The sequence below is a fragment of the Aquarana catesbeiana genome, linkage group LG08 (assembly GCF_042186555.1).
Source record: "Aquarana catesbeiana isolate 2022-GZ linkage group LG08, ASM4218655v1, whole genome shotgun sequence".
Lineage (NCBI taxonomy): Eukaryota > Metazoa > Chordata > Amphibia > Anura > Ranidae > Aquarana > Aquarana catesbeiana.
In genome coordinates, this window is record NC_133331.1 from 270601976 (window position 1) to 270890333 (window position 288358).

At 45.3% G+C, this 288358-nt stretch overlaps 10 protein-coding genes, 1 long non-coding RNA gene and 1 pseudogene across 18 annotated transcripts; 6 read left to right on the forward strand and 6 right to left on the reverse strand.

Annotated features, from left to right (window-relative positions):
* Positions 1-5312: 5312 nt before the first annotated feature.
* LOC141106741 (uncharacterized) lies at positions 5313-178060 on the reverse strand. Its single transcript, XM_073597669.1, has 18 exons — positions 177916-178060; positions 177420-177540; positions 176139-176300; positions 175962-176052; positions 171273-171358; positions 171087-171189; positions 167788-168420; positions 151803-151881; positions 149007-149707; positions 147568-147632; positions 25886-25966; positions 24484-24556; positions 24284-24381; positions 22871-22979; positions 21227-21324; positions 17391-17490; positions 14068-14129; positions 5313-12084 (listed from the first exon to the last, which is right to left on the reverse strand). The coding sequence occupies exons 1-18, from the start codon at positions 178041-178043 to the stop codon at positions 10795-10797; spliced, it is 4080 nt and encodes a 1359-aa protein (XP_073453770.1). The 5' UTR covers positions 178044-178060; the 3' UTR covers positions 5313-10794.
* LOC141106456 (uncharacterized) lies at positions 36881-50983 on the reverse strand. 3 transcript variants are annotated; one of them, XM_073597245.1, is made up of 8 exons: positions 50910-50983; positions 50353-50465; positions 46696-46793; positions 45293-45395; positions 43446-43543; positions 40804-40918; positions 40317-40450; positions 36881-38712 (listed from the first exon to the last, which is right to left on the reverse strand). In XM_073597245.1, exons 2-8 carry the CDS (start codon positions 50435-50437, stop codon positions 37540-37542), a joined length of 1806 nt encoding a protein of 601 aa, XP_073453346.1. In that variant the 5' UTR covers positions 50438-50465; positions 50910-50983; the 3' UTR covers positions 36881-37539. The 3 variants fall into 3 exon arrangements, with proteins under 3 accessions (XP_073453346.1, XP_073453347.1, XP_073453348.1); XM_073597246.1 differs by having other exon boundaries at positions 50353-50477; positions 50910-50970; XM_073597247.1 differs by lacking the exon at positions 50910-50983 and adding an exon at positions 50566-50889 and having other exon boundaries at positions 50353-50477.
* Positions 51535-60290, forward strand: LOC141106467 (uncharacterized). Its single transcript, XM_073597263.1, has 6 exons — positions 51535-51631; positions 52622-52831; positions 53124-53225; positions 54694-54788; positions 55047-55119; positions 55919-60290. Exons 2-6 carry the CDS (start codon positions 52711-52713, stop codon positions 56788-56790), a joined length of 1263 nt encoding a protein of 420 aa, XP_073453364.1. The 5' UTR covers positions 51535-51631; positions 52622-52710; the 3' UTR covers positions 56791-60290.
* Positions 67263-74452, forward strand: LOC141106472 (gastrula zinc finger protein XlCGF66.1-like). Of its 2 annotated transcripts, none has more exons than XM_073597271.1 (7): positions 67263-67769; positions 68727-68848; positions 69219-69342; positions 69429-69552; positions 70201-70298; positions 70458-70560; positions 70643-74452. In XM_073597271.1, exons 3-7 carry the CDS (start codon positions 69235-69237, stop codon positions 70987-70989), a joined length of 780 nt encoding a protein of 259 aa, XP_073453372.1. In that variant the 5' UTR covers positions 67263-67769; positions 68727-68848; positions 69219-69234; the 3' UTR covers positions 70990-74452. The 2 variants fall into 2 exon arrangements, with proteins under 2 accessions (XP_073453372.1, XP_073453373.1); XM_073597272.1 differs by having other exon boundaries at positions 68755-68848.
* Positions 80738-90170, forward strand: LOC141106471 (oocyte zinc finger protein XlCOF8.4-like). Its single transcript, XM_073597270.1, has 7 exons — positions 80738-80883; positions 81008-81941; positions 82171-82299; positions 82386-82509; positions 82634-82731; positions 83845-83926; positions 87523-90170. The coding sequence occupies exons 2-7, from the start codon at positions 81864-81866 to the stop codon at positions 88092-88094; spliced, it is 1083 nt and encodes a 360-aa protein (XP_073453371.1). The 5' UTR covers positions 80738-80883; positions 81008-81863; the 3' UTR covers positions 88095-90170.
* LOC141106465 (gastrula zinc finger protein XlCGF66.1-like) lies at positions 90403-100000 on the reverse strand. 2 transcript variants are annotated; one of them, XM_073597261.1, is made up of 7 exons: positions 99842-100000; positions 96828-96946; positions 96322-96510; positions 96110-96233; positions 95376-95494; positions 95171-95261; positions 90403-94500 (listed from the first exon to the last, which is right to left on the reverse strand). In XM_073597261.1, the coding sequence occupies exons 1-7, from the start codon at positions 99882-99884 to the stop codon at positions 93854-93856; spliced, it is 1332 nt and encodes a 443-aa protein (XP_073453362.1). In that variant the 5' UTR covers positions 99885-100000; the 3' UTR covers positions 90403-93853. The 2 variants fall into 2 exon arrangements, with proteins under 2 accessions (XP_073453362.1, XP_073453363.1); XM_073597262.1 differs by lacking the exon at positions 99842-100000 and adding an exon at positions 99665-99815.
* On the forward strand, positions 99868-117883 carry LOC141106455 (uncharacterized). Its single transcript, XM_073597244.1, has 8 exons — positions 99868-100148; positions 105095-105210; positions 105608-105739; positions 105826-105949; positions 106466-106563; positions 108548-108653; positions 110550-110677; positions 114464-117883. Exons 2-8 carry the CDS (start codon positions 105103-105105, stop codon positions 115979-115981), a joined length of 2214 nt encoding a protein of 737 aa, XP_073453345.1. The 5' UTR covers positions 99868-100148; positions 105095-105102; the 3' UTR covers positions 115982-117883.
* LOC141106963 (U2 spliceosomal RNA) lies at positions 104864-104953 on the reverse strand (annotated as a pseudogene).
* LOC141106468 (uncharacterized) lies at positions 126372-141719 on the forward strand. Of its 2 annotated transcripts, XM_073597264.1 has the most exons (4): positions 126372-126516; positions 131998-132176; positions 134644-134742; positions 137621-141719. In XM_073597264.1, exons 2-4 carry the CDS (start codon positions 132083-132085, stop codon positions 138622-138624), a joined length of 1197 nt encoding a protein of 398 aa, XP_073453365.1. In that variant the 5' UTR covers positions 126372-126516; positions 131998-132082; the 3' UTR covers positions 138625-141719. The 2 variants fall into 2 exon arrangements, with proteins under 2 accessions (XP_073453365.1, XP_073453366.1); XM_073597265.1 differs by lacking the exon at positions 134644-134742.
* On the forward strand, positions 148521-155719 carry LOC141106469 (uncharacterized). 2 transcript variants are annotated; one of them, XM_073597267.1, is made up of 6 exons: positions 148521-148622; positions 151020-151133; positions 151258-151355; positions 151447-151549; positions 151843-151941; positions 154570-155719. In XM_073597267.1, the coding sequence occupies exons 2-6, from the start codon at positions 151100-151102 to the stop codon at positions 155367-155369; spliced, it is 1134 nt and encodes a 377-aa protein (XP_073453368.1). In that variant the 5' UTR covers positions 148521-148622; positions 151020-151099; the 3' UTR covers positions 155370-155719. The 2 variants fall into 2 exon arrangements, with proteins under 2 accessions (XP_073453368.1, XP_073453369.1); XM_073597268.1 differs by lacking the exon at positions 148521-148622 and adding an exon at positions 148657-148799.
* Positions 178061-186597: 8537 nt separating the features above from the next.
* LOC141106441 (uncharacterized) lies at positions 186598-200874 on the reverse strand. Of its 2 annotated transcripts, XR_012235716.1 has the most exons (8): positions 200702-200874; positions 199446-199558; positions 198039-198136; positions 197842-197944; positions 197454-197549; positions 194692-194793; positions 188234-193091; positions 186598-188108 (listed from the first exon to the last, which is right to left on the reverse strand). XR_012235716.1 is itself a non-coding variant. In XM_073597224.1 (7 exons), the coding sequence occupies exons 2-7, from the start codon at positions 199519-199521 to the stop codon at positions 191665-191667; spliced, it is 1902 nt and encodes a 633-aa protein (XP_073453325.1). In that variant the 5' UTR covers positions 199522-199558; positions 200702-200874; the 3' UTR covers positions 186598-191664. The 2 variants fall into 2 exon arrangements, 1 of the variants encoding a protein (XP_073453325.1); XM_073597224.1 differs by having other exon boundaries at positions 186598-193091.
* A 22041-nt stretch (positions 200875-222915) lies between these two features.
* On the reverse strand, positions 222916-236793 carry LOC141106445 (uncharacterized). Its single transcript, XR_012235717.1, has 3 exons — positions 236091-236793; positions 227588-227672; positions 222916-224741 (listed from the first exon to the last, which is right to left on the reverse strand). It is a non-coding gene; the product is annotated as an uncharacterized lncRNA (long non-coding RNA).
* Positions 236794-288358: the final 51565 nt, after the last annotated feature.

The window sequence follows — 288358 nt, forward strand, 5'->3', positions numbered from 1 at the left end:
GATGGTCAGAGACTGCAGACATGATACAGGAGACGGTCAGAGACTGCAGACATGATACAGGAGATGGTCAGAGACTGCAGACATGATACAAGAGATGGTCAGAGAGTGCAGACATAATACAGGAGATAAACAACCAAAAAAGAGAAAAAAGTAAAACCAGATCCTACTGAACCATAACCCACGATGACGGGTGACCTAAGTATACTCTAATGAGTCTTACCTAAATGTGGCGCTGTTGCTGTAGCCAGAGAAACTATGCATACAAAAGAAAAAGTCCCGGTATCTCTACCGGGATCAAATAGCGGCTACTTCGGCAACAAAAAGTCTACACCTGGCTATGTTTCTATAAAATTACAAAATTTATTACATCCATATTGGGATCGTACTACAAAAAATTGATCAAAATGCACCTATAATTGATGAAGCAGCTTCACACTACAAGCTTCTCTCGAATGAGGTAACCCAAGGAAGCAAAGTATGATGAACACATTCAGGAAAAGAAAAGAAAAACACACATAAACAAAACATAACATACAAAAACATAATCAACAACCACGACCCCTAAAGCTGTAACTTTTTTGGAACAGGAGGGGGAGGTTGTTCAGGAAAACCGCCCCCTCCCCCAGAAAACCTCACAAAACCAAAAAGCAAATACCAAGAGCAAAGAGCAAGCTCTAAGAACACAGACAGGGTCACGCACACGCAGTCAGAGGAGGTAATGCCTGTTCAGGAGTTACTGGAAACAGACGTGAAAGTCATTAACCTCTCTGCTTTTCCCCTTGCCCCAAATCATATTAGTCTGCTCCAAAAGGGAATGTCGTGCGGCACACACAGAGCTCTGGCTAAATAGCTGAGCTGAAATGGTTAACAGCCAGCCATGTGTGACCTGTCACTGGACACAGAATGCCAGCCAGCTGCAGGTCTCCCAGAGATCTTATCAGTGTGCAGGTTAGGAAGCTAAAAAAAACAAAGAGTATGGAGCCAGACAAGAGGGAGGGGAGGCTGATCAGTAACCTGCACACTGCCCAAAAGGCATAGATTTCTGGATGACACCGGCCGGCCAGCATTACATATGACATTGCTACCGACGATCTTGTTTCCAATCAGCCATAGCTCTTTGTGCTGAAGGATTAAGCCGTGTACACATGAGTGGAATGTCCGACAGAAAAAGTCAGACGGAAGCTTTTCATCGTCTATTCCAAACGTGTGTGTGCCTCATCGGACTTTTTTTTTCGAAAATTCTGACAGACCTAGAAATAGAACATGTTCTAAATATTTCCAACGGAACCAATTCCTATCAGGAAAGCCGCTCGTCTGTATGCTGTTCCAACGGACCAAAAACGACGCATGCTCTGAAGGAAGTACGAGACGGAAGCTATTGGCTACTGACTATTGAGCTTCCTTTTTCTAGTCCTGTCATACGTGCTGTTCGTCACCGCGTTCTGGACGGTTGGACTTTGGCTTGACCGTGTGTAAGCAAGACCGGCCCTGGGAAGGGTCATGGGAGTACTAGAGAGAAGAACACCGGGAAGGAAGGGTCATGGGAGTACTGGAGAGAGGAACACTGGGAAGGAGGGGTCATGGGAGTACTAGTGAGAGGAACACAGGAAAGGAATTGTCATGGGAGTACTGGTGAGAGGAACATGGGAAAGGCAGGGTCATGGGAGTACTAGTGAGAAGAACACAGGGAAGGAAGGGTCATGGGAGTACTAGTGAGAAGAACACAGGGAAGGAAGGGTCATGGGAGTACTGGTGAGAGGAACACAGGGAAGGAAGGGTCATGGGAGTACTGGTGAGAGGAACACAGGGAAGGAAGGGTCATGGGAGTACTGGTGAGAGGAACATGGGAAAGGAATTGTCATGGAAGTACTGGTGAGAGGAACATGGGGAAGGAAAGGGTCATGGGAGTACTGGTGAAGGGAAGGAAGGGTCATAGGAGTACTGGTGAGAGGAACATGGGGAAGGAAGGGTCATGGGAGTACTGGTGAGAAGAACACAGGGAAGGAAGGGTCATGGGAATACTGGTGAGAAGAACACAGGGAAGGAAGGGTCATGGGAGCACTGGTGAAAGGAACATGGGAAAAGAAGGGTCATGGAAGTATTGGTGAGAGGAACATGGGAAAGGAAGGGTCATAGGAGTACTGGTGAGAAGAACACAGGGAATGAAGGATCATGGAAGTACTGGTGAGAGGAAGATGGGAAAAGAAGTGTCATGGGAGTACTGGTGGGAGGAACATGGGAAAGGAAGGGTCATGGGAGTACTGGTGAGAGGAACATAGGAAAGGATGGGTCATGTGAGTACTGGTGAGAGGAATATGGCGAAGGAAGGGTCATGGGAGTACTGGTAAGAGGGACACGGGGAAGGAAGGGTCTTGGAAGTACTGGTGAGAGGAACGTGGAGAAGGAAGTGTCATAGGAGTACTGGTGAGAAGTACACGGGTAAGGAAGGGTCATAGGAGTACTGGTGAAGGAAAGGAAGGGTCATAGGTGTACTAGCGAAGGGAAGGAAGGGTCATGGGAATACTGGTGAGAGGAACATGGGGAAGAAAGCATCATGGAAGTATTAATGAGAGTAATATGGGGAAGGAAGTGTCATAGGAGTACTGGTGAGAGGTACATGGGGAAGGAAGGGTCATGGGAGTACTGCTGAGAGGAAATAGGGGGAGGGAAAGGTCATAGGAGTACTGGTGAGGAAGTAGGGGGATGGAAAGGCCATAGGAGTACTGATGAGAGGAAGTAAAGGAGGGATAAAAGGAGTACTGGTGAGAGGAAGAAGGGGGACGGAAAGGTCAAAGCAGTACTAATGAGAGGAAGTAGGGGGAAGGATAAAAAGAGTAATAGCAAGAGGAAGGAGAAGTCATAGGGTGTACTAGTGAGAAGAAGGTATCAAAGGAAGGGTCGAAGGAGTACTGGTAAGAGGGAAGTGGGGAAGGAATAGTCAAATAAGTACTAGTAAGAGCCGGTTCACACGGGGGCGACTTGTCAGGCGACCTAGCCGCCTGACAATCTCCTCCCGTTCTGTACAATGGAACCGTTCTAATCGGAGCGACGCAAGTCGCTCCGACTTAGAAGAAAGGTTCCTGTACTACTTTGGGGGCGACTTGCATAGACTTCTATACAGAAGTCGCCTTGCAAGTCGCCGTGGCAGTCGTGTGCAGGTCGCCTCGATGAGGCGACCTGCAAGTCGTGCCGCTTCTAGTGTGAACCGGCTCTTAGGGGAAGGTGGGGGAGGAAGGAAAAGTCAAAGGAGTATGGATGAAAGGAAGGTGGGGATGGGTCATGGAAGTACTAGTAAGAGAAAAGAAGGGTCATAACAGTCCTGGTGAAAGGAACATGGGGAAAGAAGGTTCATAGGAGTACTGGTAAGAGGAAGGGTGGGAATGGTCATGGAAGTAAGAGAAAGGGTTTTAGTGGTACTGGTAAGAAAAGGGGTCATGGGGGTATTGATAAGAGGATGGTGGGGAAAGGTTATGGGAACAATAGTAAGAGCAAGGGTCATAGGAGTATTGATGAAAGGTTAAAGGAGTACTGGTGAGAGGAACGGTCATGGGAGTACTAGTAGGAGGAATGAAGGGTCATTAAACTACTCATGAGAGGAAGATGGGGTCATCGGAGCACTGGTGAGAGTCTGCCATTTTAAGTTGGTACTGATGTAATGGAGAGGGAAGGGCATGTAGGTGAGTTGGCAGGCAATGTTGGAGGGTTGGGTTGGGTTCCTGTGTACTCTGAGATTTTCCTTGCTCAGGAAACAGAGTAAATACCTTTTGATGTATGCAACACTGTCACCCTCCCAATTAAGGAGATATTCTTTAATTTCCTGTTCTGTGATTACAGGGCAAGAAATGGGAACCTTTGTCACCAGAACAAGAAGATACAGACAGCAGTATGACATTGTTAGATGTTCTAACTCATAAAGTAGTGTTAAACCTTCATCAATAGGTTAATGCTTTCTTTTCAATACTTTTCTGGCTGCACTTTTTTTTTTTTTTAACCTTTTCGAAACTTGCCCACTGCTGTCTGACAACGCCCACATTCTCTATTGAAAATGTTCTGAGCACAGACCACTCATCAGGAGCAAGTTGGCTGCTCTGCCCACCAGCATTTAGGTTGACAGCAGGTTGAAAGCTTTTATTCAATAACCAATTTTTGCCATCTTTTTCCAGTGTTGCTGTCAATCTAAGAGTTGATGGGCACAGCAACCATCTAGTTACTGAAGAGTTATTCTGTACCCAGGGTGTGCTCTTATGCGGATGTGGTCCCAGTTGGGAGCAAGCATATGTGTGTAGGTCGCTCAGGCTGTATGGGAATGAAGTCCTGTGCCCACGGCTGTGAGTGCTGGCCGGGCAGGGAGCTCGTCTATGCTCCAGGCAATGGTAGAGAATGATGAGGTGTCCCGGGAGCTGCACATCAAGTCCAAGCCTGCTGTGTGATAATAAATGGCAGTCTCAGCCTGGACGTCCATCATGCCACACCCCCAACACTTTCCCCTACTCCCACCGGAGCTTACTCATGGGGCCAGTCAGGAGCACACACGTAGAGGTGGCTACGTTGGGGCTCCAGGGAGACCCTCAAGGCAGCGTAACCACCCTATAGACATAAGTGTAGTTTGTAATAGATCTGAGATCTTCTGAATAGATAGCTGTTGAGAAGGAAAGCAGTCTGCCTTTCTGAAAGAATGTAAATGATGGTACCATGGGAAAACACGCTTCAAACCATTTAGGTATGAACTGGACCTTCACTGTGAGAAAACTTCCTCAGCAGGGACCTAGACCCCAATAAGCCCCCAATGACACTTGGAGTGAGCTTAGTCAGGTGATTTAGAGGCTTTTCTTTGCCTGTGTGTACACGTTACCTGTAGTACACAGTAGAATCACACATTTTGGCTTTTTAATTGGAGCATCTGAAAAATGTATGTATACACTTCTTTCAAGCGTTCTTTGAGGTGAGCCCATTAAGATCTATGGAACCAAAACAGTGCGATCCTGTCCCGAAGAAGCTCATTGAATTTTTCCAAGCTTCACGTGGAAGGTGACACAACATTCAGGCCCTTTGAGAATAATAGTATTCTTCATTGTGAACGCTGTCACACTTCAAGAATCATGCAACAAAACACTCAACTGTGAATGGCGACTAAAAACCCAAGTTATATTCTTTCCCTCTTTATCCAAAATTTAAAAAAATGTGTTTTAACAACAGAACTAGCCAATCAAAGGCATGGGAGCAATAGCGCACTGTGATCTACTTAGGCTATCCTAACCAACATGCCCATGTACTTTATATTTCGGCCCATGATGTGTCAGGAAAAAGGCAAAAACGGTTTATTAAAATGAGTCTGTATTTATTTACTGGTCATCGCAACTTCAAAAATTTAAATAAAAAGCCATAATACTGTAGTATACAAAGATCATGTAGCCTGCGTCTCTATACAAGGCCGCCTGTGTGTTGGGTTTTTATCAAAGTTTTTTCAGACAGAAATAATTTAGTGGATACAAAGAAAAGCAGAAAAATTGTTCAGGCTCCTGTCTGTCAAAAAGTTTTATATATATATATATATATATATATATATATATATATATATATATATATATATATATAAATATAGAGCAAAAATACGGTGATAGAATTTATAACACTGTCTTGAGAAATGCTAAAATCAATCGTTGAAGGTGTCTGTTTAATGCACACCCCAAGTTTTACATGGAGGGACAGCTGCTGAACTACGGAGGGCATGAAAACGCTGCAGGAAATTATTAATTTATCAGTCTTCTAAAATATCATAATAAAAAAATGTCAGCTGAATTTGGTAAGCCTTGGCATGCAGTTTTTGGAGGACCTCCGTTATTATTAGTTCCTTTTCCAATGCTTGTCAACTACTCTCCCATCACATTCCATAAGGCTCCATTCATGCCAATGCATTTTTTCATGTTTTTTGCAGAAACACAGGACATTATTTTTAACATGGACTCCTATGGAAAACGTTCACATAAATGCATTTTTGTGCCTCTGCGTTTTTGGAAAGGGTCAGGAAACATGTAGTGCGTTTTTTACCATGTTTTTAAATTTGCCCAACAACAGTTTTGTATCTTTAACTCAAACTTTTCAATAAAAAGAATTCTAAAAAATTAATAAAAACCGTGAATCGTGGTAAAATCATCTATAACACGTCAATTCTTTTTTCCTGAAGAACCGAAAAGGGACATGAAAATTAGTTAAAACGGTTGTAACCCTAAAAGGAAAAAAAAAAAAAGCTGCTGTTCCTTAAAGGCATGATCTATATCATGGTGCTTCTGCAGTGTAATTTGTTCCTTTCTTTGATCTAAAATATGTGGTTGATCCTGCCTATTCCTGTGTCCCCCTGTGTGTACTGACCACACAGTAATCATGGCTGCTGATCCATGATACCGTGGTCAGTTTACAAGCCTCCATCATCTTGCTGTGTGGTCAGTCTTTCCCTCTCCCCCTCCCTCCCTGCCTGTCAGTTCCAAAGCCTGTGTGTGCAAGCCGATCTCCTCCCCACCCCTGCCCTGCTGCTGCTGTTCCCTGTAGCATGAAAGTAACATTTAAAAATAAACTTGCCTCCCCTCTATTTTATCAATATACAAAATACAGTGTGTTCGTTTTCTGTTTTTTTATTCTACTCCTAAATATCTTCTTGCACAGCACTGATGTGCAGTCACGTGACCTTCCTTTGCTGTCTGGCTGCCATCAGAGGGGTATCTTAGCCCCTCCCTCCGCATTCTTTAGATTGGGGGAAGGAGAGACTTGTGACAGCACAGAGGAGCTATGAGAAAAGGTATTTAGGATTAGAATAATAAAAAAAAAAACACACACAGTGCTTTGCATCTTGGATAAAACAGAAGGGATGGCAGTGGTTGAGGACTATGATTTACAGCCACTTTAAAGCAGAACTTTACCCATAACAACTTGATAAAAAAGAATGTTCTTTAGCAAGGAACATACATTCCACATTAAAGCGGAGTTCTGCTTAAAAAAAAAAATTAAAGTCAGCAGCTACAAATACTGCAGCTGCTGACTTTTAATAATCGGACACTTACCTGTCCCAGGGTCCAGCGATGCGGGGTGAACGAAGCCCCGCTTGTCTCCCTCTCCTCTCTGTGGTGCTGGCATTGTCACGGTGGGTGCCCGGTTGTGGCACCCACTGTGCATGCGTGAGCCGCGCCGCGCACCGTGACTGGCCGGGCAATCATCTGGGTCCTGTGACGTGTCCCAGATGATTGCCAGGAAGAAGGGGGGGAGAGGTGATCTCCCTTCCGGTGCCACGGTGCGCCGGGAGAAAGTGGGAGCTGGGACCCTCTAAAAAGAGGGTATCCGCCCCCCCCCCCCCCCCCTAACAAATGACATGCCAAATGTGGCATGTCAGGGGGTCACCTCCCTTAAAGCGGAAGTTCAATTTCGGGTGGAACTTCACTTTAAGAACTATGCTACCAACATGACTGTGTGCTGTAAATTGCCTCCAGCATTGTTCCTGTTTCTTCTTGCTGGAGGCTGACATTTTGCTGAAGCCCAGAGCCCCAGCTGTAGACCATAAAGCAGAACTAAACCCATCAATTTACCAGTTTCAAAAAACAGTTTGATTTGATTGTGCTGTCAACCAAATTGTCAAACCATCAAATAGCTGGTGTTATAATTGATCACATGTGCAACACCATGGCAGTTGCAGATCAAACAGAAGCAGCTTCCTTGGCTGTAGTGTAAAGGATTGGATGGTTTGATTCTGCTTTAGTGCTAGTTCACACCAGATGCAGTTCCGTGCACTATTTTTCTGCACAAGTGCTAGTTCACACCAGGTGCAGTTCCGTGTGCTTTTTTCTGCACTAAAAATGCATGCACGGTGTTTCCCATGTATTCCAATGGCTCTAGTTCACACCAGTGCAGTCAGTTCCAGTCAGTTTCCGGTGCAGAAAAAATGCAGCATGCTCTACTTTTTTTTTCTGAGAACTGTACTGGGACATAGCAAATTGTATCAAAATCGCAACTGCGTTGGAACTGCGTGTGGCGTGAACTGTAAGCAAAAACTGATCTGGAACGTATCCGGAGTGGATTTTTGTGGTGTGAACTGGCCGCAAAAATGCATGCATCGTGTTTTTCATGTATTCCAAAGGCTCCAGTTGAAAAATGCATGCACAGTGTTTTCAATGCATGCCAATGCAGTCAGTTCCAGGTCAGTTTCCGGTGCAGAAACAGACCAGAAACTGACTGCATTGGCATGCATGGAAAACACTGTGCATGCATTTTTAGTGCAGAAAAAAAGCGCACGGAACTGCATCTGGTGTGAACTGGCCCTTAAAGCGGAAGTAAACCCATTGATTTAAAAGTTAAAAAAAAAAAAAAAAAGAGTTACATTCCCGACATGCTGGAAATGCTAACTGTCACATTGGTTGTGCTCTCAACCAAACTTTCAAACCATCCAATGGCTGGAGTCATAACTGATCACATGTGCAGCATCATGGCAGTTGAAGATTAAACAGAGGCCAAGATGGAAGCTTCCTTGGCTGAAAACAATACGAGGGCTTACTTCCACTTTAAGGCTGTCAGCAGAACGGCCTCTACAATCTCAACAGTGCCTAAAAATGCAGAGCAACTGAGCATGTGCAGAGCGGGGTGAGACAGTGTTTTTTTCTGGTTTATAAACAGTATAAACACTTATTTTAATGATGTATCATGACAGATGCTCAATGGCTGACATGACGTTCTGTAATCAGATTTGGTGATAGTTGTTGACTACATGCATTGACCAACTTTTCCGAGAACGTGGGGCCTTATGTAGATTTCTATCAACACTGCGCATGCTGTACCAGACACCGTCCTCCTTCTGGCTCTGGTTGCACATGTGACGGTAGCCCAAAGCACCATGGCACTATCTGGAAAAAGGTAAGGAAATCACCTTTAAAGGAATTCTCCTGGAAACTTCTGAATACTTTCTGCCCTCACAAAGGCTATGCTTTTCATAATTTTACAGTACTTGGCTCATAAACGTTTATTGGATAGTCACGGGATAAGCCATTGTTTTGATCGATGATGCAATAGATCCTCAAGGAACAGAACACACATCTATAGCAGACACCCCCCTCCCCCCTTCATCCAAAAATCAGTCCTGATAGAATCCAATGAATCCTAATTGAAATGAATTAAATAAGTATTTGCGGCATATCTCCCAGCCCACCTCATCATGGATAGTTTTTAATAAGTTTTGTTTTTTACATTCCGTTGCTCTACTACAGTAGGTAATAGGCTGAATGGTTGAGCACCGGCACTACCAGAGAACTGAGTGCATTTATGGTAGAACCTCCTCTGGCAACCTGTCCACCAGATCACAGCGAATGTCAAAAAAAAAAAGAGCTCTGTCTTTACAATTCCCTCTGTTCTCACATAATAGGTAAATGAGCTGAATGTTCTAAATCACAGATCAATCCCTTCCAAATAATGGAAGAAATGTTAGTCTTTACTGAAGAATATCTATAATGGAGCAGATGCAAAAAAATGGCAAAAACAAAAGACAAAGCCGCACTTCCATAAAGTCCCACCATGAAGATAAATCAAAGTGGTGGGCATCCGATATAGCTCCCTCTGAGAGGCATGGCTTAGAGCAGGGACTATGTTAGAAGCCTACTGCTTTGATAAACCACTAGACCTCCGGAAGGTTTTACCCCCCTTCACGGCCATTTTTTGCTGTTCAGCACTGTGCTACTTTAACTGGAAACTGCCCGGTCATTCAATGCTGTACCCAAATAAAATTAATATAACTTTTCACACAAATAGAGCATTTCTTTTGGTGGTATTTGATCACCACTGGGTTATTTATTTTATAAATGAAAAAAAAGACATAAAATTTTGAATAAAAAAAAAGATTTTCTGTTATGAAACATATCCAATATAATCAAATTTCTTAATTTAGGCCAAGATGTATTCTGCTACATGTCTTTGGTAAAAAAAAAATATTAAAAATGATTAATTGGTTTGTGTGAAAACTATAGAAACTACAAACTATGGTATATATACTGGAATTTATGTAGCTATAGACGCTATACTGTAACTTTGGTGATCAGAGACATATAGTGTGACTGTTTAAGGGTGGCGGGCAATCTGGTGCTAACAGACACTGGCAGGAAGGGTCACTGACACTGACGTCGCTATTGACACTAATACAGTGATCAGTGATAATACTGTACTAATGACACTGGCTGGGAGGGGATTAACATCTAGGGGCAATTAAGAGGTTACCTGTGTGCTGCTTTTACTTACTAATCTGGCTGTTTTTTCTCCCTGCTTTTCAGGAAGAAGAAACAGCCAGACCGCTCTTCGCTGTACACAGAGTTCTGTGTGTTTGTAAACACAAAACTCTCTGTGTGATTGGACACAGCCGATCAGCTGATTTCAGCCAACATACTGGCTGAAATCTGCTGCCAAACGCCTGCCGTGTCCACTCGCAGCATGGGTCGGCAGGGGCAAGTGCGTGCGTGCCCCAAACCTGGAAGAAGGCCATCATGTACATGTATGGGACTGTGCCTGTACCCGTCGCCCGCTCACAGTATATTTACTGTGAGCGGTTGGCTGGTAGTTAAACTTCATGGTGGGATTCTATGGAAGTGCGCCGTTGTCTTTCGTTTTTGCCATATGTGCCGAGCAGGATTGGCTTCTAAAGCCAGCACTTGAGGGGGGCCAGAGGAATAGGCTCAGGACTTGGAGCGGGTCAGTCTTTCCTTTGTATCTACAGATGCAAAAAATATCATGTCCTATGCAATTTGAGGCTTGTAGGGACGATCTGCATGGACGTCAAACTGGTTTTGCACACAGTTGCTTTTTCTGATGTCTGTTGAGGGAAGACTTCCTGGTGAAGGATCTTCCACAATCTGGACATGAATATGGATTCTCACTACTGTGCGTGGCCTGGTGGCAGACCATGTCGGCCTTCCACCGGAAACACTTGCCGCACTCTGCACAGGAAAAGGGCTTTTCCCCAGTGTGAACCCTCTGGTGCCTTTCCAGCTGTGACTTGTGTGCAAAGCATTTCCTGCAGTCTGAACAGGAGAATGGCCTCTTGCCTGAATGCATGGCTTGGTGTTCGACAAAGGAGGTCTTCCACCGAAAGGTTTCTCCGCACTCTTCACAGGAGAAAGGCCTCTCGCCAGTGTGGATGTTTTGGTGCCGGTCTAAGTGCGATTTATGAGCAAAGCTTTTCCCACATTCGCCGCAGGAAAACGGCTTCTCACCGGTATGTATTTTCCAGTGTTTGACCAAGCTGGACTTGTGTATGAAGCATCTGCCACAGATCATGCAGGAGTTTTGGCTCTTATCAGCGTGCTTCTTCTGATGGAAGTTGAGCAATTGCCTCTCCGTGAATCTCTGGCCACATTCAGAGCATGAATATGGCTTCTCTCCCGTGTGGCGCCTCTGATGTTCAACCAGCCGGGCTCTGCGCATAAAACACTTTCCACATTCCGAGCAGGAGAAGGGCCTCTCCCCCGTGTGGACTCTAAGATGGAGGATAAGACGGGACTTGTGCAGAAAGCCCTTTCCACAGAGGGAACATGAGAGCGGCTTGTCACCAGAGTGGATGGACTGATGAACCAGGAGGGTTGAGCGCAAAGCAAAGCTCCTCCCGCACTCAGCACAGGTAAACGGCTTTTCGCCCGTGTGGGTTCTCCGATGCCCAATGAGGATGGATTTCTTCTCAAAGCATTTCCCACAGTCATCGCAGGAGAAAGGTTTCTTCTTCATGGAGACCTGCTGGTGTTTCACCAGTGTTGACTTCTGCCGGTAAGACTTCCCGCAGTCCGAGCATGAATAGGGCTTCTCCCCCGAGTGTAAAGCCTGGTGTTTGCCAAGAGAGGCCTTCTGGGTAAAAAGCTTCCCACATTCCAGACACGAGTATGGCTTCTCCCCCGTGTGGGTGATCTGGTGCCGGAGTAGATGATCTTTTTGCCTGAAACATTTTCCACAGTCAGGACACGAGTAGGGCTTCTCTCCTGTGTGTATCCGCCTGTGATAGTTTAACTGGGACCTCTGTGAAAACCTCTTTCCGCAGTCGCTGCAAGACAACGGCTTACCGATTCTTGATTTTCTCTAAAAGGAAACACAGATTTATATTTTACAACTTTTTTTCCATAACTTTAAAAAAAAAAAAAAATCGCCCTAAAAGAGGGGGTGAGGGGGGGTTGGGTGGTAACTGAGTTGGTGTGTGTGCTGCTCGTCACCTCGGAGGGAGGTTGGAGGTGTTGCCACAACCTGCCACCTCTGGGCCGCCCTGGCCCTCCTCCTTCTTCCCCTTCTGCTCCCTCTTCCTCTCCGTAGGCAAGATGACCACAGAGAGGGAAGGGAGTAGTAATGCTGGGAGACAAGAAGCAGGCACCCTCTGGTGGTGGGTGGGTGACAGTGCAGGTTATGCAGGCTCACTGCCTGCTGCCCACCCACCTCTGCACAGCCCAACATACCACGGACCAGCAACGCTCCATGGCCTGGGGGTTAGAAACCCCTGCTTTAAATCACATGTAAAAGAGAATAAATAGCTTTTATCTGATTTTTTTCTTTTTTACAATCAGGAGTAAAAATTAAATGTTTCCAGTTATGTTTAAAATATTGCATATGAATATTTCATAATAAACACTTGCAGGCAGTATGTGGTGAGCGCAAAGCAACAGTTCATTGACTGTGTGAAACAACTATAGGGCTGGGGAGATCAGATTACATAGCATGCTAAATGACTTGCATACTCAACTCTGTTCTCCAACTCACTCAACTTCATGATTTTGTTTGTTTTGGACAAAGTAGAATAGGAGATAATCTCTGTCTAATTTTTACTGTGGTCTGTGCTCCACTAGAGAACTTTTCCGTCACTTACTATAGGGAAAGGAAGTAATGGGAAATCTCTCCAGCGGTGACACAGTCCTAAACAAAACACACAGTTTATTACTACTGTCAGTATTTTTTTAACAACCCGACTCCCTTTTTCTTGTACTACTGTCACTGGGAAACAAAACACACAGGTTATTACTACTGGGAGTATTTTTCTGACAACCTGACTCCCTTTTTCTTGTACTACTGACAGTGGGAAAGGGTCAGTGACAGCAATATAAATACAGAATTATCTACTATTCCTGAGTCCATCTATAAGTATTAGGAAAAAAAAAAAAGAAAGTAAGACAAGACCCATCGGGTATAGCTAGTTATAAAGAGGCTGCCAAAAAGCGTGCATGAAAATGCATCAAATTATAAATGATTAATATAGTAAAAATAATTCAAATACTAATATATAAAACATCAATGTTTTCAAATAAAAAAGTATTTAAAATAACATTTGGTAAAAACCATTACACCTTCCTGTGACGGACCGTCCAATGCCCAGTTTGGGTGCTTCCCAGGGTATACAGCGTCCTCCAGTCTGGAACCAGGTATTATAGCTGAGCACCCAAGAGCTAGACGACACTAGCTTAGGTGCAAACTGGAACTCTATTGTAAACTCACACAGAATATAAACCACACAAGATCAGATAAAAGCCTGATTACATTAACATCTAAGCAACAGCTTAGCAACAGTATGCTAATCCACATCTAGCAACTAATATCTGATAGTGATCTGATCTAATTAACATAAACTTATTAACAACTAGTCACCTAGACAAGCCTAGGTGACTCAGGGCATTGTCCACCCAGACAGTCTGGCACCAATATTCAAGAAGACCCAGGGCTGTCCAAATCTCATTAACCAGCCTTCTTTTCACACCCATCTTCCCACTGTGTTTCAAGTTGGCAGAGACCATCATGGCTTCCTTGACTGTTAAATGTAATAATGCCATCTCGCATCATATAACAGGACATCTTCCTGAATGCTCGTAGATCCCTCAAATGCCACGGCCCATAGTCAGTAGGCAAGAGGCTACCCTGCAGCCCCCTCCAAAAGTCCCTGTCCCGATTGGGTCTGTCACACTTGTCTTTTAATCAATGAGCCTCTGCTATACCCATCTGAATTTTAACAGCATTTCATGATCTGTCCAGAGAAGTCTGTCACGTAAGAAACATGGAACCCACCATGAACTATGCTAAACTTACCTTTTCTCCATTCGGAGCAGCGAGTTGACGTTTCCGCATTTTTAATCTTCTGTATCGTCCATCTGAAAAGAACAGGAATGGTCAACCCTTTTCTTCAGAAGCAGCATACACCTTCCCCAACACCCCAGTCCTGTCTCTATGTGCCAATTATGATGGCTGACAACTGTGCCCTGGACTGCCCTGGTACTGATGTCTTCTACCGACAGGGGTGAGAAGATAGGAAGAAACCCTCGGCAGAAGAGTCATCAAGTATGATCTAACCCTTTTCTTTACAAATGTGGACTTCCTAAAACGAACCTAAACCCTCCTATTGTTTTCAGCCAAGGAAGCTGCCATATTGGCTTCTGTGTTATCTGCAGTTGCCATGGTGCTGTTTTTTGAAACTGCTAAATTGTTGGAGGACCCCATTCGCATTTATGCGACTTGTCATGCAACTTTGGATATCAGATTTGGATATCAGACTAGCAGGACAAGTTGTACCCCATGTTTTTCGATGATAACCATTCACATGTGTGATGTAACCACTTGACATGGAGATTTACCCCCCTCCCCCTTCATGACAAGAATTTTTTTTGCTATATGGCACTACATTACGTTATATACACTATATGTTAGGTTTCATATGAAATTTTAGTCTTTAGTGAAAAATTTCTATAATGGAGCAGATGCAAAAAAAATGGCAAAAAATAAAAGACAAAGCCACACTTTTTGCGCTTTAAACGAAAAAAGACTGACAATTTTGAAGAAAATAAAAAAAAAACAATTTTTATTTACTTTCTGCTATAAAACCTATCCAATAAAAAAAAAATGTAACAAATTAAATTTCTTTATAAATTTAGGCCAATATGTAATCTGCTACATATTTTTGGTAAAAAGAAATCCCAATAAGCATATATTGATTGGTTTGCAAAAGTTTTAGCGTCTACAAACTATGAGATATATACTGGAATTTTTAATTAATTCTGTATATACTAGTAATTATGACGATCAGCGACTTATAGTGGGACTGCGATATTGTGGTGAACATTCTGACACTGACTGACACTTTGTGGGAACCAGTGACACCAACACAGTGATCACAGTGATCAGTGCTAAAAATATGCACTGTCACTGTACTAATGACACTGGCTGGGAAGGGGTTAAACATCAGGGGCAATCAAAGGGTTATCTGTGGGCCTGATAAGTGTTTTGTGTACACTGTATGGTGCTTTCACTAAGGGATGTGATGGATTTTATTCTCTGCTTTGCAGGGAAACAAAATCCAGCACATCCCCGCTGACAGGACGGAACTGTGCCTTGTCCTGTGTCTCTCCTCGCCGATCAGCGGGTGCCATCGGACATCCATCGGCTGGCACCCACTGATCGGCTTTTGCCACAATATATATATATATATATATATATATATATATATATATATATATATATATATATATATACAAACACACACACACACACATACACACACATACATATATATATATAGTCATAGCGACTTCAAAGTAGTTCATGCACTACTTTGGTCTGACTTTCATGTGCAACTTGGAGGGCCATATACTTCAATGTTAACCCTCAAAAGTTGCATGAAAGTCGTACCTGAATTTTTTACATGCAACAGTGGGTCAGACTTTGCAGAGGGACAATAAGTCACATCCAAGTCGCACCCATACAAAGTTGCACCAAAGTTGCACTCCAAAGTCATGCAAATTTGGAGTCGTACAAGTGTGAATGGTGTTAAGATCATGTACACCATTTGTGGACACCAGCTATGATACCTATATGAGCTTGTTGGACATCCCATTTCAAAACCATGGGCATTATTATGGAGCAATGCCCTGGACCCGTAGTGATACCTTCTACTGCCAGAAGTGAGAAGATGGGAAAAGACCCTCAACATAGAGACCCGAGCATACAGAGTTCTCCCTCAACGTACAACGTAAGCAGAAAAGCACTACGGTATTGTCTAACAGAGGCCCATTTTTAGAGATGTGGACTTCTTAATAGGCTCGTGTACACTATTTGTGGACACTTGACCATCACACTTATGTCAGCTTGTTGGACATCCCATTCCAAAACTATTGGCATTAAGTCACATTCTTCTCTGTTTGCTGCTATAACAGCCTCCATCCATCTGGGAAGGTTTTCCACAAGATTTCAGAGTGTGTCTGTGGGAATTTGTGTCCATTCAGTTAAAAGAGCATTTGTGAGGTAAGGTACTGGTGTTGGATGAGAAGATCTGGCTCACAATCAGCATTCCAAATCATCCCAAATGAGTTCTGTAGAGTGGAGGTCAGGGCTCACCACTCGAGTTCCTTCACACCAAACTGGTCAAACCATGTGTTTATAGGGCTGGCTTTGTGCACAGGGGCACAGTCTTGCTGGAAAGGGGTGTTCCCCAAATTCTTACTACAAAGTTGGAAGAGCACAATTGCCTAAAATGTCTTTGCATGCATTAACAGTACTCTTCACAGGAAGCACTTGAACTCATTCATTTGGAGGAGGGTCTGCATCCTGCTGGCCATACGGTGTAGGTGTGATAGTCAGGTGACCACAATTTTTGTTTGTAAACAGAGGTCTCCAACCTTCAGGCGGTGGACTGGTGTCCAGAGGTGGGCGGCAGGCGAGCGAGCAAACACAGCCTGCACTGCCACCCTCCAACCACCAGAGGGCGCTCATTCCCCTTCACCCACCACCACTTTTCCCTTCCCTCTCTTTGGTCACATTGGTGACAAGTGGGAAGAAGAGGAAGAGTAATGAAGAGAAGGGGGAGAACAACGAGAAGGGGAGGGAGGAGAGCCAGGACAGGGACAGGATGGTCACAGAGCACTGGTGAGACCCATACACTGCTACAGTCTATAGGATAGAAAGGGTTGTCTTCTATGAGGTGGTCCCTGTTGCCGGAGAGGTTGGGGACCACTGTTCTAGAACACTGCTGTCAATTTGTGTATTTTTGGCCCAAAAGGATATCTAAAACCAAAAACAATAATGTAAAATATTGCAGCTACACCAGTCCTTAGATTGGTGGCGACATTTGTTTTTTCAGACTAAGTACACTTTCTGCAACTACAGAAAATACACAATCTTTCTATAACTACAATGTTCTTATAACATCCCGTCTAGTGAAATGATCAAATAACATCCCTTCCGTGCAATGTAGATGAAGAGAGGAGGTATACAAATCAGGGTGACAACACTGCTCCTCAATAGATACAGTGAGTGGGTGTTGTCACACTATAACAGGCTGTGTGTTACTGGCAGGATCGCCAATAAAGGAATAAAAAAATAATCTGAGACTCTTTTCTGATTTTCATGTTTATAAAACTCACCTGTGCTGATCTCTCTAGGAATTTCCTCCTCCTTATTTGACTCGTTACCAGATAGATCATCTTCTTCCTTCACCTCTACTTTAATAATGAGATTTTCATTCTGAACAACACATATCCATTATTCAATACATTGTATGCTATATAAAATAAAACAGAATAGAAATACACATAATGCCATGCAAAATAAATATTGAAAATGAATGGACTTGTACAGGAAAAAATGCTCACCTACAAACCGGAATTGCCCCCTGCAGTGATTCCTTTTCACCACTAGATGCCCTCAGTCTTTTGGGCTGAATGACAGCCAGTATCATTTAACCCACTTTCTGTGAACCCAGGGTGTCATGGATCTGCCCCCTGGGGCATGTCATCAACCTGAAGTCAGAGTACTAATGTACTGGATGGAGCTCACCTCTTGAGAATCCAAGGTTCACCACCCACCATCACCATTAAAGGAGAAAAGGAAGGACCTGCAGGGGCTCCAGAATTGTATTTTTTCCTTTTCAATCTTATCTTATTAAAGTTTTTCCAAATACATGAAACAGAAATTAAACTTATAGTAATCAGAACAGTACATTACATAAAAAAAAAAGAAAAAAAAAAAGGAGGGTGGGTATGAGGGTAGAAAGGGGCAGCAAGAGCAAAGAAGTAAAGATCTAGGGTCCGGATTCACCAACATTTCCTCTTTCTTTTCTTCAAGCTTTGTTTTAATATTACTTTGAGATCCTGTAACTTTCTTGCATTTTTATGGTGACAACACTCCATGAGCAGCCTTCTAATCAGGAGCGGTGTTGTCACCATAGGATGCCAGCTGCTTGTGGACCCTAAGCGGATGCCAGCACATACAGCTTGCTGTCCAAAGGGAGCACAAGCAATTATGGGACTCAGAGGAAGATGTGCACCAGTGCGTACCAAAGCAGGACTGCCTAAAGGGAACAAGGTGGGACAAGCGCGGCATGTTGCATATAATTACATAGTTAGTGTAGTTGAAAAATGACACAAGTCCATCTAGTTCAACCAATAAAAGCGAAAAAAGAAAAATTATACAATATTATACCCAAAGTTCATCCGGAGGAAGGCAAAAAAAAAAACCCAGCAAAGCACGACCCAATTTTCTCCAGCAAAAATCAATTCCTTCCTGATCCCCCGAGAGGCAATCAGATATTCCCTGGATCAAAATTACCTATAAATTTTACAGTGGATAAAATAATTATTTGATCCCCTGCAGATTTTGTACGTTTTCCCACTTACACAAAAATAAAGGGTCCAGAAAAAAAAACACATGATACAAATGTTATAGATTGAGTTGCAGTTCAGTGAGTAAAATAAGTATTTGATCCCCAAGCAAAACAAGACTTAGTACTTGGTGAAGATGTTTCTTGTAGTTGGTGACCAGGTTTGCACACATCTCAGGAGGGATTTTGTTCCACTCTTAACAGATCTTCTCTAAATCCCTAAGGTTTCTTGGTTGTCGCTTGGCAACTCAAAGTTTCAGCTCCTTCCATAAATTTTCGATAGGATTAAAGTCTGGAGACTGACTAGACCAATCCATGACCTTAATGTGCTTCTTCTTGAGACACTCCTTTGTTGCCTTGGCAGTATGTTTTGGGGCAGCGTCATGCTGGAAGACCCATCCACAACCCATCTTCAGTGTTCTGGCTGAGGGAAGAAGGTTCTCATCCAATATTTTACAATACATGGCCCTGTCCATTGGCTCCTCAATGCCAAAAAGTTGGACTGTACCTTTAGCAGGGAAACAGCCCCAAAGCATAATGTTTCTACCTCTGTGTTTGACTGTAGGGATGGTGCTCTTAGGGTTATAGTCAGCATTTTTCTTCCTCTCCAAACATGGCGAGTTGAGTTAATGCCAGAAAGCTCAATTTTGATCTTATCTGACCACAGCACTTTCTCCCAATCTTTCTCTGAATCATTTAGATGTTCAATGGCAAACTTCAGACAAGGCTGTACATGTGCCTTCTTGAGGAGGGGGACCTTGCGAGTGCTGCAGAATTGCAATCCATGGCGGCGTATTGTGTTACCAATGGTTTGGTTGGTGACTGTGGTCCCAACAGTCTTGAGATCATTCACAAGCTCCTCCCATGTAGTTCTGGGCTGATCCCTCACTTTTCTCATGATCATCCTCACCCCATGAGGTGAAATCTTGCATGGAGCTCCAGATCGAGGGTGATTGATGGTCATTTTGCATTTCTTCTATTTGCGAATAATCGCTCCAACAGCTGTCTCCTTCTCACCAAGCTTTTTGCTGATGGTCTTGTAGCCCATTCCAGCCTTGTGCAGGTCTACAATCTTCTCCCTGACGCCCTTTGACAGCTCTTTGGTCTTGCCCATGATGGTGGGTTTGAATGGAAGAAAGAGATTCTGTGGACAGGTGTCTTTTATACACATAACGAGCTGTCGTTAGGAGCACCTTCTTCCATTGACAGGACTAATCTGTGTACCACATGAGCACATACTGTAGACAGTCTGGGAGCCAGAATTATTGTTGGTTGGTACAGGATCAAATACTTATTTTACTCACTGAGGTGCAACTCAATTTATAACTATTGCATCATGTGTTTTTTTCTGGATTATTGGTTGATATTCTCTCGCTATCATTTAACCACTTGCGACAAAATCACCTACCTGTACGTCATTTTGCTCAAGTGGTTGTATCGGAGTCATGCCTGAAGCTGCAGTCATCACCCCAGTCCCATTTTTTAGAGCCAACAGTCGGCTTTCTTGTAATAACAACCAATGCGGCTAAGCAGCCACTCGGCTGTTATTACAAGCAGCATTCCTTGTGACAGTAATAAAAGGGATCAGAGAATTTTTTTCTAAAGGGACAGTGTAAAAATAAATAAAATAAAGCAAAATAAATAAGAAAAAAAAATAAAAGATGTTTAAAGCACCCCATCCCTCCATGTTTCAGCGCCCGCAAATATAAAGTGTTCAACCCACATATCGCTGCGATCGTTAGAGAGAGAGCACTTAGTCTCGCGTAAGACCTCCTCTGTAACTCTAAACAGGTAACCGTTAAAAATGTTTAAAGCGTCGCCTGTGACATGTTAGGTATCTATTTACTCGGCGTAACATCATCTTTCACATTATACCAAAAAAAAAAAAAAAAAATGGGCTAACTTTACTGTTTTTTTTTTTTAACTCATTGAAGTGTATTTTTTCCCAAAAAATTGCATTTGAAAGACCGCTGCCCAAATACAGTGTGACAAAAAATATTGCAAAGACCGCCATTTTATTCTCTAGGGTCTCTGCTAAAAAATTAGATAGATAGAGAGATAGAGAGAGAGAGAGAGAGAGAGAGAGAGAGAGAGAGAGAGAGAGAGAGAGAGAGAGAGAGAGAGAGAGAGAGAGAGAGAGATAGAGAGAGAGAGAGAGATAGAGAGAGAGATAGAGAGAGAGAGAGAGAGAGAGATAGAGAGATAGAGATAGAGATAGAGATAGAGATAGAGAGAGCTCTATATTATTTATATCTATATATATATATATATATAGATATAAAAATGTTTGGGGGTTTTCTTGCAAAAAATACTGATTTTAACTTGTAAGCAACAAGCGTCAGAAATAGGCCTGGTCCTAACGTGGTTAAAATGCACCTATGATAAAAATTATAGACCCTTCATTTCTTTGTAAGTGGGCAAACTTACAAAATCTGCAGAGGATCAAATAAGTATTTTCCCCACTGTATGCATGTGGACATCTTAAGCCAAAAAGTTACAAGAAAAGAAAACAAAAAACATTCCACAGCCTACTAGGCATATGGCATCATAGATGGAAGAACGTTTATGGCAAGGTTTAATTCTACTTTAATTTCAACTCACCAGGGCATTGTTTGAAATGTTATGATCATCCTGTGTGGAATCCTGAGGATAAAGAGGACTGGAGCATCTCCCTGGGATATTTCTGTTACTGGATCTATCTGTAGGAAACACACATAAAAAGTCACATGGATACTGTATATCATTTTCATATACAGTGAAACCTCGGATTGCGAGTTAACGATTAACGTTTGCGAGATTATGCAGTTAACGAGCGTTTTGCAATACGAGCAATTTTTTTTTAAAAATACTGACTCGGTTTGCGAGTGTTGTCTCGCAAAACGAGCAGTATTCAAGCCTCTGCGGTGTGCAGTACCGCATTTGGCCAGAGGTGCGGGGGCGCCGGTGACACTTGGAGCCGCTCAGAAATACTCTGTTCCTGAGTGTTCCCGAGCCTTTCTGAGGGTTTCCGAGTAGTCTTCGAGTATTTCCTAGTCTCTCCGGTGCCCCCCCCCCCACCTCTGTCCACATGCGGTATTGCATGCAATAGAAGTCAATGTGTAACAAATTATCTTCGTTTCCATTGACTTCTCTGGGGAAACTTGCTTTGATTTGCGAGTGCTTTGGATTACAAGCATTCTCCTGGAACGGATTATGCTTGCAATTCAAGGTTCCACTGTATGTCCATGTCATGTACCTTGAAGCCGACTTCCAGCCTTCCCTTCAGTTTTGCACAGGTGACGATCTCCCTCTCCTGTACTGAAATGGCTTACTCTGATTTTACTGCACACTGTAAACTTCTCACAATGGGTAGGATAGATCCACTTTAACTCCTTCCCACCTGGCCTATAGCAAAATGACAGGCGAGCGGGAGCTTCCCCATCCTAAATGGACGTCATACAAAATCCTGCGTGCTCCAGCGGCCGCGCTGTGGCTCAGATTGTTATACCAGGTCAGCCCTGGTACCATGTTATCGCTGTGATTGGTCACAGGGATCACATGATACCAGGGCTGGCCCGTACAACACATACACATCAGTTGTACTCAATGAATGGCTTTCATTCATAGCCATTGATTGTGTATTATTGTGATAATCTCTGTGATTGGTTACAGTGATCACATGGTAAAGACAGGGACAGTGCATATGTACCATGTGATAGCTGTGGCCAATCACAGCTATCACAATAGAACACACTGGCAACAAATATATGCCATTCATAAAAATGATTGCATATAACGGTGATTGTCAAAAAATATAAATGTTAAAAATAAAAAATGAAGTGGTGATTAATTACCACCAAAAGAAAGCTCTGTCTCAAAAAAATGAAAAATATTTCATTTGGTACAGTGTTGCATAGCTGAGTAATTGTCATTCAAAGTTTGACAGTGCTGAAATCTGAAAATTGGCCTGGGCAGGAAGGGGGCGAAAGTGTCTGGAATAAAAGTGGTAAAATTCCTGGCTCATGTACAGGCAACATCCAACATTTTCCGCTTACCTGCCCTCTGTGTGTTGACCCACACTAGGTGACAATTGCCAATAAAAAAGAGGAGGAGCTTTGAGGGTAGAATATCCATCTTAGTAAGCAGAACTGCACTGTGAGAAGAACTGGATGACTATGGGAAGGTCCATTGAATGGTCCTCTGAATGTTCTACAGGCTGATGAAGGAACAGAAGAGGAACCTGGAGCTCAGACAGTACACACTTACCTGTGCTCATCTCCAGGGGAATTCCCTCCCCTTGATAGTGCTCCTCATCCTTCAGATATATCTCATCTTCATCTGTATGTTCCTCTTTAATGGCAATCACATGGTTCTCCTAGATAAAGAATTAAGAACTAATAGGATCGGCACAGCTTCTCTGCAATGTAAACCAGCGTATCCCAGCCTTTTTTTAATCGTGGCACCCTTTAAATGTATGCAAAATCCTAAGGGACCCCAGTCTAAAAAATTTAAATGTTACTTATCAATGGGTGACCTGAGCCTGGGATGATGCACACAACTGCCTTGATGAAACTAACTTGGCATCAAAAGCCCCCTCACCACATCAAAGGTCTCTTCAGCACAGCAAACCCCTTGATCATATCAAAGGTCCCCCATCATGTCAGAGGTTCCCCATCACATCAGAGGTCCTTCCACCACGTCAGAGGTCCCCTCATCACATCAAAAGCTCCCCTTCACATCAGAGGTTCCCCATCACATTAGAGGTTACTCCATCACATCAGAACCCCCCCCAGCCCATCAGAAGCCCCCCTTCACATCAGAGGTCCTCCCTTCACATCAGAGGCCCCCATCAAATCAGAGGTCCTTCCACCACGTCAGAGATTCCCATATCACATTAGAGGTCCCCCATAGCATCATAGGTCCCCCCTTCACATAAAAAAAACCCCTTCACATCAAACTCCTCAATCATGTCAGTGCCCCCCCCCCCCAATCACATCAGAAACCCCCCTTTATGTCAGTGCCCCCCATCACATCAGAGGTACCCCCCTCATGTCAGGGGTAAGGATGAGCTCTAGCGTGTTCGCATGCTGCGCTAATCGCAAGCAGTGAGACATTTCCCGATGTGCGGCTGCAGAGATCGGGAAATGTCTCACTGCCAGTGATTAGCGCTGCGCCGTGCCGACTTCCTGGTGGGCTCGGCACATGCGCCATGCGAACACGCCGGAGCTCATCCTTAGTCAGGGGCCCTCTATACATAAGTACACTCATCACATCAGAGCCTCCCCATCATCATAGAGCCCCCCAGTCAAACAGCCCCCCCCCCATCACAGAGCTTTCGAAATCACATAGCCCCCCTTCACATCAGAGCCCTACCTTTTGACTGTAGCAGCTTGGCAGAGGTCAGAAGGTTTTTACTCTTGTTACACGCCTGTGCCTTTAAAGTTCCACCCTTAGGGAAAAACTGTGTTCTCGAGGTCAGAAGGTGAAGGAGGTCTGCAGGAGATGGGCTTTCCTCCTGACACTAGAGCATCATTGGTTGTTATGCCACTGGTGGCCGGCCTGCCAGCACCATGGTAATTCATGACTCCATACCAGTGAAAATGGGTCCCGCGCTCACAGCACCCCAGTTGAGAAACACTAATGTATGTCATCTGGAACATTTGATATCTATCAACCTACCACATGGTCTTCAAGGATCATTTGATGTTTCTGTGTAGGGTCCCGGGAATACAGAGGACGGGGACATCTCTCTGGTGGATTTCTGTTACTGGATCCATCTGTAGGAAACACACACACTGACTGAATACATTGTTTCTATGTCTTTATATCAGAGGATGTGTGTATCTAGGTGGATCCTCAATAACCTTCTTTCCTCTTACCTGGTGGTGTGGGGGGCAGCTGGTTCTCCATCATGATCTCCTTGGCGAATGTTTGGATTACCAAGATCAAGTCCTAATAAAAAAAAAAACAGAAATTACAAAAAGAAGAAGACGGCCCAGAACAGTTCTCATGTTGGATAAGTACCGGGGGCACTAGTCCTTACAGGGCAACCTATTTCCACCCGAAGACTCATTTCAGCTGGTGTGGGGCAAATCAGGCTGAAGACTGTTTTCAAATATGCCTAGATTGTCGAATTTTACGACCTAAGCTGATAAAAGTGTATTGCTACACCGGCCTGTCAATCCACTTCAAAGCCGAAACCCCTCTCCCAAAACACACTATGCAAGGAACTAAACCCTCCATTCCTTCGCAGCCAAAGAAGCCATTGTTTGATCTGCAGTTGCCATGGTGCCCACCGATGTGATCACTTATGACTTTGGCTATTGGATGGCTTGACAATACGGTTGGGAGGACAAGCAACTATGATGTTATCCTTCATGGCATGCCTTAAATGGAACGGTTTGGGGGAACAGTTGAATTGATGGGTTGGAGTAGAGAATGAAGTACAAATACTTACCTTATTCTTCACTCCAGAAGGTATCCCCCTTGCTGTCCTGACCGGAAGCCTCTTCCCTTCGGAGCTCCAGGTGGCGATCGCACCCTGATGCCATCATGTAGAATGCAGGCCCAACCCTAATTAAGATTTCTTGGTTTCCTATCGTATAAGCATTGGGCAACCTGTAATACGCATCTGGTATGAATGGGCCCTGAAGTAAGTCTTTGAGCTTCTTCCTCTACCCCTACCCTTAGTGAAGATTTAACCCTTGAGGGTGGGGGAGGGGGGCTCATAGGGTGGTTTTTAAAAACAAATCCGGTAGATGAGCTTTTCATTGAACTACAAATGTGAAGAAGATCACCTCAGTTCCAATCCTTGGACCTTAGAACTCTGCAAAAATACTGTTTGCAAACAAAGCTGCACGCCGGTGGCAGCCATATTTGTCAATTGCGCATTTGATGAAAACCATATGTTATGGGTGTGGCCTATCCTCCAGTTTCAGCAGCTGCAGATTTTGAAGGTCCACATAATGAGACACAGCGTGGATTAGCTAAATAAACATTGGCAGTTAGCGTTATGGGAAATTAGGGTATTGCTCCACACTGAAATACTACCACGTATCATTTTTACCTGGTGGCCCACACACCGTAAGCAGGCCAGACCCCAATGTGCAGAAATCCAGGCAGCCCCCCAGCTTGATACCACTCTCTGCCCTGCATCCTGGATCTTTGATCTGATACAAAAGCTCATATGATCCACCACACAACCAACAATTCAGTCCACAAAGGGTGCTGGCACCCCCTCTTCTCTCTTCCTCCATACAAAGAATATGTTAATACTGTTACCTGCTCCTCACTGTGCACACACTTTCCAGCCTCACAATCACAACAAAATTCTGACATTCTGACAACTGCTGGAACCACTTCCTGTCCTCAATTTTGGGCTACAACAAAATGGCCGCCCTATTTCTTTTATTTCATTCTTTAAATACGTTCAACAATGATGAAACAAACGTTTATCGTTTCTTAGAAGCTGGGAAAGGTGGCACAGAAAAAAATTATTCGTCCATATTGATTAATATTTATATGTATTGATGCAAGAACCAGATACTCAGAGTTCGGTCTACAACAAAATGGCCGCCGCCACAAACGCGGACAATGCTATTAAAAACGTTTTGTATAGATTCACGAATTTATTAGTTATTTTACATATGCTTAAAATGATCGATGAAAACTATTATAGAAAAACAGAATTTTTTAAAAAAGGCTACAAAAAAGTTAACAATCTGCAAGAAAATGGCCGCTGCTCTCCTGTCTATGGGGCCTCGGGTTTCTGTCATCGCATGATCGCGTCACCATGGCAATAGTGGAACGCATAGAAAGGAAGTGCTGAAGCCAGAGGGCGGAAGTGAAAGGTGTGTTCCTGGTGCTGGGAGAGAACAAGAGCTATGAATGGGAGACAGGGCTGAGGGGGTCCAAATTATGCTGGTAATAATAATATGATAATATTTATCCTATTATCATATTATTATTATAATGTTATACTAATAACACTGATAGGTGTGATTGCAATGAGTTTAAAGGTAACTAAAGTGTAATGTTCCAATTGACTATTGTTTTTAAAGCGGCATTCCGCCCACATATTTTTTTTTTGCCATCCGTTCTGCTTGTATGAATACTATAATGTCTAATGTCAATCATGTTTATAATATAATCATGGTTCGAGTACATCTTCTTTATAAATTACTTACTTTAGTTTTCGTCTTCCTAAATGCTTCCATCTTGATTGTGGGCATGTGAATCCCACTATTACCTTGCTCTGGGATAAGATGCTGCTGGCTACCCAGCATGCACCTCCCGATCTCACGCATGCGCATTCTACATTCTACAAATCTTACATAGTCCGAAGTCCTCATTGGAGAATTAGACATAAAAGTGCAGTGATCTTGTTGTAAATCTTCACAAAGATCCCCTCTATAGCCGCTCTACACATGTCACCGCAGCTGCCTGCTGTGTATACAAACAAACTGGTAATGGCAACAAAGACTTTTTTTCCCTTTTGAAAAGTGGCGCTTAGATCCGCCTTTCATCGCGTCATTTCCTGTTTGAAAATAACGCAATGCAATCCTGCGGCAATGCCCAATTACTCCTGGGAACGATGACACACATCTTCCAGGAACAGAGGCGCCGCAGGAAATGATGTACATCGCCGCGGCCCAGAAGAGGCAGATTACAAGGGACGCCCTAGCAACAAGCCACATACAGTAAGCCAAAAAAATCACTCTTATCTCTATTAATAAAACACAAACCTGACCGGAGAAGTGAGGAGGATTCTGGGAGGTCACATGACATCACTCTTATCTCTATTAATAAAACACAGACCTGACCAGAGAGGTGAGGAGGATTCTGGGAGGTCACATGACATCACTCTTATCTCTATTAATAAAACACAGACCTGACCGGAGAAGTGAGGAGGATTCTGGGAGGTCACATGACATCACTCTTATCTCTATTAATAAAACACAGACCTGACCGGAGAGGTGAGGAGGATTCTGGGAGGTCACATGACATCACTCATATCTCTATTAATAAAACACAGACCTGACCGGAGAAGTGAGGAGGATTCTGGGAGGTCACATGACATCACTCTTATCTCTATTAATAAAACACAGACCTGACCGGAGAGGTGAGGAGGATTCTGGGAGGTCACATGACATCAATCTTATCTCTATTAATAAAACACATCCCTGACCGGAGAGGTGAGGAGGATTCTGGGAGGTCACATAACATTACTCTTATCTCTATTAATAAAACACAAACCTGACCGGAGAGGTGAGGAGGATTCTGGGAGGTCACATGACATCACTCTTATCTCTATTTATAAAACACAGACCTGACCGGAGAAGTGAGGAGGATTCTGGGAGGTCACATGACATCACTCTTATCTCTATTAATAAAACACAGACCTGACCGGAGAGGTGAGGAGGATTCTGGGAGGTCACATGACATCACTCTTATCTCTATTAATAAAACACAGACCTGACCGGAGAGGTGAGGAGGATTCTGGGAGGTCACATGACATCACCCTTATCTCTATTAATAAAACACAGACCTGACCGGAGAGGTGAGGAGGATTCTGGGAGGTCACATGACATCACTCTTATCTCTATTAATAAAACACATCCCTGACCGGAGAGGTGAGGAGGATTCTGGGAGGTCACATGACATCACTCATATCTCTATTAATAAAACACAGACCTGACCGGAGAGGTGAGGAGGATTCTCAGAGGTCACATGACATCACTCTTATCTCTAGTAATAAAACACAGACCTGACTGGAGAGGTGAGGAGGATTCTGGGAGGTCACATGACATCACTCATATCTCTATTAATAAAACACAGACCTGACCGGAGAGGTGAGGAGGATTCTCAGAGGTCACATGACATCACTCTTATATCTATTAATAAAACACAGACCTGACCAGAGAGGTGAGGAGGATTCTGGGAGGTCACATGACATCACCCTTATCTCTATTAATAAAACACAGACCTGACCGGAGAGGTGAGGAGGATTCTGGGAGGTCACATGACATCACTCTTATCTCTATTAATAAAACACATCCCTGACCGGAGAGGTGAGGAGGATTCTGGGAGGTCACATGACATCACTCATATCTCTATTAATAAAACACAGACCTGACCGGAGAGGTGAGGAGGATTCTCAGAGGTCACATGACATCACTCTTATCTCTAGTAATAAAACACAGACCTGACTGGAGAGGTGAGGAGGATTCTGGGAGGTCACATGACATCAATCTTACCTCTATTAATAAAACCGGTGAGTTGAGGAGGATTCTGGGAGGTCACACACAGGATTTGCCAGCACAGAGCATATTATGTGAAGATAGCCCATGATTGAAGAGATTACAAATTGTTATAGGTGTATGAAAATGTTTTTTACTAGGATTATGGACCTGTGAAGAAGAGGCCACCATTTGACTTCATAGTACTTGTGTTGATATTCTAATGAATCTTTATGTATAAATCAGGAATATTTTTTTAGTATGTTTTATTACTCAAAGTGTCTTTTTTAGGAACACAAATAGATCAATATTAAAGTCGAAGTAAAGAAGGAAGCAGAAGATGTGATGGGTGATGATCCATGTAAGGAGAAGGAAGTTCCTCCAGGGGAACATCAGGAGATCCCTCAGGATGATCAGGTAAATGCAGCTGAGCGTCTTTCCTGATAAGAAGTAGTATTGGTCCATATCCCTTGCAGACACCGTGCCTTTATATTCTGCATTGTGTTTTTTTTTTATTAGAGTAATGGCTTGGTAGTTGTCAAAGTTGAAGCGAAAGAATATCCATGTGATGGGTGATGATCAGTGTAAAGAGGAGGAGATCCCTCCAGAGATCAGCAAAGGTGAGTAATCAACTCTAAATCCACAGAAGAGTCCCAGTGATATGGACACCCAAAGAAGGACCATACCTCCTGTAAACAGAATAGGAGAGAAGACTCTGGACTGGAGTTCCACATGACTAGGTAAGTAAAAGAGGGATTTATTTTTTTTTGTAATGCCAGCAGTTAGTTAGAGGAGGGTGTGGGCTTAGGGGGAGCCGAGAGATCAACTTCTAGCTTCATTTTTTTATTTCCTCCAGATGGGCGATACAAAGCAAAGCCAAGAGCCGTTATCCCTCCAGATGATACGATGGAAGGGCATGACAATGCAGCAGGTTCTTTAGTCGTAAACATCATTGCAACAGGACTTCACCCCACACTTTTCCAGTCCACCTCTTCCTGCTGCTCACAAGGGGCGTCCTCCCAACGTCCTCCAACCTCCCTCCCACCATACAACACCTGGAGTTTTTAAGAAATGCCAGTGTCTGGACTACGACAAATGGTTTTCCACAAGAACCAAAGTCCTCCCGCATCGGACAACCCATACCGGCGAGAAGCCACATTCGTGCACTGAGTGTGGGAAGAACTTCGCCTAGAAGTCCCACCTCGTGAGCCACCAGGTGGTTCCCACTGGTGAGAAGCCTTATTCCTGCCCCACCTGCGGAAAATGTTTCAGCCGCCAAGCTCACCTCGTCAACCACCAAAGGATTCATTTACTGACACCAATGATGGGCACTGTTCCCCCCACTGACACCAGTGATGGGGAATTATTCCCCCACTGACACCAAGTATGGGGCACCATTCCTCCCACTGACACCAGCAATGGGGCACTATTCCTTCCACTGACACCAGCGATGGGGCACTATTCCCCCACTGACACCAGTGATGGGGCACTATTCCCCCACTGACACCAGTAGTAGGGCACCATTCCTCCCACTGACACCAGCAATGGGGCACAATTCCTCCCACTGACACCAATGATGGGGCACATTCCTCCCACTGACACCAGCGATGGGTCACCATTCCTCCCACTGACACCAGCGATGGGGCACCATTCCTTCCACTGACACCAGCAATGGGGCACCATTCCTCTCTCTGACACCAATGATGGGGCACCATTCCTCCCACTGACACCAGTGATGGGGCACCGTTCCTCCCACTGGCACCAGCGATGGGGCACCATTCCTCCCACTGGCACCAGCGATGGGGCACCATTCCTCCCACTGACACCAGCGATGGGGCACCATTCCTCCCACTGACACCAGCGATGGGGCACCATTCCTCCCACTCACACCAGTGATGGGGCGCCATTCCTCCCACTGACACCAATGATGGGGCACTATCCCTCCCACTGATACCAGTGATGGGGCACCATTCCTCCCACTGACACCAGCGATGGGGCACCATTCCTCCCACTGACACCAGCGATGGGGCACCATTCCTCCCACTGACACCAGCGATGGGGCACCATTCCTCCCACTGACACCAGCGATGGGGCACCATTCCTCCCACTGACACCAGCGATGGGGCACCATTCCTCCCACTGACACCAGCGATGGGGCACCATTCCTCCCACTGACACCAAGGATGGGGCACTATCCCTCCCACTGATACCAGTGATGGGGCACCATTCCTCCCACTGACACCAGCGATGGGGCACCATTCCTCCCACTGACACCAGCGATGGGGCACCATTCCTCCCACTGACACCAGCGATGGGGCACCATTCCTCCCACTGACACCAGCGATGGGGCACCATTCCTCCCACTGACACCAAGGATGGGGCACTATCCCTCCCACTGATACCAGTGATGGGGCACCATTCCTCCCACTGACACCAAGGATGGGACACTATCCCTCCCACTGATACCAGTGATGGGGCACCATTCCTCCCACTGACACCAGCGATGGGGCACCATTCCTCCCACTGACACCAGTGATGGGGCACCATTCCTCCCACTGACACCAGCGATGGGGCATTATTCTTTCCACTGACACCAGTGATAGGGGACTATTCCTCCCGCTGACACCAGCGATGGGGCACCATTCCTCCCACTGACACCAATGATGGGGCACTATCCCTCCCACTAATACCAGTGATGGGGCACCATTCCTCCCACTGACACCAATGATGGGGCACTATCCCTGTCTCTGACACCAGCGATGGGGCACTATTCATCCCACTGACAACAACTATGGGGCACTATTCCTCCCACTGACACCAACTATGGGGCACTATTCCTCCCACTGACAGCAGCGATGGGGCACTATTCCTCCCACTGATACCAATGATGGGGCACTATTCCTTCCACTGACACCAACTATGTAATTTTTTTACTCTCACTGTCCACAGTCCGGCCCCCCTAAATCTCGGATGAACAGTAAACTGGCCCTTTGTTTTGAAAGTTTGAAGTCCCCTGCTGTAGAGCACAAGAAGACCAATCACATGAGACTTCTGCCTGGTCTGCTGGAAGTGGGTGGGTCACGGACAGAGCCAGACTGGAGAAAACAGAGCTAGATGATGCTGGATGTTCTCCAGCCAGGAAATGAGACAGGCTCTATTGGACTTTCTGCAGCTTCTAATGCACACTCTGAGAAGCTCACAGTGTGCAGTGAAATCAGAGTAAGCCATTTCAGTCCAGGAGAGGAGACTGTACACCTGTGCAAGACTGAAGGGAAGGCTTGAGGTCAGCTTCAAACTTGGATGGAAGTGATTCTGATTGGTGCTGCTGGCAGATGTGCATGTCACCTTGATATGTGTTTATGGAAATCCTTGACGGCAGATAGCTGTAGAAAAATATCATGTGCTTTGTAACACTTTGTTCATGTATTCCGGAATACTATTTTTGGACGCAAACGGGCACATTCACAGTATCCAAAATGTCTGCTGTAGACGCTCCGACACATATACATGTTGTATATACTGTACACTATATTGTCATAAGTATTGGGACGCCTGCCTTTACACACAGATGAACTTTAATGACATCCCAGTCTTAGTCCGTAGGGTTCAATATTGAGTTGGCCCACCCTTTGCAGCTATAACAGCTTCAACTCTTCTGGGAAGGCTGTCCAGAAGGTTTAGGAGTGTGTCTATGGGAATGTTTGACCATTCTTCCAGAAGTGCATTTGTGAGGTCAAGCACTGATGTTGAATGAGAAGGCCTGGCTCGTAGTCTCTGCTGTAACTCATCCCAAAGGTGTTCTATCAAGTTAAGGTCAGAACTGTGCAAGCCAGTCAGGTTCCTCAACCCTAAACTTGCTCATCCATGTCTTTATGGACCTTGCTTTGTGCACTGGTGCGCAGTCATGTTGGAACAGGAAGGGGCCATCCCCAAACTGTTCCCACAAAGTTGGGAGCATGAAATTGTCCAAAATGTCTTGGTATGCTGATGCCTTTAAGAGTTCCCTTCACTGGAACTAAGGGGCCAAGCCCAAATCATGAAAAACAGCCCCACACCATAATCCCCCCTCCACCAAATGATTTGGACCAGTGCACAAAGTAAGGTCCATAAAGACATGGATGAGCGAGTTTTGAGTGAGTCCTGACCTCAACCCCATAGAAAACCTTTGGAATGAATTAGAGTAGAGACTGTGAGCCAGACCTTCTTGTCCAACATCAGTGCCTGACCTCACAAATGCACTTCTGGAAGAATGGTCAAACATTCCCATAGACGCACTTCTAAACCTTGTGGACAGCCTTCCCAGAAGAGTTGAAGCTGTTATAGCTGTAAAGGATGGGTCAACTCAATATTGAACCCTACGGACTAAGACTGGGATGTCATTACAGTTCATGTGCCCCAATACTTTTGACAACATAGTGTACATATGCCATATATACAGTAAATTTGATGTAAAATAACAGTTTTATACAGCAATGTAAGATTTTGTATGTATTTATCACCATCTGTAAATTAGGCAAAATGTAAAAATGAACACAAGAGTCCTCAGGTCTTGTCTGGAAGGTAAAGGATCGCTCACTGCCATAGAGGGACCCTGTCGGCAACTTCAAGTGGTTGTAAACGTTTGACATGAAATATGAACATAGCATACCCCTCTATATTGTGTACTTGTCTCAATCCAGAGCACTAAGTGTCATTTCTGTTTGCTGCCTCTTTCCTCTGCTATCAGTATGAGTCACTTCTGACAATTTTTCCTGACACCAAGAGAAAAATGGTGACAGAGGAGGGACCTCCAGCTGATTGACAGCCTCCGTTCTGTTCCTGTGTGAAAGGGGTGTGTCCCTTCCCTCCAATCAGCTCTCCTCACTGAGTGTAACTTCACCTCCCTTTCCCCTGCTTTCTGACAGCTCAGATAAGCTTTATAAATTTTGCACTTTGAATAGATGTAGAGAAAAAAAATGCAGATAAACAGGTACAACTTATGTAGGAGGTTTTGTCTTGTGTATCAAATGAGGCCAGTCACTTCACTGGGAATGTGTAAAAGTTTACAACCACTGAAAAAATTCAGGTATGGCCTCATTCAAACAGAAAACATCAATGTGTACGCCCATGCAGAGCCAGTTTTACCCGCATAGGGATGAACAGGTGTTCCGTAAAAAATAGATATTTTTCAATTTAAAAAAATTAAAGCTACCCCCACAAATATAAAATCCACTCCCAAAAATTTGAGAGCAAAATTTCGAGCACCAGACCTCCTCTGTGACGCTAAACTGATGACCTATGGGGAGCTTTTGAAACGTTGCCTATGGAAAATATAGGGTACTGAAATCTGTCGCAGTTTCACAGGAGCACGCAAATTTAAGGTTTTGACATGTTGGGTATCTATTTACTCGGTGCAACCTCAGCTTTCATATTTTACAAGAAAACTGGGTAATTTATTTTGTCTTTGTGCCTTAACTAGTTAAGGACCAAGCCTATTTTCAGACTTGGTGTTTACAAGTTAAAATCTGTTTTTTTTTTTGCTAGAAAATTTCTTTTTGGAAAGAAATACACTTTTTTGAAGTAAAAAATAAGACAAAAGTAAAGTTAACCCATTTTTTTTTATATTGTGAAAGATAATGTTACGCGGAGTAAATTGATACCCAACATGTCACGCTTCAAAATTGCGCCCGCTCGTGAAATGGCGACAAACTTTTACCCTTAAAAATCGACATAGGCGACATTTAAAAATTTCTACAGGTTACCAGTTTTGAGTTACAGAGGAGGTCTAGAATTAGATAGATCTAAAGTGCTAGAATTATTGCTCTCGCTCTAACGATCGCGGTGATACCTCACATGTGTGGTTTGAACGCCATTTTCATATGCGGGCGCAATTTACGTATGTGTAGCGTGCGAGTTCGGCGGGCCAGGGCACTTTAATTTTTTTTTTTTTTTTTTTTACACTGTCCTTTAACCACTTCAATACCACCAGGCACTTAGACACCTTCCCGCCCAGGCCAATTTTCAGCTTTCAGCGCTGTCACACTTTGAATGACAATTGCGCGGTCATACAACACTGTACACAAACAAATTTTTTATCATTTTGTTCCCACAAATAGAGCTTTCTTTTGGTGGTATTTGATCACCTCTTCGGTTTTTATTTTTTGTGCAACAAATAAAAAAAGACCGAAAATTTTGAAAAAAAAACAGGTTTTTCTTTGTTTCTGTTAAAAGTTTTTGTAAATAAGTACTTTTTCTTCTTCAATGATGGGCATTGATATGGCTATACTGACGGGCACTGATACGGCGGCACTGATGGGCACCGATGAGATGGCACCAATGAGGTGGCACTGATGAGGTGGCACTGATGGGCACTGATGATGGGCACTGATAGGCGGCACTGATAGGTGGCACTGATAGGTGGCACTGGTATGCTGCACCGATGGGCACTCATAGGTGGCACCGATGGGCATTCATAGGCGGCACTGATGGGCACTCATAGGTGGCATTGATTGGTACATATGGGTGGCACTGATGGGTACTTATATGTGGCACTGATAGGTGGGCACTGATGGGCACTGACAGGTGGCACCAATGGGCAATGACAGGTGGCACTGATTACACTGATTGGTGGCACTGATAAAACTTATTGGTGGCATTGCTGGGCAGAACTGAAACATAATGGTGCCAATCAGTGCCCATTTGCGGCATGTTGTCCTGCTGGACCTCATACGCCCAGTCAGGATAACGGAACCACCGCCCGGCCGTCATCTGCTATAGGCCGGGCGGGAAGTGGTTAAAAAAAAAATGTTTGGGTCACTATTATTCCTATTACAAGCATTGTAAACATCCCTTATAATAGAAAAAAAGCATGACAGGTCCTCTTAAATATGAGATCTGGGGTCAAAAAGACCTCAGATCTCATATTTGGACTTAAATGCAAATTAAAAAAAAAAAAAATGAAATGTCATTTTGTTTTCTTTTATTACAAAAAAAAAAAAATTCCCTTTAAGAGCATTGGGTGGAAGTTACGTTTGACATCGCTTCCACCCTCCAATGCTATGGAGCTGAGCGGGGGCCATCTTTTACTCACTCGGCATCCAGGCAGTGAGGGGAAAGGACCCGATCATCTCCACTACTACCGACAGCTCCGGTAAGTGGCAAAGCGCAGCGGGGGGCAGTGTGTCCCCTCTCCCGCACCCGATAAAAGTGATCTTGCATCGAATCCGCCTCTGAGACCACCTTTATCTGAAAGAGGACCGCCGGCCATTTTTAAGAAAAACGGGGGTTATGGCAGCTAGCTGCTGCCACAAGAATGGTATTTAATGTCAAAGTAGCGATGTATAACGACGGCAGGCGATCCTTAAGTGGTTATTATTAGTTAGTTATTCTTTCAAATTTTTGGATTTCCGAATTTCTGAATTGCAATCATAACGAATGATCCCCAAAAAAAACAAAAAAACGAATGAAACGAAAACAAATGAATTTTTCGGCAGTGCACACGTCTACTGAGTAATTTATTTTGTCTTTGTGCCTCAGAATTAATTTTAGTGTATTTTTTACAGAGTATACTGCTTGTTCGAAATGTCCTTGACACAGTTCTAATTTAGAGTACACATTGCTTTGTCCTTTTTGAGGATGAATTACTCCACAGCCTGCAGCTACAGAAGTCAGTGAGTGCTTGCTTTATTATATATATACTGCTTGTTCAAATGATGCAACTGCTGTATTTGACTGTCCATAGCCTGGGCACAATTCTACTTTAACGTGAACCTTTCTTTGCATATCTTTTAGCCCCAGTTCACACAGGGGCGGCACGACTTGCAGGTCGCCTCACCGAGGCGACCTGCACACGACTTCCACGGCAACTTGCAAAACGACTTCTGTATAGAAGTCTATGCAAGTCGCCTCAAGTCGCCCCCAAAGTAGTACAGGAACCTTTTTCTAAGTTGGAGCGACTTGCGACGCTCCTATTAGAACAGTTCCATTGTACAGAACGGGAGGCGACTTGTCAGGCGGCTAGGTCGCCTGACAAGTCGCCCCTGTGTGAACCGGCACTAATTCCTCACTCACCAGCAGCATATGCTCCCCTTATTTTCACTTTCCCTGCCTACTCCTTTAGCTGTCAAGGGGAAGCACTCTGAGTCACTCAAGTGGTGGCTTGCATGGGCTGTGGGACTCTTCCCATAGGACAGCACTCATGCTTGGCCTGGCACTGTAGATTGTATGGACAATCTCCCAAATGGAGACACAGACTGCTATAAAAGTTGACAGAGGTTCAAACCCTTCTCCGCTCTATCCAAAAGTTAAACAAAAATCGTCTGGAGCAGTGCTTTTATTTGTTTTATTCCATTTATTCATATTGTGCTGGCTTTTGTTCTGCAGAAAGCACTGAACCAACCTCATTAGTTCCCGCCCCCAAGGAACTAACCCCCCAATGTCCCCTCACCATAATACAGACAAACCCTTCAAAGACATGGGGGAAACATATGCAGACAGCCTCCATGGTGGATGTAGAGAAATAGTTTTTTGTATTAGGTCATGGATGCTTCCAAAATTTTTACTTGAGGGATACCAGAATTTTCTCACTCAGACTGCCAGTTCACTTTTTTTTTCCTTTCCACATTTAAAAATTCAGAAAGGGGTTTAAGGCCACAAGGAAGTACTAACAAAAGTTGGTGCTTTACGAAAGAAAAATCCCCTACTCCCTCCTTCAAACTTTTACAAGTCGGCTCCACTGTGTTCTGCCAACAAACAGTCTGCATGAAAAATGTCTCCCTTTTTAGGAGCACCATGAACTTTCTGGTGTTTAAGTAGAGATGTCCTCCAGGTAAAACATTTCCCGCACTCGGGACATGAATACAGGCTGTCCCCGTTGTGGCTTTTCTGATGGTACTCCAGGGAGGATTGCGATAAAAATCCTTTGCCGCACTCGGTGCAAGCAAACAGCTGTCGATCGGCGTGAATCCTCAGGTGGTTGACAAGCTGAGACTTCTGGGTGAAGCGCTTCCCGCAGTCGGAGCAGGAGAATGGCTTCTCACCTGAGTGGATCCTCCGATGCCGGAAGAGGTTGGCCTTGTGTGAAAAGCACTTGCTGCAGTCGGGGCAAGTGAGCAGGTGCTGGTCAGAGTGCACCTTCCGGTGCTCGGCCAGAGACGACCTATCTGCAAAGCTCTTCTGGCATTCAGGGCAGGCGTATGGCTTCTCCCCCAGGTGCCTCCTCTGGTGGTCAACCAGACGTGACTTCTGGACAAAGGATTTCCCACACTCGGAGCAGGAGAAGGGCTTCTCCCCAGTGTGGATGGTCCAGTGCTGGTCAAGGTGGGATTTCTGGGTGAAGCTCCTCCCGCATTCGAGGCATGGGTAGGGCTTCTCATCTGTGTGAATCCTCTCGTGTTTAATGAGCAGGGCTTTCTGCGTGAAAGACTTCCCGCATTCCAAACAAGAGAAAGGTTTCTCACCTGTGTGAGTCCTCTGGTGAGTGATGAGGGTGGACTTGGCTGCGAAGCACTTGCCACACTCTGAGCAGGAGTACGGCTTCTCTCGCATTAACATGTGCTGGTGTTTCATCAGCGACAGTTTCTGGCGGAAGCATTTGCCGCAGTCCGAGCAGGTGTATGGCTTCTCCCCGCGGTGCATCCTCTGATGCTGGAGCAGCGTGGACTTCTGGGTGAATCTCTTGCCGCATTCAAGGCACGGATATGGCTTCTCCCCGGTGTGGACCACCTGATGCTTGACCAGCGAAGACTTCAGAGTGAAGCACCTTCCGCATTCTGCGCACACAAAGGGCTTCTCCCCTGAATGCATCCGCTGATGCTGGACAAGGCTTGACTTTTGGGTGAACCATTTTCCGCATTCGGGGCATGAAACGGGCTTCCTGACTCGCCGCTTTCCCTGACGAGAAACAAACAATTTCTTGGTAAGACTTTTCCCACTTGCAATAGAAACTCAAAGAAACTTTTTGTCCTAGATCAGACAGGTATACCACTATATCTAAATCAATGTATACCTCCAGCCATCTTAGTGCAAGGAAGGCCAAGAGCACCCATCAGCCTTTTACTGCTCTCTGTGGCTCCTTTTGGGCAGATTTTCCCTCACTACCTGTCCCAGTGACAACGCTGTCACCTGAACAGGAAGTAAGGGGAAACCCCCCCAACAGACACAACTCTGGCTGTAGCAAAGGAGAAGGCTAGAGCCCCCGACTTTCTCTACAAAGGTAACAAGCCAAGCTTTTGAAGCACACATTTTGAGTAATGGGTTGAAGTAACCATCCTGATGAAGATAGAAAGTTAAAGCCCCTAAACCGTGTTGATTGTAACCCTCAGACTTCCAATGGAATAAACAGTCATCAATAAAAACTTGATGAGGGTTCTAAGCATTCCCCACAATAAACAAAAATTGGGGTGAAAAAACACTTTGGGGTATACTTATAAAAAACTTGCAGTACAATTTATCCAGGTCAAATGTTATTCATTCATATAAAATAGAGGGAATCAGGAAGATGCCACATTATGGCCACTAGATGGAGTTGACGATCATAGTAAATATTTATTTCCTACGATTATCAGCTCCATCTAGTGGCCATATTGCGGTATTTTCTTCTATCACTCAATTTTTATGAATGAATATTTGATCTAGAAAGAAAATAGCTTAGTAACATTCATTCTTGTTCACCCAGAACAAATGTGCACACAGTTTCACAAGACGAACAGCTCTGCAAGTTTTTTATAAACACACCCCTTAAAGTGGACCTGACCTGTAAGTACAGATTTGCTATGTGACATGAAACACTGGCTCGTTTACACCCGCGCCACTCATTGAGTAATGATCAGACAAGAATTCAGAAATTGATACTGTCACTCCCTAAATTACTGTTTTTTGGGGTTTTCTTGGACAGTGGAACAGGAATTCCTTACTGCAACCCCAAGCCTGGCGTTTGGTTCATGGTTGCAGCGCGGCCCCATTCACTTGAATACTGCTCATCCAACAGAACAGGGATCATTTTTGCTGCGCCATGAAGCAAAGCATGCAGACGTGGCATGTGTACAACCCCACCCAGGCGCCTTTGCAGCTAAAGGGGGGTGTTGGAGGGTGGTAAAAAAAGTGGTTCAGCCATCTGTTTTTTATGGCCCCTCAACTGCCAGTATAAACTGAGACTTAGAACTGGTAATTGTGTCCTGAAAAATTGATTGAGGGTGCCTAGGTACTCCTGAACCTACCACTTTATAGCTGTATATCTACAATGTCTAAGGAACTGCTGCTTCTAGAGATTTGGTGATGCCACTACTGTGCTTCTCACTGTTTTCCTTGCTGGAGGTTCTGATGTGAGGAAGCAATGCCTTGCCTCTACCAGAGCATCGCAGGGCATAGTAATGGGGAAAAAATTAGCTGCAGGGAGACTACAGGTATTACTGGTCCTTTGCCCTGTATCTGTCTCCATAGTTCAGTTCCCCCTTGAGAAATTTGTATAACAAGCAGGAGATCTATTGACTACTTACCTGCTGTACATTTTTTGTAATAGGGTCACCTTCTGGAAAATCAGCCCCAATGTCATTGTCCTCTACCTCGCTGTCTGGAGAAGATACAGGAAATTCCTCAGTGTTACTCCTGCTGTCTTTCCCATCTGGAGGAGCTGAGAAACAAAGGAGACATTAGCATATTCCATATATTCAAACTTACAGTTTGTCCACTAACAAATCAAATATGGTCTGATGGCTCCTATCTCCCTCACTGGGCTCATACTGTCTCCCTATTACTGTCTATTGGGTTAGTGATAGACGTACATTCACAGCTTCCCCCTTTCCATATCTCTGCTCTGTATAGTTCCATATAGATTTTAATTTAGAGAGAGAAGGTCAGAAAGCAAGCTGCCTCTGAAAAGCCCATAATGCTCTTTGAGTCCAGGTTCAGGGCTGCACCTTGTATTAAATGTTATGAACAAGAAGAATCTGGGACTCTTCTCTGGATTTAGTGTTTATTACTCACCTGTGCTGATCTCTGGAGGGAATTCCTCCTCCTTACACAGATTATTACCCATCATACATGGCTCTTCTTCATCTTCTTCTTTAAATTCAACTTTAACAGTAATCAGATTTTCATCCTGGACATCACAAAATAATATGATCAGCAAAGTATATCATGGAAATAATCACTTTATTAGATTCAGGAATGCTGTGCAATTCTCTTAAAGTTAAATTGCACCATTCTAGGAAATTTAAAGAGGACTTCCACCCTCTCCACCCACTTTCTATCATTCCACTCCTCTCCCCCTCCCCTTTATAATCTGAACTTTTTTTGGGGGGGGAACACATCCATGCACTTCCTATATTCTCGACTAGCTAAGAATGACATGTGCTCTGCCAGTCATGAATCCCAGGAGGCCTGGAAAATTCTTCCACAAACTTCTATGTTTTAACAGTAAAAAAAAAGTTTATGAGAATACAAAATATGTACTAATTCTAGAAGGATCTGTGTGTAGATGTCACTGTGGGGGGATGAAGGTTCTGTATGGGGCTAGATGTCACTGTGGAGGGATGAAGGTTCTGTATGGGGCTAGATGTCACTGTGGAGGGATGAAGGTTCTGTATGGGGCTAGATGTCACTGTGGGGGGGATGAAGGTTCTGGATGGGATATATGTCACTGTTGGAAGGTGAAGGTTCTAGATGGGGCTAGGTGTCACTGTGGGAGGGGGGGGGGGGGGTGAAGGTTCTGGATGGGAATAGATGTCACTGTTGGAGGGTGAAGGTTCTAGATGGGGCTATGTGTCACTGTGGGGGGTGAAGGTTCTGGATGGGGCTATGTGTCACTGTGGGGGGTGAAGGTTCTGGATGGGAATAGATGTCACTGTGAGGGGATGAAGGTTCTGGATGGGGATAGATGTCACTGTTGGGGGATGAAGGTTCTGGATGGGGATAGATGTCACTGTTGGGGGTTCTGGATAGGGATATATGTCACTGTGGGGGGGATGAAGTTTCTAGATGGGGATAGATGTCGCTGTGGGGGGTGAAGGTTCTAGATGGGGATAGATGTCACTGTGGGGGGAAGAAGGTTCTAGATGTTAATGGGGGAGGTGAAGGTTCTAGATGGGAATAGATGTTAATGTGGGCGGGGGGGTGGAGGTTCTAAGTGGGAATAGATGTCACTGTTGGAAGGTGAAGGTTCAAGATGGGGCTAGTTGTCACTGTGAGGGGTACAAAGTTCAGGATGGGGATAGATGTCACTATGGGGGATGAAGGTTCTGGATGGGGATAGATGTCACTGCGGGGGGGGGGGGGTGAAGGTTCTGGATAGGAACAGATGTCACTGTGGGGGCTAGGTGAGGCTCTGGATGGGGCTAGGTGCAGGGTTGCCAACTTTCAGTAAATTCACAGACAGTTTGTAAAATCCATATTTGTTGAATCTGTCCATGAATGTCAGTTATGAACATGCAGCCTACATGTCCGTAATGGACATTCATGGACAGATGCAAAAAGTCGTATTTTACAAACTGTTTGTAAATTTACTGAAAGTTGGCAACCCTGGCTAGGTGTCATTTTGGGGATGAAGGTTCTGAGTGGGGTTAGGTGTCATTGTGGTGGGATGAAGGTTTTAGATGGAGCTAGATGTCACTGTGGGGGAACAGAGTTCTGGATAGGGCTAGCTGTCACTGTGGGGGGATAAAGGCTCTGGATGGGGCTAGGTGTCATCTTAGGGGGATGAAGGTTCTGGATGGGGTTAGTTGTCACTGTTGGGGGTGAAGGTTCTGGATGGGGCTAGATGTCACTGTGGAGGAATCAAGGTTTTTGATGGGACTGGGGGGGGGGGGGGTGAAGATGTTAGGTGACATGTGTGCAGTAGACTCAAGGGCTCTGTAGGGATGAGGTTTCTGGATGTATCTGGGAGAACATGTTGGGAATGGGTCCTACACTAGGGGATTTTCAGGGGCAATGTGAGAGACTAGAGGGCACTGCGGGTACTGTGGGACTACTGAGGGCTCAATGCAGGGCTGAGGGTTCTACAGCAAGTCAAAGGGTACTGTGGGAGGTTGGCAGGCATTTTGGGGACAAAGGGATCTTGCGGGGCCTGGGGGGCACTATGAGAGGTTGAGAGCACTGTGGCCTCTATGGGAGGATGGGTGGAACTTTGGAAGCTGTGAGGCACTATGGGAGGTTAGGGGATCTACAGCTAGCTGGAAACCTGTGAGCTGGGAAGCCGCGGCTCGGTGGTTGAGAACCCTTGTCCTACTGCACATGCACCACACCATCTGACTCTTCATTTTTTTGCAGCTGTCCGCCTGGTGATAACCCGCAGGGCATGCTCATCAGCAAGAGCCTAGAAAAGACAGCTGGCCTCCTGATGACCTTTTGGAAGATGGCGGTGCTGGAGTGGTGCAACATAAGGGTGGATCGTGAGGAGAGTTCCTCTTTAAAGCATACATCAAGTCACTCAGCTCCTGTTACCTGTGGTAGGCTGGCAACACACATATCATTTTTGTGGACTGAGGGGTGTCAGCCCTGCCCACTGTCTTTTGCTACCACTAAATCACTTCCACTTGCAGATCTCCACAACATAAAGGCTAATCCATGATAAGTGAGAGGTTCATTGTTGAGGTTTACATACACTTTAAATAACCTTCAGTTCCTCCTACCTGATCCTCCTGAGGCATCGCCTGATCTTCTTGTGTGGAGTCCCGGGAATACAGAGGACAGGGAGATCTTTCTGGGGGATTTCTGTTACTGTACCCTTCTGTAGGAAATACATATAAGTGTAAAAATGTTTCTGAAATTTCTTATACTTGTATCCTAACTTAATGTCATTATGAACACTTCAAGTGGACCTATCCTTAGATGTATATCCCCATATTACATACAAGTATGCCAAGGGTTGTGAAACTGTATTTATTACCTCTCACTGAGCTCAGAGTACTCCCCCTGACATCTGCTTTTTTTTCCTCCAGAAGAACGATGCCTTCTTTGTTCAGGCATCATTCAGGGTTACCACCTACGTCCGGAACTGAGGTGCTGGCTCAGACATGACACAATTATGTAACTACTGGGTCCTGTATGCAGTTCTTGGCTGTGTTCACAAATGTCTGACACAGATCAGCCCCTGTTGCCGTTTCTTGACTTGCCACACAGTTACGATGTACAGTCTCACGCTCAATGATCACTGAGGGAAAGAAGACTGAAGAAATGCCTACTCCTGCCAGAAACAGAATGATGACACGATCTTGGTGCTTTTGTTGCTGTCCATGCCCACATTGGAGAGGTTTCTAATCGCTCACCTTTCCTGGGATACCCAGTCACTGGGACAGGAAATTACAGAAATATCCACAGTGGGGACACTAAGAAAAGTTAAAAACCTGACAGATATTCTAATCTTTCACCAATATCAATAAAATGTTCGGAGTTGGGCTTTACACAGACTTGGGGAACATAGCCTACCTGTTGGGTAACCCTTTTAGGCCCCATTATCATCTGAGCGTTTTAGAATGCGAAGCTTGAAGCTTCAAAATGCTCAGGGAGAAAAAAATCATTGCATCTCTATGGTGGTGGGTCAAACTGTCACTCCAAAATGCCTGCAGCTCAAAAGAGTTGTAAAATTAAAAGAGAAGTTTGGGATTTTTTTTTAAAGAATTATACTTACTTAGGTGGATGCAGCATCGGTTCGGATGCTGTATCTGTCCCCCCCCAGCTAAGACTGAGAACTGAGCGATCAAAGACCGTTGATCGCTCGGTTGTCAGAGCTTCTCGAACAGAGAGCTGGTGACTGTCAATCACCGCTCTCTGTTCTGCCCCCCCATGCTCACTGGAGCACTGGGCTGTGGAGGGGGCGGAGGGCGGCTGGCCCAGGCTCTCAGCAGATCACTGGGAGGCTGAGCCAGGTGCTGGTCCAGGCTCCTGGGTGGATCCCGACCATATGGTCACAATCTTTCCCCAGCCTGGACCGGCTCTCTGGCATCAGCCGACAACGGGCTTCAGCCTTCGTTCTGCACTCCTGTGATCCACATTTTGAAATACAGCCAAACAAGCTTTGGCTGTACTTCTCCTTTAATTTTGTAGCTCCATTTCCCCAGATTGGTGCGTTTAGGCACGTTTTTTGCTCAAATGTACAGTACTTTAGGCTTGAGACAATTTAATGCCATGCCAATCAGGAAAGCTGTCCCCTTATTGGGTACGTTGCTGGCGCTCAGGGTAAGTAGAGACCCAGCGTTGGATTCCAGGAGAGGTAAGCGTGATACTTTTTACATATCTACCAGGCTAATCCTAATGGCTTTACTGATAGAAATATATTCAAAGCATGTCACTACCCATCTCTCTGCTCTATATGGCTACATACAGATTTTCAATTAGAGAGAGAAGGTCAGAAAGCAAACTGTCTCTGAAAAGCCCATAATGCTCTTTGAGTCCAGGTTCAGGGCTGCACCTTGTATTAAATGTTTATGAACAAGGAGAATCTGGGACTCTTCTCTGGATTTTTGTGTTTATTACTAACCTGTGCTGATCTCTGGAGGGATTTCATCCTCTTTACATGGATCATCACCCATCACATAAAGATCTTCTTCAGCCTCGACTTTAACAACAATCTGACTGCCACCCTGGATGAGACAAAAAAGGGTTGTGACCAGAACAGGCTGCCTGGTGTGTGACTTTAAAATATACTATACTACTCCATGAAATAAAAAAAAAAATCCTTGCAACCATGGCGCAAGTACCTAATTTAACTAGCACACTAATGCAGATGTCTGCACAGAGCTTGAGGCCAAATCGCAGGCAGTCTGTTGCATAAAATATGCCAATCCTCGAAATGTCTTAAGGTTTACTGCTCTAGGAGTTTTGTTTTTTCATAAAAGAGTTCTTGTGTATAGGGCTGCTAGAGTAGCACTGGTTCTTATTATTAATCCAAGATTGGCCATGTGATTAATGTAAAAGCAGGAACTCACACTTAGCACTCATTTTGAATACTTTCCGCAAATATACTAAAATTACCCATTTCAGTAAGTACAGAAAAGAGGTAGGTAAGAATCTGAATTAAGATTATCTGAAAGTCCTGTAATGTATATAGCTGATCTGTGGGGGGAATTATTTCCCATTAGGGTAGGGGGGCTTCTGATGTCATAATGAAGGCACAAATAGTCTACCTTCATTATGACTTTGCCTGGATACCTCCTACCCTAAGCTAAGCTTATCCTCAGTGTTTTGTGGATGTTTGAGAGTTAAACTCCCTATCAGTTTCGTCTTTCTTCCAGAGACCCTTGGTGAAATCCCAGCTCTGCACACCTGCTGTGCCCATTATGAAAAGTTCCTACCATCGCTGGATTTCTGAGTTTGCACACCTGCTGTACCCAGTATGAGGGGCTCCCACCATCTCTGCATGGAGTTCTCAAGCCTGTACACCTGCTGTGTCCATTATGAGGGGTTCCCACCATCCCTAGGGTTGCCACCTGATCCCTTTAAAACCTTTAAAACTGAACACATATTAATTACACAGGTTCTGTGGCTGGTTAAGGTGGTAATTAAACTTACTTGGTGCCTTATTTGCAATAAATCAACCTAGAGACCTGTGTAATTCATATGTGTTTGGGTTTAAAGGGATGAGGTGGCAACCCTAACAATCCCTGAGCTGAGTTCCCAAGTCTGCACACTTTCTGTGCCCATTATGAGGTGCTCCAACCATCCTCGTGCTGAGCTACGGGGTCTTCAAACCATCTGTGCTCATTATGCGGGGTTCTCACCGTACCTGCTCTGAGTTCCCAGGTCTGCACTCCTGCTGTGCCCATTAGGAGGGGTTCCCACATTGAAACAGGACAAGTGGGCAGAATCATCTAAAACTTATATCCAATATATGAGTCAATGAGACAAGATTCATGCATGCATGTGGAATCTAATTAATCCCACCTGATCCTCCTGAGGAATCTCCTGATGTTCCTGTGTGGAGTCCCGGGAATACAGAGGACGGGGACATCTCTCTGGGGGATTTCTGTTACTGGATCCATCTGTTGGAAACACACACACTGACTGAATACATTGTTTCTATGTCTTTACATTAGAGCAGGGGTAGGCAACCTTTTGAGCACAGTGTGCCGAAAAATGTTTTCAAAGAAATTGAGTGTGCCGATTTTATAACAAAAAAATGTCAACTTCACACTCTCAATCACAAAAAGGATTTTTTATAAAGTAAATCCTTTAAACTACTTGAGTAGTAGTTAGAAATTAACATCCTGCACCTTCACAACTCTGATCAGTCCCAATTCACGTGCTCATCTGTCCCACCACTGTAATCCTCCTACTTATCTGCCCCATCAATGTACCCCTTTTCGCATCTTTCCCACCACTGTACCTCCCTGTACATCTGCTCCAGCACCGTATCCCCATGCTCTTCTGTCTCACTACTGAATCACCTTCTCATCTGTGCTAACATTGAACCCATCTACACATCTTCCCCACCACTGTAACCCCCTGCTGATCTGTCCCACCAATACACCACCTTTCACATCTGCCCCACTGCTCTACCCCCCTGCTTTTCTTTCTCACCACTAAACCCCCTTCTCATCTGGCCAAACACTGAACCCCCCCTACTCTTCTGCTCTACTGCTGAACCCCCTTCTTATCTCTTCCACCACTCTACCTCCCTGCACATCTGTCCCACCACTGTACCTCCTGCTTGTCTGTCCCACCTCTGAACCCCTCCTGCTCATTTTCCCCAACGCTGTACCCTCTTCTCATCTATGATATGCGTAATATGCAGAGTGGTGAAAGGAAGCAGAGATGAGACACATCTACCAGTCCTGGCACACTCATCCTGCTGATCCACCTCTCACATCCAGCCCACGTGCTTGTATGTGATGTATATGATGTATGTGATATATGTGATATATGTGATGTATGTGATGTATGTGATGTATATGATGTATGTGATATATGTGATGTATGTGATGTATGTGATGTCTATGATGTATGTGATGTATGTGATGTCACATACAATTATCTGAAATGGATGCACAATGATGAGCTCAGGTCAGGAGTATTTTCTGAAAGCAGTGGGCCTGTGTGCAGGATCATAAGTTGGGCCCCCGCAGCTGAGGAAAAGATTTTCATTGCACTTAATACTAGCTGTGGCATAAAGGGACACAGAGTGCAGGGGATCAGTATTAACCGCTTGCCGACTCACGCATGTACATATACGTCGGCAGAATGGCACGGCTGCGCAAATGGGCGTACCTGTACGTCCCTTTGAATTTGCTGCGAGCTCCATGAGTAGGATCGCGGGTCCCATGGACTCGATGTCCGCGGGGATAGCCGCGATCGTCTCACGGAGAGGAAGAACGGGGAGATGCTAATGTAAACAAGCTCCCCGTTCTGCCTAGTGACACTGTCACTGATCATAGCTCCCTGTGATCGGGAGCGGTGATCAGTCACGTGTCACTCGTAGCCATGCCTCCTAACAGTTAGAATCACTCCCTAGGACACACTTAACCCCTTCCTAGCCAGCTAGTCGTTAACCCCTTCACTGCCAGTGTCATTTTTACAGTAATCAGTGCAATGTTATCAATGTTATAGCACTGATCGCTGTAAAAATGACAATGGTCCCAAAAATGTGTCAAAATTGTCCGATGTGTCCGCCATAATGTCGTAGTCATGATAAAAATCGCAGATCACTGACATTACTAGTAAAAAAAAAAAATTATTAATAAAAATGCCATAAAACTAACCCCTATTTTGTGGACGTTATAACTTTTTCGCAAACCAATCAATAAATGCTTATTGAGATTTTTTTTACCAAAAATATGCAGAAGAATACGTATCGGCCTAAACTGAGGAAAAAAAATGTTTTTTTTATATATTTTTTGGGGATATTTATTATAGCAAAAAGTTAAAAATAATGCGTTTTTTTTCAAAATTGACGTTCTATTTTTGTTTATAGTGCAAAAAATAAAAACCGCAGAGGTGATCAAATACCACCAGAAGAAAGCTCTATTTGTGGCAAAAAAAGGACGTCAATTTTGTTTGGGAGCCACGTCGCACGACTGCGTAATTGTCAGTTAAAGCGACGCAGTGCCGAATCACAAAAAGTGCTCTGGTCTTTGGCCAGCCAAATGGTCCGGGGCTTAACCACTTGACCACTGGGCACTTAAGCCCCCTTCCTAACCAGACCAATTTTCAGCTTTCGGTGCTCTCACATTTTGAATGACAATTACTTAGTCATGCAACACTGTACCCATTTGAAATTTTTTTCACACAAATAGAGCTTTCTTTTGGTGGTATTTAATAACCGCTGGGTTTTTTATTTTTAGCGCTATAAATCAAAAAAGACTGAAAATTCGGTAAAAAAAATTAAAAATTCTTTGTTTCTGTTAAAATTTATTGCAGAGTATTGGCGAGTATTGGCAGAGTATTGCAGAATATTGCCATAGTATTGCAGAGTATTGCCATAGTATTGCCATAGTATTGCAGAGTATTGCCATAGTATTGCAGAGTATTGCATAGTATTGCAGAGTATTGCCATAGTATTGCCATAGTATTGCAGAGTATTGTAGAGTATTGCATAGTAGGTGTTTTTAACTAGCCTTGCAGGAAATGTCATTCTTGTATGTGTGCGCTGTAAAATATTTTGTATTGCATAGTATTGCCATAGTATGGGCACTGAGCAGCGCTGTGGGCTGGATCTGTAGTGCCCACAGTGCTACAAACTATTTCTCCCTCTCTCCTCTCACACTGTACCGATCGGTACAGAGAGGGGAGGGAGGAACAGGCGTCATGACGCTGCTTTGTTTACAAGTGATGCGCTGTCATTTGACGGAGCGATCACGTGGTAAATGGCCGCTATCAGCGGCAATTTATCATGATCCGTGATGCACCTGGTCCGGTCACGGATGTTCCCGGGTGCGCGCCCCAGGGAGTGCGCGGGAGTGCGATTCTGTGAAGACGTCCATGGACACCCGCCCAGAATAAGCCGACCGCGCTGTAGCTGTCTTTCGGCTATGGCCCAGTCAGCATGTGGTTAAGTGACGCAAAGGTTCAGGAATATTGTCACCTGATTGTGGTTTTCTCAATCAGCGAAATCCCTTCTTTCTGAGATTGGTAGTGGCAACTAAGCGAGTCGTTTTCCTCCAGTTGGTGAGCGGGGCTAGCAGGACTGTGATTGGCTTTAGCAGTGGCCAATGACAGTCCTCCTCCTCCTTTAAACAGGGACCGCCCCCCCCAAGCAGAACTGCACCCAATCTCTTCCCCATCACAAAGGCTGACGATCGCAACTACAGCAAAGTTAGAGAACCAAACAATGTTTCCCATCTTTTACGATGTGTGGGGGCACAGTGCCTCCCCCTCAGTGCAGGTGTGTGGAATTCTGAAATTGGAATGCATTAGTGTCTCACTGACACTTCCCTGCACCGTTCTGCTGATGGAGAGGGAGTCGAGTGCCCGCAAAAGAGGAATCGAGTGCCGCTGGTGGCACCAGTGCCGGAGGTTGCCTACCCCTGCATTAGAGGATTTGTGTATCTAGGAGGATCCTCAATACTCTTCTCTCCTTTACAAGAAAATAAAGTCTTCTCTTACCCGGTGATGTGAGGGGCGGCCAGTTCTCCATCTTGACGTCTCTGTAGAGATCTTTGTTTCCTTCTATATACTCCCACTCCTCCATGGAGAAAACCCCCAAAGCTCATTCATACCTGGCAAGAGACCTATTAAATGTAAAATGACCAATAATGGTGGAGAGGGACTCCTATAATAGTTATTAGCCGGTCCCAGGAGGCATCAGTTACTACATACTTAGCCAAAACTGAGTTTAAAAGGCTGCAGTCACATCTTAGGAACCTCCATATTGGTTCTCGGAGGGGAACGTCCTTAGGGGGCGAGAACAGAATGACAACCACTGTGCTGAAGGATACCTTTCCAGATGTTGGTGTAGGTAGGATCTACATGACCACCCAGGTTAGGCATGCCAGATTTTACGCCACAATTAAATCGATGTGATATGGAAATTAGGCTAGGATGGAAATTAAACACTTTGGCTAATTATGTAGCTATGTGTTCATGCATGATATGAAGGGTTTTAATTTAATCTGAAAGGTGACTGATTGCATATTCATAATAGGACATTATCATCTGCTCACCATGCAACCACTTTCCAGGCTGAGGACTCCTCCTTGAGCTACAACAAAATGTCTGCCTCCTGCAATGAGGACACTAAAAGAATATAAATAAAAAATTGTGATGTGTGTGTGTGTATATGTGTATATATATATATATATATATATATATATATATATATATATATATATATAGATAGATAGATATATACACACACAGATATATATATATATATATGTAATACTTTTTCTAACTAGCCTCTTGTGTCTAATATTAAGTGTACATTATTGCCTTCTCACTGTTCAGATCCCAGACCCCCACCAAGAGAAATCCAACGTTGCCAATCTCATTCCTGTCCTCTCCTCTGAGCTACAACAACATGGCCGCAAGAAGGCCCTGCCTATTGACCTGAGATCACAACAGTGCTCCCTCTAGAGGACGAATTCTGTACATTACATCTGCAGCTTTGATGCAGCCATTTTCTTGTAGCACAGAGTGCCTGTTTGCTCAAGTACAGTTCCTTAAATACAACGAATTTCGTTTTTTCATAAGCCAGATGTTCTTTGCTTTAATTGAGGTATGCTATTGTGGTTACAAATTGAAAGTTTTGGATGTGTGTGTTTGCTGTGGAAAAGCTGGTGGCCATTTTGTTGTAGCCCAGGAAAAAAGACAGGGAAGAGTACCAGTGAGAGCAGAATGTTGGTGGAGGATTCAGGCTGGGGAATGGCTGCACAGAGACGAAGAGGTAATATTGCATTCTTATTCTTATACAGGGGAGACAAAGAAATAACATTACTACAGTACATATCTGTCACATTGTAGATCTAAGCCCAAATCAGTCATTAATGGGGTGTCAGTAAATTGTAAGGGGGGAACCCATACTAACCAATAGTGCAGTTCCTTCTTCTCTTTATTAGCTCTTAAATGATGGCATCTTCCATGCGATCGGCTGGTGTGGCCTAAAAATACTCCAGGCGGCATCTTCTGCCAATGAAGGGTATATATAATGCAGTATATACAGGCTATGAATGAGGCTGAATTTATGAAATTTTGAACATGATGCAACATCTTTGAATGCTGAGACCAGGGGAGGCGAAGACGAGGTGGTGCTCCGGCAGCAAAGAGAGGTGCAGGATCTGTAGGAGGAGTTCTGTCACACTCTCTGTTGCCGAATGCTGAGACAGGGGTGTGGGCGCGTAGAGACAAGCATCTCTGATGATGTGCAGAGGAGCGCAGGATCTGGTGGAGGAGTTCTGTCTTCCTCTCTGCTGCCGACTGCTGAGACATGGTAGGGGTAGATACGAGGTGGGTGCCACAGCTGCAGGAAAGGTGTGATGGCCACATGGAATGGCCTGGCGGGCCGGATTTGATCTGTGGGCCTTGTGTTTGACACATGCTGTAGGGCAGGGGTCTTCAAACTATGGCCCTCCAGTTGTTCAGAAACTACAGTTCCCATCATGCCTAGTCATGTTTGTGAATGTCAGATTTTTACAATTCCTAATGGGACGTGTAGTTCCGCAACAGCTGGAGGGCCGTAGTTTGAGGATCCCTGCTGTAGGGTCTCTGAGACAGAAAACAAAGGAAATCCCCCCAAAGGGATATGGGCAGCAAAAAATAAATAAACTGATGGATTTTAAACCTTCTTACTCTGTCCAAAACTATCCTGTTGGGGTTTTTGAACTCTTAACCAAAATTGCAAGTTATATTTCTTCCTTTCTAAACTCATCTATTGCAGGTAAATATATGTAGCAGCCAACCAGCTGGGTTTCTAGTTATGGACAAAGAAAGCTTTTAGAAGGGCACAGGGATCTATACAAGGACACCATGATGGAGGACCTCGAAGAGGACGACCTAAATATCATTAAAGTTGAAGATATCAATGATGACGAAGAGATGGACAAAACGCCATGTAGCGAGCAGGAATTTCCTCCAGGGATCAGTACAGGTGAGCAATAAACAGTAAATCCAGAGAAGAGTCCCAGATTCTCCTTGTTCAGTCACTACAACAATCTCTTCTTCTCCCCCCTCCTCTGTCAGTAGACAGTAATGAGGAGACAGTATGTGTCCAGTGGGGGAGTCAGGAGACATCAGCCTCTATTAGACTCCGGCTCTCCTCCTCACATCATGTCATTGTGTGTTACCAGCCAAGAGATGTGACCAGTCTCCCCCCACACACACTCTCTGGGGTCTCTCATACATCTCAGTACAGGGGGCTTCACTCTTATCTTTATTTACAGACCCCGGAGACACCAGAGAGACTCAGAGAGATGTCACATTGGAGAAGGACAGAAGACCTTTGATGATTAAAGAGGAGGAAATCCCTTCAGAGATCAGCACAGGTGAGTAATAAATACTTAATCCAGAAAAGAGTCCCAGATTCTCCTTGTTCGGAGATTCTTTATTTGGACTCTAAATATTTGTCCTGCAACTGGTTGAAAAAGCTAATCTCAACATCCATTTAGACGTGTCATTCTTGGCCATTCAGACCCAAAGGAATGCCAGTGGTGCTTTCTTTGCCATAACTTTATAATTAGATAGCGTTGGAAGTGCAGGCAACCTTATCGGGGAATCGGGCTCGACTTGATCGACTTCAAATCTTAGAACACAGCAGGAGGAAGATGAAAAACTGTTCTCCAAACTGCGGCCCCTTGCTTTCCTTTATCCGGCCCTTGGACCACTATTCCATCCACTGACACCAACAATGGGGCATTATTTCTTCCAATGACACCATCAAAAGGGCACTATTCCTCCCACTGACAACAGCGATGGGGCACTGTTCCTTCTATTGATACCAACAATGGGGCACAATTCCTCCCACTAAGACCAACAATGGGCCACTATTCCTCCCACTGACACCAATGATGGGCCACTATTCCTCCCACTGACACCAACCATGGGCCACTATTCCTCCCACTGACACCAATGATGGGCCACTATTCCTCCCACTGACACCAATGATGGGCCACTATTCCTCCCACTGACACCAACCATGGGCCACTATTCCTCCCACCGACACCAACCATGGGCCACTATTCCTCCCACTGACACTAGTGATGGGCCACTCCCCCCCCTGACACCAACGACAATGAGCCACTATTCCTCTCTCTGACACCAGTGATGGGCCACTAATCCTCCCACTGACACCAGTGATGAGCCATTATTCCTCCCACTGACACCAGGGATGGGCCACTATTCCTCCCACTGACACCAGTGATGGGCCACTATTCCTCCCACTGACACCGGTGATGGGCCACTATTCCTCCCACTGACACCAGCGATGGGCCACTATTCCTCTCACTAACCCCAGCAATGGGCCACTCCCCCCTCCCCCACTGACACCAGCGATGGGCCACAATTCCTCCCACTAACACCAGCGATGGGCCACTATTCCTTTCACTGACACCAGCGATGAGCCACTCCCCCCCCACTGGCACCAATGATGGGCCACTTCCCCCCCACTGGCACCAATGATGGGCCACTTCCCCCCACTGACACCAACGATGGGCCACTATTCCTCCCACTGAAAACACTGATGGGCCACTATTCCACCCACTGACACCAACAATGGGCTATTCCTTCCACTGACACCAACGATGGGAAATTAGGTTGTGGGCAAGTTGGGTGGCTGTGTCCATGGGCTTTGGGCTTTTGTCTATAACATCAGTTTGAGATGATTCTGAGATTATTCAGAATTCATTGACAGGAGCAGTAGACCTCCAGGAAAGCAAAATATAGGCTGGTTAAACTTCAGCTTTGAAAATACAGACATCTAGGAAATCAAATCTATATTTTTTGTGTTTCCTACAGATGGATCCATGAACAAAAACACACCAGAGTGTCCTTGTCCTCCATCATCCGAGGTGTCCACACAGACAAGCTGTAGAAGCTTCCAGGTTTATCAGGTAGCAGGACTCTTAGGATCATACTAAATATAAATTTGATTGTACAATGAAACTCACACAAATTGTTTGGTGTAATGTATTATTTATTATTTTATCCAAGTGATTGCTTTGTAAAAATAATATTATCCAAATAAAGTTGGCTTTTTCCCATTAAAAAAAAATATAAATTTGAATTGATATGATCTGTGCATTGATTTGGGGGATATGACAAAGCCGTTATCTGTTTAGTTGATATAATACGTGTATTCTTTATTTCAGGCTGCAGATTTGCTTAATATTAAAATCTTTGTTAAAGAGGAAGAGGATGAATCCCCTCCAGAGATCAGCACTGGTGAGTACTAAGCACTAAATCCAGAAAGGAGTCCTAGATTCTCCATGTCCTCAGACAGTATACAGTATCAGCGAGACAGTATGTGCCCAGTGTCAGAATTCTGTCAACTGATTGTATAAATTAAACATTTTGACAAAAAGTTTATGGCAATAATTTGGCGCAATATGGCCCAAAGTGGATATCATACTATAACACTTACTGTATATTGGTTTTTTGGACATCCCATTCCAAACCCATGACCATCAACATGGAGTTGGCTCTCCGTTTGCATCTTTAGCAGCCTCCACTCATCTGAGAAAGCTTTCCCCAAGATTTAGGAGTGTGTCTGTGGGAATTTGTGCCCATTCTGCCTATGGAGAATTTGCGGGGTCAGGTACAGATGTTGGATGGGATGACCTGGCTCGCAACTTGCGTTCCAGTTCATCCCAAAGGTGTTCAGCAAGGTTGAGGTCAAGGCTCTCTGCAGGCCATTTGAGTTTCTCTATACCAAAGGTGTGAAGCCATGTCTTTTTGAAGCTGCCTTTGTGCACAGGGGCACGGTCATGCTGGAACTGTTGCCACAAGGTTATAAGTGTACAATTGTCTAAAATATCTTTGTATGCTGGAGCATTAGCAGTACCTTCACTGGAAACTCATGAGCTCAATAATCTGAAGTGCTGACTAAATATTTAGTTCATATAGGTTGGTGTGATCGTCAGGTGTCCACAAATGTTTGGCCATAAAGTGTATTTCCAAAGTATTTCCCCTAAGGTCTTTGTTTAATAATACCTGTTCTTTTCTCCTTTCTTATTTCCTCCAGATGGCCAACATGAAACCCATACCTTGACCTCAATGGACACTGAAGGAGAAGACGCTTCCAAATCCATAACATCTCGTAACGCCCGTAAAGGCGATGAATCGGCTTCATGTTCTAAGTGCGGGAAGTGTTACAGCCGGAGGTCAAGCCTCCTCAGACACATCCAGACTGTCCACCTGGGAGAGAAACCATATTCATGTTCCGAATGTGGCAAGTGCTTTGACCAGAACTCCAATCTCATTAAGCACCAGAGAGTTCACACGGGGGAGAAGCCATTCTCCTGTTCGATCTGCGGAAAGCGATTTGGAGAAAAGTCAAATGTCGTTCTCCATGAAAGGACCCACACAGGAGAGAAGCCATATTCCTGCTTTGAGTGTGGCAAATGTTTTGCCCAGAAGGCTTCCTTAGACTCCCACCAAAGGACTCACACAGGCGAGAAACCGTTTTCCTGTCTCGAATGCGGCAAACATTTCACCAACAAGAGAACGCTCATTAGCCACCGTAGGATTCACTCGGGTGAGAAGCCCTATGAATGTTCCATATGTGGGAAGTGCTTCACCGACAAGTCAGACATGGTGAAGCATAAGCGGATCCATACAGGTGACTATCCCTATATGTGCTCCGAATGCGGCAAAGGCTTCATCGCCAGGTCCGTCTTTATCATTCATGAAAAGATGCACTCTGGAGAGAAGCCCTATTCCTGCTCGGAGTGTGGGAAAGGTTTCACCAAGAAACAACATCTCATGGACCACATGAGACTTCATACGGGGGAGAAACCATTTTCCTGTCCGGACTGCGGCAAGTTCTTCAGGCAGAAATCGGGGCTGGCCAAACATCGGAGGAAAATGCACAGGATAGAAGTGCCCATTATCTGAGCTGTCAGTCAAAACAAGAGTCCTGTCTTCATGAAAGCAATGGCTTGCAGGTCCCCCCTTAGTTTTTGTACAGAAATCAAGTTCGGTGTCCTGCCCAAATACAAACTGCTTGCTTTACCCCATAGATTCCCCAAGTGGGTCTAATCTTTCTTTTTTAAATTAATGATTATAGTAACATGGCAGGAATCCAATGGAGCAAATGTTGGCATTTTTACCGGGCCTCCATATAGGACATTCACAGCTCTCCTTTCTAAGGGGGGTTTGGAGAAAGTCTCTAACCAAGTTCAACATAGTGGAATATCTTGAAATTCTTGATGGTTCATGTTGACCCAATTCCACTTACACACCTGCGGCTTCCTTAGATTGGTTGAGTTGATGACGGCAGTTGGACCTCGTATAAAAGGAGGAGCTGGCATCTGATGTCACCATCTTTCATGATCCAATGTAAGGAACCTATCTATTCTGTAAGGTACGAACATGACCCCCGTAATACAGATGCTAAGGAAATCCTTGTACCTACAGACCTGAAAACATTTTAAACTTTTCCGATCTCCTCTTTAAACATTCTGATGGACTCGTATTGAAGCACAATTTTTTGAGGTTTAAAGGCTAAGTTTTTTTTTCTAAATTCCAGCTCCCCCGTGTACCAATAGGTCACAACAGCTAGCCTAGCGTTTGGTTTGCGATTGTAGTTTAGCCTTATGGACCTAAATGCGTGGGTTTGATAGGCAGTGCCACCTGTCAACTTGGCATACTGTACTGTGTTAAATTTGCCACAGCCACAAGTATCATGGCTGTGGCATGTGAGCAGCCCCCTCCGGCTGTATATAAGGCTTTAGGTGGGAGGTGGTAAAACTACGTCTGAATCCCCCATTTTTACTGCCCTCTGGCCATCTTTGTGAAAAAGGCCTTAAATGGGTTTCAATGTTAAAGTGAAGCCTCAATGCCATGGCATGTGTACAGCCCTGAGTGGCTACATGCCCTTCAGTGGTATGCAGGCGTGGGTCAGCCACCTGCTATAATCTGTCACCCGTGGAGATTTTTTTTACATTTCTGCTATGAGCCTGTTTTTTGGCAATACCGGGGATAGCAAAACAAAGTAATACAAATGGGGGTAGATTTATAAAGAAAATTGCAGATCTATTTGCCCTGCTAAACTGCACGTACATTTGTTCTGCGTGAATTCCAGAAAATCAAATGTCACTAGGCTATTTACTTTCCAGATCAAATGTTATTCATTCATAAGTGTTTCAGGAAACTACCCCTAGATGGAGCAGACATTATAGAACAGTGATGGTGAACCTTGGCACCCCAGATGTTTTGGATCTACATTTCCCATGATGCTTATGCACTCTGCAGTGTAGTTGAGCACCATTGGAAATGTAGTTCCAAAACATCTGGGGTGCCAAGTTTCGCTATCACTGTTATAGACCATAAGTATTTCTTATGATCATCAGCTCCATCTAGTGTCCATAATGTGGTATTTTCCTGATTTACACTATTAAACAAGAACATTCAACCTGAATAGAAAATTGGCTAATAACATTTGATTTTCTGGAATTCGGACAGAGCACATGTACATGCAGTTTTCGCACACACAGTTCTGCACATTTTAAAAAATACACCCCCTATCCATGACAAGCAAGGCTTTCTTCTGCTCAGATAGTTTAGCAAAAATGGTTTTATTTCTGCACAATCCATAGATTGGACAGTAACAAAACTAAAAATAAAAACACTTTTCTTCTTTGATCAGTATTACTTTAAAAAATATATATGTACAATGCCTTGGAAAAGTATTCATACCCCTTGAGATTTTTGTCATGATACAACCAGAAACGTAAATGTATTTAATTGGGATTTTATGTGATAGACCAACACAAAGTGGCACATAATTGTGAAGTGGGAGGAAAATTATAAATGATTTTCAATATTTTTTTCCAAATAAATATGTGAAAAGTGTGGTGCACCTTTGTATTCAGCCCCCTGAGTCAATACTTTGTAGAACCTCCTTTCACTGCAATTACAGCCACAAGTCTTTTTGGGGATGTCTCCACCAGCTTTGCACATCTAGAGAGGGACATTTGTGCTCATTCTTCTTTGCAAAATATCTCAAGCTCTGTCAGATTGGATGGAGAGCGTCTGTGAACAGCAATTTTCAAGTCTTGCCACAGATTCTCAGTTGATTTAGGTCTGGACTTTAACTAGGCCATTCTAACACATGAATATGCTTTGATGTAAACCATTCCATTGTAGCTCTGGCTGTATGTTTAGGGTTGTTCTCCTGCTGGAAGATTAACTTCCGCCCCAGTCTCAAGTCTTGCAGACTCCAACAGGTTTTCTTCTAAAATTGCCCTGTATTTAGCTCCATCCATCTTTCCATCAACTCCGATCAGCTTCCCTGTCCCTGCTGAAGAAAAGCATCCCCACAACATGATGCTGCCACCACCATGTTTCACAGTGGGGATGGTGTGTTCAGGGTGATGTGCAGTGTTAGATTTCTGCCACACATAGCGTTTTGCTTTTAGGCCAAAAAGTTCCATTTTGGTCTCATCTGACCAGAGCACCTTCTTCCACATGTTTGCTGTGTCCCCCACATGGCTTCTCACAAACTGCAAGTGGGACTTCTTTTGGCTTTCTTTCAACAATGGCTTTCTTCTTGCCACTCTTCCATAAAGGCCAGATTTGTGGAGTACATGACTAATAGTTGTCCTGTGGACAGATTCTCCCACCTGAGCTGTGAATCTCTGCAGCTCCTCCAGTTACCATGGGTCTCTTGGCTGCTTCTCTGATTAATGTTCTCCTTGCCCGGCCTGTCAGTTTAGGTGGACGGCCATGTCCTGGTAGGTTTGCAGTTGTGCCATACTCTCCATTTTCAGATGATGCATTGAACAGTGTTCCGTGAGATGTTCAAAGCTTGCGATATTTTTTTTATAACCTAACCCTGCTTTAAACTTCTCCACAACTTTATCCCTGATCTGTCTGGTGTGTTCCTTGGCCTTCATAATGCTGTTTGTTCACAAATGTTCTCTAACAAACCTCGGAGGGCTTCACAGAACAGCTGTATACTGAGATTAAATTACACACAGTTGGACTCTATTTACTAATTAGGTGACTTCTGAAGCAATTGGTTCCACTAGATTTTACTTAGGGATATCAGAGTAAAGGGGGCTGAATACAAATGCACACCACACACTTTTCAGATATTTATTTGTAAAAAAAATTAAAAACCATTTATTATTGGCCTTCCACTTCACAATTATGTGGCACTTTGTATTGGTCCATCACATAAAATACATTTACGTTTTTGGTTGTAACATGACAAAATGTGGAAAATTTCAAGGGGTGTGAATACTTTTTCAAGGCACTGTATATTGATATTGTAAATAAAAAGTAGTCATTGTATGCTGTAATTTATCCTGTTTGAAATTAAACTAAAACTATAAATCTGGTACAAAGTATTTCAAAGTTATTTACAAATGAAATAAAGGCTCTTTTTTAAATTTTGTATGTTTTTTTTTTTTTTATATGCAACAATAAAAAAAAAACAGTTAAAGCGGAACTTTACTCACCTTCAGTCCAGCGATGCACCATCTTGGAACTCCCTACTGGCTGCTCACATCTTCGGGTGGCCGGCTTCCAGGTCTCAATCGCCAGCTGCTGTCATTGGCTGTGCCAAGATGACATCAGTCCCGTGCCTGTGCTGGGGTTACATTAGTTTCAGCATTGCCGAATTTGTGCAGTGAGCTGCTTGTGTGTGTTTCTATCCTGCCTATTCTCCTTTTCCTCTTCTGTACGTTGATAACATGAGGGTGGTCCATAAGCCAGGCCCTCTGGTCAAAAGCCTCGTCCTGCCTCAACTCCAGCAGCCTGTAGACATGGGCTTTCATATCTCCAGTGAAAAACTTGTTCTTTCTAAACCCGACCAGCCTGTAGACACAGGCACTCTTATCTTTGAGAAGGCCTTGTTTTTCCTAAACACCTCTAGCCTGCAACTTCAAGTTCTCATATCTCCGAAGAAGGCCTTGTGCTTTCTAAACACCACCAGCCTGTAGACACAGGCACTTTTACCTTTGAGGAAGCCCTTGTTCGTCCTGAACATGACAAGCCTGTAGACACAGGCTCTCATAACTTCGAGGAAAGCTTTGTTTTTCTTAAACCACCACCAGCCTGTAGACATGAGCTCTTCTATCTTCCAGCAAGGCCTGCCTGGACATCACCAGGCTGTAGCCACCATGGTGTGATGTGGAGGATAAAAAAGTGCTGAATTTGTCTAATGTCCCGCAAGACAAATGAAGCTGCACACTGACTGACATCACAATGTTTGCCAATTTATTCCACAGTCAACAGGCATAAAAAAAATGCTCTTCACGGTTCTCTACGACTAAGCCTATTGAGTGAAATGTGTTAGAGGAGGTCATCTCTGTACAGGGACTACCATTGTGGTTGTCGTGACTGATCACACATCACCGATGTGCAGCTGTCCTTCATTTCTTCAGTGTGTGGGAAGCACAGAAGGCCCCATTTCAGCCTTGGCATCTGGAATTCAGAAGACAGCGGGAGAGCTGGCTTTGAGAGTCGAAGATGGTGTGTTATTTCTTCAAACACAGGATCCTTCATACTGGCACAGGCAATACACGACTAGGTACTAGATGTCCCTGAAGCCTGATTAGTAGGGTTCCTTGCAATTCAATGAAGGACTAGTCTGGGTTGAGTGAACTACTACCTGCCTATGTGTGGGTCCTGTCTACATGCCTTTTAAAGTATAACTAAAGGCAAAAAGATTTTTTTTTTTTGTTTTGGATAGAGTGGAGAGAGATTAGAACCCCTTCAGTATTTATTGCTGTCTGTGCCTCCATTAAGGAGATTCACCCTCTCTATTTGCCCTGTTTACCATTGTCATTAAAAGTGAAAGTAAAGAAAATCCAAAATTTTGGGTTGTCACCAAAAAAGTAATAGAGGGGATATCTTCCAATGGGGACACTAATTCTGGTGACCTGGGGGTCCCCAAGGGATTCCCTTTAATTTACATGGATTTCCTTGCACTTCCTGTTTGGCTGTGGGACAGGAAGTGAGGGGAAATCTCCCCAATGGGACACAAATGGTGAAACAAAAAAAAATCTGATAGGGGCTATAACCTTCCTTACTCTATCCAAAATGAAAAAAAAAAGTTTTGCCTATAGTTTATAAGTCTATAAGATTGATTAGGCAAGATACACTATATTACCAAAAGTATTTGGACGCCTGCCTTTACACGCACATAAACTTTAAAGGCATTCCAGTCTTAGTCCGTAGGGTTCAATATTGAGTTGGCCCACCCTTTGCAGCTATAACAGCTTCAACTCTTCTGGGAAGGCTGTCCACAAGGTTTAGGAGTGTGTCTATGGGAATGTTTGACCATTCTTCCAGAAGCACATTTGTGAGGTCAGCCACTGATGTGGACGAGAAGGCCTGGCTCGCAGTCTCCACTCTAATTCATCCCAAAGGTGTTCTATCGGGTTGAGGTCAGGACTCTGTGCAGGCCAGTCAAGTTCCTCCACTCCAAACTCACGCATCCATGTCTTTATGGACCTTGCTTTATGCACTGGTGCACAGTCATGTTGGAACAGGAAGGAGCCATCCCCAAACTGATCCCACAAAGTTGGGAGCATGAAATTGTCCAAAATGTCTTGGTATGTTGACGCCTTAAGAGTTCCCCTCACTGGAACTAAGGGGCCAAGTCCAACCCCTGAAAAACAACCCCGCACCATAATCCCCCCTCCACCAAATTATTTGGACCAGTGCACAAAGCAAGGCTCGGACCCTGACTACAGTCAGGGTCCCAGCCTCCTGTGCTTGATTATACCAAGACATACTGTATTTCTGCTCTATTGACACTTGAGCCTGGGACTCTCTTTTTCTACCTATATTCTTATACTACTTTTCCCTTCAACTATCTCTCTCTTAACCCCCCCCCCCCCCCATCAAGGCATTCACACCGCCTCTTAATCTAGCATCATACAACTGCAGGGGCTTTAACACCCCGGAGAAGCGCAACCGCTATTACACTACCTGGAGTACTTGATTCCTGTATTGATGATAATGCCCGCTTTATATTTCTCAAACTGAAACTAAATAATTTTCTCTTCACAGTGGATAAAATCTATACTCCCAACACGGACTAGGCTCGTTTCCTTTCTACCACTCTCACCAGACTCTCACCACTCTCTTTTGGGGGTTCCTGTGTCATCGCTGAAGGTGATTTTAACGTCACTCTGTACCCACATCTTCACTCTCCCACATCAAATCGCTTTTACATTCCCACCACTTAGTAGACATCTGGCGCGTACACCATCCCACAGAAAAAGAATACAGCTATTTCTCCATAGCCCACAACTCCTACAGTAGATTAGATTCATCTCACAATCCCTCCTCGATACTCCCCTACAAACCTCCCTGGGACATGCCTTATGGTCTGACCACTCCCCTGTTTACCTGTCTTTTGCCCGCCCCCGACAATCTCGTAGAGGGGTATCTTGGCGTCTCAATGACAATCTACTCCGGGACTCAGTGTGTATTGCTGAAGTTACCAAGGCGATTCAACACTCTAGGTCTGATCACTTCTCTAACACCACCACCCCATTTATTCAATGGGAGGCCCTGAAATGTGTGGTCCGAGGTGTACTCATACAAAATGGCTCTTGGTTAAAAAAGATTAGATGGGGCGAAATCTGACGCCTCTTGACCACCATTTCGGATCTGGGTTCCCTCCACAAACAAACTTTAGAACCATCTACTTTTGTCACCTTGAACGCTCGCCGTGACCTCCTCCAAATGCTAGACTCCCACTCTTTGATAGCTAGGGACCGAGCCCGCAATTACCATTACTCCTTAGCCAACACCTGGCAGAGGTCATTCACCTTAGACCCCCCTGCCATTTTTTCCCCTTCATCACCAAAACAAACCAGACTAAGGTCTTTAATACAAAAGGCATATCCACCTCATTCAGGGACTTTTAATCCCAGTTATGCAATCTCACATAAACAGCTCCACACAGCCCTACATCTTCCTCCCAGGACCCAATGCAGGCCTACATAGCAGCACTACCCACAATTGATCCCCAGGAATCTTCAGACCTGGACAGACCCTCGGCGGAACCAGAATTTCTGGGTGCGATCAAGGGACTAAAATTAGGCAAATGTCCTGGCCACGATTTTACAAAACATTTGCACCTCTGCTAACGCCATTCCTGGCTAGGGCCTTCAATATCATCGACAACAATCCCCTCCAGAGATCTCCTATCGGCCAACGTATCCATCCTTCTAAAGCCCGGTAAAGATCCCTCTCAACGCAGTAGCTACCGCCCCATATCCTTATTAAATATAGACCTAAAACTGTTCGCGAAGGTCCTTGCCAACCGCCTTTCCCCACTACTGAGACAACACGACTAAAAGCATACACCTCATTTCCTATATCCAATTTCACTACCAACAGGCATGTCTCCTGTCTTTTGATGATGCCGAAAAGGCATATGACCGGGTCACCTGGCACTTTCTGCGACTTTCCCTAGAACAAATATGTCATGGATCTCCTTTCATCTCCAAAATCATGTCTCTTTACTCACACCCCTCTGCATCGGTCTTGGTGAATAGTACTTCATCAGAGGCGTTCGACATATCCAATGGCACTCATCAAGGATGCCCCCTCTCCCCGCTTCTATTTGTTATTGTAATTGAACACCTGGTGTGTGCCATCCGTCAAAATACCTCTATACAAGGAATCAAAACTCCCTCCGAACACCATAAACTATCTCTTTATGCGGACGATTTATTAATCTACGCTCGACAACTCCACACAACCCTACCCTTACTCTTTTCTGAATTCAAACACTTCGGCTTGATAAGTAATTTTAAGCTCAACATCTCCAAAACAGAGGCCCTCAACATATCCCTATCCACATCAACCATGTCCTCGCTTCGCTCCAACTATTCCTTTCAATGGCAGACCAAAGGCATCTCCTACCTGGGCGCAACGATCCCTGTCAACCTCTCTAATCTCTTTACACTAAACTATATCCCTCTCCTTTCCCGTCTCCGAAAGGACTTGGCTTCTTGGGAGGGGGGGGGGGTGTACGACCCTGCCCTAGTTTGGTCGCAACAATACCCTCAAATGGACACCCTACCCAAATTATTATACCTCTTCCAAACCATACCGGTCACCATCCCCAAATCCTTCTTTTCTGCCCTACGTTCCCTCTCTATTTTTATATGGAATAAGGGACTATCCAGAATTAAGTACAAATTACTCACACGTCCGAAGTTACAGGGTGGCACAGGCTTACCGGATTATGAGCTTTACTATAAAGCCAATCTCATGGCCCATACCCTAGAGTGGTTCCCACGACCTTTTCAAAAAGCCTCAGTCATGGTCGAGCAGGAACTGTCCCCTGTCGATCTATGGGCTCTCCTCTGGGGCTACAAGGGCAGCCTCCCCCGTTTATCATGCTCCTCACCTCTAACCATAGCTGTCCTCATACTCTGGTATAGGAGAGGGCTGTGCAAGATTCTTTCCTCGGATCCATCCCCCTTATCATCTCTATTCGACAATCCGGCCTTCCCACAAGGCATAGGGGCCTAAACACTTAGTTCATTTCACCGTTCCTCATGGCCTCAGGCACACACCTTCATCCACTCGGAACCGGGTCCCCGATCGTCCCTGAGGGGACACAGGACTGGCTCACTTCCTTACACCTAACAAGCTTTACAAAACATCTATTCCTCTCAATCTCAGATCCCCCGCCCACTCTCTGAATTCGAACATCTAAGTTCCTTTCAAGAGCTACCCAGGCACCTACTCTCCCATATTTACAGCTTAATTTAGGCCCTCACCCAAAATTACCTACCCACTTACACCAGGATGTGGTCGAAAGACCTGGGAAAAACCCTCTCCAGAGCGGAATGGCAGATTGCGTTCCATTTCGCACACAAGTCCTCCATTTCCTGTTACTCACAAGAGAAGAACTTCAAGATTCTATCCAGATGGTAAAGGGACCCTGCTACACTACAAAAAATATTCCAATCTACCTCATCCTCCTGCTGGCGATGCAATACAGCCACGGGCACTTATCTTCATGTCTGGTGGGAGTGTGATCGCATACGACCCTTCTGGAAACAGGTATTTCAGGTATAACATAGAAGGAGAGAAATTGGGACACATATACAAAATTTAGAAAAATAGAAATTTTTTATTGAATTAAAAATACATATGTGAAAAAAGGAGTAAAACCACAGTACATCAGTAACAAATAACAACAGAAGTAAATTGTCTCTCTACATGTTTTGCCGTTCACGGCTTCTATAGGAGATTCTGTTACAATAAACTCTGTGTGTATAGACTGATCACTATAATAGAGAAATATACAGATCAATATAATAGATATTTCAGGTATATGATAAAATATATGAAGAATCTTTGCAACTGACCCCTGAGATAGCCCTTCTCTCCATGCTACCAGGATCAATAGCCTCCCAAAAACGATGTTTCTTACGCTTCTTCCTATCAGCGTCCCGACAACTCATACCCCTTTTTTGGAATACAACCACTACCCCCACCCCCCCACCCCGCTATCTCTTTGAGTCTCCACGATGAATGACATCATGAGAATGGAGGAGATGTTGGCGCTCGACAATGACACCTACAACAAATATAACGTTTTGTGGTCTGTCTGGTTGCGCTTCTCCTCCTCAGATGCCCTAGCTGACATGCTCCCTGTCTCCCCGAGTCCAGCTCCACCTTTACTGTGATCTCTACCCAACATAAAGGGATGACCCTCAACTGTCAAGTCAATGTCTTTCTGTCCCAGTCTCTCCCAGCAGATCCCCTCCTCCCCCCTCTCCCAATTCTTTCTTCTTTGTCTTCCTTCCCCCTTTCTTTCTTCTTTATGCTCCCTAATTGTTTGACATAAACTGAATGTATGATTATGCACGAAATCTCAGGCGCAAGTGCTACTGAAGGCGATAGCCATTTGGTACACTCGTTGCCGCTCTTCTTAAACTGATATGTCAATTGTGTTTCTGATATATTGTTTATTCTACCAATAAAAATATTTTCAACCCTAAAATTAAAAAGTCAGATGGATTTTTAAATAGTGTATTTCACTATAAAAGCTCAGTTTACTCTTAAAAATAACTGTGAAATGCATGACACTGGTAGGTGTAACAAGATGTTCGCTTGCCGCCTTCTCACTGTATCCTAACTGTGGACGAGTGCGGGGTGTAGCAAGATGGTGGCGTTGGAACGTCACTTCCGTTACAAAATCTGATGGGTCACCAAATCTGACGAAACGTGTAGCACTAAAGCCACCACTAGAGGGCAAACGTGTGCTGTATAAGAGGAGGAAGTTCTGGAAGGACGGTGGCCATTTTGTTGTAGTCCAATATATTATTTACATTCAAACTAGTAGCACAGATTTTCCAGTTCTACCAGCAAGCATTTGATTATGACAAATGTATTATTAAGGTTGTAAAATATATAAAATATGAATTGATAATAATTATTGCATACCAGTTTTCAGCAGTGTAAGTCATTTGGGAGAACAGAGGGGGCTCTCGATGTCTCTAGATCACAGTAACACCTCTTTGCTTACCACTTTAAACAGAAAGTTAATACAAAGAGAGTTACTTATGTTGAGGTATAGAATGGGGTTCGTTTACTAAAATTGAAGAGTGCAAAATCTGGTGCAGCTGTGCATGGTAGCTATTGATCTTCTAACTTCAGCTTGTTCAATTAAGCTTTGGAAAAAAAAAAAAAAAAAACTGGAAGCTGATTGGCTTCTGTGAACAGCTGCACCAGATTTTGCACTTTTAGTAAATCAACCCCAGTGTCCTCGGCACAGGGAGCGGCCATTTTTTTGTAGCCCAGAAAAGGAGTTAATGCTTTCAAGCAGTGGCAGAATTCTGTAGGCGTGGTGTGATGCTGTAGAGTGTGTATGCAGTGAGGAGGAGGTAATAATGACTTTTATTATGAGAAAAGGGGGTTCCAGCATGCTCTATGGATGGGGGGCCTTGTTACCCTATCTGTAAGTTATGACAGGGTTGTGGGGAAGATTTGCTGCTAAAACCAGAGCCAGTCATGGTGTAGCAGTACAAAACTGAAGTTAAATTGTCATACGATGCCTCTTATACGTTTTAGGGTGAACCTCTGACTTATTCTTGCCCCTCTATATTGTCCAAGTGTCCCCTGTGAAAGGGGTAGATGTTGGCTGGAAATGTGTTGCGGGAGATGGTTAGTTTGTTGCCCAACATCTCACAGAACAAGGTATTTACTTCCCGACTGGGTCAAATTCAGATTGGCATACGCACTCCTAAGTTGTAGATGTGAGTCGGAGTTCCCCTTTAGGGAACCCATAATTGCCCCTAGTACCCCACGACAGTCGTTGCTGGGCCGGGTTTGGTATTTTTGAGGGAGGAGGCTGAAAGAGAAGTTGCGCACAGGGGGAGAGTTGCTAAACCTGGTGCACTCAGAATCTGGTGCAGCTGTGCATAGTAACCAATCAGCTTCCAACTTCAGCTTGTTCAACTGAGCATTGACAATAAAACCTGGAAGCTGATTGGTTACTATTCAGAGCTGCACTGAATTCTGTGTGCACCAGTTTTAGTAAATTCCCCCCATAGTGTCAGGTGCCACTAAGCCAGTGAGCCACAATGCTGGTCTGTGGACATGCACCCGAAGATCCTGTTCATGTGGTGCGGCAGATGAATCACAAATCATTGAGTCCTTTTTAGAGGCCACCAGATGTTCCAAGAGAGCTGGAGAGTGTGCTTCTCCAATGGCCACAATACAAAAAACTGGTTGGGTGCCCACTTTAAATGTATAGGCTGATTGGCTCCTGGGATTTGCATTTCCCTTATTTATGTTTTCTCTTCTTAGTACTGTACTAAGTAACATCTTTATTATTGAAGGGTTGCTATCGTGGTCATTCCATTCCAGGCCCCCATCTTCAAGGATGAAGAAGAAGCTGAGTCACATTAGTGAGGAAATATTAAATCTCACCCTGGAGATCATCTACCTGCTGACCGGAGAGGTGAGGAGGATTCTGGGAGGTCACATGACATCACTCTTATCTCTATTAATAAAACACAGACCTGATCAGAGAGGTGAGAAGGATTCTGGGAGGTCACATGACATCACTCTTATATTAATCACACATCAAATCTGAGCGGTGACAGGTGTTATAGGAAAGGAAGCCATGTTTCTGCTAGATCAGGGGTCTCAAACTGGTGGCCTCCAGTTGTCGCAGAACTACATTTCACATGAGGCATTGCAAGGCTGACGGTTACAAGCATAACTCCCATAGACAGAGGCATGATGGGGCTTGTAGTTCCACAACAGCTGGAGGGCCGCCAGTTTGAGTCCCCTCTGCTAGATACTTATTATTTTATCTCATTTTGTAGGCCTTTTGGACCCATAATGAAAACAAATTATGATCCCCCACCTCCCTCCCTGACAGCTGAAAGGAACAACAACAAAGAGATTCTAGAAGTCACCCAGAAGATCATGGAGCTGCTGACGAGAGAGGTGAGCGGTGCTGGGAATTCTGGGATATTCTCCAGTAACAGACAAGGAATGTGTCTGGATGGTGACTGTATCATTGTGTGTGTCAGGTTCCTATAAGGTGTCAGGATGTCACTGTCTATTTCTCCATGGAGGAGTGGGAGTATATAGAGGGACACAAGGATCTCTACAAGGACGTCATGATGGAGAACCGGCCACCCCTCACATCACCGGGTAAGAGGAGACTTTCATTTCTTGTAAAGGAGAGAAGAGTATTGAGGATCCACCTAGATACACACATCCGCTGATATAAAGATAAAGAAACGCCTCGTGCACACAATTGGATTTTCGGCAGGGAATTGTTTGATGACAGACTGTCTAAAATCCGACCGTTAGTATGCTCCTTCAGACAATTGTTGTCCAACTTTCGACCAAGAAATGTTGGATGGCAGGCTAGTAAATTTTCAGCGGACAACTGTCTGTTGTCAGATTTTTGTATCGTCTGTACACAAATCCGTCACACAAAAGTCCAAACACGCATGCTCAGAATCAGTGCTCACTAAACACGTCATTAGCAGAAGGTGCCCAAAGGGTGGCGCTCAAGAGCTGAAATTCCACGTAGTACGTCACTACGTTCGTGTTTGTTGGCCGACAATTGTATGCCGTTAGTATGCAAGACAAGTTCCTGGCACACGCCCTTCAGACAAAAGTCTGACACTCTGTTGGCCAACAATCGGATTAAATTCAGCTTGTTCAATTAAGCTTTGACAATAAAACCTGGAAGCTGATTGGTTTATGTGCAGAGCTGCACCAAGATTTTGGACTCTCCAATTTTAGTAAATCAACCCCAATGTATTCAGTCAGTGTGTGTGTTTCCTACAGATGGATCCAGTAACAGAAATACCCCAGAGAGTTGTCCCCGTCCTCTGTATTCCCGGGACTCCACACAGAAAGATCAGGAGATCCCTCAAGATTATCAGGTAGGAATGTCTCACTGTTTGGACATTTTGTTATCTAGGTACAAGAATGCAAAGTGCAGAACCGGTATCAGTCAAAGGTCATTTTTGATTGGTTGCTCCTGGGCTGTACCTCCCCAGGGTTTGATACAGATTGCTTATGGTGCTTCTTCTTTTACATAGGAGGAAAGTGTCATTAAAGTCAAAGTTAAAATGGAAGAAGAAGAGCTGTATGTGAGGGGTGATGAACCATGTATGGAGGAAATTCCTTATGCGATCAGCACAGGTGAGTAATATATATAAAGTTACATGATATAGATTGAGAAATAGAGTAATCAATCTGCTCCTCCAACTCTTATCTCCTCCAGATGGATGCTACGTGAAGAACAACATGGAGAACTATCCTGTAACATCTTCAGATGGTGAAACAGAAGACAACATGACACCAGACTGTCCAGGGGAAAACCCCTTTACCCTGAACCTCCATCCGTTACTTCAGAGTACAGATCTATCATCTGGTCACTCAACACCTGGAGTAAGTCTACATGGCCCCAAGTACTCTGCATCCCAACATAGTGAAATATTCTCCTGTTACGAGTGCGGTGAATGCTTCACTGAGACTTCAGAACTTATCTCTCATCAGAAGTCCCACACAGCAGAGAAGCCATTTTATGCCCCCATTGTGGCAAATGCTTCAACAAGGAGACAAACCTAACAGCCCATCTCAAACTTCACACAGGGGAAAGGCCTTTTTCGTGCCCTGAATGTGGCCTTTGGTTCACAAGTGAACCCCAGCTGGAGAGACACAGAAGAGTCCACGCCGGGGAGAAGCCCTTTTCCTGCTCTGAATGCGGGAAAAACTTTATCCAAAAATTCCGTCTCGTGCAGCACATCCGAACCCACACTGGGGAGAAGCCCTTTTCCTGCCCCCAGTGCGGGAAAAGCTTTGCCTCGAAATCCAGTCTTTTTGTGCATCAAAAAGTTCACTCCAGCGAAAAGCCACATTCATGCCTTCAATGTGGGACCTGTTTTAAGCAAAAGAACAATCTTAAGAAACATTTGAGGATGCACACAGAGGAAAGGCAATACTCCTGTGCTGAGTGCGGGAAGAGTTTTATGAGGAAGGACGAACTAGAGACTCACCAGAGGTCCCACACAGGAGAAAAACCATTCTCGTGCTTCCAGTGTGGAAAGTGTTTTCAGATGAAGTCCTCTCTTGTTAAGCATGTCAAGAACCACACGGGGGAAAGGCCATATTCATGCTCAGACTGTGAGAAAAGATTTCCAACAAAATTCCAGCTGGACAGTCATAGAAGGGTCCACATTGAGAAGAAGCCTTATTATTGTTCTGTGTGTCGGAGATGCTTTACCCAGAAATCTAGTCTTGTTATACATGAAAGGGTCCACATAGGAGAAGAGCCACTGTCATGGACAGAGCACGGGGAGTGCTACATGAGGAAGGGGGATGTGATCACCCATTAGCTTTGCTTTTATCTCGTTGTAGAGACGTGCAGATTTTCTTTGTTTTTGGCAGTCACAGAGCAATAACTGGAAATCACGGACCACAGTAATCAAAATACAACCACATTTAACATGGAAATTTCATCTGAAAAATGTAACAGCTTGCTGGACCTTCAATAAAATTGACTTTTGAGTGTGTGTTAGAGCTCATTTATACTTGCTTCGACTTTAACACACATTAAAGCACCCACCACTTCAACATGCTTTTTTTATGTGTTTTTGATGCTTCGGTGATGCTTTTTTTAAGCTTTAGTGAAGCTTGGCAAATGCCCTGTGTGGGTGTTGATGTTTGATTTGTTTAAAAGGGGGCCAGTAGAACCCCAGCTCAGTAGTATCCCCACTCAGAAGATCCCCAGCTCATTAGTACCCCTGTTCAGTAGACCCCCAGCTCATTGGTATCCTCGTTCACCAGATCCCCAGCTTATTAGTACCCTCATTCAGCCGATCCCCTGCTCAGTAGTAGCCCTAGTTCTGCTGACACCCCATTCACTAGTAACCACCAGCTCTGCTGATCCTCTGCTTTGCTGATCCTCCTCTCTCTTTGGTCCCCACTCACCCCCTTCTATATTGCTTCCAAGCTGCGCACCACATGTGACATTGCTAGTTTCTCCTTCTCAGTCCCCCAGCTTTGCTGATCCTCTGCTGCTCAGTCCTCTCTCACCAGTCCCCGCTCACCTTCTGCTATAGCGTTCCTATGTTGCACACCACATGTGCCCTCTGCTAGTTGCTCCACTCCAGTGCGGACCCCGCTCAGCTTCCTGCTGCTCTACGCTGTAGACCAGATGTGACGTCTGCATCAGACACTCCCAGAATATATACACATGAACCAGAAGTGACTGCTGATGAAGTCTTTTCAGTTCGCTTGTTGGTTTGCCAGTGTATCCTGGGATATCTCGTATCTGCAATACCTCCAAAACAAAGCAAAGGTAAAGCTGAATAAAAGCTTCTCAAACGCTGCAGGTGCTGTAAGGAAGTGTTGTCATAGACTTCTTTGGAGACTTTGAAAAAGCTTTGAAGCACCAAGAAAGCGACATAATCTTTGAAGCAAAGCAAACACAACATGTGAACAGGACTATAAGCTTACTATTTTATTTAGTGACAGGGGCTTTGATTGGCATTCAGAGTGCTTTAAAGTGGTTGTAAACCCTTTACAACCACTTTTTGCTACAGCTAAGCCTGTAATAAGGCTTGCCTGTAGCTACCCCGGATATCTCCTAAACCTGCACGGTTTACGAGATATCCTTTTTATCTGCATGTGCCGACGTCATCGGCACATGCGCACTGAAGCAATGGCACGTGTGTGCCGTTGCTTCAGTTAGTGTTCCGCTACCTCATTATGCCTTTGTCTTGCAGTTTTTTTTTTTTTTGTGGGTTTACAACCACTTTAAAAAAGGGTGTCCAAAGCCACATTTTGAAGCAAGTGTAAACAAGCCCTTAGACATTTCCTTTGGAGAGTCTCTTTCAGAACAAATCCATAATCCATATGCATTTTTGTTTATTAAAGCCAAGTAAAATCAACTTTTGAAATTGTGCAGAATATTACCTTATGACAGTCGCTTCAGGGAGAAAATGGTTAGAAACTCTATTTTTGTATTTCTCTTTGACATCTCCTTTAGATTTTAGTTCACTTCCTGTGCATGGGACACTGTCTCTAGAACAGGAAGTGAGAAGAAATCTCTCCAACTAATCTGTAACCAAAATTAAAAATGAATTTAAACAATTTTGACTGGAGATATGTGACACAAAATTTAAACACACTCCATATCAAATCTAAATTATTCAAATGTGGCAGCTTACTAAAACTGGCTATTGAAATTGTGGTAGATGTTACCTTTAGAAATTGTGCTCCAGGACAAATTCATAATGCGAAAAGAGTTTATTTTTTTTATTTTCCTTTGTTTCTGAAATGTTACAAACAAACCCAAGGAACAAAAGATTAAACATACACTTCAACACGACAACTGAATCTACAAAAAGTAACTGCTTATGTAGGGCCATCTGTACCGATCAGCAGTGGATCCGTGAATTGCTGTCCTGCTGAATCGGAGCAGAATGGAACAGATGGCTGTTTAGGTTTTTTTTCCAGCCTTCAATATCAACCACTTGAGCTCTGAAAGATTTGACCCCCTTCATGCAAAAAAGGGAGAGGGAATTGGGAATTTATATGAGGCAATAAATGGATAGGTTCATATTCCTCCATCCCTAATACACATATTAAGGGAAAGGGGTTGGTTGGGACTTTATATGAAGCACACAACTGGAAATTGGTATGCAAAAACATGTTTAATGATTCTTATGAAGTATATATTAAATCCATGGTAAAAAAACATTGAATTAGTAACAATATGTAGCACCTTGGTAATCCATGTATGTACACATATTCCAACATAATTCATAATGTATAATAATAAAGAGTATTAATATATAACCCATTACTCTGGTTCATATTAAACATAGATTATTTTTAAAATTAAGAGTAAAAATAATTAAAAATCATAATACCGAAGAATCTCAAACACATAATTGCAATGCTGTAGCATATGACAGGAGCTCTACGTGTTTCGTGGATAACTTCCACTCATCGGGAGCAAATGCCAAGTAGTTATAGCTATAATAAAATTAATAAATGCAAAAATGATCTAGTGGTTGGCACAGGAGGGGAAAGAAGGAAGAGGGGGGACAAAAATGAATCCCAACACTTACCTAAGGGTAAACTATATATTCAAGTGATGGTGTTGAGGCTGCACTGATGAGTAGGCACTGACAAGGCTTTACTGATGGGCACTGATAGGCTGCCTGTGGAGGCTGCACTGATAAGCACTAATGAGGCTGCACTAATTGGCACTGATGAGGAGGCATTGATGAGGTTGCACTGATAAGGCTTCACTGATGGGCGATATAAACTAAAAAAGACCAAAAAAAAAAAAAACACTATTTGTGACTTCCTGCTATAAAAAAGTTCCAATAAAAAAACTACATTTCTTCAAGTGGGAGTAAACTCCTATCACTGACTTTTACTTACGTGAACCCGGAAGGAAGACAGGTGAACATGGGAGCGTCTGCAGCGGTGGCAGCTTGGCGCGGGAAGGGCCTTGTTTTAAGGTAAGTTTAACATAATGTGCTAATATCTAACGTCGTTTTGCCCACAGCAGCTGCCCATCCGTAGTACATTGCAGGCAGGTGGACGCTAAGTCTTTAAGCTTAAAATGCCCACCTTAGGTCTATCAGCAGGTAAATGTAAACAGACATTCATCCGTTTACAGCCTTTTACTTTCGATCCTTCATGTTGGGTCCTTTCACATGAGCAGTTTGATCAGATACACCTGTCAGTTTTTCGGGTAAATCTAAACGGATGCTCATTGTCAACCTATGGGTGGGCAGATGGTCATGTATCTGTTTACATTCGATTACCTCTGAATCCTTCTAGTCCCCCAAAAAAATGGAAAAGGTTTGAGTCTTTTTAAAAATTTTTTGGACCTACACAGAGTGGATTGGAGGTAAAAGGATGTGAACGGTTGCATGACTGTTTACATCTGCCTGCCCATTGACCTAACATTGGTCCATTAAGCTCCAAGTTTAAGAAAAGGGAACGCCCAGGTGTTACACATCCAGCAAAACCCAGCGGGTGTAGTAAAAGCAGCCTCAGCCCAGACTCCATCCAGGCCATGCCGTTTAACATGTTTCACCCCACCCATGGGGCTTGGTCAAGTAGGTCCATTAAACTCCAATTTGCAGGCTGCGGGAAAAACCCCAACAGATGTCCCAAAGGTGACATCCATTCCCTTATGCGCTGGTTCAGCAGTGGATCTTTTTAACAGATCCCTGTTGATGAAAGTGGATGCTACCCATGTAAAAGGAACCTTTCTGTTTTTTTTTTTTTTTTTGGACCCAGGCGGACTTGGAGGTATTTTTGGATGTAAACAGACACTGCCTGCCCATAGACTGACATTGAGCTTCTGTTCAGATCCGAGGATCTTAAATCTGATTTTTTTTTGTGATTCGAACTTTCAGAGATTCTTCTCCAGGATAAATCCATCATTTGAATACATTTTTGTTTTTTCCCTTTTTATGTTTTTGCAGTCTTACAAATTGTAGTAGATTGAATCAGCACACAAATTGGGGAGCCACTAAAGTTTACATTTTCCAACAGCCAGTAATTACCAATGATCTTAATTAAAGGACATCAACAAAGTCAAAAAGCGAGTAAATTGTTGTGGTTTTGTTTGATGGTAAACTTTATTATCTGCAGCATTCAGGTCCTACATTTGTTTGTATTAATTGCATAGGAAGAATGCTCTTTTGTACGAGTGTTGCAAATAATCACAAAAATGAACCAGTTACTATTTTTGCAACGTATAAAATGCACCAGTAAACCACCGTAGATGACAAAAGGTCTATGTCTGATTTATTTATTTTACTAGGTATGATATTTTTTTATTTTTTAATTTTTTTTACCTTAAGGCCAGATGTCTGAAATGCATTTCAGTATTTACTTCCTATTGACCATGTAGCCAATAAAAATTACTTTATTTGGATAACACCAATTTGCCTGCTGGACTTTATCTCAAATGTTCTTAGCTCTGGACTCTGAACTCTCCTTTCGACCCCACATCCTATCACTTTCCAAGGCTTGCCACCTCAACCTCCGCATCATCTCTAAAATATGTCCCTTCCTAACCAATTAAACCACAAAGCTCCTGATTCACTCCCTGATCATCTCTCACCTCGACTACTGCAACTCCCTCCTCATTGGCTTACCTTTAAATAGGTTATCGCCCCTTCAATTAATCATGAATGCTGCTGCCAGCCTCATTCACCTTACAAACTGCTCAGCACCTGCTACCCCTCTCTCCCTCCATTGGCTTCCACTCACCCAACAAATTAAATTCAAAATACTAACTAACTTACAAAGCCATCCACAACTCGGAACCCAGCTACATCACTAACCTAGTCTCAAAATACCAACCAAATTGTCCTCTCCGTTCCTCCCAAGACCTCCTGCTCTCTAGCTCTCTTGTCACCTCCTCCCATACTCACCTTCAGGACTTCTTCCGAGCCTCTCCCATCCTTTGGAACTCTCTATTCAAATTTGTATGACTATCTCCAACTCTATTCACTTTTAGGCGATCCCTGAAAACTTTTCTCTTCAGAGAAGCCTATCCTGCCACCACCTAACAACTGTTCTTTTATTTTCTTCATCAGCTCATTCCCGACAGTTATTACCTTTTGTATCACTTGACCCTCCCTCTGACATTGTAAGCTCTAACGAGCAGGGCCCTCTGATTCCTCCTGCATTTAATCGTATTGTAACTGTACTGTCTGCCCTAATGTTGTAAAGCGTTGCGCAAATTGTTGGCGCTATATAAATCCTGTAGAATAATAAAAAATAAAAAGCTCTGCTTTGTTGTTTTGATGGATTCCCAATTTTGGTATACATACCACCACTAAAATAGTAGCTGCATACATCACTGGCAGTTGCTAGTGTGTATCTTTGTGGGTCTGAAACCAGCTTTAGGTTGGGTGCCTAGTGTTGAGTAAGGCCATATTTATGGGGGGGTCCAAGACAAGGAGGATGTGAGGCGCTGTACTCATATCTTTTAACTGTCAGTGAAGGATCATTGATTAGGCTTTAAAGAGCCCATAATTATTAGGGTTACCCTCCTACTTTGTACCAGGTCTTTCAGATCTAGTATGAGTTTTATGGGGGACCCCCATGAAAAAAAGGAAAAAAATGGGTGAGCCCCCCATCAAAAATCCACATCAGACCATTATCTGAGGGGAAGATGAGTTTGTGCCCCCCTTCCCACTTCAATATATCAAACCACATGCCTTCAACATGGAGGGACCCCTCTGGCAAAGCACCTTGTGTTGATGAGGATGAGGGCCTCTTCCCAACAACTCTGGCCCGGTCGTTGTGAGGTTCTGCAGGAGGGAGGGGGAGGGGGTGGGTGTATCGGAATCTGGAAGCCCCCTTTAACACACAGATGCTGCCCCCCCAATACATATGAGTAAAGGGTACATAGTTCCCTGATTCATTTAAAAAAAACTTTAAGTGTAGTAAAAGACAGCAATGTAGATGCACGATCTGTAGACGATCTGGACCGACGTCAATTCCGGTCCTCGGGCAGATAAACAGGATTTTTTTTTTTAAAGCTAAAATGTCTTTTTTTTTTTTTTTTTTTTTTGCTTTTAAGGGTAAATAAGAGACCTGGATTATCTAAATGATCTCAAATAAGAGGACCTGTCATTCTTATTTCTATTACAAGGGATGTTTACATGGAATAAAAGTGATTAAAAAATTATTAAAATAAAAAGACAGTGTAAAAATAAAAAGTAAAATAAATAAGAAGAAACATTTTTTTTAAAGTGCCCCATCCCTCTGTGCTCGGCGCAAAAGCGAACGCATACTTAAGTAGTGCCCGCATATGTAAACGGTGTTCAAATCACATATATGAGGTATCGCGATTGTTAGAGCGATAGCAATAATTCTAGCACAGGACCTCCTCTGTAACTCTAAACTGGTAACCTGTAAAAATGTTTAAGCATCACCTATGGAGATTTTTAACCACTTCCAGACCGGCTCAGGCCAATATACGTCGGCACTTTGAAGAGGGATATCGTTGTTATGGCAGCAGCTAGCTACCATAACCCTGGTATCCTCTTCTTCAGTGAGTGGTTTGGTGAGAGGTCTGGTTTCAGATAAAAGTGGTCTCTGCGGTGTATTCGCCGCAAGATCACTTTTATCAGTGGTGGGAGAGACCCCCCCCCCCCTCCCGCCACTCTCCGGTGCCCTCCTCCGCTTACCGGAGCCATCGGTAGCGACGGAGGCGATTGGGACCTCTCCCTAGCTTGGTATGGAGACGAGTGAGGGGAAGATGGCCCCCATCCGTCTCCATAAAAAGGCAGAACGGAAGCGACGTCAAAACATCACTTCTGCCCATAGCTCTTAAAGAGATGTTTATTTTTAATTTTTTTTTAAATTGCATAATTTTTTTTTTATTATTGCATTTTAGTGTAAATATGAGATCTGAGGTCTTTTTGACTCCAGATCTCATATTTAAGAGGTCCTGTCATACTTTTTTTTTATTACAAGGGATGTTTACATTTCTTGTAATTAGGGCTGGGAGATTTTCTAAAAAAAAAAAAATCTGCGATTTTCTTAAAAAAAAACTTGATTCATGATTTCGAATCGAGTTTTTTTTGGACACTGAGCCAGTCCTGAGGAGCTGCGGGCAGGAGTTTTTAGGCGAGGCCGCGGCTTCAGCCTAGTCCGCGGTATCCGGCCTCGCGGACTAGCCTCAACCAAAAACTCCTGCCCACAGCTCCTCAGGACCGGCGCTGTGTTCATCGCCGGTCCTGGGCAGCTGCAGGCAGGAGTTTTAAGGCGAGGCCGTGACTTCGGTCTAGTCCGCGGCCGAAGCCGCAAACTAGGCCAAAGCCGCGGCCTCGCCTAAAAACTCCTGCCCGCAGCTCCTCAGGACCGGCGTGGTGAAAAAAAAAAAATCTAAAAAAATCGATTTGCTTAAATTTTGAATCGATTTGACTATGGCCAGGGTCCATAGTGTTTTAAGGGCATGCAAGCACAATGTGTCCCTTCTCATTGTACCTGCTTGAATCAGGAAAATACCACGTTATGGCCACCAGATGGAGCTGATAAATACTTATTTGCTATGATTTTTAGCCCCATCTAGTGGCCATAATGTGCTATTTTATTGAATCACTCTATTCTTTATGAAAGAATAAAACTTAACCTAGAGGTAAAATAGAGACATTCTCAGTTGGCAAGTCCATATAATCTATATATCAAATTTCATTTTACTTATTCATCCATGATCAGTCCCTACCGAAAGGAGAAAAGCTCAGAGGATAAGGATAGGAATCTCATGACTAAGAAGATATTACACCTCACCCTGGAGATGATCTACCTGCTAACTGGAGAGGTGAGGAGGATTCTGGGAGGTCACATGACATCACTCTTATCTCTATTAATAAAACACAGACCTGACCAGAGAGGTGAGGAGGATTCTGGGAGGTCACATGACATCACTCTTATCTCTATTAATAAAACACAGTCCTGACCGGAGAGGTGAGGAGGATTCTGGGAGGTCACATGACATCACTCTTATCTCTATTAATAAAACACAGACCTGACCGGACAGGTGAGGAGGATTCTGGGAGGTCACATGACATCACTCTTATCTCTATTAATAAAACACAGACCTGACCGGAGAGGTGAGGAGGATTCTGGGAGGTCACATGACATCACTCTTATCTCTATTAATAAAACACAGTCCTGACCGGAGAGGTGAGGAGGATTCTGGGAGGTCACTTGACATCACTCTTATCTCTATTAATAAAACACAGACCTGACCGGAGAGGTGAGGAGGATTCTGGGAGGTCACATGACATCACTCTTATCTCTATTAATAAAACACAGTCCTGACCGGAGAGGTGAGAGGGATTCTGGGAGGTCACATGACATCATTGTTAGGCTGGATTCACACTTAAATTGGATGCGCCTGACAGCAGGGGTCTGGTGTGTCCCTGGTTTCCGTTTCAGGGATGAATTAGGCACAAAGTTTTGCCTGAATTCGGACCTGAAACGGAGCCAAAGACGTACAGGACTCATGTGTAATTCGCTCTGAAGCCGCCCCGGAGATGTGTGAACTGGCTCCATTGAGAGCCAGGCACACTCTCCTATCATGCGAATTGGATGCAGGGAAATCCGCATCCAATTCGCATTAATGTGTACCCAGCCTAACACAGATAGGTGGAAAGTATTATGGGACAAGTAGCCATGTTTATTATACAGTATGACATATTTATTTCATTGCACGGGATTATGGACCCATAAAGAAAGAGTCCAATGATTCTCTATCTCCCTCCCTGATACGGGAGAGAAACTGCAACAAGAAGATTCTGGAAGTTACTCATTGAGCTGCTGACGGGAGAGGTGAGCGGTGCTGGGAATTCTGGGATATTATCCAGTAACAGACAAGGGATGTGTCTGGTGACTGTATCATTGTGTGACACAAGGATCTCTACAAGGACGTCATGATGGAGAACGGGCCGCCCCTCACATCACCGGGTAAGAGGAGACTTTCATTTCTTGTAAAGCAGAGAAGAGTATTGAGGATCCCCCTAGATACACACATCCTCTGATATAAGGACATAGAAACAATGTATTCAGTCAGTGTGTGTGTTTCCTACAGATGGATCCAGTAACAGAAATCCCCCAGAGAGATGTCCCCGTCCTCTGTATTCCCGGGACTCCACACTGGAAGATCAGGAGATCCTCCAGGAGGTTCAGGTTCAGATGTCCGCTTGGCGACTTCAGACTGTAGGCTTAGTGTGGCCGAGTGCGGGGTGTACCAAGATGGCCGTGATGGAACGTCACTTCTGTTACGAAATCTGACAGGTCGCCTAATCTGACGGAACACCCCTAGTATCTCGTCTCTATGGGAACCCAGAAACTGCTGAGTGGCCGTGGAATGCACAGTGCGGAAGAGCTGTAGCCAAAGGGCGGACGTGAGAGGGAAGCTTCCGGTGCTGGGGGTGGGGGGGGATAGTGATGATGGAGGGTAGACAGGCAGCTGGTTACAGCTAACAATGTATGACAGTGACCATATTCTCTTCATTTCTATTACTGGGCCTTGGGCTGTATATTATCACTGTTAATAATTATAAGTAATCTGTTTAATTCATTTTGTTAATAATAGATAAGTTTGTGGTTAAAATATTTTTTATCATTTTGTATTATTAGTAAAATTGTCCCCTTATTTGTTCCCACAGGGGGTGGGGCTCTGCTCAGATTGGAGCGGAGCTTTCAGTCCTCTGTTTTTCCATTTAGAAGAGTTCAGCCCTCATTACACACCTATTATTACTATGTGATGATTTATGATGTCAGTCCATACAGCTGCTGGGGGTCTGCCATCATCTCATGGCAGCAGAGAGATCACGTGATACTGGCGGGTGTTTCACTAAATATATACATTTAGTATTATTGCAGATAAACATTATTAGTTGGTCCCTCCCACGAGGAGTCTGTTCCCAGAGTCTTCACTGAGGATGGGGAAAAAGAGGAGGAACATGACCAAAAGGATACTGCAGCTCGCACTGGAGATCATCTACCTGCTGACTGGAGAGGTGAGGAGGATTCTGGGAGATCACGACATCACTCTTATCTCTATTAATAAAACACAGAGCTGACTGGAGAGGAGAGAAGGATTCTGGGAGGTCACGTGACATCACCCTAATATCTAGTAATAAAACACAGAGCTGACTGGAGAGGAGGATTCTGGGAGGTCACATGAGACGTTTGTTAACTCACTTGTAGTGAACAATGTGGTAATAATTATTGCAATATCTTGTGTAGAATTATGGACCAATAAAGAAGCTGGATAACATCAAAGTGCCACCACCTTCCTCCCCAAAACCTGAGAGAAACAAAGATGGTAAGATCCTAGAAGTCACCCAGAAGATCATTGAGCTGCTGACGGGAGAGGTGAGCGGTGCTGAGAATTCTGGGACATTATTCAGTAACAGACAAGGGATGTGTCTGGATGGTGACTGTATCATTGTGTGTGTCAGGTTCCTATAAGGTGTCAGGATGTCACTGTCTATTTCTCCATGGAGGAGTGGGAGTATATAGAAGGACACAAGGATCTCTACAAGGACGTCATGATGGAGAACCGGCCGCCCCTCACATCACCGGGTAAGAGGAGACTTTTATTTCTTGTAAAGGAGAGAAGAGTATTGAGGATCCCCCTAGATACACACATCCTCTGATATAAAGACATAGAAACAATATATTCAGTCAGTGTGTGTGTTTCCTACAGATGGTTCCAGTAACAGAAATCCCCCAGAGAGATGTCCCCGTCCTCTGTATTCCCGGGACTCCACACAGGAAGATCAGGAGATCCCTCAGGAGGATCAGGTACCACAAATTACATTTCATCCACCCAAATCTACAGAGGAGGTGCCTTAAAATGGTTTGGTGATGGTTCCTGAATAAGACTCTAAATATCACATCCAGATGGGAAGTAAAGTCAGTCAGTGATTTGCCCTTTCTGTCAAGGAATTATTTCCCTGGTGATGAAGTTACACTCAATTATCTTTCATATAACTTTTATTTAATCCATGAAGTTCCTCCATATACTTCTCAGCGGGTTTGCTTGTTGAGGACATATGACTCTGTCCTCTGCACCTTCCTAAGAGATGGCAAGGATCGTATAGTGGGCGGGGGTGGGAATATCTAACCGGCTATTTCACGTCTCCGCAGATGGTGTTTCCAGATGCTAATGAAGGAGCTTCTTAGTCAGTAAGGTGACGTGTTGCTCCACTTCTCTCTTTAGATGAATCTGATGTTCTGGGGGGGTAGACTATGCCCTCGGCATAGATTACCAGTCTTGATCAGAACAGCAAAAGTGCAGCGCTACTACCTCCCCTGGTATCCTCCACAGCTGAAATTACCGATGCTAAGGCACAGATTGCTAGGAGCCAACAACACATCTAGTACAGGAGAAGAGCCGGCACCACCGTACATCATGGTATTGCTTAAAGTTTTACTTTAAAGCTGTGTAAACAGCACAAAAAGTCAACGCGTTTCAGCTTAAAACAGCCTTAATCATGACTCATTTTTAGCACCAGACCTCCTCCGTAATGCTAAACTGATGACCTATAGGGGGCTTTTAAAGCGTTGCCTATGGAGAATATAGGGTACTGAAGTTTGACATGTCTGGTATCTACTTACTCGGCACAACTTCATCTTTTATATTTTACCAAAAATTAGGTAATTTATTGTGTTTGTGTGTCCTAGTATTTTTTACAAAAAAAATGTATTTTTTGGACCTTGCATATCATGTAACATAAAAAAATGGAATTACCACTATTTTATTTTCTAGGATGTCTGCTTTCAGAAACTATATCATGTTTTGGGGGTTTATACAATCTTCAGGCCTAAAATGATTTTTTTAAACATGTGTGCAAAAAAACTTGCAAAAACGGCTTGGGAAGCGAAAGGGTTAAAATAGTTTTTTGTTTTATCCAGGGCATGGACCTGGTTGTCATTAAAGTTGAACCTGTCGATGATGAGGAAGAGGGGAAGGAAATCCCTCCAGAGATCAGCACGGGTGAGTAATAAACACTAAATCCAGAGAAGGGTCCCAGATTCTCCTTGTTCATTCACTACAACAATTTTGCCAATATGATCTGTTTCAGAGTGTATGCAACCCCAGAGAGGTGGAGACTTTCTTTAAAAACATAGGAGTTACCAAAGATTACTAGGGGGGTGTTTGTGTGTTTATGGGGACTTGGGGTTTCCTTACACTGGTGATCAGGTGGAAGCTCCAGTAACATCCTTTCTTATTGTGGTGGTCCATGAGCCCCCATTAAAATGCTTCCATGTGAATGCTCCCCATTATACCGCCTTCCATTGCAGTATCTCCATTATATGGTTTCCTATAGGCCATAGATGATGTGATTTTCTTTCCTGCAACCATGGGTTGCAGGGGAAAAAAACACTTGATTCCCCTATCAACACAGTCAGTGTTGATGGGGGAATCCCTCCCATGGAGCTATTGTGTTCTCCCGGCAGGGGAGCGTGCGGGGAGCTGTCACTGGCAGGAGAACACAGTGAATATTGCTAGTGGCTATAGCCACTGGCAATAATTGCATGTAAAAATCTGACATGCTGGTTGTACCCAAGTCGATCAATGAATCAACTTGGATTAAATCAGCCAGTAAGTACCTCCAGTGCATTGATCCTCTTACCCCAGTGCCACCAATATGACCTTTGTCAGAGGCTTTCTTCTTCCTTCACCCTGTATGCAGAGCGACGCAGGGAAGTGGTTACAATCAGCCTGCTCATAGATGGTTTGAATTTCAGCCGGTCCCTGCTAAACTGGCGAGATTTCACCCTCACTAAACCCCTCTCCACTATTTATAAGACCATGGGGTTGATTTACTAAAGGCAAATCCACTGTGCACTACAAGTGCACTGAAAGTGCACTTGGAAGTGCACTAGTAAGTGCAGTCGTTGTAGATCTGAGGGGAAGCTCTGAAATGAGGTGAAGCTCTGCTGATTTTATCATCCAATCATGTGCAAGCTAAAATACTGTTTTTTATCCCCCTTGCATGTCCCCCTCGGATCTACAGCGACTGCACTTACAAGTGCATTTTCAGTGCACTTTCAAGTGCACTTGTAGTGCAAAGTGGATTTGCCTTTAGTAAATAACCCCCAATGTCTCTTTCTGTCAACTCGGGGCTGGAAACTCTTAAATATTAATGGGCACTGGATGTCCCTAGCTTAGAAGATGAAGGTTGGGAAGAAATATAGGAGTGCGCCTTTTTACAGCTGGTTTCCGTATGATACAGGTTGATTCAGTACAAACTCCTACATAGGACCTATCTCACGCCTGCACTATTACACAGAATATATCCCTCCATTCCTGCGTTGCAGATTTTATCCACATCTTTTGGCAATGCCCTTACATTCAAACTTTTTGGGAAGTAATGGTCTCGGTTATACACACTGTGACCACTATTCATGTGCCCTGGAACAGTGGAGGTTTGTTTGCTGGGTTTGGTGGACACTCTGGCTCATCTTCAGGCCTCCAGGACGTTGATAAAATTATTATTGTTCTATACAAGAAAAATTATTCTTCTCCAGTGGAAATCCTCATCTGCTCCAACCCTTACCTTGTGAAAAAAGTTAATTAATGTTAATTTACCTCTGTACAAGGCCACCTATTTGGCGAGAGTATGCCCTAAAAAATTCCACAAGGTTTGGGACATTTGGGTAGAGGACCTGTCTACTAATGCTGACCCTGAATCGCTTAATTAGTGGATTACCTTACAAACGACTAGGTGAACATGTATACGTAGGTGTACTCACGTCCAATCCACATGACTAATGCCGCATACACACAGTCGGAATTTCCAACAACAAATGTTCGATGTGAGCTTGTTGTCAGAAAATCTGACCGTGTGTAGGCTCCATCGGACATTTGCTGTCGGAATTTCCGACAACAAATGTTTGAGAGCTGGTTGTCAAATTTTCCAACAACAAAACTTGTTGTCGGAAATTCCGAGCGTGTGTACACAATTCCGACGCACAAAATTCCACGCATGCTCGGAATCAAGCAGAAAAGCCGCACTGGCTATTGAACTTAATTTTTCTTGGCTCGTCGTACGTCTTGTACGTCACCGCGTTCTTGACGTTCGGAATTTCAACAACATTTGTGTGACCGTGTGTATGCAAGACAAGTTTGAGCCAACATCCGTCAGAAAAAAATCCACGGTTTTGTTGTCGGAATGTCTGATCGTCTGTACGCGGCATAAGAGTTGTGACTTATGCCACGTACACACGGTCGGACTTTTCGTCTACAAAAGTCCGACGGACGCCGACGGACTAAAGCTGGCTGACAATCCGATCGTGTGTGGGCTTCCCCGGACTTTCAGCGGACTTTTCCAGCTTCAAATCTGACGGACTTTAGATTTGAAACATGCTTCAAATCTTTACGTCGTAACTACGCCGGACCCAGAAATCCGCTCGTCTATGTGCTAGTCCGACGGACAAAAACCCACGCTAGGGCAGCTATTGGCTACTGGCTATCAACTTCCTTATTTTAGTCCGGTGTACGTCATCACGTACGAATCCGTCGGACTTTTGTGTGATCGTATGTAGGCAAGTCCGTTTGTAAGAAAGTCTGCTGCGAGTCCGCCAAAAGTCTGACAAAAGTCCGTTGAAAGTCTGCCGGACTTTTGTAGCCGAAAAGTCAGACCGTGTGTACGCGGCATTACTTCTTTGTTAAAGGTTGCTCAATACTACCCCTGAGTAGCTGATACCTACAATATACTAACAATCTAAGAAGTTACTAGAACATGTAGTTTTGTTCTAGTGCCAATAGCGGCACTACTGTTAGGCTGGGTTCACACCATTGAAAATTGGATGCGGGTGGCCCGCATCCAATTCAGAATATCAGGAGATTTTGACCGGCTCTCTATGGAGCCGGTTCACATATCTCCAATGCAGGCTCTGGTGCGAATTTACACAGGAGCCCCGTGCGTCTTTTGGTCCGTTTCAGGTCCGAATTCAGCCAAAAATTCAGGCTGAAATTGGACCTGAAATGGTGAACCAGGACGCACCGGACCCCTGCTGGGAGCCGCATCAGTATTAGGTGTGAATGCAGCCTTAAGGTTTTATTTTTTATACTGTTTGTTTTTTGTGATGTATGTGGACCGAGCTTCGGTATGCCCAAAAGGTTCTGGTTTGTATCTAAACTTGAAACCCAATAAAAAGAATTTTCAAAAAAATAAACTGGCGAGATTTCAACCATCTATGGCTGGCTTTAATAAGTACCTCCAGTGCATTCATCCTCTTACCCCAGCGCCACCATAATGTCCTTTGTCAGAGTCTTTCCTCTTCCTTCACCCTGTATGCATAGCGCCGCAGGGAAGCGGCAATAAGACATAACTACCTGTTCTGACATGTGGCTCCCCACCCATTCGCCTCTCGTGTCTATCCCAGGCATTGTACAGTATGCAGTGACAGAATAGGTAGCTACGCCTCACTGCTGCTTCCCAATGCCACTCTACATATGTGGGGGGGCATGTCTGATGGAGGGTCGGCACGGCAGGGACGTTATCTACTTGTCACATGACAAGGATTGATGGATGGATTGTGATGGACCTGTTGCTAACATCTGATCTATTTACAACCACACAGGCGATGGAGCCGGAGTCTTCACAAGCCGGCATGTCCACACCAGGAAGACGCCCAATAAGACGTTTGGTGGAGATCCAAATCTGGCAGACTCCAGAATGAAGACTGGCAAGCAGATCATTAAGAACCCATTTCAGTGCTCAGTGTGCAGCAAGTCATTTGTCTGGAGTTGCAATCTAGTGGCGCACATGAAGATCCACACCTCGGAAAAGCCCTTTGAGTGCACCGAATGTGGCAAGTGCTTCCTGAGGAAGCGCCAGCTGGTTGTCCACCAGCGGACTCACACTGGCGAGAGGCCGTTCCAGTGCCCAGAGTGTGGCAAGCGCTTCGCAGAGAAGGGCAAGCTGGTGAGGCATGGCAGGGTCCACACCGGGCAAAAGCCGTACCTGTGTGAGCAGTGCGGGAAGTGCTTCTCAGACAGCTCCACCCTGATTAAACACAAGCTAGTCCACATGGGGACACAGTACGTCTGCACTGACTGCGGCCGCAGCTACAACTACAAAACGTCGCTCATTAAGCATGCCAGGGTGCACACAGGGAAGGCCTTGAATGGGCGGAGCGGAGGCACAAGTTAAAGGTCAGGACCTTTTTCTTTTCAGATTTAGCTGCCAATGCAGACTTTTGTTTCTGGGGCAGGACTTGTCCACCTGCTTCTGTACCCTCTCCACTGGAAGTCTGCATAGGATTCAAGGTGAACTATCCTGCGGTCTTGTGGCATCCCTCCTCAATGTCCTTAGGTCTACAGCACCAGGAGTCTATGGGGCTGTTGGGGGATCCTGTTTCCTATGTCAACACTGTTATCGTCTGATCATGGAATTGAGGTAATGGCAGGACCTTCTGTTTAGCACACATTTTGAAGAATTTCAGCACTATAACTATGACAGTGTCTACAGAACAGAAGCAGGTAAGGGTCTGACATAAAGTGACTATATAGAACACCTGCAGGTAATAAACTTTACACCTGAAATCCTGTTTTCATTACATACCTTATTTTACACCCAGTCATGTCATTGTTGGATCTCTGTGCTTTTGTATACAACGCAGGCAGAGATCATGGTGGGCAGGGTGCTGTACATTACTTCCTGAAAACATCACAGCACCCTGCTGGACTACTCCTCCGAAGAGCTCTCAGTCCTGGTGGGCTGGCTCTTGGGAGGAGTCATGCAAATATCAAAATGCTTTGATTGGATGTTACACGACCCCTCGGCTGCTGGTACTTCACTTGCCGTTGGGAGCCATATAAAAATCCTATCATAGGTCTGGTGTAACTCGGAGCTTACAGAGAGGTAAGACCCGCCCTCATGTGACAACACCAATGCCTGGCCACCCATACAGCACAATATGCAATATAGGGGGAAGGGGAGAGAGGTACATGCTCCCGCATACCTATAAGGATGGAGTATTTCTCAGGGGTCCAATGGGCAAACAAGGGAATCACTTAAAATGCATCTTACACATCTGTATAGATACATTCCTGACATGTCCTATTATACAGCAACAGTATCATTTTTCAAAAAAGCTCCACCCTTTATCAATAAAAAGTCATCCCATAGCTCCAGCCTGGCTTTGCCTAGGTTGAGATCGCATCATCTGTTTGCTGCAAGCAGGAGGAAACCTTTTCTCAGTCTCCTCTTCCCTAGTGATCAGACTGTACATAATGGGTGCTCACCCTGTGACCCTCCAGCTGTGACGGAACTACCAGTCCCATGATGCATTGCAAGGCCCTGTTACAAGCATGACTCCCAAAGGCTAAGGCATGATGGGACTTGTATTTCTGCAACAGCTGGAGGGCCACTGGTTGAGCACCCATGCTGTACATTGTAACATTGTAGCAAGTCGCAAGGTGAGAGGCTGCAGTAGGAGCTGAACTATGTCAGACATTTGCCAAAACTGCACAGGAAGCAGGATTTGTATGACTGTGTCATTTCTGAGTTGGCATCTCAGTCCAAGAAATAGATGGTGACCCTGGATGATGCCTGAACAATGGTGGTGCTGGCCTTCTGGAGATAAAAAGAAGATGAAGGCATTGTCAAAAGGAGTACAATGATCTCTTGGAGAGGTAAAAGCCTGAAAGGAAACACACAAATCCTTATCTCCACTCAAAACTGGCCTCTCCTGCACATGGACTGTGGTGGCCAGCACCTGGGTTCTCCATCTCCACTCTTCATTGAAAGCAGTGGGAAAAAAATAATAAATTCAGTAGCACTTCAATTAGCTCTTCTTGCGGTATTTTTAATAATCAGTAAATTGCCTGCATACAGTGCTGTCTCTAACCCAAAACCGGCCCTTCTTGATGCGTTTCACCACTCTTGGCTTGCGCACAAGGATAAGGAAAGTCCTTGTGGGCAGGTCAGGGGTGGTGAAATGCGTCGGGTAGGCTGGTACTGTTTCGGAGAGATATCACTAAATGCCTAAAGGGTTTACGTTGACACATTACTCACCATGCTGCATATATTAAAGGGGATAAAATGTATATGATAAATCAGAAATGCTCTCCCTCCACAAACTACACTCACCACCCCTCCTCCACGCCACTCCCTTATCAATCAATAAATTATAGATGTTGACTGCCTGTGTTTCCTTTGCTGACAAAGCACACCCTGTTGGTAAACTATCATCTCTGCACTGAAAGTTGCAGAGCCTTTCGTCCAGCTAAGGGGAAGTTTCTTTGGGGCCCCTCCATGGAACTGAATTGTTTACAATGGCTAGACTCCATCCTGAACTTCCAAAAGCAGGCTACTAGAGACAATTCTCATTCACGGTTTTCATCCCAAAATATTAATTATGTTCTTCCAGACATCACAACCGAAAAAAACGACACAGACAGCTGAATCTATTTTTTGTAAATTCTTTATTACAAATGTGTTCATTATTATAATTTTGTGGTATGAAATTTTCATGGATAGTTGGTGGGTTTTAAAGAGACACTATAATAGTGATAGCCCCCCAACCTGCCCCTCGTAGGAGGGCTGGAGCCAAGAAAGGCAGGGGAGGATGCTATGCTGCTTGCCCCGCCCCCGCAGGACCTGTGCAGCAGTTCTGGCTTGGAACAGAGGCTGTAGTGTGATGCCATCTCTGGTTTTATACGCAGAAGGGACACCACTATCTCCCTGTTGACCCTCTGCAAATGGCAGAAGACCCTTGTTGCAGGCAAAGGGTGGTCCCAGAGTGGAGTCCAGCCTCAAAACCATAACATAGCATGGTGTTTAAAGGAACCAGTCTCTACTAGGCTGGTGTAAAAATCTGAACAATTAAATGAAGGCTGTCAGCACCTCCATATTTGTCCCATGGCAGCTCCATTTAAATCCAGACAATGCTGCAGCTGAGAGCCAGCACACCCGGAGGTCTGACAGTTCCCCCATGCTGAGAACACACAGGGGAAGATTTGCTGGAGACTGCAAGAGACTGGAGAGTGCAAAATCAGATGCACCTCACCAAATAGCTTCTAGGTTTTTTGTCAAAGCCTAATTAAACAGGCTGAAGTAAGAAGTGGATTGGCTACCATGCACAGATTCCCCAGATTCTGAGTGCTCCAGTTTTCGTAAATCTCCCCCATACTTTCTTGCAACTCCATAGTAACCCTCACAATATCAAACACAATGCCCTGAAGCTGTTAACTTTCCTCCTACCTACAGGGCTCTGTGATGTGATACTGTTGTGCACACTCCGGAGGTGACATGTATTACCAGCAGACAGCTGATGTAACAGAGCCTAGACCTTCACTGTCACCCAGCTCCTAAATACGCACAACAGTTTCAAATAGCAGAGCCCTGTAATTGAAGGGAATGTAAACATCTACAGGACTCTGCTATTATGCACACTCAGGAACTGGAAGAAAACCTGAGGTCAGGCAACTGATGGAGCAGTAAGCTATTAGACTTTAGGAGCACCCTCTCCACTCTTAGAGTTCGTCTGCTTCAACATTAACGCACATCAAAGTTCCTACTGCTTTTTTTAATGTTTTGGTGATGCTTTTTTGAAGCTTTAGGCCCCTTTTACACTTGTGCAACCTGAAAGTCACGTGATTTGAAGCAATGCCTGTGTAATCTTGAGGTCCATAAACCTCAAGTCGCATCAAAGTCGGTCCAAAGTATTACAGGGACTACTTTGAAGTTGCACATATATGAATGGTACTCGTTGGAAATCATGGGGTACGACTTGTCATGCAACTTTGCAGTCCCAAGTCACACAAGTGTGAAAGGGGCCTTAATGAAGCTTGGCAAATGCCCCATGTGTGTGTTTATTTTCCATTTGTTTTAAAGGGGCCGAGTAGAACCCCAGTTTAGTAGTACCCCCACTCAGCAGATCTCCAACTCATTAGAACCCCTGTTCAGCAGATCCTCAGCTTATTAGTACCCTTGTTCAGCAGATCCCTGCTCAATAGTAACCCCCAAGGTCTCTTGATGCTTCACTCAGTAGTAGCCCTGCTCTGCCGATCCCCCACTCAGTAATAATCCCCAGCTCTGCCGATCACCCACGCAGTAGTAACCCCCAGCTCTGCTGATTCCCCCCCCTCACAGTAGTAACCCCCAGGTCTGCTGATCCCCTGGTCTGCTGATCCTCCTCTGTCTCTCTGGTCCCCACTCACCTACCGCTATATTGCTCCCATGCTGCTCACCATGTGTGACATCTGCTAGTTTCTCCTGCTCTAGTCCCCCAGCTCTGCTAATCCTCTGCTGTTCAGTCCTCTCTCTTCGGTCCCTGCTCATCTTCTGCTATAGCGTTCCCATGTTCACACCACATGTGCAGTCTGCTAGTTGCTCTGCTCCATTCCAGACCTCGCTCACCTTCCTGCTGCTCCACACTGCACACCAGATGTGACGTCTGCACCAGACACTCCCAGAACATATACACATGAACCAGAAGTGACTGCTGATGATGTATTTCTGGTTCACTTGTTAGTTTCCCAGTGCATCCTGGGATATCTCATACCTGCAATACCTCCAAAACAAGGTGAAGCTAACGCTGAATAAAAGCCCCTCACAAACTTTAGGTGCTGTTAGTGAGCGTTGTCACTTCTCTAGAGAACTTTGAAGCACTAAGAAAGCAACATAGGGTATCATTTTTGAAGCAAACCAAATACAATGTGTGAACAGGACTGTAAGTAAACATTTTATTTAGTGAGAGGGAATTTGACTGGCATTCAGCGTGCTGTAAAACAAAAAAAAAAAAAAAAACCATGTCCAATGCCACATTTTGAAGAAAGTGTAAACAAGCCCTTAAAGCGGAATCAAACCCTCCTATCATTTTCAGCTAAGGAAGCTGCCATCTTGGCCTCTGTTTGATCTTCAACTGCCATGATGCTACACATGTGATTATGACTCTAGCCATTTGATGGTTTTAGTTTGGGTGAGAGCACAACCAGAGCGACAGTTACATTCCCAACACGTGTCGGGAATGTAACGGTTTTGAAACTGCTAAAAACATGGGTTTAGTTCTGCTTTAACGCACAGCTTCAGACGATTTAAAAAACAGGATATCAATTTAAAAGGAGGCAATGCTGAATTCACCGGATACAGCCAATTATTGCTTCTGCTGTCTTCTCCACCAGACCCTGCCAATCAACTACTGCTAATCAAAGATGCTAGAGTGGTTCGAGGCAGGCAATGATATCATACTCATAACCAGGCTAAAAGAAAACTGGGCTTATGGTTGGTGGGTAGCAGTCCTGGTTAGGGCTGGTAACTAGGTTTCAATTAAACCCATCAGGGTGGTCATCACCAAACTGCTCCATTCTAGTCACTACCAAGCCAAGAATAGAACCAAGAGCCAAGAGTAGACCATGGAAAGCTTCTATAACAGCTGGAGACTTGCAGAGCAGGCATAGTTATGGCTGTTACTAGGTTTCGATTATGACCATCCTGTTGGGTTTAATCAAACTGCTCAAGTCTAGTCACAACCAAGCCAAGAATAGACCATGGAAAGCTTACATGGCATCTTGAGACTTGCAGAGCAGGCATGGCTATATGCCTGGCTCTTGATAGCTTGTGAACTCTGTAAAAAAAATATTGGGGGCTGTAGTTTTTGTAAAATTATAATTGGCTGTTCTGTATACAAAAATGTCCTCCTTTCAAAGCCAACCCCGCCCAAGACATATCAGTTTTAGATGGGCACTAGTGGATTAATATTGCTCTTCAGCTCTTGAACGTTCCCGAGGCTCCCACCCCGCTTTCAGTCACCATTCTCATATCCAGACTCCCATTTGTTTTTTTCCGGAATAAGGAGAATAAATCAGGGATGACGTCAACAGCTTGGAGGTGTTGTTCTTGGCAGAGTTCAACCTGGTATCAGCCACGTGGAAATGACGGGCTTCTTTTGGAAGGGGCCATCTATGTCAAAGCAAAGGCTTCTGGCCTATGTGGCGCCTCTCATGCGAGACAAGGGATGACTTCTTGGAGAAACGCTTACTGCAGATGGGGCAGGAAAAGGGCTTGTCCCCTGTGTGAAGCCTCTCGTGCAGGGTAAAGCTGGACTTGTATTTAAAGCATTTGCCGCAGGCGGAGCAAGTATATGGCTTAACGTCCGAGTGGATCCGCTCGTGGATCAAGAGGTTGGGTTTCTGGTTAAAGCATTTTCCACACACAGAGCAGGAAAATGGCTTCTCCTTGGTGTGAATCCGCTCGTGGACCACCAGATAGGCTTTTTGCGTAAAGCTCTTCCCACAGTGTGAGCAGGTGTAGTCGTAATTGCCCCTGTGGTTTCGTTCATGCCGGCCGAGGCCTGATTTTTGCGCAAAGCACTTCCCGCACTCCGAACACGAGTACCGCTTCTTCCCATTGTGAGTTCTTTGCTGTGAAATTAAACTTGCGCCTCCTATGAGAGCTGAGTTATAAGCGTCAGAATTGGAAGACAAATCAGGCCCGTGGAGATTTGGGTGGAGGTGGGGCAGGGCTATTCGGTTTTCTTCAGCAGTGACGTCCTCATCTACGTCACCCTCTGGAGAGAAAATGGGGTATTTATTCCTGATCTTCTCTTCTTCTTCTGCAGAGAACAAAAGACATAGAAATTATATAAGATTAGGTACACTATATTGTCTGAAATGTCTTTGTATGGCCATTGTGTGCTTCAAGCCTTGCAGCAAGAGTTTGGGGAAGGTCCTTTTCTGTTCTAACATGGATGTACCCCTGTGTATAAAGACGTGGTTTGACCAGTATGGTGTGGAGGACCTCAAGGCCTTGCACAAAAGCCAGATCTCAATCCTACTGAACACTTTCAGGATGAATTGGTATGCCGAACATCAGTATCTGACCTCACACGTGTTCTTTTAGCTAAACAACCACAGTTTCCATAAGGCATGCACCAAAATCTTTTGGAAAGCCTTTCCAAAAGAATGGAGGCTTCTAAAGCTATAGAGGGTGGAGCCTTGGTCATCTCTGTAATAATACCCATGGTTCCAGAATGAGACATAACAGTGTTATGGTCAGGTATTTACAAACTAGATAGATAGATAGATAGATAGATAGATAGATAGATAGATAGATAGATAGATAGATAGATAGATAGATAGATAGATAGATAGATAGATAGATAGATAGATAGATGGATAGATAGGATAGATAGGATAGATAGGATAGATAGGATAGATAGGATAGATAGGATAGATAGATAGCCTGAATTTTGCACTTTTGGATTTAGTGTTTTTCTTATTCACCTGTGCTGATCTCTGGAGGGATATCCTCCTCTTTATCCAGCTCATTATCCCTCTCATCTTCTTCAACTTTAATAATAAACAGGTTCTCATCCTAGATATGGCACAAAGCAATATGGGTGATGCCTTTTTAGGTATTATTTAAAATTATGCAGGAGAATATCAGTATACAAGTCACATTTGGTATTATTATGTTGATTTGGCCTACCTTATAAACCTGTGTGATGCTGTGATCCTTCTGAGGGATCTCCTGATGTTCCTGTGTGGAGTCCCGGGAATACAGAGGACGGTGACATCTCTCTGGGGGATTTCTGTTACTGGATCCATCTGTAGGAAACACACACACACACTGATTGAATATGTTGTTTCTATGGCTTTATATCAGAGGATGTGTGTATCTAGGGCAGGGTCTCCAAACGTAGCCAGTTTACTGTCCTTCAGACCTTGGGGGGGGGGGGGGGGGGGGGGGTGGGGGGGGGTGGCGAACTATGGCCATGGAGTAAAAAAGGTCTCCAAGGTTAGTGGGAAAAACAATGCCCCATCATTGGTGTCAGTTGGAGTAATTGTGCCCCATAGTTGGGTGTCAGTGGGGAATTGCCATCTTTGGGCCCCATTGTTGATATCAATTGTTCCCCATCATTAGTATCATTGGGAGGAATTGTGTCCCATTATTGGAGTCACTGGGCCCCATTGTTGGTGTCATTGGGAGAAATTGTGCCCTATCATTGGTGTCATTGGGAGGAATTTTGCCCCTTTATTGGGGTTAGTGGGGGGGAATTATGCCCCATTGTTGGTATCAGTGGATGAAATAGTGTTGTAAGGGTCAGTTAAAAGCAAGCAAAGGGCCGCATCTGGCCCCCAGACTGTAGTTTTGAGACCACTGATCTAGGGGGATCCTCAATACTCTTCTCTCCTTTACGAGAAATTAAAGTCTCCTCTTACCCGGTGATGTGAGGGGCGGCCCGTTCTCCATCATGATGTCCCTGTAGAGATCCTTGTGTCCTTCTATATACTCCCACTCCTCCATGGAGAAATAGACAGTGACATCCTGACACCTTATAGGAACCTGACACACACAATGATACAGTCACCATCCAGACACATCCCTTGTCTGTTACTGGTTAATGTCCCAGAATTCTCCCGGCACCGCTCACCTCTCCTGTCAGCAGTTCAATGATCTTCTGGGTGACTTCTAGAATCTTCTTGTCACTGTTCCTCTCAGGTGTCGGGGAGGGCAGTGCAGGCACTGTGATGGGGCTGTGGATCCGGCTCCATCCTTCTACAACACGGGGACGGTTGCTGGGTGTCACAAGCTCACCAAATGTTTTTACTAATATATAGTCCTTTGAAAAAGATAACTTCACATTATTCCATGAATAATTAACATTCCATGTTAATACAATACACCTCTCTCAAGTTTGTGTGTCATGTGACCTCCCAGAATCCTCCTCACCTCTCTGGTCAGGTCTGTGTTTTATTAATAGAGATAAGAGTGATGTCATGTGACCTCCCAGAATCCTCCTCACCTCTCCGGTCAGGTCTGTGTTTTATTAATAGAGATAAGAGTGTTGTCATGTGACCTCCCAGAATCCTCCTCACCTCTCCGGTCAGGTCTGTGTTTTATTAATAGAGATAAGAGTGATGTCATGTGACCCCTCACCTCTCCACTCAGCAGGTAGATAATCTCCAGGGTGAGGTTTAATATCTTCTCAGTCATGTGACTCCTGTCCTTGCCCAAAGAGCTTTGCTCCTCTTGGAAGGGACTGTTCATGATGAAACCTGTGCAGAGATGGAGTAAAATGAACTTTGATGCAAAGATTATATGGACTTGGTAACTGAGAGCATTTTCTACAACGTCAACAGATTAAACTAGGACTGCAATCTACAGGCGTGCCTTGTGACCACAAAACATACTTGTAATCATGACCAACTGTTTTTATCTGAATCTAAATGTTTGAAACTGACTGTAAAATGGTTCCCTTAGCTGGTTATTGAAGCTGGGTGACAGAGGAACCTTTGTTGCTCTTGTAATGAGATAGGACTATTACAGGTTACAACCTAAGCAGGCTCTACCTGGAAGAGGCATCAGCACTTATGGAGGGGCCTGGAAACAAACATGTTCTAATGTCTGTATATACCTTAAAGCCCAACTCTGGGAAATAAGCAAAATCTGAGGGGTTGGACCAGCATTGCAAGGGTTAAACGCTTGTTAGATCTAGAGTAGGGGTCTTCAAACTATGGCCTGGGGGCCACATTTGGCCCTCAACTAGGGTCAATTGTAAACCCTTGGAGATTGAGGATTCCAGCACTCCAACTCAGAACCGGACCCTGTAAGGGGGGGACTCTGATGGGGATCCTGATATAACAGGGACTCTGATGGGGATTTTTTTGGCCCATGCATATTTGTAAAACATACAATGTGGCCCTTATACTGAAACATTTGGAGACCCCCAATCTAGAGGGCGATGAGAGGCTGTGTTACTTTATCCCCGCACCAGCTGGCTCTGGCGCCTCCTTCGCTCACTCCAGTGGTGCTCCCTCGGGGATATCACACACAATGTAGGGCTACAAATTCTGTACTGTACATGCAACTGTGGCCGAGAGCACCCTAAAGAGAAGGCTCTAGTTGCAGCTCTGGAGGGACCCTTCTAGAGTGATGAATAAGTAAGTATTACACCTTATCCTTGCACCTCCAGACTGAATGAGCTGGGGGAGCCACTGCACGTGTAGATGTTCTCTAATTTGCGGAGTTGAGCTTAATGATGGACCTGTGTTCTGCCCGGGGTTAAAGGCTAAGTCTACCTTTCTGCTGAATGGAGCACAAGTGTGGTGACAACACCCCTTTTGTAGTCCACTGTTTACGGTCTCCGGTTCCAAAGGTACAGATCTGGAGATGGAAGGATTAGTCTGAAGAAACCCAAACTTTGCCCGATACACAGTACCGAGCAGCTACAATGATAAGGACACCCCCCACTCTGTGCATGCGTGCTCTGAGCATGGAACCCAAGCAAGCACATTACTGGGCCACACTGCGCATGCCTGCCTTACAGTAAGCACCACACCGAAGCAACAGGTGGGTCACAATGCTCATGTGTGTGCTTGGGTACTAAGGACCTGGGCCACAATAGGCATGCATGCCCAAAGCACAGCATCCGAGCACACCCAGTGCTAAGGACCTGGGCCACAATGGGCATGCGTGCCCCGAGCACAGCACCCGAGCACACCCAGTGCTAAGGACCTGGGCCACAATGGGCATGCGTGCCCCGAGCACAGCACCCGAGCACACCCAGTGCTAAGGACCTGGGCCACAATGGGCATGCGTGCCCTGAGCACAGCACCCGAGCACACCCAGTGCTAAGGACCTGGGTCACAATGGGCATGCGTGCCCTGAGCACAGCACCCGAGCACACCCAGTGCTGAGGACCTGGGTCACAATGGGCATGCGTGCCCTGAGCACAGCACCCGAGCACACCCAGTGCTAAGGACCTGGGCCACAATGGGCATGCGTGCCCTGAGCACAGCACCCCGAGCACACCCAGTGCTAAGGACCTGGGTCACAATGGGCATGCGTGCCCTGAGCACAGCACCCGAGCACACCCAGTGCTAAGGACCTGGGCCACAATGGGCATGCGTGCCCTGAGCACAGCACCCGAGCACACCCAGTGCTGAGGACCTGGGCCACAATGGGCATGCGTGCCCTGAGCACAGCACCCGAGCACACCCAGTGCTAAGGACCTGGGTCACAATGGGCATGCGTGCCCCGAGCACAGCACCCGAGCACACCCAGTGCTAAGGACCTGGGCCACAATGGGCATGCGTGCCCCGAGCACAGCACCCGAGCACACCCAGTGCTAAGGACCTTGGCCACAATTGGCATGCATTCCTCGAGCACCCCCAGTGCTAAAGACCTGGGCCACAATGGGCATGCATGCTCCAAGCACAGCATACAAGCACACCCAGTGCTAAGGACCTGGGCCACAATTGGCATGTGTGCCCCAAGCACACCCAGTAGTAAGGACCTGGTCCACAATGGGCATGCGTGCCCTGAGCACAGCACCCGAACACACTCAGTGCTAAGGACCTGGGCCACAATGGGCATTCGTGCCCTAAACACAATGTTTCAGACTTAGGCGGAGAGTTATCTTTGCAGGAGAGTTATACCTCCTGTGTACAGCATTTTCACAAAGGACAGGAAGTCAGGTTGGATGCCAGGAGCCACAAAACACCCAACAAGGGCTCCTGACCCTACAATAGAACAGTTTTGTCTGGAGTCACAGTTTACGTTGAAGTATCTGGATGCAAAGCATGGTCAGCCTCACCCAATCCCAGCCTAGACATAAAAAAAAAGTCCTTATAGCAATAGTACCAAGATCCAGGACTACTGAAACAGGTCCACTTAGAAGATGGGCTCTAAACCTGCAGTATAAGTGGAGCACAACTGTCCAGAACACACAGCACCCCCTGACCAATCATAACATTGCAGAGCTCACATATTACCTCCAACCTGTACAGCTCCAACACCCCAGCGCCAAGAGCAACCTCTGCTTTATGTGCCACGACAAAATGGCGGCCCCCTACGCAGAGGACAACTCCACAAAACAGTTATTTTCGCTACTTATCAATTTTTTTCTACATCAGAACGGTGGGTTGTTCCGTCAGATTATAACTCCTTACCTAAACAAAAGCTCTCTCTTTCCGGTTTTCCAGTCTGTTGCATTAACGGAAGTCCAACGCTGAGCGGCGGCCATTTTCTTGTAGCGCGAATTTACCAACTACTGTATCCCCTTTTATAGAACGAACCGGAGATAACAAAAAACAAACATTGGGACAACAGGAGTCGCCCAGCGCTGTGGTGTAACAGAAAAACTTAAGAAACGTTGGAAATAATGTATATTTATGGTGCTGTCCTTTGAATAGGAGGCCGCCATTTTGTGGTAGCCCAGAACGCAAGAAGGCGAAGAGCCCTTCTGGGGTGTTGGAGGTAATGTGTGACCTGTGCATTGTTATGATTGGTTGGGGGTTGCTGTGTGTCCTGCTGTCCCTGAGGGGCCATTTTTGAAGTGGCCCTGTCATAAATTATAAATCTTAATACTATTATTATAATGAATTTGACTGTGTGTGCTGGAATGAAGGGAGGGAGTCGTCCGTCTAGTCAGAGCTTACGCAGCGCTGAGGACTTTCTCCCCGCCCCCCCCAAGTGACCACAGCGGTTCCTTGTGATTGGTCGTACAAGGTAGGAAGTAGGGTGACCACATGTCCCGGACTGCCCGGGACAGTCCCGCATTTTGCAGGTCTGTCCCAGGTCCCGGGCATCGTCATTCTGGGACAATACAGTGTCTCGGAATACAGTGGGGATCCGAGCTGTCACTGGAGATGGGGCTGACGGGCCGCCCGCTGTGTGTCAGCTAGCGGTGGAACTATTACTTCCCTACACAATACATGTAACTGACACCGAGCAGCCGCACAGCCCCGCCAAGGACATGCCCTCCGCTTACACCGCCTCTTCGACCGTAGCAGAGCCGCCGTCCCGCTGTATGACACCTCACAGCCCGACGTTCTCATCCCCGGCCCACCAGGCTTCGGTGCCGTCCACCCCGGTGTGTGTGTCGGTGCAGCACAGCCGAGCCCTCTTTTCCCACGGGGCTTCCTGAAACGGGCCGGGAGTCCAGAGGCGTGGCCCCCGATTCGCTACTGGAAATAGAAAGGCGTGGCTAGACGGCCGGACGTCACTCCAGATGGCAACAGAATTTAGGCAGGAACAGAGAATTCTGATGTGAACCCCCCCCAAAAGTGAAGGACTACAGGTCCCAGCATGAACCCCTCAGAGCTGAACATGTGACACCCCCCGCCGCTCCAACTAATGAAGAACTATGGTCCCAGCATGAACCCCTCAGAGCTGAACATGTGACACCCCCCGCCGCTCCAACTAATGAAGAACTATGGTCCCAGCATGAACCCCTCAGAGCTGAAGATGTGACACCCCCAACTAATGAAGAACTATGGACCCAGCATGAACCTCTCAGAGCTGAAGATGTGACACCCCCGCCGCCCCAACTAATGAAGAACTATGGTCCCAGCATGAACCTCTCAGAGCTAAAGATGTGACAACCCCCCCCCCCCCCCCCCGCCGCCCCAACTAGTGAAGAACTATGGTCCCAGCATGAATCTGTGAAATCTATTGGGGTCACACCCTTAAATCTCAGGGGTTAATGCTGGGAATTGTCGTCCTTCAATTTTGGGGGGAGTCCCATCCTTAGATCTCAGGGGTTTATGATGGGACTTGTAATCCATCACTTTTGGGGGGGGTCACATCCTTAGATATCAGGGGTTCACGCTGGAACTTGTAGTGCTTCACTTTTGGGGTATGTAACTCCCCCAAATGTGAAGGACTACAAGTCCCAGCATGAACCCCTCAGATCTGAAGACACCCCAGCCTGCTGCGCCAACTAGTGAAGAACTACAGGTCCCAGCATGAACCTGTGAAATCTGTGGGGTCACACCCTTAAATCTCAGGGGTTCATGCTGGGACTTGTAGCCCTTAAATTTTGGGGCATGTGACCCCCCCAAAGTGAAGGACTACAGGTCCCAGCATGTACCCCTCAGAGCTGAAGATGTTCCCCCCCCCCCAAAAAGAGGCATAAAAGGTATCAAAAATCATTGGGGGGGCGGGGGGGTACCTGAATGGCAGTTTGGAAATGTGGTCACCCTAGAAGAGAGGAAGGGAGTCACATGATCCTTCATATCTGTAATCACTATTTCTACTAATCACAGTCTATAATCTATTAGATACAATTGGGAATATGATTTGCATCATACGCCTGCCCAGCCCACCCACCAGATAGAAAACATCACCTTTTTTAGTGTTTAGCATTTTTTTATTTAAGAATTTAATCCACTTGACCTCTGGAAGGTTTTACCCCCCTTCGTGCCCAGGCCATTTTTTGCTATTCAGCACTGCGCTACTTTACCTGGTAATTGCGCGGTCATGCAACGCTGTGCCCAGATGACATTTATATAATTTTTTTTCACACAAATACAGCTTTCTTTTGGTGGTATTTGATCACCACTGGGTTTATTTTTTATTATTATACTGAAAAAAGACAAAAAACTTACGAAAAAAACAGTCTTTTTTACTTTCTGTTATAAAACATATCCAATAAAATCAAATTTAGGCCAAAATGTATTCTGCTACATGTCTTTGGTAAAAAAAAAAAAAATAAAATCCCAAAAATGTTTGCGGACACAAGTATACAGTAGTTCTGATCAGCGCCTTATAGTGGGACTGTGATAGTGTGGCGGGCAATCAGGGACTGGCGCTGACACTGTCTGGGAGGGACGCTGACTGACACTATCTGATGCCGCTACTGACATTAAAGCAGAGCTCCACCCAAAAGGAGAAGCTCCGCTTGTTCCCAGAAGACGGCGGGACCATTCAGAAAGTGCAGCGCGACTCGTGCATGCTCAGTAGGAAACAGGCTGTGAAGCCGGAAAGCTTCACTTCCTTTTTCCCTTAGTGAAGATGCTGGCATGTGCACCCACAGTTCATAGGCTAGGGGTGCTAACATCGCAGGATACCTGTCCAGGTGTCCTTATAATAAAAGTTTTTAAAAAAACGTTTAATTTTTATTTTACAGGCTGGAACTCCGCTTTAAGTCTAGGTTCACACCTGTGCGGGTGTGGTGCTGCTGTGGGACCTGCACAAATCCCTGTAGCTGCAACCACCCGCACAGTAAAACACGGGACCCGCGGGTGCCATTAGTCTGAATGGCACGCCGCCCGCATTGGAAATCGCACTCGCACTGGGAACCACGCTGCACTCGCGGTTCCCATGCAGGCTGCAATTTTTTTAAAGTTGGTCCGGGACTTCTTTTCTACATTTCATGGGGGAACAGCAGCCCATTCAAATTAATGGGCTGTTGTGCCCGCGCAAGCTGTGGTCCGCACAGCCACGCGTATGTGAACCTAGGCTAATACAGTGATAAGTGATAATACTGTACACTGTCACTGTACTAATGACACTGGCTGGGTGACAGGCTTGATCAGGAGGGCAATCAAAGGGTTAACTGCGTGCCTAAGTAGGTGTCTGATTTTGCTCATAGACTGGCTGGCTTTTCTTCCTGATTTCAGCTCTGAATGTTAAAGAAGAGTTCCACCCGAGGTCCAGTCTAAAAAAAAAAAAAAAAAAAATTAAAAGTCAGCAGCTACAAATACTGCAGCTGCTGACTTTTAATTGGACACTTACCTGTCCCAGGGTCCAGTGATGCGGAGGATCGAAGCCCCGCTCGTCTCCCCCTCCGTTCAGCGGCGCCGGCATTGCAACTGTGGGCGCTGGGCTGTGGCTTCACAGCCTGGCACCCACTGCCCATGCGCGAGCGGCGCCGCGCGCCGTGATTGGCCGCTCAGTCACCTGGGACCTGTAATGGGTCCCAGATGATTGACAGGAGGGAGGGACCAGAGCTGAGCCCTTCCTGTGCCGAGGGGGAAGTGATGTCACCAGCCCAGGCACTGGAAGAGGCAGACTACGAGGGACCCCCTAGCAACAGGCATTTAGAGGTAATGCTTTTTGTTTTTTTTTATTTTTTTTTTTAAGATTTTTCATGTAGTTTTTTTTTTTTGGGTGGAACCCCACTTTAATTGAAAGCAGGGAGAAAAAAAACATCCATTTTTGGCTTGTGTGTTTACTAACACAGATCTGTGCTGTGATTGGACACAGCAATCAGCAGGTTCACAGCCAAAATCATTGTCTTCAAGCCTGCTGATGAAATCGTGCTGTGTCCAAGCCCAGCACAAGAGGCAGGGGGTGTGCGCGATTGTCTGTAAACCCAGAACAACAAAGCCGATGGGCAGCAGTCATTTTTTTTTTTCTGAAAGCCCGTGATGTGTGAACATATTCAGACTCCACCCGGTACAAAAAAAAAGTGAAACACAAAACGTGCACAGGGTGCACACATGGTCCTCCTCCGAAGAGAAAGGACCCTAGCACTGATCCCCCGGGGCGCAAGGCTCCTGACCAGGACTTCACTGGTCCACCTGGCCAAAACCAGGCGGACCCCGTTCTCTCGAAACAGACCAAACCAAGTACTGGGTGGGGCTCCCCCAAAGGGAGACCCCATGAGAGACGGCGAAATAAGCCAAAAGGCCATGTCCACCCCCTCCCAAGACTTTAAGGGCAGGCCCGAGGACCTACACCTTACTAATCAAACGTGAAAAAACGTGTACAGCGCAACAAAATAAGCAAACCAACACGACAAACAAACATAAAAGTGGGGGGAAGGATAGTGGAGAAAGTGCATAAAGTGCCATACAATGGCCGCTCTTTCCGGCCAGGAATAAAAAATTCCTCTGGTTCTAAGCCAAAAGGCTCAGCCCTAGAGGTGTGAAAAAAAAGTGTGTGTAGTGCAGTGACCTTGGTGCCAATAAAACTCAAAGTGTACCCAACACAGTGAAAGTTACAGCACCCCTGGACTGCCACTCCAAGGGCACATACACCATGGGCTTCCTTCGGAGCCCGGCCTTCGGCCAGACTAGTGCAGCCCCATCCCTACCAGGAGTAACCCTTCCGGCTTTCTCGGGAAGAACCTACTCCCGGCCCCCAATTACGTTTAGGCGCTCTGGTTTCGCTTCCTACAGATACTAACCTTCCAGGCTACCATTACACCAGTGGATTTGCATAGCCACCGCCCCCCCAACCTCACACTATGGTCGGGACAGTAGCACAGCGCCTCCACTAGTAACTGGTAAGAACAGATACTACACTTGATCTTAGCTCAAAGGCTGAGAAGCGATGGCCAGCAGTAGAAGTTAAACTGCTGGTTGGCAAGTCATTATATTGTATTTTCGTTTATATATATTTACTGCCTTTAGGGCCCGTTCACACCAGAATTGTTACTGAGTTCATATAATCTTTATATTATATTCTTTGCATAGGTTCCATCATGATAGGTTCCTTCCCAAAGGAGCAAAGCTCATTGGACCAAGACAGGAGTCCCATGACGAAGATATTAAACCTCACACTGGAGATCATCTACCTGCTGACCGGAGAGGTGAGGAGGATTATGGGAGGGTCACATGACATCACTCTTATCTCTATTAGGCTATGTTTCCACTATTGCGTCCCAAAGTCGTGCGATTTTGCCGTGATTTTTTACCGCGACTTGAAGCAATGCCTGTGTATTCTTGAGGTCTATGGACCTCAAGTCACATCAAAGTGGGACCAAAGTAGTGCAGGGACTACTTTGAAGTCACTGTGTCTTGAAGTCGCACAGATATGAACGGTACTCATTGGAAATCATGGGGTACGACTTGTCATGCAACTTTTCAGTCCCAAATCGCATGAAAAGTCGCACTAGTGGAAACCTAGCCTTAATAAAACACAGACCTGACCGGAGAGGTGAGGAGGATTCTGGGAGAGTCATATAACACAATTGTTTTCTTATACAGAGGTTTCATCCTGTGAAATCTGGTGACAATGTTACCATCACAGTGCTTCGGACTTCCTCCCTGACATCTGAGAAAAATGACAAGAAGATTCTAGAAGTCACCCAGAAGATCATTGAGCTGCTGACGGGAGAGGTGAGCGGTGCTGAGAATTCTGGGACATTATCCAGTAACAGACAAGGGATGTGTCTGGATGGTGACTGTATCATTGTGTGTGTCAGGTTCCTATAAGGTGTCAGGATGTCACTGTCTATTTCTCCATGGAGGAGTGGGAGTATATAGAAGGACACAAGGATCTCTACAAGGACGTCATGATGGAGAACCGGCCGCCCCTCACATCACCGGGTAAGAGGAGACTTTTATTTCTTGTAAAGGAGAGAAGAGTATTGAGGATCCACCTAGATACACACATCCTCTGATATAAAGACATATGCCGCGTACACACGATCGGACTTTCCGGCATACTTGGTCCGGCATACCGGATTTCGTCGGACAATTCGATCGTGTGTGGGCTCCAGCGGACTTTGTTTTTTCAAAAGTTTGACGGACTTAGATTTGAAACATGTTTCAAATCTGTCCGTCGGACTCTAGTCCGGTCGAAAAGTCAGCTCGTCTGTATGCTAGTCCGACGGACAAAAACCTACGCTAGGGCAGCTATTGGCTACTGGCTATGAACTTCCTTGTTTTAGTCCGGTCGTACATCATCACGTACGAATCCGTCGAACTTTGGTTGATCGTGTGTAGGCAAGTCCATCATAAAGTCCGTCGAAAAGTCCGCCGGACAAAGTCTGCCGTAAAGTCCGGTCGTGTGTACGCGGTAATAGAAACAATGTATTCAGTCAGTGTGTGTGTTTCTTACAGATGGATCCAGTAACAGAAATCCCCCAGAGAGATGTCCCCGTCCTCTGTATTCCCAGGACTCCATGGATGAACCCCATGAGATCCTCCAGGATGATCAGGTACTTAAAATTCATACTTCATACATTAGGTCCTCTGTATGCCACCAGAATAAAAAAAACAATCCAAATGAATTTGAAGTGCAGACTTTCAGTTTTAATTCAAGGGGTTGAACATAAATATCAAGTACAAATTTTAGGAACTGCAACCATTTTTATACACAGTCCCCCCATTTTCAGGGGCTCAAATGTAATTGGACAAATGAATAGTATCATAAATAAAATGTTCATGTTTAATATTTTGTTGAGAATCCTTTACTGGCAATGACTGCCTGAAGTCTGGAACCCATGGACATTACCAAAGACTGGGTTTCCTCCTTTCTGATGCTTTGCATTTTCTAACTGCAGCTGTCTTCAGTTGTTCTTTGTTTGTGGGTCTTTCTGCCTTTAATTTTGCCTTTAGCAAGTGAAATGCATGCTCAGTTAGATTGAGATCAGCCAATTGACTTGGCCATTGTAGAATATTCCACTTCTTTTCCTTCAAAAGCTCCTGGGTTGCGTTTGCAGTGTGTTTTGGATCATTATCCATCTGTACTGTGAAGTGCCGTCCAATCAACTTTTTTGACAGGTAACAGCTCTCACTTCTGCTCGGATCGCCATGAATCCACATGGCCCTCCTAAAAGGGAGCAAGGAGCTTAAAGTCCTAAAGTGGGCAGGGCTGGGACAATCTGACCTGCTATTTCACATAGCTCAGCAGATAGTGTTCCAAGGACATCTGGCTGTTGGTCACTAACAAGCTTCTTAGACAGTTAAAGTCTTTGTTACCCTAAAAGAAAATGAAAAAGATTCTGTTCCTTTAAATCATGTTATACGGCACAGTGCTTGTGCTGTGTAATTTGGCCCCCTGTAACACCTGAAATACCTGGCTGATCCTGCCAGTTTCTGTGCTCCCCTCTGTAAACTGACCATGGTTTATCATGGCTGCTGAGCCCTGACACCGTGGTCAGTTTATGTGCCTCTGTCATCCGCAGCTCTCCTGTCCTCTTCTGTCCTCTCTCCTCCCTCCACTCCCTGCCTGTCTGCTATGTGTCAAGTGCCCCTCCACTCCTGATGCTGAAATAATATTTCATTTCTTATATAATCTTTCCTAATGATAGGTGCTCTTTTCTCTGTGTTCTTTTTAAAACAATGCCGGCTATACCTGATTTCAGAGCAGCGCTCACGTGACCAGCCGGCTCTCTCTCTCCTCTCCTCCTCTCGTCCCAACTGACGTTAGCAGGGGAATCTCGGCCCTGCCCACTGCAGCTGTCAGACTGGGGGGGAGCCAGCCGGTCACGTGAGCGCCAAGCGGCACTCTGAAATATAGCCGGCCAGGAGCACCTTTAATTAGGAGACACAGAGAATTATATGACTTTTTCAGGGTGGGTTAATGACTTTAAAGTGCAGGGCCACCTTAAAATAAAAAAGTGCATAAAAAATCTTAAAAAAATTAAAAAAAAAAAAACAGTTGAAAAAAAAAAATTAACTTACCTAAAACCCTTGTTGCTAGGCAGTCTTTCTAATCTGCCTCTTCCTATTCTGCAGCGTTTCTCCTCTTCGGTGAGCGGCCCCATTGCTTTCTGGGAACTGTGTGTGTCCCAGAAAACCACAGAGCCATTCACAAAGCGCCGCGTGACTCGCGCATGCGCAGTAGGAAACGGGCAGTGAAGCCACAAGGCTCCACTGCCTGTTTCCCTTTGTTAAGATGGAGGTGCCGGCGTCCGATCCAATGGACAGATCGGCCTTGGGGGGCTGACATCGCGGGCTCGCTGGACAGGTAAGTGTCCTTATTAAAAGTCAGCAGCTACAGTGTTTATAGCTGCTGACTTTAAAAAAAATATATATATATTACGACCGGAACCCCCCTTTAAGTGATGGACTGTACCACCTCTTCCCTGAATAAAGAAAATGATGTTCTGAGTTGATAGCCTATATCCTCTGTAGAAATTTCTAGTTTTGACTTGGGTGTGCTTTTCAGAGTGTCTTTTAAAACTCCTTGCATTTTAGGGTGACAACCTGATTGTCGTTAAAACAGAAGATGCGGGTGACAATGAGGAGTGTATGAAAAGCAAACAATTTAAGGAGGAGGAAATCCCTCCAGAGATCAGCACAGGTGAGTAATAAACAGTAAATCCAGAGAAGAGTCCCAGATTCTCCTTGTTCAGTCACTACAACAATCTCTTCTTCTCCCCCCTCCTCTGTCAGTAGACAGTATTGGATAGACACTATGTGTCCAGTGGGGGAGTCAGGAGTCTCTTTTCTCTAAGCTAAAATAGCCCTAAAGCTTGTAGGATGCTTATGGAAGTATGGATTGGCCTGCAAAGGAGAATAAGGCTTCTTGGGGCCTTTTTAAAGACATTTTACCAGCAATCGTAAACATTCCTACCCATACAGCATTGTACCCATACAGCTCTAGTGTTCCATAAAATAGTGGTGTCCAAAACATTTCACGATGTGTCTTCTGTTATTTCACAACGGTTTACATCAGTTTAGAATGAGGTATGTACAATCAATTAAAAAAAAAAATGAATAACCATGTTTTTGAAGTTTTGGACAGAAAGGAGTCTGTACAAACCAAGTCAGGGGGTGCAAGACTCAAATTTTTGGGAGTTACCAGGACACAATCTGCATGCAATTTGCACGTTTCCTCTGGGTAATCTGGTTTCCTCCCACACTTCAAAGACATGTTGGTTAGATATTGTCTCCTGTCCAAACTGGCTATGATGTGTGTGTGTAAGCATTTAAGATGGGGACCGTAGATTTTAAGTTTCTTGAGAACAGGGACTTGCGAATGTACAGTATGTAAAGTGCTGCCTAAATGATCGGCGCTTTCAAGGTATGGGGTGCTATTATCTTACTCTGTGTACATATTGAAGTAGTTGGGTTGGGAGAGGGCCAGTATTGCATTATTGTGTTCCTGATCAAGTATGAAGCTCTGGTTATGCCAACTCTACTCAGGGGTCCTCATCTCTTGGTTCTAACATACCCAATATCCCATTGTCTGGTTAAAAGGATTGGAACACATTCCAGTAGTGGTATAGCCTGGGACATCTTCATATCATGTGTATTACATCGCCATGTTCTGTCTCATATCTAGGACCTAGCAGAGTAGTCTCCATGGAAATTGTGTAATTGGTAGAGTGTCCACAATGCCCTTTGCAGCAAAAAGATCTGCCTTAAAGTGGAACTTTACCCATAACAACTTGATAGAAATAATATTCTTTAGCAAGGAACAATACATTACACATTAATCATTCTGCTATCAAAATGATGTCTCCAGCACTGATCCTGTTTCTTCTAGCTGGAGGCTGCCATTTTGTTAAAGCCCAGAGCCCCTGAACAGCAGTAAATCATAATAGGGAACTAAACCCATCGATTTAACAGTTTAAAAAAAAACAGTTACATTCCTTGAATTCTGGGATTGCTACAGGTAAATGTCTCATTTGCTTGTGCCCTCGACCAAACTGTCAAACCATCAAATGGTTGGTGTCATAACAGATCACATGTGCAGCACCATTAAGGCTGTCAGCAGATCGGCCTCTACAAAATCGTCAGAGCCTAAAAAACGGAGAGAAACTGAGCATGTGCAGAGCAGGGTGAGAGAGTATATTACTGGATTTTTAACAGTATAGATACTTATTTTTAATGTTTTACATAGCTATACTTGCAAAATGGGCTAGCCTGAAGTGATCTAGCAGGACTTAATTTTCTGCCTAACGTTCCATTTTAAAGCGGAACTAAATCCATCGATTTAAAAGTTTAGCAGCAAAAAGATCTGTCTTAAAGTGGAACTATGCTTTTCAGCCAGGGAAGCTGCCATCTTGGCCTCTGTTTGATCTGCCCTGCCATGATGCTGCACATGTGATCAGTTCTGACTCCAGCCATTTGATGGTTTGATAGTTACATTTCCGGCTTGCCTTGAATGTAAATGTTTTTTGAAACCGTTAAATCAATGGGTTTAGTTCCACTCTAAGGTGCTGTTAATCTTTCCTTTTCTTATTTGCTTTAGATAGACAGCCCGGTGGGATTACTACAGAGGGCTCTCCAGTTATCCCTCTAGATGGCAAAAGTGAAGCTGATGACATCACATCTGATGACCTGCCAGCAGAAAGCCCTATCGATCTGAACCTCCATCCGGTAAGCTGCAATGTAATGATGTCCAGGTACAGAAGGTCCAGCTAAGATTGTTAAGATCTGTGGGTTCCAGCGAACACCACACTACTTTTACCCAAAAATGGTGTAGCGCAACTCTCATAAAAAAAAAGAGAATACCTCTTATCAATAATATACAAAAACTTTTGTAATGTGTGAACAAATTACATACAAAAAAAATAATGTTACAAAAAATTATTTTGTGATAAATTTTCTCTATATACCTTGCTGGAGCTCAAACCGTCAGTTCAAGCTGAGCGGCTCTATTAGGGGACTCCTTTCCCCCTTGTTGCATTAGATCATCTAGTCAACACTTATATAGTCACTCATTTTTCAACCAGTTATTATGAATGACCTTGTCTCTGTTGCCCTCCTCTGATGACCATTGATCCTCTGTGGGACTTGGAGCTCATATTGGGCTGAGACTCAGACAGTGTGCACCACTAACCATCCTCGCTGGTCTGGACGTTTGGTCACGTTCATGTTTCTGATTGCTTCCATTTTTCTACCCCTGATGAAGACTCTATATAGGTTGAAATGCGTTGGGTTGATTTGGTGGATATGCAATTTATTTTAATCTTCACTTATGTATTCCTGCTCCCTGTGAGGTCAGCAGGAAATATTTCACAGAATAGGACGTGAATTGTATAGATCAGCCAGTTTTAATCTATTCTTCAATAAAGATTTTCTGTTTTTTATATACATGCTTTAATTGTGTGATTTCTATTGCTGCAACAAAGCCCCATGGGAGATATCTTTCCAATAATATTCTCTATATACCATACATAATACTTCCAAAATATACCAAAAAAGTCCGATAGATATCCAAACGTGCAAAGTAATGTCATGAACAGGGTTGCTCGTCCTACTGAGGAAGTCCCAGCTATTGGACGTAATGTACGTATAGGATGAGGAACCCTGTTCATGACGTCATACCGCGGCCATCTCTGCACCAAGTTGTCTCATTAAAGATTACCAAAGATGAGCGATATATGGTTAGCACCGCTAATAGTGCTGTTTCCTGTAAGTGCAATATTTACCCTTTTAATAAATTCAGAGTTTTAAATGGAGAGCACTAGGGTTGTGTGCTTTCTCTTCACATATATGTATTGCTGTGAGTGGAGATCCATTCAGCCATCCATCCACTCATGTGATTGGGAAGCAGTGAGAACTTGGAAGGAGTAGCTGTTTTTGCTTTATCCCCAGAGAGGCAAAACTGCGTGATATGAACTAGTGGTAAAGCAGAGGTCATGTCAGTGACGTGAGAGGCCATTCTATATGGGTGGTGGATTCCCTTTACTTTATGCATGCCAGTGGTGATCTCAGTGGATTTAAGCTGGATATTACGTACCGTTTTTTCATTACTTTGCACGTTTGGATATCTATTGGACTTTTTTGTGCATATTTTTGGAAGTATTGCATATGGTTTATAGAGAATATTTATCACAAAATATTTTTTTGTAACATTATTTTCTTGTTCAAAGTTTGGAAGGTTTTGTATATTATTGATAAGAGGTGGTATTTTTTTTTTTTAATGAGAGTTGCACTACACCATTTTTGGGTAAAAGTTTGGTCTAGTAAGTTTTGAATCGCTTATAGGTGTTGGCCAGCAATTCATCTAGCACTGAGTGTTTTTTTATTTACTGTATTTAGATTGTGCTGATTGATCACTGTTACACTTTTATATATATATATATATATACATATATATATATTTTTTTTTTATGGACCTTGCTTTGTGCACTGGTGCGCAGTCATGTTAGAACAGGAAGGGGCCATCCCCAAACTGTTCCCAAAAAATTGGGAGCATGAAATTGCCCAAAAAGTCTTGGTATGCTGACACCTTAAGAGTTCCCCTCACTGGAACTAAGCGACCAAGCCCAACCCCTGAAAAACAAACCCACACCATAATCCCCCCTCCACCAAATGATTTGGACCAGTGCATAAAGCAATGTCCATTAAGACATGGGTGAGCGAGTTTGGGGTGGAGGAAGTAGACTGGCCTGCACAGAGTCCTGCCCACAATCCAATAGAACACCTTTGGGATGAATTAGAGCGGAGACTGCGAGCCAGGCCTTCTCATCCAACATCAGTGCCTGACCTCACAAATGTGTTTCTGGAAGAATGGTCAAACATTCCCATAGAGACACTCCAAAACCTTGTGGACAGGTTAAACCTCAGCAGTGGAGCTATATGTTCCATAAACTGAAACTTCAGTGTTCATTCTGTTTTAGCAAAGAAGTTTATCTATCCCAGCAAAGCAATATGCACAAATTTAAGTTAATTAATGTAGTGCTGCCCATATCATAACACAAATAACTATTGCAATAATTCAATAATATGAAACTTAGAGAACAAATAATATATTCAAGTGCCACATAAAAATACATCCTCAAATTTAATAACAGTGTAATTTCAGATAGGTGATTGATCATAAAAGAAACATATAAAAGTCCCAATATTACAGTCCACAACAATATTGGTCTATATTATCCGTGTGACTTCTTAATAGTGCTCCAATTTCACCCCCCAAAAAATAGCGCTCCACCACCATCCAGAGTGACTGCTCAGCTCAAGTAGAGACCTTTAAATCATATATGTCATATGTGCTTAAAATCCTCCATGCATCCTCTCCTTCATGGGTAGAAGGGCAATTGTCCCCGGAAAAGTGTGCGTATATCCCTTGAAGATGTTGAGAAATATCTACTTGGCCAGCCCAGTAAAATCTCAAAATGTCCGAAGATAGTGTAGTATTTTTTATTAAAATACAGGAAATCGCACTCACAAATGCAGAGTCAGAAAGATTTAAACATCACTTCAAAGAACTGTGTTCTGCCGCTACTTCCGGTTTCTATCACCACCAAAATTACATCACCCGGCTCCGCCCAACGCGTTACCTCACTGGACACGTTACTTTCTCAGGGTAAGGGCTCATTTACACTTGCATCGGCTTCAACACACATTAACGGCTAGTTTACACTTGCTTCAAAGCAAGGCTTCGGACACACTTTGTTAAAGCTCTCTGAAAGCTAGTCAACGCCCCTATCACTAAATGAAATGGTTAGCTTACAGTCCCATTTATACCTGCTTTTGCTTTGCTTCAAAAATTATACCCCATGCAGCTTTAGTGGTGCTTCAAAGCGTCTTCAAGGCCTCCATAGAAATCTATGGCAAAGCTCGCTCGAAGCCCCGCCGAAGCCTCATTGAAGCCCCATCAAAGCCCCATCGAAGCCTAATCGAAGCCCAATCGAAGCCTCATTGAAGCCCCATCAAAGCCCCAAGAAAAAGCAAGGTCTAAACAGGACTGTAAGCTAACCATTTTATTTAGTGACAGGGGCTTTAACTGGCGTTCAGAGAGCTTTAACAAAGCCTTTCCAAAGCCATATTTTGAAGCAAGTGTAAACTAGACTTAAGGAATATGAATAAATAAATTTTCTTTTTCTTTGATCCTTAAATAAAATGTAGGTGGTTGGAAAGGTTGGCCGGAGCATACGTTCTCTTACCCAGCAGCCATCCGTGCACAGAGCAGCAACACATCGTTGTTGTCCCTGGGGGTAGTGTGGACATTGTGGTTGCTACAATGGGACACCAAAGAGACCCGCAAGTGATTGTAGAGACTGTGAAAACGTAGACTGAAGTAATCTTTATAGGGTATCTTTAGCTGAACAGATGGTGCTAATAATCTAATGACACAGCATAGAAGAATGACAGTAAGTGTGGCTATAGACTGGGTTTAATAACACCTTAAACATTTTTTTTCTTCCTTCTCAGGGAACTCCCAGAACCACAAAGTCTCTCACCTGTTCCATATGTGGGAGATGCTTCACACAAAGATTTCATCTACTCAGACATCTTCGATTACACAAGACCGGGAGACCATACTCCTGCTCTGATTGCAGCAAATGCTTCATTCAGAAGGGCCACCTTGTGGTACACCAAAGACTTCACACGGGGGAGAAGCCATATTCCTGTCGGGAATGTGGGAAGAGCTTCACCCAGAAAGCTTCTCTTTTGTACCATCAGGGTACACACTCAGGGGAAAAACCTTATTCCTGTACCGAGTGCAGGAAGAGCTTCACTCAGAAAGCTGCTCTGATCTACCATCAGGGTACACACTTCCAGGAGAAACCTCATTCCTGTACCAAGTGTGGTGAAAGCTTCCACAAAAAGGTGTTGCTCTTCAAACATCAACAAACATGCATGCAGGGAAAACCCTATTCTTGTTCCGAATGTGGGAAATGCTTTGTGAACAAATCATACCTTATCGGTCATCAGAGAATCCACACTGGTGAAAAACCATTTTCCTGCCTTGAGTGTGGAAAAAGTTTTGCTTTGAGATCAACTCTCTCCAACCATCAGAAGGTCCACCTAAGGCAAAAGCCATTCTCTTGTTCAGAGTGCGAAAAGTTTTTCGTCAGCAAGACCTCCCTTATCTTCCACCAGGCCACCCACACTGGGCTGAAGCCTTTTTTGTGCCTGGAATGTGGAAAACGGTTTGCACAGAAGTCACATCTGACTGTACACCAGAGGTGGCACACGGGGGAAAAGCCTTATTTCTGTACGGAATGTGGGAAATCCTTTGTGGGAAAGTCATACCTTGAAGACCATTTGACCATCCACACGGGTCAAAAGCCGTATTCGTGTTCTGAATGCGGGAAGCAGTTTGCCTACAGGGCAAACTTGATTGTTCATCGGAGGAGGCACACCGGGGAAAAACCACATTCATGTCCAGAATGCGGCAAACGCTTTGTGCAGAAGTCTTCTATGATTGACCACCAGAGGATCCACACCAACAACCTCTTCTTCTGCTCGGAGTGTGGCAAGGGATACACACGCAAAGCCACGCTGGTTATCCACCAGAGGACCCACATAGAGCAGAAGCCATACTCGTGTTTAGAGTGCAGGAAGAGTTTTGTGAAGAAGGAATCCCTCTCCTCGCATCAGAGAATCCACACCAATAGCCTCTTCTCCTGTCCTGACTGTGGGAAGGGCTTTCTACACAAATACAGCATGCTGCAGCACCAGAAAGCACACAGGGTCCAAGAGAAGCCCTTCTCATGCACAAAATGTGGTAAACACTTCACGCAAAAGTCGGGTCTGGTCAGGCATCAAAGAGTTCACACAGGCGAGAAAAAGTTTTCTTGCGCAGATTGTGGAAGAAGCTTCACTTGGAAACACTGTCTTGTCAGTCACCAGAAATGTCATCAAGGCCAAATATCAGGGGCGGACAGATCACTCTCACATTCCAGGGCCGGCATTTCCGATTTAGGAGGCGCCATGATCCTTTAATTGCACCAAAAGAAATAACAAACCTTGAAACTGTTTTTCTTTTAACCAAATTTATAGAAAAATTATGTGATAGAGATAAAGAAAACAATTAAGTTTTCAAGTAATTTGAATTTCTTTTTATTTAAAGCAGAACTTTACTCATAACAACTTGATACAAATAATGTTCTTTAGCAAAGAACATACATTCCACAATAATAATTATGCTACCAAATTTATTGTGTAGTGTAAATTGCCTCCAGCATTGCACCTGTTTCTTCTTGCTGGAGAATGCCATTTTGCCGAAGCCCAGAGCCCCTGAGCAGCAGTAAATCTTTAGGCTATCAGCAGATTGACCTTTAGTGGCTCTTATTTTCGGCACAGTGTCTACTAATAGAGAGCAACTGAGCATGTGCACAGCAGGATGAGACAGTGCATTAGTGGATTTTAAACAGTAGAGGCACCTATTTGTAATCTTTTACATACAGTAGCTATACCAGCAAAATGGGCCAGCCTGAAGTGTTCTAGCAGGACTTAATTTTCTGACTAAAGTTCCACTTTAAACATGGCCAGCGTTTGCAGTAAAAAGTTCATTTGTTTTTTAGACATTAACCACTTGACCACCGGAAGGTTTTACCCCCTTCATGACCAGGGCATTTTTAGTTATTCAGCACTGCGCTACTTTAACTGGTAATTGTGCTGTACCCAAATTATTATTATTATTATTATTATACAGGATTTATATAGCGCCGACAGTTTACGCAGCGCTTTACAACATTAGGGCAGACAGTACAAGTACAATACAATTCAATACAGGAGGAATCAGAGGGCCCTGCTCATTAGAGCTTACAATCTAGGAGGGAGGGTCAAGTGATACAAAAGGGTAATAGCTGTGGGGGATGAGCTAATGGAGAAAATAGTGCAGTTGTTAGATGGAGGCAGGATAGGCTTCTCTGAAGAGGAAAGTTTTCAGGGATCACCTAAAAGTGGATAAAGTTGGAGACAGTCTGACAGATTGGGGTAGGGAATTCCAGAGGATGGGCGAGGCTCGGGAGAAGTCCCGGAGGCGGATATGGGAGGAGGTGATGAGGGAGCTAGAGAGCAGGAGGTCTTGGGAGGAACGGAGATGGCGATTAGGTTGGTATTTTGAGACTAGGTTAGTGATGTAGCTGGGGGCACAGTTGTGGATGGCTTTGTAACTTATTGTTAGTATTTTGAATTTAATTCGTTGGGCGAGTGGTAGCCAATGGAGGGGTTGGCAGAGAGGGGTAGCAGACACTGAGCGGTTTGTAAGGTGGATGAGTCTGGCAGCAGCATTCATGATGGACTGAAGGGGGGGATAGTCTGTTTAAAGGTAAGCCAATGAGGAGTGAGTTGCAGTAGTCAAGGCGAGAGATAACCAGGGAGTGAATCAGGAGCTTTGTGGTTTCATTGGTCAAATTAAATTTATATCATTGTTAAAAACACAAATAAAGCTTTCTTTTGATGGTATTTGGTCACCACTGGGTTTTTTTATTTTTTTATTATATAAACGAAAAAAAGACCACAAATTTTGAAAAAAAATGTTATAAAACATATCCAATGAATAAATAAATCTAATTTCTTCATAAATTGAGGCCAAAATATATTCTGCTACATGTCTGGTAAAAAAGAAAAAAAGAAAAAATCCCAATACGTAAAAGTTAATTGGTTTGTGTGAAAGGTATAGCGTCTGCAAACTATGGTGTATACAGTATATATACACTGTGTGTGTGTGTATATCACACACACACACTATATTACCAAAAGTATTGGGACACCTGCCCTTACATGAACTTTATTAGCATCCCAGTCTTAGTCCATAGTGTTCAATATTGAGTTGGCCCACCCTTTGGAGCTATAACAGCTTCAACTCTTTTGGGAAGGCTGTCCACAAGGTTTAGGAGTGTGTCTATGGGAATGTTTGACCATTCTTCCAGAATCCCATTTGTGAGGTCAGGCACTGATGTTGGACGAGAAGGCCTGGCTGGCAGTCTCTGCTCTAATTCATCCCAAAGCTGGTTCTGTCAGGTTGAGATCAGGACAGTCAAGTTCCTCCACCCCAAACTCGCTCATCCGTGTCTTTATGGACCTTGCTTTGTGCACTGGTCCAAATCATTTGGTGGAGGGGGGATTATGGTGTGGGGTTGTTTTTCAGGGGTTGGGCTTGGCCCCTTAGTTACAGTGAAGAGAAATCTAAAGGTGTCAGCATACCAAGACATTTTGGACAATTTCATGCTCCCAACTTTGTGGGAACAGTTTGGGGATGGCCCCTTCCTGTTCCAACATGACTGCACACCACTGCACAAAGCAAGGTCCATAAAGACATGGATGAGTGAGTTTGGGGTGAAGGAACTTGACTGGCCTGCACAGAGTCCTGACCTTAATCCGATAGAACACCTTTGGGAAGAATTAGAGTGGAGACTGCGAGCCAGGCCTTCTCGACCACATCAGTGCCTGATCTCACAAATGCACTTCTGGAAGAATGGTCAGACATTCCCATAGACACACTCCTAAACCTTGTGGACAGCCTTCCCAGAAGGGTTGAAGCTCTTATAGCTGCAAAGGGTGGGCCAACTCAATACTGAACCTACTTAAGCTGTCCAGTCCAGATGATCTCCACCTTCTCCTTGGTCACAGCTCTAGTGACGCTCTCCTGTGTTCCTGTTAAAGACTTGCTTGGCTGGCTTCCTTCTGGCTCCAGATCCTGCTTGCTGTTTTACTATGCTGTTCTCTGGCTCCCTGACGTTATGGCTTGTCTGGCTGTCCGTTCAAGTTCCTGAACTCTGGCTATGTTTTGACTATGTTTACTCTGTTTACCTTTTTAATTATTATTAAACAAGTGTGATTTAAATTGTACCTCTGTCTCAGTCTGATTCATTATTTCTGACACAGTCACATCTGTGTCCCTCTTATGTCTCTGTCCGGCTTCAGTGCTGTTTTGCTGCACCTCCTGACTCCCGCCCGGCTGTTACACAGACATGTTGTAGCCAAAAGCACAACCATAAAAGACTCTGATGCTAACAGAGGGCGGGACCCGGGAGGTGCAGTAGGTCCTAGCAATCAACAACTAGTGAGGTTGGACAGGCTCCGTCGGGCTGCGGGACCTGCGCTGCATACTATCAGGGGTGATTATGAAGCGCAGTTCCTGCTACCTGACATAGGTTGAGCAGGAACCGACCATGCAGTGAGTCTGACGACTCAACCAGCCAGGAAAAACATCCCAGTGGGCCGGATATGGCCCGCCAGCCGTACTTTGGAGACCCCTGGTGTAAACAATGATTCCCGCAGCTTAGCAGATTGGCATTCATCATCACTATAACTAGAGCAGGTGGCTGAAGTAGGATTCACTGAACAGGGCCGGTCTGGGAATAAAAACCAGCCCTGGAAATAATTTCATACCAGCCTCATAGCATTATTATACCAGCCCAACAGCATAACATCATTAGTTTCTTCTTCATAAAAGGGAAAACCATACATTTTAAAGCACATTTGAAGAGTGTATTATACTCACCAGTGCCCATCAATGCAGCCTCACCAGCGCCCATCAGCTCAGCCTCATCAGTGCAGCCTCACCAGTGCTTATCAATACAGCCTCATCAGTGCCCATTAGCTCAGCCTCACTAATGTCCATCAATACATCCTCACCAGTGCCCATCAATGCAGCCTAATCGGTGCCCATCAATGCAGTGTCAACAGTGCCCATCAGTGCAGAGTGATCAGAGCCCATCAATGCAGCCTCACCAGTGCCCATCAATGCAGCCTGCTTAGTGCCTTTTGATGCAGCCTCACCAACGCCAATCAATGCAGCCTCACGAGTGCCCGTCAATGCATCCTCATCTGTGCCCATCAGCTCAGCCTCACCAGTGCCCATCAAATGCAGCCTCACCAGTGCCCATCAATGCAACCTGATCAGTGCCCATCAGCTCAGCCTCAACAGTGCCCACCAATGAAGCCTCACCAGTGCCCATCAATGCAGCCTCATCAGTGCCCATCAATGCAGCCTGATCAGTGCCCATCAGCTCAGCCTTACCTGTGCCCATCAGCTCAGCCTTACCTGTGCCTATCAATGCAGCCTGATCAGTGCCCATCAGCTCAGCCTTACCTGTGCCCATCAATGCAGTCTGATCAGTGCCCATCAGCTCGGCCTCAACAGTGCCCATCAGCTCAGCCTCACCAATGCCCATCAATGCAGCCTCACCAGTGCCCATCAGTGCAGCCTCATCAGTGCCCATCAATGCAGCCTCATCAGTGCCCATCAGCTCAGCCTTACCTGTGCCCATCAATGCAGCCTGATCAGTGCCCATCAGCTCAGCCTTACCTGTGCCCATCAATGCAGTCTGATCAGTGCCCATCAGCTCAGCCTTACCTGTGCCCATCAATGCAGTCTGATCAGTGCCCATCAGCTCGGCCTCAACAGTGCCCATCAGCTCAGCCTCACCAATGCCCATCAATGCAGCCTCACCAGTGCCCATCAGTGCAGCCTCATCAGTGCCCATCAATGCAGCCTCATCAGTGCCCATCAGCTCAGCCTTACCTGTGCCCATCAATGCAGCCTGATCAGTGCCCATCAGCTCAGCCTTACCTGTGCCCATCAATGCAGTCTGATCAGTGCCCATCAGCTCAGCCTCACCAATGCCCATCAGCTCAGCCTCACCAGTGCCCATCAATGCAGCCTCACCAGTGCCCATCAATGCAGCCTCACCTGTGCCCATCAATGCAGCCTGATCAGTGCCCATCAATGCAGTCTGATCAGTGCCCATCAGCGCAGCCTTGCCAATGCATGGGGAGAGCTGCCAGTTTACACAGAGCAGTAATCTCCCGCTTACCCGGCGCGGCCGCTGTCACACTAAGTCCCGCCTCCTGGACCGGCTCCTATGATAGGCATCACACGAAATAAATTATGATGAAACTAATTATCCAAATTTGAAAATGAATTTGATTTTGAAAATGAATTCAGAATGGAAACATATTGCAATAAATATGGTAAGGTATAAAAGGAAAATAAAATGATAATTCCTACTTAGGCTGCTTTATAGAATAGAAAAAAATAAAATACAATAGAAAAGAATAGAATAAAATAGAAAGAATATAGCCGTCTTTCAAAATTCAAATAGAATAGAATAAAATAGACTATAGTTGTCTTCCTAAATTCAATTTTTGACTAGAATAAAATAGAATGGAATAAAGTAGAAAGAATATAGCCATCTTCCGAAATTCGAAATTAGAAAAGAATAGAAAAAAAAAAAAAAAGTATAGAATAAAATAGAAAATAAAAGAATAGAATGGAATAGAAAATAAAGGAATATAATAGGAAAGAAATAGAATAAATTAAAATAAAAAAGGAAAGACTATAGCCGTCTTCCATAATTCGAATTTCAAATAGAATAGAACCAGCTATTCTTCAAAATGAATTTGGATTGATTCGATATTTACGATTCGAATTCCAATCCACTGTAAAAATTTTAATCCAACTGAAAACGAATATACAAAATGAAACTAAACTAAATGAATTTTATTATGAATGCAAGTAAATGTTATTATTAACAAATTAATGAATCAAACGGAAATTGAATGAAACAAATGTTTTCATTCTGGTACATGTCTACCTCATACATTCTCTTGCTGATAAAGACGTTCTTTTCATCACAGCCCATGTGCATCTCCGAATCTCCAGACCCTTCGTGCCGATTCACACAGGGGCAACACGACTTCAGCACGACTTTGCAAGACAACTTCAACGCGACTTCAGCGCGACTTTAAGCAACTTACAACGCGACTTCAAGTCGCCTCCAGGACAGGCGACTTTGGCTGTGGCCAATCACAGAATAATCAGCTCTCTGGGAGGGAGGGGTTTGCCTGGGTAAACTAATTTCTTTTCCTGTAAAGTCACTTCAATATAGATGGAGATCCGACTTGGAGAGGACTTCCATTGAATTCTATGGGTACAGGTCACCTAGAAGTCGCCTTGAAGTAGTATAGGAACCTTTTCTGAAGTCGGAGCGACTTCAGTAGTGTACATTAAGACGGCTCTCATTGACTATAATGCAATTCCCAATGTTAAGCGACTTGGGGAGACTTGAGGGCTGGCAAGTCGGATCCCAAGTCGTTGTAGTGTGAACCGACCCTTCTGCTGCTGTCCAGCACTGGTCTGAACTCACCTGACGACTATGCAATGAGGAATAATGGGATGTGAACCCCTGTACCTCTTTCCTGTACAGGAACCAGAGAAATGGCTTCTGCAGATTGTAAATCTTTTATACAGTACACCTCTGCAAACAACAGCACTTCTCATGGACGTGTGGGAATTTGGGTTTCTACAAAATATGTTTGCAGAGGTCTGCAAATGATGTCCAAAATCCACTTATCTGTAAGGGACTCCATCCAGACCCCTACAAAGTGAAGCAGTCTTGCCCCCACTGGAGAAGTCTGGACAGACAAGTCTTCAGAAACTTTTCTCCTCCACTGGAGAAGTCTGGACAGACAAGTCTTCAGAAACTTTTCTCCTGGCTGGGCTTGGACTTGGAGACTTTGGAAAAAGAGGAATGGACGTTCAGGGTTGTCTGTAATATTCTCGTCCAGGTCTGTAAGATCTTTCTTGAATTAATCTTTTGTTTGGGCGAAGGGACTTCCGCTAACATCTTGTTTCCTTTCGTAACAAGCCAGATCTACCTCCCAAAAATCTGTGAATGGCCTCCTCCAAAGTCTACCCAAAAAGCATTTTTCCAGTGAAAGTATTGGAACATAGCCCCTTCTTTTTAAGCATTATCGGCTGACCAGTGATTTAATCATTAAGCTCTGCGGGCTGTCACTGAATGAACCATCAGACAAGCTGTGTTTCTGATCTGGATAGCTGCTGCTTCCTTTATAAAATCTGCTTCTATGTGCAAAAGTGGATGTGACCTCCCCTCCATTTTTTCGTTCAACCAGTGGGTTGAACAAAAAAAAAAACTGACTAGATTCCCCCGTCCACACTCTATATGTTGATGGGGGAATCCTGCCTACTGAGCTATTGTATTCCAGCAGGGAGACTCCCTCGCCATCAGAATACGCTGATCAGTGTTGCAAGCTATAGCCTGCAGCTCTAATCAAGCAAGGACAATCCAATAGGGCAGTTGTACAGATCAGTGGATCGACTTCTGTACAACCACAGTGCCCATACATGGATGGAAATTTGGCCAGTTCAGCATGCATGGCTGGCTTTAAAGTTTTTAACACAGAGGTCATTGCCACTGCTGGCCTAGAGGTGGCTCCTCCAAATGTGAAGAGGTGTGTATCAATTTTGCAATCTTTTAGATCTTTGAAGGACACCAAATCTTCTAAGGGCAATGAGATATGGCATGACAGCCTCTATATAGATGCAACTACTTTGGCGAGAGTATCCCAAAGGGCTGAATCTTTCAGGTGGATTGGGTAAAATTAAGTTACCCTATTGTGCATTGTGATGGAACTGTCTCAGCACCCCGACTGAGTGTTTCCATCAGTATAGCGCTTCCTCTAGTCTGGACTGAGCTACCAGATATTCTAGCCGCATAGAATACAAGACTAGCTAACAAATAGCTTGTATGAGATCTGAAACACTTTATTGAAATGTAGACACATACTTTATACCCCACAGGAGAACAGTCCCCTCTTGATCATATTACTCTAATGCCGCATACACACAGTCGGAGTTTCCGACAACAAATGTTCGACGGGAGCTTGTTGTTGGAAATTCCAACCGTGTGTAGGCTCCATCGAACATTTTCCGTCGGAACTTCCAACAAACAAAACTTGAGATCTGGATCTCCAATTTTCCGACAACAAAATCCGTTGCCGTAAATTCCGATCGTGTGTACAAAATTCTGACGCACAAAATTCCACGCATGCTCGGAATCAAGCAGAAGAGCCACACTGGCTATTGAACTTCAATTTCTCGGCTCGTCGTACATCACCGCGTTCTTGACATTCGGAATTTCCGACAAGATTTGTGTGACCGTGTGTATGCAACACAAGTTTGAGCCAACATCCGTCGGAAAAAAAAAATGGATTTTGTTGTCGGAATGTGCGATCCTGTGTACGCGGCATATCAGTACAAACTAACCAGAAACATAATTAACATGAGCTAATTAACTAGTCACTTAAACCAGCCTAGATGACTCAATGCCCACTCAGACAATGTTGATTAATCAGACAATAGGTGACCCAATTAACCATTAACAATGGGACAGACATGCTTAGCAGAAAACACATAACACCTTAATAAACAGACAATAGCAGGAAACCCCCAGCAACAGACTGTCTGGCTCCTACATTGGAGGACATGGAAAAGAGGCCAATGTGACCAGCTCTTTCAATGAACATGAATAGTTCAGAATCAAACAAACCAGGAATAGTCTTCATATATTTCTTGAGAGATATTGTTGATAAATATTACTGTCCCATTTGAAGTAATCAAAACCACATTCTCAGTGTCCATTAAGTAGCTGTCCCTCATTTTCTCGGTCATCCTGTGCCCCTAATAGACACAGGGTAACTTACACATAAGAGGGGCCTGTGGAGCCAAAACACAGGTTTCCCAACCTCTCCGAGGGAAGCTATGTTCCACGGACCCCCCGCCCAAAGTGACTCCCGTCACATGCAGGTTTTGTTTAGTTGTCAGGCCTTGAACATTTTTCTTCAATCATCTCTGGGATCTCAAAAATGAGGGAAGCTCTTTTTAACATCTGGGTAGTAGCTCCTCCGCGAAGAGGCTTCTTCCTCCCATTCAATATCCTGTTTAACTTCATTCATTAGTGCTGGTGATGCATGCTGATGTGAATTTTAGTAAAGACGGGGAGAGGTCCACTTTAATAGAGTGATGTCATGTGACCTCCCAGAATCCCTCTCACCTCTCCAGTCAGGTCTGTTTTTTCTTAATATAGATAAGAGTGATGTCATGTGACCTCCCAGAATTCTTCTCCCCTCTCAAGTCACATCTGTGTTTTATTAATAGAGATAAGAGTGATGTCATGTGACCTCCCAGAATCCCCCTCACCTCTCCGGTCAGGTCTATGTTTTATTAATAGAGATAAGAGTGATGTCATGTGACCTCCCAGAATCCCCCTCACCTCTCCAGTCAGGTCTGTGTTTTATTAATAGAGATAAGAGTGATGTCATGTGACCTCCCAGAATCCCCCTCACCTCTCCGGTCAGCTCTGTGTTTTATTAATTGAGATAAGAGTGATGTCATGTGACCTCCCAGAATCCTCCTCACCTCTCCGGTCAGGTCTGTGTTTTATTAATAGAGATAAGAGTGATGTCATGTGACCTCCCAGAATCCTCCTCACCTCTCCGGTCAGGTCTGTGTTTTATTAATAGAGATAAGAGTGATGTCATGTGACCTCCCAGAATTCTTCTCCCCTCTCTGGTCACATCTGTGTTTTATTAATAGAGATAAGAGTGATGTCATGTGACCTCCCAGAATCCTCCTCACCTCTCCAGTCAGCAGGTAGATGATCTCCAGGGTGAGGTTTAGAAAATTTTGAGCCTGATTCATCCCTGAAACGGAAAACAGGTACGCACCAGACCCCTGCTGTCAGCCGCATTCAATTTAAGTGTGAATCCAGCCTAACAGTGATGTCATGTGACCTCCCAGAATCCCTCGCACCTCTCCAGTCAGGTCTGTGTATTATTAATAGAGATAAGAATGATGTCATGTGACCTCCCAGAATCCTCCTCACCTCTCCGGTCAGGTCTGTGTTTTATTAATTGAGATAAGTGATGTCATGTGACCTCCCAGAATCCTCCTCTCCGGTCAGGTCTGTGTTTTATTAATAGAGATAAGAGTGATGTCATGTGACCTCCCAGAATCCTCCTCTCCGGTCAGGTCTGTGTTTTAATAATAGAGATAAGAGTGATGTCATGTGACCTCCCAGAATCCTCCTCCCATCTCAGCAGGGTGAGCTGTAATATCCTCTCAGTTCCCAAAGTGTTGTAGGTATTTCTTTATTCTGTTTTCTAGCCTGGAGGAGGTGCAGGCTGTACTCTCCCTCCTCTCTGCACACATAAGCACTCTCTGATTAGACTGTTACACCTTGGGGCAGTTTGATGTCATTTTGCCGGTTGAAAAATACTGCTCTAGATGAACCACACATCTCCAACCCCCCCCCCCCCCCCCCCCTTCACAGGTGAGCAGATCAGATGCTGCAGCCAGGCTAAAAGTCATTCAACTTTGCTAGGTTCTAATTTTGAGCTACGAAAAAATGGCCGCCACTACTTCTTCTTGAAGGCTCCTCAAGCTAAGGGAACATGGCCGCTGCTGTTCAGCAGACAGTGCTTTAGGGAATGTTCGCCCTCTAGCGTCAGCTGCAGAAGTGAGCTGATTGCAGACACTTCCGCCCGGTACCCGTGGCTCATGAGCGTGTGGTTGATATAGCAACGCGCGCTCTAGCGATGGGACGTTTGGCTCGTAGAGGGGCGGCCATGTCGTTGTAGCCCAGAGAGGAGGAGGAGCTGCAGCAGTGGAAGAATCCTCCCGGTGGGGGTGTGAGGCTGCAGAGGGGTTGCACAGTGAGGAGGAGGTAATAATGTCTTCTTATTATTATTCTATTCAAAGAGGATGGAAATGAGGAAAGGGGGTCCAGCTCCTTTTGTGGACTGTATTGGTGGGGGGGGGGGGGGTCATGTGACCTTTGGAGGCTTGTCACATGTCAAAGCACTGGCTACATGGCTACTCTCAGGCCCTGACAGCTGGACACCAGGGTGGGCACCAGTTTCCTGTTTGGCATTTCTGATGCCCGGTAGCCACCCCTTTTCTATGGAGAGAAGAGCAAAGCGTGTGCACACACCGCCTCCTACCATAGTGCAGCCCCCCCCCCCATTGTGGTTGCATGGTTTGGCCCATATTGGTCAGCTTGAAGACCAATTGTCTGTGAAGGGGTTGTGGCATCGCAGCACCAAGTGCTGTCTTTTGACCATGGCTACCTTAACGAGAAGACCAGCAAAGTCACAGCATGCAACAACTTTAACACGCCAATGTCTATGCCTTCAAGAAAAGTCGGACTTCCTGGCGGCCGCCATGTCTCGTTGACCAACAGCGGCTTAATGATGGGGAGACTGGGGGCAGGTTAACATTAAGCCTGTCTTCCAAGCTAGTGGATTGAAGTTCCCGGGCCCCCAGGACAACTCTTCCAGTCAGTGTAGAACAGTGGTTCTCAACCCTGTCCTCAATACCCCCAACAGGCCATGTTTTGGGAATTTCTATTAGATAAAATAGCTGTCCAAAATACCATATCATTGACTCTGATTTAAAGCACCTGTGCAAGATAAAGGAAAACCTGCAAACATGGCCTGTTGGGGGTACTTGAGGACAGGGTTGAGAACCACTGTTGTAGAAAATAAAAGAGCAGCTCAGACTGCCTCCTCTCTGCAGTACCTCTCCTCCACCTCAAGATGTCCTCAGTCCTCTGAATTAAACATTTATCTTAGAAAACTGAGAACATACTGTGAGTACAGGAAGTCATGGACCCGGGAACTCAGCATGGGGATGGTGGGAACCCCTCATAATGGGCACAGCAGGTGTACAAACCTGGGAACTCAGCATAGGTATGGTTGGAACCCCTCGTAATGGGCACAGCGGGTGTACAGAGCTAAGAACTCAGCACAGGGATGGTGGGAACTAGGGTTGCCACCTCATCCCTTTAAACCCGAACACCTTTGAATTACACAGGTTCTGAGGCTAATTTAATGCAGATAAGGCACCAAGTGAGTTTAGTTACCACCTTAATTAGCCACAGAACCTGTGTAATTAATATTAGTTTGTGTTTAAAGGGATGAGGTGGCAACCCTAGTGGGAACCCTTCATAAAGGTCCCTACAGGTGTACAGACCTGGGAACCCAGCATAGGGATCATGGGAACCCCTTATAATGGACACAGCAGGTGTACAGGTCCATGAACCCAGCATCGGGATGGTGGGAACCCCTCATAACGGGCACAGCAGGTGTACAGACCCAGGAACTCAGCACAGGGATAATGGGAGCCCCTCATAATGGGCACAACAGGTAGAAAGACCCAGTAGCTCAGCACAGGAATGGTGTGAACTCTTCATATTAGCCACAGCAGGTGTTTATACCCAAGAACTCAGCACAGGGATGGTAGTAACTCCTCATAATGGCACAGCAAGTGTACAGACCTGGGAACTCACTGCATGGATTGTGGGACTACTCCAGAAAGCATCAGTTCCCTAGCCCTCTCCCTCCTTGTACATCATACGCCTTTCCTTTTGTGGTAGTGTCTAATTTCATTCTATGCTGGCCCAGCTCCTCCACCCTTCCTCACCTCTTTACATACCCTTTTATGTAGCCTCTGGGGAGGAAAGAAGAAAAATGCTATAGAATGTCACTTGAGTGTACTGGGGCTTCTAAAGTTTGGAAGGTTGTTGCCGAAATGAATGGTCTGGTGACAGGGTCTCTTTAAAGCCAGAAAATGGATAGAATAGAATTTGCAGGAGGAGTTTGGAGGGGCAGCCATAGGTACTTCTCTGATTACATATTCCGCGCCATCATCTCAAAGATCTTACTGTGGTCCTCATTTCCATGTTATTATTTCCTTTGAAGACTAAAATAGGATCTGTTGTAGGGAAAAGACTGCTGTGGGTCCAGTTGTGTGATTCCAGCAAACACCGGCAGACGTTGTGTCACTCGATGCTCTCGCTTATTACGATTTGTTTTGTTTTTTTACCAAAAATATGTAGAAGAGTACATATTTGGCCTAAACTGATGAAGACATTTATTTTTTTTTGGGAAGGTTTTTTATTATAGCAAAAAGGTAAAAAATATTGGGGTTTTTTTTGTCGCTATTTTTTTTTTGTTTATAGCGCAAAAAATAAAAACCGCAGAGGTGATCAAATACCACCGAAAGAAAGCTCTATTTGTGGGAAAAAAAGACATACATTTTGTTTGGGTACAACTTCGTACGACCGCGCAATTGTCAGTTAAAGCGACGCAGTGCTGTATCGCAAAAAACGGCCTGGTCATTAAGGGGGCAAATTCTACCGGTCCTTAAAGTGGGGTTCCACCCAAAAAACAAAAATACCTGTAAAAATTCTAAAAAAAAACCCAAAAAAACATTTGGATTTTTTTTTTTTTTTACTTACCTCTAATAGCCTGTTGCTAGGTGGTCCCTCGTAGTCTGCCTGTTCCTTTGCCTGGGCTGGTGACATCACTTCCCCCCAGGCACAGGAAGGGCTCCGCTCTGCTCCCTACCTCCTGTCAATCATCTGGGACCCAATACAGGTCCCAGGTGATTGAGCGGCCAATCACGGCGCGCGCGCCGCTCGCGCATGCGCAGTGGGTGCCAGGCTGTGAAGCCACAGCCCGGCGCCCACAGTTGAAATGCCGGCGCCGACTAGTGGAGGGGGGGGACGAGCGGGGCTTCGATCCCCCGCATCGCTGGACCCAGGGACAGGTAAGTGTCCAATTAAAAGTCAGCAGCTGCAGTATTTGTAGCTGCTGACTTTTAATTTTTTTGACGGCCCCCCTGGGTGGAACTCCTCTTTAAGTGGTTAAACAATGGGCTGCGCAATATAAGAAATGTTTCAAATAAAGTCCCAAGTGAAAAATGAACAGATACAATTGAGATGCCCATTTTACAAACCAAACCCGTCAGGTGACAATGGCGTTCGCTGGCACTTTTGGTATACACAATGACATAGACATGCTGCTCCGCTCTATGTGTTTCGTCACCAAATGGTGGTGGTCCACAACCTATAGGTGTGACAGGCAATCTGGTGCTTACTGACACTGGCTGGGAGGGGAACAAACTGACACTGATGTCACCAGTAACACAAATACAGTGATCAGTGATAATACTGTACTAATGACGCTGGCTGGGTGACAGGGGTGGTCAGGAGGACAATCAAGGGGTTAACTGTTTGCCTACCAAGAGTATGCAAGTGTGTGTTGCTTTTTTTTTTTTTTTTCAAAGGGTAAATTTATTGATGTCTCACAAAGTACAATAAAACGCATTAACTATTCTTCAGAAAGTATATGGTCACATAATCAGAGATAAGCATTTGTTCAGTCACATATGTAGCTTTTCAACATACAACAATTTAAATATTCTCTACTTCTAGGAAAAAACAAATGTAGGTACATTAGGTTTAAAAGTGAAATTATCCTTACTTAAGCATAACATTCAAAACTTTGGTAAAGAGTATCTACTATTCCAATGTTCATGTTAGTGTTCACTGCGCTTGTACGGGAATACTCCATAAAACCTTAAATACTATATATTTATGCTCCAAAAACCGTAACATGGTATCTATGGATATTTATGTCTCGATGTCACCAGAAACCAAAGTGATCCATCCAGACCATAGCTTCTCAAACTTTTTTAGGCATCCCCTAGAACAGAGGTGGGCAACCATTTGAGCATAGTGCGCCAAAAAATGTTTGCAAAGAAATTGAGCGTGCCGATTTTATAACAAAAAAAATATAAGTATAAAGTAAATGTTGTAAACAACTTGAGTATTAGTAAGAAATTAACATCCTGCACTCCCATGCCTCAGGTCAGCCCCAATTCCTGCAACACCACACTTCAGATCAGCTCCAATTCATGCACCTTCACACCTCAGATCACTGCCCCCCCCCTGCAAATCTCTCCCACCACTGTAACCCCCCTGCTCATCTGCCCCACCACTGTACCCTCCTGCTCTTCTGTCCCACCACTGTACCCTCCTACTCTTCTGTCCCACCACCGTACCACCCTGCTCTTCTGTCCCACCACCGTACCACCCTGCTCTTCTGTCCCACCACTGTAACACCCTGCTCATTTGACCCACCAATGTTCCCCCTTTCTCATCTACCCCACCACTGTAACCCCCTGCACATCTGCTCCACTGCCATACCCCCCCTGCACATCTGTCCCACCACTGTACCCTCCTGCTCTTCTGTCCCAACACTGTACCTCCCTGCACATCTGCTCCACCACCGTACCCCCATGTTCTTCTGTCTCACCGCTCAACCATCTTCTCATCAGTCCTAAAACTGAACTTATCTGCTCATCTGCTCCACCACTGTACCTCCTGTACATTTGTCTCACATCTGTTCCCCCTGCTCTTCTGCCCCACCACTGTAACCCCCGCTCATATGTTCCACTGATGTACCTCCTTTCCCCTCTGCCCCACCTTTGTACCTACCTGCTCCTCTGCCCAACCACTGTAACCCCCTGCTAATCTGTCCCACCAATGCAACAACTTTTACATCTGTCCCACTGCTGTACCCCCTGCTCTTCTGTCCCAACACTGAACCCCCTTCCCATCTGCCCCAACACTGAACCCCCTTCTCATCTGGCCCAACACTGAACCCCCCCTTCTCATCTGGCCCAACACTGAACCCCCCCCCCTGCTCATCTATCCCACCACTGAACCCCCTTCTCATCTGGCCCAACACTGAACCCCCCCTGCTCATCTATCCCACCACTGTAACCCCCTTCCCATCTGCCCCAACACTGAACCCCCTTCTCATCTGACCCAACACTGACCCCCCCTGCTCATCTATCCCACCACTGTAACCCCCTTCTCATCTGGCCCAACACTGACCCCCCCCCCCCCCCCCCCGCTCATCCGCCCCATCAATGTACCTCTCTGCACATCTGCTCCACCTCCGTATCCCCATGCTCTTCTGTCTCACTACTGAATCACCTTCTCATCTGTCCTAACATTGAAACCATCTGCTCATCTGCCCCACCCCACTGTAACCCACATTCAGGGGAGAAATCCAGCTAGATCTGTGGGTTGTGTTTACAAACCCACAGATCTCTATGCTGTCATTAGTCACATCCGGTCAGCAGGTATACAGCCAAAATGATTGTCTGTTACCTGCTGACAATCACAGCACAGATCAGCAGAGAGCGCACGCATACGTGCCTCTAAATCAGAAAGTACACATCGGTGTGTGGGTACATGGCGGTTCCTGAGGCTGCCACCCGCTAGAGGTAAATGTACTGCTGGTGGTCGGTAAGAGGTTAAAGGGTGAAATGTATTATTATTTTTTGATTGCAGCTTGATCTCTAGCAAAGTGGCACTTCCAATGTCCTGAGGGGCTAGGAAGGCTTAAAGGTGGCACAAAGGTCTTTCCGAAGACGCCATGATGGAGAGAGACGGCCTGATTGTCATCAAAGTGGAAGATGATGAAGATGTGGTGAGCGATGATCCGTGTAATGAGGAGGATATAAGCACAGGTAAGGAATAAACACTAAAACTGGGCATACACATCTAGATTTTCCAATGAACGTTTACAGGAAAATTCTCAGTACATTCGATGACTTGACAAATGCCCTTTGGAAAGTACTTTAAGCATTCAAATTTTTGGGACTTTCCTGAACAAAAACCTGTTGGGGCTCGTTCAAGTGCGGCCAGAGGAGCAGTAAGACCAGGCGGTTTAGCTGCAGTTTTTCCATCCCTGGACAGTCCAAATGAACAAAGATAAGCAGTCGCCCAGAGCTGAACACATGCCACGACCACAATGCTGTGCTTCGCAACCATGGCAAAAATTAAACAGCATGTCGCATTTGGTGAGCTTTACCACCACTGAATGCAACTAATGCAAGTCTATCGGACACTGAGATTGCAGTAATATGGGACTGGACTGGGCTAAATTGCTTCTTCATCACCTGTCAAACGCTTTTTAGCTACTTCCAGTCCGGGCCAATACTGACATTTCTCTCCTACATGTAAAAAACATATTTTTTTTTTTGCTAAAAAGCTATTTAGAACCCCCAAATATTATATTTATATATATATATATATATATATATATATATATATATATATATATATATATATATATATATTAGGGCCTCTGCATATATATATATATATATATATATATATATATATATATATATATAAGCAGAGGCCCTAGAGAATAAAAAAGGTGGGTGTTGCATATTTTTATGTAACACTTAATTTGTCTTTTAAATGCACATTTTTTTTTTAAAAATACACTTTAAAGCGGTAGTAAACCACACCATTTTTTATTTTTAAACCCTGCAATGTAAAGGCATAATGTGCTAGTATAGCATAGCATACTAGCACATTATGAATTATTACCTTAGAATTAAGCCCTCCAGCGGCACGCTGTCACATCTGAGAGGGCTTCCACCTTCACCCGGTCTTCCTTCCGGGTTTGTGTGCTCCGGCCGTCTGATTGGCCGTGCTGTGATAACGTTACTCTGGCGCGCATGTCACGTGGCAGTCACGGATTGCTGCATGGGGGGTTCTGAAGGGACCATACGGGTATGCCGTCCATTCAGAGCGCACGCGTCGGTGACGTCACTGGCTGCATGCAGTGTGAATATCTCCTAAACTGTGCAGGTTTAGGAGATATTCACGGTACCTACAGGTAAGCCTTATTATAGGTAGAACATCCCTCGTGATAGCATTGGAGCTGCACTATTATTCGTTAAAATATTGTAATCTCGATTCAACCCCTCTCACGATCTTAATCCGGCATTTCCACGATTTAGTGCAAAGCCGTTCTCTGCTCACAACTGTCATATAAAAATAAATAAATAAAAAAAAAAGCAGCCTGCAAAGTTTATCACAACGTTGTTCAGCGCTGAGATAAAAAGAAACATTGTATCATTTGGTTATTTTAGATCAAAGGGATTAACTTTGGTCTGTAAATGAGGGCGGTTTAACCAATTGAAGACCAGGCCTTTTTCTGACACTTGTTGCTTAAAAGTTAAAATCAGTATTTTTTGCTAGAAAATTACTCAGAATATATTTTATTAATATATATATTATTTTATTTTTTTTAGCAGAGACGCTAGAGAATAGAAGGGCGGTCAATATTCTTTGTCACACTATTTGCACGGCAGTCTTTCAAAAACAATTTTTTGGGAAAAAATACACTTCGATGAATTAAAAAAAAAAACGAAACAGTAAAGTTAGCCCAATTTTTGATGATGGGGGGGGGGGGGTGATCTTTATTCTAAACCAAAAAATTATGATTCTCATTTTATCCAGAATCGTGCAGCTCTAGATAGCATAGGCCTTGACAAGTCCCCTTTATGAAGAGATAGGGGGTTTATTAGACTCCAGATCTCTCCTTTGGCCTCCAATGCAGTTAATCGTACACAGATCAGTCTGATTGGCTGCTTCACTGGTTGGTAACGGGCAGGTAAATGAAGAAGTGAACCTGGAAGTGACTAAATCTTTGTCGCTTCCGGTTACTGACATCCCACAGTGGGAGAAACGACGTCCGGGAACCGGATGCTTCCTTCAAAAGTGACGGGGGGGGGGGGGGGGGGCTGCCTGTAAAAGTGATCCAGCAGCATTTTAGCCGCTAGGATTACTTTTATAGTGAAGGGGATTGCTGGCTGAAACACAAAAATGATCACCCTCCCTATCCTGCAACGTACCGGTACGTCTCTGGACAGGAAGCTGTTAAAAGCAGTCCACCAGGGATTGCTTTTCAGAAGGGTGGCAGGAGCCGGCACACACATGAACAGCCCCTTAGAGATTCATTCGTTCGAAAAAGTTTCCATCCTTCTCTTTCAGGTTTCTCATCACTGCGGTCAAAAAGGAATGCCGATTTGACCCCACTAGCAATTAGAAAATTGAAGGAACGTGCTTGAAATGAGAAATTTTCAAACAGGATTCTGCTAGTGTATGGCTAGTGAATGAGTGAATCTTTATTCACAGACCCAGAAGACTCCAGCGAAACTGCAGGAGACTTTCAGGATGAGGAAGATGAAAATGTGAAAGTTAAAGAGGAGGAAGTTCCTATGGAGATCAGCACAGGTGAGCTATTGGTGCATACCATAGTGCAGGGGTCTCAAACTGGCGGCCCTCCAGCTTTTGCAAAACTACAACTCCCATGAGGCATTGCAAGGCGGACAGTTACAAGCATTACACCCTCATCAGATGCATGATGGGACTTGTAGTTCCGCAACAGCTGGAGGGCCACCAGTTTGAGACCCCTGCCATAGTGCTTGGGCTTTCAACCACTCGACCTCCGGAAGGTTTTACCCCCCCCCTTCATGACCAGGGTATTTGTTGCTATTCAGCACTGCGCTTTATTTTTTTCTTTTTATCAAAAGAGAAATTCAAGCATACAGATTCCAGAAAATGCTCCTGGTACAAAGTTGTGATGCACAGGAACAGGTAATCGATTGCAGCTAGACCAATCTCCTGTACTTAAGAGGAGTGCACTGTCCAAAGACAATCCGGTACTCTTCTGCAGATCCAATTTTTGCACCGGTTTTGCTGCTGAGGCCGAGGGGGGGGACCCAAAGGAAATACTGCAAAAACCAGAAACATAGGGTGCACCAACCTCTAGCGCATTACCTTTGTGATAGCTTTATTGTGTAAAAAAGACAAATGTATACTCATAAACATCAGCAATAAGGCACATCAAAGTCCACAATGTACTTGAAGCGGCCTGGTCACCTAGGCAAGTCCCAAACGTGAGGAGACCGTTCAAACGGCTGACATGCTTTGAGAGGGGATCCCTTCTTCCTCAGAGCCAACCTTGGATAGTGCAAGAATGGTCTTTTATCACATCACATGATGCCCCAACTAAGCTCCCCCCATCAGTGGGTGGGCATAGAAACATATATGGCATGGGATATTACACTTGTTAGAGCTATGTGTATACACATGCAAAACCAAAGAAATTCCCGGCTCAACTTACCGACTAGCCTGCAACCAGTGGACTTGTCCTGTCTAATGCCCTGTACACACCATCGGACATTCCGACAACAAAACCGCGGAATTTTGTTCGAAGGCTCAAACTTGTCTTGCATAAACACAGTCACACAAATGGCCAAGAATTACGAACGTAGTGACGTACAAGACGTATGGCGAGCCGTTAAAAAGGACGTTCAATAGTCGTGATAACTCCATTACGAACGCTAGTTTTACAAGACCGAGCGCTTCCGGTTCGTTCTTGATTCGTTATTGATTCCGAGCATGCGTGAACTTTTGTGCGACTGACTTGTGTACACACGATCGGAAAGTCCGACAACAAAGTTTTGTTGGCGGAAAATTTGAGAACCTGCTAGCCAACATTTGTTCGATGGAGCATACACACGGTCGGACTTTCAGCCAACAAACTCACATCCAATATTTCCCGTCGGAAAATCCGATCGTGCGTGTACGCCACATTACAGTATGCGTTAAAAACGGGTTTCGTTTGCACACAAGTCTAAATTGTGAGAGTCTCCACAGTGGAGGCACATGCATTATAATGGATAGGCAGAGGTTAGGTAAGCCTGGAGGGAGCCCACCCCTCCTTAAAGGCACAGCACCATGGCAGCAAAGGTGTGCAGTGCATCCCCTCACCAATATTTCAATGGTAAAAACAAATGGCCACTGCCTTCACCTATAACTGGCCTTTTCAGCAAGGAGCATGGAAGGGCAACACATGCAAAGCAAAACCAAAGATATTCCCAGTTTAACTTGCCAGCCTGCAACCAACCAAATTATCCTAACAGTATGTGTTAAAAACAGGGGTTTAGTTTGCAAATAGGTGCATATTTTGGTTTTATTTTGCATGCATTGCCCTTCCATGTACTTCTTGCTGCAAAGGCCAGTTATAGGTGAGGGCAACGGCCATTTTTTTTGAACTGTTGGAATACTGGTGAGGGGACACACTGGACATCCTTGTTGCCATAGTGCTATATACTGGGTGTCCAGTGCACCCCTGTGCCTTTAAGGAGGGGTGGGCTCCCTCCAGATCCACCTGCCCTCTGCCTATCCATTATAATGCATATGCTTCCACTGTGGAGGATCTCAGAATTTAGAGTTAGGACTACAGAAAATACTGGGGAGACTTGACTTGGCTGCGTAGCTTACACATGTATTTGCAAATATGTGAAAACTAAGCCCCTGTTTTTAACGCAAACTGTTAGACAAGATCATTTGGTTGGTTGCAGGCTGGTCGGTGAGTTGAGCTGGGAATTTCTTTGGTTTTGTTTTGCATGAGTTGCCCTTCCATGTGCTCCTTGCTGCAAAGGCCAGTTATAGGTGAGGATAGTGGCCAATTTTTTGTATGTGTATACACATACATGTCAAACACATATACCCACTTGGTGGCATAAAATCCATCATCAATAATAAAAAAAATCTATTATCAATGATAAAACACTTATGTTATATTCCATACATACCAGATCTCATCTGCATTAGTGGAGCACTGTAAGATTGGAATGTTACAAAAGACCGTCCAATGAGGGCCACAACTCGACAAAGAGAGGGTGTGAAATTTGCGGCCATGTGCTGTACCGCAAATCCAAGGTGGACAGACCTTCTGTGGAACGCACGCTGGCCGAAAAAAAGGAAGTGCTCCGCCACCGTGATCACCATTATCTGCCATGTCCACCGGACACAGCAGTCATGGAACTGTGCCGCTGCGTAGCCCAGGGGGCATGCCAATGCACATGGGCTCGGTGGCAAGTACATCAGTGAGCCTGTAGCTGCTGCCCGCTAGCAGTAAATCTACTATTAGCAGGAGGCAAGTGGTTAAACATCTGGTTTATTGTCCTTGGATGCCTCTCCAGGTATTGCTTGCCACCGGCAACTGAGGACTATTTGTAGAATAGCAATACACATAATTGGCTGGGAAAAAAATATACATTTTGGTGTCTCAACTCATCCTAATTGTTATGTTCTTCTTCAGATGGACGATACAGAAGGTTCAATGCGGAAGAACACCCAGTGACTCCTCCAGAGGGCGAAGCAAAAGATGGTAGCTCCACAGTCAACACTGCAGGAGGAAATTCAGTGACCCCAAATCTCCATCCGGTGCTTCCTGCTACGTATCTCTCACCCGGGCCTTCTACGCAAATCGCTTTCTATTTTCCCACCCCTGCCCCCGTCACCCACCGCAAATATCGCAAACGTCCCAAAAAGTTTCCATGTACCGAATGTGGAAAAAGCTTTGACCAGAGGACGAAACTTGTTGCACATGAGCGTTCCCACACAGGGGAGAGGCCCTTTTCCTGCTCTGAGTGTGGCAAAGACTTTGCGCAGAAAGCCCATCTAGTTTCACACCAGAAGATCCATTCAGGGGAAAAGCCCTATTCGTGCTCAGAGTGCGGGAAGAGTTTCATAGAAAAGGCTCTCTTAAGCCGGCACCAGAAGTTTCATGCTGGGGTGAGGCCGTTTCTGTGCGCCATATGTGGCAGGCGGTTTTTCCAGAAAGGTGATGCGCTTAAACATGTGCGAATTCACACGGGGGAGAATCCCTATCCTTGCACCGAGTGTGGTCAGTCCTTCCCATATAAAGCCCGTCTCGATCGACATTTATTAAGCCACACGGGTGAGAAGCCTTTCTCCTGTTCCCACTGTGGGAGGGGATTCGCTTACAAAGGCCTTCTTCTGGCACACGAAAGAACTCATACAGACGAGAAGCCTTATTCATGTGCGGTCTGCGGGAAATCCTTCTCCCAGAAGTCCAACCTGGCCAGCCATGAAAGAACTCACACAGGGGAAAAGCCGTTTTCCTGTTCGGAGTGCGGGAAGAGTTTTACGAGGAAGGCCACCCTGATTGGCCATCAGAACACGCACAAGAAGAAACGTTTTGTACAGCTAAGGATGCGGGAAGAAAGTGGCTCTGAAATAGGGGAAAATACGGACATGTCAGCCACACAGAGCTGCCCACCACAGCAGGCTGAAAAGTAATTCCCGAGCACTATTTTAGTAGTATGTGTACGTCTCTGAAAGAGGAAAAATTAGGAACTAAACGCTCGTTCTTTACACAGTGAAGGTTTTAGTGAATCTTCAAAAGATGATGGGGCTGCCTGAGTCTTGTGTGCTATCTTCAGTCTTGTTAGTGTGGTGGCCATAGGAGGTTAGGACATGAGCTCTTGAGTGCTTATTTGTGGGGTAAATCACATACTGGTTTTGTATGTGTCTCAAAGGGTCACTCTAATGCCCTGTACACACGATCGGACATTCCGACAACAAAATCCATCAGTTTTTTTCTGACGGATGTTGGCTAAACCTTGTCTTGCATACACACGGTCACACAAAGTTGGTCGGAAATTCCGAACGTCAAGAACGCGGTGATGTACAACAAACCCAGAAAAATTAAGTTCAATAGCCAGTGCGGCTCTTCTGCTGATTCTGAGCATGTGTACACACGATCGGAATTTCCGACATCGGACTTTGTTGTCGGAAAATTTTAGATCCTGCTCTCAAACTTTGTGTGTCAGAAATTCCGATCGAAACTGTCCGATGGATCCTACACATGGTCGGAATTTCCGACAACAAGCTCTGATCGCACATTTTCCATCGGAAAGTCCGACCGTGTGTACAGGGCATAAGAGATTTTGTCCAATTGATGGTTTTGGTGACATCAAGTTCTACAATTTAACCTACTTATGGTGCCACAGTAACAAACTTAATTGAAAGGGCAGGACTTCCCGGATACACGAAAACCAGGGGCAGTGCCCACCCCCCAACCCCCCCCCCCCTACTATAGAGTATTGATTGCTACAAAAAGGCATATGCACTTGAATAAGACACAGCTACCGTGATATACAGATTGCAGTAGTGTTCCAATAAGAACAAAAAATCATGTCGGATGATGGCAACATTTCATGTTGGATACAGCAGGTGTGGAGACCTTAGTCTTTGTCTGACCACCTCGTGGTGTTCCAATAAGAACAAAAACCCATGACGGATGATGGCAACCCTTCATGTTGGACACAGCAGGTGTGGAGACCTTAGTCTTTATTTGACCACCTTGTGGTGTTCCAATGAGAACAAAAACCCATGGGGGGATGGTGGCAACCCTTCATGTTAGACACGACAGGTGTGGAGACCTGGGAACTAAGTGCAGTACTCTTACCAATAGAGTTCCCAGCAGATGTAAGAAGGCGTTGGATGGTTTATCCATCATTTACCAAAGACCGATATATTTTTCATCTGTCCTCCAAATGGTCTTATTCAACAGGAAAAATTATAGTTGATGTTCATGTCTACCTAACCTACTTAAATTAAATTCTTTTAGTCAAAGATAGGTACTTTGATTACCGTTACTAGACTAGTTTGTCTTGTAGTGTCTAGCAAAAGCTTTTAGCAAACTAACAATAAATTGAACACAAACTAACTGTGGGAAGTTAGTCTCAAATACACGCCACCACTTTTGAGAGTCTACAACCTGTAGAGGGTCAAACCACCCTAAAGAGTACACAGTTTAATTGTGGGACTTTAGTCTGAAATACACGCCAACGCTTTTGAGAGTCTCTAAGACACTAGTCTTAGAGTAGAGAAACAAAACACCCTAAGGCTACTTTCACACTGGGGCAGGTGGGCATCGGCGGGAAAGCGCAGCTATATTTAGCGACGCTTTACTGTCGTTTTAGCAGCGCTATTCACTTTTAACACCCGCTAGCGGCCGAAAAAGGATTAAAACCACCCGCAAAGCGCCTCCCTATTGATTTCAATGGGCGGGGGCGCTTTAGGAGCGGTGTATACACCGCTCCTACAGCGCTGGAAAGATGCTGCTTGCAGGTCTTTTTTACCTTCCTACAAGCGCACCGCTCCAGTGTGAAAGCACTCGGGCTGAGTTCTTAGTGGGTCACTTGTGTGCTTTAAAGAGAGGATCTCCTCATCACCTCTGCCCCAAGCATGACCAGCATAAAGTAAGAGGACAGTTGGTCATTCTCCCACCACCTTCTTCCAAGAAACAGAACTACTACATGGCCATTAAGTATTGTTCCCCTTAATTCTTAGAAAAATGAACAACCTTTCACTCAAAGTGTTTGTATGCTTGACCTGTGGAGTCCTAGGTGGTTGGGGATTGCCCCAGTAAAATATCAAAATGAAGGTGAGTTCTAATGGCCATCAAAAGCTATGCCCCTGGGTAACCATCGATGACAGATGTCTTCCACAAATTGTTTCTTGAGACCTGTAACTAGTAAGGGGTTTGTAATAAGCTATGTTAGATTGTTTCTTTCTGGGAAAACTCCTAGCCTGAGATATGAAAGGTTGACCTGAAGCCATCAATTAAGCCACCTGAGATGACCATATTCTTGAAATTGCCATAGTATTGGGTAATCGGCTGGCTTTTGATTGGCATGACTTGCAGGCATCTCCACAATCTGCTCATGCAGGAGATGATTGCCTATTGCAAGGCGACACTTCCTGCTGTGGTTTTGTGTCCCCGCATGCTTTGAGATGAAAACTTGGTTCCCAGAAGTGACTCCCCCCCCCCCCTTTATTACTGTCAAAACTGATACCTAATGCATGATATCCAAACATTTTAGAAATTTGTCAATGTGTCTTTAAGAATTTGTGCATCCCCTTCATTCATCCCGATTGGAGGAATACAGTTTAAAGGATGAATCCGACAAGAGGAACAAAAACAACCTACATGATCAATCTGCAAAGTGAAAATTTTGTTTACAGGTGTCTGTTATAATGTTTCATATGTGAAAGGCTGCTAAGGTGGGAGCTGAATGTCAGACTTGCTATCACACACAATGGCATTCCATTCAGCTATGACTCCAACCACTATTCTATCAGCACACCGTCTTCATTAGAAATGTGCCCTCAGTTACAGAAACCGATTTGTAGCCTTTTGTGCTGGCGCAGCTGGCAAATGGAGCTGCTTCAGATTTACATGGCCTGGAAAATAAACTTGCATGTGTTCTTTAGCCAGGCCAGCGCTATCCTTTACTCTGCAATTCAGCTCATTGGATGGTTTCCTCCAGTCACCAGCTGTTGTGTCTCTGATTGTTGTTAAAAAATAAAGAGGACTTGTCTGTGTTTATATTTTTTTGAGTCTGCTCCTTTGCAAAGGTGCTTCCTAACCTTGGGAATTTTATTGAGAGAGAAATTCTTGAGACACACGTCCTCCTAGTGTTGGACCCCCCTAAAAATGCTAATTTCCTGGCTGTCATGTGAATCTTCAGGACTTTTAGTCACTGACCCCAAAGAAGCATACAGGTAAGTTTTTCCGACATTACTGCTCTACAGTAGGGATTTAGTATTGAATTTAGAGGTTCAGGATAACACTCAGGCAAAAAGCATTTTTTACAGTGCACTAGAAGGGTTAGGTATTTTTTTTATATAAATGTACTCCCCCTCCCTTCCAGATATGCCCATGTCATATTAATACTAGCTTGTACACTCTTCTGCTCATGGAGGAAGTGAAATTTTGAGAGCCCTAGGCTATTTAGTACTCCAAGGTGCCCAGAAGAAGCTGCCAACAAGTAGGAGGCTTGTATACCACCTACCCACGCCCCCCCCCCCCCCCAGCAATGGTCCCAAAGAAAGTCTTCGTATAGGTGAGGCAGAAACAGTCAAACCCATCACAATTGAATAGTAAATGCACTGTTCTGATTGCCTTCCCAGTTCCTGCAGTGTCAAAAATGGCAGCTCTCCACTGCAAGAGCCCAAAATGGGGAGCAGAAAACAACTGACATAGCAATGTTTTAGGTGATACTGCACCAATTCCCATTACACCCCTCCCCTGGTCACCGCTAACAACTCACCCGGCACAAGTGAAACTTGGGTGTGCATCCCCCATGTTGCTAATATGCACCCCTCCATCATCTGGATCCTCCAGACTCCCTATCATCTGGCACTACTGACACTGCACCCCTATATTACCTTGAATCACAGACACCGCAACCCCCATAATCTGGTATGACTGACACTGCACCCCTCCACCATGTGAAATTGCTGACACTGCATCACCTGGAACCAATGACACTGCACTCACCAATACCTGGTATCAATAACACCACATCCCCGATTACCTGGAACCACCAACACTGCACCCACCGATACCTGGAACCAATGACACTGCACTCACCAATACCTGGCATCAATAACACCACATCCCCTATTACCTGGCATCAATAATACACACCTCCCATTACCTGGAACCAATGACACTGCACTCACCAATACCTGGCATCAATAACACCACATCCCCTATTACCTGGCATCAATAATACCACACCCCCATTACCTGGAACCACCAACACTGCACCCACTGATACCTGGAACCACTGACACTGCACCAGTGTTAATTTAGTCGACTAAAACATTTTAGTCGACTAAATTAATACTATTTTAGTCGACTAAAATACGACTAAAACAACTGAGATGACTAAAATACGACTAAAACTAAAAGCCATTTTAGTCAAAAGACTAAAATGAGACTAAAACTAAAATACCATTTTATTCAAAAGACTATGACTAAAACTAAATTACAATTACTGAAATGTACTGGAGATTTTAGTCGACTAAAGCGTAGGACATTTTAGTCGACTAAGGGGACTCTATGCCCCAGGTAAGCGACATAACCTGTATAGAGAACTCAATCGCCTGAAAGGGGACATCGTCTTCTTGCAGGAAACTCGCCTTACCCATACTACCTCTGTTAAGCTTTTTTCCCAACACTATCCAACGTGGCACACAGTGTCATTCATGGACCAATGGAGATACCAACAGCTATATGAATTCATAAAAGAACTCCCAAAACCACTATGCACTCTAGCAGACCTGACACCGGTAGAATCCATCTTTGTGGATGATCAACCACCAGAGAAACCTATCTCCTACTTCTATCAAGCTCTACTGGCACTATCCTCAAAGGGCTGGCCGCCCTTTTTAACCAATTGGAAACAAGACCTACAAAAACCACTATCGGATGCTCAACGATCTACGATTCTCCGATTGACACCTCCTCGATGTCCTCTAAAACTTCGGAGGTAAACTATAAATTGCTGACAAGGTGGCACTACACCCCAGTGGTGCTAAATAAAGTATCCATCCATTTTGGCACTATGTTGGCGAGGATAAGGAGAGCAGGCAACCCAGGCACATGTGTGGTGATTGTGTCCGTGCATTCGCCTGTATTGGTTGACCATACTACACTGGATCAAAGAGATCCAAGGCTCTGAAGTGCCCAATGACCTATGGGTTATACTCATGGGTTGCCACCTCATTCCTTTAAACCTGAGAACACATATTAATGACACAGGATCTGTGGCTGATTAAGGTGGTAATTAAACTCACTTGGTGCCTTAACTGCACTAAATTAGTCTCAGGACCTGTGTAATTCATATGTGTTTGGGTTTAAAGGGATGAGGTGGCAACCCTAGTTATTCTGCTTAATTGTACAGACAAATCAGCAGGAACCTATAAAAAATTTATAACACCTCACCTTCTGAATGCGGCAAAAGCGCTTATTCCCAGGCTTTGGAAACAACCAACCATCCCAACTCTATGCCAGTGGCTACTGGAAATAGATCATACATACCATATGGAAGATCTCACCTATACCCTTAGAAATAAACCTGAATTATCTAAGAAAATATGGTCCTGCAGGTTTGCTTTTAAATTCTCATCCGCCTATGTGGAAATTATGTCTCAATCAACAAAGGAGACTCGTAGTCACTCATTGTGTGCTTGTGGATATGGCTGAGGCAGGACATCCCCCCACCTCTCTTTTTCTTTCTCTCTACTTCTACTTATTTTCACTTTCTATCATATACAGCTTCCATTATCCTCTATATGAGGTATGTTCGGTCCTATACTGGCATTACCTGTTTATATTTTTCAATAGGTTGCTGAGTCATAAAGGCTTATGGTTACTGAAAGGCCCTCAGCTTCTATTGACGCCTTGTCTATGACACTATGTTGAATGTTCAATAGGCCTGGTGTCATCTTGTGTTTGCATACCATGCAACCAGAGGACTCGTACTACTTTTTTTTTTTTTTTGTAACCTGTATTCTGCTTTTCAATAAAAAAGTATTAAACAAACAAAAATATACTGCTGGCACAAAAAGGGAAAAAGCGAAAATTGGCTAAAACAAATACATGTTATTGATACAGGTGAAAAACAGCCACAAAAAAAAAGCAATGCGTTTCGGCTGTCAGACCTTAATCATTGCCATGATTAAGGCCTGACGGGTGAAGTGTGTTGGCTTTTTACAGCTGTTTTTCACTTGTATCAAAGTGTATTTGTTTTAGCCGATTTTTGTGCCACCAGCCCTTTTCCCTTTTTGTCGATTGAGTATGGAGGTTTACAGAGACCTTCCAGGCTGGGTGCCGTGTTCCTGAGACTGATGATGAATCACATGGAGGTAGTAGCTTGGATGCACCTGTTCCAGTACTGCTGGTACAGATTTCCATATCGCATTGCTACTACATCCTCTTTAGGTCTCCCCATCATGTCATCCACTAGAACAAATTCTATTTATAGGAGTTAAATTTCCATCTAGTTACAACCTGATGGGGTGAACGTGGCGTCTCTACATGTTTTTTCGGGAACATACGCTAACACTTCTATAGGGGACAAGAAGGATCATTCATAATTCAATATAAAACTTAAGCCAGCCACATTAAAACCGTAATTAATGCATGTTCTTATATGTGTGATCCCAATCGTCCAGGAGCCGAATATAAGAGCCTCAATAGACACCTTTGTCCTATTAGCTTGTGGGCTAGATAGATATACACTATATTACCAAAAGTCTATGGAAATGTTTGACGATTCTTCCAGAAGTGCATTTGTGAAGTCAGGCACTGATGTTGGATGAGAAGGCCTCGCTTGCAGTCTCCACTCTAATTCATCCCAAAGGTGTTCTATCGGGTTGAGGTCAGGACTCTGTGTAGGCCAGTCAAGTTCCTCCACCCCAAACTCGCTCATCCATGTCTTTATGGACCTTGCTTTGTGCACTGGTGTGCAGTCATGTTGGAACAGGAAGGGGCCATCCCCAAACTGTTCCCACAAAGTTGGGAGCATTAAATTGTCCAAAATGTCTTGGTATGCTGATGCCTTAAGAGTTCCCTTCATTGAAACTAAGGGGCCAAGCCCAACCCCTGAAAAACAACCCCACATCATAATCCCCCCTCCAACAAATGATTTGGACCAGTGCACAAAGCAAGGTCCATTGAGACATGGATGAGCAACTTTGGGATGGAAGAACTTGACTGGCCTGCACAGAGTCCTGACCTCAGCCCCGTAAAACACCTTTGGGATGAATTAGAGTGGAGACTGCGAGCCAGGCCTTCTCATCCACATCAGTGCCTGACCTCACAAATGCACTTCTGGAAGAATGGTTAAACATTCCCATAGACACACTCCTAAACCTTGTGGATAGCCTTCCTAGAGGAGTTGAAGCTGTTATAGCTGCAAAGGGTGGGCCAACTCAATTATGAACCCTATGGTCTAACACTGGGATGCCATTAAAGTTCATTTGTGTCCCAATACTTTTGGCAATATAGTGTAGTAGGCAAGACACACTTGTTTGTAGTTTCCCAAAATATGAAACGTGACCATACTCCTCAGTTCTGTGATGATGGTATATTGATATTCAGTAGCTTCACAGAAGTCTGGTCCTCTGCACTGTCCTGGAATTCTAGACCCAAGCTTCCCAAGAATTAATATGGGGGCTTCCCGACTAAAAGCTTACATTCTTGCCTGAGCAACTAGTGGGTGAGGTGGCACATTCCCTTGACCACCCAGTGAACAGATCCACATTTACCCTGGGGAGATCTCGTCTTTGGGTTAAGTCCCTTAGACACATCTGGCACCCCAGACCCTTTCAGTTACCAGTGGGAGGTCTTCGTTGTCTCTCCTAGGCTGACACAGTCATGTGGCCAGTCATGGTCAACTTTACTCTTGCCATGTGAATAGTCTTGGTCAATGTTAATCTTGTCACGTGGCCAGTCATGGTCACCTTTACTTTTGTTGTGTGGCCAGTCATGGTCAACTTTACTCTTGTCATGTGACCAGCATGGTTAACATTTCCCGTGTCCTGTGACCAGTCATGGTCAACTTTACTCTTGCCATGTGAACAGTCATGGTCAACATGACTCTTGTCATTTGACCAGCCATGGTCAATCCTACTCTTTTCATGTGACCACATATGACATATTTCCATGTGACAACTTTACTCTTGCCATGTAAATAGTCATGGTCAACTTTACTCTTTTCATGTGGTCAGCCATGGACAACTCTACTCTTGTCACGTGACCAGTCATAATTAACGTTAACATTGTCAGGTGATCAGGCATATTACTCTTTTAATGTGGCCAGATATGGTCAATGTTACTCTTGTCATGTGGCCAGCCACAGTTAACGTTACTCTTTTCATGTAACCGGATATGGTCAATGTTACTCTGGCCATGTGGCCATCCATGGTTAATGTTACTCTTGTCATGTGGCCAGTTATGGACAATTTTACTCTTGCCATGTGAATAGTCATGGTCAACGTTAATCTCGTCATGTAACCACACTTGGTTAACTTTACTCTTGTCAAGTGGTCAGCCATGGAAAACTCTACTCTTGAGACATGAATAGTCATAATTTACGTTAACCTTGTCATGTGATCAGGCATAGTCAACACTACTCTTTTCATGTGGCCAGTCATGGTGAATATTACTATCATTTGACCAGGAGTGGCCAAAGTTACACTTATCGTGTAACCAGGGATGATCAATGTTACTCCTGTTATTCAACCAGCGATGGTGAAGGTTACTCATTACATCATTTGACCCGGTATGGTCAATGTTACTCTTGTCATGTGATCAGATATAATCAATGTTACTCATATCGTGACCAGTGGAGGTCGATTTCCTGTAGTCATGTGACCAACCTCAGAAACTTCCCATTTTTCCATCCTTCTGGCAAACAGGTCTACAGGGGACACTCTGTGAATGACTACCAAAAGGGTTTTATAAAGCTGTCATGTTCAAAGAGCACAGTTCTTCCCTCAGGAGGGGCATCTTTTGGGCTTTGTGATAATTTACAAACAGCTTCCCTGTCAAACAAGCATCCATGGTGCCTCTAAGAAGACCTAAAGTGGCACTCCACCCAAAAGGGGAAGTTCCGCTCTTCCTCCTCCCCCCTGCCATATTTGAAATATTTTTTTTTTTTTTGGGGGGGGGGTTTGGGTACTCAAGGCAATCTAAGGGGAAGTGCGCCCCCAAACCCCCCCCCCCCCAGCAACCTTCTGGGACATGTCACGGGTCCCAGGAGGCTGCGTGACAATTCATAGGGCGCAGCCAAACTTGTGCATGCGCAGTGGGGAGCCAGCGGTGAAGCTGCAAAGAGTCACACCTGGCTTCCTATAGTTAACATGCCGCCATCGGGGACCATAGAATGAAGAAATAGGTGGTCAGCACTGGACAGTTGTTTTTATTTTTTTTTTTATGTTGACATTTTAATGAAAATAATAACTAAAATATGTATGTTATGAGTTTGAGTTATGAGTTTGTGTATTTGTATGATGGTTTCTGTATTCTTTTGGTACATGAGATGTATATGGGGATTAAGGTACTCATAGGACATAACCAGCCTCCTCCACTACCCCCCCCCCCCCCCCCCCAGGCAGTCCCTTCTCATAGCAAGCAGACCCACTACATCTTCTCTGACGTCACACCCAGACCCCTCCTACCGGCCGAATCCAACCTCTACCATTCAGCTTCAGATCCAGCGCTAGAGGACGAGCCTTCCCCAAAACTCATTGTCTGTTGTGGGAGAGCGGCGGCCATTTTTCTTTAGCCCTATTCCCACCTGGACTCCGGAGGGAAGAGAAAGGCGGCCATTTTCTTGTGGCTCCAGTAGGGAGACAAAAAAGTTGACCGTAATCCCTGTGTATTCCAGCTGCTGCTCTTGTCCGTGGACTGGCTGTACACTGAGGAGGAAAAGGTAATTCTGTCTCCTATTCATTATTATTGTCATGTTATTGACCTGGGGACTCTGGGCACTGTACTGGTGATGTAGAGGAGAGTCATGTGACCTTTTGTGTCACATGACCCCAGTGGAGCGCTGAAGCTGCCCTTATTTCTAGGAAATGACCCAGAGAGCCGGCTACTTCATATTCAGGTTTCTATTTATTTATTAGCATATTAGTCGGAACTACTAACTACTGGAAGCCAGTCTAAACAATAATGACCCCCTCCATAACCTCAGCAATTGGAATATCCCACCCAGAGACCCCCCTCTGCAGACACACATGTCAGATGGGGACAGGTGTACACCGCTGCTATCACCTTCACTCCACATCATGTGGCCGGTCATGGTCAGCGTTACTTTTGTCATGTGGCCGGTCATGGTCAGCGTTACTGTTGTCATGTGGCCGGTCATGGTCAGCGTTACTCTTGTCGTGTGACCGGTCATGGTCAGCGTTGTTCTTGTCATGTGACCGGTTATGGTCAGCATTATTCTTGTCGTGTGGCCGGTCATGGTCAGCGTTACTCCACATCATGTGACCGGTCATGGTCAGCGTTACTGTTGTCATGTGGGCGGTCATGGTCAGTGTTACTCTTGTCATGTGACTGGTCATGGTCAGCGTTATTCTTGTTGTGTGACTGGTCATGGTCAGCGTTATTATTGTCGTGTGACTGGTCATGGTCAGCATTATTCTTGTCGTGTGACTGGTCATGGTCAGCATTATTCTTGTCGTGTGACTGCTCATGGTCAGCATTATTCTTGTCGTGTGACTGGTCATGGTCAGCGTGATTCTTGTCGTGTGACTGGTCATGGTCAGCATTATTCTTGTCGTGTGACTGGTCATGGTCAGCGTGATTCTTGTCGTGTGACTGGTCATGGTCAGCATTATTCTTGTCGTGTGACTGGTCATGGTCAGCATTATTCTTGTCGTGTGACTGGTCATGGTCAGCGTTATTCCTGTTGTGTGACCGGTCATGGTCAGTGTTACTCTTGTCCTGTGACTGGTCATGGTCAGTGTTACTCTTGTCCTGTGACTGGTCATGGTCAGCATTATTCTTGTTCTATGACCAGTCATAGTCAGCGTTACACTTGTCGTGTGATTGGTCATGGTCAGTGTTACTCTTGTCATGTGACCGGTCATGGTCAGTGTTACTCTTGTCATGTGACCGGTCATGGTCACCGTAAGGCTCGGTTCACACATGGGCGGCACGACTTGCAGGTCGCCTCAGCGAGGCGACCTGCAAACGACTGCGGGGCGACTTGCGAGACGACTTCTGCATAGAAGTCTATGCAAGTCGCCCCAAGTCGCCCCCAAAGTAATACAGGAACCTTTTTCTAAGTCGGAGCGACTTGCGTCGCTCCAATTAGAACGGTTCCATAGCACAGAACGGGAGGCGACTTGTCAGGCGACTAGGTCGCCTGACAAGTCGCCCCAGTGTGAACCGAGCCTTACTCTTGTCATGTGATTGGCATAAGTTGACAGAGGAGGATGCTCCAGCACACAGCCTGTGACTGACAGCCTCAGCTCTGTTACTGTGTGAAGGGGGGTGTGTCCCTTCCCTCCAATCAGTTCTTAGAATTCTCCTTACTGATGTAACTTCAGCTCTCCTCCCCCCTGCTTTTCAGAGCTGAGAGATCCTGTGTAAATTCTACACTTTAAATGGATGTAGAGAAGAGAAGACTGCAGATAAACAGATATAATTTATGTAGGAAGATTTGTTTAATCTCTGTGTATCACCTGAGGCCAGTCACTTCACTGGGTATATAGAAGAGTTTACAAACACTTTTGAAGACCCCTTTTACACTGGAGGCTTTTTCAGGCGCGTTTGGGCTAAAAATAGCACCTGTAAAGCACCTGAAAAATGCCTCCCCTGCAGTCCACACTGGGGCGCTGTGCTGGCAGGACGTTTAAAAAGTCCTGCAAGCAGCATCTTTAGGGCAGTGGAGGAGCGTTGTACACACAGCTCCTGCTTATTAACATGAAAGCGCACTGCTCCCGAAACACCTGCAAAGCGCTTCGGCAACAGCACTACACGGTTGCATTTAACCCTTTATTCGGCCGCTAGCGGGGGTTAAAAGCGCCCCGTTAGCGGTCGAATAGCGCTGCTTAAATGACGGTAAAGTGCTGCTAAAACTAGCGGTGCTTTACCATCAACGCCTGCCCGCCCCAGTGTGAAAGCAGCCTTATACTTTTTCTGGGTCAGCAACTCAATATATTGCCAAGCACCTTGTATATTTATAAGGAGGTCATCCGTTCCAGATGCCTTGTTTCTGATTGGAAACATATGTTATTGAAAGCATTTGACTTCTTAAAGCCCATAACCTAAGTGAATGTTGTTTAATACTTTGACTGTTTACATGTATTCATTTCAGCGTTTAGAGTTTAAAAATCCTCCAAGCCCAGAGAGTAGTGGGAGTATATAGAAGGACACAAGGATCTCTACAAGGACGTCATGATGGAGAACCGGCCGCCCCTCACATCACCGGGTAAGAGGAGACTTTCATTTCTCGTAAAGGAGAGAAGAGTATTGAGGATCCCCCTAGATACACACATCCTCTGATATAAAGACATAGAAACAATGTATTCAGTCAGTGTGTGTGTTTCCTACAGATGGATCCAGAAACAGAAATCCCCCAGAGAGATGTCCCCGTCCTCTGTATTCCCGGGACTCCACACAGGAACATCAGGAGATCCCTCAGGAGGATCAGGTAGTTGAGATTGGAGGTCCTTAAAAAGAATAAAAGATGTTCCTCTGCTTTATTTCAAATCATAGTTCGGTCCTTTTTCTGTGTTATCTAGAATGATGGCCTGATTGTGGTTAAAGTTGAAGAAGAAGAGATGTCTATGATGGATGATGATCCATGTAAGGAGGAGGAGGAAATCCCTCCAGAGATCAGCACAGGTGAGTAATAAACACCAAATCCAGAGAAGAGTCCCAGATTCTCCTTGTTCAGTCACTACAACAATCTCTTCTTCTCCCCCCTCCTCTGTCAGTAGACAGTAATGGGGAGACAGTATGTGCCCAGTGGGGGAGTCAGGAGACATCAGCCTCTATTAGACTTCGGCTCTCCTCCTCACATCATGTCATTGTGTGTTATCAGCCAAGAGATGTGACCAGTCTCCCCCCCACACACACTCTCTGGGGTCTCTCATACATCTCAGCACGGGGAGCTTCACTCTCATCTTTATTCACAGACCCCGGAGACACCAGAAACACTCGGAGAGACATCAAAGCTGAGGAAGTGAGAGAAGTAGAGATTAAAGAGGAGGACATTTCTCCAGAGATTGGTATAGGTGAGTAGAAAATAAAACAAATAAACACAAATAAAAATATAATCCTTGATTGTAGTGTTGTGTTGGATGTGTGGGATGACTTGGACCACCCACAGTTGAGTAGAACGACAGTCAAAGGTAAATCTGCTTGTTGCTGTAATTGGAAGGGTTCTGGATGTTGTTTGTTAGGTGACGGTCAATGTTCTCCTTATAGAAACCCATCTTCAGGATTCCGTCAACCCATCATTGTCTGCCTCCGCGTCCAACTGCTTCTTATCTCTGATTGTTGGCTACCAGTCAAGACCTTGTCTTCCTTCTCACCTATTGTCCAACTGTTCCATTTTTTTGCTTTTCTCATGGACCATACCTCTTCGTCTCCATGGTTTAGTCATCCATTTACAGTGCCATCACTTTCTGGTGAAGGGAAGACCCACCTTAGCTTCTGCACATTCTGGTAGCCTCCAACAGCTGATATCACTGGGGGACTAAAAATACCCGGGACACCAGGTCTTTTTTACTGTGGGCAACACCCTGGTGATATATTTACCCACTTGACCTCCAGAAGGGCTTATCCCCTTCATGACCAGGGCATTTTTTGCTATTCAGCACTGCACTATTTTAAGTGGCAATGGTGCGGTCATGCAACACTGTACACAAATAAAATTCATATGATTTTTTTTTCCCATAAATAGAGCTTTCTTTTGGTGGCATTTGCTCAACAATGGGTTTTTCTTTTTTATTTTATTACTATATATAAATGAAAAAAGACTGAACATTTTATTATAAAAAAGAAAAAATCTACTTTTTGTTTCTACTTTTTGTTGTGAAACAAATCCAATAAAAAATCCCCAAAATCAGATTACTTCATAACTTTAGGCCAAAATGTATTCTGCTACATGTCTTTGGTAAAAAAAATGTTTTATGGGTTTGTGTGAAAGCTATAGTGTCTACAAACTATGGTGTGTGTATATATACTGGAATTTACACAGCTATAGATGCTATACTATAATGGCAGTGATCAGCGACTTATAGTGGGACTGTGATAGGGTGGTGGGCAATATGGTGCTAACAGACACTATCTGGGAAGGTCACTAACTAAAACTGCCGTCGCTACTGACACTAATACAGAGATCAGTGATAATACTGTACACTGACACTGTACTAATGACACTGGGTGGGAAGGGGTTAACATCAGGGGTGATCAAAGGGTTAACTGTGGTCCTAACAAGTGTAATGTGTTCTGCTTTTACTTTCTGATCTGTCTGCTTTTACTCCCTGCTTTTTAGGGAGAAGTAACAGCCAGATCGCTGTTCTCTGTACACGGAGTTCTGTGTGTTTGTAAATACACAGAACTCCGTGTGTGATTGGACACAGCCAAACAGCAGGTTTCAGCCAAAATCATTGGCTGAAATCTGCTGCCAAACTCGTGTTGTGTCTAATCACAGCTTGGGTTGGCAGGGGGTGAGCGCATGCGCGCCCTAAACCCAGAAGCAAGCCAGCAATGTACATGTACATTGCCGAGCCTCTACCTGCCGACCACTCAGTATATTTACTGTGAACAGTCAACAGGAGGGTAATGTATCAAAGATACCTATTGCCTCTTTAACATTCCTCCTCTACTTTCGTTTTACCATAGTATAGGAGAGCCTTCTGTTAAATGGGTTGTAAACCCTTACATATACCCAGTGAAGTGACTGGCCTCAGGTGATACACAGAGATGAAACAAATCTTCCTACACAAGTTGTACCTGTTTTATCTACAGCTGTCTTTCCCCTACATGCATTCAAAGTGCATAATTTACATAGGATCTCTCAGTTCTGAAAATCAGGGGGTGGAGAGCTCTGAACTGAGACAAGTACACACTATAGAGGTATATGCTTTGTTCATATTTCATGCCTGAGGTTTACAACCACTTTAATGCCCCGTACACACGGTCGGACATTGATCGGACATTCCGACAACAAAATCCATGGATTTTTTCTGACGGATGTTGGCTCAAACTTGTCTTGCATACACACGGTCACACAAAGTTGTTGGAAAATCCGATTGTTCTGAACGCGGTGACGTAAAACACGTACGTCAGGACTATAAACGGGGCAGTAGCCAATAGCTTTCATCTCTTTATTTATTCTGAGCATGCGTGGCACTTTGTGCGTCGGATTTGTGTACACACGATCGGAATTTCCGACAACGGATTTTGTTGTCGGAAAATTTTATATCCTGCTCTCAAACTTTGTGTGTCGGAAATTCCGATGGAAAATGTGTGATGGAGCCCACACACGGTCGGAATTTCCGACAACAAGGTCCTATCACACATTTTCCACTGGAAAATCCGACCGTGTGTACAGGTCATCAGTGTTCCACCTAGAAGACAGGAAAAAAAGACTCATGTCATCGTTATGACAGCCAATCAGAGATGAATATTTATAATAACAGTGTAGCAAATAATATCCTTATGTCCTCAAATTAGTTTGTTATTGAAGGTTTTGTAAAGGTAACTGACACATCCTAAAGCTGTTGAATTGGATCTGGGCATCTAGATTTGCATGATGACATGATGATTTTCTGGTCATAAAAAAAAAAAAAAAATGACTTTAAATTTTCAGTGATTGAAAAGATATTGAGATTATCAATTCTGATTTCTGACAGATGGACGATACAGAGGAAATGGCACAGAGAATTGTCCCGGTGTCTCTCCAGATGATGATGATGCCACATCCGATTCCTCAGAAGAAAAACCCAATGCCCTACATCCGCATCCGGCACTTCTTCATGCGAATTTGTACCCTAAGCCCTCTACAGAAGGTGGTAGCATTCCTGATCCTTCCAACGCCATCACCTATCGATCGCCTTACAGGCGTCCTAAGAAATTTCTGTGTCCTGAATGCGGAAAGTGTTTTTCCCAAAGGACAAAGCTTCTCGTCCATGAGCGGATTCACACCGGGGAAAAGCCCTTTTCTTGCACGGAATGTGGAAAATGCTTTGCAGAAAAGGGGAGCCTTGTCCAGCACCAAAAATTCCATGCTGGAGAGAGGCCGTATTCGTGCTCCGTGTGCGGCAAATCCTTTACGTTAAAGGGCGATGCCATCAAACACGCCAGAATTCACACGGGTGAGAAGCCGTATTCCTGCTCCATCTGCGGGAAATGCTTCACCCTCAAAGGCGATCTTGTCAAACACGCCAGAAGTCACACGGGGGAGAAGCCCTATTCCTGCCCCGTGTGTGGCAAAGCTTTTACCCTGAAATCTGTCCTGGTGGCCCATCAGAGGACTCACACTGACGAGAAGCCGTATGCATGTTCTGTGTGCGGGAAATGCTTTGCCCAGAAGACCAACTTGTCCACACATGAGAGGACTCACACTGGTGAAAGGCCGTATTCCTGTTCAGAGTGTGGGAGGGCCTTTACCAGGAGAGGAAATCTGATCTCTCACCAGCAGTCGCATCAGTGAGAGCCCTTTTGTCGACAAAAATGCCAGATGTGGGTTTCTTGGGCCGGAATATGGAAGGAGTCAGAAGAAGCAGCAGATTATAACAAATAGAACTGTTCCACCAGTTGTAGCACCAGTTCATGCAAAATCAACATTGTGGTGTAGAGCCCAATGAGGTCTCTCTCAGGCATTGCTTGAAGTCCAAGACCTCAGCACCTAAATTCCAAGATCTTTTAGGGCTTGTTTACACTTGCTTAAAAACGTGGCATTGGGCACGCTTTTTTAAAGCACTTTGAATGCCAATCAATGCCCTGTCACTAAATAAAATGGTTACCTTACGGTCCTGTTCACATGTTGGGTTTGCTTTGCTTTGCTTCAAAAATTATACCCCATGTCACTTTATTTGTGCTTCAAAGCGTCTCCAAAACCTCCATAAAAGCTCCACTTACAGCACCTGAAGCTTTTTAGGGGCTTTTATTTGCTTTGTCTTGGAGGTATTGCAGGAATGAGCTATCCTAGGATGCACTGGAAAGCCAACAAGTGAACCAGAAAGATGTCATCGGCAGTCACTTCTGGTTTATTTGTATATATTCTGAGAGTGTCTGGTGCAGACGTTACAACTGGTGTGCAGCGTGGAGCAGTAGGAAGGTGAACGGGGTCCAGACTGGAGCGGAGCAACTAGAAGATGGCACATGTGTTATGCAACATGGGAACACTATAGCAGAAGGTGAGCAGGGACTGAAGAGAGAGCAAATTGAGTGGCAGAGGATCAGCAGAGCAGTGGGACTGGAGCAGGAGAACCTAGCAAATGTCACACATGGTGAGCAGGAACTGGAGAGAGAGGAGGATCAGCAAACCAGAGGATCAGCAGAGCTGGGAGTTACTACTAAGTGGGGGATCAGCAGAGCTGGGGGTTACTACTGAATGGGGGATCAACAGAGCTGGGGGTTAATACTGAGCAGGGGATCAGCAGAGCTGGGGGTTAATACTGAGCAGGGGATCAGCAGAGCTGGGGGTTAATACTGAGCAGGGGATCAGCAGAGCTGGGGGTTAATACTGAGCAGGGGATCAGCAGAGCTGGGGGTACTAATAAGCTGGGGATCTGCTGAACAGAGGTATTAATAAGCTCTGGATCTGCTGAGTGGGAGTGTTGTTGGGCCCCTTTGAAACAAATAGAAAATCAAAACACAAAGGGCATTTGCTAAGCTTCATTAAAGCTTTAAAAAAACATCACTGAAGCATCAAAAACACAACAGAAAAGCATGTTGTAGGGGTAGGTGCTTTCATGTGTGTTAAAGTCGAAGCAAGTGTAAACGAGCCCTTGGACTCTACTGTTCTTCAGAACATTAGAAGGCATTGAGTGTCAGTGAAACCAAACAGATGAGGTGACCTCGATGAGGTTGAAGAGGCACATAGATTGGCCGTATCGGGGCCAGTAGTGGTGTGTGGTGTAAGAATTATGGACTGTAGAGTCTGTGTTAACTGTTGTGGCCTATATAATCATTTAGATCTCCAGGATCCAGACCAAATATGGACAGCTAATCTTTATAACTTATTCCAGATCATGAAGACTTGACTGTACTCAGCAAAATGGACAAGTAGACATTGATGTAGTGGATCAATACATCCCCACTTCCTATTTGGCAGCATTGGGTAATCTGGGAACACCTATTTCTTACCTGTATGTGATGTAGGGAAGATATTCCAAAACACACCCACTGCAGGTGTCTGAATGACTCTGTCATAAAACCTGATGCATAGAAGTTCTGGTGGGAATCATTTTCACCACAGCCATCAATCGTAAAGTTTTCTTGGAAGCCTGAATCTGCTGATACACCGAGCAGAGAGAGACTGGGTTGTAGAAGTACACGCCCAGTGATAATGTGGGTAGCTGTCGAATTCTGGCTGCAGTGAATCACAGAGAACCTACCATTAATTTCTCTTTTTTGGTCCACTTTGGTCTGTTAAAGGTGCCATTAAAAAGCACTTGTTTAATACAGTGACATGAAAAAAGTATTCATACCCCTTGGAATTTTCCACATTTTGCTAAGTTACAACCAGAAACATAAATGTATTTTATTGGGATTTTATGTGATAGACTAACACATAGTGGCACAGAAGTGTGAAGTCAAAGGAAAATGATAAATGGTTTTCAATTTTTTTTTTTTTTTTACAACTAAATATCTGAAAAGTGTGGCGTGCATTTGTATTCAGCCCCCTTTACTCTGATACCCCTAACTAGAATCTAGAAGAACTAATTGCCTTCAGAAGTCACCTAATTAGTAAATAGTCACCTTGTGTGCAATTTAATCTCAGTATAAACACAGCTGTTCTGTGAAGCCCTCAATGGTTTGTTAGAGAACCTTAGTGAACAAACAGCATCATGAAGGCCAAGAAACACACCAGACAGGTCAGGGATAAAGTTGTGGAAAAGTTTAAAACAGGGTTAGGTTATAAGAAAAATATCCCAACTTTGAACATCTGACAGAGCAAAGTTCAATCCATCATCCAAAAAATGGAAAGAGTATGGCACAACTGCAAACCTACCAAGACATGGCCGTCCACCTAAACTGACAGGCCGGGCAAGGAGAGCATTAATCAGAGAAGCAGCCAAGAGGCCCATGGTAACTCTGGAGGAGCTGCAGAGATCCACAGCTCAGGTGGGAGAATCTGTCCACAGGACAACTATTAGTTGTGCTCTCCACAAATCTGCCCTTTATGGAAGAGTGGCAAGAAAAAAACCATTGTTGAAAGAAAGCTATAAGAAGTCTCGTTTGCAGTTTGTGAGAAGCCATGTGGGGGACACAGCAAACATGTGGAAGAAGGTGCTCTGGTCAGATGAGAACAAAATTTAACTTTTTGGCCTAAAAGCAAAACGCTATGTGTGGTAGAAAACTAACACTGCACATCACCCTGAACACACCATCTCCACCGTGAAACATGGTGGTGGCAGCATCATGTTGTGGGGATGCTTTTCTTCAGCAGGGGCAGAGAAGCTGGTCAGAGTTGATGGGAAGAAGGATGGAGCCAAATACAGGGCAATCTTAGAAGAAAACCTGTTAAAGACTTGAGACTGGGGCGGAGGTTAATCTTCCAGCAGGAGAACGACCCTAAACATACAGCCAGAGCTACAATGGAATGGTTTACATCAAAGCATATTCATGTGTTAGAATGGCCTAGTTAAAGTCCAGACCTAAATCAACTGAGAATCTGTGGCAAGACTTGAAAATTGCTGTTCACAGACGCTCTCCATCCAACCTGACAGAGCTTGAGCTATTTTGCAAAGAAGAATGGGATAAAATGTCCCTCTCTAGATGTGCAAAGCTGGTAGAAACATCCCCAAAAAGACTTGCAGCTGTAATTGCAGAGAAAGGAGGTTCTACAAAGTATTGACTCAGGGGGCTGAATGCACCCCACACTTTTCACATATTTATTTGTAAAACATATTAAAAACCATTTATCATTTTCCTTCCACTTCACAATTATGTGCCACTTTGTGTTGGTCTATCACATAAAATCCCAATAAAATACATTTACGTTTTTGGTTGTAACATGACAAAATGTGGAAAATTGCAAGGGGTGTGAATACTTTTTCAAGGCACTGTATATTTGATGAATGCAAACAATACCTGTTAATCCTGCCAGAAATGTTGTGAGCTTTTTTATGATTCTTGACGTCTTCCAGCCAGGGAATAAGGTGAGCTCTATCTGACTTGCAGCTTCTAATGTACATTGTGAGAAGCATCTTCTAGTCCGGAAAGGTCACCCCAAAAAAATCGAGGGCCACAATTTTCAGCTGTGCTCCCCTTTATTATTATGAATTGAGGGAAGGGAGGGGTTGAGAGGTTTAGGACATCTTCCTAAGCCTTGTGTCCCTTCACTACATTTTTAAACTATCCCGGTACATCCGACCATCAATATGAATATCAGACCTACAACTACCAATGTTTTATTATAAAAGATTATACATTGGCTAAGAGTGCCACTGTCCATAATAAACGTGAAAAAACCCCAAAAAAACAAAATAGGATTTTTGAGGCACAACACTTTTTCTAAAACCATGATTAATTTCTTTATTAGATCAGCTATTCATATAAAAAGTATTAAGACACGGATATTTTAGTAATAACCATGATGCATCATTACACCAGGAAACAACGCATGTCCTACATAGGATATTCTTTTCTTTGAAGGCTCAACGTGTTTCGGGGACATAGTCCTCTTTTTCAGGAACCACATACAGTACATGTACCAAACTGGAATAGCGTTCTCTAAGTGGAACCATAAAATAGTCTGAGGGAGGAGGACATCTGTCTACTGCCTTCTTTCCCCTCCTCCCTCGCCTAAATTGGGCAATTTTATGGTTCCATTTATTGGAACGCTATTCCAATTTGGAACATGTATGTGGCTCCTAAAAAAAGAGGCCTACGCCCTAGAAACACGTTCAGCCCTACATGTTAAGTTGCGTTGAAAAAAAATCAGTGTCTTAATACTTTTTATATGAATAAGTGATCTAATAAAGAACTATATTATGGTTTTAGAAAAAGTGTTGAGCCTCAAAAATCCCATTTCGTTTTAACTATTTCATGTTTGCAAATATTAGGTTGTCATTTTGGAATGGTGAGTAAAAATAAAACTTACTTATGTCTTTTTATTAAAGTCCATCTATTTCTTTACCTACATGCCCAGAAGAGGATATGTAAGAAGGGCGCAGAGGTGAGGTTCCCTCAGGGCCAGTCTGATTTGTATAGGCTAAAGCCAGTCACACGCTTGACAACCTCTTTTAGGTTTACCAGAACTGTTAACCATGAGGGCCCAGCTACACATTAAAATTGTCCTTAACACAATGTACACTGATCAGCCATAACATAATGACCACCCACCTAATATTGAGTGGGTCCCCCTTTTCCTGCCAAAACAGCCCTGACCTGTCAAAGCATGGACTCCACTAGACCTCTGAAGGTATGTTGTGGTACCTGGTACCAAGACGTCCAGCTTCCCTTCCCATCTCTTCCCCAGGTAAGTGACACACATGCACCCGGCCATCCATATGACGTAAAAGAAAATGTGACTTGTCAGACCAAGCCACCTTCTTCCATTGCTCCAGTGTCAGAGAGAAACCAAACAGATGAGGTGACCCTGATGAGGTTGAAGAGGCCTATAGACTGGCCAAATCTGGCACCAAGATATCAGTAGCAGATCACTGCATCTGCTGGCTTGCCTTCCAATTCTGATGCTCACATGCCCATTGTAGGCGCTTTTGGCTGTGGACACGGGTCAGCATGAGCATCCGGACTGGTGTGCGGCTACACAGCCCCCTACACAACAAACTGTGATGTTCTGTGTGTTCTGACACCTATTGGAACCGGCATTCACCATTTCAGCAATTTGAGCTACAGGAGCTCTTCTATTGGATCGGACTACACATGCCGGCCTATCTTCCCCATGTGCATCAATGAGTCTTGGCTGCCCTTGACCCTGTTGCCAGGTTTACCAGTTTTCCTTCCTCTGACCACTTTTGGTTGGTCTCGACCACTGCAGACCAAGAACATCCCACAAGAGCTGCAGTTTTGGAGTTGTTCTGATCCCGTTGTCTAGCCATTAGGGGTGCAACGGATCAAAAATCTCACGGATCTGATCGATCCTCGGATCAGAGTCACAGATCGGATCATTTTCGGATCAGCAAAAAAAAACAAACAAAAAAAACAAAAAAAACCACACAAATCTTGTTACACTCACCGGAGTTTTAGATTTAAAAGCTATTTTCAACACAAAACCGAGCTTATATGCATAAATACAGTATTTGTGCATATAAGCTCAGTTTTGTGTTGAAAATGGCTTTTAAATCTAAAACTCCGGTGGGTGTAACAAGATGTCCGCTTGCCCCCTTCTCACTCTATCATTATTGTACTGTGCAGGAGTGTGGGGTGTAGCAAGATGGCGGCGACGAAACGTCACTTCCTGTCGAGACAACGGCCGCTTCCAGGTGTACTAAGATGGCCGCTGCTCCGGAGCTAGGCCGAAGCCGCGGCCTTTCCTATGGCTGAGGCCGAAAAGTGCTCCACGGATCGCGGGTGTGCCGATCAGCGGAGGGTGATCCGTACGGATCACGGATCGGCAACGATCCGTTGCACCCCTACTAGCCATTAAACAAATATTTCTACATAAGTTGTACCTATGTATCTGCAGTCTTCCCTTTTCTACATCTGTTCAAAGTGCATAACTTATAAAGCTTGTCTGAGCTGTCAGGAAGAAGGGGACAGACTGCTGAAGTTACACTCTGCAGAGCTGAGTGAGGAGAGCTCTGACAGTTGATTGGAGGGAAGATACCCCCCCCCCCCCCCTTCACAGGAACAGAGCTCAGGCTGTCAATCAGCTGGGGGTCCCTTCCCCTGTCACCTTTTTTCTCTTGGTGTCAGGAAAACTTGTCAGAAGTGGTTCATGTTGATAGCAGAAAAAGGAGGCAGCAGACAGAAATGACACTTAGTGCTCTGTATTGAGACAAGTACACACTATAGAGGGATATGCTTTGTTCATAATTCATGTCTGAGGTTTAAAACCATTTTAAGCTTGCCCACTTTTTTCTGCTTTCAACATATCAACTTCAGGGGCAACATGTTTACTTGCTGCCTAATATATTCCACCCACTTTCAGATGTCATTGTAACGAGATAATCAATGGTATTCACTTTACCTGTCAGTGGTCATAATGTTATGGCTGATCGGTGTAGTTGTTGGTGGATCTAAAAGAGGTTGTATATTCAAAGTGTAATGTGTGACCAAATCTTTACTCCAAAAGGAAAACATCCTGCCTAAAAGCAGAAATTGCAAGATGCCCGTTATTGCTGTATTAATCACAAAAGGCGTCTTCTGTGCCCCTTTCTGATTTCTTTTCACTTTGTTTCTGGGGCCTGACTTTTATGATGAAGCTCCAACTACCATACCATTTTTAGGTTAGGATTATCCTCTGGGCCATTTGAATCAGCTGGGGAGATATTGAATTATAAGATTCCCTACTAAAACCACATTTTTTTTTTTAATTTTGAATTGCCTCTTGCCTGTCTGTGGGCCCCTCTGTGGTGAAGGAACTACTGTATAGGCAACCAAAAATGTGAACCGATTAGGCTGGACTTTAGAGGGACAAAGAGCATGTCTCTATGGTAATGTTTGACCATTCAAGTCAGGCACTGATGTGGACGAGAAGGCCTGGTTCGCAGTCTGCACTCAAATTCATCCCAAAGGTGTTCTATCATGTTGAGGTCAGGACTTTTTGCAGACCAGTCAAGTTCCACCACCCCAAACTCACTCATCCATGTCTTTGTGGACCTTGCTTTGTGCACTGGTGCGCAGTCATGTTGGAACAGGAAGGGGCCATCCCCAAACTTTTCCCGCAAAGTTGAGAGCATTAAATTGTCCAAAATGTCTTGGTATGCTGACGCCTTAAGAGTTCCCTTCACTGTAACTAAGGGGCCAAGCCCAACCCCTGAAAAACAACCCCACACCATAATCCCCCCTCCACCAAATGATTTGGACCAGTGCACAAAGCAAGGTCCATAAAGACATGGATGAGCGAGTTTGGGGTGGAGGAACTTGACTGGCCCGCACAGAGTCCTGACCTCAACCCCATAGAATGCCTTTGGGATGAATTGGAGTGGAGACTGTGAGCCAGGCCTTCTCTCCAACATCAGTGCCTGTCCTAACAAATGCAGTTCTGGAAGAATGGTCAGACATTCCCATAGACACACTCCTAAACCTTGTGGACAGCCTTCCCAGAAGAGTTGAAGCTGTTATAGCTGTAAAGGGTGGGCCAACTCAATATTGAACCCTACGGACTAAGACTGGGATGCCATTAAATTTCATGTGCGTGAAAAGGCAGGCGTCCCAATACCTTTAGCAATATAGTGTATATTTCTTGATCATACATCACGGGACACAGAGTATTCATTACATAGTGGGTTAGATAGGCACCATCGGTGATTGGACACTGGTTAACCCAAATTAAGGAGCCGCTGCCATTTAACAGTTGAAAAAAAGTGATGGGGCTTAGTGAAAGGAATGGGTAAGGCTTCATCTTGGCTCAGGAAAAACTCGAGGCCCTATAAACAGCCTGGGCCTAGGATACGAGCTGCCCCCATAGGAACATGCATAAAAGTAACATAGGTACCTGCAGGCACCACAAGGGGTGTACACTCAGCATCTTTTTACTTTAGGCCAAGAGAGATTCACTTAATTGTGATGTCAACTATTTTATTCTTTAAAAAGTAAAAGCCATTTGTTAACCTGAAAATAGTTTTCTGTGTGTAACTTTGTTCTTGGTTTTACATTGATCCTAAAGTGGCTGAAGTCCTGCCTATCTGCCACCCTCCTATTCATTAGGTGTGCCTAATGCCGCGTACACATGACCGGACTTTACAGCATACTTTGCCCGGCGGACTTTTCGAATGAACGGACTTGCCTACACACAATCAACCAAAGTCCGACGGATTCGTACGTGATGACATACGACCGGACTAAAACAAGGAAGTTCATAGCCAGTAGCCAATAGCTGCCTTGGTTTTTGTCCGTCGGACTAGCATACAGACGAGCGGACTTTTCGACCGGACTCAAGTCCGCCGGATAGATTTCAAATCTAATGCCCGGTACACACGGTTGGACTTTGTTCGGACATTCCGACAACAAAATCCTAGGATTTTTTCCGACGGATGTTGGCTCAAACTTGTCTTGCATACACACGGTCACACAAAGTTGTCGGAAAATCCGATCGTTCTGAACGCGGTGACGTAAAACACGTACGTCGGGACTCTAAACGGGGCAGTGGCCAATAGCTTTCATCTCTTTATTTATTCTGAGCATGCGTGGCACTTTGTCCGTTGGATTTGTGTACACACGATCGGAATTTCCGACAACGGATTTTGTTGTCAGAAAATTTTATATCCTGCTCTCCAACTTTGTGTGTCGGAAAATCCGATGGAAAATGTGTGATGGAGCCCACACACGGTCAGAATTTCCGACAACAAGGTCCTATCACACATTTTCCATTGGAAAATCCGACCGTGTGTACGGGGCATAAGTCCGTCAAACTTTTGACAAAGTCTGCTGGAGCCCACACACGATTGAATTGTCCGACGAGATCCGGTACACCGGACCAAGTATGCTGTAAAGTCCGATCGTGTGTACGCGGCATTTGTTGTCAAAAGGGTCCTCTCCCTGGTCAGGTAAGTCAAGCCCTTAGTAGGAAGATGGAACCATGTTTAAAGGTTTTTGGCACTAGCTATTGTTTAGAATGTCTGACAGATTCACTTTAACTGCTTAGTCAAATCAAAGCTGAGGTTTCATTTATGGGCACAGGGGTGCACCCCAAAGTTCAAACACACATACGTGTGTGTGTGTGTATATATACACTATATTGCTAAAAGTATTGGGACACCAGCCTTTTCACGCACATGAAATTTAATGATATCCCAGTCTTAGTCCATAGGGTTCAATATTGAGTTGGTCCACCCTTTGCAGCTATAACAGCTTCAACTCTTCTGGGAAGACTGTCCACAAGGTTTAATTCACCCCAAACGTTGGGTTGAGGTCAGGACTTTAAGGACCTTGCTTTGTACACTGGTGCCCAGTCATGTTGGAACAGGAAGGGGTCATCCCCAAACTGTTCCCACAAAGTTGGGAGCATGAAATTGTCCAAAATGTCTTAGTATGCTGATGCCTTTAAGAGTTCCCTTCACTGGAACTAAGGGGCCAAGCCAAGCCCCTGAAAAAAAACCTCACACCATAATCCCCCCTCAACCAAACTTTACACTTGGTACAATGCAATCAGGCAAATACCGTTCTCCTGGCAACCGCCAAACTCAAGACACGTCCACTGGATTGCCAGACAGAGAAGTGTGATTCGTCACTCCAGAGAACATATCTCCACTGCTCTAGAGTCCAGTGGCGGCATGCTTTACACTACTGGGTCCGATGCTTTGCATTGCCCTTGGTGATGTAAGGATTGGATGCAGCCGCTCGCCCATGGAAACCCATTCCATGAAGCTCTCTACGCACTGTTGTTGTGCTAATCTGAAGGCCACCTGAAGTTTGGAGGTCTATAGCTATTGACTCTGCAGACAGTTGGCGACTTCTGCGCACTGTGCGCTTCAGCATGCGCTGTCCCCGCTCTATCATTTTACATGGCTGAGCTGCTGTTGTTGCCAATTGCTCCCACTTTGTTATAATACCACTAACAGTTGCCCGTGGAATATTTAGTAGCAAGGAAAGTTCATGGACTTATTGCACAGGTGGCAACTTATCACGGTACCATGTTTGAATTCACTTAGCTCCTGAGAGCGACCCATTCTTTCACAAATGTTTGTAGAAGGAGTCTGCATGCCTAGCTGCTTGATTTTTTTACACCTGTGGCCATGGAGGGTGATTGGAACACCTACGTACTTATAAATAAATGTAAAATAACATTTTAAAATGTATTAACCACTTCAGCCCCGGAAGAATTTACTCCCTTCCTGACCAGAGTTTTTTGCGATTCGGCACTGCGTCGCTTTAACTGACAATTGCGCGGTTGTGCGACGTTGTACCAAAACAAAACTGAAGTCCTTTTTTATGCCACAAATAGAGCTTTCTTTTGGTGGTATTTGATCGCCTCTGCGGTTTTTATTTTTTTGCTCTATAAAAAAAAACAGAGCCACAATTTTGAAAAAAAACACAAAGTTTTGTACTTTTTGCTATAATAAATATCCCCGTGTTTTTTTTTTAAAAGCGATTTTTTTCTCAGTTTAGGCCGATATGTATTCTTCTACATATTTTTGGTAAAAAAAAAAAAAAAAAAAAAAAAAAAAAAAATCGCAATAAGCCTATATTGATTGGTTTGCGCAAAAGTTATAGCGTCTACAAAATAGGGGATAGATTTATAGCATTTTTATTATTATAATTTTTTTTACTAGAAATGGCAGAGATCTGCAATTTTTATCGTGACTGCGACATTATGGCGGACACATCGGACAGTTTTGACACATTTTTGTAACCATTGGCATTAATACAGCGATCAGTGCGATTAAAAATGCATTGATTACTGTAAAACTGTCACTGGCAGTGAAGGGGTTAACACTAGGGGGCGGTGAAGTGGTTAACTGTGTTCCCTGGGAGGTGATTCTAACTGAAGGGGGAGGGCACTAACTAGAGGAAATGACGGATCGTGGTTCCTAGCTAATAGGAACACACGATCTGTCACTCCTGTCAGAACAGAACATGGAAGTGTGTGTTTACACACACTCGTCCCTGTTCTGTGTCTCCTGCTCACGAGCATCGGCACCCCCGCTGTGCAGAGTGCGCCAGCTATCCGTATCCTGCGCGACGACGTATAGCTTTGTGGTTTCGCGCAGGGGAGCCAACCTGCCGCAGTATAACTGCGGCAGCTGGTCCGGAAGCAGTTAAACATGGACGGTGTCAGTACAGTAGTAGATAGTATCAGTAGTTTTTTTTTTTTTTTATTGTTATTATTTCTTTACAATTTTATTGTTTTATTCTTTTTTACAATATTTCATTTTTTATTAGGAGCCCTATTTGGGGGGGGGGGGAGGTTGCTGAAATCCCATGAGTATATAGATATAACTGATGTCTTACTTTTGAGACAGTGAAAGGGACTGGGGACAGATTCCCTCAGCTGCGCTAGACAGTGAATGAATTGCTATGTGCGGAGTGGCTTCCTGTTCATTCACTGTGTTCATTAGTGAACACAGTAGGTGATCAGTGCCGATCACTCACTGTGTTCATTTAGAAAAGGAAGAGGCCAGTAAATTACATATTTACCGGCCCCTTCCCCACTTCCCATCCTGAAATGATCCCCTGCAGCTGCCAGCAGGAGGGAAGAGGAGAGGATGGAAGCTGGCAGCGCTGTGGAGGGGGGGGGGGGGGGGGGGACACACGAAAGGGGGCCTGAGCAGCAGGTGAAAACTGCATCACACAGGGTGATTAGGGTGTGCCTATGCACATCTGGCAAACCCCGTGCACATGTCTATAGCTCTGGGAAGGTGCCAGAAAATTGGGTCACCCACCATCTCTATAGACTTTGGTGGCTGCGTTGGTGAAGTGTTCCTTCCCGGCATCTGTTTACCTCCCCACAGGCCCTTTGAAGCCAAATGAGGTTATCTCAACATCTTTGCTGGATTCCACTCCAATGTGATCGGCCTGAAACTCAACTGCCCTCCATTCCCTCAAGATATAAGCACCAGGTAGACACAAAAAAAAGTTCTTTACTTTCACAGGGTTATTCATGACGGCGCCCTCAACCAACGTTGACATGTCCATCAGAGATTTGACCTAATGGTCCTTATCAACAAAATGAGTCACTTCAAACAGTTATACAATAACAAAACTCCTCGTCACTGCCATGCCACAGGCATGTACGTAGATAACCATCACTGTCCGAGCCATGGTGCGTATTCACCTGTGCAAATACTGGTGTTCGATCAAAGTTGCTTTCCTTGTGAAGCATTTCCCGCACTCGAGACAGGCGAAGGGCTTTTCCCCCGTGTGAGTCTTTTCGTGGCGGGCCAGGTTGGCCTTCTGCGTGAAGCGTTTGCCGCACATGGAGCAGGAATACGGCTTGTGCCCCGTGTGAATGATTTCATGGCGGTCCAGGCGAGATTTACTCAGGAAGTGTTTTCTGCAATAAGAGCAAGAGTACGGCTGGTCGGTTGCGTGATTCGCAATGTGGTTAAGGAGGTCATTCTGCAGGGCAAAATGTTTGCCACAGTCAGGACAAGAATGCGGCGTCTCTCCCGTGTGAGTCTGCTTGTGGGCGAGGAGCGCCGTTATCTGAGTGAAGAACATGCCACAGTTGGAGCATGGGAACTTCTCAGACGTCCCATGGATTGCATGAAATGTTACGGGAAGGGAGGGATCGCTAGGGCTCCCTTCATGAGTAGTGGGATCTAAAAGATCTGCACTGTGAGATGATTGATGGAGATCATTGGTGATAGAGTCCTCTGGAGAGTCTGCAGGGAAATCATCAACTTCTTCATTGTCTGGAGAGCTTTCAGAACATTTCGCCATGCTATACTGCCTGTACAGCCCATCTAGAGGAGAAAGGAACAAAACATGAACATTTAACTACTTGCTTCCCAGGCCTTTTCTGACACTTCTCATAAGTGTATAAATCTGCCTTTTTTGCTAGAAAATTTGGTGGGTGTTGCAATTTTTTATGTCACGCGGTATTTGCACAGCAGTTTTTCAAATACACTTTGCGGTGATACCTCACACATGTGGTGCGTCCACCATTTACATACATGCGTGCGTGACCTACATATGCCTTCGCCTTTGTGCGGAACCACAGGGGGCCTTTAACGTTTTTTAAAATGCTTTATTTTTACACAGCCTTAAAAAATGATTTTATCAACTTTATTGCTATCACAAGGGATGAACAACACATCCCGTGTCATAGCATGGGCAGTGACTCTTTACTGAGACATCTGGGGTCTATTAGACCCCAGATCTCTTCTCTGCCCTTAAAAGTATCTGATTAAACTGAGATCGGTTTGATCTGATGCTTTCACAGACCAGTAATAGTCTGCTTACAAGGGACCAAAACCGGAAGAGACAAAATACGTATCGCTTCAGGTTTCTTAGACCAGGGGTCTCCAAACTTCCCATTCAAAGGGGCCAATCTACTGTCCTTCAGGTTTTAGGAGGGCCGGATTGTTGCCAGTGGTCATCAGTTGCAGTAAACAATGTCTCATCATTGGTGTCAGTGGGAGGAATAGTGACCCATCATTGGTGTCAGTGGGAGGAATAGTGACCCATCATTGGTGTCAGTGGGAGGAATAGTGTTCCGTCATTAGTATCAGTGGGAGGAATAGTGCCCCATTAGCGGGAGGAATATTGCCCCATTAGCGGGAGGAATAGTGCCCCATCATTGGTGTCAGTGGAAAGAATAGTGCCCCATCATTGGTGTCAGTGGGAGGAATAGTGCCCCATTAGCGGGAGGAATATTGCCCCATTAGCGGGAGGAATAGTGCCCCATCATTGGTGTCAGTGGAAAGAATAGTGCCCCATCATTGGTGTCAGTGGGAGGAATAGTGCCCCATCATTGGTATCAGTGGGAGGAATATTGCCCCATTAGTGGGAGGAATAGTGCCCCATCATTGGTGTCAGTGGGAGGAATAGTGCCCCATCATTGGTGTCAGTGGGAGGAATCGTGCCCCATCATTGGCATCAGTGGCACGAATAGTGCCCCATCATTGGTATCAGTGGGAAGAATAGTGCCCCATCATTGGTATCAGTGGGAGGAATAGTGCCCCATCAGTGGTATCAGTGGGAGGAATAGTGCCTCATCATTGGTGTCATTGGGAGGAATAGTGCCCCATCATTGGTGGCAGTGGGAGGAATAGTGCCCCATCATTGGTGGCAGTGGGAGGAATAGTGCCCCATCATTGGTGGCAGTGGGAGGAATAGTGCCCCATCATTGGTATCAGTGGGAGGAATAGTGCCTCATCATTGGTATCAGTGGGAGGAATAGTGCCCCATCAGTGGTATGAGTGGGAAGAATAATGTGCCATCATTGGTGGCAGTGGGAGGAATAGTACCCCATCATTAGTGTCAGTGGGAGGAATAGTGGCCCATCATTGGTATAAGTGGGAGGAATAGTTCCATCATTGGTGACAGTGGGAGGAATAGTGGCCCATCATTGGTGACAGTGGGAGGAATAGTGGCCCATCATTAGTGTCAGTGGGAGGAATAGTGCCCTATCATTGGTGACAGTGGGAGGAATAGTACCCCATCATTGGTATAAGTGGGAAGAATAGTTCCATCATTGGTGACAGTGGGAGGAATAGTACCCCACATTAGTGTCAGTGGGAGGAATAGTGCCCCAAGGGCCAGATAAAGGCAAACAAAGGGCCCCTGAGCCACAGTTTGGAGACCACTGTCTTAGACCAAAGCTATGATCAGGGAAGTTCCGGTCCTCGGTCATCTCTACGGTAAGCTGGTGGAGCCACTGTCTTCAGTCCCGGGTTCACTGGTGGGCAGGGAGACCCCGGGAAGGCGGCAGGAGTGGGGGGCATTATAGAGAATTGCCAGCTGAAAAAAAGCAATACTGGGATTATGACCAAGGCCACGGGATAACCATTTCAACCAGAGGATGTACGGGTATGTCCTTTTGGGGGAAGTGGTTCTGTATCTAATATCTAAATCTACTGTATCTGTATCTAAAGTCAGATTTCTTTTTACTAGCTTTGGATAGAGTATGAAAGGGTTAGAACCCATATCAGATTTTTTATTGCAGTTCATGTCTCCACTTGGGAGATATCCTCTCACTTCCTGATGAGGTCACAGACAGATATAAAAGCACACTGGTGCCCATCTCTGGAGTCATTTCCTCCTATTTAATCCTCACATGTTCTTCCTCCTCTTCAGTTTTGATGTCTCTCTGAGTCTTTCTGGTGTCTCCGGGGTCTGTGAATAAAGATGAGAGTGAAGCCCCCTGTACTGAGATGTATGAGAGACCCCAGAGAGTGTGTGTGGGGGGAGACTGGTCACATCTCTTGGCTGGTAACACACAATGACATGATGTGAGGAGGAGAGCCGGAGTCTAATAGAGGCTGATGTCTCCTGACTCCCCCACTGGGCACATACTGTCTCCCCATTACTGTCTACTGACAGAGGAGGGGGGAGAAGAAGAGATTGTTGTAGTGACTGAACAAGGAGAATCTGGGACTCTTCTCTGGATTTACTGTTTATTCCTCACCTGTGCTGATCTCTGGAGGATCTTCTTCTTCCTTATGTGGCCCATCATCCCTCCCGTATGGATCTTCTTCCTTTTCAACTTTGATTACAACAACACTGTTTGCCTAGATGAGATTGTTGACACCATTCATCAGTTTCTGATCCATTCAGATCTTTTTACATGTTAAAAAATGATAGTTCCATCTACCTGACAGTCTTGATGTGTCTGTGTGGAGTCCCGGGAATACAGAGGACGGGGACATCTCTCTGGGGGATTTCTGTTACTGGATCCATCTGTAGGAAACACACACAATGACTGAATACATTGTGGGGGAAATAACTAAACTTCCTGGGCCAGAAAACTGGTGCGTGAAACCGTCTGGAGTGGCGTGTCCCATATTAACTAGGCCGATTTTAGGTCTTATTTTATGGTTTATCTTCACCAGGCGAGCCAGTTTTTATATCAGACTGAAAAAGAAATTGTCATGGGCCCTGCAACTAAATCAAGGAATTACATGACCACTTGACCTTCCGAAGATTTACCGCCCCCCTTTCATGACCAGGCCATTTTTTGCGATACGCCACTGCTTTACTTTGACAATTTCGCAGTCGTGCGACACTGTACGCAAATAAAATTTAGGTCCTTTTTCCCCCCATTAATAGAGCTTTTTTTAATGTTATTTGATAACTGCATTTTTTATTTTTGGTGATCTAAACAAAAAAAAAATCTTACTTTCTTTCTGCTATAAAACATATCCAATAAAAAAAAAGTAAAAAATTTAATTTGTTCATTAATTTAGGCCAATATGTATTCTGCTACTTGGTAATTATTTTACTAGTAATGGCAGCGATCAGCGACTTATAGCGGGACTGCGATATTGCGGGAGACATTCTGACACTTTTTGGGACACTAATACAGTGATCAGGGCTAAAATATGTACGGACACTCTCTGGGGAAGGGGTTAAACATCTAGGGCGATCAAAGGGTTACCTGTGTACCTAGCCTCTGCTCCTCTGCTTTACTAAACTGTGGGAGGTGCTTTTACTAGGGGAAGAGATGGATCCTAGTCCCTGCTTTCCAGGAACACAGGATCCATGCCTTCCCTCCTGTCAGAACGGCGATCTGCTTGTTTACATAGGCAGATTGCAGTTTTGTTTCTCTGGCTGATGATCGTCAGGTGCCAGCAGACATCAAGTCCACGGTACCTGCCGATTACACACAGCAGGCGTGAGCTGCCGGTGGCGCTCATTCCCGCCCCCTACCCACGTATATATACATGTGATCCTATGCACAGCTGCCACCCTGTAGCAGAAAAACTGCTATAGGTCAGTCGCTAAATGGTTAAAAAAGATTGGGGCCGTTCAGTATAAAAAAACTTCCACTGATCCCCACCAGGTTGGACCTGGCATATGAGATGTCAGCTGTCAACAGACAGTTCACATTGCTGAGCCTGCACAGCCCTCCTCCTCCCTCCAGATCTCAGCTGAGCAGGGGGTGGGGCTGGGCAGAGGAATTGGGAGCATGCAAATCCAGCTGTACTATTTTCTGTGCTCTGTCTGTCACAGACACAGCATAGAACAAGGAGTAGATCAGTCCTAATCAACCACTTCAGCTCCGGAAGATTTAACCCCCTTCATGACCAAGTCATTTTTTTGCGATAAGGCACTGGGTTACATTAACTGACAATTGTGCGGTTATACAACGATGTACCCAAACTAAATTTATATCCTTTTTAAACAGAGCTTTCTTTTGGTGTTTTTTGCTCGCTGCTCACCACTGGGTTTATTATTTTTTATTATATAAACAAAAAAAGACAGAACAGTTTAAAAAAAAAAAAAAATATATATATATATATATATATATATATATATATATTATTTACACACACACACACACACACACATATATATATATTTTTTTTTACTTTTTTATTCAATAAAAAAATGTAATAAATTACATTTCTTCATAAATGTATGCTAAAATGTATTCTGCTACATTCTTGGTAAAAAAAATCCCAATAAGTATATATTAATTGGTTTGTGTGAAAGTTATCGCGTCTACAAACGATGGGATATATACTGGAATTTTTTTTTTTACACTGGTAATGTCGGTGATCAGCGACTTATAGTGGGACTGTGATAGTGAGGCGGAAATCTGACACTAACTGACACTTTATGGGAACTGGCTGACACTGACATAACCAGTGACACTAATACACTGATCAGTGCTAATACTATACACTGTCACTGTACTAATTATTATTATTATACAGGATTTATAGAGCGACAACAGTCTACGCAGTACAGTTACAATACCATTTAATACAGGAGGGATCAGAGGGCCCTACTCATTAGAGCTTACAATCTAAGAGGGAGGGTCAAGAGATACAAAAGATAACTGTGGGGGATGGGCTGATGGAGAAAATAAATGTACAGTTGTTAGGTGGGGGCTGGATAGGCTTCTTTAAAGAGAAAAGTTTTCAGGGATGGTCTGAAAGTAGACAGAGTAGGAAATAGTCGGACAGATTGGGGTAGGGAGTTCCAGAGGATTGGAGAGGCTCTGGAGAAGTACGGGAGGTGAGTATGGGAGGAGGAGACATGGGAACTAGAGAGCAAGAGGTCTTCGGAGTAACAAAGATAACGATTTGGTTGGTATTTTGAGACTAGTCTAGTGATGTAGCTGGGGGCAGACTTGTGGATGGCTTTGTAAGTTGTTGTTAGTATTTTGAATTTAATTTGTTGGGTGAACAGAAGCCATTGGAGGGATTGGCAGAGAGCGGTAGCAGACACTGAACGGTTTGTAAGGTGGATGAGCCTGGCGGCAGCATTCATGATGGACTGAAGGAGGAATAGCCTATGTAAAGCTAAACCAATGAGGGGGGAGTTGCAGTAGTCGAGGCGAGAGATGACCAGGGAGTGGATTAGAAACCTTGTGGTGTCATTGAATAGGAAGGGGCGTATTTTGGAGATGCTGCGAAGGTTGAGGTGGCAAGCTTTGACAATGATTGAATGTGGGGCCTAAAGGAGAGTTCAGAGTCCAGGATTACACCTGGGACCTTGGCATGCAGGAACAGGTTGATAGTTGAGCCACTGATTTTGACAGAGAGGTCAGGGGAAGAGCCACGTAGGGGAGGAAACATTGTGAGCTCGGTTTTGGATAGATTGAGTTTGAGGAAGTGGTGTGACATCCATACAGATATGTCTGTCAGTAAATTAGTGATGTGTGAGGAGACTGATGGAGTGAGCTGAGGGGTAGACAGATAGATTTGGGTGTGATCAGCATAGAAACAGTACTGAAAGCCATGGGAGGCTATCAGCAGACCCAGGGAGGAGGTGTAGATCGAGAATATGAGAAGTCCAAGAACCTTGGTGGACCCCAAAGGAAAAAGGAAGAGGAGGAAGTAAAATTGTAAGTGACACTGAAGGTGTGGTGAAATAGGTGGGATGAGAACCAACGAAGAGTGCAGTCATGGAGACCAAAGGAGTGGAGTTTAAGGAGCGGGTGGTCCACTGTGTCAAAGGCAGCAGAGAGGTCCAGGAGTAGGAGCACAGAATAGTGTCTATTGGATTTAGTTAGTAGGTCGGTTGTGAGTTTTAGGATAGTAGTTTCCGTGGAGTGTTGAGGGCGAAACCCAGACTGAAGGGGATCAAGAAGGTTGTTCTTAAGAAGATGGTCGCTCAGTTGGTTGTAGACCAGACGTTCAAGGAGTTTGGAGGAAAAGGGGAGCAAGGAGATGGGGTGTAGGTTGTTAAGCCTGGTGGGGTCCAGTGAGGGCTTTTTAAGAATGGGGGCAAGTAGTGCATGTTTTAGAGAGTTTAGGAAGATGCCAGAAGAGAGGGGGATGAGATTGAAGGTGTGAGTTAGAGAGTGTAGAATAGAGCCAGAAGGTGATCTTAGCATTTGCGAGGGAACAGGGTCCAGGTGGGTGTTGGAAAAAGGTTTAGCAGCCTCGTCAATAGTAGCAGGGTTGAATGAGGAAAGTAATGAGCATACCTGTGGACATGAGGTGTTAAGTGGAGGAGGTATCCGCGCATTGGAGATTTCCTCACAAATTGTATCAATCTTATTTTTTAAGTAATTGGCGATTTCCTGGGCAGAGATTGAGTTAGTGGATGGAGGCAGTGGAGGGCGAAGTAGAGAGTTAAAGGTAGAGAAGAGTTGATGGGGACTGGATGAGAAAGTGTTAATTGGAGTGATAAAATTGGTCTGCATGGCAGTGAGGAGGCAGGAATTGTATTTTTGGAGGGCAGATTTATATTGGTTGAAGTCTTTCAAGGACTACGTTGCTAATGACAATGCCTGGGAAGGTGTTAACCTTTAGGGGCAATCAAAGGGTTAACTGTGTGCCTAACAACATTTCAACGTTTACTGTGTGTAGTATTTGCTGCTTTTACTGAGTGATGTGCCTGTTTTCACTCCCTGCTTTGCAGGGAGAAAAAAAAACTCACATTGCTGCTGTCCATAGAGAGCTCTGTATTGATTACCAATACAGGTCTCTTTTCTGTCATTCGCTCATCCAATCAGACCATTGTCCAGGACCCACTGATTGCGTTGTGCTTTAGCGAATTACAGCACAACCTGGGTGGCAAGCGCGTACCCTCTACCTAGAAATATCAAATCACTTACATGTACGTGATGTGGCGCAGCGGGTGCCGCCCTATAAGTGCGGTGGGCGGTCCTGAAGCAGTTAACAAAGCAGCTTGCACCCCTCTTGTTAATTAGTAGCAGAACCTGCTCCATTTTCTAAATTTAGAAGAGTGGCGCAAGCATTAATCTTGCACCACTCTTTGTAAATGACCCCCATTGTTTCTATATTCTTATATCGGAGGATGTGTATCTAGGTGGATCCTCAATACTCTTCTCTCCTTTATAAAAAAAATGAAAGTCTCCTCTTACCCGGTGATGTGAGGGGCGACCGGTTCTCCATTATGACGTCCTTGCAGAGATCCTTGTGTTCTTCACTGGCATCCTGATGTGTTGTAGGAACCTGACACAAACAATGATACAGTCACCATCCAGACACATCCCTTGTCTGTTACCGGATAATGTCCCAGAATTCCCGGCACAGCTCACCTCTCCCGTCAGCAGCTCAATGATCTTCTGGGTGACCTCTTCAATTTTCTTGTCATTGTTTCTCTCAGGTGTTAGGAGGGGCGGTTGAACTGTGAAGGGCATCTGGGTCTTCTTCAGGTTTGGTGCAACCAAGCCATCACATAACTTGAAAGCAATATAATTCTATAATTAAAAGAAGAACAACAAGATGCCACCATAGAAAGGGAACTAAACATCCTCAGAATGTTAAAATGAATGGCATTTAAATATGCGTCACTTCTACAAAAGGTTCAAAGACTGATGTCATGTGACCTCCCAGAATCCTCCTCACATCTCCGGTCAGGTCTGTGTTTTATTATTAGAGATAAGAGTGATGTCATGTGACCTCCCAGAATCCTCCTCACCTCTCCGGTCAGGTCTGTGTTTTATAAATGGAGATAAGAGTGATGTCATGTGACCTCCCAGAATCCTCCTCACCTCTCCGGTCAGGTCTGTGTTTTATTATTAGAGATAAGAGTGATGTCATGTGACCTCCCAGAATCCTCCTCACCTCTCCGGTCAGGTCTGTGTTTTATAAATGGAGATAAGAGTGATGTCATGTGACCTCCCAGAATCCTCCTCACCTCTCTGGTCAGATCTGTGTTTTATGAAAGCGGAGTTCCACCCAAAAATTGAACTTCTGCTTTTTCAGTTCCTCCCCCCTCCGGTGTCACATTTGGCACCTTCAGGGGGGAGGGGGGAGCAGATACCTGTCTAATACAGGTATTTTGCTCCCACTTCCGGGCATAGATACCCGAGCCACCCGCGAGTATCTACGCCACTTCCCGTCCCCCATGCTGTCTTCTGGGATACACACGGGTCCCAGAAGACAGCTGGGACCAGTGGGCCAGCACAGCGTGAGTCGCGCATGTGCAGTAGGGAACCAGGAAGTGAAGCCGCAAGGCTTCACTTCCTGATTCCCTTACCGAAGATGGCGGCGGCAGCACCCGACAGCCGAGGGATAGATCGGCTTCGGGTGCCAACATCCCGGGCGCCCTGGACAGGTAAGTGTCCATACTTTAAAAGTCAGCATCTGCTGTATTTAATAAAAATCGGCGGACCTCCGCTTTATTAGAGATAAGAGTGATGTCATGTGACCTCCCAGAATCCTCCTCACCTCTCTGGTCAGGGATGTGTTTTATTAATAGAGATAAGAGTGATGTCATGTGACCTCCCAGAATCCTCCTCACCTCTCTGGTCAGGTCTGTGTTTTATTAATAGAGATAAGAGTGATGTCATGTGACCTCCCAGAATCCTCCTCACCTCTCCGGTCAGCAGGTAGATGATCTCCAGGGTGAGGTTTAGCATCCTCTCGGTCATGTGACCGCACTCCTTCTCCATCCTCAGTGATGACACCGGGAAGGGACTGACCATGATGAACGCCCTGCAAAGAATATCAGGTGACAAGTTAAAGGGGGCCTCTACAATCTCTCGCCATACATTTTGATATGACCAGCTTCATATTGATGGTCTGATCACCACACACTACTAATGTAAAAGCCTGGTGTCTATGTACGCCGTTTTATGTACATGGAGGCGGCCATATCTGCTCATCACATACTCAGGCTCACTGAACACATCAGTCTATCTGTGCAGCTAATTGATTTTATTTCTACAGTTGTTTTCAGCAGTGAGGCTAAGCATCTTCCTTTATATATACAAAGTTTAAGAAATTTCTATAGCTTGTTTTAAAAAAAAGTCTATACATAAATAAATAACAATAACAACAAATATATACTAATCATACAATGTTACTCACCCCCTAGAGAAGCTCGCTGTCTCCTCTCTATAATCAATACCGGAAACACTTTCCTCATTTCCGCCTAGTGGTTCCAGCACTTCCTTTGTGTGCGCTCCACGGCCGCCCTGTAGCTTCCTGGTTGCCATAGCGGCGCCCTGCGGAGTGACTGAAAGCCAGAGGGTGCCAGAGAGCCTCCACTAGAGGGCGACGCTCCACCATATAAAAGGCGGAAGCTTCCCTCGGTGTATGAGGAGCGGCGGCCATTTTTTTGTAGCATACATAGTTAGACCTAACCGAATTACCTTTTAAAAAATTGTAAATTATGATACACTGATTGATCTGAAGTTAACCTTTGTTGTTTGCTGTTATGTAGGTATAAAATGTAATACTTTAACATTTGATGCTGTATAATTTGATACGGTTTTCGGCACTAGGTGGGAGCAAGACGGCCATTTTGTTGTAGTCCACAGTTCTGAATCTTTATGATAAGGACTGTAAGCCTGGAAAGTGTGTGCCCAGTGAGGAAGAGGTAATAATAACAATATTAGATTGTTATTAAACTAAAGAGAAAGGGGTACTAGCAGTGGCTATTGACAGGATGGGGAGGGGGTGGTGAAGGTCACATGTGCACTATATAGGGAAAAGGCACTGAATGTTTTAAAGGGGAATTAAACCCATCAATATAATAATTTCAAAGAACACTTACATTCCCAGAAAGCTAGGAATGCTAATTGTCACATTGCTTGTGTCCTCAATAAACCCATCCAATGGCTGGAGTCATAACTGATCACATGTGCAGCATCATGGCAGTTTCAGATCAAACTAGGGTTGCCACCTGTCCAGGATTCCCCCAAATAGTCCGGGTTTTGAATCATGTGTTCGGGTTTCAGTCCACTTGAAACCCAGACACATTATTAAGACAGGAGTGTTGCTTGGAACAGGGCTTTTCAGGAGGGTGAGGGGGCACCATATGCCCAAAGGTGTCCAAGGTCTGTTACAATCCTATAGTGTATACTAATACCAAAAATTTTTACTGTGCATCGCTAAAGTGTTCGGATTTAGCTTGAAGAAAAAGTGGCAACCCTAGATCCAACAGAGACCAAGATGGCAGCTTTATTGGCTAAAAAGGATAGGAGGGTTTAGTTTCACTTCTCATTTCACTTTATTGTAAAGTTCTGGCTGTTTTTAGGGCTCCTGGTGTAACCTGTACACTTTATGTACCACCTATCCATCTTTCAGGCCCAAATCTCCTGCGCCCCAGTGCTTATCTACAATTTACTTTTCTTGGCCTTGTAAATTATCACCTTTAAAAAAAAAACACCCACCTTGGTAAAATTGCTAGAACCAACCAAATTATCAGTTTTAGGTGGCATCACAGATGGAAAAAAAAAATGTTATTATCTCCCATAATGTCAACCAGACTCAATCCACCCTCTGCAAGTCACATAGTTAAACCAGTAATGAAAATCAGGCCTTTATTTAAAGCTGAATTCCAGGAATTAAGCAGCTTTGTATAAAGTGCAGGCACACTATGAGTTAAGTCCGAGGTGCATTACTTATATGTGACAGGTTTATTGCACTCCCGGATGACACACTCCAACTGTGAGAGGAGAGAAGCAGACACAGCAGCACCTTCCCTTTGCTGCGCATTCACAGAAACCTTTGTATTTTGTGAGTGAGTTCTCATAATACAAAGGCTTCTGTGAATAGGAAGAAGGAGGGGAGAAACAGCATAGCAGTTCCAGTGACTCTGCTCCTAAAGGAGCGTCAGAGCTCCAGAAAGTTATCTTCCTGGAGCATAGTAAATCTGCCAAATGTGAACAGTATAGATACAGTCTATAAGGCAACAAGCACATTGTTAGACTTAACTCATGGCATGCCTGCAGTTTTTACAAAGTAACTGAATTCCTGGAATGTAGGTTTAACAGCATTTTTGATGTCAGAAAGGTTTGGGGGCCGGTCAGATGAGCTATGCATGTTTTTAGGTTGACTGTGTTGGGATGTTACTTTGTACTACTCTGTATTGTTGTACCAAATTCCTTGATACCTAAATAAAGAATTAAAAAAAAAAGAAAGGTTCGGGGTCATCCTCTTACCAACGTACAGGTCTATAGTTCTGATTTTATTTTTTCAGAGGTGGGCTTTAATTACATCTGTATTAGATTGTATGTCATTATTGCAGCCAGTCCATAAAGCAGTGGCCTGGCTCAGAAATACAGATGAGTGGGAGTATATAGAAGGATACAAGACTCTGTAGGACATCAGTGATGGAGAACCGGTCACCCCTCACATCACCGGGTAAGAGAAGACTTTCATTTCTTGTAAAGGAGAGAAGAGTATTGAGGATCCACCTAGATACACATATTCCTCTGATATAAAAACATAGAAACAATGTAATGAGTCAGTGTGTGTGCGTTTCCTACAGATGGATCCAGTAACAGAAATATCCTAGAGAGACGTCCCCGTCCTCTGTATTCCCAGGACTCCACACAGGAACATTAGGAGATTAGGAGATCCCTCAGGAGGATCAGGTATATGGAACAAAGGTTCTCAGATACAACCTGTGACCGAACCGCTTGCCAACCCACTTGGGTGCTTCCATCAAACAGTGCCTCCTGCTCTCCAAACCTTTCAGCACACTGAGAGCTAATACCAGCCCTTTTACCCCAAGCATCGTACACAGACAAGATGTTGAGGTAAAACCAAAGGAATGACTGTTTATTGAACAGAAATATGTTTTTTTTTATTACACTTCAAAAGTAGGTCAGTCACCACATGCACAATAAAACCAAATATTTACCCAAAACATCACACAATAGTTAAATAAGGAGGTAGAGTTGACACAAGACTAATCCCATGGTGTAGGAATCTTCAAGAGTTAACCAAATTAGCTAACAGACAGAAACAATAGGTGACTCAATTAACAATGAGAATTCACACCTAGGAGACACACAAAGGGAGAGACACACATAACATAAACAGTGATCCCACCCCACCTCAGACTGGCCGACACCTATCTACAACAGTCTATAAGACAAACATACAATGTTCCAGCAGTTTGAAAAGGTGGAATTAATTTATCTTTATAGATTTCTTGAGGGATATTGTTGATAAATATTTCTGTCCCAAGTGCAGAAGCTTCTCCAACTCAATCTGCAGGAAGGCCACCATAATCCACTCCAGAAGGGATGCTTTATTGTCCTTATTGAGAAAATTAATCCAAGCCTCGCTCACGTGGTTGTCCATCATTAGAGAATGATCTGCTCTCTCAAAAGCCAGGGCCCATTGTCAGTAGGCAAGAGGCCACCCTGCAGACCCCTCCAAAACCCCCTGTTCCTGGTTGGATCTGTCACACAACCATGAATTAATTTTCTCTTACGTTCATTGGCAGACACATCTCTTCCATATTCTTGACCATAGGGTTTATAGCGCCATCTTCAGGAGTAGGACACAAGGAAGAAAAGGAACACAGTGCCACCTATGGGCAGTCCTAGCTGGTAGTAAACCCCCTGTTTGCTATAGGCAGCTTAGTTCTTTCTGACTAGTGCCAGGAGAAGGACCTAGTTTCTTGCTGGAAACTGTGGTTCCATGTTTTTGTTTTTTTTCCTTATTTCCTGGGAGTTTTACTGTGGAAATCTGCATTTACGAAGACCTTTAGCTACGTACTGCTGTGTGGTGTGGTCTGCCTCCCTATTGGATTCCGTTACTGTGCATGCAAAGGCACTGGTGGCACCCACTGCAGAAAACATTGCAGATTAAGGGTACTATTGCGGCTGCTGAGGACATTGCTGTGCCCTAAGGTTTCTCCTTGCCCTGCCTGCTTTACTGAATTTGTCTACAGGGTTGGGAATGTCCAAAGCATCCCCTTGTGGTCCTTTAATGCTTTTTCTGTCTGTGACCCTTTTGAGGATGCCCTTCTGAAGAAGTAGACCTCTCCTCCTGTCGTGAACCCTCCCAACTCTGGGTTTATCTAGGCAACCATGATACTAGAGAAGAGTCCCCATCCCTCAAGGATTCTGCAGTCAGGACAGCAGCATCAGTCGCCCACTCTATGCCTGCCATCACTGGCTCGGCTCTTCACCTGATTTTGGCCATGGTCCAACCACTCTTTGAACGGGCTAAGCTCTCATGACAAGGTCTGGGTAGAGGTTCTCCATCATCTGCTGCGCAGGATAGAGATTCTAGTAATCCTGGTGTCTCTGGATTGGCCTTGTCAATCCTGATACGCTGATGTGATGCTGCTGGTTGCAATTGCCTCCTGACAGCTTCCCCCACAGGAAGATCTCCTGTTCCAAGGGCCAATCTTCTACCCTGCTTTACTGTTGCTGGCTTGACAGCCTGGCTCTTGAAAGCCAGGTGCTGAGAGACAGGGGGTTGTTGAGTTTGGTTTTTCCCACCATGTTGAAGGCGCAAACATCTGCCTCATGGCAGATTACCATTGTAAATAAGCTGACAAATCCAAATTGCAGCCTCATAGCAACCAACAAGGTGATAGTATGCGATCAGATAAAACTACGAGGCTTGTACACTAATGCTTGAAGTCTGGCTGACAAGATGGGAGAACTGGAGCTGCTGATGAACAAGGAGGATTTCGATTTTATGGGAATTTTAGAGACTTGGTTTAACAGCTCTCATGATTGGCTGGCAACCATTTAGGGGTATTCCCTATATTGCAGAGAATGAAAGGGGAAGGGGTATGCCTGTATATCAAGAATGATGAGCAAGTGAATGTGAGGGACGACATCACTAATGGAGCAAGGGAGGAGGTGGAATCCTTATGGGTAGAGCCTCAAAGGGAGGAAACTAAGGGGAAAGTAATACTGGGCGTATGATATAGGCCCCCTAACCAGAGGGAGGAGGGGGAGGCAGACCTTCTATCACAGTTTGGAATGGCGGCAAGGATGGGAAGTGTCATTATAATGGGGGATTTTAATTATCCAGATGAAGACTGGGTGGAAGGAACCGCGCATTCGTTTAAGGCCCGTCATTTCATAAATATCTTGCAGGACAATTTCATGGGTCAGATGGTGAAAGTACCAACAAGAAACAACGCGTTACTAGACCCACTGATTAACAATACAGACGTGATCGCGGATGTGGAAATACGGGGCAACTTAGGAGACAGCGACCACAGGTCAATCAGTTTCAGTGTAAACCACAGAAATAGGAAGCACAGGGGTAAAACAAAGGCACTGAATTTCAAAAGAGCCAACTTCCCTGAACTGTGCTTTTCATTTGAAGATATTAAATGGGATAAAATCCTAGGAACAAAGAACATGGTGGAAAAATGGGAGTGCTTTAAGAGTGTTGGAATTCAACATGATTTAATATCATATTTCTGGAGGTTTACTTCCTGGTTGATACAGCCAGGTGGCCTAAGTTGGAAGTTGCAAGTTGACCCAGCAGAGTGTTGATTCATGCCCCCTGGCAGGGGAGCAGAGCCTGGCTCCAGGACACCTGATGTGATAAAGATTGAAGTGCTTGATTAGCACGTCTGCAAACAAAGCTTCAAAGAGAGCCACTGCTGCCAAGATGACTGATGGGTTAAGCTACAGAAGATCAAAGGCCAAGATGTCTATGAAGATTTGACCCAGGTCGGACAGTGGCGATTCATGGACAAATGCTGCCCCCTAGTGGATAATACAGCAGGCTTCCTGGAGAATGGGCAGATATTAGAAGAACTACCGCTTGGCAATACCTCATTGGACAAGGAGGCAAGTGGGGGTGGCTACAAGTGGGTGTGAATGTGAGTAAAAAGGACACACACAGGCAATTCGTCCCTTCTCATTCTTGGTACAAGCCTGGTGGCTCTTTCTCTTGGTCATCTGGGCCACATGGCTCTCCACCATCTTGAGCCTGACGATACAAAGCCTCACGGAGAGCCTTTTGATAAGTGTCCTTGATATTCTTGTATTATATTCTCTGATATGATGTGTATTGTTGGCAAGCTTTGTAATATTGTAATATCTTTTAATACTTTCATGTTAGCGTTTCCTATCTTCTTGGGAAATAAAAAATAAGTTTTATTAAGCCATGTGTTTGGTTTCATAGCTAACCTTGTATTATTATGATATCAACAGTAACATGTGGTCAGAATTTTTATAGAATAGCTAATTATAGGGATTAGACAAATTAATATACAGTATAGGTACAATACTATTTATTATATCAAATTTACTTAAAAGAGCATACTAAATAAAGGTATTGACCAGTGCATTCCTGTGGGAAAAAAATTTAAAAGAGCTAATAAAAATCCTGGGTGGCTCAACTCCAACGTAAAAATGCATATAAAAGCAAAGGAAAAGGCCTTCAAAAAATACAAAGCTGAGGGGTCATTGTCAGCATTCCAACTTTACAAAGAATGCAATAAGAAATGTAAGGGTGAAAGCACGGCGGCTAAGATAGAACACAAAAGGCACATAGCGGAGGAGAGTAAAAAAAATCCCAAGAAATTCTTTAAGTATATAAATAGTAAGAAAGGGAGGCCAGAACATATTGGCCCCATAAGGGTTGATGAAGGGAATCTGGTAACAAAAGACGGAAAAATGGCGAAGGTTTTGACTGTTCTTCTCCTCAGTCTTCACAAGGAAAACTGGGGATACAGTAACCAGGATGGTAATGTTAACTTTCATAGCATGTCACAGGACGCACCCTCATGGTTAACAGAGGACAGAATTAGAAATAGACTTGAAAAAGTTAACATAAATAAGTCACCGGGACCAGATGGCTTGCACCCGAGGGTCCTTAACCACTTACAGACTGGAAGATTTGGCTGCTTAATGATGAGGCCATTTTTTGCGATACGGCGCTGCGTCAATTTAACTGACAATTGCGCAGTCATGCGATGTTGCACCAAAACAAAATTGACGTTCTTTTTTTCCCACAAATAGAGCTTTCTTTTGGTGGCATTTGATCACCTCTGCGGTTTTTATTTTTTGCGCTATAAACAAAAAAAAGGGCGACATTTTTGAAAAAAAAAAAAACAATATTTTTTTTTTTTTAGGCTATAATAAATATCTCCAAAAATGTTTTTAAAAAACAAATTTCTTCCTCAGTTTAGGCCGATATGTATTCTTCTACATATTTTTGATAAAAAAACGCAATAAGCGTATATTGATTGGTTTGTGCAAAAGTTATAGCATCTACAAACTATGGGAAAGATTTATGGCATTTTTATTATTATTACTTTTTTTTACTAGTAATGGTGGTGATCTGCGATTTTTAGTGGTACTGCAACATTGTGGCGGACAGATTGGACACTTTTGACACATTTTTGGGACTGTTGACATTTATACAGCGATTGCTGCTATAAAAATGTACTGATTACTGTGTAAATGTCACTGGCAGGGAAGGAGTTAACACTAGGGGGTGATCAAGGGGTTAAATGTGTGTTCCCTAGGTGTGTTCTAACTGTGAGGGGATAGGACTGACTGGAGGAGGAGACATATAGTTGTTCCTACTTAGTAGGAACAAACAATATGTCTCTTCTCTCCTGACAGAACAGGGATTTGTGTGTTTACACACACCAATCCTGTTCCTGCTCTCGTGCACCCGATCGCGTGTGGCCAGCGGTGACCACGCCCACCAGCCACCCGCCGTGCAGCGGGCACGCGCGCGCCCCTGCTATCGCCCATACGTAGACGTACCCATACTGCGATTCGCGGGAATAAACCACTTTGCTGCCATATATCGGCGTGAGCCGGTTGGCAAGCGGTTAAGGAATTCAGACAAGTGATAGCCAGACCATTGTCCCTAATTTTTCTGGACAGTTTACTGACTGTAATGGTACCAGCTGATTGGAGAAAAGCTAACGTGGCACCAATATTTAAACTGCAAACCTACCAAGACATGACCGTCCATCTAATCTGACCGGCCAGGCAAGGAGAGCATTAATCAGAGAAGCAGCCAAGAGGCCCATGGTAACTCTGGAGGAGCTGCAGAGATCCACAGCTCAGGTGGGAGAATCTGTCCACAGGACAACTATTAGTCGTGCTCTCCACAAATCTGGCCATTATGGAAGAGTGGCAAGAAGAAAGCCATTGTTGAAAGAAAACCATAAGAAGTCCCGTTTGCAGTTTGCAAAAAGCCGCGTGGGGGACACAGCAAACATGTGGAAGAAGGTGCTCTGGTCAGATGAGACCAAAATGTAGCCTTTTGGCCTAAAAGCAAAACGCTGTGTGTAGCAGAAAACTAACACTGCACATCACCCTGAACACACCATCCCCACTGTGAAACATGGTGGTGGCAGCATCGTGTTGTGGAGATGCTTTTCTTCAGCAGGGACAGAGAAGCTGGTCGGAGATGAAAAATGAATGGAGCCAAATACAGTGCAATTATAGAAGAAAACCTGTTAGAGTCTGCAAGACTTAAGAATGGGGTGGAGGTTCACCTTCCAGCAGGACAACGACCCTAAACATACAGCCAGAGCTACAATGGAATGGTTTAGATCAAAGCCTATTCATGTATTAGAATGGCCCAGTCAAAGTCCAGACCTAAATCCAATTGGGGATCTGTGGCAAGACTTGAAAATTGTTGTTCACAGACGCTCTCCATCCAATCTGACAGAGCTTGAGCTATCTTGAAAATCTGGTAGAGACATCTCTAAAAAGATTGCAGCTGTAATTGTAGTGAAAGGGGGTTCTACAAAGTATTGACTCAGGGGGGCTGAATACAAATGCACACCACACTTTTCACATATTTATTTGTAAAAAAAAAATGAAAACCATTTATCACTTTCCTTCCACTTCACAATTATGTGCCACTTTGTGTTGGTCTATCACATACAATCCCAATAAAATACATTTACGTCTGTGGTTGTAACATGACAAAATGTGGATAATTTCAAGGGGTATGAATACTTTTTCAAGGCACTGTAATAACCCATATTTTATTGTGCAGCATAAAATGACCTTTTGAACAAATTGTAAAGGTAAAAGGTTACACAAATACTGTGGGGGGGGGGGGGGATTTTTGGGGCACAACTTACACATTCCTAATAAAGTCCAATAATATTTTAATCATGTTGCAAAAATGCAATAAATATACAGAAAAAACAGCACTATTTCTTTTAGGATCACCCGCATCACGTTATTGTACCCCAATGTACTTTTCCACTATAGACATGGTGAACAGCCACCGCATCCACTCAGCAAAACTGGATAATGGTGGTACAGGGCTCAAAGCGTTTCCTGGACAGTCCACTTCCTCAGGAGCCAAAATGTGGTGACAAGACATTTACGGCTGTGGTTATCTGGAGCACGACAAAGGGAGAGCTTGAGCCTTCACACCAAGAAAGACCCACATGGGGGTCCACACACTAGAGGGTAAGGCCAGCCCAGACAGCACACTGCCCAGAGACATCTGCTATCTAGGATATTATAGTTGACCTTGTATGGTCTTTCTTATGTCAATATTCTCTACAAGGTAAAATTGCTACCCTTGAAGTGCACCTTCCTAAGAAGAAGAATGTACCTCGTGGGGCCCGCTGCCCTTTGTTAAGATGTGGGTTTTAGTCTTAAAATGATGGTAGTGGTCTCATACATTTAGTAGAATAATCATTATTAACTTAATTTATTCACAGCAGAGGTTATGATTTATATATAGATTTTAGCTCCGCCCTGAAATGTTGATTTCACTGTTTTCTACAACATTTATGATATGTCTTAAACCCTGCCTCTGTAGAGAGAAGAAAAGACTTATTTTGCTATGATGCTGGCTAAGCGATTTACCACGTCTTCCAGGAATTTAGCCACTTTGTAAAAAAGTGAAGGCACACTATGGGGATGATTTACTAAAACTGGATAGTGTAAAATCTGGTGCTGCTCTGCATAGAAACCAATCAACTTCCAGGTTTTATTGTCAAAGCTTCATTGAACAAGCTGAAGTTAGAAGCTGATTGGCTACGGTGAACAGGTGCACCAGATTCTGAGTGCTCCGGCTTTAGTAAATCTCCTCCCAGTCAGTTAAGTCCAAGGAGGGGCATGATATCTGTGATCAAGACTAGAGTTGGCGAAACATGTTAGCCATTTGCTTTTACTGAACCATATTTCAATAAACTCCAAAAGGTATTCCAGAGTGGCCGCTCTCCATTTGTTTGTTTATTCGAGGGGGCATGACATCTACTGAATTTATCTCTATTATTTATATCTGACAAGTTTATGGCTCTGCCAGGGCTGTGAGAGAGTAGAGGGAGGCACATAGAGCAGCTATGCCTGCCCCACCCTTCCACTCTGCTGTCCATTCAGAGAAGCCTTTGTATTTTGTGAATGAGTTCACATAATACAAAGTCTTCTCCGCTTGGGCAGGAGGAGGGGAGGGGCAGGCATAGCAGCTACACTGACTCTAATGTTGAAGATGCTTAGGCCTAAAGCATCAGAATCAGGCTCCCAGAAATACAACCTTCTTCTGGGAGTGCAATAAAACTGTCAGATACAAATAAGGGAGATATGCCCAGGAGATGTCATGCAACTCCTTGCACTGAACTCATAATGTGCCTTCACTTTTTACAAAGGAGCTTTATTAGGTTTTTTTTAACCCTGGCCTAGATAAATAGACTAGGATGGGTTATATGATGAGCTTCATTAGCAGACCCCTGTTATCAGCATTCTTTTAATAGTAACATTGTTAATGACAATTTCTGAACCTAAAGTTGTTGTAACCCTTGAAATATGAACAAAGCATAACCCTATATACAGTAGTGTGTACTTGGCTCAATTAAAAGCACTAAGTGTTATTTCTGTCTGCTGTTTCATTCCTTTGCTATCAGCATGAGTCACTTCTGACAATTTTTCCTGACACCAAGAGATAAAAAGGTGACAGGGGAGGGACCGCCAGCACACAGCCTGCGATGGACAGCCTCAGCTCTGTTCCTGTGAGCTGTGTAAAAAAGGGGGGTGGGGGGTGTCCCTTTCCTTCAATTAGCTCTCAGACCTCTCCTCACTGAGCTCTGCAGTGTGTAACTTCAGCTCTCTGTGTGGAGGGACTGTGTGATTGGAGGGCTCTGTGGTGGGGGGACTGTGATTGGAGGGCTCTGTGGTGCAAGGACTTTAGGACTGGGGGGGGCTCTGTGGTGAAAGGAATTTGTGATTGGATGTAGGGATTAAAAAAAGGAGTTAAAGAGGAGTTCCACCCAGGGGGGCTGTCAAAAAAAAAAAAAATTAAAAGTCAGCAGCTACAAATACTGCAGCTGCTGACTTTTAATTGGACACTTACCTGTCCCTGGGTCCAGCGATGCGAGGGATCGAAGCCCCGCTTGTCCCCCCCCTCCGCTCGTCGGCGCCGGCATTTCAACTGCGGGCGCCGAGCTGTGGCTTCACAGCCTGGCACCCACTGCGCATGCAGCGCCGCGCGCCGTGATTGGCCGCTCAATCACCTGGGACCTGTAATGGGTCCCAGATGATTGACAGGAGGGAGGGAGCAGAGCGGAGCCCTTCCTGTGCCTGGGGGGAAGTGATGTCACCAGCCCAGGCAAAGGAACAGGCAGACTACGAGGGACCACCTAGCAACAGGCATTTTAGAGGTAAGTGAAAAAAAAAAAAAAAAATATCCAAATGTTTTTTTGTTTTTTTTTTTAGAATTTTTCCAGGTATTTTTGTTTTTTGGGTGGAACCCCACTTTAAGGACATTTTGGCATTATTATTTGTGTATTATTATTATACAGGATTTATATAGCGCCAACTGTTTGCATGACACTTTACAGCATGAGGTCAGACAGTACAGTTACAATACAATTCGATATAGGAGTAATCAGAGGGCCCTGCTCATTAGAGCTTACAATCGAAGAGGGAGGGACAAGAGATACAAAAGGGATGATCTGATGGAGAAAATAAAAGTACAGTTGTTAGATGTGGGCAGGATAGGCTACTCTGAACAGAAGGGTTTTCAGGGATTGCCTAAAAGCAAACAGAGTAGGAGATAGTCGGACAGATTGGGGTAGGGAGTTCCATAGGAAGGAAGAGTCCTGAAGGTGAGCATGGGTGACATGACAAGGGAACTAGAGAGCAGGAAGTCTTGGTAGGAATGAAGAGAACAATTAGGTTGGTATTTTGAGTCTAGGTTAGTAATGTAGCTGGGGGCCGAGTTGTGGATGGCTTTGTAAGTTGTTGTTAGTATTTTGAATTTATTTAGTTGTGTGAGTGGCAGCCAATGGAGGTATTGACAGAAAGGGGTAACAGACACTGAGAGGTTGGTAAAGTAGATAAGCCTGGCAGCAGCCTTCATGATGGACTGAATAGGGGATAACCTATGTAAAGGTAATCCAATGAGGAGGGAGTTGTAGTATTCGAGGCGAGAGATGACCAGGTTGTGAATTAGAAGTTTTGTGGTGTCATTGGTTAGGAAGCGGCGTATTTTGAAAATGTTGCGGAGGCTGAGGCAGCAAGCTTTGAACAGTGATTGGATGTGGGGTGGAAAGGAGAGTTCAGAGTACAGGATAACACCTAGAACCTTGGCATGTGAAGAACTGATGGTTGTGCCATCGATCCTGACAGAGAAGTCAGGATAACAAGCACGATGGGAGGAAATATTCTGCGCTTGGTTATGGATAGACTGAGTTTGAGTAAGTGGTATGACATCCAGGCTGATATGTCTGTTAGTAAATTAGTGATGCGTAAGGAGACTGATGAAGTAAACTGAGGGGTAGAGAGATAGATTTGGGTGTTTTCAGCCTAGAAATGGTATTGGAAGCCATGGGAGGCCATCAACTGACCCAGTGTAGAGTAAATTAGTCAAGGGAACAATTAATGTAAATCAGGGGATAACGTAGACTATTGTTAAGGGATGAAAACAAAAAAGTGCCAACAGGATTGTTGGAAAAGGTACCAAAAATGGAACTTCCGCTTTAAGAGAAGGTGACCCCCTGACATGCCACATTTGGCATGTCATTTTCTTTGGGGGGGGGGAGCAGATACCCTCTTTTCAGAGGGTTCCAGCTCCCACTTCCTTCTGGCGCACCCTCGGCACCGGAAGGAAGATCACCTCTCCCCCCTCCCTCTAGGCAATCATCTGGGACACATCACAGGTCCCAGATGATTGCGCGGCCAGTCAGGGCGTGCGGCGTGGCTCGCGCATGCGCAGTGGGTGAAGCCACAGACGGGAGCCCACAGTTCCAATGCCGGCGCCGCCGAGCAGGGGAGGGAAGACGAGTGGGGCTTTGTTCCCCCGCATCGCTGGACCCTCGGACAGGTAAGTGTCCGATTATTAAAAGTCAGCAGCTGCAGTATTTGTAGCTGCTGACTTTTAATTTTCTTTTTAAGTGGGACTCCGCTTTAAGCTAAAGTGTCACCTCTACCTGGTGGAATGCTATGTATTGAAGTTCATTTGGCTTCTTCTACATATATTTTGGCACATTTAAACATAAGTTAGGCCTTTACTAGCGATGTGAACTCTTGTGGGGCCAAGAAGCTGCTAGTGTGACATTAGTTGGGGGTTATAAAGCCCTATGAAATCAGCCCTGGGAATTGGTACAACAGAAGGAAGAGAGATCTGAAGAAGGGGGGAAGCACGAGGGAAGTGAGAGAAGGAGGAAACTAGAGCACCAGATCATGGGGGTAAATACAGGTCCTTCTTTGATATGTATCTGAAGACTAGGTTTGAGGTGTACAAGGTGGCTGAACATTGAGGGCTTTGCTGGCAAATTCCAAATAATTTTCATCTGATGGAGTCAATATATGATAGGCGTGTAGACTTGCTCATGACCTAAGCCAAAGAGGTGTTTTTTTCTATCTGTTCTGTAAGACAGTCCTTGCTGTGTTGGCAAATGCACAGACTTTATCCATCCACCGTGTAAGAAAGTTCCTCTTTAATTAGAATTTTTAGGTGCTGCAACTGGACACCAGAGGGATTGCCTGTGTGTGAACGCTGATGAGTGACAAGTTTCGATTTCCTTGTGAAACTCGCTCCACAGTCCAAACAGGAAAAAGGTTTCTCCCCTGTGTGAGACCTCTCATGTGTAATCATGTGGGGCTTCTGTGCAAAGCATTTACCACATATGGAGCACACATAGGGCTTTTCCCCTGTGTGAGTTCTCCTGTGCGTAATAAGATTGGACTTGTGCGCAAAGCACTTCCCGCATACGCTGCAGGAGTATGGCTTCTCCCCCGTGTGAGTCCTTTCGTGGTCATCAAGGACATACTTTTGTACAAAGCTCTTCCCACAGACAGAACACGAATACGGCATCTCCCCAGAGTGAGCCTTCTCATGCATAGCCAGGGTGTATTTGTGAGCGAAGGGTTTCTCACACACTCTGCAGGAAAATGGCTTCTCCTTCGTGTGGGTCCTTTCGTGCATGGCCAGGATGTATTTTTGGGCAAAGTTCTTCCCACACACAGGGCATGAATGTGGTTTCTCCCCCGCATGTGCCCTTTCGTGTGTTGTCAGGTTTGACTTATAGGCAAAGCATTTCCCACACATGGAACATGAAAATGGTTTCTCTCCCGTGTGTGTCTTTTCATGCTCATTCAAGTTGGACTTTTGTGAAAAGCTTTTTCCACATTCAGAACACGTATAAGGCTTCCCCCCCGTGTGCACCACTATGTGTCGCTCCAGTCGGGCTGCATCTGGAAAACCTTTTCCACATTCAGAACAGGAATATGGTTGCTCCCGCTTGTGGTTCCTTTCATGCTTGCTGACGTAGGATTTAGAAGAAAAGTATTTCCCGCAGACCGAACAAGAGTAGGGCTTTTGCCCTGTATGGGTTATCTCATGCCGGTCTAAGCAGCCTTTATCTGGAAAGCTTTTTCCGCACTGAGAACAGGAAAATGGCCTCAACCCCGTGTGAAACCTTGCATGCTTAATGAGACCGCCCTTCAAGAGGAAGCATTTCCCGCATTCTGAACAGGAGTATGGCTTCTCTCCTTTGTGGATTTTTCGATGCGTGAGCAGGTTCCCCCTTTGGGTGAAAGCTTTTCCACATTCAGAGCAGGAAAATGGCCTCTCTCCAGTATGACTTCTCTGATGTGTAATGAGTTTTGCTCTCTGGTTAAAACACTTCCCACACTCGGAACACTGGAACATTTCTGCCCCGCTAAGAGTGGGATGGGAAAACTCTGGAAAACTCCCACCATATATAGAGGGATCAGCTGATGGACTTGCACTTTGATAGATTGGATGGAGACTTGGAGTAGTGGGGTTTCCCTCTGAAGATCTTCCTGTAATACCGTCTGGTGCTTCCAAACTGCACTTTGTGTTGGGTTTATCTGGAAGAGATAGGAAGTCCTTTTATTTTAACCACTTCAATACTGGGCACTTTCACCACCTTTCAATTTTCAGCGCTCTCACACTTTGAATGACAATTACTCAGTCATGCAATGATGTACCCAAATTAAATTTGTATTTAAAAAAAAATACACAGATGGTGGTATTTAATCAGCACTGGGTTTTTTATTTTTTGCTAAAATACATTTTGGATTTTTTTCTTTTCTTAGTTTCTGTTATAAAATGTTGAAAATAAGTTGTTTTTCTTCTTCATTGATGTGCACTGATGAGGAGACACTAATGGGAACTGATAGGCAGCACTGATGGGGCTGCACTGACAATTAGGGCACTGATGATTAGCTCTGATAGATCAGCTCTCCTTTCCTCACACATTGTCTCTGTGTGAGGAAAGTAGAGCCGATAACCGGGAAGTCTGATTACATGTGACCAGCTGTGATTAAACACAGCTGATCACATGGTAAAGGGCAGCTGTGTGTTTGGCCATTTACCCTAATCTGTTATTCAAGGGACACAGAGATCACAGACATTTCCTGATGCGCACCCCAGGGGGCTTGCGGGAAGTGCGTTCTCAAAAGGACGTCCAGGGACGCCATTGGAGGACTGAAAAGCCATGCTGTAGCCATATATCGGCTATAATGCAGTGTTAAAATGGTTAAGGTTCCAAATCTTAGAAGGAATTACAGCAGTTTAGTGTGTTGTAGCTTCCTAAACATGCTCACACTAGTTCTGAGGTTACTGTCTTCATGGAATGCCAGTTAGCAATATCCAACATAAATGACCTCACAATCTGTGTGCTTAGTGGAGGATCTGACCCCTCCATGTGCCCACAAACGAGTCCTACTCTTTTATACTAAGAAACCTATTCTTCAGTGGAATAGACCATACCTGCTTACCTTGTCAAATAGCTTTCCTTGATTAACACTAATTTATATTCCACAAAGAAAGCATGCTGTACCCCAGATTACCTGGGAGACTGGGAACCGGTGATCTGGCCCAAATGCCTTTGAAATGTAGCAATATTCCTCTGATACAATGAAGCCGGCTACTCAGTAACATCCATTGGAACAATTCTTTATTGGCTACCTAACAAGATACAGCAGTAACGTGCTAATGCGTTTCGTCCAAAGCCTTACTCATAGCATGCTATATCCTGCTATGTAGCCAATAAAGAATTGTTCCAATGGATGTTCCTGAGTAACCAGCTTCTTGTATCAGAGGATTAACATTAATTTATGCTTTTATAAACTAATTCATGTGCTTAGAGTTAATATGAAACAAATTGACAAGATCTGAGGAGACTGGATTTATTCTAGGTTCCATTTTTGTAACACCAATTTGCCATACACTAAAATAAGAGGTCCTGACTGTTTGGGATTTTTATTGTAATGTTCTTGTTTTTGTGTTTTCTTTATTGCAACATTTAATTAAAACATTTCCTTACAAAAAATGCACACCCTTTTGCTGACAGAATGTATAAGAAGTGAGAGACAATGGTGGAAGATGACACCAGGTATAAAAAAGGGAGAAGAGTTTGTTGCGACAAAACAAGGATAATCTGTGAATTTGGTTGCTGTAACTCACCTTTGCTGCTCTTTGGAAGAGTTTCCTCATCTTTAATCTTCAAAAGTATTTTTCCCTCCTCAGCTTTGAATGTCCTCTCAGTCATTCGGAGGTCTTTTTGATCTGTGCACGAAAAAAAGAGATAATTATTTCAGATGTGTTTGCAGGCATCGGTCCTCAACTTGTATAGTACCCTGCGGGGTGGACCTCTCTGCAAAAACTCCTCGTTCCTCGATCCCCCTCCATCCTGCAATTTTGCAGGATAGGCTGGATGCTACAATTGTGCCCTCCATTCAAACTGTGCTTACTTACTCACTGTAGCTAGAGAAGAAAAGAGCGTGGAAGTCAAAAGGTAAGGCTCAGATGTAAAGAGGGAACTGTATGATTGAGGGGGCTCTGTGATGGGGGGAACTGTATGATGGGATGGGGCGGACTGTGTGCCTGGGGAGCTATAGAGGGGATTTTGTATAGCTGGCACTCTGATGTGATGAGGGACCTCTGACCTGATGGGGGGACTCTGATGTGATTGGGGGGGGGAGGCTGTGATGTTATAGGGAGACCTGTGATGTGGTGGGGAATAGAGGAACCTCTGATGTGATGGGAGACCTCTAACATGACTGTGATGGAGGGCGACCTGTGATGTAATAGGGAATGGGGAAACCTCTGACCTGATGGGGGACCTCTAATGTGAAGGGGGACTCTGATGTGATAGGGAATGGGAAAACCTCTAATGCGATGGGAAACCTGTGATGTGACGGGGAGACCCCTGATGTGATGGGAAGATCTCTGATCTGATGGGTGACTCTGATATGATGGGGTGGGGGGGAACCTGTGATGTGATGGGGAGACCTCTGATGTGATTGAGAGACCTGTGATGTGATGGGGAAACCCCTCATGTAATGGGAGACCTGTGATGGAGAATGGGGAAACCTCTGATGTGATGGAGTGTGACCTGTGATGTCATAGGGAATGGGGAAACCTCTGATGTGATGGGAGACCTCTAACATGAATGTGATGAGGGTGACCTGTGATGTCATGGGAGACCTGTGATGTGATAGGGAATGGGGAAACCTCTGATGTGATGGGGAGACCTCTGACCTGATGGGGAACCTCTAACCTGAAGGGGGCACTCTGATGTGATAGGGAATGGGGAAACTTCCCTCTAATGTGATGGGAGACCTGTGATGTGATGGGGAGACCCGTGATGGGGAGACCTCTGACGTGATGGGGAGACCTCTGACGTGATGGGGAGACCTCTGACGTGATGGGGAGACCTCTGACGTGATCGAGAATGGGAAAACCTCTGCTGTAATCGAGAAACCTGTGATGTGATGGGGTAACCCCTCATGTGATGGGAGACCTGTGATGTGATGGAGAATGGGGAAACCTCTGATGTGATGGAGCGTGACCTGTGATGTTATGGGGAATGGGGAAACCTCTGATGTGATAGGAGACCTCTCACATGAATGTGATGGAGGGTGACCTGTGATGTCATGGGAGACCTGTGATGTGATGGGGAAACCTCTGACCTGATGGGGGACCTCTAACCTGAAGGGGGGACTCTGATGTGATAGCGAATGGGGAAACATCCCTCTAATGTGACGGGAGACCTGTGATGTGATGGTGAGACCCCTGATGTGATGGTGAGACCCCTGATGTGATGGGGAGACCCATGACGTGATGGGGAGACCTCTGACGTGACGGGGAGACCTCTGACGTGAAGGGGGACACCTGTGACGTGATGGAGAATAGGGAAACCTCTGATGTGAAGGTGTGTGACCTGTGATGTGATGGGAAACCTGTGATGTGATGGGGAATAGGGAAACTTCTGATGTGATGGAGAGACCTCTAACATGAAGGGGGACCTGTAATGTGAGTGGGGGAGACCTGTGATGTGATGGGGAAACCCCTTATGTGATGGGAGACCTGTGATGTGATGGAGCATGACCTATGATGTAATGGGGAATGGGAAAACCTCTGATGTGATGGAGGGTGACCTGTGATGTAATGGGAAATCTGTGATGTGATGAGGAATGGGGAAACCTCTGATGTGATGGGAGACCTCTAACATGAAGGGGGACCTGTAATGTGAGTGGGGGAGACCTGTGATGGGATGGAGAATGGGGAAACCTCTAATGTGATGGAGCGTGACCTGTGATGTGATGGGGAAACCTCTGATGTGATGGGAGACCTCTAACATAAATGTGATGGAGGGTGACCTGTGATGTCATGGGAGACCTGTGATGTGATAGGGAATGGGGAGACCTCTTACCTTATAGGGGAGCTCTAACGTGAAGGTGGGAATCTGATGTGATGGAAGGGGACCTGTGATGTGATGGGGAATAGGGAAACTTCTGATGTGAAGTTAGTTACATCCAGGCAGTTGTGTGCACCATCCCAGGCTCTGATTTTGACACATCAGATGCTGACGCCATCATTTAGCACCAAAGTCCACTTAATGCTTAAAAGTCATTAGGCCCACATGTTATTTCATTCAGTTACTAAGACTTCTGTCAAAGTCAACATTTATGAGCTATAGGCCTACAACTAGACCATTGTATTGTGTATTTACAGCACTGGATGCAGCCAAACAATCAGTAAACAAGGAATGGCCAGTTCTGTGGTGGCTAGATTGTAGATGGGGAGTCTGTGTATCTGAAAAGGTTAAGGTATCCAGTCCTAAGGCCATTTTTGTTCTACAGCTGAAGAAGATCATACAGACTAAATAAAGATCTGTCAATCTTTTCAATGTGAATAAATGTCTTAGTAAATATATATCCTACCTGTGCCAATCTTTATAGGAACTTCCTCCTGTTTAATCCTCACATGTCCGTCTTCCTCCTCCTCAGCTTTGACATCTCTCTGAGTCTCTCCGGGGTCTGTAAATAAAGATGAGAGTGAAGCCCCCTGTACTGAGATGTATGAGAGACCCCAGAGAGTGTGTGTGGGGGGAGACTGGTCACGTCTCTTGGCTGGTAACACACAATGACATGATGTGAGGAGGAGAGCCGGAGTCTAATAGAGGCTGATGTCTCCTGACTCCCCCACTGGGCACATACTGTCTCCTCATTACTGTCTACTGACAGAGGAGGGGGGAGAAGAAGAGATTGTTGTAGTGACTGAACAAGGAGAATCTGGGACTCTTCTCTGGATTTAGTGTTTATTCCTCACCTGTGCTGATCTCTGGAGGATCTTCTTCTTTGCATGCCTCATCACTGCTTACATACAGATCTTCTTCTTTAACTTCAACTTTGACAGTGGTCAAATTTATACGCTAATAAAAAAATAACAGATAAAAGACAATGTTAAACCATACAGACCCTTCTATTATTAAACTACTATCCAAGACGACTCTCTATTCTATCTACCTGATCCTCCTGAGGGATCTCCTGATATTCCTGTGTGGAGTCCCGGGAATACAGAGGACGGGGACATCTCTCTGGGGGATTTCTGTTACTGGATCCATCTGTAAGAAACACACACACTGACTGAATACATTGTTTCTATGTCTTTATATCCACTTTCGGACCAGCGACATACCCATACTTTGTAAAACCAATCCTAGCAGCCCCTCCTGTCGCCTTCCATGGTTTCTCGGGCCCTCCCGTTCCACCAGGAGGCCCAAACGACCAGCCGGCGTGCTTGCTGAAGGTCAGAGAGCCGAACAAAGTCCAAGTCAGCTTTGATTGGCTCTTGGGTATGGTAACATGGAAGCGATGACCTAACATCACTTCCGGTTTACCTGGATGTAAATGGCACCATTTTTGAAAAATCAATTCAAAAGCATTCGAAAAAAAACGATCTTGGTGTTTTGAATGCTTTTAATGGCAGAGGAGGGATTTGGGGTCTTGTAGACCGCAGATCTCTCCATAAAGAGGACCTGTCACATGTCTATTGCTGTCACAGGGATGTTTACATTTCTTGTGACAGCAATAACAGTGATCATTTTTTTTTTTAAAGCAACAGTGTAAAAATAAAAAAAATTAATACATTAATAATAATAAAAAAAGTTAAAGTGCCCCCTCCACCCTGTGCTCACGCACGTGTCGGCCCCGCGCGCACGCAAACAACGATCGTCCTACACATGTGAGGTATTGCCACGAATGTCAGATCATGGGCAGTAATTCTAGCACTAGACCCCCTCTGTGGTAACCTGAAAAGGCTTTTGAAGTGTCGCCTATAGACAATAAAATTTACGTTGTTTGTCACCGTTGCATTAGCGTGCACAATTTTAAAGAGTGACATGTTTGCCATCTATTTACTCGGCATAACATCATCTTTATATTTTACAAAAAAATAAAAATTGGGTTACGTATTGTGTTTTTTTGCATCAAAAATTTAAATAAGTGTATTTTTTCCCAAAAAAATGCCTTTGAAAAACCGCTGCGCAAATACCATGTGACATAAAAAAAATGCAAAACCCACCAATTTATTCTCTAAGGCAGTGATGGCGAACCTTGGCACCCCAGATGTTTTGGAACTACATTTCCCATGATGCTCAAGTACACTGCAGAGTGGATGAGCGTCATGGGAAATGTAGTTCCAAGACATCTGGGGTGCCAAGGTTCGCCATCACTGCTCGAGGGCCTCTGCTTTAAAAAATATATAATGTTTGGGGGTTCTAAGGTATTTTCTAGCAATAAATACTGATTATTACATGTAAACAAAAGTGCCAGAAAAGGCCTGGTCTGGAAGTGGATATCAGAGGATGTGTGTATCTAGGTGGTTCCTCAATACTCTTCTCTCCTTTACAAGAAATGAAAGTCTCCTCTTACCCGGTGATGTGAGGGGCGGCCGGTTCTCCATCATGACGACCTTGTTGTGTGCTTCAAAGTACTCCCACTTTATCATATGTCTGAGCCAGTACACAGACAATACACAGATCGAGCTGCAATAAAAAAAAATGTGATTGAAGGAAATATTTTAAGCAAAAGATACCACACAGGTCTCAACTGAACACTTTTTATCTTCATTAGATCTTTGAAGGTAGAAGTGTATCCGGTCATCAGCTCGTTCCTATTTCTAGATTAATACGGTGTATTCAGTTACTAAGACTGATTATTGACAGAGAATAATAAAGGGTAAATCCACAGAAAACTGGCTCATGGGTGGATCGGTTTGCCAACTAGGGGCTCAGGAACCCTGGTGGAGAACCACCCTACTAAAACTCAGGTCCACTCTTCAACTGAAACCTTCCACCAGGCTAATCTCCGCTTTACCTACGACTAGGGTTGCCACCTCATCCCTTTAAACCCGAACACATATTAAATTACACAGGTTCTGTGGCTGATTAAGGTGGTAATTAAACTCTCTTGGTGCCTTATCTGCATTAAATTAGCCTCAGAACCTGTGTCATTCATATGTGTTCGGGTTTAAAGGGATGAGGTGGCCAACCCTACCTGCGACAGTTGTGTACCATGTTCACGCTGAGCACATATGAGCATCGTCAGAATGTGGCCATCATGGAACACTGGGACTTCCCAACACAAGTCCCTCCCCCGAGGATTTACAGTGTCCACGTCCCAGAGATCCGCTTTATTAGGTTGGCCACAGACGGTGGTGTCTCCAGTGAACATGGACTTTTCCATTCACAGCATGGTCCTTATGTTAGTGTTCATGCCTACGCGTCTGATGTTTGTCCTTTTTTAAACCAATCCAATTATTCTTGGGATTAGAGAAAAGACAGTGGATTGATCCTCAGGTCGAACTTCTCAGACGTGGGAACAATTTATCAAAACAAACTGTATGAGCTTCAAATAGGAGCGGATAACGCAAGGAATATTTTGTCCGACCAGATGTCCTGTCCAATCAGAAACTCCAGCTGCTTCCATCAACAATCGGTCGTTATGATCATTGATTGGTCAGATCGAAACCAACAGCAGAGGAGAATAGGAGATTTTATGATTGACTTGTGCTGTCACCTTCATCTAGATTATTAGATATTGGGGTGTCATACCACACTTCCCCAACAGTGATGGTAACCCTATCCATCCTCCAATACTTTATAATAATAATATTAATAGAATATTACCTCCTCCTCACTGTGCAGCCTGCCCCCAGCTATGCTCAGCCGCTAGATATAAAGAAAAGCTCTGTGAAGTCTGAATTCCTCATTTGAGCTGCAAGAAAATAGCTTCCGCCCTCCCCCTATCGAAAGTCCATTTTCTCTCCACTGCAACCAGGAAGCAGTTGGGGGGCCGTGGAACGCAGAGGAACCACGGGCCGGAAGTAGGCGTTCCTCAGAATGTGTAAAGGAAATGACGTTCCGTCGCCGCCATCTTGCTACACCCCGCACTCGTCCACAGTAAGGATACAGTGAGAAGGGGGCAAGCAGACATCTTGTTACACCCATCGGAGTTTTGCATTTTAAACTTTTTTTAACAGTAAACTGAGTTTATATAGTGAAAAAAAAAGTACTTACAACTACGTGTAACTGTTTAGATGTTGGATTTTAAAAGCAGCGGTGTTCTGTTCGATTAGTAAACCTGTGAGATCAGCGTGCTTGCCGCTGCTTTTAAAATTCAACATCTTAACAGTCGGATGGAGTTCTAAGTACTGTATTTCACTATATAATCTCAGTTTACTGTTAAAAATAAGTGAAAAATGTAAAAACTCCGGTGGGTGTAATAAGATGTCCGCTTGCCCCCTTCTGAGTGTATCCCTACTGTGGACGGGTGCGGGGTGTAGCAAGATGGCGGCGACTAAACATCACTTCGGTTACCCATTCCGACGGGTCGCCTAATCTGATGAAACACCTGGCAGAGACGCTCTCCTATGGGCTGTTATATCCTGATTAGACGCTAGAGGGCGAATAGAGCACGCATTTATTTTCACCTAGGAGACTGGCGGCCATTTTCTTGTAGCCTATCAATGCTGAATAAGCAATACAATTAATAGTGTTATTAAATCAATTACATTATTATAAAATAATGTTATTAATTCTTTTTACCTTTGAGCCTGCCAACAGACTGCAGTAATCTGTTCAGCTTAAATGGTATAAAGTGAATAATGATCAGCGCAGCTTAATGATATATGTAAAAAATAAACAATATGCAATATGTTATGTGCAAAATCGCTAAATTGCAACTGTGCAAAATTTTAGTGATACTGTGCAAAATAACTAAAAGCGATAGTAGCCCTATGTTCAGTATTGATGGACACTGAAATGCTAATGTTGCAACTGTGCAAAAAAACGCATAATGATGTTATGTAAAAATTGCTAAAAGCAACAATAAACAGTGCTAAACAAAGCAATATAGGAGAGTGCGCAAAGCGCTGTGCAAATGCAATAGTGATCCTGGGTGTTAATACACTAATTACAGTGTAAAATACAAAATATGCAATAATAAATGAATAAATAAATATTTTGAATAAATATATTCCAATGTGACAATGCTTTGTGCTAATAGTTGTAACTATGTGCTGACAATTCCCAATATCACATAGTTATCACAATCAGAAATGCAAGAGTTCACATAGTGAAAGTAATAGAGCCTATGATAAATAAAAGTGCAAATAGTGCTCCAATGTGCTCTTCAATACAATCGCCGGTGAATCACTCTTCATGTATAGCACTCAGTGTGCACTAGCCTCTTACCTCCATGAGGATAGTAAATAGTAATTTTTGCGATTTTTACACAACATCATTATGCGTTTTTTTTGCACAGTTGCAACATTAGCATTTCAGTGTCCATCAATACTGAACACAAGGCTACTGTTGCTTTTAGTTATTTTGCACAGTATCACTAGAATTTTGCACAGTCGCAATTTAGCGATTTTGCACATAACACATAATTATTTACATATATCATTAAGCTGCGCTGATCATTATTCACTTTATACCATTCAGGTGCACTCATACACTTTAGATCCAGCTGCAACTTATTTGATCAGTATATATATTCACTTTATTAGCGCGAAGGATCTCACTCACATTAATCTGTTCAGCTTGAAACGAAGGTATAAAGTTATAGATCATACAATATAGTTTTATAGCATATTGGGCACAATTTACGAAAGCTTATCGCATGCGTTTTGTCGGTCACATGATCACTTACCGCATGCGTTAACGAAAATGTCATTTTACTATTGCTTGTATGTTGTATTTAACAGAAACACCAAAAACTTTCGGTAAATAACGCATAAAAAGGCATTAAAGTCAATTCACTAAGGGCTAGTTTACACTTGCTTCAAAAAATGGCTTCAGACACGATTTGTTAAAGCTCTCTGAACTCCAGTCAAAGCTCCTGTCAGTAAATAAAATGGGTAGATTACAGTCCTGTTTACACCTGCTTTTGTTTGGTGCTTTGATGAGGCTTCGATGGGACTTCGGTGGAGCTTCGGTGGGGCTTCGATGAGGCTTCAAGCGAGCTTTGCCATAGACTTCTCTAGAGACTTTGAAGACGCTTTGAAGCACCACTGAAGCTACATGGGGTATAATTTTTGAAGCGAAGCCAAAAGCAAAGTGTAAACAGTACTGTAAGCTAACCATTTTATTTAGTGATAGGACCTTTGACTAGGTTCAGAGAGCTTTAACAAAGCCTGTCCGAAGCCTTGTTGAAGCCGAAGCAAGTGTAAATGAGCCCTAAAGGAAATAAATAAATAAATGCATGCGGTAATTAAGTACTGCTCCAAGCTTGTGATAACTATGTGGTAAAAAAGAACTTGTGGGTTTAGTCAATCATATGTTGCTAATGGAGTCTTCATGGTCCGTGTAACTGGGGGACATGGCCTTTGTTTGCATATTATGTGCCTAAAATGTCTCGAAAAGTGTGTGTCTCTTATCTTAGGAAGTTACGGGGTTTGACTTAAGGATATTCTCTCTCAGCAGTGCATTAGAGGCTGCAGAAAGTCAGATGGATCCCTTCTTCGTTTCCTGGTTGAGGGATGTCCACCATCATCTAGCTCAGTGGTCATCAACCCTGTCCTCAGGACCCACTAACAGGCCAGGTTTGCAAGATAACTGAGATACATCACATGTGATATCATTTGCTGCTCAGTGATTGCAGTATTCTAGTCTGTATCTCCCCAAGGTAATACATAAAACCTGGCCTGTTAGTGGGCCCTGAGGACAGGGTTGATGACCATTGATCTAGCTCTTCCCCACTCCATCTGACTGTCCCTGGTCAATCATGGAACATCACATGTGGGTGTTACCTAGGAATGCCGACTCCTCCAGACTGACATTCACCCCTCAATTAGGAATGTTGATATTTGCATAACTCCTTCCACTGCCAGCATCAGGATTAAGGGCTCTTGGAAGGAGTACTGAGGCACGGGGCTGTGATGCTAGCCCCTTCCCTTAGCCATGATCTGCCTGCATTGCACAGAGAACCACACAGAGCCAGTGACTCTGTGCTTGCTTGCCTGCTTTATGCCCGGGCATGATCTGGGTCCAGTTGGTATCTTTATCTTATTTTTATAAGGGATGGTTGTTCCTCCCTTTCTATTATTGCAACAATCTTGATACACACTGAGGAATGGAGCCCCTGTGTCTGCCCACCGGACGTATTTGGCATGTGTCTCTTTCCGCCATGTTATATGTGTTATTTAATATCATGAATTTTGAGTATGTATAAAAAGTAATACGTATTTAAGCGTATTTATCAGAATTAGATACTCAATAGGTTGGTCCTGAGGAAGCTACACAATCAGCGAAATGCGTTGACTAGCGGATGAGAATATACATACCCCCACGTATAAGTTACAGTATTTACCCTATAAGAATAGAGGTGTCTGTGTTATGATTCCAATTTGAACATATGTATCATATGACATACTGTGATACTATTGATTTTAAAATAGTTTGTATACACAATGGTGTTAATTTAGTAATGTTGTAAATAAAGATTGTAATTTTTTAAATATTTGTGTCTGTCTCATGTGGGTGCCAGTAAAATCCATGCATCAGCAGGACCTGTCCCTGCAAATTTTGTGGAAATTGTGATGTGACCACCCCACAAAGGGGTGGGGCAAGGTGGATATTGTGAAGCCATTGACAAGGCCATTTTAGGCCAATCATTTGAGGTCACTCCCAGCCTGGTTGTGCCCATCATGCATGTAAGAACAGATGGGGTGTATTATAAAATGGTCTTGTCAGTAGCAATGTCATTGACTTAATTTGGCCGAATTAGATCAATGATGTCACCAGCATCCTTTCCCATGGGGTGGTGACATCACAATTTCCACCTCGTTCAATCATTAAAGATTTTTCATTCGTTGAACAAAATGCAGTGTTCTCTGAATGGTGCCCATGCTGAGCAGGCAACCCCCAGTGGTTAGGGTAGCCACTTGGCACAGGACTCAGAAGACAGCAAGGATCACTGTAGTAGTGGAGCCTACTACAGTGGTTCTCCAGTTCCACAAGGTTTAGGCATGTATGGGACATGTATACCTGCATTGGTCCAAGCTGGACCAATGTAACTATGTCAAACATCCATTCCTGGAATTCAGCTTTAAAAGTGGGGGGAAAAAATGCAAAAATAGAACTAGACCCTATAAAAGTTCTTATTTTCATCAAGGCAGGAGTTTATAGATCACACAGTAAATTTACAATAGGCAAAGCTGTCTGCATTTTACTAATAAATAAGGGCAAAAACATTTGATGACATTGCTTTACATAACTATTGTAGTATTACAACCTTTCCTAATGTTGACCCAAGGTATTGGAGGAGGAGGGGGTAGAGCTCACAGGTCTGGCATCATCACCACCAGCTGTATGGAGATGTGGGGGCACAATAAGCTGCAGCACCGAGCCCTGTCCTGCATCCTTTCGAGTTGCAAGCAGCATTACCCAGTGTGCTGTGAACAAAATATATCATCCCTGCCCATGGTTGCTGGACCACGTGTCAGCAGTAAGGTGGATTTTACGGCTGACTGCCTTGCCCAACGATGCCAGAACATTCCCTTCCAAGTGATGGTAGAGAGATGGAATGGTCTTATATGAAAAGTAGTAGCAACTGGGAACCTGCCATTGTGGTACAGCACACGCGGGTGGCAGGGACTGTATTTTTTTTTTCCGCTGCAGCAGATGGGACAGAGAAATTTGCCGGCTACAGTCTACAGCTGGTGGTGTGCGGCTGGCAGATGTGCTGCTAGGACCTGGGACACCCTGTGCTATACCATCATCCCTGTCAGTGGAGGCTGCTGAGAGGTAATGACTCGGTATAGCAGGGGCAGACTGAAGTGGGTAAAGAAGAGGAGGAGGAGGGACAGATTTGTGCCCCTTTTGTGTGGCTTTTAGGTGCTCTTGCCAACGGGCTGAGTGGTTGGACGTTAAATGCCTTGTTAAGCATGTGGTACCCAAATGGTTGGTGTTTTTGCCATGTTTGATCTGCCTGATACACAGTTTGCAGATAGCAACAGTGTGATCTGCTGCAGATGTGCTGAAAAAGGCCCAGACAGCTGAGCTTTGGAGAGTGGGCCAGGAGATAACAGCTGCAGAATGTGATGGAATAGGGTGGCTGCTCTCTACTCTTTCTTGATGTCGGCCTCCTTTGGGTTGTGCTGCCTCACCTTCAGTTTCCTCCTCTGCTCTATCTGGCACCCAAGTCACATCAGTGACTTCATCATCATCATCATCATCATCATCATCTCCATCTCCTCCATCTTCATTATTACCACTGGAGACAACTTGGCAATACACTGCGGCTTGGGGGAACATGAGTACCAATTTGTCTACCAGTGTTCCTCCCTCTCTCTAGACTCATGCTCCTGTCATCCTCAACCTCAGAACCAACATCTGAATCCAGTAATGGCTGGGCATCATCAAGGAGCAAGTGGCTGACGCTGTGGTCAAATAACTCAGCTGACTCCTCAATGGCTGATGTTGGGGCTATGGCAGGAATAGATGTGGACAAGGAGGCAGGTTTATCCACTCTGGCAACTGTAGGGGACAGCACACTTATCTGTGCTTGCATGACAGAGGATGAGGAGGATGAGGGAGGTTTAGTAAGCCAGTCCACCACCTCCTCTGCATGCTGTGGCTGGATAGCACGGGCAAACTCACTAAACAGAGGAAATGATGCCCTGCCTGAGGACTGACCACCATGTCCACCTTTGCCTGTGGACACATTTATTGCTGGCCCCCTTACAGTGCCAAGGGAACGTCTGCCTCTCCTTGTTGTCCTCCCAGACATTATTGGGAGGGAGGGGGCGGTGCTTATAAGCAAATGTAAAGAAGAAGTGGAAATCTGTACGTAGATGCACTTTAATCAATGTAAAGTGGTGTTTGGTGCACTTTAATTTGAGTACTCACACTACACAGACATACTCCACGAATACACTATAATATACTGCAATATAATGCACCAAACGTACAGTGACACACAGAACTATATGGCATTAAACTGGCAGTAACGCACACAGAAGTAAATGGCGTTAAACTGGCAGTAACGCACACAAAACTATATCACGTTAAACTGGCAGTAACACACAGACGTAAATGGCGTTAAAACTGGCAGTAACGCACACAGAACTATATGCCGTTAAACTGGCAGTAACACACAAATTATATGGCGTTAAACTGTCAGTAACACACACAGAACTATATGGCATTAAACTGGCAGTAATGCACACAGAAGTAAATGGTGTTAAACTGGCAGTAACACACTGTCAGATACCATGAATCAGACTGAGACAGAAGTACAGTTAAATCACACTTGTTTAATAATATAAAAATAATATAAAATAATAAAATAAGGTAAAACAGAATAAATGTAGTCAAAACATAGCCAGAGTTCAGGAACCGGAATGGATAGTCAGACAAGCCAAAATGTCAGGGAGCCAGAGAACAGCGTAGTAGAACAGCAAGCAGGATCTGGAGCCAGAAAGAATGTCAGCCAAGCAAGTCTTTAACAGAAACACAGGAGAGCGTCTCTAGAGATGTGACCAAGGCGAAGGCAGTGATCATCTGGACTGGACAGCTTAAGTAGGCAGGACTGACGAGCAGAACATCATCAACAGGTGAGTCACTGTGGAGAGATAGGAGCTGGCAATTAGCCGACAGCTGAGCGGCCAGCTCAGAGAAGGAAGGGATGAGCCCAGCCCTGACACACACACAGAACTATATGGCATTAAACTGGCAGTAACGCACATAAAACTATATGGCGTTAAACTGGCAGTAATGCACACAGAACTATATGGCGTTAAACTGGCAGTAATGCACACAGAACTATATGGCGTTAAACTGGCAGTGACGCACACAGAAGTAAATGACGTTAAACTGGCAATAATCGCACACAGAATTAAATGGTGTTAAATGGGGTCTTCAGCCCCAGAAGATTTTACCCCCTTCCTAACCAGAGCGTTTTTTTGCGATTCGGCACTGCGTCGCTTTAACTGACAATTGCGCGGTCGTGCGACGTGGCTCCCAAACAAAATTGACGTCCTTTTTTCCCCACAAAAAGAGCTTTCTTTTGGTGGTATTTGATCGCCTGTGCGATTTTTATTTTTTGCGCTATAAACAAAAACCCTAGTTAGACTTACCGGTAACGGTATTTCTACGAGTCTTTCAGGACAGCACCTGGAGAGAGCGCAGCTCCACCCACTTTCCCAGGAAACACTGCAGTCAGTTTCTTTAAAGACCGGACACTTCCACCATGGCCTCAGTTGTTCATAGAGTACCTCCAGCCATGCTGAAATTAGATAAGCAGAACACAGCAATAACACATCTTACAACCTCAAAACTTAGGGCGGGTCATCGGCGCTGTCCTGAAAGACTCGTAGAAATACCGTTACCGGTAAGTCTAACTAGGGTTTTCTCCCTTCGTCTTTCAGGACAGCACCTGGAGATGATAAAAGAGTACTTACTCTAGGGTGGGACCACCGCCTGCAGGACCTTCCTGCCAAACGACTGTTCCGCTGCTGATAGCAAGTCCAACCTGTAGTGGCGGGTGAAGGTGGAGAAACTTGTCCACGTGGCCGCTTTACAGATCCGACCCGGGGAAGCCCCTGCCCTCTCTGCCCAGGACGTTGCTACTGCCCTTGTTGAATGGGCTACTACCCCCTTAGGGGGCTCTGCTCCTGAAGCTTTATAAGCTTCGCTGATGGCCATTCTGAGCCATCTACCTATGGTGCTTTTGGATGCTCTATACCCCTTCCGTGGACCAGAGAAGAGAACAAAGAGCGAATCTGATCTTCTAAAATCTTTCGTTATCTCTATATAATGTAATAAACACCTTCTCACGTCCAGGGAATGGAAAGACCTCTCCTTAGCACTGGACGGGTTAGGACAAAAGGTAGGGAGAATTATCTCTTGTTCCCTATGAAATGCTGATGCCACCTTTGGCAAGAAACCCGGGTCAGTTTTTAGCACTACCCGGTCTGGAAAAATATAACAAAAGGGTTCTCTTATGGAAAGAGCTTGTAACTCGCTTACTCTCCTAGCTGAAGTTACTGCTACTAACAGGACTATTTTTAACGACCATAGCCTGATTGACGCTTCCTCTGGAGGTTCAAAAGGCCCTTTGATTAGACCCCGCAGAACCACAGACAGGTCCCATCTAGGAAAAAACTTAAAAGGTATTGGCCTAGCTCTGGCCAATGCCTTGAAAAACCTAATAATAAGCGGCTCCCTTGATAACTGCCTCTCAAGAAAAACCGATAATGCAGCTACCTGCACTTTTAGGGTGCTAGCTGCCAACCCCATCTCCATTCCCTCATGGAGAAACTCTAGCACTGGAGCGATTTCCTGTGGCGAAAGTATCCTAATCGCACACCAGCTATTAAATCGTTTCCACGTTTTGAAGTAGATGGCCCTGGTAACCTCCTTACGACTGTTCAGCAGGGTAGAGACCAGTTTATCTGAAAGGCCCTTATTTTTTAACATCTGCTCCTCAGTAACCAACCTGTCAACCTGAGATGCTGGGTATTTGGGTGATGAAGGGGGCCCTGCGTTAGGAGGTCCTTCCGAAGCGGAAGCTCCCAATAAGGTTCCACCGCCATCCCCTGTATTGTTGCGAACCAAGCCCGTTTGGGCCAGAAAGGAGCCACCAGAATCATAGTCGTGTTCTCTTTCTGTAGCTTTCTTAAGACCAAGGGGATCATCTGAAAGGGGGGAAAGGCGTAGCACAACTGGAATTTCCATGGCTGCGCTAATGCATCCAATCCCTCTGCCTGATCCTGCCTGTTCAGTGAGAAGAAGGCCTCTACTTTTGCATTCTTTTGGGATGCGAAAAGATCTATTTGGGGCATTCCCCATCTTTCTGTTAGTTGTTGGAAAGTCTCTACATTCAGACTCCATTCTGCTTCCAGTACTCTTTCTCTGCTCAGAAAGTCTGCCATAAGGTTTAAATCTCCCTTCAGATGTATCGCTGTTATGGAGTTTAGCCTGTCTTCTGCCCAGGCTAGAATCTGGAGTGCCAAGGATAGCAGAGCCCTGCTCCTTGTTCCTCCCTGCCTTGATATATAGGCCACCGCTGTGGCATTGTCCGATAGGACCTGAACATGATGGCCCCGGACTGTTCTTTCGAAGGCCCATAGACCCAAGAGAATAGCCCTCAGCTCTCTCCAATTGGAGGACTTTCTGGCTTCCCAGTCTGTCCAACTCCCCTGAGCCATCTGCTCGTCCAGGTGGGCGCCCCAACCCCAGGAACTTGCGTCTGTTGTTAATCTTTTCTGCAAAGGAAAACTCCAGAGCAGACCCCTGTTCAGGTTTGAGTGATTTCTCCACCACCAAAGCTTCCTCTGAACCCGCGCAGGTATCCTTATTAATTTTTCTAGGGACTCTCCATAGGACCAACTCGTTAAAATTGTCTGCTGGAGCTCCCTTCCATGTAGACGTGCCCACTGCACCGCTGGAATAGTCGCAGTGAGTAGCCCTAAGACCGACATAGCTGCTCTTATGGAGATTGGCATATTTGTCTGCGTCTTCTTCACTGCCTCCTGAAGCTTCTCCCTCTTCCCTTCGGGGAGAAAAATTTTCTCCTGGATGGAATCTATCGTGTAACCCAAGAATAGTATGGTCTGAGATGGAATCAAGTTTGATTTCTCCTCGTTGATTATCCATCCTAGACCTACCAGGTGTCTCATTGTCTTTTCCAGATCTCTCACTAACAGGTCCCTTGTTTTGGCAAAAATTAGTAGATCGTCCAGATAGGGCAGGACTGATACCCCCTCTACTCTGAGTGGGGCCAAGGCCTCCGCCAGGACTTTTGTAAAAATCCTCGGAGAAGATGACAGCCCGAAAGGGAGAGCTCTGAACTGGAGATGAAGGGTAGATTCCCCCAGTTTTATCGCAAACCTTAGGTGTTTCTGAGATGTTGACGCTACTGGTACATGCAAGTATGCATCTCTCAGGTCTATGGAAGCCATAAAACATCCCGGGGTCAGGAGATTCTTCACTGAGAATATTGTGTCCATCCTGAACTTCTTGTACCTGATAGTCTTGTTTAGAATCTTCAGGTTCAGGATGAGCCTGAATTTTCCCGACGGTTTCTTTACAAGAAATATGTGTGAATAGCACCCCTGTTCTAATTCCCCAGGGGGTACGTTCACTATCACCTTTTGTAACATCAAGTCCTTCAGGATAGCTGTCATTGCTAGTGACTTTTCTGAGTCTCGGGGAGCCTGGGTTATGTAAAAACGCACAGGAGGAGGTTGAGAAAATTCCAGCCTGTAACCCTCCAAGATGGTCTTGAGGATAAACTGGCTGCTTGTTATAGTCTTCCACTGTAAAAAGAAGGTCTGTAACCTTGCTCCCACAGTTGGGTGACCGTCACTGGGTTTTTGGGCTTGTGGTTGGGGGGCGAAAAAGTACTCCTGACTTACCCCTCCCTCTTTGAGACTTCCAAGGCCTTTTGTAGCCTGCCTCTTTGGTATCTGGGGTCTTTCGAAAAGCACGAAAATTTTTGTTGCCTTGCGGAAGTACCTTCTTCTTTATAGGGAAAGCCTTCTTTTTGTCAGCTGTTCTGTCAAGAATAGCTTCCAGCCCAGGGCCAAACACTAGATCACCTTCAAAGGGTAAACCGCATAATTTTGTCTTTGAAGCAGTATCCCCTGTCCATGTCTTGACCCATAACGCCCTGCGAGCTGAGTTTATCAGAGCTGTGGATCTGGCTGACATCCTGATTGACTCCGCTGAGGCATCTGCTATATACCCTACCGCCTTTGATAACACCGGTAGCGTATCTAGCAGATCCTTACGAGGCGTCCCTGCCTCAATGTGGATTTTCAGCTGCTCCAGCCAGTGTTCCAGATTTCTGGCTACCACAGTTGAGGCCATGGCAGGCTTCAAATTTGCTAAAGAAGAATCCCATGCCTTCCTTAATAGGGAGTCTGCCTTTTTGTCCATGGTATCTTTAAGGATACCCATGTCCTCAAAGGCCAGGTCAGTATTCCTAGATACCTGGGAAAAGGCTGCGTCTAGTCTTGGCTTTTTATTCCAAATATGCGAGCTATCCTCATCAAACGGAAACCTTCGCTTGAGGGATTTAGAAAAGAAGGGGGCTCTCTCTGGATCCTTCCACTCCCTCTTAATGGTCTCTGATAGGAATTTATGTACAGGAAAAACCCTGTGTTTTTCCTCCCCGAGGCCTTGGAACATCTTATCGTGTAGGGATAGCTGAGCCTTATCCTCTGTGATGTTAAGGGTAGTATGAATTGTTCTTAGTAGATCATCTACCTCCTCAAGGGATAACTTGTACCTAGAAGAAGGAGAAGAAGCTTCATTTACTTCCTCTGCTTCCTCCTCCGAATTTAGTAAAATGTTACTTTCCTCCTCCTCTGAGTCGCTGCCCCCTCTGGATGCTGAAACAGAGGATTGAGAATGTGGCACCACACTGCTATGCGCCGTTGGACGCCTATCTAGGTAGGACCTGAAGGACTCAAAGGTGTCTGCCAGTTCCTTCCTGAAAGAGCTTAGCAATTCGCTTTGTTGAGCTGCAGGACTAGCAGGAGCTGTCTCCTCCTTAACTATGTCCGTAATGCAAGATTTGCATAATACTTTGGGCCAGGAATCCCTCAGTAACCCCTTACAAGAGGGACACTTCCTTTTAACAATAGGGGAGACATGCTTGGTCTTTTCTTTAGCCTTCTGCAATATCCCAAGGGAAAAAAGACAATAGCTGAACCATATTTCACAAACAACAGCTTACATGCTGTATAAGGAACACAGAAAAAAACACCACCAAGGAAGTTAACCCTTTAACACCTATGATCTGTTCCACAGCCGGTGAATCGCCCCACAGATCCACCTTAAAACATAATTAATCACTTATCCCTCCTTTAGTACTCAGGACCAAGTGATCTGCAGGCTCCCCACTTTTTTTTTTTTTTTTTAGGGAAGGGATAATATATAAACATTATAAATGCCCATAGAGTAAAGACAGAGACCAGTATCCCTGCTTACCTGAGCCTGGCTGATTGTTGTGGCTCCTGCTCCTGCCACCGCCGTCTGATCGTCCTCCATTATTGACAGGACACACAGCGGCGTTTGTGCTCTTTTATTTGATTTTCCCGGGCCGCTCACCGCTGTGAGGGCCGGAAATGAAATCAGCCATGGAGACCGCCCCCCCCTCCTGCGTTCCAGCGGCCGGAACCGGAAGCCGCGTCGCGCCGCTCGAGGCCCCGCCCCCGGTCGGAAATGACGCGCTTGCCATCCGAACCCGGAAGGCGTGCGGCCCGTGGAATAGACGCCGCTCTACTCCACAGCCCTGCCACCGGTCTGTAGGGGCGGAACCCTCGCAGCCTGGCTCTCGCCGAGCATGAAGAGGAGGAGGCACCGGAGAATCCCCCACACGTCAGGGAGGATGCTGGGCTGTCTTGGAAAAGAAGAAAAACGATCCGGTATGCCCTAACTTTCACCACCTGGAGAAAGCGCAGCACACCCCTGGTTCCCTGCAGCGCTTCCACCATGGCGGAGGAAACACTACAACTGAGGCCATGGTGGAAGTGTCCGGTCTTTAAAGAAACTGACTGCAGTGTTTCCTGGGAAAGTGGGTGGAGCTGCGCTCTCTCCAGGTGCTGTCCTGAAAGACGAAGGGAGAAATAAGAGCGACAATTTTGACATTCTGCTATAATAAATATCCCCCAAAATATATAAAAAAACATTTTTTTCTTCAGTTTAGGCCGATCGTATTCTTCTACATAATTTTGGTAAAAAAAAAAAATCGCAATAAGCGTTTATTGATTGGTTTGCGCAAAAGTTATAGCGTTTACTAAATAGGGGATAGTTTTATGGCATTTTTATTAATATTTTTTTTTTTTTACTAGTAATGGCAGCGATCAGCGATTTTTATTGTGACTGTGACGTTATGGCGGACATGTTGGACATTTTTGACACATTTTCGGGACCATTGTCATTTATACAGCGATCAGCGCGATTAAAAATGCACTGATTACTGTGTAAATGACACTGGCAGTGAAGGGGTTAACCACTAGGGGGCGGGGAGGGGTTAAGTGTGTCCTAGGGGAGTGATTACTAACTGTAGGGGGATGGGCTAGCAGTGTCATTACTCTGATCACTGCTCCCGAGCAGTGACACTTGTCACTAGGCAGAACGGGGAGATGCTGTTTACATCAGCATCTCCCCGTTCGTCCTCTCCATGAGGCGATCGCGGCTATCCCCGCAGCGATCGAGTCCGCGGGACCTGCGACCCGACTCACGGAGCTCCCGGCCGGCGCGCACGCAATGGCATGGCGGGGAATTCAAATGGACGTACCTGTAAGTCAATTTGCCCAGGCGAACAAACGATCGAACGACCTGCTTGTTCGGATGTTTGCCGAACATCCAAACAACGAAAGTTCGGCCCAAACTTATGCTCCAGCCGAACCGTTCGCCCATCCCTAGTCAGTAGGAGGGGGAATAGTACCCCATTGTTGGTGTCAGTGAGAGGAATAGTGCCCATCATTGGTGTCAGTGGAGGAAATAGTGCCCTATTGTTGGGGTCAGTGGAAGGAATAGTGACTGATATCAGTGGTAGAAACAGTGCCCCATGGGCCAGATAAAGGCCAGCAAAGGGCCATATCTGGCCTTTGACTACGTCTGAAGGCCACCTGCCTTGACCCAGGCTTCTCACTGGATTTTGCTTCTGCCTTCCGCTTCACTTGATCTGCTCCACAGGTAATGACCTTGACCTGACTACTCTTCTATCTACAGTTTTTGCTTGATCTGCTCATGTGTTACTGAACTAGCTTGTCTGACCCTGTATCCTGCCTAACTAGGAATGCTGACTGGCCTTCTTCCTAATCAGTCCTCACCAGCCTGCCCAGCATCGGTAACCATTCATGTGCCTACCAAACATCTTTCATCCTGCTGTCTTCCCGCCTGGGTCTGCCAGCACCTACCTGCTGTTTCCGCCACCTGGCACACCCCTGAGGAAGCACCAGCTGCCTACCCACGTGGATCCTTGGACAAACTAAAGCCCCTCACACCTCGCAGTGCTCTTGTGGCCACTGTCTCACTATCCTGAGCCGGAGCTGTAAGAGAGGCCCACCTTTTCATGTCAGGCTCTACCACCAGGCACGTGACGGTTTACCATAGTAGCCTAGGTCTACTCTTTCTCTAAGAAAGAAATATGGTCGATTTGAAATGCGTTAGGCATGATGAGAATTGTACCTAACATTATCTGATCATTTCCATGGCCTGATATATTGTTTCTATGTTTATCTATTTTATATTTACATGTCCGTGGAGTGCCTCCCTTAACAGGCCCCAAGGCACCACTTCTTCTATATAGGGTTTGCTTGGGATAGTAAAAGATTGCCTTGAAGTTAAGAAAAAACCCACACTTTAAATAATGGCCGATCCCAAAGAGTGAGTGGTTGGGACAATCAACAGGGAAGAGATTACTCAGAACACCATCCAGCCTGAAGTCCGAAATAGAGCCATTTCAAGTAAATCTTGTACCATCCCAAGCAATACCCATAGAAAAGAAGTGAGAGAAGTGGGACTTTAAATGAAGCACACAGCAGCACAACGCAGGTCAAGTGACCAACATTCATTAATTAGGTATAATCCATGGTATGTAAAAAACATTTTTGGCATCCAACCTCTAAAATGCTGTGGGCATCAAGCCTCTATATAATAATAAACCATGGATTGATTATACATAAAATACAAATAAATTACACAATAGGTCATGATCCATTGTCACACAGACAGCACAGATAACAATCAATATGCATGAGTACATTTGTTACTATGATTAGACCCAAAAAGAGCCATGAAAATTAGGACAAATAATTATAATAATAATAAAAGAGATTTAATGCCATGACAGATACTTATGGAGGTAAGTGGAATCATTGAAATCTTAGTATTCCATGATATGGGAAGATTGGTAATAATCAAAGCTCTACACGTTTCGCGGTATAGCAACCGCTCATCAGGAGCATACGTCATGGAATGATTCCAAAAAAGTTTTTTATATTTAAAAAAGTAAAAGGCAAAAAAGAATTTAGTCAGCCACCAATTGTGCAAGTTCTCCCACTTAAAAAGATGAGAGAGGCCTGTAATTGTCATCATAGGTATACCTCAACTATGAGAGACAAAATGTGGAAACAAATCCAGACAATCACATTGTCTGATTTGGAAAGAATTTATTTGCAAATTATGGTGGAAAATAAGTATTTGGTCAATATCAAAAGTTCATCTCAATACTTTGTTCTATATCCTTTGTTGGCAATGACAGAGGTCAAACGTTTTCTGTAAGTCTTCACAAGGTTGTCACACACTGTTGCTGGTATGTTGGCCCATTCCTCCATGCAGATCTCCTCTAGAGCAGTGATGTTTTGGGGCTGTCGCTGGGCAACACGGACTTTCAACTCCCTCCAAAGGTTTTCTATGGGGTTGAGATCTGGAGACTGGCTAGGCCACTCCAGGACCTTGAAATGCTTCTTACGAAGCCACTCCTTCGTTGCCCGGGTGGTGTGTTTGGGATCATTGTCATGCTGAAAGACCCAGCCACGTTTCATCTTCAATGCCCTTGCTGATGGGAGGAGGTTTGCACTCAAAATCTCACGATACATGGCCCCATTCATTCTTTCATGTACAGTGGCTTGCGAAAGTATTCGGCCCCCTTGAACTTTTCAATCTTTTGCCACATTTTAGGCTTCAAACATAAAGATATAAAATTTTAATTTTTTGTGAAGAATCACCAACAAGTGGGACACAATTGTGAAGTGGAACGAAATCTATTGGATATTTTAAACTTTTTTAGCAATTAAAAAAACTGAAAAGTGGTGCGTGCAAAATTATTCGGCCCCTTTACTTTCAGTGCAGCAAACTCACTCCAGAAGCTCAGCGAGGATCTCTGAATGATCCAATGTTGTCCTAAATGACTGATGGTGATAAATAGAATCCACCTGTGTGTAATCAAGTCTCTGTATAATTGCAACTGCTCTGTGATAGTCTCAGGGTTCTGTTGAAAGCACAGAGAGCATCATGAAGACCAAGGAACACACCAGGCAGGTCCGTAATACTGTTGTGGAGAAGTTTAAAGCCGGATTTGGATACAAAAAGATTTCCCAAGCTTTAAACATCCCAAGGAGCACTGTGCAAGCGATCATTTTGAAATGGAAGGAGTATCAGACCACTGCAAATCTACCAAGACCTGACTGTCCCTCTAAACTTTCAGCTCAGACAAGGAGAAGACTGATCAGAGATGCAGCCAAGAGGCCCATGATCACTCTGGATGAACTGCAGAGAACTACAGCTGAGGTGGGAGAGTCTGTCCATAGGACAACAATCAGTCGTACACTGCACAAATCTGGCATTTATGGAAGATATCCATAAAAAGTCTCGTCTAAAGTTTGCCACAAGCCACCTGGGAGACACACCAAACATGTGGAAGAAGGTGCTCTGGTCCGATGAAACCAAAATCGAACTTTTTGGCCACAATGCAAAACAATATGTTTGGCGTAAAAGCAACACAGTTAATCACACTCAACACACCATCCCCACTGTCAAACATGGTGGTGGCAGCATCATGGTTTGGGCCTGCTTTTCTTCAGCAGGGACAGGGAAGATGGTTAAAATTGAGGGGAAGATGGATGCAGCCAAATACAGGACCATTCTGGATGAAAACCTGTTGGAGTCTGCAAAAGACCTGAAACTGGGACGGAGATTTATCTTCCAACAAGACAATGATCCCAAACATACAGCAAAATCTACAAAGGAATGGTTCACAAATAAACGTATCCAGGTGTTAGAATGGCCAAGTCAAAGTCAAGACCTGAATCCAATCGAGAATCTGTGGAAAGAGCTGAAAACTGCTGTTCACAAACACCCTCCATCCAACCTCACTGAGCTCGAGCTGTTTTGCAAGGAAGAATGGGCAAGAATTTCAGTCTCTCGATGTGCAAAACTGATAGAGACATACCCCAAGCGACTTGCAGCTGTAATCGCAGCAAAAGGTGGCTCTACAAAGTATTAACGCAAGAGGGCCAAATAATTTTGCACGCCCCACTTTTCATTTTTTTATTAGTTAAAAAAGTTTCAAAAATCCAAAAGATTTCGTTCCACTTCACAATTGTGTCCCACTTGTTGGTGATTCTTCACAAAAAATAAAAATGTTATATCTTTATGTTTGAAGCCTGAAATGTGGCAAAAGGTTGAAAAGTTCAAGGGGGCCGAATACTTTTGCAAGCCACTGTACATGGATCAGTCGTCCTGTTCCCTTTGCAGAGAAACAGCCACAAAGCATGATGTTGCCACCCCCATGCTTCACAGTAGGTATGGTGTTCTTTGGTTGCAACTCAGCATTCTCTCTCCTCCAAACACGACGAGTTGTGTTTCTACCAAACAGTTCTACTTTGGTTTCATCTGACCATATGACATTCTCCCAGTCCTCTTCTGGATCACCCAAATGCTCTCTAGCAAACCTCAGACTGGCCCGGACATGTACTGGCTTAAGCAGGGGGACACGTCTGGCACTGCAGGATCTGAATCCCTGGCGGCGTAGTGTGTTACTGATGGTAGCCTTTGTTACGTTGGTTCCAGCTCTCTGCAGGTTATTCACTAGCCCCCCCCCCCCCCCCCCGTGTGGTTCTGGGATTTTTGCTCACCCTTCTTGTGATCATTTTGACCCCACGGGGTGAGATCTTGCGTGGAGCCCCAGGTCAAGGGAGATTATCAGTGGTCTTGTATGTCTTCCATTTTCTAATTATTGCTCCCACAGTTGATTTCTTCATACCAAGCGTCTTGCCTATTGCAGATTCAGTCTTCCCAGCCTGGTGCAGGTCTACAATTTTGTTTCTGGTGTCCTTCGACAGCTCTTTGGTCTTCACCCTAGTGGAGTTGAGTGTGACTGTTTGAGGTTGTGGACAGGTGTCTTTTATACTGATAACAAGTTCAAACAGGTGCCATTAATACAGGTAATGAGTGGAGGACAGAGGAGCCTCTTAAAGAAGAAGATACGGGTCTGTGAGAGCCAGAAATCTTACTTGTTTGTAGGTGACCAAATACTTATTTTCCACCATAATTTGCAAATAAATTCTTTCTAATATCAGACAATGTGATTGTCTGGATTTGTTTCCACATTTTGTCTCTCATAGTTGAGGTATACCTATGATGACAATTACAGGCCTCTCTCATCTTTTTAAGTGGGAGAACTTGCACAATTGGTGGCTGACTAAATACTTTTTTGCCCCACTGTAAGTTGCATGAGAAAAAAGAGTGAAACAGTAGCTTCTAAGTCAATCTTAGTCGAGAGAAAAAGATTTGTTCGAGTCCTCTCATCTTTGATTTTTGTTTACTTGGTTTGATTGTAATTTTTACATGATGAAATAAATTTGGGGTGGTTTGGATCTCCCCTCTTTATTATAAATATGTATAATCTTGTCTATTCCTATAATCAGCTAGTCTATCAAAGCTTTGATGAGGTTAATGGTGAGGATATAATAACAATGTTAGCTATAGAAATAAACACACTGCTTAAGGCCGGGTTCACACTGGTGCGACATGACAGTCGTATGACTGTGGATCTGACTTTGCCCTGCGACTTGAAGTCCGACATCTGTCCGACTTCAATGAACGGGGATCTGACTTTAATCCCGACAATGCCAGGCGCACTTTGTGTCTGGTATGAATCTTTAGGGGGAACTCCACGCCAAATTTAAAAAAACAAAAAAAACAAAAAAAAAATGGCATGGGTTCCCCCTCCAAGAGCATAACAGACCTCTTGGTTTGGTATGGATTTTAAGGGAAACCCCAAAATTCATACTAGACCCTTATCCGAGCACGCAGCCCGGCAGGTCAGGAAAGGGGGTGGGGATGAACGAGCGGCCCCCCTCCTGAACTGTATCAGGCCGCATGCCCTCAACATGGGAGGGTGGGTGCTTTGGGGTGGGGGGGGCAGGCGCCCCTCTACCCCCCAAAACACCTTGTCCCCATGTTGATGAGAACAAGGACCTCCTCCCGACAACCCTGGCCATTGGTTGTCGGGGTCTGCAGGTGGGGGCTTATCAGAATCTGGAAGCTCCCCTTAACAAGGGGGCCCCCAGATCCCGCCCTATGTAAATGAGTATGGGGGTACATCGTACCCCTACCCATTCACCTAGAAAAATAAAAAAGTTTTAGAAATAAACACAGTACACAGGTTTTTAAAGTTTTTTTTATTAAGGCAGCTCCAGCATCTCTTCAGACTTCTCCCCTCTCCGGCTCTTCTGGTGACATCTTCTCCCTCTGCCGGTTCTCCTCCCTCTCCGGTTCTTCCCCTTGTTACATCATCGCCCCCATCATGCCTCTGGACAATGACGTCACAAGGAGGTGGGGCCTCCATATGATGTCAGCAGGTGGCCTCGCCCCATGCCAATCTAAGTCATTGCACACGACGGACCCAGCATTATACCGGGAGATCGTGTCAACATCGGAAGAAGAACAAAAAGAGCGAGAAGACAGTGGAGAAGACCCGGCAGAAGACAGCGGACAGAGAGAGAAGAACCGGAGAGGGCTAGAAGACATCAGCGGAGAGAGGAGAAGACCTGGAGAGGGGAGAAGAAATCAGAAGAAATGCCAGTGTTGCCTTAATAAATTACTTTAAAAACCTGTGTACTGCATTTTATTTTTTTAAACTTTTAGGTGAATGGGTAGGGGTACAATGTACCCGATACTCATTCACATAGGTTGGGGGCTGGGGGCTTCCAGATTCCAATAGGCCCCCTGCCCGCAGACCCCGACAACCAAACGGCCAGGGTTGTCGGGAAGAGGCCCTTGTCCTCATCAACCCCCCCCCCCCCGCCTCATGTTGAGGGCATGCGGCCTGGTACAGTTCAGGAGGGGGGGGGGGGGGGGCGCTCGCTCGTCCTCATCCCCTTTCCTGACCTGCCAGGGAATGTCAATTGTTTGGTTTCAAATTTTTCAATGTTTTTCTAGTCAAAAATGTACAAATAGTATGTGTAATTAACTTTTTGAAATGGTTATAAAAAAACTTGGGAATGGGATAATCAAGAGAGGGACATTCTGGAAGCGGCTTACCATGAAGGACATGAAGGCAATATAATACCATCGAAGCAGTAACTTCTTGGACGTCAGTCCTGGATGCCATTAACAAATTTTATGAAGTCAACCTTACTTTGTACCCAAGACATGTCCGCTGGGGTGGTTGGATGAGGAATTCTACACTCCTACTTATGTTGCCACTACCTGTTTATTTTTTAACCCCTCCTTCCCATGCCTTGTGGGTGAAAGCTTTTAATGATATTCTACTTCATGAAAAACTGGTAAATCAACATAGGGGTGGCCCTGGAAAAATGACCAAACTCTGGGCCAATTAGCTAGGCTCTCCATACCTAGCCCCCAATTGGTCAGAGACAGGCTATCTCCTCTGGTCTAGTGCGAGACCAAAAGAACAGTGTTGTGCTGCCATATGTGTATAATACACAACTCAAAACGTGTATAAATGTTGTATAAACCAATAATTATAACATTAATCAAACACCACAGAACAAATATAATCATGCAATGTGAATGCAAGAATATAGCGCACAAGATAGGAAAGTGTTATTCACATAAAAATGTAGTCAAAAAAAATTAAGTATTGATCCAACCAGTGCCAGGTGACTCCTATTTCAACTTCAGTGAATTAACACCCAGTACTCCCCTTCCAGTTCAAACACACATAGCCTGTTACCAGAATCTCAGCTCTATGAAGGTCATTAACTGCCTTAGTGAGCTTCACCTCTCACGTTTGGGCTAGCTTTCCCTTCTCCAATCGTCTTTTAAGATAGCAATGCTGGGAAGCACCTCATGGGCTCATCCAGGACAGTCTCAAACCAGATGATTCCACACAACAATGAGAAAACAATCTCATTGCACAACATCCAGTAGGATCAAAGAGGATTTATTTAACATCTATTTACAGCAGCAAGGATAAAAACAAGCATTGAAATAGACACAATCCGTCCTACACCATTCCATGGGCGTGCTGACGTCACCACTATTTCCTGTGCCTTGCCTGATGTACGTTTCGTCTTAACAGACTTCTTCCAAAAGGCAGTCTAGTGTGAGACCACCCTTTTCCTCATTCACAACTCCCCTGAGCTGGGTATAAATAACCACGCAGATACGGATTGTTGATTTTACACTCTCTTTATTGCATTTGTCATCTCTTCAATGGTACTTTGACATAGGTGTACATATTGTTATTATTTTCATACACGGCTGAACTATAATTATTCAAAAGATAATTAAATTACATCATGCCCAGGTACTGTTTTACAATATTGTCATACGACAAATGTTACATACTACTTACCTTATAGTAATGTCTTGGCCTTGATCTGTCTATTTGTGCTGTAGCCAATATATAACAGTTATATACTACACAGGTGTCCATTTATGAAACTGATCAGTGGTGATTCCAAGGATCACCGCTGATCACAGTCCATTAACGGTTTATGAAACAGAGATGGTCGGGGGAGACACGTTCTCCCCCGATCATCTCCGCACACAGAGAAGCTGTGATAGACTGACAGAAACGGCCAGTTTATGAAGCTGTGATCTCAGCACTTCACTGGCGACCTGTGTCAGAATTCACCCTCCCAGATTCAGAGGTGGAGAATTGGGGAGTGAAGAGAGAATCTCGGTGAAAGGAGAAAGATTTTTGACTCCCTCCTTCCTCGTTCAGAACCCCCAAGCCACTACCATGTCCATGTGTATATACAGTATCTCACAAAAGTGAGTACACCCCTCACATTTTTAATAATATTTTATTCTATCTTTTCATGTGACATCACTGAAGAAATGACACTTTGCTATAATGTAAAGTGGTGAGTGTACAGCTTGTATAACATTGTAAATTTTCTGTCCTCTCAAAATAACGCAAAACACACTGCCATTAATGTCTAAACTGCTGGCAACAAAAGTGAGTCCAACCCTAAGTGAAAATGTCCAAATCGGGCCCAATTAACCATTTTCCCCTCCCCGGTGTCATGTGACTCATTAGTGTTACAAGGTCTCAGGTGTGAATGGGCAGCAGGTGTGTTAAATTTGGTGTTATCACTCTCACTCTCTCATACTGGTCACTGGAAGTTCAACATGGCACCTCATGGCAAAAAACGCTGAGGATCTGAAAAAAAAGAATGGTTGCTCTACATAAAGATGGCCTAGGCTACAAGAAGATTGCCAAGACCCTGAAACTGAGCTGCAGCACGGTGACCAAGACCATACATCAGTTTAACAGGACAGGTTCCACTCAGAACAGGCCTCACCATGGTCGACCAAAGAAGTTGAGCGCACGTGCTCAGCGTCATATCCAGAAGGTTGTCTTTGGGAAATAGACATATGAGTGCTGCCAGCATTGCTGCAGAGATTGAATGGGTGGGAGGTCAGCCTGTCAGTGCTCAGACCATATGCCGCACACTGCATTAAATTGGTCTACATGGCTGTTGTCCCAGATGGAAGCCTCTTCTAAAGAAGATGCACAAGAAAGCCCGCAAACAGTTTGCTGAAGACAAGCAGACTAAGGGTAAATGTATTTGGTTCAGATGGGTTCAATGGTTCAGATTTGGTTCAGATGGGGTCAAGTGTGTGTGGTGGCAACCAGGTGAGGAGTACAAAGACAAGTGTGTCTTGCTATAGCATGGTGGTGGGAGTGTCATGGTCTGGGGCTACAGAAGTGCGGCCAGCACTGTGGAACTATAGTTCATTGAGGGAACCATGAATGCCAACATGTACTGTGACATACTGAAGCAGAGCATGATCCCTCCATTCAGAGACTGGGCCGCAGGGCAGTATTCCAACATGATAACGACCCCCAACACACCTCCAAGAAGACCACTGCCTTGCTAAAGAAGCTGAGGGTAAAGGTGATGGACTGGTCAAGCATGTCTCCAGACCTAAACCCTATTGAACATCTGTGGGGCATCCTCAAACGGAAGGTGGAGGAGCGCAAGGTCTCTAACATCCACCAGCTCTGTGATGTCCTCATGGAGAAGTGGAAGAGGACTCCAGTGGCAACCTGTGAAGCTCTGGTGAACTCCATGCCCAAGAGGGTTAAGGCATTGCTGGAAAATAATGGTGGCCACACAAAATATTGACACTTTGGGTGCAATTTGGACATTTTCACTTAGGGGTGTACTCACTTTTGTTGCCAGCGGTTTAGACATTAATGGCTGTGTGTTGAGTTATTTTGAGGGGACAACAAATTTACACTGTTATACAAGCTGTACACTCACTACTTTACATTGTAGCAAAGTGTCATTTCTTCAGTGTTGTCACATGAAAAGATAGAATAAAATAGTTACAAACATGTGAGGGGTGTACTCACTTTTGTGAGATACTGTATATAATGCCAAAAGGGGACTGCCAGAGACTGCAGACCTAACAGAGGAAATGGAGGTGGGGAAGATGCTGTAGAAGACAAATTTGAAGCTGGGAACACGTTACATGAGGCTAGTAGAGATCAATATGATTACCCTAATCAATGTTCCCACTATAGACTGCTGAGGGCTGTACGTGGCTGGTTGGGTTGGGATATAGATGAAAAGGTCTTATAAATCAGAAATAAGGGCAGTAGATTTAGGGACACCTATCAGTAAGCAGTGTACATACTCTGGTCCCCCAACCAGTGAAGTAAAGGACCCCAATTTATCAGCCAAAGCCAGCAGCACTTCATCTTCATCATAGATCGTATCTGCAAGACAAAGGAATGTCAGTCAAGGCTCTGTGCTCTGCCTTTCAGGAGCTCACAGAAGTATGGCCAGAAGATCTTTGCCCGTCCCTCTCATTTAAACCCCTCCACAGTTCATCAATATGTTAGTAACAATTTTTATTATATTGGGGTTGATTTACTAAAACTGCAAAATCTGGTGCAGCTGTGCATGGCAGCCAATAAGCTTCTAACTTCAGCTTGTTCAATTAAGTTTAAACAAAAAAACAAACAAAAGGAAGCCGATTGGTTACTATGCAGAGTTGAACCAGGTTTTTGCACTCTCCAACCCCCCATATTTAAAGTAACAGTCTCCAGTGTTACCTGTACCATTTCTGAAGCTAATCTTTTTCCACACTACTACCATATAATGCCTTTTACTGCACTGTATCTTTGTGCCGGGGCAGCCATCATTGTAGAGATTAGGGTTTTGCTCCCATATGTCAGTGTTGCCTCCAATGACTGGTAGGGAATATTCAAAAGGAAGCAGGAAAACGTATATCCACAAAATGAATGAAGCAGGGAGATCCTCACACTGCAGGTTCTCATTTACAGCTTCCTCTCCAGCAAGGAGAACACTCCAAATCTCAACTAACAGGGAATATAAACACCCCAGCACCAATATTACTGCCTTGTCATGTGTAGATTGTCCTTTTTTTGAGGATCCTTATTTCTACAAGTTACCCTTCTCTGACCTTATACCTCTATGCTAACCAGCCTTCTTCTGTAACTTGAAGCCTCCTGGTAACTTAAAAAGGACTAAATTACATCTAGCTTTCCTTTTACAATTACTGAACACTTAAATGCTATATACAGTAACCACTTGCCGACCGCCCTATAGCAGTTTTACTGCAACAGGGTGGCCATGCTACGCAGCATCACCTGTATCTATCTATCTATCTACACATATATACACACACACACGTGATCCTACACTTCTGTATTGGGCACAAATGCCCGCCGCCTGTGGCTTGCTCCCGCTGTGATTCTACACAGCAGGAGCTGATCAGCGGCTCCCATAGACCCGGTTTTCGCTGGCACCCGCTGATCGTTCAGTACACAGGCAGAACGGCGATCTGCCTATGTAAACAAAACGGAATCGCTGTCCTTTCAGTAGGAAAGCATGGATCCGGTATTCCCGCAAAGCAGGAACATGGATCCATGACTTCCCCTAGTAAAAGCACATCCCACACTGTTGGAAAACACAGGCTAGGCACACCGGGTTTTCATCGCCCTCAATGTTTAACCCCTTCCCACCCAGTGTCAGTACAGTGACAGTGCATATTTTTAGCACTGATCACTGTATTAGTGTCACTGGTCCCCAATAAGTGTCAAAAGTGTCAGTTAATGTCCTGACTGTCCACCGCAATATTGCAGTCCTGCAAGTCGCTGATCACCGCCATTACTAGTAAAAAAAAAAAAAATCCCATAGTTTGTAGACGCTAGAACCTTTGCACAAACCAAGCAATATACGCTTATTGGGATTTTTTTTTATTGGCTATGTTTTATAGCAGAAAAAAAAAAAAATTATATATATATATATATATATATATATATATATATATATATATATATATATATATATATATATATAATTTTTTTTTTTAAAATTGTCACTTTTTTTCTGTTTATAGCGCAAAACATTAAAACTGCAGAGGCGATCAAATACCACCAAAAGAAAGCTCTATTTGTGGGAAAAAAAAAGGACATCAATTTTATTTGGGTACAGTGCCGCACGACCGCGCAATTGTCAGTTAAAGTAACGCAGTGCCGTATCGCAATAAATGGCTTGGTCATGAAGGGGGGTAAATCTTCCAGGGGGAAAGTTGTTAAAGAGACTGTCAACTTGACCATGCAGGGAAAAGGGACAACGTTCTGGGAAAGGCCTCCCCTGACCCCCCCCCCCCCCCCCATACTCCCTTTTCCTGCACTCCGCTCCTTTACAGCCTTTCACATTTGTGCAATTTGTCATGCGACTGAGTCGTAGCCAATGTTTTCCAATATTAACGATTCATATATGAGCAACTTAAAAAGAGGAGGTCCAGCCCCCCCCCCACAAAAAAAATTACAGCTGCTGACTTTTAATATATGGACACTTACCTGTCCAGGAAGCCCTCAATGACGGCACCCTGGCCAATCTTCGGATCAGCTGTCGGGTGCAGCTGCCGCCATTCCTGTTAAGGGAACCCAGCAGTGAAGCCTTTTTGGCTTCACAGCCGGTTCCCCACTGTGCAAAGCATGCTGCGCTTTCTAAATGGTCCAGCGGCGCAGGAAGGGGCCGAACTTCCGGGAGATGGGGCCATGGGGGGGGGGGGGGGGACACAGTACCTGTCAAAAAACACGTACCCGTTCCCCCCTCCCCACTGAAAGGTGCCAAATGTGACACTGGGGACGGGACACATAAGCGGAAGTTCCACTTTTGAGTGAAACTCAGCTTTAAAGTCACAGCGACTTCAAAGTAGTTCATCCACTACTTTGGTCCGACTTGCATGCATGAGGGCCATAGACTTCAAGGTTAACCCTTAAAAGTTGCATGAAAGTCGTACCTGAATGTTCTACAAGCAACAATGGTGCAAACGTGGGTCTGCATCTGCAGAGGGACGACAAGTCACATCCAAGTTGCACCCCAAAGTCACGTGACTTTGGAGTTGTACAAGCGTGAACGGAGCCTTAGAGAATAACCGGCACTTTTGGGTATGGAGAATCATATGACCCATTTTCCTGCATGGGCAAGAGACAGCATCTCTTTCAGAATTGGTGTAAACAGTAAATGCCATTTTCCATTATAAGCAAAAGAAAGTCGGTTCTCTTCTCCCATAAGACACACTTACCTGTCAGGAATGGCAGAAGCTCACTGCAGGTCCTTTCTACACACAAAACAATCGTGGAGAACTTCTTAATACTGTTCAGACGGAGCTGCAGACAAATAAGAAATAACGTCAGAACCTCCAATGTGACTGCTGGGGACCAGGGCTGTTTTTCTCAGAGAATAGATGCAGGTACGCCCCTATTTCAAGTCACCACTTGTTTCCATCCCCTACCCACTTCCAAGGACCATTCCGTGGTTCCACCCCCTACCCACCTCCAAGGACCGTTCCTCGGTTCCACCCACTACCCCATTCCAAGGACCGTTCCGTGGTCCCACCTCCAAGGACCGTTCCGTGGTCCCACCCCCTACCCACCTCCAAGGACCGTTCCGTGGTCCCACCCCCTACCCACCTCCAAGGACCGTTCCGTGGTCCCACCCCCTACCCACCTCCAAGGACCGTTCCGTGGTCCCACCTCCAAGGACCGTTCCGTGGTCCCACCCCCTACCCACCTCCAAGGAATGTTCCATGGTCCCACCTCCAAGGACCGTTCCGTGGTCCCACCCCCCTACCCACCTCCAAGGACCGTTCCATCTCGAAGGACCATTCCACCCCCCTACCCACCATTCCATGGTCCCACCTCCAAGGACCGTTCCATAGTTCCACCCCCTACCCACCTCCAAGGACCGTTCCATGGTCCCACCTCCAAAGGACCGTTCCACCCCCTACCCACCTCCAAGGACCATTCCATAGTTCCACCCACTGTTCCATGGTCCCACCTCCAAGGACCGTTCCACCCCCTACCAATCGTTCCATGGTCCCACCTCCAAGAACCGCTCCACCCCCCCCCTACCCACCTCCAAGAACTGTTCCACCCTCTACCCACCTCCAAGAACCGTTCCACCCCCCTACCCACCTCCAAGGACCGTTCCATGGTTCCACCCCCTACCCACCGTTCCATGGTCCCACCTCCAAGGACCGTTCCATGGTTCCACCCCCTACCAATCGTTCCATGGTCCCACCTCCAAGGACCATTCCACCCCCCTACCCACCTTTAAGGAGCGTTCCATGGTTCCACACCCTATCCACCTCCAAGGACCGTTCCATGGTTCCAACCTCCACCCACCTCCAAGGGCCGTTCCATGGTTCCAACCCCCACCCACCTCCAAGGGCCGTTCCATGGTTCCAACCCCCACCCACCTCCAAGGGCCGTTCCATGGTTCCAACCCCCACCCACCTCCAAGGGCCGTTCCATGGTTCCAACCCCCACCCACCTCCAAGGGCCGTTCCATGGTTCCAACCCCCACCCACCTCCAAGGGCCGTTCCATGGTTCCAACCCCCACCCACCTCCAAGGGCCGTTCCATGGTTCCAACCCCCACCCACCTCCAAGGGCCGTTCCATGGTTCCATGGTTCCACCGCCTACCCACCTCCCAGTACCACCCCATTTAAAGAAAACAGAACCATTTATAAATTTTGCTAGGTAGATCGTATGGAATTTTTTAAGGATAACATTAAAAGCAGTAAAATAGATCCCCTACAGCCAGCAACAATAGCCATTAAGCAACAACAGATACCCTGAAACAAAATACACCTTAAAACAACAGACCCCCAGCAGGCAGCATCAATGCACACCCCAACACCCCCTGCTATTAGATGCATTCAGTGTTGGGTGTTCCGGAACTGCATTCTCGCTGAAAAGAAGCCCTGCAAGGAACACTTTGCTTCCTCTAGATCTTTTTGGTGCAGCACCAAAAATGGAGCCAATGGGCAGCATAGTAACTCAAGTCTTGAACCATTGATGTTTGGATCCAGGCCAGGACACCACCTGCATGGGGATCAGCCAGGTATTTTAGGGGATAGAAGGGTCCAATTTACACAGCAAAGCTCTGTGCTGTTATTCATACTTTAAGGGAACAGAATCCTCTTTTTTTTGGGTTACAAACAATGTAAATCTCATAGAGGTAGAAGACACCTCTGTGTCATACATTGGAAGTTGCTCCCAGACTGGATCTACAGGGCTGAATGAAAATAAAAAGTCCAGGAACACAACTCTAAGGAAAAACCTTTTAGTTTTGTATAGACTGGGGGAGGATTAGACCCTCTGTCAGGCTTTTATTGCTGTAGGAATTCATTGGGGAAACTCCCCCCTTTATTAGTCCCGGTGATCACTGAAAGACAACGAGGGGAGAAATCCAAAATGGTAGCGTTGTCACCACAGCAGGAAGCGAAGGGAAATCTTTTAATGGGGGACACCCGTTCTGGTGACAATTAATGGGAGGAGAGATTCCTCTCACTTCCTGTTGTGTCTCTGGGACAGGAAGTGACATTTTTAAAACATTACCCAAATCTTAAAAAGAAAAAAATGGCCCCGACCCTGCTTACTATCAGGGGCCCCTCGTTCTCAGGCTTAAAGGGTAACGTCCTCCCAGATAGCATGGGGGCCGTACACTTCAAGCCTGATACAAAGGGGCCCCTGATAGTATTCATCATTGGGGGGGGTGCTCAGAGCATGCTTTCAGGGGCCCCTCCTCAGGCATACATGGTAAAGGCTCCCCTTACTGTGCACTATCAGGGGCCCTTACTGCTTAAACCTCCAGAACAGGGCCTAAGAACTGTGAGGGGCCCCTCCACCCCCTCCTCTTTTGTCCTACAGACCCCCTCAAAATAACCACTGTGAGGGGCCCCTCCACCTCCTCTGTCCTACAGCCCCCCTCAAAATAACCACTGTGAGGGGCCCCTCCACCCTCATACTGACACTGCCAGGGACCCCCTGACTTTTTAATCCTACAAGGTAAGGGCCCCCCATACCAACACTGTGAGGGACCCCCCAACTCAGAACCCCTTTTATTGCCAAAGTCCCCTTCTTTTGTCTGACAGGGTAAGAGCCCCTCAAATTAACTTCTGTAGGGCCCCTCCACTTCATGTCTGCGGAGTGAGGGCCCCATTGATGGTCAGGGGCCAATACACTGTCATCATACAAGGTAAGGGCCCCTCCTCCTCCATACTGACACTATGAGGGGCCCCTCCACCTCAGGCCTGCATAGTAAGGGCCCCCCACCAATGTTACACTATGAGGGCCCCCCCTCTTTAGGAATAGAAGGTGAAGGACTCCCCCTCAGGGTAAGGGCCCCTATACAGACACTAAGGGGCCCCTCCACCTCAGGCCTGCATAGTAAGGGCCCCCCACCAATGTTACACTATGAGGGGCCCCTCCTCTTCAGGAATAGAAGGTGAAGGTCTCCCCCTCAGGGTAAGGCTCCCTATACAGACACTGAGGGGCCCCTCCTGAGGCCTGCACTGCCCCCAGCCGGCGGTGGTAATAGTATCATGGCTCCTCATTCCGCAGCTCATCATTGAGGACGGCGATGGGATACAGAGAATCGTCCCGTCAGCCGCAGCCATGATCACTTCTTCCTACCAGGAGGAGAGGGTGGGGGGAGGAGCCTGGGAAACAAAACACGCCCACCAATCTAATGTTTATAGAGCCACGTGCCCTGTAACCGCCAGGAGGGAGGAGACAAGGGAGGAGACGGGCTACTAGAGGATTCCCAGAGAAAAGGTGGACACTTCTGAAGCCATTTATTATAAGAGATGAAGGGAAACCAAAGCGGGTGGCAAATAAATATCACACCCAGATCATTGTATTATATTATACCAGGCGGTGATTATATTATACATTATGTTTAAATTTCCCACACACACAGATGATAGGATTGAGGGCGGAGCCAACTCCGGCGAGGGGCGGGGCCTTTAGATGGAATGTGGTAAAAGAGCGACGTCACAGAGGGGCGGAGCCTCTAGCTGGAATGTGGTAAACAAGTGACGTCACAGAGTTGCAGAGCCGTTATAAGCGCGCTGAGCTCAGAGAGCGATCAGTATACAGAGAGCCGCCCACAGGAGCGGTTCAGTGTGTCTGCGCTCCGTGTTATATAAAACAGTGTGAGCCCAGATAAATGTAACCACTGGGAGGGAGGAGACGGAGGAGGAGCTGTGGAAGCAAAGCACGCCCACCCAATCTAATGTTTATAGAGCCACGTGCCCTGTAACCGCTAGGAGGGAGGAGGACGAGGGCGGAGATGGGGGAGGAGACAAGGGAGGAGACGGGCTACCAGAGGAAAGGCGGACACTTCTGAAGCTATGTCGGCCATTTATTATAAGGGTTGAAGGGAAACCAAAGCGCGGGACAAATTAATATCACACCCAGATCATTGTGTTATACTATAAAGGGCGGTGATTATATTATACATACGGCGAGGGGCGGAGCCTCCAGGGGAGGGCTGACAGCCTTAGGCCTGGGTGGGCAGGTCCTGTCAAGTGGCCCATTAAACCACCGAATCAGCTCACCATCGCCAGTGCCCATCAATGCAGCCTCGCCAGTGCCCATCAATGCAGTCTGTTCAGTGCATGGGGATTAGAGAGAAGAGTCAACGGGATTACACACAGCGGAGATCTCCCGCTTACCCGGCACAGCCACTGCCATATGAAGTCCTGCCTCCTGGACCGGCTCCTATGATAGACGTCACCAGTGTGCTGTCTATCATAGGAGCCAGCCAGGAGGAGGGACTTTGTATGACAGCGGCCGCCAGGTAAGTGAGAGATCCTCGCTGTGTGATCTGGTGGTGCTGGGCCCAGCAGGACCCTTGGAAGGGTGGGCCCTGGGCACCCTCCCCACTGTCCCAGCTTGCAGTGCACCCATCCCGGATTGGTCTTGCAAATTGGGGGACAAAACCGGGGGCAGACTTGGTCCAGGCACAGTGTCCTCAGTCCGGGAACTTTCCCAAGACCAGAGACGTCTGTTCACCCTAGGCTAGTGACCAGCAGGCCCAACAGGCCATGGTCAGCAGGACCCACAAGCCAGCGGCCAGCAGGACCCACAAGCCAGCGGCCAGCAGGACCCACAAGCCAGCGGCCAGCAGGACCCACAAGCCAGCGGCCAGCAGGACCCAAAGGTCAGTGGCCAGCAGGACCCAAAGGTCAGCAGCCAGCAGGCGCTGTGTGTCATGCTGGGAGCTGCCCACGGACCTGTGGGTCCTGCTGGCTGCTGGTCTGTGGATCCTGCTGAAAGCTACCATGGCCTGTTGATCCTGCTGGCCATGCCAGCACCCAGGCAGGATCACAGCTCCCAGCAGGACCCACAGTGTTAATGGCTATTTTGAGGTTACTGGGTGGGCACTGGCCTGGGGCAGGGTAAATGGGGTGTATGAGGGGGGGATGGGATGTGGGGTTCAGCTGCGGGTGTCAGGGTCTCTCACCACAGTGATGGCAGCTGCCCGCGCTAGTTCAGCAGGTCCTTGCATGGCCTTTTCCAGTCCTGGGGATGTGATGCTCCTGTACTGGGGGTCAACTAAACATGCAGGCCCGAGCCAGTCATGTGGGTGCTGCCTCCCTGGCGTGCCCTGCTGCCTCCCTCCAAGATCTGGGAGTTGTAGTTTCCTGGCTGCGTTTCCCTGCTCTCAGTTTTCCACCAACGAGAGCGTGCGTGGACTACAACTCCCAAAATCAGGGCTGGTGTAAGGATTTTTGACACCCTAGGCCAGGGATCTCCAAACTACAGTAAAATTTAAAAATTCAGCGCTAGAACAGTAGCATAAAATAAAAGAATATCAAGCAATGATAGAACTAATAAAAGTCCAATATCTCAAGTCCATATATTGAAGAATGGGTATAGTAGCCAACATCCGTGCTCCGCGCAGATAAAAGGGCTATAGGTGAAGATAGGGTAATATTCCTCCTCTGGCAGCAGAGGAGTATCGAGTGATTGGTGAGAATTGAAGAGAGCCTATGAGGTTTCTGGGGAGAACCATTTCCCTACGCTTGGTGAGACCACTTTTATCTGTGGTCACGGATAACTGGTAAGCAGGATTACTTACTCTCACTGTTTGTGGAACGAGATTCTCTCTGGTGTGGAGGAATATCACCCCATCTTCACTTATAGCCCTTTTATCTGCACAGATGTTGGCTACTACAGTATATCCATTCTTCAATATATGGACTTGTGATATTGGACGTTTATTAGTTCTATCACTGCTTGATTTTCTGTTATTATTTTATGCTACTCTTCTAGCGCTGCATTTTTTATTTTAATTATCTGTGGAGTCTGTATTGTGACTTTAGATGCTGGCAGCTGAACCTCCATACCTCTTTGTTTTAGCGTACTGCGCAGCGTTAGCCTTGGCTTGTCTCCAAACTGCAGCCCGAGGGCCAGATGTGGCCCTTTGCTAGCCTTTATGTGGCCCTTGGGGCACAATTCCTTCCACTGACACCAACCATTGGGGCACTATATCCTCCACCGATACCAATGATGGAATACTATTCCTTCTACTAATAGGGGGGGAATACTCCTCCTATGGTCCACCAACCCTGAGGCCATATTTATTCTCACTGATGCTGGGCCCATGACATTTTCTGCCCTGCTGGCCACAATCCGGCCCTCCTAAAGTCTAAAGGACAATAAAGTGTTCCTTTGAAAAGTTTGGAGATCTCTGCCCTAGGCGAAACCTCATGTTGCTGCCCCTGACTCCACCCCCTTTGCCTCGCCCATGTATTCGGTGGAGGTGGCAGGGGAGGAGTTTTTTTGCGGCAACCTTTCCACCTATTTCTTCAGCCGTGGTCTCCACCTGTGTCTCTGGACCCGTCCTGAAGAAAAATAGTGGCAATACAGCACCCCTTTACAATACAGTGCCATCTTTACATCACATACCTCTATCCATTCAAGTCCCCCAATTTACATCACAGACCTTCCCCCTTTACATCAGTGTCCTCAGCCCCCCTTCCTTGCATCCCCCTTTCTTTGCACCTCAGTCCCCCTGCACAGCCCCCCCTCCTTGTATACCAGTCTCCTCCACACAGCCCCCCTCCATGTATACCAATCTCCTCCGCACAGCCCCCCCTCCATGTATACCAATCTCCTCCGCACAGCCCCCCCCTCCATGTATACCAATCTCCTCCGCACAGCTCCCCCTCTCCTGTATACCAGTCTCCTCCGCACAGCCCCCCTCCTTGTATACCAATCTCCTCCGCACAGCCCCCCCCCTCCTTGTATACCAATCTCCTCCGCACAGCCCCCCCCTCCTTGTATACCAATCTCCTCCGCACAGCCCCCCCCTCCTTGTATACCAATCTCCTCCGCACAGCCCCCCCCTCCTTGTATACCAATCTCCTCCGCACAGCCCCCCCCCTCCTTGTATACCAATCTCCTCCACACAGCCCCCCCTCCTTGTATACCAATCTCCTCCGCACAGCCCCCCCCTCCTTGTATACCAATCTCCTCCGCACAGCCCCCCCCTCCTGTATACCAATCTCCTCCACACAGCCCCCCCTCCTTGTATACCAATCTCCTCCACACAGCCCCCCCCTCCTTGTATACCAATCTCCTCCACACAGCCCCCCCCTCCTCTGTATACCAATCTCCTCCACACAGCCCCCCTCTGTATACAATCTCCTCCGCACAGCCCCCCCTCCTTGTATACCAATCTCCTCCGCACAGCCCCCCCCTCCTTGTATACCAATCTCCTCCACACAGCCCCCCCCTCCTTGTATACCAATCTCCTCCACACAGCCCCCCCCTCCACTTGTATACCAATCTCTCCACACAGCCCCCCCCCTCCTTGTATACCAATCTCCTCCACACAGCCCCCCCCTCCTTGTATACCAATCTCCTCCTCACAGCCCCCCCCCCTTGTATACCAATCTCCTCCACACAGCCCCCCCCTCCTTGTATACCAATCTCCTCCGCACAGCCCCCCCCCCCCTCCATGTATACCAATCTCCTCCACACAGCCCCCCCCCTCCTTGTATACCAATCTCCTCCGCACAGCCCCCCCTCCTTGTATACCAATCTCCTCCACACAGCCCCCCCCTCCTTGTATACCAATCTCCTCCGCACAGCCCCCCCCCTCCTTGTATACCAATCTCCTCCACACAGCCCCCCCTCCTTGTATACCAATCTCCTCCACACAGCCCCCCCCCCCCTCCTTGTATACCAATCTCCTCCGCACAGCCCCCCCCCCCCCTCCTTGTATACCAATCTCCTCCACACAGCCCCCCCCTCCTTGTATACCAATCTCCTCCGCACAGCCCCCCCCTCCTTGTATACCAATCTCCTCCACACAGCCCCCCCCCCTCCATGTATACCAATCTCCTCCGCACAGCCCCCCCCCTCCTTGTATACCAATCTCCTCCGCACAGCCCCCCCCCTCCTTGTATACCAATCTCCTCCACACAGCCCCCCCCTCCTTGTATACCAATCTCCTCCACACAGCCCCCCCTCCATGTATACCAATCTCCTCCACACAGCCCCCCTCCTCCTTGTATACCAATCTCCTCCGCACAGCCCCCCCGCCTCCTTGTATACCAATCTCCTCCGCACAGCCCCCCCTCCTTGTATACCAATCTCCTCCGCACAGCCCCCCCCCTCCTTGTATACCAATCTCCTCCGCACAGCCCCCCCCTCCTTGTATACCAATCTCCTCCACAGCCACCTTCTTTCCTTGCAACACAGAACATGTCACTGCCCCTCTCTTACCTGCAGGTAGAAGACAGAGGATGCGGCATGCTGGATCAGAGGACAGGAGTTTTCCAACTTTCAATTCAACAGACAGATAATTGGTTGCTAGGACCGCCCCTAGCAACCAATCACAGGCGATTTAACTTGAAAAGTTGGACAAACTCTCTGCTTGGATGTTTTGTCTTCTACCTTCTGGATAAAAGCAGCGGCGGGGGGCGGGGGGAAGGAGGAGTCACACGGGAGATGAGAAGACAACTAGGCGGGCTGTTTTCACCTGCACTCCCCCCGCCCACTCCCTCCCTCCCCCCAGCAGCGGTACTCTGTAGTGCAGGGAGTTCAGTCCGCACTCAATGCCACAGCGTGCGGCCGTGCCCCTGGCCCAACTTCCTCATAGAAGAAAAAATTAGCTGGCGGCCTCCGGCCGTTTTGCATGTAAATTGTGGCAGCCTGGGGGGAAATTTCCACCCCGCCCCGCCCCTGGGAACCTCTAACTGGAATGTGGTAAAAGATCGACGTCACAGAGGGGCGGAGCCTCTAGATGGAATGTGGTAAAAGATCGACGTCACGGAGGGGCGGAGCCTGTAGATGGAATGCGGTAAACAAGTGACGTCACAGAGGTGCAGAGCCGTTATAAGAGCGCTGAGCTCAGAGAGCGATCAGTATACAGAGAGCCGCCCACAGGAGCGGTTCAGTGTGTCTGCGCTCCGTGTAATATAACAGTGTGAGCCCAGATTAATTGTACAACTACACGATAGGTGGCTGGAGGGATTAGGAAGAGGGAGCGGCCATCTTTAATAAGGGATAGAAGGACACCCGCATATCATCCTATTATCAGTACATCAGGTGATAATTACAATATATTTGAATACAACAAAAGGTAGGAGATAGGACTACAGGGGCGGGGCCGGCTTCAGCTAGAGGCGTGCCTGCTCCGCCTACCCGATATATATTAAAACAAGATTGGTGTGTTTAGGAGAATGGGCGGGTCTGAGCGATCGCACCCTGCTAAACTAACAAACACATGGCAGTGAAGGGGTGGGGCTTCAGATGAACAGCGGTGAGCAACGCACATACAATTAAGCCTTCATTTGTTCTGCGGTCAGCCAATCAGGTGCGAGCCCAGCGGTCGCCGGTTGGCTGACCGCAGAACGAATGAAAAGAGTGTTGTGCTGAGGAGACGTCAGTCTGCAGATGGGCAGTGGGAGGAGCGCCACGGAGGATTGCAGTGCCCCTAGTGGAGAGAAACCATAGCACACTGAAGGGGATCGGCAGAGTGCTCGTCCTCCTCCCAGCCAGTCCTTATTTTCCACTCGCAAATATGTAAGTGGAATATTCTGAGGGCTGACTTAGAGGATTATTGTATGTAGATGTATATTCATTACTGGAAGAATTGGGCTTCTTCTAATTGACATATATTTGTAAATGATCAGTGAATTGAATTCTGCTTTTATCTGTATATATATATAAACCTCACTATCTGTATATAAATATATATAAAGCTTCTCTTTCTATCAGACCCTCATATATCCAGATACAACCTGATTCAGGACCAGAGCAATGACCCTGCATCGGCACTGTGTCATTGGATGGAGACATGGACCCTGCATCGGCAGTGTGTCATTGGATGGAGACATGGACCCTGCATCGGCAGTGTGTCATTGGATGGGGAAAATGACCCTGCATCGGCAGTGTGTCATTGGATGGAGACATGGACCCTGCATCGGCAGTGTGTCATTGGATGGGGAAAATGACCCTGCATCGGCAGTGTGTCATTGGATGGAGACATGGACCCTGCATCGGCAGTGTGTCATTGGATGGGGAAAATGACCCTGCATCGGCAGTGTGTCATTGGATGGAGAAAATGACCCTGCATCGGCAGTGTGTCATTGGATGGAGACATGGACCCTGCATCGGCAGTGTGTCATTGGATGGAGACATGGACCCTGCATCGGCAGTGTGTCATTGGATGGGGAAAATGACCCTGCATCGGCAGTGTGTCATTGGATGGAGACATGGACCCTGCATCGGCAGTGTGTCATTGGATGGAGAAAATGACCCTGCATCGGCAGTGTGTCATTGGATGGAGACATGGACCCTGCATCGGCAGTGTGTCATTGGATGGAGACATGGACCCTGCATCGGCAGTGTGTCATTGGATGGAGACATGGACCCTGCATCGGCAGTGTGTCATTGGATGGGGAAAATGACCCTGCATCGGCAGTGTGTCATTGGATGGAGACATGGACCCTGCATCGGCAGTGTGTCATTGGATGGAGAAAATGACCCTGCATCGGCAGTGTGTCATTGGATGGAGACATGGACCCTGCATCGGCAGTGTGTCATTGGATGGAGACATGGACCCTGCATCGGCAGTGTGTCATTGGATGGAGACATGGACCCTGCATCGGCAGTGTGTCATTGGATGGGGAAAATGACCCTGCATCGGCAGTGTGTCATTGGATGGAGACATGGACCCTGCATCGGCAGTGTGTCATTGGATGGGGAAAATGACCCTGCATCGGCAGTGTGTCATTGGATGGAGACATGGACCCTGCATCGGCAGTGTGTCATTGGATGGAGAAAATGACCCTGCATCGGCAGTGTGTCATTGGATGGAGACATGGACCCTGCATCGGCAGTGTGTCATTGGATGGAGACATGGACCCTGCATCGGCAGTGTGTCATTGGATGGAGACATGGACCCTGCATCGGCAGTGTGTCATTGGATGGGGAAAATGACCCTGCATCGGCAGTGTGTCATTGGATGGAGACATGGACCCTGCATCGGCAGTGTGTCATTGGATGGAGAAAATGACCCTGCATCGGCAGTGTGTCATTGGATGGAGACATGGACCCTGCATCGGCAGTGTGTCATTGGATGGAGACATGGACCCTGCATCGGCAGTGTGTCATTGGATGGAGACATGGACCCTGCATCGGCAGTGTGTCATTGGATGGGGAAAATGACCCTGCATCGGCAGTGTGTCATTGGATGGAGACATGGACCCTGCATCGGCAGTGTGTCATTGGATGGGGAAAATGACCCTGCATCGGCAGTGTGTCATTGGATGGAGACATGGACCCTGCATCGGCAGTGTGTCATTGGATGGAGAAAATGACCCTGCATCGGCAGTGTGTCATTGGATGGAGACATGGACCCTGCATCGGCAGTGTGTCATTGGATGGAGACATGGACCCTGCATCGGCAGTGTGTCATTGGATGGAGACATGGACCCTGCATCGGCAGTGTGTCATTGGATGGGGAAAATGACCCTGCATCGGCAGTGTGTCATTGGATGGAGACATGGACCCTGCATCGGCAGTGTGTCATTGGATGGAGAAAATGACCCTGCATCGGCAGTGTGTCATTGGATGGAGACATGGACCCTGCATCGGCAGTGTGTCATTGGATGGAGACATGGACCCTGCATCGGCAGTGTGTCATTGGATGGGGAAAATGACCCTGCATCGGCAGTGTGTCATTGGATGGAGACATGGACCCTGCATCGGCAGTGTGTCATTGGATGGAGAAAATGACCCTGCATCGGCAGTGTGTCATTGGATGGAGACATGGACCCTGCATCGGCAGTGTGTCATTGGATGGAGACATGGACCCTGCATCGGCAGTGTGTCATTGGATGGGGAAAATGACCCTGCATCGGCAGTGTGTCATTGGATGGAGACATGGACCCTGCATCGGCAGTGTGTCATTGGATGGGGAAAATGACCCTGCATCGGCAGTGTGTCATTGGATGGAGACATGGACCCTGCATCGGCAGTGTGTCATTGGATGGAGACATGGACCCTGCATCGGCAGTGTGTCATTGGATGGGGAAAATGACCCTGCATCGGCAGTGTGTCATTGGATGGAGACATGGACCCTGCATCGGCAGTGTGTCATTGGATGGAGACATGGACCCTGCATCGGCAGTGTGTCATTGGATGGGGAAAATGACCCTGCATCGGCACTGTCATTGGATGGAGAAAATGACCCTGCATCGGCAGTGTGTCATTGGATGGAGAAAATGACCCTGCATCGGCAGTGTGTCATTGGATGGGGAAAATGACCCTGCATCGGCAGTGTGTCATTGGATGGAGACATGGACCCTGCATCGGCAGTGTGTCATTATATGGAAACAATGACCCTGCATCGGCAGTGTGTCATTATATGGAGACAATGACCCTGCATCGGCAGTGTGTCATTGGATGGAGACATGGACCCTGCATCGGCAGTGTGTCATTATATGGAAACAATGACCCTGCATCGGCAGTGTGTCATTGGATGGGGAAAATGACCCTGCATCGGCAGAGTGTCATTGGATGGAGACTCTGCCGATTTAAGGCTGTAAGCTGAGAACAAGTGGTCCCGTCTGATGGTGCACGTTCAAACATAAAAGAAGAAAAGAGCCTATTAAAGTGCTGAGCACCCCCATTCTGCGGAGAATGTAAACTAGCACTTCATTAGAACTGTGCATAGCATCAGCCAGCTGAATGTGTTGGCTGAACCACGAATGTCAGATGCTTTAAGCTGAGAACAAGTGGTCCCGTCTGATGGTGCACGTTCAAACATAAAAGAAGAAAAGAGCCTATTAAAGTGCTGAGCACCCCCATTCTGCGGAGAATGTAAACTAGCACTTCATTAGAACTGTGCATAGCATCAGCCAGCTGAATGTGTTGGCTGAACCACCAATGTCAGAGGCTTTAAGCTGAGAACAAGTGGTCCCGTCTGATGGTGCACGTTCAAACATAAAAGAAGAAAAGAGCCTATTAAAGTGCTGAGCACCCCCATTCTGCGGAGAATGGAAAGCAGCACATCATTAGAATTGTGCATAGCATCAGCCAGCTGAATGTGTTGGCTGAACCACCAATGTCAGAGGCTTTAAGCTGAGAACAAGTGGTCCCGTCTGATGGTGCACGCTACATCATAAAAGAAGAAAAGAGCCTATTAAAGTGCTGAGCACCCCCATTCTGCGGAGAATGTAAACTAGCACTTCATTAGAACTGTGCATAGCATCAGCCAGCTGAATGTCTTGGCTGAACCACCAATGTCAGAGGCTTTAAGCTGAGAACAAGTGGTCCCGTCTGATGGTGCACGTTCAAACATAAAAGAAGAAAAGAGCCTATTAAAGTGCTGAGCACCCCCATTCTGCGGAGAATGTAAACTAGCACTTCATTAGAACTGTGCATAGCATCAGCCAGCTGAATGTGTTGGCTGAACCACCAATGTCAGATGCTTTAAGCTGAGAACAAGTGGTCCCGTCTGATGGTGCACGTTCAAACATAAAAGAAGAAAAGAGCCTATTAAAGTGCTGAGCACCCCCATTCTGCGGAGAATGGAAAGCAGCACATCATTAGAATTGTGCATAGCATCAGCCAGCTGAATGTGTTGGCTGAACCACCAATGTCAGAGGCTTTAAGCTGAGAACAAGTGGTCCCGTCTGATGGTGCACGCTACATCATAAAAGAAGAAAAGAGCCTATTAAAGTGCTGAGCACCCCCATTCTGCGGAGAATGTAAACTAGCACTTCATTAGAACTGTGCATAGCATCAGCCAGCTGAATGTCTTGGCTGAACCACCAATGTCAGAGGCTTTAAGCTGAGAACAAGTGGTCCCGTCTGATGGTGCACGTTCAAACATAAAAGAAGAAAAGAGCCTATTAAAGTGCTGAGCACCCCCATTCTGCGGAGAATGTAAACTAGCACTTCATTAGAACTGTGCATAGCATCAGCCAGCTGAATGTCTTGGCTGAACCACCAATGTCAGAGGCTTTAAGCTGAGAACAAGTGGTCCCGTCTGATGGTGCACGCTACATCATAAAAGAAGAAAAGAGCCTATTAAAGTGCTGAGCACCCCCATTCTGCGGAGAATGTAAACTAGCACTTCATTAGAACTGTGCATAGCATCAGCCAGCTGAATGTCTTGGCTGAACCACCAATGTCAGATGCTTTAAGCTGAGAACAAGGGGTCCCGTCTGATGGTGCTCGTTCAAACATAAAAGAAGAAACGAGCCTATTAAAGTGCTGAGCACCCCCATTCTGCGGAGAATGTAAACTAGCACTTCATTAGAACTGTGCATAGCATCAGCCAGCTGAATGTCTTGGCTGAACCACCAATGTCAGAGGCTTTAAGCTGAGAACAAGTGGTCCCGTCTGATGGTGCATGTTCAAACATAAAAGAAGAAAAGAGCCTATTAAAGTGCTGAGCACCCCCATTCTGCGGAGAATGTAAACTAGCACTTCATTAGAACTGTGCATAGCATCAGCCAGCTGAATGTGTTGGCTGAACCACCAATGTCAGATGCTTTAAGCTGAGAACAAGGGGTCCCGTCTGATGGTGCATGTTCAAACATAAAAGAAGAAAAGAGCCTATTAAAGTGCTGAGCACCCCCATTCTGCGGAGAATGGAAAGCAGCACATCATTAGAATTGTGCATAGCATCAGCCAGCTGAATGTGTTGGCTGAACCACCAATGTCAGAGGCTTTAAGCTGAGAACAAGTGGTCCCGTCTGATGGTGCACGCTACATCATAAAAGAAGAAAAGAGCCTATTAAAGTGCTGAGCACCCCCATTCTGCGGAGAATGGAAAGCAGCACATCATTAGAATTGTGCATAGCATCAGCCAGCTGAATGTGTTGGCTGAACCACCAATGTCAGAGGCTTTAAGCTGAGAACAAGTGGTCCCGTCTGATGGTGCATGTTCAAACATAAAAGAAGAAAAGAGCCTATTAAAGTGCTGAGCACCCCCATTCTGCGGAGAATGTAAACTAGCACTTCATTAGAACTGTGCATAGCATCAGCCAGCTGAATGTGTTGGCTGAACCACCAATGTCAGATGCTTTAAGCTGAGAACAAGGGGTCCCGTCTGATGGTGCTCGTTCAAACATAAAAGAAGAAACGAGCCTATTAAAGTGCTGAGCACCCCCATTCTGCGGAGAATGTAAACTAGCACTTCATTAGAACTGTGCATAGCATCAGCCAGCTGAATGTCTTGGCTGAACCACCAATGTCAGAGGCTTTAAGCTGAGAACAAGTGGTTCCGTCTGATGGTGCATGTTCAAACATAAAAGAAGAAAAGAGCCTATTAAAGTGCTGAGCACCCCCATTCTGCGGAGAATGGAAAGCAGCACATCATTAGAATTGTGCATAGCATCAGCCAGCTGAATGTGTTGGCTGAACCACCAATGTCAGAGGCTTTAAGCTGAGAACAAGTGGTCCCGTCTGATGGTGCACGTTCAAACATAAAAGAAGAAAAGAGCCTATTAAAGTGCTGAGCACCCCCATTCTGCGGAGAATGTAAACTAGCACTTCATTAGAACTGTGCATAGCATCAGCCAGCTGAATGTCTTGGCTGAACCACCAATGTCAGAGGCTTTAAGCTGAGAACAAGTGGTCCCGTCTGATGGTGCATGTTCAAACATAAAAGAAGAAAAGAGCCTATTAAAGTGCTGAGCACCCCCATTCTGCGGAGAATGTAAACTAGCACTTCATTAGAACTGTGCATAGCATCAGCCAGCTGAATGTGTTGGCTGAACCACCAATGTCAGAGGCTTTAAGCTGAGAACAAGTGGTCCCGTCTGATGGTGCTCGTTCAAACATAAAAGAAGAAACGAGCCTATTAAAGTGCTGAGCACCCCCATTCTGCGGAGAATGTAAACTAGCACTTCATTAGAACTGTGCATAGCATCAGCCAGCTGAATGTCTTGGCTGAACCACCAATGTCAGATGCTTTAAGCTGAGAACAAGTGGTCCCGTCTGATGGTGCACGCTCCATCATAAAAGAAGAAAAGAGCCTATTAAAGTGCTGAGCACCCCCATTCTGCGGAGAATGTAAACTAGCACTTCATTAGAACTGTGCATAGCATCAGCCAGCTGAATGTCTTGGCTGAACCACCAATGTCAGAGGCTTTAAGCTGAGAACAAGTGGTCCCGTCTGATGGTGCACGTTCAAACATAAAAGAAGAAACGAGCCTATTAAAGTGCTGAGCACCCCCATTCTGCGGAGAATGTAAACTAGCACTTCATTAGAACTGTGCATAGCATCAGCCAGCTGAATGTCTTGGCTGAACCACCAATGTCAGAGGCTTTAACTGAGAACAAGTGGTCCCGTCTGATGGTGCACGTTCAAACATAAAAGAAGAAACGAGCCTATTAAAGTGCTGAGCACCCCCATTCTGCGGAGAATGGAAAGCAGCACGTTATTAGAATTGTGCATAGCATCAGCCAGCTGAATGTGTTGGCTGAACCACCAATGTCAGAGGCTTTAAGCTGAGAACAAGTGGTCCCGTCTGATGGTGCACGTTCAAACATAAAAGAAGAAAAGAGCCTATTAAAGTGCTGAGCACCCCCATTCTGCGGAGAATGGAAAGCAGCACATCATTAGAATTGTGCATAGCATCAGCCAGCTGAATGTGTTGGCTGAACCACCAATGTCAGAGGCTTTAAGCTGAGAACAAGTGGTCCCGTCTGATGGTGCACGCTACATCATAAAAGAAGAAAAGAGCCTATTAAAGTGCTGAGCACCCCCATTCTGCGGAGAATGGAAAGCAGCACATCATTAGAACTGTGCATAGCATCAGCCAGCTGAATGTGTTGGCTGAACCACCAATGTCAGATGCTTTAAGCTGAGAACAAGTGGTCCCGTCTGATGGTGCACGCTCGAGCATAAAAGAAGAAAAGAGCCTATTAAAGTGCTGAGCACCCCCATTCTGCGGAGAATGGAAAGCAGCACATCATTAGAATTGTGCATAGCATCAGCCAGCTGAATGTGTTGGCTGAACCACCAATGTCAGAGGCTTTAAGCTGAGAACAAGTGGTCCCGTCTGATGGTGCACGCTACATCATAAAAGAAGAAAAGAGCCTATTAAAGTGCTGAGCACCCCCATTCTGCGGAGAATGTAAACTAGCACTTCATTAGAACTGTGCATAGCATCAGCCAGCTGAATGTCTTGGCTGAACCACCAATGTCAGAGGCTTTAAGCTGAGAACAAGTGGTCCCGTCTGATGGTGCATGTTCAAACATAAAAGAAGAAAAGAGCCTATTAAAGTGCTGAGCACCCCCATTCTGCGGAGAATGTCAACTAGCACTTCATTAGAACTGTGCATAGCATCAGCCAGCTGAATGTGTTGGCTGAAACACCAATGTCAGAGGCTTTAAGCTGAGAACAAGTGGTCCCGTCTGATGGTGCACGTTCAAACATAAAAGAAGAAAAGAGCCTATTAAAGTGCTGAGCACCCCCATTCTGCGGAGAATGTAAACTAGCACTTCATTAGAACTGTGCATAGCATCAGCCAGCTGAATGTCTTGGCTGAACCACCAATGTCAGAGGCTTTAAGCTGAGAACAAGTGGTCCCGTCTGATGGTGCACGTTCAAACATAAAAGAAGAAAAGAGCCTATTAAAGTGCTGAGCACCCCCATTCTGCGGAGAATGGAAAGCAGCACATCATTAGAATTGTGCATAGCATCAGCCAGCTGAATGTGTTGGCTGAACCACCAATGTCAGAGGCTTTAAGCTGAGAACAAGTGGTCCCGTCTGATGGTGCACGCTACATCATAAAAGAAGAAAAGAGCCTATTAAAGTGCTGAGCACCCCCATTCTGCGGAGAATGTAAACTAGCACTTCATTAGAACTGTGCATAGCATCAGCCAGCTGAATGTCTTGGCTGAACCACCAATGTCAGAGGCTTTAAGCTGAGAACAAGTGGTCCCGTCTGATGGTGCACGTTCAAACATAAAAGAAGAAAAGAGCCTATTAAAGTGCTGAGCACCCCCATTCTGCGGAGAATGTAAACTAGCACTTCATTAGAACTGTGCATAGCATCAGCCAGCTGAATGTCTTGGCTGAACCACCAATGTCAGAGGCTTTAAGCTGAGAACAAGTGGTCCCGTCTGATGGTGCACGCTACATCATAAAAGAAGAAAAGAGCCTATTAAAGTGCTGAGCACCCCCATTCTGCGGAGAATGGAAAGCAGCACATCATTAGAATTGTGCATAGCATCAGCCAGCTGAATGTGTTGGCTGAACCACCAATGTCAGATGCTTTAAGCTGAGAACAAGTGGTCCCGTCTGATGGTGCATGTTCAAACATAAAAGAAGAAAAGAGCCTATTAAAGTGCTGAGCACCCCCATTCTGCGGAGAATGTAAACTAGCACTTCATTAGAACTGTGCATAGCATCAGCCAGCTGAATGTGTTGGCTGAACCACCAATGTCAGAGGCTTTAAGCTGAGAACAAGTGGTCCCGTCTGATGGTGCACGTTCAAACATAAAAGAAGAAAAGAGCCTATTAAAGTGCTGAGCACCCCCATTCTGCGGAGAATGGAAAGCAGCACGTTATTAGAATTGTGCATAGCATCAGCCAGCTGAATGTGTTGGCTGAACCACCAATGTCAGAGGCTTTAAGCTGAGAACAAGTGGTCCCGTCTGATGGTGCATGTTCAAACATAAAAGAAGAAAAGAGCCTATTAAAGTGCTGAGCACCCCCATTCTGCGGAGAATGGAAAGCAGCACATCATTAGAATTGTGCATAGCATCAGCCAGCTGAATGTGTTGGCTGAACCACCAATGTCAGAGGCTTTAAGCTGAGAACAAGTGGTCCCGTCTGATGGTGCACGCTACATCATAAAAGAAGAAAAGAGCCTATTAAAGTGCTGAGCACCCCCATTCTGCGGAGAATGTAAACTAGCACTTCATTAGAACTGTGCATAGCATCAGCCAGCTGAATGTCTTGGCTGAAACACCAATGTCAGAGGCTTTAAGCTGAGAACAAGTGGTCCCGTCTGATGGTGCATGTTCAAACATAAAAGAAGAAAAGAGCCTATTAAAGTGCTGAGCACCCCCATTCTGCGGAGAATGTCAACTAGCACTTCATTAGAACTGTGCATAGCATCAGCCAGCTGAATGTGTTGGCTGAAACACCAATGTCAGAGGCTTTAAGCTGAGAACAAGTGGTCCCGTCTGATGGTGCACGTTCAAACATAAAAGAAGAAAAGAGCCTATTAAAGTGCTGAGCACCCCCATTCTGCGGAGAATGGAAAGCAGCACATTATTAGAATTGTGCATAGCATCAGCCAGCTGAATGTGTTGGCTGAACCACCAATGTCAGAGGCTTTAAGCTGAGAACAAGTGGTCCCGTCTGATGGTGCACGTTCAAACATAAAAGAAGAAAAGAGCCTATTAAAGTGCTGAGCACCCCCATTCTGCGGAGAATGTAAACTAGCACTTCATTAGAACTGTGCATAGCATCAGCCAGCTGAATGTCTTGGCTGAACCACCAATGTCAGAGGCTTTAAGCTGAGAACAAGTGGTCCCGTCTGATGGTGCACGTTCAAACATAAAAGAAGAAAAGAGCCTATTAAAGTGCTGAGCACCCCCATTCTGCGGAGAATGGAAAGCAGCACATCATTAGAATTGTGCATAGCATCAGCCAGCTGAATGTGTTGGCTGAACCACCAATGTCAGATGCTTTAAGCTGAGAACAAGTGGTCCCGTCTGATGGTGCACGCTCGAGCATAAAAGAAGAAAAGAGCCTATTAAAGTGCTGAGCACCCCCATTCTGCGGAGAATGGAAAGCAGCACATCATTAGAATTGTGCATAGCATCAGCCAGCTGAATGTGTTGGCTGAACCACCAATGTCAGGTGCTTTAAGCTGAGAACAAGTGGTCCCGTCTGATGGTGCATGTTCAAACATAAAAGAAGAAAAGAGCCTATTAAAGTGCTGAGCACCCCCATTCTGCGGAGAATGTCAACTAGCACTTCATTAGAACTGTGCATAGCATCAGCCAGCTGAATGTGTTGGCTGAAACACCAATGTCAGAGGCTTTAAGCTGAGAACAAGTGGTCCCGTCTGATGGTGCACGCTCCATCATAAAAGAAGAAAAGAGCCTATTAAAGTGCTGAGCACCCCCATTCTGCGGAGAATGGAAAGCAGCACATCATTAGAATTGTGCATAGCATCAGCCAGCTGAATGTGTTGGCTGAACCACCAATGTCAGAGGCTTTAAGCTGAGAACAAGTGGTCCCGTCTGATGGTGCACGCTCCATCATAAAAGAAGAAAAGAGCCTATTAAAGTGCTGAGCACCCCCATTCTGCGGAGAATGGAAAGCAGCACATCATTAGAATTGTGCATAGCATCAGCCAGCTGAATGTGTTGGCTGAACCACCAATGTCAGAGGCTTTAAGCTGAGAACAAGTGGTCCCGTCTGATGGTGCACGTTCAAACATAAAAGAAGAAAAGAGCCTATTAAAGTGCTGAGCACCCCCATTCTGCGGAGAATGGAAAGCAGCACATCATTAGAATTGTGCATAGCATCAGCCAGCTGAATGTGTTGGCTGAACCTCCAATGTCAGAGGCTTTAAGCTGAGAACAAGTGGTCCCGTCTGATGGTGCACGTTCAAACATAAAAGAAGAAAAGAGCCTATTAAAGTGCTGAGCACCCCCATTCTGCGGAGAATGTCAACTAGCACATCATTAGAATTGTGCATAGCATCAGCCAGCTGAATGTGTTGGCTGAAACACCAATGTCAGAGGCTTTAAGCTGAGAACAAGTGGTCCCGTCTGATGGTGCACGCTCGAGCATAAAAGAAGAAAAGAGCCTATTAAAGTGCTGAGCACCCCCATTCTGCGGAGAATGTAAACTAGCACTTCATTAGAACTGTGCATAGCATCAGCCAGCTGAATGTCTTGGCGGAACCACGAATGTCAGAGGCTTTAAGCTGAGAACAAGTGGTCCCGTCTGATGGTGCACGTTCAAACATAAAAGAAGAAAAGAGCCTATTAAAGTGCTGAGCACCCCCATTCTGCGGAGAATGGAAAGCAGCACATCATTAGAATTGTGCATAGCATCAGCCAGCTGAATGTGTTGGCTGAACCACCTTTCAGATGCTTTAAGCTGAGAACAAGTGGTCCCGTCTGATGGTGCATGTTCAAACATAAAAGAAGAAAAGAGCCTATTAAAGTGCTGAGCACCCCCATTCTGCGGAGAATGTAAACTAGCACTTCATTAGAACTGTGCATAGCATCAGCCAGCTGAATGTCTTGGCTGAACCACCAATGTCAGAGGCTTTAAGCTGAGAACAAGTGGTACCGTCTGATGGTGCACGCTCCATCATAAAAGAAGAAAAGAGCCTATTAAAGTGCTGAGCACCCCCATTCTGCGGAGAATGGAAAGCAGCACATCATTAGAATTGTGCATAGCATCAGCCAGCTGAATGTGTTGGCTGAACCACCAATGTCAGAGGCTTTAAGCTGAGAACAAGTGGTCCCGTCTGATGGTGCACGTTCAAACATAAAAGAAGAAAAGAGCCTATTAAAGTGCTGAGCACCCCCATTCTGCGGAGAATGTAAACTAGCACTTCATTAGAACTGTGCATAGCATCAGCCAGCTGAATGTCTTGGCTGAACCACCAATGTCAGAGGCTTTAAGCTGAGAACAAGTGGTCCCGTCTGATGGTGCACGCTCCATCATAAAAGAAGAAAAGAGCCTATTAAAGTGCTGAGCACCCCCATTCTGCGGAGAATGGAAAGCAGCACATCATTAGAATTGTGCATAGCATCAGCCAGCTGAATGTGTTGGCTGAACCACCAATGTCAGAGGCTTTAAGCTGAGAACAAGTGGTCCCGTCTGATGGTGCACGTTCAAACATAAAAGAAGAAAAGAGCCTATTAAAGTGCTGAGCACCCCCATTCTGCGGAGAATGGAAAGCAGCACATCATTAGAATTGTGCATAGCATCAGCCAGCTGAATGTGTTGGCTGAACCACCAATGTCAGAGGCTTTAAGCTGAGAACAAGTGGTCCCGTCTGATGGTGCACGTTCAAACATAAAAGAAGAAAAGAGCCTATTAAAGTGCTGAGCACCCCCATTCTGCGGAGAATGGAAAGCAGCACATCATTAGAATTGTGCATAGCATCAGCCAGCTTAATGTGTTGACTGAACCACCAATGTCAGATGCTTTAAGCTGAGAACAAGTGGTCCCGTCTGATGGTGCACGCTCGAGCATAAAAGAAGAAAAGAGCCTATTAAAGTGCTGAGCACCCCCATTCTGCGGAGAATGGAAAGCAGCACATCATTAGAATTGTGCATAGCATCAGCCAGCTGAATGTGTTGGCTGAACCACCAATGTCAGATGCTTTAAGATGAGAACAAGTGGTCCCGTCTGATGGTGCACGCTCCATCATAAAAGAAGAAAAGAGCCTATTAAAGTGCTGAGCACCCCCATTCTGCGGAGAATGTAAACTAGCACTTCATTAGAACTGTGCATAGCATCAGCCAGCTGAATGTCTTGGCTGAACCACCAATGTCAGAGGCTTTAAGCTGAGAACAAGTGGTCCCGTCTGATGGTGCATGTTCAAACATAAAAGAAGAAAAGAGCCTATTAAAGTGCTGAGCACCCCCATTCTGCGGAGAATGGAAAGCAGCACATCATTAGAATTGTGCATAGCATCAGCCAGCTGAATGTGTTGGCTGAACCACCAATGTCAGAGGCTTTAAGCTGAGAACAAGTGGTCCCGTCTGATGGTGCACGTTCAAACATAAAAGAAGAAAAGAGCCTATTAAAGTGCTGAGCACCCCCATTCTGCGGAGAATGGAAAGCAGCACATCATTAGAATTGTGCATGGCATCAGCCAGCTGAATGTGTTGGCTGAACCACCAATGTCAGAGGCTTTAAGCTGAGAACAAGTGGTCCCGTCTGATGGTGCACGTTCAAACATAAAAGAAGAAAAGAGCCTATTAAAGTGCTGAGCACCCCCATTCTGCGGAGAATGTCAACTAGCACTTCATTAGAACTGTGCATAGCATCAGCCAGCTGAATGTGTTGGCTGAAACACCAATGTCAGAGGCTTTAAGCTGAGAACAAGTGGTCCCGTCTGATGGTGCACGCTCGAGCATAAAAGAAGAAAAGAGCCTATTAAAGTGCTGAGCACCCCCATTCTGCGGAGAATGTAAACTAGCACTTCATTAGAACTGTGCATAGCATCAGCCAGCTGAATGTCTTGGCTGAACCACCAATGTCAGATGCTTTAAGCTGAGAACAAGTGGTTCCGTCTGATGGTGCATGTTCAAACATAAAAGAAGAAAAGAGCCTATTAAAGTGCTGAGCACCCCCATTCTGCGGAGAATGTAAACTAGCACTTCATTAGAACTGTGCATAGCATCAGCCAGCTGAATGTGTTGGCTGAAACACCAATGTCAGAGGCTTTAAGCTGAGAACAAGTGGTCCCGTCTGATGGTGCACGCTCCATCATAAAAGAAGAAAAGAGCCTATTAAAGTGCTGAGCACCCCCATTCTGCGGAGAATGTCAACTAGCACATCATTAGAATTGTGCATAGCATCAGCCAGCTGAATGTGTTGGCTGAACCACCAATGTCAGAGGCTTTAAGCTGAGAACAAGTGGTCCCGTCTGATGGTGCACGCTCGAGCATAAAAGAAGAAAAGAGCCTATTAAAGTGCTGAGCACCCCCATTCTGCGGAGAATGGAAAGCAGCACATCATTAGAATTGTGCATAGCATCAGCCAGCTGAATGTGTTGGCTGAACCACCAATGTCAGAGGCTTTAAGCTGAGAACAAGTGGTCCCGTCTGATGGTGCACGTTCAAACATAAAAGAAGAAAAGAGCCTATTAAAGTGCTGAGCACCCCCATTCTGCGGAGAATGTAAACTAGCACTTCATTAGAACTGTGCATAGCATCAGCCAGCTGAATGTCTTGGCTGAACCACCAATGTCAGATGCTTTAAGCTGAGAACAAGTGGTCCCGTCTGATGGTGCACGTTCAAACATAAAAGAAGAAAAGAGCCTATTAAAGTGCTGAGCACCCCCATTCTGCGGAGAATGGAAAGCAGCACGTTATTAGAATTGTGCATAGCATCAGCCAGCTGAATGTGTTGGCTGAACCACCAATGTCAGAGGCTTTAAGCTGAGAACAAGTGGTCCCGTCTGATGGTGCATGTTCAAACATAAAAGAAGAAAAGAGCCTATTAAAGTGCTGAGCACCCCCATTCTGCGGAGAATGGAAAGCAGCACATCATTAGAATTGTGCATAGCATCAGCCAGCTGAATGTGTTGGCTGAACCACCAATGTCAGAGGCTTTAAGCTGAGAACAAGTGGTCCCGTCTGATGGTGCACGCTACATCATAAAAGAAGAAAAGAGCCTATTAAAGTGCTGAGCACCCCCATTCTGCGGAGAATGTAAACTAGCACTTCATTAGAACTGTGCATAGCATCAGCCAGCTGAATGTCTTGGCTGAACCACCAATGTCAGAGGCTTTAAGCTGAGAACAAGTGGTCCCGTCTGATGGTGCATGTTCAAACATAAAAGAAGAAAAGAGCCTATTAAAGTGCTGAGCACCCCCATTCTGCGGAGAATGTCAACTAGCACTTCATTAGAACTGTGCATAGCATCAGCCAGCTGAATGTGTTGGCTGAACCACCAATGTCAGAGGCTTTAAGCTGAGAACAAGTGGTCCCGTCTGATGGTGCACGTTCAAACATAAAAGAAGAAAAGAGCCTATTATAGTGCTGAGCACCCCCATTCTGCGGAGAATGTAAACTAGCACTTCATTAGAACTGTGCATAGCATCAGCCAGCTGAATGTCTTGGCTGAACCACCAATGTCAGAGGCTTTAAGCTGAGAACAAGTGGTCCCGTCTGATGGTGCACGTTCAAACATAAAAGAAGAAAAGAGCCTATTAAAGTGCTGAGCACCCCCATTCTGCGGAGAATGGAAAGCAGCACATCATTAGAATTGTGCATAGCATCAGCCAGCTGAATGTGTTGGCTGAACCACCAATGTCAGAGGCTTTAAGCTGAGAACAAGTGGTCCCGTCTGATGGTGCACGCTCGAGCATAAAAGAAGAAAAGAGCCTATTAAAGTGCTGAGCACCCCCATTCTGCGGAGAATGGAAAGCAGCACATCATTAGAATTGTGCATAGCATCAGCCAGCTGAATGTGTTGGCTGAACCACCAATGTCAGAGGCTTTAAGCTGAGAACAAGTGGTCCCGTCTGATGGTGCACGCTCGAGCATAAAAGAAGAAAAGAGCCTATTAAAGTGCTGAGCACCCCCATTCTGCGGAGAATGTAAACTAGCACTTCATTAGAACTGTGCATAGCATCAGCCAGCTGAATGTCTTGGCTGAACCACCAATGTCAGATGCTTTAAGCTGAGAACAAGTGGTCCCGTCTGATGGTGCACGTTCAAACATAAAAGAAGAAAAGAGCCTATTAAAGTGCTGAGCACCCCCATTCTGCGGAGAATGTCAACTAGCACTTCATTAGAACTGTGCATAGCATCAGCCAGCTGAATGTGTTGGCTGAAACACCAATGTCAGAGGCTTTAAGCTGAGAACAAGTGGTCCCGTCTGATGGTGCACGTTCAAACATAAAAGAAGAAAAGAGCCTATTAAAGTGCTGAGCACCCCCATTCTGCGGAGAATGGAAAGCAGCACGTTATTAGAATTGTGCATAGCATCAGCCAGCTGAATGTGTTGGCTGAACCACCAATGTCAGAGGCTTTAAGCTGAGAACAAGTGGTCCCGTCTGATGGTGCATGTTCAAACATAAAAGAAGAAAAGAGCCTATTAAAGTGCTGAGCACCCCCATTCTGCGGAGAATGGAAAGCAGCACATCATTAGAATTGTGCATAGCATCAGCCAGCTGAATGTGTTGGCTGAACCACCAATGTCAGAGGCTTTAAGCTGAGAACAAGTGGTCCCGTCTGATGGTGCACGCTACATCATAAAAGAAGAAAAGAGCCTATTAAAGTGCTGAGCACCCCCATTCTGCGGAGAATGTAAACTAGCACTTCATTAGAACTGTGCATAGCATCAGCCAGCTGAATGTCTTGGCTGAACCACCAATGTCAGAGGCTTTAAGCTGAGAACAAGTGGTCCCGTCTGATGGTGCATGTTCAAACATAAAAGAAGAAAAGAGCCTATTAAAGTGCTGAGCACCCCCATTCTGCGGAGAATGTCAACTAGCACTTCATTAGAACTGTGCATAGCATCAGCCAGCTGAATGTGTTGGCTGAAACACCAATGTCAGAGGCTTTAAGCTGAGAACAAGTGGTCCCGTCTGATGGTGCACGTTCAAACATAAAAGAAGAAAAGAGCCTATTAAAGTGCTGAGCACCCCCATTCTGCGGAGAATGGAAAGCAGCACATTATTAGAATTGTGCATAGCATCAGCCAGCTGAATGTGTTGGCTGAACCACCAATGTCAGAGGCTTTAAGCTGAGAACAAGTGGTCCCGTCTGATGGTGCACGTTCAAACATAAAAGAAGAAAAGAGCCTATTAAAGTGCTGAGCACCCCCATTCTGCGGAGAATGTAAACTAGCACTTCATTAGAACTGTGCATAGCATCAGCCAGCTGAATGTCTTGGCTGAACCACCAATGTCAGAGGCTTTAAGCTGAGAACAAGTGGTCCCGTCTGATGGTGCACGTTCAAACATAAAAGAAGAAAAGAGCCTATTAAAGTGCTGAGCACCCCCATTCTGCGGAGAATGGAAAGCAGCACATCATTAGAATTGTGCATAGCATCAGCCAGCTGAATGTGTTGGCTGAACCACCAATGTCAGATGCTTTAAGCTGAGAACAAGTGGTCCCGTCTGATGGTGCACGCTCGAGCATAAAAGAAGAAAAGAGCCTATTAAAGTGCTGAGCACCCCCATTCTGCGGAGAATGGAAAGCAGCACATCATTAGAATTGTGCATAGCATCAGCCAGCTGAATGTGTTGGCTGAACCACCAATGTCAGATGCTTTAAGCTGAGAACAAGTGGTCCCGTCTGATGGTGCATGTTCAAACATAAAAGAAGAAAAGAGCCTATTAAAGTGCTGAGCACCCCCATTCTGCGGAGAATGTAAACTAGCACTTCATTAGAACTGTGCATAGCATCAGCCAGCTGAATGTGTTGGCTGAACCACCAATGTCAGATGCTTTAAGCTGAGAACAAGTGGTCCCGTCTGATGGTGCATGTTCAAACATAAAAGAAGAAAAGAGCCTATTAAAGTGCTGAGCACCCCCATTCTGCGGAGAATGTAAACTAGCACTTAATTAGAACTGTGCATAGCATCAGCCAGCTGAATGTCTTGGCTGAACCACCAATGTCAGAGGCTTTAAGCTGAGAACAAGTGGTCCCGTCTGATGGTGCACGTTCAAACATAAAAGAAGAAACGAGCCTATTAAAGTGCTGAGCACCCCCATTCTGCGGAGAATGTAAACTAGCACTTCATTAGAACTGTGCATAGCATCAGCCAGCTGAATGTCTTGGCTGAACCACCAATGTCAGAGGCTTTAAGCTGAGAACAAGTGGTCCCGTCTGATGGTGCACGTTCAAACATAAAAGAAGAAAAGAGCCTATTAAAGTGCTGAGCACCCCCATTCTGCGGAGAATGGAAAGCAGCACATCATTAGAATTGTGCATAGCATCAGCCAGCTGAATGTGTTGGCTGAACCACCAATGTCAGAGACTTTAAGCTGAGAACAAGTGGTCCCGTCTGATGGTGCACGCTCGAGCATAAAAGAAGAAAAGAGCCTATTAAAGTGCTGAGCACCAACATTCTGCGGAGAATGTAAACTAGCACTTCATTAGAACTGTGCATAGCATCAGCCAGCTTAATGTCTTGGCGGAACCACGAATGTCAGAGGCTTTAAGCTGAGAACAAGTGGTCCCGTCTGATGGTGCACGTTCAAACATAAAAGAAGAAAAGAGCCTATTAAAGTGCTGAGCACCCCCATTCTGCGGAGAATGGAAAGCAGCACATCATTAGAATTGTGCATAGCATCAGCCAGCTGAATGTGTTGGCTGAACCACGAATGTCAGAGGCTTTAAGCTGAGAACAAGTGGTCCCGTCTGATGGTGCACGTTCAAACATAAAAGAAGAAAAGAGCCTATTAAAGTGCTGAGCACCCCCATTCTGCGGAGAATGTCAACTAGCACATCATTAGAATTGTGCATAGCATCAGCCAGCTGAATGTGTTGGCTGAAACACCAATGTCAGAGGCTTTAAGCTGAGAACAAGTGGTCCCGTCTGATGGTGCACGCTCGAGCATAAAAGAAGAAAAGAGCCTATTAAAGTGCTGAGCACCCCCATTCTGCGGAGAATGTAAACTAGCACTTCATTAGAACTGTGCATAGCATCAGCCAGCTGAATGTCTTGGCTGAAACACCAATGTCAGAGGCTTTAAGCTGAGAACAAGTGGTCCCGTCTGATGGTGCACGCTCCATCATAAAAGAAGAAAAGAGCCTATTAAAGTGCTGAGCACCCCCATTCTGCGGAGAATGGAAAGCAGCACATCATTAGAATTGTGCATAGCATCAGCCAGCTGAATGTGTTGGCTGAACCACCAATGTCAGATGCTTTAAGCTGAGAACAAGTGGTCCCGTCTGATGGTGCATGTTCAAACATAAAAGAAGAAAAGAGCCTATTAAAGTGCTGAGCACCCCCATTCTGCGGAGAATGTCAACTAGCACTTCATTAGAACTGTGCATAGCATCAGCCAGCTGAATGTGTTGGCTGAAACACCAATGTCAGAGGCTTTAAGCTGAGAACAAGTGGTCCCGTCTGATGGTGCACGCTCCATCATAAAAGAAGAAAAGAGCCTATTAAAGTGCTGAGCACCCCCATTCTGCGGAGAATGGAAAGCAGCACATCATTAGAATTGTGCATAGCATCAGCCAGCTGAATGTGTTGGCTGAACCACCAATGTCAGAGGCTTTAAGCTGAGAACAAGTGGTCCCGTCTGATGGTGCACGTTCAAACATAAAAGAAGAAAAGAGCCTTTTAAAGTGCTGAGCACCCCCATTCTGCGGAGAATGGAAAGCAGCACATCATTAGAATTGTGCATAGCATCAGCCAGCTGAATGTGTTGGCTGAACCTCCAATGTCAGAGGCTTTAAGCTGAGAACAAGTGGTCCCGTCTGATGGTGCACGTTCAAACATAAAAGAAGAAAAGAGCCTATTAAAGTGCTGAGCACCCCCATTCTGCGGAGAATGTCAACTAGCACATCATTAGAATTGTGCATAGCATCAGCCAGCTGAATGTGTTGGCTGAAACACCAATGTCAGAGGCTTTAAGCTGAGAACAAGTGGTCCCGTCTGATGGTGCACGCTCGAGCATAAAAGAAGAAAAGAGCCTATTAAAGTGCTGAGCACCCCCATTCTGCGGAGAATGTAAACTAGCACTTCATTAGAACTGTGCATAGCATCAGCCAGCTGAATGTCTTGGCGGAACCACGAATGTCAGAGGCTTTAAGCTGAGAACAAGTGGTCCCGTCTGATGGTGCACGTTCAAACATAAAAGAAGAAAAGAGCCTATTAAAGTGCTGAGCACCCCCATTCTGCGGAGAATGGAAAGCAGCACATCATTAGAATTGTGCATAGCATCAGCCAGCTGAATGTGTTGGCTGAACCACCTTTCAGATGCTTTAAGCTGAGAACAAGTGGTCCCGTCTGATGGTGCATGTTCAAACATAAAAGAAGAAAAGAGCCTATTAAAGTGCTGAGCACCCCCATTCTGCGGAGAATGGAAAGCAGCACATCATTAGAATTGTGCATAGCATCAGCCAGCTGAATGTGTTGGCTGAACCACCAATGTCAGATGCTTTAAGCTGAGAACAAGTGGTCCCGTCTGATGGTGCACGCTCCATCATAAAAGAAGAAAAGAGCCTATTAAAGTGCTGAGCACCCCCATTCTGCGGAGAATGTAAACTAGCACTTCATTAGAACTGTGCATAGCATCAGCCAGCTGAATGTCTTGGCTGAACCACCAATGTCAGAGGCTTTAAGCTGAGAACAAGTGGTACCGTCTGATGGTGCACGCTCCATCATAAAAGAAGAAAAGAGCCTATTAAAGTGCTGAGCACCCCCATTCTGCGGAGAATGGAAAGCAGCACATCATTAGAATTGTGCATAGCATCAGCCAGCTGAATGTGTTGGCTGAACCACCAATGTCAGAGGCTTTAAGCTGAGAACAAGTGGTCCCGTCTGATGGTGCACGTTCAAACATAAAAGAAGAAAAGAGCCTATTAAAGTGCTGAGCACCCCCATTCTGCGGAGAATGTAAACTAGCACTTCATTAGAACTGTGCATAGCATCAGCCAGCTGAATGTCTTGGCTGAACCACCAATGTCAGAGGCTTTAAGCTGAGAACAAGTGGTCCCGTCTGATGGTGCACGCTCCATCATAAAAGAAGAAAAGAGCCTATTAAAGTGCTGAGCACCCCCATTCTGCGGAGAATGGAAAGCAGCACATCATTAGAATTGTGCATAGCATCAGCCAGCTGAATGTGTTGGCTGAACCACCAATGTCAGAGGCTTTAAGCTGAGAACAAGTGGTCCCGTCTGATGGTGCACGTTCAAACATAAAAGAAGAAAAGAGCCTATTAAAGTGCTGAGCACCCCCATTCTGCGGAGAATGGAAAGCAGCACATCATTAGAATTGTGCATAGCATCAGCCAGCTGAATGTGTTGGCTGAACCACCAATGTCAGAGGCTTTAAGCTGAGAACAAGTGGTCCCGTCTGATGGTGCACGCTACATCATAAAAGAAGAAAAGAGCCTATTAAAGTGCTGAGCACCCCCATTCTGCGGAGAATGTAAACTAGCACTTCATTAGAACTGTGCATAGCATCAGCCAGCTGAATGTCTTGGCTGAACCACCAATGTCAGAGGCTTTAAGCTGAGAACAAGTGGTCCCGTCTGATGGTGCATGTTCAAACATAAAAGAAGAAAAGAGCCTATTAAAGTGCTGAGCACCCCCATTCTGCGGAGAATGTAAACTAGCACTTCATTAGAACTGTGCATAGCATCAGCCAGCTGAATGTGTTGGCTGAAACACCAATGTCAGAGGCTTTAAGCTGAGAACAAGTGGTCCCGTCTGATGGTGCACGTTCAAACATAAAAGAAGAAAAGAGCCTATTAAAGTGCTGAGCACCCCCATTCTGCGGAGAATGGAAAGCAGCACATTATTAGAATTGTGCATAGCATCAGCCAGCTGAATGTGTTGGCTGAACCACCAATGTCAGAGGCTTTAAGCTGAGAACAAGTGGTCCCGTCTGATGGTGCACGTTCAAACATAAAAGAAGAAAAGAGCCTATTAAAGTGCTGAGCACCCCCATTCTGCGGAGAATGTCAACTAGCACTTCATTAGAACTGTGCATAGCATCAGCCAGCTGAATGTGTTGGCTGAACCACCAATGTCAGAGGCTTTAAGCTGAGAACAAGTGGTCCCGTCTGATGGTGCACGTTCAAACATAAAAGAAGAAAAGAGCCTATTAAAGTGCTGAGCACCCCCATTCTGCGGAGAATGGAAAGCAGCACATCATTAGAATTGTGCATAGCATCAGCCAGCTGAATGTGTTGGCTGAACCACCAATGTCAGATGCTTTAAGCTGAGAACAAGTGGTCCCGTCTGATGGTGCACGCTCCATCATAAAAGAAGAAAAGAGCCTATTAAAGTGCTGAGCACCCCCATTCTGCGGAGAATGTAAACTAGCACTTCATTAGAACTGTGCATAGCATCAGCCAGCTGAATGTCTTGGCTGAACCACCAATGTCAGAGGCTTTAAGCTGAGAACAAGTGGTCCCGTCTGATGGTGCACGTTCAAACATAAAAGAAGAAAAGAGCCTATTAAAGTGCTGAGCACCCCCATTCTGCGGAGAATGGAAAGCAGCACATCATTAGAATTGTGCATAGCATCAGCCAGCTGAATGTGTTGGCTGAACCACCAATGTCAGAGGCTTTAAGCTGAGAACAAGTGGTCCCGTCTGATGGTGCACGTTCAAACATAAAAGAAGAAAAGAGCCTATTAAAGTGCTGAGCACCCCCATTCTGCGGAGAATGGAAAGCAGCACATCATTAGAATTGTGCATAGCATCAGCCAGCTTAATGTGTTGACTGAACCACCAATGTCAGATGCTTTAAGCTGAGAACAAGTGGTCCCGTCTGATGGTGCACGCTCGAGCATAAAAGAAGAAAAGAGCCTATTAAAGTGCTGAGCACCCCCATTCTGCGGAGAATGGAAAGCAGCACATCATTAGAATTGTGCATAGCATCAGCCAGCTGAATGTGTTGGCTGAACCACGAATGTCAGAGGCTTTAAGCTGAGAACAAGTGGTCCCGTCTGATGGTGCACGTTCAAACATAAAAGAAGAAAAGAGCCTATTAAAGTGCTGAGCACCCCCATTCTGCGGAGAATGGAAAGCAGCACATCATTAGAATTGTGCATAGCATCAGCCAGCTGAATGTGTTGGCTGAACCACCAATGTCAGATGCTTTAAGCTGAGAACAAGTGGTCCCGTCTGATGGTGAACGTTCAAACATAAAAGAAGAAAAGAGCCTATTAAAGTGCTGAGCACCTCCATTCTGCGGAGAATGTCAACTAGCACTTCATTAGAACTGTGCATAGCATCAGCCAGCTGAATGTGTTGGCTGAAACACCAATGTCAGATGCTTTAAGCTGAGAACAAGTGGTCCCGTCTGATGGTGCATGTTCAAACATAAAAGAAGAAAAGAGCCTATTAAAGTGCTGAGCACCCCCATTCTGCGGAGAATGGAAAGCAGCACATCATTAGAATTGTGCATAGCATCAGCCAGCTGAATGTGTTGGCTGAACCACCAATGTCAGTGGCTTTAAGCTGAGAACAAGTGGTCCCGTCTGATGGTGCATGTTCAAACATAAAAGAAGAAAAGAGCCTATTAAAGTGCTGAGCACCCCCATTCTGCGGAGAATGTCAACTAGCACTTCATTAGAACTGTGCATAGCATCAGCCAGCTGAATGTGTTGGCTGAAACACCAATGTCAGAGGCTTTAAGCTGAGAACAAGTGGTCCCGTCTGATGGTGCACGCTCGAGCATAAAAGAAGAAAAGAGCCTATTAAAGTGCTGAGCACCCCCATTCTGCGGAGAATGTAAACTAGCACTTCATTAGAACTGTGCATAGCATCAGCCAGCTGAATGTCTTGGCTGAACCACCAATGTCAGATGCTTTAAGCTGAGAACAAGTGGTTCCGTCTGATGGTGCATGTTCAAACATAAAAGAAGAAAAGAGCCTATTAAAGTGCTGAGCACCCCCATTCTGCGGAGAATGTCAACTAGCACTTCATTAGAACTGTGCATAGCATCAGCCAGCTGAATGTGTTGGCTGAAACACCAATGTCAGAGGCTTTAAGCTGAGAACAAGTGGTCCCGTCTGATGGTGCACGTTCAAACATAAAAGAAGAAAAGAGCCTATTAAAGTGCTGAGCACCCCCATTCTGCGGAGAATGGAAAGCAGCACATCATTAGAATTGTGCATAGCATCAGCCAGCTGAATGTGTTGGCTGAACCACCAATGTCAGAGGCTTTAAGCTGAGAACAAGTGGTCCCGTCTGATGGTGCACGCTCCATCATAAAAGAAGAAAAGAGCCTATTAAAGTGCTGAGCACCCCCATTCTGCGGAGAATGTAAACTAGCACTTCATTAGAACTGTGCATAGCATCAGCCAGCTGAATGTCTTGGCTGAACCACCAATGTCAGAGGCTTTAAGCTGAGAACAAGTGGTCCCGTCTGATGGTGCACGTTCAAACATAAAAGAAGAAAAGAGCCTATTAAAGTGCTGAGCACCCCCATTCTGCGGAGAATGGAAAGCAGCACATCATTAGAATTGTGCATAGCATCAGCCAGCTGAATGTGTTGGCTGAACCACCAATGTCAGAGGCTTTAAGCTGAGAACAAGTGGTCCCGTCTGATGGTGCACGTTCAAACATAAAAGAAGAAAAGAGCCTATTAAAGTGCTGAGCACCCCCATTCTGCGGAGAATGTCAACTAGCACTTCATTAGAACTGTGCATAGCATCAGCCAGCTGAATGTGTTGGCTGAAACACCAATGTCAGAGGCTTTAAGCTGAGAACAAGTGGTCCCGTCTGATGGTGCACGTTCAAACATAAAAGAAGAAAAGAGCCTATTAAAGTGCTGAGCACCCCCATTCTGCGGAGAATGTAAACTAGCACTTCATTAGAACTGTGCATAGCATCAGCCAGCTGAATGTCTTGGCTGAAACACCAATGTCAGAGGCTTTAAGCTGAGAACAAGTGGTCCCGTCTGATGGTGCACGTTCAAACATAAAAGAAGAAAAGAGCCTATTAAAGTGCTGAGCACCCCCATTCTGCGGAGAATGGAAAGCAGCACATCATTAGAATTGTGCATAGCATCAGCCAGCTGAATGTGTTGGCTGAACCACCAATGTCAGAGGCTTTAAGCTGAGAACAAGTGGTCCCGTCTGATGGTGCATGTTCAAACATAAAAGAAGAAAAGAGCCTATTAAAGTGCTGAGCACCCCCATTCTGCGGAGAATGTCAACTAGCACTTCATTAGAACTGTGCATAGCATCAGCCAGCTGAATGTGTTGGCTGAAACACCAATTTCAGAGGCTTTAAGCTGAGAACAAGTGGTCCCGTCTGATGGTGCATGTTCAAACATAAAAGAAGAAAAGAGCCTATTAAAGTGCTGAGCACCCCCATTCTGCGGAGAATGTAAACTAGCACTTCATTAGAACTGTGCATAGCATCAGCCAGCTGAATGTGTTGGCTGAACCACCAATGTCAGAGGCTTTAAGCTGAGAACAAGTGGTCCCGTCTGATGGTGCACGTTCAAACATAAAAGAAGAAACGAGCCTATTAAAGTGCTGAGCACCCCCATTCTGCGGAGAATGGAAAGCAGCACGTTATTAGAATTGTGCATAGCATCAGCCAGCTGAATGTGTTGGCTGAACCACCAATGTCAGAGGCTTTAAGCTGAGAACAAGTGGTCCCGTCTGATGGTGCATGTTCAAACATAAAAGAAGAAAAGAGCCTATTAAAGTGCTGAGCACCCCCATTCTGCGGAGAATGGAAAGCAGCACATCATTAGAATTGTGCATAGCATCAGCCAGCTGAATGTGTTGGCTGAACCACCAATGTCAGAGGCTTTAAGCTGAGAACAAGTGGTCCCGTCTGATGGTGCACGCTACATCATAAAAGAAGAAAAGAGCCTATTAAAGTGCTGAGCACCCCCATTCTGCGGAGAATGTAAACTAGCACTTCATTAGAACTGTGCATAGCATCAGCCAGCTGAATGTCTTGGCTGAACCACCAATGTCAGAGGCTTTAAGCTGAGAACAAGTGGTCCCGTCTGATGGTGCACGCTACATCATAAAAGAAGAAAAGAGCCTATTAAAGTGCTGAGCACCCCCATTCTGCGGAGAATGGAAAGCAGCACATCATTAGAATTGTGCATAGCATCAGCCAGCTGAATGTGTTGGCTGAACCACCAATGTCAGAGGCTTTAAGCTGAGAACAAGTGGTCCCGTCTGATGGTGCACGTTCAAACATAAAAGAAGAAAAGAGCCTATTAAAGTGCTGAGCACCCCCATTCTGCGGAGAATGTAAACTAGCACTTCATTAGAACTGTGCATAGCATCAGCCAGCTGAATGTCTTGGCTGAACCACCAATGTCAGAGGCTTTAAGCTGAGAACAAGTGGTCCCGTCTGATGGTGCACGCTACATCATAAAAGAAGAAAAGAGCCTATTAAAGTGCTGAGCACCCCCATTCTGCGGAGAATGGAAAGCAGCACATCATTAGAATTGTGCATAGCATCAGCCAGCTGAATGTGTTGGCTGAACCACCAATGTCAGAGGCTTTAAGCTGAGAACAAGTGGTCCCGTCTGATGGTGCATGTTCAAACATAAAAGAAGAAAAGAGCCTATTAAAGTGCTGAGCACCCCCATTCTGCGGAGAATGTAAACTAGCACTTCATTAGAACTGTGCATAGCATCAGCCAGCTGAATGTGTTGGCTGAACCACCAATGTCAGAGGCTTTAAGCTGAGAACAAGTGGTCCCGTCTGATGGTGCTCGTTCAAACATAAAAGAAGAAACGAGCCTATTAAAGTGCTGAGCACCCCCATTCTGCGGAGAATGTAAACTAGCACTTCATTAGAACTGTGCATAGCATCAGCCAGCTGAATGTCTTGGCTGAACCACCAATGTCAGATGCTTTAAGCTGAGAACAAGTGGTCCCGTCTGATGGTGCATGTTCAAACATAAAAGAAGAAAAGAGCCTATTAAAGTGCTGAGCACCCCCATTCTGCGGAGAATGGAAAGCAGCACATCATTAGAATTGTGCATAGCATCAGCCAGCTGAATGTGTTGGCTGAACCACCAATGTCAGAGGCTTTAAGCTGAGAACAAGTGGTCCCGTCTGATGGTGCACGCTACATCATAAAAGAAGAAAAGAGCCTATTAAAGTGCTGAGCACCCCCATTCTGCGGAGAATGTAAACTAGCACTTCATTAGAACTGTGCATAGCATCAGCCAGCTGAATGTCTTGGCTGAACCACCAATGTCAGAGGCTTTAAGCTGAGAACAAGTGGTCCCGTCTGATGGTGCACGTTCAAACATAAAAGAAGAAAAGAGCCTATTAAAGTGCTGAGCACCCCCATTCTGCGGAGAATGTAAACTAGCACTTCATTAGAACTGTGCATAGCATCAGCCAGCTGAATGTCTTGGCTGAACCACCAATGTCAGAGGCTTTAAGCTGAGAACAAGTGGTCCCGTCTGATGGTGCACGCTACATCATAAAAGAAGAAAAGAGCCTATTAAAGTGCTGAGCACCCCCATTCTGCGGAGAATGGAAAGCAGCACATCATTAGAATTGTGCATAGCATCAGCCAGCTGAATGTGTTGGCTGAACCACCAATGTCAGATGCTTTAAGCTGAGAACAAGTGGTCCCGTCTGATGGTGCATGTTCAAACATAAAAGAAGAAAAGAGCCTATTAAAGTGCTGAGCACCCCCATTCTGCGGAGAATGTAAACTAGCACTTCATTAGAACTGTGCATAGCATCAGCCAGCTGAATGTGTTGGCTGAACCACCAATGTCAGAGGCTTTAAGCTGAGAACAAGTGGTCCCGTCTGATGGTGCACGTTCAAACATAAAAGAAGAAACGAGCCTATTAAAGTGCTGAGCACCCCCATTCTGCGGAGAATGTAAACTAGCACTTCATTAGAACTGTGCATAGCATCAGCCAGCTGAATGTCTTGGCTGAACCACCAATGTCAGAGGCTTTAAGCTGAGAACAAGTGGTCCCGTCTGATGGTGCACGTTCAAACATAAAAGAAGAAACGAGCCTATTAAAGTGCTGAGCACCCCCATTCTGCGGAGAATGGAAAGCAGCACGTTATTAGAATTGTGCATAGCATCAGCCAGCTGAATGTGTTGGCTGAACCACCAATGTCAGAGGCTTTAAGCTGAGAACAAGTGGTCCCGTCTGATGGTGCATGTTCAAACATAAAAGAAGAAAAGAGCCTATTAAAGTGCTGAGCACCCCCATTCTGCGGAGAATGGAAAGCAGCACATCATTAGAATTGTGCATAGCATCAGCCAGCTGAATGTGTTGGCTGAACCACCAATGTCAGAGGCTTTAAGCTGAGAACAAGTGGTCCCGTCTGATGGTGCACGCTACATCATAAAAGAAGAAAAGAGCCTATTAAAGTGCTGAGCACCCCCATTCTGCGGAGAATGTAAACTAGCACTTCATTAGAACTGTGCATAGCATCAGCCAGCTGAATGTCTTGGCTGAACCACCAATGTCAGAGGCTTTAAGCTGAGAACAAGTGGTCCCGTCTGATGGTGCATGTTCAAACATAAAAGAAGAAAAGAGCCTATTAAAGTGCTGAGCACCCCCATTCTGCGGAGAATGTCAACTAGCACTTCATTAGAACTGTGCATAGCATCAGCCAGCTGAATGTGTTGGCTGAAACACCAATGTCAGAGGCTTTAAGCTGAGAACAAGTGGTCCCGTCTGATGGTGCACGTTCAAACATAAAAGAAGAAAAGAGCCTATTAAAGTGCTGAGCACCCCCATTCTGCGGAGAATGTAAACTAGCACTTCATTAGAACTGTGCATAGCATCAGCCAGCTGAATGTCTTGGCTGAACCACCAATGTCAGAGGCTTTAAGCTGAGAACAAGTGGTCCCGTCTGATGGTGCACGTTCAAACATAAAAGAAGAAAAGAGCCTATTAAAGTGCTGAGCACCCCCATTCTGCGGAGAATGGAAAGCAGCACATCATTAGAATTGTGCATAGCATCAGCCAGCTGAATGTGTTGGCTGAACCACCAATGTCAGAGGCTTTAAGCTGAGAACAAGTGGTCCCGTCTGATGGTGCACGCTCGAGCATAAAAGAAGAAAAGAGCCTATTAAAGTGCTGAGCACCCCCATTCTGCGGAGAATGTAAACTAGCACTTCATTAGAACTGTGCATAGCATCAGCCAGCTGAATGTCTTGGCTGAACCACCAATGTCAGATGCTTTAAGCTGAGAACAAGTGGTCCCGTCTGATGGTGCACGTTCAAACATAAAAGAAGAAAAGAGCCTATTAAAGTGCTGAGCACCCCCATTCTGCGGAGAATGTCAACTAGCACTTCATTAGAACTGTGCATAGCATCAGCCAGCTGAATGTGTTGGCTGAAACACCAATGTCAGAGGCTTTAAGCTGAGAACAAGTGGTCCCGTCTGATGGTGCACGTTCAAACATAAAAGAAGAAAAGAGCCTATTAAAGTGCTGAGCACCCCCATTCTGCGGAGAATGGAAAGCAGCACGTTATTAGAATTGTGCATAGCATCAGCCAGCTGAATGTGTTGGCTGAACCACCAATGTCAGAGGCTTTAAGCTGAGAACAAGTGGTCCCGTCTGATGGTGCATGTTCAAACATAAAAGAAGAAAAGAGCCTATTAAAGTGCTGAGCACCCCCATTCTGCGGAGAATGGAAAGCAGCACATCATTAGAATTGTGCATAGCATCAGCCAGCTGAATGTGTTGGCTGAACCACCAATGTCAGAGGCTTTAAGCTGAGAACAAGTGGTCCCGTCTGATGGTGCACGCTACATCATAAAAGAAGAAAAGAGCCTATTAAAGTGCTGAGCACCCCCATTCTGCGGAGAATGTAAACTAGCACTTCATTAGAACTGTGCATAGCATCAGCCAGCTGAATGTCTTGGCTGAACCACCAATGTCAGAGGCTTTAAGCTGAGAACAAGTGGTCCCGTCTGATGGTGCATGTTCAAACATAAAAGAAGAAAAGAGCCTATTAAAGTGCTGAGCACCCCCATTCTGCGGAGAATGTCAACTAGCACTTCATTAGAACTGTGCATAGCATCAGCCAGCTGAATGTGTTGGCTGAAACACCAATGTCAGAGGCTTTAAGCTGAGAACAAGTGGTCCCGTCTGATGGTGCACGTTCAAACATAAAAGAAGAAAAGAGCCTATTAAAGTGCTGAGCACCCCCATTCTGCGGAGAATGGAAAGCAGCACATTATTAGAATTGTGCATAGCATCAGCCAGCTGAATGTGTTGGCTGAACCACCAATGTCAGAGGCTTTAAGCTGAGAACAAGTGGTCCCGTCTGATGGTGCACGTTCAAACATAAAAGAAGAAAAGAGCCTATTAAAGTGCTGAGCACCCCCATTCTGCGGAGAATGTAAACTAGCACTTCATTAGAACTGTGCATAGCATCAGCCAGCTGAATGTCTTGGCTGAACCACCAATGTCAGAGGCTTTAAGCTGAGAACAAGTGGTCCCGTCTGATGGTGCACGTTCAAACATAAAAGAAGAAAAGAGCCTATTAAAGTGCTGAGCACCCCCATTCTGCGGAGAATGGAAAGCAGCACATCATTAGAATTGTGCATAGCATCAGCCAGCTGAATGTGTTGGCTGAACCACCAATGTCAGATGCTTTAAGCTGAGAACAAGTGGTCCCGTCTGATGGTGCACGCTCGAGCATAAAAGAAGAAAAGAGCCTATTAAAGTGCTGAGCACCCCCATTCTGCGGAGAATGGAAAGCAGCACATCATTAGAATTGTGCATAGCATCAGCCAGCTGAATGTGTTGGCTGAACCACCAATGTCAGGTGCTTTAAGCTGAGAACAAGTGGTCCCGTCTGATGGTGCATGTTCAAACATAAAAGAAGAAAAGAGCCTATTAAAGTGCTGAGCACCCCCATTCTGCGGAGAATGTCAACTAGCACTTCATTAGAACTGTGCATAGCATCAGCCAGCTGAATGTGTTGGCTGAAACACCAATGTCAGAGGCTTTAAGCTGAGAACAAGTGGTCCCGTCTGATGGTGCACGCTCCATCATAAAAGAAGAAAAGAGCCTATTAAAGTGCTGAGCACCCCCATTCTGCGGAGAATGGAAAGCAGCACATCATTAGAATTGTGCATAGCATCAGCCAGCTGAATGTGTTGGCTGAACCACCAATGTCAGAGGCTTTAAGCTGAGAACAAGTGGTCCCGTCTGATGGTGCACGCTCCATCATAAAAGAAGAAAAGAGCCTATTAAAGTGCTGAGCACCCCCATTCTGCGGAGAATGGAAAGCAGCACATCATTAGAATTGTGCATAGCATCAGCCAGCTGAATGTGTTGGCTGAACCACCAATGTCAGAGGCTTTAAGCTGAGAACAAGTGGTCCCGTCTGATGGTGCACGTTCAAACATAAAAGAAGAAAAGAGCCTATTAAAGTGCTGAGCACCCCCATTCTGCGGAGAATGGAAAGCAGCACATCATTAGAATTGTGCATAGCATCAGCCAGCTGAATGTGTTGGCTGAACCTCCAATGTCAGAGGCTTTAAGCTGAGAACAAGTGGTCCCGTCTGATGGTGCACGTTCAAACATAAAAGAAGAAAAGAGCCTATTAAAGTGCTGAGCACCCCCATTCTGCGGAGAATGTCAACTAGCACATCATTAGAATTGTGCATAGCATCAGCCAGCTGAATGTGTTGGCTGAAACACCAATGTCAGAGGCTTTAAGCTGAGAACAAGTGGTCCCGTCTGATGGTGCACGCTCGAGCATAAAAGAAGAAAAGAGCCTATTAAAGTGCTGAGCACCCCCATTCTGCGGAGAATGTAAACTAGCACTTCATTAGAACTGTGCATAGCATCAGCCAGCTGAATGTCTTGGCGGAACCACGAATGTCAGAGGCTTTAAGCTGAGAACAAGTGGTCCCGTCTGATGGTGCACGTTCAAACATAAAAGAAGAAAAGAGCCTATTAAAGTGCTGAGCACCCCCATTCTGCGGAGAATGGAAAGCAGCACATCATTAGAATTGTGCATAGCATCAGCCAGCTGAATGTGTTGGCTGAACCACCTTTCAGATGCTTTAAGCTGAGAACAAGTGGTCCCGTCTGATGGTGCATGTTCAAACATAAAAGAAGAAAAGAGCCTATTAAAGTGCTGAGCACCCCCATTCTGCGGAGAATGTAAACTAGCACTTCATTAGAACTGTGCATAGCATCAGCCAGCTGAATGTCTTGGCTGAACCACCAATGTCAGAGGCTTTAAGCTGAGAACAAGTGGTACCGTCTGATGGTGCACGCTCCATCATAAAAGAAGAAAAGAGCCTATTAAAGTGCTGAGCACCCCCATTCTGCGGAGAATGGAAAGCAGCACATCATTAGAATTGTGCATAGCATCAGCCAGCTGAATGTGTTGGCTGAACCACCAATGTCAGAGGCTTTAAGCTGAGAACAAGTGGTCCCGTCTGATGGTGCACGTTCAAACATAAAAGAAGAAAAGAGCCTATTAAAGTGCTGAGCACCCCCATTCTGCGGAGAATGTAAACTAGCACTTCATTAGAACTGTGCATAGCATCAGCCAGCTGAATGTCTTGGCTGAACCACCAATGTCAGAGGCTTTAAGCTGAGAACAAGTGGTCCCGTCTGATGGTGCACGCTCCATCATAAAAGAAGAAAAGAGCCTATTAAAGTGCTGAGCACCCCCATTCTGCGGAGAATGGAAAGCAGCACATCATTAGAATTGTGCATAGCATCAGCCAGCTGAATGTGTTGGCTGAACCACCAATGTCAGAGGCTTTAAGCTGAGAACAAGTGGTCCCGTCTGATGGTGCACGTTCAAACATAAAAGAAGAAAAGAGCCTATTAAAGTGCTGAGCACCCCCATTCTGCGGAGAATGGAAAGCAGCACATCATTAGAATTGTGCATAGCATCAGCCAGCTGAATGTGTTGGCTGAACCACCAATGTCAGAGGCTTTAAGCTGAGAACAAGTGGTCCCGTCTGATGGTGCACGCTACATCATAAAAGAAGAAAAGAGCCTATTAAAGTGCTGAGCACCCCCATTCTGCGGAGAATGTAAACTAGCACTTCATTAGAACTGTGCATAGCATCAGCCAGCTGAATGTCTTGGCTGAACCAGCTGAGAACAAGTGGTCCCGTCTGATGGTGCATGTTCAAACATAAAAGAAGAAAAGAGCCTATTAAAGTGCTGAGCACCCCCATTCTGCGGAGAATGTCAACTAGCACTTCATTAGAACTGTGCATAGCATCAGCCAGCTGAATGTGTTGGCTGAAACACCAATGTCAGAGGCTTTAAGCTGAGAACAAGTGGTCCCGTCTGATGGTGCACGTTCAAACATAAAAGAAGAAAAGAGCCTATTAAAGTGCTGAGCACCCCCATTCTGCGGAGAATGGAAAGCAGCACATTATTAGAATTGTGCATAGCATCAGCCAGCTGAATGTGTTGGCTGAACCACCAATGTCAGAGGCTTTAAGCTGAGAACAAGTGGTCCCGTCTGATGGTGCACGTTCAAACATAAAAGAAGAAAAGAGCCTATTAAAGTGCTGAGCACCCCCATTCTGCGGAGAATGTAAACTAGCACTTCATTAGAACTGTGCATAGCATCAGCCAGCTGAATGTCTTGGCTGAACCACCAATGTCAGAGGCTTTAAGCTGAGAACAAGTGGTCCCGTCTGATGGTGCACGTTCAAACATAAAAGAAGAAAAGAGCCTATTAAAGTGCTGAGCACCCCCATTCTGCGGAGAATGGAAAGCAGCACATCATTAGAATTGTGCATAGCATCAGCCAGCTGAATGTGTTGGCTGAACCACCAATGTCAGAGGCTTTAAGCTGAGAACAAGTGGTCCCGTCTGATGGTGCACGTTCAAACATAAAAGAAGAAAAGAGCCTATTAAAGTGCTGAGCACCCCCATTCTGCGGAGAATGGAAAGCAGCACATCATTAGAATTGTGCATAGCATCAGCCAGCTTAATGTGTTGACTGAACCACCAATGTCAGATGCTTTAAGCTGAGAACAAGTGGTCCCGTCTGATGGTGCACGCTCGAGCATAAAAGAAGAAAAGAGCCTATTAAAGTGCTGAGCACCCCCATTCTGCGGAGAATGGAAAGCAGCACATCATTAGAATTGTGCATAGCATCAGCCAGCTGAATGTGTTGGCTGAACCACCAATGTCAGATGCTTTAAGATGAGAACAAGTGGTCCCGTCTGATGGTGCACGCTCCATCATAAAAGAAGAAAAGAGCCTATTAAAGTGCTGAGCACCCCCATTCTGCGGAGAATGTAAACTAGCACTTCATTAGAACTGTGCATAGCATCAGCCAGCTGAATGTCTTGGCTGAACCACCAATGTCAGAGGCTTTAAGCTGAGAACAAGTGGTCCCGTCTGATGGTGCATGTTCAAACATAAAAGAAGAAAAGAGCCTATTAAAGTGCTGAGCACCCCCATTCTGCGGAGAATGGAAAGCAGCACATCATTAGAATTGTGCATAGCATCAGCCAGCTGAATGTGTTGGCTGAACCACCAATGTCAGAGGCTTTAAGCTGAGAACAAGTGGTCCCGTCTGATGGTGCACGTTCAAACATAAAAGAAGAAAAGAGCCTATTAAAGTGCTGAGCACCCCCATTCTGCGGAGAATGGAAAGCAGCACATCATTAGAATTGTGCATGGCATCAGCCAGCTGAATGTGTTGGCTGAACCACCAATGTCAGAGGCTTTAAGCTGAGAACAAGTGGTCCCGTCTGATGGTGCACGTTCAAACATAAAAGAAGAAAAGAGCCTATTAAAGTGCTGAGCACCCCCATTCTGCGGAGAATGTCAACTAGCACTTCATTAGAACTGTGCATAGCATCAGCCAGCTGAATGTGTTGGCTGAAACACCAATGTCAGAGGCTTTAAGCTGAGAACAAGTGGTCCCGTCTGATGGTGCACGCTCGAGCATAAAAGAAGAAAAGAGCCTATTAAAGTGCTGAGCACCCCCATTCTGCGGAGAATGTAAACTAGCACTTCATTAGAACTGTGCATAGCATCAGCCAGCTGAATGTCTTGGCTGAACCACCAATGTCAGATGCTTTAAGCTGAGAACAAGTGGTTCCGTCTGATGGTGCATGTTCAAACATAAAAGAAGAAAAGAGCCTATTAAAGTGCTGAGCACCCCCATTCTGCGGAGAATGTAAACTAGCACTTCATTAGAACTGTGCATAGCATCAGCCAGCTGAATGTGTTGGCTGAAACACCAATGTCAGAGGCTTTAAGCTGAGAACAAGTGGTCCCGTCTGATGGTGCACGCTCCATCATAAAAGAAGAAAAGAGCCTATTAAAGTGCTGAGCACCCCCATTCTGCGGAGAATGTCAACTAGCACATCATTAGAATTGTGCATAGCATCAGCCAGCTGAATGTGTTGGCTGAACCACCAATGTCAGAGGCTTTAAGCTGAGAACAAGTGGTCCCGTCTGATGGTGCACGCTCGAGCATAAAAGAAGAAAAGAGCCTATTAAAGTGCTGAGCACCCCCATTCTGCGGAGAATGGAAAGCAGCACATCATTAGAATTGTGCATAGCATCAGCCAGCTGAATGTGTTGGCTGAACCACCAATGTCAGAGGCTTTAAGCTGAGAACAAGTGGTCCCGTCTGATGGTGCACGTTCAAACATAAAAGAAGAAAAGAGCCTATTAAAGTGCTGAGCACCCCCATTCTGCGGAGAATGTAAACTAGCACTTCATTAGAACTGTGCATAGCATCAGCCAGCTGAATGTCTTGGCTGAACCACCAATGTCAGATGCTTTAAGCTGAGAACAAGTGGTCCCGTCTGATGGTGCACGTTCAAACATAAAAGAAGAAAAGAGCCTATTAAAGTGCTGAGCACCCCCATTCTGCGGAGAATGGAAAGCAGCACGTTATTAGAATTGTGCATAGCATCAGCCAGCTGAATGTGTTGGCTGAACCACCAATGTCAGAGGCTTTAAGCTGAGAACAAGTGGTCCCGTCTGATGGTGCATGTTCAAACATAAAAGAAGAAAAGAGCCTATTAAAGTGCTGAGCACCCCCATTCTGCGGAGAATGGAAAGCAGCACATCATTAGAATTGTGCATAGCATCAGCCAGCTGAATGTGTTGGCTGAACCACCAATGTCAGAGGCTTTAAGCTGAGAACAAGTGGTCCCGTCTGATGGTGCACGCTACATCATAAAAGAAGAAAAGAGCCTATTAAAGTGCTGAGCACCCCCATTCTGCGGAGAATGTAAACTAGCACTTCATTAGAACTGTGCATAGCATCAGCCAGCTGAATGTCTTGGCTGAACCACCAATGTCAGAGGCTTTAAGCTGAGAACAAGTGGTCCCGTCTGATGGTGCATGTTCAAACATAAAAGAAGAAAAGAGCCTATTAAAGTGCTGAGCACCCCCATTCTGCGGAGAATGTCAACTAGCACTTCATTAGAACTGTGCATAGCATCAGCCAGCTGAATGTGTTGGCTGAAACACCAATGTCAGAGGCTTTAAGCTGAGAACAAGTGGTCCCGTCTGATGGTGCACGTTCAAACATAAAAGAAGAAAAGAGCCTATTAAAGTGCTGAGCACCCCCATTCTGCGGAGAATGGAAAGCAGCACATTATTAGAATTGTGCATAGCATCAGCCAGCTGAATGTGTTGGCTGAACCACCAATGTCAGAGGCTTTAAGCTGAGAACAAGTGGTCCCGTCTGATGGTGCACGTTCAAACATAAAAGAAGAAAAGAGCCTATTAAAGTGCTGAGCACCCCCATTCTGCGGAGAATGTAAACTAGCACTTCATTAGAACTGTGCATAGCATCAGCCAGCTGAATGTCTTGGCTGAACCACCAATGTCAGAGGCTTTAAGCTGAGAACAAGTGGTCCCGTCTGATGGTGCACGTTCAAACATAAAAGAAGAAAAGAGCCTATTAAAGTGCTGAGCACCCCCATTCTGCGGAGAATGGAAAGCAGCACATCATTAGAATTGTGCATAGCATCAGCCAGCTGAATGTGTTGGCTGAACCACCAATGTCAGAGGCTTTAAGCTGAGAACAAGTGGTCCCGTCTGATGGTGCACGCTCGAGCATAAAAGAAGAAAAGAGCCTATTAAAGTGCTGAGCACCCCCATTCTGCGGAGAATGGAAAGCAGCACATCATTAGAATTGTGCATAGCATCAGCCAGCTGAATGTGTTGGCTGAACCACCAATGTCAGAGGCTTTAAGCTGAGAACAAGTGGTCCCGTCTGATGGTGCACGCTCGAGCATAAAAGAAGAAAAGAGCCTATTAAAGTGCTGAGCACCCCCATTCTGCGGAGAATGTAAACTAGCACTTCATTAGAACTGTGCATAGCATCAGCCAGCTGAATGTCTTGGCTGAACCACCAATGTCAGATGCTTTAAGCTGAGAACAAGTGGTCCCGTCTGATGGTGCACGTTCAAACATAAAAGAAGAAAAGAGCCTATTAAAGTGCTGAGCACCCCCATTCTGCGGAGAATGTCAACTAGCACTTCATTAGAACTGTGCATAGCATCAGCCAGCTGAATGTGTTGGCTGAAACACCAATGTCAGAGGCTTTAAGCTGAGAACAAGTGGTCCCGTCTGATGGTGCACGTTCAAACATAAAAGAAGAAAAGAGCCTATTAAAGTGCTGAGCACCCCCATTCTGCGGAGAATGGAAAGCAGCACGTTATTAGAATTGTGCATAGCATCAGCCAGCTGAATGTGTTGGCTGAACCACCAATGTCAGAGGCTTTAAGCTGAGAACAAGTGGTCCCGTCTGATGGTGCATGTTCAAACATAAAAGAAGAAAAGAGCCTATTAAAGTGCTGAGCACCCCCATTCTGCGGAGAATGGAAAGCAGCACATCATTAGAATTGTGCATAGCATCAGCCAGCTGAATGTGTTGGCTGAACCACCAATGTCAGAGGCTTTAAGCTGAGAACAAGTGGTCCCGTCTGATGGTGCACGCTACATCATAAAAGAAGAAAAGAGCCTATTAAAGTGCTGAGCACCCCCATTCTGCGGAGAATGTAAACTAGCACTTCATTAGAACTGTGCATAGCATCAGCCAGCTGAATGTCTTGGCTGAACCACCAATGTCAGAGGCTTTAAGCTGAGAACAAGTGGTCCCGTCTGATGGTGCATGTTCAAACATAAAAGAAGAAAAGAGCCTATTAAAGTGCTGAGCACCCCCATTCTGCGGAGAATGTCAACTAGCACTTCATTAGAACTGTGCATAGCATCAGCCAGCTGAATGTGTTGGCTGAAACACCAATGTCAGAGGCTTTAAGCTGAGAACAAGTGGTCCCGTCTGATGGTGCACGTTCAAACATAAAAGAAGAAAAGAGCCTATTAAAGTGCTGAGCACCCCCATTCTGCGGAGAATGGAAAGCAGCACATTATTAGAATTGTGCATAGCATCAGCCAGCTGAATGTGTTGGCTGAACCACCAATGTCAGAGGCTTTAAGCTGAGAACAAGTGGTCCCGTCTGATGGTGCACGTTCAAACATAAAAGAAGAAAAGAGCCTATTAAAGTGCTGAGCACCCCCATTCTGCGGAGAATGTAAACTAGCACTTCATTAGAACTGTGCATAGCATCAGCCAGCTGAATGTCTTGGCTGAACCACCAATGTCAGAGGCTTTAAGCTGAGAACAAGTGGTCCCGTCTGATGGTGCACGTTCAAACATAAAAGAAGAAAAGAGCCTATTAAAGTGCTGAGCACCCCCATTCTGCGGAGAATGGAAAGCAGCACATCATTAGAATTGTGCATAGCATCAGCCAGCTGAATGTGTTGGCTGAACCACCAATGTCAGATGCTTTAAGCTGAGAACAAGTGGTCCCGTCTGATGGTGCACGCTCGAGCATAAAAGAAGAAAAGAGCCTATTAAAGTGCTGAGCACCCCCATTCTGCGGAGAATGGAAAGCAGCACATCATTAGAATTGTGCATAGCATCAGCCAGCTGAATGTGTTGGCTGAACCACCAATGTCAGAGGCTTTAAGCTGAGAACAAGTGGTCCCGTCTGATGGTGCACGCTACATCATAAAAGAAGAAAAGAGCCTATTAAAGTGCTGAGCACCCCCATTCTGCGGAGAATGGAAAGCAGCACATTATTAGAATTGTGCATAGCATCAGCCAGCTGAATGTGTTGGCTGAACCACCAATGTCAGATGCTTTAAGCTGAGAACAAGTGGTCCCGTCTGATGGTGCACGCTCGAGCATAAAAGAAGAAAAGAGCCTATTAAAGTGCTGAGCACCCCCATTCTGCGGAGAATGGAAAGCAGCACATTATTAGAATTGTGCATAGCATCAGCCAGCTGAATGTGTTGGCTGAACCACCAATGTCAGAGGCTTTAAGCTGAGAACAAGTGGTCCCGTCTGATGGTGCACGTTCAAACATAAAAGAAGAAAAGAGCCTATTAAAGTGCTGAGCACCCCCATTCTGCGGAGAATGTAAACTAGCACTTCATTAGAACTGTGCATAGCATCAGCCAGCTGAATGTCTTGGCTGAACCACCAATGTCAGAGGCTTTAAGCTGAGAACAAGTGGTCCCGTCTGATGGTGCACGTTCAAACATAAAAGAAGAAAAGAGCCTATTAAAGTGCTGAGCACCCCCATTCTGCGGAGAATGGAAAGCAGCACATCATTAGAATTGTGCATAGCATCAGCCAGCTGAATGTGTTGGCTGAACCACCAATGTCAGATGCTTTAAGCTGAGAACAAGTGGTCCCGTCTGATGGTGCACGCTCGAGCATAAAAGAAGAAAAGAGCCTATTAAAGTGCTGAGCACCCCCATTCTGCGGAGAATGGAAAGCAGCACATCATTAGAATTGTGCATAGCATCAGCCAGCTGAATGTGTTGGCTGAACCACCAATGTCAGATGCTTTAAGCTGAGAACAAGTGGTCCCGTCTGATGGTGCATGTTCAAACATAAAAGAAGAAAAGAGCCTATTAAAGTGCTGAGCACCCCCATTCTGCGGAGAATGTAAACTAGCACTTCATTAGAACTGTGCATAGCATCAGCCAGCTGAATGTGTTGGCTGAACCACCAATGTCAGATGCTTTAAGCTGAGAACAAGTGGTCCCGTCTGATGGTGCATGTTCAAACATAAAAGAAGAAAAGAGCCTATTAAAGTGCTGAGCACCCCCATTCTGCGGAGAATGTAAACTAGCACTTAATTAGAACTGTGCATAGCATCAGCCAGCTGAATGTCTTGGCTGAACCACCAATGTCAGAGGCTTTAAGCTGAGAACAAGTGGTCCCGTCTGATGGTGCACGTTCAAACATAAAAGAAGAAACGAGCCTATTAAAGTGCTGAGCACCCCCATTCTGCGGAGAATGTAAACTAGCACTTCATTAGAACTGTGCATAGCATCAGCCAGCTGAATGTCTTGGCTGAACCACCAATGTCAGAGGCTTTAAGCTGAGAACAAGTGGTCCCGTCTGATGGTGCACGTTCAAACATAAAAGAAGAAAAGAGCCTATTAAAGTGCTGAGCACCCCCATTCTGCGGAGAATGGAAAGCAGCACATCATTAGAATTGTGCATAGCATCAGCCAGCTGAATGTGTTGGCTGAACCACCAATGTCAGAGACTTTAAGCTGAGAACAAGTGGTCCCGTCTGATGGTGCACGCTCGAGCATAAAAGAAGAAAAGAGCCTATTAAAGTGCTGAGCACCAACATTCTGCGGAGAATGTAAACTAGCACTTCATTAGAACTGTGCATAGCATCAGCCAGCTTAATGTCTTGGCGGAACCACGAATGTCAGAGGCTTTAAGCTGAGAACAAGTGGTCCCGTCTGATGGTGCACGTTCAAACATAAAAGAAGAAAAGAGCCTATTAAAGTGCTGAGCACCCCCATTCTGCGGAGAATGGAAAGCAGCACATCATTAGAATTGTGCATAGCATCAGCCAGCTGAATGTGTTGGCTGAACCACGAATGTCAGAGGCTTTAAGCTGAGAACAAGTGGTCCCGTCTGATGGTGCACGTTCAAACATAAAAGAAGAAAAGAGCCTATTAAAGTGCTGAGCACCCCCATTCTGCGGAGAATGTCAACTAGCACATCATTAGAATTGTGCATAGCATCAGCCAGCTGAATGTGTTGGCTGAAACACCAATGTCAGAGGCTTTAAGCTGAGAACAAGTGGTCCCGTCTGATGGTGCACGCTCGAGCATAAAAGAAGAAAAGAGCCTATTAAAGTGCTGAGCACCCCCATTCTGCGGAGAATGTAAACTAGCACTTCATTAGAACTGTGCATAGCATCAGCCAGCTGAATGTCTTGGCTGAAACACCAATGTCAGAGGCTTTAAGCTGAGAACAAGTGGTCCCGTCTGATGGTGCACGCTCCATCATAAAAGAAGAAAAGAGCCTATTAAAGTGCTGAGCACCCCCATTCTGCGGAGAATGGAAAGCAGCACATCATTAGAATTGTGCATAGCATCAGCCAGCTGAATGTGTTGGCTGAACCACCAATGTCAGATGCTTTAAGCTGAGAACAAGTGGTCCCGTCTGATGGTGCATGTTCAAACATAAAAGAAGAAAAGAGCCTATTAAAGTGCTGAGCACCCCCATTCTGCGGAGAATGTCAACTAGCACTTCATTAGAACTGTGCATAGCATCAGCCAGCTGAATGTGTTGGCTGAAACACCAATGTCAGAGGCTTTAAGCTGAGAACAAGTGGTCCCGTCTGATGGTGCACGCTCCATCATAAAAGAAGAAAAGAGCCTATTAAAGTGCTGAGCACCCCCATTCTGCGGAGAATGGAAAGCAGCACATCATTAGAATTGTGCATAGCATCAGCCAGCTGAATGTGTTGGCTGAACCACCAATGTCAGAGGCTTTAAGCTGAGAACAAGTGGTCCCGTCTGATGGTGCACGTTCAAACATAAAAGAAGAAAAGAGCCTTTTAAAGTGCTGAGCACCCCCATTCTGCGGAGAATGGAAAGCAGCACATCATTAGAATTGTGCATAGCATCAGCCAGCTGAATGTGTTGGCTGAACCTCCAATGTCAGAGGCTTTAAGCTGAGAACAAGTGGTCCCGTCTGATGGTGCACGTTCAAACATAAAAGAAGAAAAGAGCCTATTAAAGTGCTGAGCACCCCCATTCTGCGGAGAATGTCAACTAGCACATCATTAGAATTGTGCATAGCATCAGCCAGCTGAATGTGTTGGCTGAAACACCAATGTCAGAGGCTTTAAGCTGAGAACAAGTGGTCCCGTCTGATGGTGCACGCTCGAGCATAAAAGAAGAAAAGAGCCTATTAAAGTGCTGAGCACCCCCATTCTGCGGAGAATGTAAACTAGCACTTCATTAGAACTGTGCATAGCATCAGCCAGCTGAATGTCTTGGCGGAACCACGAATGTCAGAGGCTTTAAGCTGAGAACAAGTGGTCCCGTCTGATGGTGCACGTTCAAACATAAAAGAAGAAAAGAGCCTATTAAAGTGCTGAGCACCCCCATTCTGCGGAGAATGGAAAGCAGCACATCATTAGAATTGTGCATAGCATCAGCCAGCTGAATGTGTTGGCTGAACCACCTTTCAGATGCTTTAAGCTGAGAACAAGTGGTCCCGTCTGATGGTGCATGTTCAAACATAAAAGAAGAAAAGAGCCTATTAAAGTGCTGAGCACCCCCATTCTGCGGAGAATGGAAAGCAGCACATCATTAGAATTGTGCATAGCATCAGCCAGCTGAATGTGTTGGCTGAACCACCAATGTCAGATGCTTTAAGCTGAGAACAAGTGGTCCCGTCTGATGGTGCACGCTCCATCATAAAAGAAGAAAAGAGCCTATTAAAGTGCTGAGCACCCCCATTCTGCGGAGAATGTAAACTAGCACTTCATTAGAACTGTGCATAGCATCAGCCAGCTGAATGTCTTGGCTGAACCACCAATGTCAGAGGCTTTAAGCTGAGAACAAGTGGTACCGTCTGATGGTGCACGCTCCATCATAAAAGAAGAAAAGAGCCTATTAAAGTGCTGAGCACCCCCATTCTGCGGAGAATGGAAAGCAGCACATCATTAGAATTGTGCATAGCATCAGCCAGCTGAATGTGTTGGCTGAACCACCAATGTCAGAGGCTTTAAGCTGAGAACAAGTGGTCCCGTCTGATGGTGCACGTTCAAACATAAAAGAAGAAAAGAGCCTATTAAAGTGCTGAGCACCCCCATTCTGCGGAGAATGTAAACTAGCACTTCATTAGAACTGTGCATAGCATCAGCCAGCTGAATGTCTTGGCTGAACCACCAATGTCAGAGGCTTTAAGCTGAGAACAAGTGGTCCCGTCTGATGGTGCACGCTCCATCATAAAAGAAGAAAAGAGCCTATTAAAGTGCTGAGCACCCCCATTCTGCGGAGAATGGAAAGCAGCACATCATTAGAATTGTGCATAGCATCAGCCAGCTGAATGTGTTGGCTGAACCACCAATGTCAGAGGCTTTAAGCTGAGAACAAGTGGTCCCGTCTGATGGTGCACGTTCAAACATAAAAGAAGAAAAGAGCCTATTAAAGTGCTGAGCACCCCCATTCTGCGGAGAATGGAAAGCAGCACATCATTAGAATTGTGCATAGCATCAGCCAGCTGAATGTGTTGGCTGAACCACCAATGTCAGAGGCTTTAAGCTGAGAACAAGTGGTCCCGTCTGATGGTGCACGCTACATCATAAAAGAAGAAAAGAGCCTATTAAAGTGCTGAGCACCCCCATTCTGCGGAGAATGTAAACTAGCACTTCATTAGAACTGTGCATAGCATCAGCCAGCTGAATGTCTTGGCTGAACCACCAATGTCAGAGGCTTTAAGCTGAGAACAAGTGGTCCCGTCTGATGGTGCATGTTCAAACATAAAAGAAGAAAAGAGCCTATTAAAGTGCTGAGCACCCCCATTCTGCGGAGAATGTAAACTAGCACTTCATTAGAACTGTGCATAGCATCAGCCAGCTGAATGTGTTGGCTGAAACACCAATGTCAGAGGCTTTAAGCTGAGAACAAGTGGTCCCGTCTGATGGTGCACGTTCAAACATAAAAGAAGAAAAGAGCCTATTAAAGTGCTGAGCACCCCCATTCTGCGGAGAATGGAAAGCAGCACATTATTAGAATTGTGCATAGCATCAGCCAGCTGAATGTGTTGGCTGAACCACCAATGTCAGAGGCTTTAAGCTGAGAACAAGTGGTCCCGTCTGATGGTGCACGTTCAAACATAAAAGAAGAAAAGAGCCTATTAAAGTGCTGAGCACCCCCATTCTGCGGAGAATGTCAACTAGCACTTCATTAGAACTGTGCATAGCATCAGCCAGCTGAATGTGTTGGCTGAACCACCAATGTCAGAGGCTTTAAGCTGAGAACAAGTGGTCCCGTCTGATGGTGCACGTTCAAACATAAAAGAAGAAAAGAGCCTATTAAAGTGCTGAGCACCCCCATTCTGCGGAGAATGGAAAGCAGCACATCATTAGAATTGTGCATAGCATCAGCCAGCTGAATGTGTTGGCTGAACCACCAATGTCAGATGCTTTAAGCTGAGAACAAGTGGTCCCGTCTGATGGTGCACGCTCCATCATAAAAGAAGAAAAGAGCCTATTAAAGTGCTGAGCACCCCCATTCTGCGGAGAATGTAAACTAGCACTTCATTAGAACTGTGCATAGCATCAGCCAGCTGAATGTCTTGGCTGAACCACCAATGTCAGAGGCTTTAAGCTGAGAACAAGTGGTCCCGTCTGATGGTGCACGTTCAAACATAAAAGAAGAAAAGAGCCTATTAAAGTGCTGAGCACCCCCATTCTGCGGAGAATGGAAAGCAGCACATCATTAGAATTGTGCATAGCATCAGCCAGCTGAATGTGTTGGCTGAACCACCAATGTCAGAGGCTTTAAGCTGAGAACAAGTGGTCCCGTCTGATGGTGCACGTTCAAACATAAAAGAAGAAAAGAGCCTATTAAAGTGCTGAGCACCCCCATTCTGCGGAGAATGGAAAGCAGCACATCATTAGAATTGTGCATAGCATCAGCCAGCTTAATGTGTTGACTGAACCACCAATGTCAGATGCTTTAAGCTGAGAACAAGTGGTCCCGTCTGATGGTGCACGCTCGAGCATAAAAGAAGAAAAGAGCCTATTAAAGTGCTGAGCACCCCCATTCTGCGGAGAATGGAAAGCAGCACATCATTAGAATTGTGCATAGCATCAGCCAGCTGAATGTGTTGGCTGAACCACGAATGTCAGAGGCTTTAAGCTGAGAACAAGTGGTCCCGTCTGATGGTGCACGTTCAAACATAAAAGAAGAAAAGAGCCTATTAAAGTGCTGAGCACCCCCATTCTGCGGAGAATGGAAAGCAGCACATCATTAGAATTGTGCATAGCATCAGCCAGCTGAATGTGTTGGCTGAACCACCAATGTCAGATGCTTTAAGCTGAGAACAAGTGGTCCCGTCTGATGGTGAACGTTCAAACATAAAAGAAGAAAAGAGCCTATTAAAGTGCTGAGCACCTCCATTCTGCGGAGAATGTCAACTAGCACTTCATTAGAACTGTGCATAGCATCAGCCAGCTGAATGTGTTGGCTGAAACACCAATGTCAGATGCTTTAAGCTGAGAACAAGTGGTCCCGTCTGATGGTGCATGTTCAAACATAAAAGAAGAAAAGAGCCTATTAAAGTGCTGAGCACCCCCATTCTGCGGAGAATGGAAAGCAGCACATCATTAGAATTGTGCATAGCATCAGCCAGCTGAATGTGTTGGCTGAACCACCAATGTCAGTGGCTTTAAGCTGAGAACAAGTGGTCCCGTCTGATGGTGCATGTTCAAACATAAAAGAAGAAAAGAGCCTATTAAAGTGCTGAGCACCCCCATTCTGCGGAGAATGTCAACTAGCACTTCATTAGAACTGTGCATAGCATCAGCCAGCTGAATGTGTTGGCTGAAACACCAATGTCAGAGGCTTTAAGCTGAGAACAAGTGGTCCCGTCTGATGGTGCACGTTCAAACATAAAAGAAGAAAAGAGCCTATTAAAGTGCTGAGCACCCCCATTCTGCGGAGAATGGAAAGCAGCACATCATTAGAATTGTGCATAGCATCAGCCAGCTGAATGTGTTGGCTGAACCACCAATGTCAGAGGCTTTAAGCTGAGAACAAGTGGTCCCGTCTGATGGTGCACGCTCCATCATAAAAGAAGAAAAGAGCCTATTAAAGTGCTGAGCACCCCCATTCTGCGGAGAATGTAAACTAGCACTTCATTAGAACTGTGCATAGCATCAGCCAGCTGAATGTCTTGGCTGAACCACCAATGTCAGAGGCTTTAAGCTGAGAACAAGTGGTCCCGTCTGATGGTGCACGTTCAAACATAAAAGAAGAAAAGAGCCTATTAAAGTGCTGAGCACCCCCATTCTGCGGAGAATGGAAAGCAGCACATCATTAGAATTGTGCATAGCATCAGCCAGCTGAATGTGTTGGCTGAACCACCAATGTCAGAGGCTTTAAGCTGAGAACAAGTGGTCCCGTCTGATGGTGCACGTTCAAACATAAAAGAAGAAAAGAGCCTATTAAAGTGCTGAGCACCCCCATTCTGCGGAGAATGTCAACTAGCACTTCATTAGAACTGTGCATAGCATCAGCCAGCTGAATGTGTTGGCTGAAACACCAATGTCAGAGGCTTTAAGCTGAGAACAAGTGGTCCCGTCTGATGGTGCACGTTCAAACATAAAAGAAGAAAAGAGCCTATTAAAGTGCTGAGCACCCCCATTCTGCGGAGAATGTAAACTAGCACTTCATTAGAACTGTGCATAGCATCAGCCAGCTGAATGTCTTGGCTGAAACACCAATGTCAGAGGCTTTAAGCTGAGAACAAGTGGTCCCGTCTGATGGTGCACGTTCAAACATAAAAGAAGAAAAGAGCCTATTAAAGTGCTGAGCACCCCCATTCTGCGGAGAATGGAAAGCAGCACATCATTAGAATTGTGCATAGCATCAGCCAGCTGAATGTGTTGGCTGAACCACCAATGTCAGAGGCTTTAAGCTGAGAACAAGTGGTCCCGTCTGATGGTGCATGTTCAAACATAAAAGAAGAAAAGAGCCTATTAAAGTGCTGAGCACCCCCATTCTGCGGAGAATGTCAACTAGCACTTCATTAGAACTGTGCATAGCATCAGCCAGCTGAATGTGTTGGCTGAAACACCAATTTCAGAGGCTTTAAGCTGAGAACAAGTGGTCCCGTCTGATGGTGCATGTTCAAACATAAAAGAAGAAAAGAGCCTATTAAAGTGCTGAGCACCCCCATTCTGCGGAGAATGTAAACTAGCACTTCATTAGAACTGTGCATAGCATCAGCCAGCTGAATGTCTTGGCTGAACCACCAATGTCAGATGCTTTAAGCTGAGAACAAGTGGTCCCGTCTGATGGTGCACGTTCAAACATAAAAGAAGAAAAGAGCCTATTAAAGTGCTGAGCACCCCCATTCTGCGGAGAATGTCAACTAGCACTTCATTAGAACTGTGCATAGCATCAGCCAGCTGAATGTGTTGGCTGAAACACCAATGTCAGAGGCTTTAAGCTGAGAACAAGTGGTCCCGTCTGATGGTGCACGTTCAAACATAAAAGAAGAAAAGAGCCTATTAAAGTGCTGAGCACCCCCATTCTGCGGAGAATGGAAAGCAGCACATCATTAGAATTGTGCATAGCATCAGCCAGCTGAATGTGTTGACTGAACCACCAATGTCAGAGGCTTTAAGCTGAGAACAAGTGGTCCCGTCTGATGGTGCACGTTCAAACATAAAAGAAGAAAAGAGCCTATTAAAGTGCTGAGCACCCCCATTCTGCGGAGAATGGAAAGCAGCACATCATTAGAATTGTGCATAGCATCAGCCAGCTGAATGTGTTGGCTGAACCACCAATATCAGAGGCTTTAAGCTGAGAACAAGTGGTCCCGTCTGATGGTGCATGTTCAAACATAAAAGAAGAAAAGAGCCTATTAAAGTGCTGAGCACCCCCATTCTGCGGAGAATGGAAAGCAGCACATCATTAGAATTGTGCATAGCATCAGCCAGCTGAATGTGTTGGCTGAACCACCAATGTCAGATGCTTTAAGCTGAGAACAAGTGGTCCCGTCTGATGGTGCACGCTCCATCATAAAAGAAGAAAAGAGCCTATTAAAGTGCTGAGCACCCCTATTCTGTGGAGAATGTAAACTAGCACTTCATTAGAACTGTGCATAGCATCAGCCAGCTGAATGTCTTGGCTGAACCACCAATGTCAGAGGCTTTAAGCTGAGAACAAGTGGTCCCGTCTGATGGTGCACGTTCAAACATAAAAGAAGAAAAGAGCCTATTAAAGTGCTGAGCACCCCCATTCTGCGGAGAATGGAAAGCAGCACATCATTAGAATTGTGCATAGCATCAGCCAGCTGAATGTGTTGGCTGAACCACCAATGTCAGAGGCTTTAAGCTGAGAACAAGTGGTCCCGTCTGATGGTGCACGTTCAAACATAAAAGAAGAAAAGAGCCTATTAAAGTGCTGAGCACCCCCATTCTGCGGAGAATGTCAACTAGCACTTCATTAGAACTGTGCATAGCATCAGCCAGCTGAATGTGTTGGCTGAAACACCAATGTCAGAGGCTTTAAGCTGAGAACAAGTGGTCCCGTCTGATGGTGCACGTTCAAACATAAAAGAAGAAAAGAGCCTATTAAAGTGCTGAGCACCCCCATTCTGCGGAGAATGGAAAGCAGCACATTATTAGAATTGTGCATAGCATCAGCCAGCTGAATGTGTTGGCTGAACCACCAATGTCAGAGGCTTTAAGCTGAGAACAAGTGGTCCCGTCTGATGGTGCACGTTCAAACATAAAAGAAGAAAAGAGCCTATTAAAGTGCTGAGCACCCCCATTCTGCGGAGAATGTCAACTAGCACTTCATTAGAACTGTGCATAGCATCAGCCAGCTGAATGTCTTGGCTGAACCACCAATGTCAGAGGCTTTAAGCTGAGAACAAGTGGTCCCGTCTGATGGTGCATGTTCAAACATAAAAGAAGAAAAGAGCCTATTAAAGTGCTGAGCACCCCCATTCTGCGGAGAATGGAAAGCAGCACATCATTAGAATTGTGCATAGCATCAGCCAGCTGAATGTGTTGGCTGAACCACCAATGTCAGAGGCTTTAAGCTGAGAACAAGTGGTCCCGTCTGATGGTGCACGTTCAAACATAAAAGAAGAAAAGAGCCTATTAAAGTGCTGAGCACCCCCATTCTGCGGAGAATGTCAACTAGCACTTCATTAGAACTGTGCATAGCATCAGCCAGCTGAATGTGTTGGCTGAAACACCAATGTCAGAGGCTTTAAGCTGAGAACAAGTGGTCCCGTCTGATGGTGCACGTTCAAACATAAAAGAAGAAAAGAGCCTATTAAAGTGCTGAGCACCCCCATTCTGCGGAGAATGGAAAGCAGCACATTATTAGAATTGTGCATAGCATCAGCCAGCTGAATGTGTTGGCTGAACCACCAATGTCAGAGGCTTTAAGCTGAGAACAAGTGGTCCCGTCTGATGGTGCACGTTCAAACATAAAAGAAGAAAAGAGCCTATTAAAGTGCTGAGCACCCCCATTCTGCGGAGAATGGAAAGCAGCACATCATTAGAATTGTGCATAGCATCAGCCAGCTGAATGTGTTGGCTGAACCACCAATGTCAGAGGCTTTAAGCTGAGAACAAGTGGTCCCGTCTGATGGTGCACGTTCAAACATAAAAGAAGAAAAGAGCCTATTAAAGTGCTGAGCACCCCCATTCTGCGGAGAATGTCAACTAGCACTTCATTAGAACTGTGCATAGCATCAGCCAGCTGAATGTGTTGGCTGAAACACCAATGTCAGAGGCTTTAAGCTGAGAACAAGTGGTCCCGTCTGATGGTGCACGCTCGAGCATAAAAGAAGAAAAGAGCCTATTAAAGTGCTGAGCACCCCCATTCTGCGGAGAATGGAAAGCAGCACATCATTAGAATTGTGCATAGCATCAGCCAGCTGAATGTGTTGGCTGAACCACCAATGTCAGATGCTTTAAGCTGAGAACAAGTGGTCCCGTCTGATGGTGCACGTTCAAACATAAAAGAAGAAAAGAGCCTATTAAAGTGCTGAGCACCCCCATTCTGCGGAGAATGTCAACTAGCACTTCATTAGAACTGTGCATAGCATCAGCCAGCTGAATGTGTTGGCTGAAACACCAATGTCAGAGGCTTTAAGCTGAGAACAAGTGGTCCCGTCTGATGGTGCACGTTCAAACATAAAAGAAGAAAAGAGCCTATTAAAGTGCTGAGCACCCCCATTCTGCGGAGAATGGAAAGCAGCACATCATTAGAATTGTGCATAGCATCAGCCAGCTTAATGTGTTGACTGAACCACCAATGTCAGATGCTTTAAGCTGAGAACAAGTGGTCCCGTCTGATGGTGCACGCTCCATCATAAAAGAAGAAAAGAGCCTATTAAAGTGCTGAGCACCCCCATTCTGCGGAGAATGGAAAGCAGCACATCATTAGAACTGTGCATAGCATCAGCCAGCTGAATGTCTTGGATGAACCACCAATGTCAGATGCTTTAAGCTGAGAACAAGGGGTCCCGTCTGATGGTGCACGTTAAACATAAAAGAAGAAAAGAGCCTATTAAAGTGCTGAGCACCCCCATTCTGCGGAGAATGGAAAGCAGCACATCATTAGAATTGTGCATAGCATCAGCCAGCTGAATGTCTTGGCTGAACCACCAATGTCAGAGGCTTTAAGCTGAGAACAAGTGGTCCCGTCTGATGGTGCACGCTCCATCATAAAAGAAGAAAAGAGCCTATTAAAGTGCTGAGCACCCCCATTCTGCGGAGAATGTCAACTAGCACATCATTAGAATTGTGCATAGCATCAGCCAGCTGAATGTGTTGGCTGAACCACCAATGTCAGAGGCTTTAAGCTGAGAACAAGTGGTCCCGTCTGATGGTGCACGTTCAAATATAAAAGAAGAAAAGAGCCTATTAAAGTGCTGAGCACCCCCATTCTGCGGAGAATGGAAAGCAGCACATCATTAGAATTGTGCATAGCATCAGCCAGCTGAATGTGTTGGCTGAACCACCAATGTCAGAGGCTTTAAGCTGAGAACAAGTGGTCCCGTCTGATGGTGCACGCTCGAGCATAAAAGAAGAAAAGAGCCTATTAAAGTGCTGAGCACCCCCAT

Coding starts and splice junctions, on each gene's coding strand:
- LOC141106468 (XM_073597264.1), top strand. CDS start 132,083: ATGATGGAGAGAGACGGCCTGATTGTCATCAAAGTGGAAGATGATGAA. Junction 132,177..134,643: donor TGAGGAGGATATAAGCACAG/GTAAGGAATAAA, acceptor CTTTATTCACAG/ACCCAGAAGACTCCAGCGAA. Junction 134,743..137,620: donor TCCTATGGAGATCAGCACAG/GTGAGCTATTGG, acceptor GTTCTTCTTCAG/ATGGACGATACAGAAGGTTC.
- LOC141106455 (XM_073597244.1), top strand. CDS start 105,103: ATGATAGGTTCCTTCCCAAAGGAGCAAAGCTCATTGGACCAAGACAGG. Junction 105,950..106,465: donor GCCGCCCCTCACATCACCGG/GTAAGAGGAGAC, acceptor TGTTTCTTACAG/ATGGATCCAGTAACAGAAAT. Junction 110,678..114,463: donor TCGATCTGAACCTCCATCCG/GTAAGCTGCAAT, acceptor CTTCCTTCTCAG/GGAACTCCCAGAACCACAAA.
- LOC141106472 (XM_073597271.1), top strand. CDS start 69,235: ATGAAAACAAATTATGATCCCCCACCTCCCTCCCTGACAGCTGAAAGG. Junction 69,343..69,428: donor TGGAGCTGCTGACGAGAGAG/GTGAGCGGTGCT, acceptor TGTGTGTGTCAG/GTTCCTATAAGGTGTCAGGA. Junction 70,561..70,642: donor TCCTTATGCGATCAGCACAG/GTGAGTAATATA, acceptor TATCTCCTCCAG/ATGGATGCTACGTGAAGAAC.
- LOC141106465 (XM_073597261.1), bottom strand. CDS start 99,884: ATGCAACAGACTGGAAAACCGGAAAGAGAGAGCTTTTGTTTAG. Junction 96,511..96,827: donor TCTACCTGCTGAGTGGAGAG/GTGAGGGGTCAC, acceptor TCTTTTTCAAAG/GACTATATATTAGTAAAAAC. Junction 95,262..95,375: donor GCATCACACAGGTTTATAAG/GTAGGCCAAATC, acceptor TGCCATATCTAG/GATGAGAACCTGTTTATTAT.
- LOC141106467 (XM_073597263.1), top strand. CDS start 52,711: ATGATGGAGGACCTCGAAGAGGACGACCTAAATATCATTAAAGTTGAA. Junction 53,226..54,693: donor CCCTTCAGAGATCAGCACAG/GTGAGTAATAAA, acceptor TGTTTCCTACAG/ATGGATCCATGAACAAAAAC. Junction 55,120..55,918: donor CCCTCCAGAGATCAGCACTG/GTGAGTACTAAG, acceptor TATTTCCTCCAG/ATGGCCAACATGAAACCCAT.
- LOC141106441 (XM_073597224.1), bottom strand. CDS start 199,521: ATGATAAAGTGGGAGTACTTTGAAGCACACAACAAGGTCGTCATGATG. Junction 197,945..198,038: donor AGATCCCTCAGGAGGATCAG/GTAGATAGAATA, acceptor TTTTTTTATTAG/CGTATAAATTTGACCACTGT. Junction 193,092..194,691: donor TCTTCCAAAGAGCAGCAAAG/GTGAGTTACAGC, acceptor TATCTCTTCCAG/ATAAACCCAACACAAAGTGC.
- LOC141106456 (XM_073597245.1), bottom strand. CDS start 50,437: ATGGAGGAGTGGGAGTATATAGAAGGAAACAAAGATCTCTACAGAGAC. Junction 43,544..45,292: donor CCCTCCAGAGATCAGCACAG/GTTAGTAATAAA, acceptor TATTTCCTACAG/AAGGGTACAGTAACAGAAAT. Junction 40,451..40,803: donor CCCTCCAGAGATCAGCACAG/GTGAGTAATAAA, acceptor TTTGTTTCTCAG/CTCCTCCAGATGGGAAAGAC.
- LOC141106469 (XM_073597267.1), top strand. CDS start 151,100: ATGATGGAGAACCGGCCGCCCCTCACATCACCGG. Junction 151,134..151,257: donor GCCGCCCCTCACATCACCGG/GTAAGAGGAGAC, acceptor TGTTTCCTACAG/ATGGATCCAGAAACAGAAAT. Junction 151,550..151,842: donor CCCTCCAGAGATCAGCACAG/GTGAGTAATAAA, acceptor CTTTATTCACAG/ACCCCGGAGACACCAGAAAC.
- LOC141106741 (XM_073597669.1), bottom strand. CDS start 178,043: ATGGCAACCAGGAAGCTACAGGGCGGCCGTGGAGCGCACACAAAGGAA. Junction 168,421..171,086: donor TCCTCCAGAGATCAGCACAG/GTGAGGAATAAA, acceptor TTTCTCCTCTAG/ATGGGCTGTACAGGCAGTAT. Junction 24,557..25,885: donor GTGTGCACAGTGAGGAGCAG/GTAACAGTATTA, acceptor TTTTTTTATTAG/GACTTGATCTTGGTAATCCA.
- LOC141106471 (XM_073597270.1), top strand. CDS start 81,864: ATGGGGAAAAAGAGGAGGAACATGACCAAAAGGATACTGCAGCTCGCA. Junction 82,510..82,633: donor GCCGCCCCTCACATCACCGG/GTAAGAGGAGAC, acceptor TGTTTCCTACAG/ATGGTTCCAGTAACAGAAAT. Junction 83,927..87,522: donor CCCTCCAGAGATCAGCACGG/GTGAGTAATAAA, acceptor ACAACCACACAG/GCGATGGAGCCGGAGTCTTC.